General features: G+C 45.8%; 5 protein-coding genes across 6 annotated transcripts; 2 read left to right on the plus strand and 3 right to left on the minus strand.

The window, feature by feature from the left end:
- Positions 1–50,422: 50,422 nt before the first annotated feature.
- Positions 50,423–92,406, minus strand: LOC121156250 (protein POLR1D-like). Its single transcript, XM_040979855.1, has 3 exons — positions 92,345–92,406; positions 62,720–62,794; positions 50,423–51,046 (listed from the first exon to the last, which is right to left on the minus strand). The coding sequence occupies exons 1-3, from the start codon at positions 92,368–92,370 to the stop codon at positions 50,779–50,781; spliced, it is 369 nt and encodes a 122-aa protein (XP_040835789.1). The 5' UTR covers positions 92,371–92,406; the 3' UTR covers positions 50,423–50,778.
- Positions 90,884–92,482, minus strand: POLR1D (RNA polymerase I and III subunit D). The gene is made up of 2 exons (XM_040979853.1): positions 92,345–92,482; positions 90,884–91,444 (listed from the first exon to the last, which is right to left on the minus strand). Exons 1-2 carry the CDS (start codon positions 92,368–92,370, stop codon positions 91,069–91,071), a joined length of 402 nt encoding a protein of 133 aa, XP_040835787.1. The 5' UTR covers positions 92,371–92,482; the 3' UTR covers positions 90,884–91,068.
- A 1,264-nt stretch (positions 92,483–93,746) lies between these two features.
- Positions 93,747–181,154, plus strand: LNX2 (ligand of numb-protein X 2). Its single transcript, XM_040979856.1, has 10 exons — positions 93,747–93,905; positions 142,038–142,551; positions 153,681–153,928; positions 154,964–155,163; positions 160,461–160,829; positions 168,236–168,379; positions 171,758–171,935; positions 174,757–174,988; positions 177,014–177,172; positions 178,888–181,154. Exons 2-10 carry the CDS (start codon positions 142,130–142,132, stop codon positions 179,021–179,023), a joined length of 2,088 nt encoding a protein of 695 aa, XP_040835790.1. The 5' UTR covers positions 93,747–93,905; positions 142,038–142,129; the 3' UTR covers positions 179,024–181,154.
- A 60,009-nt stretch (positions 181,155–241,163) lies between these two features.
- On the plus strand, positions 241,164–250,394 carry MTIF3 (mitochondrial translational initiation factor 3). Of its 2 annotated transcripts, none has more exons than XM_040979858.1 (4): positions 241,164–241,268; positions 244,953–245,413; positions 248,872–249,029; positions 250,156–250,394. In XM_040979858.1, exons 2-4 carry the CDS (start codon positions 244,954–244,956, stop codon positions 250,363–250,365), a joined length of 828 nt encoding a protein of 275 aa, XP_040835792.1. In that variant the 5' UTR covers positions 241,164–241,268; position 244,953; the 3' UTR covers positions 250,366–250,394. The 2 variants fall into 2 exon arrangements, with proteins under 2 accessions (XP_040835792.1, XP_040835791.1); XM_040979857.1 differs by having other exon boundaries at positions 241,170–241,268; positions 244,850–245,413.
- Positions 250,353–259,719, minus strand: GTF3A (general transcription factor IIIA). Its single transcript, XM_040979889.1, has 9 exons — positions 259,432–259,719; positions 257,565–257,665; positions 255,367–255,463; positions 254,956–255,044; positions 253,975–254,048; positions 252,769–252,849; positions 252,016–252,245; positions 250,824–250,877; positions 250,353–250,602 (listed from the first exon to the last, which is right to left on the minus strand). Exons 1-9 carry the CDS (start codon positions 259,717–259,719, stop codon positions 250,444–250,446), a joined length of 1,173 nt encoding a protein of 390 aa, XP_040835823.1. The 3' UTR covers positions 250,353–250,443.
- Positions 259,720–288,358: the final 28,639 nt, after the last annotated feature.

Genomic DNA, 288,358 nt, shown 5'->3' on the forward strand with positions numbered 1-288,358 from the left:
AGCCCCGCTTCCCCTCCAGCTCCCTGCCTGTGGCCTGGGAAAGCAGTCAAGGACGGCCCAAAGCTTTGGGACCCTGCACCCGCGTGGGAGACCCGGAAGAGGCTCCTGGCTTCAGATCGGCATAGCATTGGCCGTTGTGCTCACTTGGGGAGTGAATCATCGGATGGAAGATCTTCCTCTCTGTCTCTCCTCTCTGTATATCTGCCTTTCCAATTAAAAAAATAATAATAAAAATAAATCTTTAAAAAAAAGATGGCATTTTTACTATTGTGAGTTCTGATTTTTTTTACAAAAAGATTTATTTATTTTTATGGGAAGTCAGATATAAAGAGAGGAGGAAAGACAGAGAGGAAAATCTTGTATCAGATGGTTCACTTCCCAAGTGACCGCAATGGCCAGAACTGAGCCAATCAGGAGCCAGGAACCAGGAGCCTCTTCCTGGTCTCCCACACGGGTGCAGGGTCCCAAGGCTTTGGGCCATCCTCGACTGCTTTCCCAGGCCACAAGCAGGGAGCTGGATGAGAAGTGGGGCTGCTGGGATTACAACCAGCACCCATATGGGATCCCGACGCGTTCAAGACGAGAGGACTTTAACCACTATGCTATCGTGCAAGGTGCGAGTTCTGATTTATTTTTAAGATTCATTCTTTAAAATTATTATTACTGGAAAGGCAGATATACCAAAGGGCTTTGGATCATCCTCTATTACTTTCCCAGGCCATAAGCAGGGAGCTGGATGGGAAGTAGAACAGCCAGGGCATGAACCGGTACCCATATGCAATGCCTGTGCTTGGAGGTAGAGAATTAGTCAGCTGAGCCAATGCACTAGACCAAGTCACATTCACTTCTGAAAGGATGGGTCCCAAATCCTCCACCCTGCAGTTCTCCTCTGCATTGTAACCAACCCCACTCATTGGGAGGAAAATCCCAACATGCCCTGCTAGGATGGACATAGATTGCCGGGGTCACTGGGTTGTCATCTCACCAGGCCCTGTTCGGCTGAAATGCTTGACCACATGCGCGGCACACATCCTCCGGAGGCTGCAAAGAGTAACTTGCATCTTTTCATTGTAGTTTCTTTTCTTTCCTGCATTGGCATTGAATGGTGAGAAATGCCTGGTGTCAGTGCTCAAGAGCAATGCAAAGGGCCTTGGTTCCTGGATGTCTGGGACCTGCCTTCCCCCATCCTTGAGAAGCAAGGAAGGGAAGTGTGAGGAGTTCCAGAATTCTCTTTCCTTTTACTTTATAATTCATCAAAACCTTATTTCGAATTCATTATTGGGCTCACTATATAACTTGTAAGGGGTGTTTTACAAATACTAACTCATTGGCTGGCTCCTTCTGCCACCAGCGCAGCCAGGCTCATAGGAGTCTGGGAGTGTGGGCTTGCAGGGGGCCTGAGGTATAGGAATGGTGCTGGTGGGGGTGTGAGGGGACCTGGGGGCTTATGCCTAGGCAGGTGGAGTGAGCCTGGGGATTTCCTCTTGTGCTTGATCCAGGGTAGGTTGCAAAGTGGGTAGAGGTGGGTTAGTGTTCTAGCCTGGTGTGATGGTGGACCAGGCTTGGGGAACTGTGAATGTGTTTGGATCTTGGGTGGGTGTAGGGCTAAGGTCCCAGGCCAGCATGCGAGCCACGAGCTTGGGACCCTAGTAGGCAGGCAGAGTTCTAGGCCAGCACACCGCATCACCAGAAGAGTAGGCTTGGGGAGACCAGGCTGGGAAATTCATATGCCCCTGTAGATCGCTCAGGGTAGGAGGTATGGAGGGAGGGAGGACGGCTGAGGGAGTATGTTGTAGATGAGGAATGACATCTGAGAGACTTCCATCAATAAGGCCACTTACCTGCAGGTAAGCAAGGGGGCAGAGACTGAATGGTTTGGAGGAGTGGGACGCTAGAGGACCTTCCTGGGTCAGACTGAAGCACCTGCCCACGTGGGAGACTTGAGCTGGGCTAATTAGCATGGATCATTGCTGACTACCACCCACTACTACACACTAAAGCTAGGGCTGGGGACCTACCTGGCAGTGCTAGATCACAGTGCCCACCAGTGATAGTTGGATCATGTTAGGCTGATCCATGCCAGCATGTAAGAGAACCAGTTTTGGGGCAAAATCTGTGGGGAATATGTGCAACCCTCCCACGTGGAACTACAATTTCTGCTGGTTTGCTTAAGAACTGGGGGTGGTGTCAGGCTGAGCTAGGCGTGACCATGGAATCCTCCAACACTCATGGGTACTGGGGTTTGGAACAAGCCAGTCTAGTCCAGACTGTAGCACCCATAGGAGCACCTAAGAATAGGGCGAGGGGTGGGCCAGGCCACAATGTCTATCAACTCACATAAAGATTGAGACAGAGGGTAGATTGTGCTGGGTAAGGGCCAGCATCTGCTGGCATGTGTGAGATCTGGGTCCCTGGGATGACATTAGGTGGCTGTCTCCATTCCTGGGGACTGAGGTGGTTAAAATGGTGGGTGTGGCTTCTCCTTTTCTCCCTCAACCTTTCCTCCCAAATACAAGAAGAAGAAAAAAAAATTGGAAACAAGGGACTCACCTATTTTCTACTAATTCTCAACCCTTCACACCCTAATTAGTGGTCTATGTGAGCATGCATTCTTCTCAACTACTTAAGCATCATCGAAATTAAATCTTTTGTAAAATTCCTCCCCCACCAAGAGCCTGACGTGGTAGCCTAGCAGCAACAGTCCTCGCCTTGCATCCTCTGGGATCCCATATGGGCGCCGGTTCTATCCCGGCAGCCCCGCTTCCCATCCAGCTCCCTGCTTGTGGCCTGGGAAAGCAGTGGAGGATGGCCCAAAGCCTTGGGCCCTGCACCCGTGTGGGAGACTTGGAAGATGTTCCTGGCTCCTGGCTTCAGATTGGCTCTACTCAGCTGTTGTGGCCACTTGGGATGTGAATCAGTGGACAGAAGATCCTCTGTCTCCCCTCTTCTCTGTATATCTGACTTTGTAATAAAAAAATAAATAAGTCTTTAAAAAATCTCCCCCACCCCCCAAAAAGAAAAAGAACAACAACAAAACCTCCAAAACCCAAATATTAACTCATTAACTCTGGCTACCATTTTGCCCCGTCCCTACCTCCAGCCTGGGATTCGGTGAGTGTTTCCTCCAAGGTAAGCCACTCACGGTCCCTTTTCTTGAATTTGAAATTAGAATGGAGACCTGCACTTGAGTTCTCTGTGGATGTCTGGCCATGTGACACCAACTCTCCAGCCACTGGAGGCCATCTTCTCTACTTTGCACACCAAACAGCAGGAGAAGCTGGGGGAAAGATGGCAAGAATTAAAACATGTGTAGAAAAGAACAGAGAGAGGGCTCAAGTTCAAGTTTCAGCTCCCAGCTCATTCCCAAAGCCAGGATATGTCCTTACCCCTGGATTCCTGGCGCATGTCCAGATCTTTACAACAGATGCCCTTGCTTTGCATGTGATAGTCACAAGTTGAAACAACAATAAAGCCTGAGAAGGAAGCTGGCGAGCAAAGCAGGCTTATCCTGGGGGCTGAGCGTGATGGGCCTGGGGGAGGAGATGGGGAAGGAGATGGCTTGGAGGGGCAGGTAGATGGGGAGGTCAGGAAAAGACAAAAATTTGGAGGGTGTCTGATGAACCCCCAAGTCCCAGGGTGTGGCTATCAAGCATCAGCACGATGGGGTGCTCACGCCCCTTTCCCATTACACAATCTGGATTACATGCTCATTCCTTGACATGTGGTAGGGGGTTTTTTTTGTTGTTTTTTTTTTTTTTTTTTACATTTTCCATCAAGACTTATTGGATACATACTGCATGCCAAGTATCTGCCGGCACCAAAACAAGGTGAGGAGGTCACCAGTGTTTTTCATTTCTCATTGACCTGGAAAATATTTTCACGTAAAGTCTGGAAGAGAATGTCCATCCAGCTACAACAGCACATTGTGCTGAAGGCAGCCAGTGTCTTACTGCCTTTGATATGTGCAAGGACCTTTCTCTGGAGGGTGCCATCTTGTCTCCATGACACCTACAAAAATACAGAGGTGCAGAGTTGAAGCCTCATGCATTACTCAAGCTCACAGAGCCTAAATTTGAATGTAGACAGGGGCTGTGACCCCAGAGTCGATGCTCCCAACCCCTGTGCTGGCTCAAGTTCCACCTGTATTGGAAGCAACTCTCCAAGGGCAAGGCCTGGGGTGGAGGCAGAGCCCCAACTCCTCCAAAGGTGCCGGCCTTGAAGATTGGATCAGAAGCCCATGGAAGCGCCGAGCAGACACGTCCATGGCCAATTGTCCAGGCTGTCTTTGGCTACACACACCATAGGACCATCCATCATCTGGCTGACGGTGGCGCCGGCTGTTGGCTCTCAGTTCCTATGCTTGTCTCCATTAACATCTTTTAGTTTTTAGACTTTTCCTAATTAAGAGAAAGGTTCCCACCAGCCACAGCAAAAATCCTCACCACCTCTTTCATTATCTCAGCTTTTTCTGCCCTTTAATTACTATTGAGTTCCTGGCTGATTAGATTAGTTTTTGAGGTCCTTTCTGAAATCTTGGGGAAATTATCCAAAAAAATCATGAAATCAATTCCTTTACGCTGTTTTAATCTTTTATGCCCTAGGCTCAAAGAGGGATGGGCAGACAAGTGCAGGCTCTCTGAGGAGTGTGAGCCCTACACTGCTTGCCAGCCTTCCAGGGCCTTTGTGTACCATCTGGGTCAATTTCCTTCCAAGTAAATGAAATGCAAATAAAAATTCCAGCAGTTTTTCAGCTGCCGGCTGCCCAGCTGATTAGCATGACAGAGGCTGGGAGATGAGGCCTGACCCGGTGCACTTCCCGTCATCTCATTAAGTTGTAACTCCTCGCCGCTGCTTTCATGCTGTTTATTGACGCTGAAAGGCATCTTTATCCAAAACTAGCTAAATTCACATTCAGAGTTTTTACTTGGGAGTCGTGCCTGCTGCAGCCTCCACATGAAAGTGAACCTATTGTGGCTGGCTCCTGTGCCCTGCTGATTCTGGAACAATCTGGAGGTTCCCCAAAACTGTTTATTTCCCAACTGTGCATCCTTCTACTCTCCTCCTCCGAGCCCCCAAATAAGCTGGGACACACAGGGTAGGGAGGGGGCTGAGCGTGGGAGGAATTCCTGGAGTCAAGTTCTTGCAGACCCTGGAAAGCCAGGCTCTGTGGGAAGGGTTTTGGCTGAGATCTGCAGGTGGAATGAAGCCTGCTATAGAACCCAGAGCTCCTGCGATGCTTCTCACCTCGGCACTGTCTTGTCGGCGCACACTGGCCAAGTCCCAAGCTCCCTCCACTGCTGTGTGGCACGTCACATGCAAAGGGCAGTTCCCTGCCTGTGATCCCACTAACCCCAGACAGAAGGAAACGCACAACAGTCGCCTGGTTTATCGTGGGGTCTTTCCTGTTTGATGGCTTTGATATTTATCTACTTGGGAGACTGCTTTCTTCCAAATACAGGGGTGGGGGGGCTGGCACCATGCAGATCTTCTCCCACTTCCTCAGAGAGAATGGAGAAGGCTTCCAGCAAAACAAGGGGCATTTACCGTTGGAAACTGAGAATGGGGAAGGGGAGCGAAACTCAGGAGGAGAAAGGACTCTTTACTCGTTGTGATTCTCCAGTTGCTCCCTTTCCCGCACATAAAACATAGTCATCCAAACCCAATCTCTCACTCTGTTGGGATTACAGCGGGGGACAGAGATCTGAAATCGGATTTGATGCAGAATATGGCTGGAGTGCGACTTTCTTGTTTGCAAGTAAACGCCAGCAGGCTTGATCGATTCTGGCCAGCACTTAAAGTGGGTTCCCCAGATTCATACGTGGAAAAAGGGGGAGTGTCCTTCAGATTGTGTGCCTGAGATTCTCAGCAACCCAGAAAACATTCTTTTATTTTGTTTGAAAAGGACAGAGACAGAGGGAAAGGCAGGGACAAAGATCTTCCACGCACTTGCTCACTCTTCAAATGTTTGCAATAACTAGGCCCAAGCACAAGCCAAGGGCTTCTCAATCCAGGTCTACCCGAGTCATTTTCTGCTGCCTCCCAGGGTGCACAGGAACTGGAAGCTGGATCAGAAGTGGAGGAGCCAGGACTCGAACCAAGCACTCTCATTTGGGCTGCAAGCATCCTAAGCAGTGTCTTACTCACTGTGCTAACTGCCTATCTCAGAACACTTTAAACATACTGGATCGATTAGAATGCTTTACCAATACTTATTTCTCCACAGGATGTATGCTAAGGATCATAATATTTAACATTGTTTGATAAAATAATTTTGATAATTTTCTTTGGGGGCTGGTTTAATCTCTCAGAACTTGGAGGGTTGGCTCAGATGTTTCTGGCTGTTAAAGCATTTTATCTGCTCGTAGTTGGCTAGTAGGGGGTGCTGAGTGGAGCTAAGAGGGACTGACATCCATAAGAACTGTGTGGGAGGGTCACTGCACCTGCTCAGATTGCTAAACTACAAACGACCAGCATGGTCCAGCAGGCTTTTGCTGAGGAACTCCAGCTCAGAAATAGAGGGTTGGATGGCCTTCAGTCAGCCAGGCAAGCTCCTGGCCTAATTTCCACAATGACCCATCAAAAACTCGGTCAGATCTCAAGCCTGAGGGTCCTGCCTTGCAGCCCACCGACAGGTGGCCCTGCTACCTGAAGCTAACCCTTTCCACCTACGGATCCCATACTTACACCCTTCTCAAACACCGAGGCTTTGGGACAACGACACACAACTCAGAATGTTATTATTTGTATGCAATTCCCTTTCATTTTATTTTGTTATTTTTGTTATATATATATAGTATTTACTTGAAAGGTGGGCTTATAGAGAGCAAGACACACACATATGTATACACACACATACACAGAGAAAAAGAGAGAGGAAAGAAGATCTTGGATTTGCTGGTTTATTTTCCAAATGGCCACCAAGGTCAAGTCTGGGCCAAGTAGAAGCCAGAAATGTGGAACTCCACCTGGGTTTCCCGTGTGTGGTAGAGCCCAGCTGTATTATCAAGGCTCTGATTGGAGTGGACAGCTGCCAGGGACTTGAACCAGAGCTCATATGACATGCTGGCATTGCAGATGGAAGCTTAACTCTGTGTGCCACAATATTGACCCTATTTTATTTCAGATTTATATATGACGATGACACATATTTGTGGGAAACAATGTGATGTTTTGATATATGTATATTCTGACATATATATTATCTGTAGAATTTTGTGATTTTTTTCCCTTTAGTTTGAGAAGTTGAGAGAGAACAAGAAATAGAGAGAGTGAGACAGTGAGATTTCGGGCTTCTATTAGCTAATTCATAGGAACCAGGATTGGGTCCCAGGAGTCAACCAGGCATCAAGAACTCAATTCAGGTCTCCCTGCGTGGGTAGCAGGAGTTGAGGAGTCAACCCGGAGTTGAGCTGCTACTCACCGCCTTCCAGGATTTGCATTGGCAGGAAGCTGGAGCAGGGCTGGGACTTAAGCTCAGGCGTCCAGTGTGGGGTGTAAGCATTCCAAGAAGTGTCAAATGTTAGCCAAATGCTGGCTCCCATGTGATGCTTTTTTTTTTTTTTACATTGGAAAGTCAGATATATAGAGGACAGACAGAGAGATAGATCTTCATTCCACTGATTCACTCTCCAAGTGGCTGCAATAGCCAGAGCTGAGCTGATCTGAAGCCAAGAGCCAGGAGCCTCTTCCAGGTCTCCCACACTGGTACAGGGTCCTAAGGCTTTAGGCTGTCTTCCACTGCTTTCCTAGGCCACCAACGGGGAGCTGAATGGAAAGTGGAGTTGCTGGGACACAAACCAGTGCCCATCTGGGGTCCCAGAGTGCATGGCAACAATATAAGCCCCTAGGCTACCACTGGGCCCCCATTTAATGCTTTTATTTGCTCCTGACAGACTAACAGAAAGACAGGAGCCTATGGGGCTTCAGCAAATAGGGCAGTAGCTTCTCCTTAAGAGACTTAATGTCTCTGCACCTCTACTATTCTGATGCATTTATGCTGTAAAAGAATTACACTGCACCCAACAGCTGGAAAATGAGCCTTTGAACCCAATGAATCTAGTGTCATTGCTGAGGTGGAGCTCAGATCTCTCAAAGTGTTTTAAGCAGCCCAGTCAGGTCACCTCCCAGGGCTGAGAGACCTCAACCATGCCTTTGCATTCACAAGACTCAAGGGCATGCCCCAGTGCTCTCCACTCTGGAGGAATGGGCCCTGTTTGCAGGAGAGGAGCCCTGCATACTCACCCACTGCCCCCTACCACACTCTTTGTGGGAGAAAGGCCAGTGGCTAAGGGGACGCTTCTGACACCAAGCAATTGGGCTTTTGCAAAGGCTCTCGCTGTTGTCAAAGGCAAGTGCACAGGATGAAAACCGTGCAACTAGGAAAAGTCACAGCTGCAGGACCAACTGTGTCCCAAAGCATCAAGTCATGTATGCATCCAGTTATCCACCTGATAGTTAGCTGTGGATTTTTGTGAGTGTTGTCATGATGGACTCTTTCTTCGGTGGCAAGCTAGAACTTACTGTTTCTTTTGCCAACTTTGCAGAAGAAGAATATGTTACTTGGCTTTTGAGTCACCCACAAGAATTGGAAAATCAGCTTTCAGGTAGCAAAGGAACCAGAGGAGCTCCAGGAGTCTCGTAGCAGGAACTACCAAGCAATCTTTTCAGATTTGCTAAGGAAATAATTCTGCTCCAAATTCTGTGCACTGTGTCCCTGCTTAAGATTCAGATGCTCCAGAAAGAGAATGTCAGAGGCCAAGGTCAGAGTACACGGGTGGGAGGGGCACGTTGCGGTTAACACACAGGGTCACCGGAGAGGGGGAGGGTGGTTCCAAGCGTGATTCTATTAGTAAACAATGGATGGAAGGCAGGCAAACGCAGCACGGTGCGCGTGGGAGGAAGTTTCTAATAATGAACTAGAAGGTTCTGTTTTTGAACATGACTGTTCAGCGCTTACAATGAGGACATTGGATGGAGACCTTGGTGACAGATCTGGAAACCAGGGCATGACACAAAGCTTAAGGGAGAGATTATCATACGACTCGGTGAGCTGAGTTGAGCAATATATTTTATACCAGGAAATATGGAAAACCTCTGAGTCAAGGTTAAATAATTTTAAGTTGTTCAGATTCTCATCAACAGCATCCAGTGTTGAACCATAAGAACACGCTCATCAAAATGAAGAATGGGCAAGATTATATTGTTATGTAACACTATAATTTCTATCCAATAGAACTGGAAAGTGCCCACACTCTAACTGTACGATGTCAAGGGGTGTTACACATTGGTCTACCTGAATGGGGAACCTGGGACAGTGCCTGTTCCCTGCAGCCCCAGGAAGAAGAAAAATGATCATTTTATGTTTGGTAATACAATTTCCACTTGGAAGATGCAAGAACAGAAAAATCATCAAAATTCATAAAACACATTTCATGTGGTGGTAGGCTGTAATATGTTACAGAACCAGTGTTATAGTACAATGAGTAGAGCTGTCACCTGCAACCCCAGCATGCCCTATGCGTGCCTGTCCGTGTTCTTAAGTTCTTAAATTTAAAAATGGTTTTTAATATTGGTTACATAATTGAGACGAATGTACGCCCATGTGGATCAAAGAGAACAAATTCTTTTTTTTTTTAAGATTTATTTTTATTATTTTTTCATTGGAAAGGCGGATATACAGAGAGGAGAGACAGAGAGGAAGATCTTCCATCCGATGATTCACTCCCCAAGTGAGCGCAACGGGCCGATACTATGCCGTTCCGAAGCCAGGAGCCTCTTCCGGGTCTCCCACGCGGGTGCAGGTTCCCAAAGCTTTGGGCTGTCCTCGACTGCTTTCCCAGGCCACAGGCAGGGAGCTGGAAGGGAAGCGGGGCTGCCGGGATTAGAACCGGCGCCCATATGGGATCCCGGGCGTGCAAGGTGAGGACCTTTAACCACTTGCGCCACCGCGCCGGGCCCAAGAACAAATTCTTTTTTAAAAATTTATTTATTCTTATTGTAAAGTCAGACATACACAGAGGAGGAGAGACAGAGAGGAAGATCTTCCGTCCAATGATTCACTGCCCAAGTGGTTCCAATGAACAGAGCTAGGCTGATCCCAAGCCTGGAACCAGGAGCTTCCTCTATGTCTCCCACAGGGGTGCAGGATCCCAAGGCTTTGGGCTGTCCTCAACTGCCTTCCCAGGCCACAAGCAGGGAGCTGGATAGAAAGCAGAGGTGCCGGGATTAGAAGCAGTGCCCATATGGGATCCTGGTGCATTCAAGGCGAGGACTTTCAAGGCGCTATTGCGCCGGGCCAGAGAGGACAAATTCTAAGAATGTAATGATATCCCTTTCTGCTCCCTCTCCTTCTTTTCTTTTCTTTCTCTCTCTAGCTCTCTAAACAAGCAATTCTTTTCAAATTACCAACATATGGGTTGTATATCACTCCAGTCAAAATTATACTTAGATTATCTTTTCTGAAATTCACAAAAATTAGAAATTTAGATTAAATATTAATAGAAATAGGAAAGAGAAATAAATAGTGACTGTAGTTAAAAGCACGTATTGCATACTCGTAAATTGACGAGAGTAAATGTTGAACATATGTAGCACACACAAAAAAATGTGAAGATATTAGGTCCTTTATATATGATTTCCACATCCATAGATTCAAGCAGGGACTGAAAATATTAAAAAACAAACAACAACAACAACAAAAACCCAAGAGAAGTGGCATCTGTACCTAGCATACACAGACTTCCTCCCTTGCCGTTATTCTTAAATAATTCAGTTTCGTAACCATTTCCATAACATTTATATTGCATTATGAGTCAAGGCAGTCGAGAAGCGATTTAAGGAACGCAGGAAGATGTGCATAGTGCTACTGTAAGTGAGGGTGGTGAGCACTGGAGATCTGGATGTCTGTAGAAGGTCCTAGAACAATGCTCTGTGGATGCTGTAGCAGAACCAGATGGCAAGTGATGTTGTGTGAAATTCAACCATGGTACAGTGTGTATCTCTATCAACACACCGTACCTACACATAATTTTACTTGTCAATTCAAAATTGAAAGTAATAGACATGAAAAAAGTAAGAAATCTACTTAAAAAAAGAGGCTTCTGTGAGCTTTGTGTATGGTGGTTTTTTTATATTAAAGTTTTCAGTAGAAATATGACCTAAGGGTGGTCCTTTGGTGCAGTGGTTAAGATGCGCATCTCATGTTGGAGTGCCTGAGTCCATGGCTCGGCTCTGCTTTCGATCCAGGTTCCTGCTAATTTGCAGCTGGGAGGCAGTGGTGGCCCAGGGACTTGAGTCCCTGTCACCTCCATGGGAGGCCTGATTGGAGCTCCTGGCTCCTGGCTTCTCTCTGGTCCAGTTCCGCTGTTGCGGGTCTCTGGAGAGTGAATCAACACTAGAGTTTTGTCTCTCTCTCTGTTTCTCTGCGAGTTCCTCTCTTTCTTTCTACCTGTGAAATAATCAATAAATGAATAAACAAACAGCTTTTAAAAACTAGATATGTGTTCTAGATAAGAATAAACAATGATGATTCATATAGATTCTAATATAAATATATATATTTGCATATGTATGCACATAGAGAAACTGGGCATGAGGCTAAATTATTAGGAAGTCAACCAGGCAAAGATAACTTATTAGTAATGTCAAAAAAAATTGGCTATTTGTGGGAAAATTTATTTGAACCCTCCCATCAAACATAAAGATAAATTGCAGATGGGTTAAGGACTTGCAATTTAAAAAGAAGCCGTAATAATCTAGAATAAAGCTTATCTGGTTTTGGGTGAAGGAGACGTTCTAAAGCACTCACGTTACCAGAATGTTGGTTGAGCCATTGCCTGTGGGGCAGGCCTTGCCCTAAGCAACTTAGCAGTAGTAATTCCTTCCATCCCATTTCACAGATGAGGAAAACGAGGCCTGAAGGGGTTAAGTAATGTTCCCAGTGTCCTATAGTAAGGGAAAGGCCACAGCTGACACTCAACAATTCTTAGATCACTAAGGACTGCTGGCTGTTGCTGGGAGCACAGTGGGCCCCGGGCCCCAGCTGTCACAGTCTGCCATCATCCTTGATTTGGCTCCAGCCAGTGACAGGGCCCAGCTGAGTTTTGAAGCAAACTCATTTCTAGGAAACATGGCCCTCTTCTGGTGGTTGAGGAGACATCTGCGGCTGTGTGATGCCACTGGAGACACCATCATCCCATGTTAAAGTCCCCAGGTTCAAACCCGCCTCACCTCTGATGCCAGCATCCTGGAGCAGCAGGTCAGGACTTAAGTACTTGTGGCCCTTCCACCCATGTGGAGCTCTGAAATGAGCTCCAGGCTCCTGATTTCAACCTGCGCTGGTCTTGGCTGTTGCAGGCATTTAGAAGTGAATTAGCAGATCGCGTGCTCTCTCTTTCTCTCCCTCCGTCTCTTTCTCTCTCTTCTTGTGTCTTTGTTTTCCCTGCTCCCTCCTCTTTCTCTCTCTCCCTTTCTCCCATTATACCCTTTTCATTCTTTTTGTGCCTCTCTCTGTCTCTTTCTTCCCTGCTTTCTCTCTCTCCCCCTTTCTCCTATTGTCCCTATCCCTCTCTCTGTCACTCTACCTCTTAAAAAAGGAAAAACAAACAAAAATAAATTCTGTTACAGAAAGGAAAAAAGTAAGCTTGTAGCAAACGCTCCACAGAGCTCAAAAATGATTTCTTTTACTGTTGCCTCATTTGGGATTTAGAAACAGAAGGGGTCATCTTCAAAAAGGCAAAAAGAAAAGAAAACAAACAAAAACACCAAAAAACAAAAAACAAAACTTCTCCAAAGTGACTTCCTGTTCCAGTTCTATGTGCCTGCTCCCCAACGTACCCTCAGTGCTGCTGCTGCTGCATAACAGATCCCACCCCTTCACCACTAAACCCCCAGACCCGCCCATGGGAACAGCGTCAGTAACAGGCACCTCCTAAGCAGAATGAACTTGCTGTGCCCACTGGACTTGCAGCATTTCACCCAGCCCTCATCTCGGCTCCCGCACGGGTCTTTTTGCTGCTGTCTGTGAAGACCAAGTCTTTTCCCACCTCTGGGTTTTTTGTCCTCTCTGCGTAGCCTGCCTTTTCCACCCAATCGCTGCATCCCTCAGCACTTCACTTCCTGCGGGTCTCAACTCAGCTGTCACTCCCATGCCCATCCCCTTATCTGGAACTGCTTCCTCACCCTCCTGACCCCTCCTGATCCCTCCCTTATTCCTCCATTTCAAATATTTTTAATTGAGAAACATAATGGTAATTCAAGAAAGTTCACAGAAAATGGAATAAATGGTGTTTATTTTAGCGCATAAGATTTTGGAATCTGGGCCTACACAAGGTCTTCAAAAAGATCACAAAAAGTACATATTATGAAAAAATGTGTGGGTTTCAAAATCTTGTATATCAAAATAAATTTTCCATTCCATTTTCACAGAACTTTTGGAGGCATCCTTGTGCACAGATTTTTTTTTTAAGATTTATTTTTAATTTTTATTGGAAAGTCAGATATACAGAGAGGAGAGAGAGAGAGAAACATTTTCCACCTGCTGATTCACTCCGCAAGCGGTTGCAATGACCAGAGCTGGGCTGATCCAAAGCCTGGAACCAGGAGCTTCCTCTGGGTCTCCCACGCGGGTGCAGGGTCCCAAGGCTTTGGGTTGTCCTCAACTGCTTTCCCAGGCCACAAGCAGGGAGCTGGATGGAAAGCAGAGCTGCCGGGATTAGAAGCAGTGCCCATATGGGATCCTTGCATGTGCAAGATAAGAAACTTGGCTGCTAGGCTACTGTGCTGGGCCTCCCACCTAGATTTTATATATATATATAAATTATATATAGATTATATATAAATATTTATATATTATATAATATAAATATATATTATATATGAGTATATATAATATATAATATACACTTGGGGAGTGAATCAGTGGATAGAACATGTTCCTCACCATCTATATCTCTAACTATACATTGGTTTGGTTTAAAAACAGAAAAAATGAAAAACCGAGGGCCTGGCATGAAAGCCTAGTGGCTGAAATTCTTGCCTTGCATGCACCGGGATCTCATATGAGCTCCACTTTGTATCTTGGCTGCTCCACTTCCTTTCCAGCTCCCTGCTTGTGGTCTGGAAAATCAATTGAGGATGGTCCAAAGCCTTTCACCAGTGTGGGAGACCCAGAAGAGGCTCCTGGCTCCTGGCTTTGGATCAGCTCAGCTCCCACTGTTGTGGCTACTTGGGGAGTGAACCAGCAGACAGAAGGTCCTTCTGTATCTTCTCCCTATATATCTGCCTTTCCAATGAAAATAAATAAATCTTTTTTAAAAACTGCACAAATGTCATTGTATTTAAAACAGGACAATTTGTCACCGTCAGATTCCCAGGAGGAGGGTGGGACCAGCAGCTCTGGAGCTTGCTGCAAGGTACCCTCGGGGCCATGGCATGGACCAGGCAGGACATCCGGTAGGAAGATGAGTGTAGGGATTGGACTGCCCGGTATCTTGTGCTCCTAGGTCCCCGGGGCTTACTGGCTCTTCCCAGGTGTGTGTCAGGTAGAGTCCTTCCATGTGATGGGGTGGACACCAGCTCCAGGAAGCAAGGCGTGGGAGAGAGAGTACAGCAGGCTGGCACCTCCCAGGGGCAGACCAGACTAGTCAGGACTACAATACCTGTGTGCCTCATGTGAGCTAGATCAGGTTCTCACATGTGCTGTTTGGGCGCTGTGGCCACATCTGGCTCACCTCACCTTGGCATTCCGTAATGTGTATTGGTATGTGTCACGACCAAACCTGGCCTGACCCACTCTCTGTTCTGGTGCTCGGATTCACCAGCAGGTGATGTGAACTGCTTCAGCCTGGTCTGCCCCCGACCTATGCCAAATGTATGCCAGTGGGTATCTTTCTCTGGCCTGGTCTGGGTTGCTCCCTGTCGTGGTTCTTGTGCTCTCCTGCAGGGACTGTGTCCAGACAGAGGAGTTGCCCTCTTGCGCATGCCAGATCTTGCGCATACTGGTGGGTCCATGGACCTGCCCTCCTTCTGACTTTCAATCTATTCCGGTTCTTACTGTTGAATGTTTCGGCCCAGCCAATCATGAACCTTTTGAAGTGTCCTCATGTATGTGTGTATAAATAGTACATAATGGAATGAAAAATTGTGCAATTTTTAAAAGATGTTGTTTCTAGTGAAATGTTTTTATTGGGGAGGCAAATTTACACACAGAAGGAGAGACAGAGAAATATTTTTCCGTTCACTGGTTCATTCCCAAGTGGCCACAAAGCTGGTGCTGAGCCAGTCTGAAGCCAGGAGTCAGGAGCCTCCTCTAGATCTCCCATGTGGGTGCAGGTCCTAAGGACTTGGGCCATTCTTGACTGCTTTCATGGACCTTAAACTGGGAGCTAGATTGGAAGTGGAGTAGCCAGTACCAATATGGAATGCTGGTGCTTGCTGATGGAAGATTAGCTAATTGAGCTATATACTGAATTTTTAATAATGTGGGCAAGCATAATGATACAATGTTGAAGTCAGAATCCAGGAGTTTCTTCTGGGTCTCTCGTATGGGTAGACCATGAGGGCAGGGACCCAAGGACTTGAGCATGCTCAGTTGCTTTCCCAGGCCATAAGCAAGGAGCTGATTTGAAGTGGATCAGCCGGGACGTGAACCAGCCCCCATACGGGATGCTGACACCACAGGCAGAGAATTAGGCTGCAATACAGCTACACCCCACTGTGTCCTTCTCCAAAATCATACTTTATAAATCCAAGATACAGAGTCCAATTTTCTTAGTTAGATGGATAGATACAAAACATGGTTCAATATAGTGAACTTTAATAGTGATTCCCTTAGTCATATGAAGCTATAGCTAACTTTTATTTCCTTTAAAATATTTTTCTTTTATAAAAAAGATTTATTTTAGTCGCAGTATTTTGCTATATTGAAACTAATTCCAACGGAAATATTTGTGTGGCTTTCTGATTAAATAACAGAAATAATATTTACAAATAATTTGGGGCTATCATAGTGGTACAACATACAAACTCTGCATTTGTGGCATCAGCACCTCTAATGGGCACCAGTTCATGCTCTAGTTACTCCACTTCCAAACCAGTTACCTGCTTAATGGCCTGGGAGAGCAGTGGAAGCTGGCTCAAGCCCTTGGGCCCCTGCCCTCAAATGGGAAGCTCAGTAGAAGCTCTCGGCTCCCAGCTTCGGATTGGCCTAGCTCTGGTCCTTTTGGCCATTTGGGGAGCAAACGAGCAATGTTTTCTGCCATGAGCAGACTCCTTGTGAGCAACCATTCAAGTACACTCAAGCAGCCTACCATGAGTAGTGTGAACGCTGCAAAGAATTATTAATTCACCTCCTTGCTTGTTTATTCACTTATTTATTTGAAATTCAGAGACATAAAAAGAAAGATATAGAGATTTTCTCTCTACTGGTTCACTTACCAAATGCAAAAGCCAGGTCTGGGCCAGGCTGAAGGGAACAGCTGGGACCTCCATTTGTGGCAGGGACATGAGTGCTTGAGCCATTACCTGCTACTCCCAGGTTATATACGCATGTTCAGGAAGCTGGGGTGGGGATGGAGCTGGGAATCAAGCCCACACACTGATATGGGAAATAAGTAATATAGGGAGCATCCTCACCTCTGCGCCAAAAACGCTTTAATCACTGATAAAATTCCAATTATCTGAAGATGATTTTTCAGAAATGAGGGGTAAAGATGAGACAAATCCTTCTGCTGTAATATAGCTAGATTAAATTAAAAATTCTTCATGTTTTGCTTCCCAAATGTGAATGTTTTAAGTCAGCTCCAAAAACAAACAAAAAATGGCAACAATTAGAAACAAATATTGCCAGGACTGCCATAATAAAGCCACAGAAAGGGGGAAAGGGCTTACCTGACATTTATTTTCCTGCAGTTCTGAAGGCCAGAAGTTCAAGAGCAAGAACATCGAACATCAGCGAAGGTGGTGCCTCACAAGGCTGCTCTCCTTGAGTCATTTGGCCATTTTCTTCCTCTGTCCTCACACGGTTTATGCCCTGCACATGTGTGGCCAGGTTCCCTCCCCTTATCTGGATAGCTGTCCTATTGGATCAAGGCTCACCCAACCCATTTACAGATATTCCTCCTCATCCAGGTTTAATTTCCCCAAGTGTGGTTGCCTATGTAAATTGTCATTTTATGCAGTGTGTCCATGTTATATACAGTACCCCCACCAGTAAATCATTTAGTAGCCATCTCACTTAACAGATCAACTGTCGCATTATTTTTCACAAGATTTTAAAAATCATTTTATTTTTATTTGAAAGGTAGAGTTACAGAGAGGAGAGACAGAGAGATAAAGATCTTCCACCTGCTGATTCACTCCCCACATGGTTGCAATGGCCAAAGCTGAGTTAATCTGAAGCCAGAAGCTTCTTCTGGGTCTCACATGTGGGTGCAAGAATCCAAGCCCTGAAGCCATCCCCTGCTGCTTTCCTAGGTCCTGTAGGAGTTCCTGGGCTGGAGGCTTGCTACCCCATTGCTGGTGCTCTTGGGAGATGATGTGAATATTTGGGAGTTGAGATCCAGTGAGAGGCCTTTAGGTCAGTCAGGGACAATCCCAAGAATGGGATGAAGAAAGTTCTGAAGGGCCCTACCAGATTGTTAGGAAAGACAAGCCACCCCAACCAGCTGTCTCTACTTCAACCTACACGTGGTCCTCCCTTGGCCTTCTGCAGTGATGTGTTGCTGTCAGGGAATTCTCATCAAAGCTGAGCTGATACCAGCACCAAACCCTTCAGCCTCCAAAACTGCCAGCTAAATAAACCTCTTTTCTTCACAAGTAGCTTGCCTCAGGTATTCTGTTGTAACAATGAACACCCCATCTAATATAACCTCTGAACTCCAAAAGCTGAACATGTTGAACTTGAAACTCCATTCCAAGGGAAACAATGGGCCAAGGGAAGAAAGGTAGTAACTTGCCAGAGATGTCACCTAGAAGAGTCTTAACAATACAAGTTTTGGGGCCAGTGTTGACATGCAACATATTAAGCACTGCTAACAACATGAGCATCCTGCAGCAGAGTGCTGGTTTGAGTTCCATCTGCTCTGCTTCAGATCCAGCTTCCTGCTAATGCATCTGGGAAAGTGGTAGATAATGACCCAAGTGTTTGGGCCCCAGCAACCCACATGGGAAACCCAGGTGAAGATCTTGGCCCCTGGCTTCAGTCTGGCCCAGCCCTGCCTGTTGCAGACATCTGGATAGTGAAGCAGCAGATAAAGTGCTACACACTTTTTTTAAAGATTTGTTTATTTTTATTGGAAAGGCAGATATACAGAGAGGAGGAGAAACAGAGAGGAAGATCTTTCATTCAATGATTCACCCCCCAAGTGGCCACAATGGCTGGTGCTGCGCCAATCTGAAGCCAGGAGCCAGGAACTTCCTCCAGGTCTCCCATGCTGGTGCAGAGTCCCAAAGCCTTGGGCCATCCTCGACTACTTTCCCTGGCCATAAGCAGGGAGCTGGTTGGGAGGTTGAGCTGCCGGGATTAGAACCGGCACCCATATAGGACCCTGGCACCTTCAAGGCGAGGACTTTAGCCACTAGGCCACCACGCTGGGCACCCAACCACTTCTTTGGAGAGAAAACATAATTCCAGATGACAGTTTTCCTTCTACCTTAGCGTTTGTTTCATCCTCGCAGAGAATAAAATCCAAACCCCAACTATCCTCTAAAAAGATGTTGCAACAGAAATGTTTGCTTAGCTGCAAGTCAAGTTCTGAATTTCTCTCTCTCTCTCTCTCTCTTTTTCTTTCCCCTTCTTGGGCTAGTTCAGGGACACGCAAAGTGCCTAGGGAAGATTTCAGTCTGGGAACATTAACTTCTCGTTCCATTTGACTTTTGGTCTTTAAAATACAGGTCAAACCAATGAATTTAATGAAGGCCGGTGGACACAATGGCTTGGCCTTGCATTTTGACCCACATAATGGGGAGGCAGTGCAGGTCACAAGGCTTTAGCAGCACTTTAAGTGGTTAGTACACAAATGTGACAGAACGCTTAGAAGTCCCGAGACTTTGGGAGACCTATTGACAAGCAGTTAAAAGTATTTGAAATAGCTGCATGAATGATCTTTGATAAGGGTAGCACCATTGTCTTCCATTGTTTCTTTTTCTTCATAGGAAAACTCCCCCAAAAGAACGAGAGTCAATGAATGTGAAATGTAGTGTCAGTTTTACTGGACTCCGACGCCTTTTGGCACGGCAACTTTTTGTGGGGAGTTCATGCTACTTAAAAGTATTCTTTCCCCCTGGAGATTCAACCCTGGCAAATGGCGACTTTTCAAGCCTGCTACCCACCCGTCCCTTCCAACTGCTTTCACACCATGAATAGCTCTTTAAGTTAAAAGAAGTGAAGATTAATTTCAGTATTTTTGCCTCTTCTCGACATTTGGGCATTTTGAGAGCAATGCCTGAGGGCTCAACCCTAGGCCTGGCGGACGGGGTTGTGTGTGTGTGTGTGTGTGTGTGTGTGTGTGTGTGTGTGTGTGTGAGGGGGGTGTGTATTGGGAGTGAGGGCAAGCAGAAAGTGATGGAGCTGTGTCCTTCTGTGGCTTAAAGATGGTCCATGCCGTGGGAGAGTGTGACCAGGCAGCTCCATGCCAAAGCCTGCTGAGTCACCTTTGGGTAGATTCGAATGAAATCTAAGGGTCAAGTTTGAAAAATGATTGCAAGTACTCGAACATTAGTGCGAGCCCATCCTTCCCCGTGATGGAAAGTCTTGTCTCCAAGGGCCAGGAGGTCCTGTCTTTCTAGATTGTGTGCTTATTTGTTAGCAATGCCCATTTTGCCAGGCTGTGTGTGAACCATCCACTTCCAGCAATGCAGCCATGGTTTGCGAACACTACTGTTCACGGGTAAGTCTCACAGACACCAGAGTGGCACCATGGGTCTGCGAAGACCCCATCCATGAGAGCCATACGTTGGCTTCACAGGGTCTCGGCGTCCTGAGATTGGCTAACCATGCTTTGGGACAGGGAGGTGGTTTCTCAGTAAATCTCTGTAGATATATATATTTTTTATATTTTCCCCTTTTGTCTGTTTTTCTTTGTGTATGTATGTTTGCAATTTCTCCCTTATTCCCCGGCCAGTAACTTTCTGTCTCCCATCCCTGACGTCCCTCCTTACATCAACATTTAAGCTGTCCTTTACTTCTGCGGCTGCGTCCTCTGGGGAGCTGACAGCCTCAGCCTGCATGCGCTTTCATCCCTTTGTGTTTGCACGATGACATAACCTGTGCAAAGTGGCCCGGCTCCCCAATTCTTGTATGTAAAATTTGCAACATTTTTTGAGACGGGTCAGTGCCCATTTTGGGGATCCTTTTCTTTATCTGAGTACCGTGCTAAAACTTTTTGCAGATGTGGGCTATTCAGAGGCAGGCTGCGGCTGCATGCAGAGATGGGGAAAAGAAGAAAAGGCCTTCCTATTTTGCGATTGCCATAGTAACTCAACCATTGCCAGTGTGTTCGCCGGTCCGCACGGCCACAGCCTGGGAGTTGACTTCCTGTGCGACCCAGCCCTCTACTGGAGATGGTGGCTCAGGGTGACATGGGGCTACACAGAGGACAGTGTGCTTGTTAGGCCTGAAATTAAGCATTTCACTTTAAAATAATACCCATTTGTATCCATTTTGTTCGACATAACAACAGCTGCTGTCCCCAGAATGACAGACTTGCCTTTTTAACCAAAGCTTCATATGACATTTATGAATGAGGCTGGCTCCATTCATTTGCAGTTTGAATTCACAGTAGTTATTTTTACTGGGTTCCCCCCACCCCTTCCCCAGCATATGGGTGAAATTCAACATTATTCAAGTAATTATATACACAGTTCATGAGGAGGAACAAGCCTGCTTTGTTTGGATCATCTCTTTTAAACTAGTTAGTGGTCTACGGTTTCTTTCTTTCTTTTTTTTTCTTAGAGGCAAAAATATAGACGATGAATTGATGGCAACTTTAAAGATGCCGATTGCCTCCAAAGTAGGGAAGAGTAAAGAAAGAAGAGGCACTGTTGTTATGAGATTTTGTTGGTTCAGTTTCAGATAAACAACCAGAAACATCAATCCAAGTAGCTTGGTGGGAAAGGCGCACGGAAACCCTGGGCAGAAGCCTCCTGCCAAAGTCGCTAGCAGACGGCAACTCTGTCTTCCTCATTTTCCCATCGCGGGCCAGGAATTGTGGGCATTACCAGGTGAAGAAGCTTGGCCTGGCAAAGGACACCAAATGGAATCATTTCAGAATATTCCTCAGTTTCACGACATTGCTCTGAAAAGCAAAATAACTGACACATTTTAGGGACCACACCAGCCCCCAGACGCCCTGCAAGAATGATGCACAAAATAGAGGAACAACGAACAGCTTCTCCTTCCTCCTGCTGCGCTTCTCTCTCCTCCCTCTTCCTCCCTCTTTCTTCCTGATCATTATCATCACTAGAGCTTCTAAACACTGGCAGAAGATATCACTTCCTCTTTTTAAAAGATTTATATTTATTTATAAAGATTTATTTTTATTGGAAAGGCAGATACACAGAGAGGAGGAGAGACAGAGAGGAAGATCTTCCGTCTCATGGTTCACTTCCCAAGCGACCACAACGGCTGGAGCTGAGCCAATCTGAAGCCAGGAACCAGGAGCTCTTCTTGGTCTCCCACACGGGTGCAGGGTCCCAAGGCTTTGGGCCGTCCTCGACTGCTTTCCCGGGCCACAGGCAGGGAGCTGGATAGAAAGTGGGGCTGCAGGGATTAGAACTAGCACCCATATGGGATCCTGGTGTTCAAGACAAGGACTTTAACCAGTATGCTATTGTGCTGGGCTGAAGATTTATTTATTTATTTATTTATAGTGAAAAGGCAGATTTACAGAAAGGAAGAGAAAAAGAGACTTCCATCCACTGATTCATTCCTCTGCTATGATCACCATGGCTGGAACTGATCTGAAGCCAGGAGCCAGGAGTTTATTGCAGATCACCCATGCAAGTACAGGTCCCAAGGCTTTGGGGCCATCCTCTACTGCTTTCCCAGTCCATAGACAGGGAGTTGTTTGGGAAGTGGAGCAGCCAGACATGAAATAGTGCCCATATGGGATGTCAGTGCTTGCAGGTTAAGGATTGGCCTGTTGAATCAGTGCCAGCTCCAGAAGATACCACTTCTATACTCCTGCCATCATTCACCCAAAGCTTCCATTCCAGTGTAAGTACTGAGAAGTTAATAAGCAACAAACCTACTTGTGCCTAACACTTCATTCATAAATACACTTCAGCTAAAAATAATTTGATCCCTGGAATTCCATATCACTTTAACACACTCCCCTAATCTGACAGTAAAAGGAGCTCAAAAGGATGATTTTCCTAATGTGGCCATTTCCTTCTTCCTTACTCCCTGCTCCCTCCCTTCCTCTTTCTTTCTCTTTTCCTCTTTCTTTCCTTCTTTCTTTTCTTTCTTCCTTTCTTCCTTTTGTTTTTAAAGGATCTGTTTATTTTTATTGGAAAGGTAGATTTACAGAGAGAAGGAGATATAAGAGAGAAAGGTCTTCTGTTTGCTGGTTCATTCCCCAAGTAGCCACAACGGAGAGAGCTGAGCTGATCTGATCCAAAGCCAAGAGCCAGGAGCCTCTTCTGGGTCTCCCACACTGATGAAAGGCTTTGGGCCATCTTCAACTGATTTCCCAGACCACAAGCATGGAGCTGGAAAGGAAGTGGAGCAGTCAGGATCCTGGTGCATGCAAGGCAAGAACTTCAGCCATTAGGCTACCGCGTTGAGCCCTTGGAAATTCCATTTCTCACAACATGTAGAAGCACATTGTGGAAGATTACAGCACTTATCTTGAAGCACAAAGTGTGGACCAGTTATTCTACCATCCTTCTGGAGCCCCAGTTGGTAGAAAGGGAGGTTGCTGCACTATCAGCAGGTTTTGTCTGCCCATCATCCACCCAACACACACATCCTTCATTTTTCTTTTCTTTTTTTTTTATTGAAAGATTTATTTATTTTTACTTGAAAAGCAGAGCTATAGAGAAAGGAGACACACACAGAAAAAGAAAGATCTTTCATTGCTGAGTTACTTCTCAAGTAGCACCAATGGTCAGAGCTGGGCTTGCCCAAAACCAGGAGCCAGGAACTTCCTTCAGATCTCCCAGGTGGCCTCAGGACACCAAGGACTTAGGCATCCTCTGCCGCTTTCCCAGGTGCATTAGCAGGGGACTAGATTGGAAGTGGAGCAACAAGGACTCAAACTTTCTCCTATGTGGAGTGCTGGCACTGCAGGCAGAGGCTTGACCTGCTACACCATGGTGCAGGCCCCAACACCTCTCATTTTCCTACTCATGGCCCCACCCAAGTATTCTGGTGTTCATGAATTCAGCAAAAGCAAAATTATTCCCAACTTACGAGGGTGCTGCTTTGTGACTGCTTTTGTTAGCTCAAGTTCACTAACAAAGTTCAGGTTCAGCTGTCTGAGCCCCACTTTGCAAGCCTCTGGCAGAGATGGTCCCTTTGGCACACTCTCCACGTCACATCATCCAAAGCCTTCTCTCCCAGCTCGCAAGGAGAAATCAACTGCTCTGAGTCTACCCTTCAGCTGACAGACCCATTCCAGCTGACAACAAGAATGGGATGTTATGGATTCAATGGCACTCCATGAGTGCCCTTCTCTGTGGCTCAGAATGAGTCGGGGCTGTGGGATGGAGGGCTGGATAGGAACTCAGGAACATGTGACACCCTTGCACAACACCCTTTGTCACACTGTAGATGCTGTAATTCAATCCGTGGCTTAGGTCATTGCATGTGCAACCTCCGTGTCCGGTCTAGGATGCAGCTCTCTGTGGGAGGGTTGCCAGTCCTCCTCTCTGCTGTGTCTCCCGGGTTGAACAAAACACCAAGAAGAAAATCGTCACTGGATACAGTTGTTGGATGAAGGAGTGGATGCATCAGCACTGAGCAGTTTTAAGCCCTCTGCGATACTTGCAGCTGGCATCCGGCCACTTCCTATTCCTGCTGAGGCTCTGCTCACAGCAGATGCTCACCTACAGATTTTTTTATGCTAATCAAACTGCCTGCTAAAACAGACAGGCAGAATCAAACATCTCTCCAGTTTCTGGGCATGAGCAGTGCCATCACAAAGGGCAGGGATTTCCAGCATGGGTCTGGCACGAAGGGGCAGCTTTGCCCTCAGCTTTGCATGACCTTGGGCATCAAGATCAGCATTAGAGTTCAACTGTGCAAAGACTTTCTCCACGAAGCCTAAGTTTGTAATCCTATGGTGTTCATGCCACTTAACCAGAGCAAAATCAAGACACCTGTCTCTCATTGTAGCCCCCGTGTTCCCATATTTTTTTTTCCTTACAAGAGATTAAGGCCTAAAGTATTGCCAATAACATTCCATTGATCACTACTATAGACGCCATTCATTGAGTGCTCTGCCTTCTTTATACAAAAATACTGGGCAGGTGCTTGGCATAGTCATGCGGGCAGTGGTTAAGATGTCTGCGCCCCCTCTGGAGTGTCTGGGTTGGATCTCCAGCTCTGGCGTCTGATCCCAGCCCTCTTCAGATGCAGATTCTGACAGGCAGCCGGTCCCTGTCACCCGTGTGGGAAACCTCCACTGGATTCCCAGCTCATGATTTTGTCCCAGGCCAGCTCCAGCCACGGTAGGCATTTAAGGAATAAGCCACCATATGGGAGATCTCTCGCTCTCTCTTTCTGTGTCTACCTGATTGTCTCATAAGAGTATATTTTAAAAAAAATTGTGGCAACGAGGGTCATGTAGTAGCAGCAATTTCCACAAGAAAGTTTTTGGTTTTCTCTTCCACTACTCTAACGACGCCTGGTCACTCGGAGCATGTGGTTTAACTCCATGTTGATGTACGTTTCTGTGTTTTCTCTGGCTCTGTATTTAGGGGACTGTGTAACAGGAGTGCAAGGCAGCCTGACATGTCCAGATGTGGAGACAGTGCAGGATGGACTCCCAGGGAAACTGTTGAAGGGATCCCGAGAGTAGGATGCTGGACTCTCCGACGCTGTCCACACCTATAGCACCGGGAAACACTTCTATAGCCGCGTGGTGGACTTAAGGCTGTTCATGACGGACCACCCACTGTAACACTAGAGGGGAAATCAGTAGTGAGGAAGAAGGGACTTGGAGAGAAGGATGAGCTTATGGAGCTGTATCATAAAACAATAACAAAAAATAAATTAATTAGCGAGCCTGGTGCTGTAGCCTAGCAGCTGAAGTCCTCGCCTTGTACACGCTGGGATCCCATATAGGCACCATTTCTAATCCTGGCGACCCCGCTTCCCATCCAGCTCCCTGCTTGTAGCCTGGGAAAGCAGTCGAGGACAGCTCAAAGCCTTGGGACCCTGTACCTATGTGGGAAATCTGGAAGAGGATCTGGGCTCCTGGCTTCAAATCGGTGCAGCTCTGGCTGCTTGGGGAGTGAATCATTAGATGGAAGATTTTCCTTTCTGTCTCTCCTCCTCTCTGTATATCTGCCTTCCTAAAAAGAAATTAAATCTCTAAAAAATAATTTTGAAAATTAATCATCAAAAAAAAGTTGTGGCAAAATGCACATAAAGCAAAATGAATCATCTTAACCATTTTATGAGTAGGGCTCGGTTGCTATAAGGTGCATTCATCATGCTGTGCCGCCATTGCCACTATCCATTTCCAAAACACGGCTTGTCACGTGAAATTGCAACTGTGCAAATGAGGCCACCCCTTGCTTCCTTCTCCCTCAGCCGCTGCCACCATCCCATCTCCCGTTTCTGCGGACGTCACTACTTCAGGTTCTGCAGATAAGAGGTGTCACCCGGGGCTCGCTCCCCAGGACAAGCTCGTTTCATGGAGCATAGTATCCTCAAGGTCTGTTCCTGCTGCAGTGTGTATCATAACTTCATTTCCATTTAAGGCTCAATAATATCTCATCATATGCAGAGACCAAACGTTGAGGATTTACTCACCCGTTGATGGACACTTGTGGCTATTGCAGATAAATTTCCTATGAGCGTGGCCCTGCACCTACTTGCTTTTCTTCTTCTTTTGATTTGAGACACACACACACACACACACACACACAGCTCTCCACCACTAGTGTGCTTCTCAGATGTCCACAGATGTCTAGGACTAGGCCAAGTAGAAGCTAGGAACTCCTTCCAGGTCTTTCTCAAGGATGTCAGATACACAGTGACTTAAACCATCAGTGCTGCCTCTTAGGGCCTGACATATCTGGAAGAAAAAGCCCAGGAAAAAACCCAAATGCTCCAATGCAAAACGCAGTCATTCCAACCAGCGTTGTACCCACAAGGACAAATGCCTCTCCCCAAAGGTCATGTCTGTGGCTGTCGGTAGTCCCTACCTAGCGCTCCCGCGGGTTCTCAGTTCCCTTGACCTGGGTTGCACCGGGCCTTTCCAGTTCTCACTGTCACCTGGAATAGAAGGAGCCGAAGGGGTCCGTGTAGTGCCCTGAGAACTCACTCCTGGCCAGGCTTGGTGCTGGCTCCTCTCCCGTCCTGGCCATCAAATCCTCCTGACGCCTTGTGCCCCCTCTGCACCAGCGGGGGTTTTCCGGGCAGGAGGTGTGCATATGCAAAACCAGCGAGCTCTGAAACAGCAAAACAAAACAAAATAAAACAAAAAAAAAAACCATGAAGACTAAAACTAAGGCTTTAGGTTTTTTTTCTTTGCCACCGTGTGAGGCAAGAGAACTGAGTCAGTCCCCAACTGCAACTCTTCACTCCTCCCTCCTGCCTTTTTTTTTTTTTTTTTTAGCTTCTGCAAAAGCCACAAAAGGGTTAAACACTTTGCCACGAGGTGGGATAAACTTCTCCAATCTGTGGCCTGCTTAATCATCCTGACACCCGCACTGTGTGGGACACCCCGGCAGCTTTGTTGCCTATAATGGCGCATCTTCATTATTGTTCTAAGACTCCTTAAAAAAAAGAAACACCCTAATCTTTCTCTGGTGCCAGTGAGGGCTACAATGGGGAGATGTTTTATTTCTCTCCCCTCTGTCCTTGTCGTCACCCTTTATTGTTGCCGTAGCCACGCTGGGGCGATGGTGCTGGGGCAGGGCAGCCTCTGTACTGTACCGCCCTGAGCTGCTTGTCGAAATCTGTATTATTCCACTGTTCTGAAGATTTACATTTTTAATGGCTCATTTATGTAATCCCATAAATAAAGTAGCGAAAAAAGCATCCCACACAAATGAGTGAATCTGAGTTTGAAAAAGGCCCCTGGAGCAGGTCACCCAGGGTCCCAGCTGCCTGGCCTTGATTGGGGTGGCCAGTGTAAGCCAGGGTGGCAGTAGGCTTAAGACCACCCAGTCAGCGCCCAAATGGGGCATTGCCACGGAATAGCAGGATGGTTGCTGGAGTTCAATCTGCCCTATTTATCAGAGAACACAGTTCTCCTGCAAAACCCATTTGAGTCGGAGACTCATTTACCTTCTGGGTTTGACAGCTGCACCACCTCTCTCGGCAGAGAAGTTTCTCCGATGAGTTTTTTCCCTTCTAGCAGCTGAGGTTGTGTGTTTCTCGCCCCCTCCCCACCCTTCCTTTCTTCTTCTCCTTCTTCCTACTAACCAATATATTCCAGGGGCTGCTGAAGTCTCTGTAAAGCGCCTGTGAATTCGAGCACCTGCCTCAAGAATGTATTTGACACACTGAGCAGGGATGTGGTTTGAACAATTCGCTGGGAGGCTCCCCTCCACAGCTTGGACTCTTCCTCTTCCCTGCCCCCCATCCCCTGGGGATGAAAAGCTTTAGTGAGCCTCAGCTCCTTTGGAGGAGTTTGTGCTAATTAAGCACAGATAAAAAAAAAAAAATGGCCAAAACACAACAGAGGCCGCAGGGGCCCAACACGCTCTTCCTGGTCTCTGTCCAGCTCAGACACAAAACCAGTGATTGCTGGTCTTACCCCAAACACCCCCTCCCCACCCCCTTTTTTTAAGATTTATTTTTATTTGAAAGGCAGGGTTACAGAAAGGAGAAACACACACAGAGAGAGAAAGAGAGAGAGAGAGAGAGAAGGAGAGTCTTATCCACTGGTTCACTTCCCATATGGCCACAAAGGCCAGAGCTAGACCTGTCCGAAGCCAGGAGCCTAGAGCTTTTCTGGGTCTCTCACAGGGGCCCAGCACGTAGCACCTTCTCTGCTGCCTTCCCAGGTCATCATCAGCAAGGAGCAGGATGGAAAGTGGAACGGCTGGGACTCAAATAGGCACCCGTATGGAATGTCGGCACTGCATGAAGAAGCTCAGTCTGGCATGCCATGGCACTGGCCCCTGGCCGCCACTTTTTGGCAGACTGCTTGGTTTTGGGATGCTTGTTCAACGGGCATTGTTTCACGCAGACATTTGGGATTGTTTCTGCATTAGCGTCTTATGGAAAAGTGTCGGGCAGGATGAGAACCCTCTGTATCTGCCTCTCATTTCTCTGCATCTTTCCAGGGGCCTCCATGAGGACTTATCAATTCGAAATGTACAGTTGATAGTCTGCTAGTAGCCTGGGGCCAAAGCCATAGAAAAATGGAGGAATTGCTATGTTCTCTAAATGCACAGAAATATTGTAATAGATCCAAGTGTAGCCAAATTAAGTTCATTGAAGTGGTGGTCCCAAAGCAAGAAAGCATTCAGCTATCAGAAGATGAATTGTCGGGCCTGGTGCTATGGCTCAATGGCTAAATCCTCTCCTTGCAAGTACAGGGATCCCATATGGGCACTGACTCATTTCCCAGCTGCTCCCTTTCCCATCTAGCTCCCTGCTTGGGGTCTCAGAAAGCAATGGAAGATGATCCAAGGCCTTGGTCCCTGCACTCACGTGGGAGACATGGACACTGGGGAGTGAGTCAGTGGATGGAAAATCTGTCTTCCCTTCTCTGTGAAAATCTGCCTTTCCAATAAAAATAAATAAATCTTTAAGTAATGATAATAATAATAATATGGGTTGTCTACTTTCCCCAAGATGAATGGAGGCAGAGCAGTAGGTGTGTTCATAGGGGAGTCACAGTGTATGGAAAATGACATTGCTGGGATGCCTACATAAACCCCACTCTCCAGAATGAGGATCTGATAAAATCAATGAAAAATTTCACCTGCTCACCTCCACATGCCCACCACCCTCAATGCTGCGTCCCATAGGACAGGTGACAAAGGACGGTCATATTGACAAACTGAGCAAGGAGCGAGCCTATTTGAGCCTCATCGTGGTCACCTGTGAGGCCTGGGAGTGTGGTTCTACATATGACGGTGGCACGTGAGCACACCTCTCCTTGAGGGAGGAGTGACACGATGTGAGTTAGCACCCAATGGCGAGGAACTCCATGTTACACTAAGCTGCCCGAGGTGGCAGCACTTCTGAAGTAACAGCGTGCATTTCGTCATTACAGATCCCTGCCAGAAAAAGGACCAAACCCTGAGACCTGAGCCCATCCAGGACCAATACCCCTTAACAGAGTGTGGCTCCAAACAGTGCATTCATAGGGTTTTATAAGGGTAGTTTATAAAAGCTTGTTGTGGCTGGGCAGCTTGTGCCTGACTCCTCTCTGGTCTAGTAGTCAGGATAACCAGATTCAGGCTTTGAAGCCACCTGTGAGATAACCAGACTCAGGCCTTGGTTCCTGGGAGCTGAGAACTCCCTGTGCTAAAGGTCACGTAATGAGCTCGGCCTGCAAGCCCACACAGTCTCACATAACTTCACAGCCAAGCAAGCAAGCAGACGTTACAAAAGCAGAAAGTATTGCAATTAGCAATGAGCCATGTTAACTCCATTTTGATTTCAACTCTACAGGTTTCCCGCCTTCTCACACAGTCTGAGTATACCCAGCAGTTCTTTGGCACACACAGAACGGGCTTCCTTGATTCAGCTCAGTCCTGACCCTCTCCACGGGGAGACATCAGTAGCTCCAATACAGCCTAGGGTTCCCTGAGCCACAAAAGAAGCCCCTTCACTTTGCACAGAGCACAAAACCGGGAGGACTTCGCTGTAGCCTCATGTCCCTAGCGTTGCATTTAGTTGCCAAGGCTGTCACACAGCATTTTGGGCCTAAATGACAGGGTGAGCCCCTGGCCAGACCACCAGAATCGGGGCTTTGGCACTCAGTGTATCATACAAGATCAATAGCAATAATCCCAGCTTACCTCACTTCCCCCCGTGTTTCCAAGCCAACATTGCCATGAGTGTTAGATCCCCAGAGGGCTTGATAGTCACGTACCACTGTGACTTTCAAACTTTTTCACTCCACCTCTACTAAGAAATGCATTTACGTCTACATCCAGGATACATACACAAACCAAACAGTGCCATAAAGCAATAATTATCCAAAGTTTTTCTTTTAAGACTTATTAATTCCACTTGAAAATCAGAGTTACAGAGTGGGGAGGGGAAACAGAAAGAGAGAGAGCTCAATTTTCCAATCCACTGGTTCACTCCTTAAATGGTCACATTGATCAGAGCTGAGCTGAGTTGAAGTCAGGAGCCAGGAGCTTCTCTTGGGTCTTCCACATGGGTGCAGAGACATAGGCGTATGGGACATTTTCCACTGCTTTCCCAGTTTATAAGCAGGGAGCTGAATGGGAAGGAGAGCAGTCATATGGGATGCCAGCACCTGAGATGGAAGATTAGCCGACTAGGCCACCATGCTTCCCCCATGCCCATCTTTCTTTTCTATTCAATTACACATATTCTCTTTCAACTTTTCTCAGCTTCACTTAAGTTCTAGTAAATTAATCCTTGACTTACTAGGTTAAGCCTCTTGCTGTAACAGGCCTGGCTGTCTCTGTGTGGGCACATTTTTCTCCCGTTCCCCACATCTCACATGCTCTTCACCAACCCGCTGGACTTCTCTCTCTGTCCTTTAGCTCCCGATCTCCTTTGACCTGCCCGTCGACAGTCTTTGTCCTCTGCCTCTGCTCTTTGTCAATGTCATTTCCAAGTCTCTTCTCGTCTGTTGGAGGTGATGACCCCTGGATGCTTGCCTTCCTTCAACAAGCTGTCCTGTGTCATGCTGGGTGACTCCCCAGCACACACGAAGCTGCTGCACCCAACGTGCTTCTCTCTCAGTTCCCTCGTGTCTCCATCACTTGCTCCATCACGAGAACTGCTTCTTCTACCTGTTTCCTCTCTAGCAAACCACCTGCTCCAGTTTTTTTCCATTCCAGCAGGATCTCCAATGCACTGACTGTAACACTCACAGGTAGACTCCATGGTATAGAGTTTTGTGTCCCAACCCTTCTGTTAGCGTCACCCTGTGCACAGAAGCAAGCCGTGTTTAGCTCTGGAGCTTGGCCTTCTCTGGACTTGGGGTACCCGAATGGGGACTTCAAGAAGCCAATTCTCACTTTACCATCACTCCCACAAATGGCACTGTCTGGCCTTCTCCCTTTTTGTGTTCATTGAATGAGCTTTCCACTCTCCTGGGTGACTATTGCATGCGTTCTCTTCTTCAGTCTCAGCTCTCCAGTCTGGCACGCACACCAGCCCTGATGCCGAGCTAGCTGTCTATTTCCGAGCAGGTGATGGAAGTCTCACCTTCTCACACCTAAATCTTTCAGCTCACTGCCACCTGCACTGTGCCGCCTTTCTCTGCTCCTGAAGGAGACTCCTTGGCCTGGAATCCCACTCTTTTGTCTCCAAATCCATCTCTCTCCCACTTTTTGTTTGTTTAAAAATCAAATTTGCTTAATTATTTTTTTTAAGATTTATTTATTTTTATTGGAAAGTCAGATTTACAAAGAAGAAAGACAGAAAGATCTTCTATCCACTGATCACTACCAAAGTAGCCACAGCGATCAGTGTTAAGCCAATGTGAAGCCAGCAGCCAGGAGCCTCTTCCGGGTCTCCCACATGGGTGCAGGGTCCCAAGGCTTTGGGCCATCTTCTATTGATTTCCCAGGCTTTCCCACCTTTTTTTGGAGACCTGGCACTAAAGCTCTTCTTTTTCCTCACACACTGCCAAGTTCCCTTCCTTTGCTGGGACTTCTGTCTTTAATCTGTATCTATGCTGCACTGGCTCCTGGGTTTAAAACTGCAAAGGCAGTTACTCGGCTCCCTCCTGCCTCAGCTATCACTCAGCGTTGTGGCTTTCTCTGACAGCCGAGCTCATGCTTCCTGTGCGTGGTCCTTACTCCTTTCGCTCCTGTTTGTCCTTGAAGCAGCTCCAGTGCCACTTTCATCTGACTCCCATCTCTGCTGACCTTGCCCTCATTGAGATTTCCCATAACCTCCACTGTGGCCACAGCAACAGCCTACACTCTGCCTTTTGTAGGACCAGTGTGATACTTACTAGGCACCCAGCGAACACTGGCTTAAGAAATGAATGCATGAGTGAATGCAACCCCATCTTGTTCATATTCTGACTCCAGTAAGGAGTTTGTGGTTGCATAACAAAACTAGATGAAGGCCTGATGCTTCTACCAGGCTGGTGAATTTTCCTGTAGCAATTCACTCATGAGTTTGTTTAAAGACAAAATCACAACAGATTTAGTTGAAAGCTCTTAATTGTCTTCCTTTGCAGTTTGCGACTGTGCAATACTCCTTTCCACAAATATGAGAAGTGCAAGTATCCCAATCAGCAAGGTGGTTAGCTCTACAGACAGAAAAGAGCTAAAGAAAGCAGAAACAGAAAACAAAAAAAGGGAGAACTTATTTCAAAATTGCTTCTCTTATAAGACAAGAACAGGCGAAGAGAGCAACAGAAATATTAGCTGGTTAGCAGCAGCTCACTTCAAAAAATGATTGTTTTTGAGAGGCAGACAAGTCCAGAGAGTGCTCCCATCTTCTGGCTCTATCTACAAATGCCCACAGAGTGGGGAGCTGGGACTTCAGTCTAAGTTTCCCTTGTGAATGGCAAGAGCCCATTGCTCCAACCTAAGCCTGCTGCTTTCCACAGTGCACACTGGCAGGAAGGTGGAATCAGAAACTAGACACAGATACTGAACCCAGATACTCTGAAGTAGGACGGTGTCCTTCTAAGGTGTCATAACCAGCCTCCCCCGGCCCCCAGGGGAGGGGGAATAATAAATAAAATTTATTTATTTTTATTGGAACCCAGAATTACAGAGAGAGGGAGAGGCTTTCCATCTACTTGGTCACTTCTCAAATAGCCACTCTGGCTAGAGCTGAGCTGGTCCAAAGCTAGGAGCCAGGAGCTTCTTCTGGATCTTCCATACAGGTGCAGGGGCCCAAGGCCTCAGGGCATCTTATGCTGCTTTGCCAGGCCTTTAGTAGTGAGATGGATCGAAAGTTGAACAGACAGGACACAAACCGGTGCCTGTACATGATACTGACGCCACAGGTGGAGGATTAGCATACTACACCACTGTGCTGGGCCCAAAGATGCATTGTTGAGGACAGCATTGTGGCAGAGTGGGTTAAGCCATCAGCTGTGACATCAGCATCCCATATCAGAGTTCTGCCTGCTCCGCTTCCTGTTTACACATCTGGGAAAGCAGTGGAGGATAGCCCAAGTAATTGGGTCCCTGGAATTCACATGGGAGATCCAGATGGAGCTGAGACTCCTGGCTTCCCCTGGAGACAAACTGGTGTCGGGGGCTGCTGGACAGAAGACCCCCAAGAGACGTCAGCCTGACCAGCCTTGGCCAGTGTGGTTATTTGGGGAGTGAACCAGTAGATGGAAGAACTGTCTTTTTGTATCTTCCATCTCTCTCCGTCACTCTTTCAAATAAATAAATAAATATATATATATATTTAAATCATTGTTCTCTGTGTTTGGCCTGCTTTATGAATTAATTAGCCAGTCCATAGGTTTTGATAATGTAGCAATCACTTGTGAATTCACATGATAATTCAATGAATTATCACATGTTACTTTGCAGATGGTTCCAGCTGTGGTTTATGAAAGGAGAGTAAAAAGGAAGAAACTGATATTACATCTGGACTTATTTGTACTTTCTTAAAGATTATTTTCTTTATTTGAAAGGCAGAATGACGAGGGGTGGTTCCTCCATTCACAGGTTCCTTCCACAAAGGGGCCGCAGCAGCCAGGCTAAGCTGGCAGGAGCCCTGAACTCTAGCCAGGTGTCCCAGACAGGTGGCAGGTGGAATAGCTGTGTCTCATACAGGATGCCAGCGTTGCTGGTTGAAGCTTACCTACTTCACCACAGTGCCAGCCAGTTTCTTCAGGCTTTTGAAGAAATCAGGCCAACTATTTCGTAGCATGTTCTGCACTGTGAATTTTTTTTACAACTTATTTTTTTAAAGATTTATTTATTTTTATTGGAAAGGTGATATACAGAGAGGAGAAACAGAGAGGAAGATCTTCAGTCTGATGATTCACTCCCTAAGTGGCTGCAACGGCTGGAGCTGAGCTGATCCGAAGCCAGGAGCCAGAAACTTCTTTCCAGGTCTCCCATGCAGGTGCAGGGTCCCCAGGTTTTGGGCCGTCCTCGACTGCTTTCCCAGGATACAAGCAGGGAGCTGAAAGGGAAGTGGGGCTGCTGGGATTAGAACTGGCACCCATATGGGATCCTGGAGCGTGCAAGGCGAGGAACTTTAACCACTACGCTATCGCTCTGGGCCCATGAATTTTCTTTGTAATTAGATTCTGGTATTAAGTTTGTGGTAAAATTCCCCACAAGGCTATGTTGTCAACATGTACCCCCAGGAGGCGTATTCCATTCTTCGCATCCAAGATTAGTAATGTTAAGTTTCACCCTTATTAAGGCCTCGAGGCCAGATTTCTCTGTTGTCATTAGTTAAATAGCAGTTCATGCACTTTATGCTTTTGGTTAAATAGCAGAATTAACTATTTCCCCCGTTGTAATAATAAATATCCTATGAGATAGTTTGAAACCATGCAAATGTCTTTTTTTATCATGTTATTTCTGCCCAGGAGTTTTAACATCTTTGATGTCTTTTAACTGAAAAAAGTATTTCTGCCAACTCGTGGTTTTTGCTGTTTCCTTGACATCCTGATGTTTTCCAAAGTGACATGAAAATTTTACAAATTTTAAAGTCCAAGTACATTCAGTTATATTTAGTCTTCTTGAATCTTTCTGTCTTTCAAGAGAAAAAACCAGAAAGAGTCATCTCCATCCTGCTGGCTCATGGCAGGTTAAAGCTGGGAGCTGGGAGCTCCATGCATGGCTCCAACAGGACTGGCTGCAAAGCAGTTACTTCAGCCCTTACCACTGCCTCCCAAAGTCTGCCTTAACAGGAAGCTGGACTCAGTCCTGGCATTTCAGCGTGGGACCTGGAATGACCAATCAGCCTGTTAACCACCAACCAATCCAGCAATAAAATTCTGGCCCTCACTTTCTGAACTTGCCTCATCCCCAACCCCAGTGAGCAATCTGCTTCTCACCCAATATCCCAGTTGCTTGAGGTTATTGAACTGGGTAGGGTCCCACAGGAATAATCAATGCAGAGGGTCAAAGCTGATTGGAGAGTGTCCCAAGCTTCTCTATAGTTGAAACACTAAATTCAGCCAGAGAATGAACTTGATACAGCCAAGGAATTCGTGGAGGGGATGTAATTCAGAGTATAGAGTTTCTCTCAACTAAATAACTTACTTCCTTTGTAAATTGCAAAGTCATTGATTTAAAGTTTATTAGTGAGTTATTAGATAGAGCTCATCAATAATTTAAGAGATGTTTTCATTTTTATTTTGCCCTGTTCTTTTCTTCTTCCTGTCCCATAGCCAAGCATTTACTGACATCATTGGGAAATTATAAACGAGGGATAGAGTTGACATTTTCTTACACCACAGTGTTTTAGAAGTTGTACTTGGGACACATTTTTGCTCACCTTGCAATTTCTCACTTGTTAAACAAATACCTTTTTAAAAGTTTGTACTCAGAAGTGACTGGTCTCTCCTATTTTAGCCTCCTAAGCGCATTATTTCGCTTGACCATGTAGTGAAGTTATTTGACTGATCACTGTAAAACAGGATTTAAGAGGAAAATAAATGAAAGGGTGAAAGTAATTTTGGGATCATTTCAAAGCTCCAAACACACCAGGGCTGGGGGCCACGACACAATTCTTCTTTCTTGACTTTTAAACACAGGAAGAGTGGATGGATTTCCTTTGGGGGGGAAAAAAAAAAGAGTTCCTTCTGAATCAGTAGTCTGTGGTCAAAGTAAACATCGGCTGAAGATTATGGTCCAGAAACTACTTTACAATGATTTTGAAGGCATTCACCAAACAAGGGGCTGGGATGCAAATGCCATGAAGAGCATAGAGGCGGGTGTGGAAAATATCCTGGATGCTATGCCCTCCACGGCCAGAATCCAAACTCTTTGGCAACAATGTCCCACCCCTTATTACCTCTTTGGTGGTTCCCTTGCAAAATAATTATTGTGAGTTACCTCGATGGAATGAAATAAGTAATGCAACGGGCAACTAGCCTGCAGACAAACACAGAGAGAAAGACAGTGTTTGTAGGGAGAAATGCAGCCCCCTCCTGCCACATTATTCCATTGAAGGCGCAGCGTTTACATCTCTTTTGTTAGGCGGTTTTCTGTAGAAATTTTATAAGCATTGGGCAACTCTATTACATTGCTCTCTGAGAAGTGGCTCTAAGTCACTAGAACCATGTTTTTATTCCACAGCCAAAAAGGGGGGAGAAAAAAAGAAACAAAACTTTTTTTTTTTGAAACTTTAGTCTATCATACATCAAACCTGTCAAGCTTTTTCATTAAAGTTCATGGTTTTTAAGTTCATTGTAAATAACTCAAATTGATTTTACAAAAGAGGAAAAAGAGAGTCCTGCCCCAGTGTTGGGCATTACAGACTGTAATAATATCCCTTGTCAAATGGGGTTTCTCAAGTGGCTTTCTAAAGGGGGTGAGGGAGAGGATTTGGCCAAGTGAAAATATTTTGAGATTATATTCAATGTTATCCTTTGATCCTGGGTTGACTTCTTTTACTTTATTGCAAGCCTAGAGCTTTTTTTTTTTTTCCACAGTCTTAGGGAAAAAAAATCCAGTAGCTGTATTTGTTGAGAGATGTGTGCTGAATTTCATGGTCTAAAGGTTGTTAAGAATTTCTTGGTTGGAAAACAAAATGGCTTTCACCTTCTTCTTCACCAAAGGAGAAATTACATATTTGCAAAAACTTCTGTAAGTATGCACTTTTTCTTTATTTTTAAAAAAGATTTATTTATTTTATTTGGAAAGTCAGAATTAGAGAGAGAGAAAGAGAGACAGGGAGAGACACACAGAGATCCTCCATCTGCTGGTTCACTTCCCAAATGCCCACAAGCTTTGGAGTGTCAGTCCAAAGCTGGGAGTGTCTGCCACATTGCCCACGTGGGTACAGAGACTCAAGGACTTTGGTCCATCCTCTGCTATTTACCCAGGCTATAAGCAGGGAGCAGGATGGGAGGTGGAGCAGCCAGGACATGAACCGGCACCCATCTGGGATGCCTGGTTGAAGGACAAGGATTAGCCTGTCACACCACTGTGCCAACTCCAAGCATGTATTTTCAAAGCAAATAATCCCTGCATTGTCTTTTCCCACAATAAATAAAAAGGAATTTCCCTTTCTTCAATTAGATGGGCCATGACAGCAGGGCACCAATTAGGGCCCAATCAAGGAAGGAGAACTATAGATGATGTGGAAGAAGACTCTTGTAGGAGTTAGGCCTTTCCCAGGTGTAGGAGTTGGTGGAAGCCTGAGACATACCTTGCCTCTGTGTCTTGGGCTGGAGGTCATCCAGGCTTACAGTGAAGGAAACCACTGGACATGAATTGTGAGAAGCAAGACACATCAGAACCTGCAGGCAGAAACAGCAATTCAAAGAACCAGCTGGTATCTGTGGGTACTCACAGCTTTTCACCTTAACCACATGGGTGACCTACAGAAACTGGCCTTCTCCTTGCTTAGCTGCACCTGTGCCAGCTCGGAGGTGCTGAAGGAAGAGGTAGGGGTGGCTGGAATCTGGCAGACCCCAGTGGTCATCCCACATGACAAGGGGACTGGCAAATCACCTGCAACAGTGGGAGCCACATGATCCCTCTAGTTTGCATCAGTCTTCAGGACTTAATGATGTTACTTCCTTAGGAAAATGTATCTAGCTGGGTTGATGTTGTGATGCAACAACTTAAGCTGGCTGCGATGCCGGCATCCCATGTGAGAACTGGTTGGAGTCTTGGCTGATTCTCATCCCATTTAACTTCCTGTTAATGCACCTAGAAAGAAGACGCTCCAAGTGTTGGGCCTTTGCCACTAAGGTGGGAGACATAGATACAGTCTCACCTGTTGGTTTTGTTTTGGCCCGGCCCTAGTAATTGTGGTCATTTGGAAGTGAAACAGCAGATGGAAAATCTCTCTCTGTTATTCTGTATATCAAATAACTAAACCTTTAGAAAGAAAAAAAAAGTGATCTATTTATTTGTTTTACTTGAAAGACAGTGAGACAAAGAGAGAGCATGTGACATCTTCCCAGTACTGGTTCATGTTCCAAATGCTTAAAACAAATGATGTTGGACCAGGCTGAAGCCAGGTCCTAGAACGCAATCTAGCAGGGACCTAAATACTTGTGTTACTTTCTGCTACTTTCTAGAGTTTGCACTAGCAGGAAGCTGGATCAGAAGCAGAGCTGGGACCCAAACCCATGGTCTTGGGTACGGGATGTGAGTATTCTACAGAGCAATTTAACCATTGTACCAAATGCCTACCTTTTGCTTTATTTTTGCCTATCAGGCCGTGTGCAGGTTTCCCCAGGAGCCAAGCTGAACCTGGAATCATACAAAAAGGGAGTTCAAGAAAGTTCAGTTCCAGCTGAGCTCATTAATCCTGTGCAAAGCCTCTTGTCACTTTCCTCCAGTCTTACCAATCCCTATTGGCTTCCTTCTCCTTTGTTCCTGAGAAATTCTTGATGTGTCTACATTTTTTTTTCTTCAGATTTATTTCTTTATTTCAAAAGTTGAGAGAGAAAGAGAACGTTCCATCCACTGGTTCACTCCCCAAGACCTCAATAGTCAGGGCTGGGGCTAGGAACATAAAATTGGAGCAGGAGCTTCATTTAGGTTTCCCATATGGTGTGGGGGTCCAACAGTAGGGCCATTCTCTGTTGCTTTCCCAGGTGCCTTAGCAGAGAACTGGAAGAAAGTAGAACAGCTGGGACTCAAATTGGTGGCCCTGCTGTAATAACGTCTCTTAAGCCACCTCTCAACAGCGTACGGTGAGTACAGCTGCTCATAGTTCATAGTTCCTGGGTTCATAGCTCCACTCTCAGGCCCAGCTTCCTAGGAGTGCACACCCTGATTGGCTTCAGTAACTGTTCCTGCCATTCATGTGGGAGACCTGACTTGAGTTCCTGGCTTCTCATTATCTAGAGAGGGAGCCACAGGATTAGGAGGTCTGCCTGTTTCTCAAATGAAATGAAATGAAATACATATTTTAAACTGGACAACTTCAAGTTGGTACAAGTGAGAAAATCACCTTGACATTGTCTTTCTGGTAACATTATCAAGATGGGCTCTATGTTTTAGGTACTTTTGAGCTTGGAAGGAAATATGGCCAGTCTTATGTTCTTGCTTCCCTTATGAATATTTGAAAACCTGTCATCCAAAGCCCCAATCACCTGGCACTTTCTTTCCTGGGACTTTCTTGCTGCTCGGTTAGCCATGGCCTGTTCTTCTGCACTTGGAAACTTCTTTCCTAGAGCTCAGCTGGTACTGCTTTGTGAGCATCAAGTCTTGACTCATCTCAGAAGCAGGGCTCGGAGGACAAGCACGTAGTCTTGCGCATCTTGGTTTGCTATTTCCCTTTTCTGGGCTCACCTACCTCCACACTTGGCATCGTGCCTAGCATAAATGAGCGGTTAGCACAAGGAATACTTAGTGTGCTTATCTTTCCTATTTTATGCTTTAATGTTGGAAGTTACTGCCTTCTAGGTGTATATCAGCAGGAAACAGGACCAGAGTCAGAGCCAGGATTCAAACACAGGGACTTGGCTATGCGATGTGGGGAAGATCACTTGCAGCCTGAGTGTGTGGCTTACTTCCTCCTTAGGGCAATTTATGCTGAAGGTTCCTATCTATATTTATATTGTGATTTTTTCCCCCTCTTTTCTTTTTCAGAGAATGAAACCTTGTTATTGCTTTGGAGCCCATTCATGATGCACACATTATTGCTAATGAATCATAGTAAGATTTAAAAAAAAGCAAGATCAATAATTTTTTTTTTAAGATTTATTTATTTTTATTGGAAAGGCAGATATATAGAGGAGAGGAGAGGAGAGACAGAGAGGAAGATTTTCCATCCGATGGTTCACTCCCCAAGTGGCCACAACGGTTGGGGCTGAGCCAATCCGAAGCCAGGAGCCAGGAGCTTCTTCCAGGTCTCCCACACAGGTGCAAGGTCCCAAACTTTGGGCTGTCCTCCACTGGTTTCCCAGGACACAAGCAGGGAGCTGAATGGAAAGTGGGGCCACCATGATTACAACCAGTGCCCATGTGGGATCCTGGTGCGTTCAAGATGAGAATTTCAACTGCTATGCTATTGCGCCGGGCCCAAGATCCACAATTCTATAAACAATAGCATTGCATTCAGAGTTTGATAAGAGGAACCATGGAGGCTGATGTTAACGGCATATCAGATTAAGCTTTCACCTGCTGTGCCAACATCACATATGGACATATGTTCAAGCATCAGCTGCTCCACTTCCTATCCAGCTCTATGCTAATGCATCTTGGAAAGCCTCAGAGCTTGGGACTCACATAGGAGACCTAGATGAAGCTCCTGGCTCCTGACTGTAGCCTGGCCTAGCTCTGATAGTTGTAGCCATTTGGGAAGTGAACTGTTAGATGAAGGACCTCTCTGTAATTTTGTATTTCAAATAAATATTTTTAAAATAGTTTTTAAATAATAAATTTATTTTATCTTTTTAAAATTTATTTTTATTGGAAAATCAGATATACAGAGAGTAGGAGATGCAGAGAGGAAGATGTTCAATGATTCACTCTCCAAGTGGCCACAATGGCCAAAGTTGCATTGATCTGAGGCCAGGAGCCTGGAACCTCTTCTGGGTCTCCCACATGAGTACAGGGTCCTGCCCTAGTCCTGGTTCCCATGCTGACTGGCGTGAGCTTCAGCCTATCAGAGCGGTGCCCACAATATCCCTGCTAGGCTCATTTTCAGCCCCAGATCTTACACTTTCCAGGTGGTTCTATGGTCTAGACTGACAGGATTTGCTCCTCAGTCCCAACACCTGCCAGCCAATGCTATGGCAAAGCCCAACCAGCCTGCACTTACTCTGGCCCATTCATGCTCCAGTAGATATGGTTGCATAGCCCATCCTGGCTCTCCCCTTAACCCAGATTATATGTAGGCCAATGGGTTTTGTAGTCCTATCCAGACTGGTCTGGCCCCAGTCTTATCTCTCATGCTCCCCAGTGGGAGCAGTGGCCCAGCAGGGGAGCCCTCACTGCCCCCCTATCTGGCTGACCACTCTCTCAGGTCTTACATGTGGTGGTGGATGCTGCAACTAAGCCTAGCATGCCTTGTCTCACTTCAGCATTCAACAGCAAGTATGCCAGCCTGGCTTGGCCCAGAATGCCCCCAGTCATGGCTCATGCTAGAAGGTGCCTGAGCCTAGCCCAGCCCAGCCCAGCCCCTAGTCCCAGCTCTAATGTGAACTGACTGGTATCGTGGCCCAGCTCATCCTGTCTTGTACCCTGTCCTGGTTCTCATATCTGCTAGTGGGTGTTATGATGGGTCCACCTTGGACCACTCCTGGACTGACCCACATGTATATTCAGGCAGGTATAGTGGCCTTACCCAACCAGTCCATACCCATTCTGGATATTACTGTTGGGTGTTATAGCCCAGGCCTGCCTGGTCTACCACCAGATCCAGATCTTGGATGGTTCAGCAGGTGCCAAGTCCTAGCCCAGCCAGTCCTTCACCCATCCTAGCTCTCATGAGCACCAGTGGGTACTGGAGTCTAGCCCAGTTTAGCACATCCCAGGTCCAGTCCAAACCCATATTGAGATGCTACAGCCATGCCCATCCCAGATCACCATCCTCATTCTAGCTCTTACTCTCACCAATGGGAACCACAACTCAGCCAGGGCGTCCTGTCAGTTCCCCATCCTGGCATGTTCCCAGCCATAGATCCTGCACCTGCCAATGGTTGCTCTGACTAGCTCGACATAGCCCATACCCTATCTTGGCCTTTGACATTGATGCTGCAGCCTGAGCTGGCCTGGTCTACCCCTAGTCCCAACTTTCATTGGTGGGTGCTTCAGCCTAGCTCTGCCCAGCCTGACACCATCCCATGCTTTCATGCAAACTAGTAGGTATAATAGCCTAACCTAGCCCAGCATGGTCTGTACCTGGTTCCTGTGCATGCCAGTGTGCTAAGGTTTGGCCTGGCCTTCCTACCTGTGCCCACAGAGCCAACCCACACACTCACTGATTAGTGAAGCAGCTCTGCCCACACTGACCAACACTCAGTTGATCCACATACTCACCAGTGGGAGCTACAGCCCACCAAGGGAGTTCCCAAAGTTCCCCCACCAGGCACACTCCCAGACCCAGATTCTGTGCATGCCAGCGGATGTTAGGACGTTACCTAGCACAGTCTGCCCCCTCCCAGTCTTGGCCTTTGTGTATCTGGTAGATGTTGTGTCATGGTTCACCCTACATTCAATTCTTGCTATACTTGGTAATATTTTCCTGTGGGACCAGCGCATCGACTGAGCTCAGTGAGTTCCTGCTGAGCTCAGCACATGTGTAGCTCACTGTTGTTCCCTCAGAGTTAAAACCCTTGCCACACTACAAAATGGCACCTGGTGCCTGATGTGCCACTACTAGAGATCTTGATCTGCTCTGCCATCTTGATTCTCCACAATGATAATAAGATAATGAAGATAAGTTAATAGAATATGTCACTTCCAAAGATGCCCTACAAGTGATAATTAATGATGTTCTCTTGACAGAGAAAAGGAATAGCACCCACCAAACCAAAGGCAAACGTGAACGTTCCAATAAAATAACAACAGAAAACTAAGTCAATGAAAAATCTATTGCTAAATGACAGGACCAAATTACCACCTATTTGTATTGTATTAACCCTAAAACTAAATGGTTTAAACTTATCAAACGACATTGATTAGAAGACTGGATTAAAAATACAAAACCCATCTATCTGTTGCCTACAGGAGATACATCTCACCAAAAAACACCAGTGGAAACCATTCCATGGATTTTGGTGTTTTTAGCTTCATTTCTTCAAAACATGTTTTTTTCCTCATTATATGCTTTAATGACTCAGATCATATAGTAGCATCATTTTCTTCAAGAAGATTCTTGATTTTCTTTTTCACTTCTTCACTGACACATTAGTCATTCAGTAGCATGTTTCTTTTTTAACTTCATTGCATTGTAAGTTCTATTTTTTTCTTCCTGTTTACTTTGTTTTGTGGCTTGTCACTTAAGGGGATGTATAGTAACTGTGTAGTGGAGACTGACATGTCCAGAAATGAGGATACAATGCAGTGAGCATCTCTACTTCCAGATTGAGGATGGACTCCCAGTGAAACTGTTGGATGTGTCTTGATGATAGGATTCTGGACTCTCTGCCATCATCCATGTGCGCAATGCTGGATTGACCGTCTATGAGGAACTATGCCGTTGTAATGATGTGGGAGAATTCAGTGAGGGGAGGGTGAGGTTAGGGGAGTGAGTAGGGGAAATCCAAGGGCCATGCAACTGAACTGTATCATAAAATGATAAAAGCATGATAATAATAATAAAAAACAAAATAAAAAATTTTAAAGTTGATAATAAAAAAGAATGCTGGTATTTTGAAGATTCATTTATGACATCAGCTGGGAGATAACACTTTGCAATGTTAGGATGTTTTTCTAAAGAGTGGCCAAAATATAATGCAGTTTCTTCCATATTTAGAAAAATGCTTCCAAAAGTCAAGAGCTGAAATAGAAGTGGTTCTTCTCATAACATACAATGAACAACTTCTTGCTTCTTCTCCTGGTTGTGCATACTGATTCTTTATAAAGATCTTACAGTGAGAGATGATGGCCTTCCATAGGGTACTCAAGAATATGCCGACTGAGACTACCACATGGCCAAGCAGTTAGCTTCTAAAGCTACTGAACCCCGTGTGAAGTGTGCTAGGGAGAGGTGGTCTCTGTTGGCTGAGGTGATTGTTCTTAAATAACAACTTGAAGACAAAGACAAGGTGACTGCTGCACACTGGGGCAGGCAAGAGCCTGGAAGTAGAGTATCTTCTCATGTGAAAAGTTCATGAAACTAGCTAGCATTTCAGTTTCACCCAGCACCCACCTTTGTCACCATCATTTTTTGCATGTTTTCAAGTGCTGTGTTAGCATCTAGGCAATAATCGTCTAACACCCATAGCCTAATGTATACTATTTTTCCATTAAGTCCTCAAACATCTGATGCATTAGCATCCCCTTCCACAAAGTCTGCTCTCCTGAGTCACTACCAGGGAAGGCTTTGACGGTGGGAATATCATGGGTGCAACATATTCTCACGGTTGACTAAGTAATAACTAATCCAGATCCAAAATCCTATCTGATTCCTACTCTCAATTCCACTCTCAGCTGGACTGTCTGCCAACAGATAGTGCAATAGAGTTGGGGTGCAGGAAGCTTACTGGGGACTGACATTTGTGAAAGTTAACAGGCAAAAGCAGGATTGGAATTGAAGAAGAGGAAGAGGTTGAACTGCCAGCAGGCCAGGCAGCCTCTTCCAGCGCAATAATCAGGAAGTACTCTTCTTATTCAAGCAGCACATGCAGTCAACACCTGGACCTGGCATCTCTTGCTCTGTTGCCTAGGCTAACCCTGAGGAGCTGGGGAACATTTTTTCATCTTTTTAAAAAAGATTTATTGTGTATTTGAAGGGCAGAGTTGAGAGGAAGGGAGAGAGAATGGGAAGAATATGAGAGAAAGAGGGAGAGAGAGAATCTTTCATCTGACTGGAGCTGGGATGGTCCAAAAAAAGGGAGCTACAAGTTTATTCCAGGTTTCCCTGTGAATGGCAGTGGTCCAAGCACTTGGGCCATTTTCCATTGCTTTTCCAGGCACATTAGCAGGGAGCTTTATCAGAAGTTGAGCAGACAGGGCTTGGCTGATGTCTATATGGGATCCTGGCATCTCAGGTAGTGGCATTACGCCCTGTCTTCCAATGCCAGCGCATGCCCTGAGAGCTTTCTGGCTGCAATCTCTGCAGTGGGGACAGAAACAGGTCCTCCAGGGGCCATCTGAATGGCATCTCTGTCACGTTCACCACATGGTCTGTGTGTCCTGTTCTCCTACTGATGAACTTCTGGGATTTTTAGGATTGTAGAGAAATTATGAATATTCAGGGACATTTTTGTGTAAGAGAGATTTTGATTTAATGCTTTCATTCCCCTTGGAAAAATATTTAGGAAAGGCAATGCTGGACAGTGTGGGTATATGGTTAGTTTTTTAAGAAACTGTTAATGGGGTTGTATAGTTTTCGCTTGCACCAACAGTAAGTGGTAATTCTGTGTCCTTGTTCCTAAGGCTTGGAGTGGTCAATCTCTCCAGTCAACCCTTCTCACAGGTGTGTTACTTCTCATTCCTGGATAATTAGTGATGTTGAACATTTCATCAAATAGTTATTGATCATTTGTTTTACATAGTTTGCAAAATGTCTCTCCATTGTTTGGCCTATTTTTCTTCCAGCTTTGTTAATCTGTTATAAGGCTTCTGTCTTCTATTGCCATTCTTTTGCTATGATATCTATTTTATTTTTAATTTTCTAAAATTATCGTTTATTTACCTGTCCATCTTCCCTTTCTTCTCTTCCCCAGTGTCTATAGCAAACCTTGCCAATGTCTCCACTCTGTTCATTAGGTCCCGCTCTTTCATATGCCCTTCATTCCTTGTACACTGGATTTTCCAGGAAGTTTTTGTCACCTGAAGCCCTTATGAACAGGTGTGAGGGGAAAAGAACTGGGCAGTGTGAGAAGCCACTGACTGGGTTTGATTCCTACAAGTTTCTTTTTTCTTTTATACTCTTTCTTGCTACAAAATTTATAGCTGAAGATTGATTTAAAAGGTAGAGTAACAGAAAGAGAGAGAGAGAGAACAAGGAGGAAGGAAGGCAGGGAGAGTGAGGGGGAAAAAAAGAGAGAAAAAAAGAAACAGAGGCAATCTTGTCCATTGCTTCACTCCCCAAATGCCCAATAGCCAGCCAGGCCTGGGCCAGGTTGAAGTCAGGAACTACAGAAACTTCCAAAGATGAGCTACCTGGGAAACACTTATTTCAGCACATGGTTTGGAAAGTTCTTAACAGAGAAAAATGGAATACCCTCAGATAGGGCTGAAAAGTCAATCATGGAGAAGAAAACTCTGCACCTTTCAATATGAAAGACACCAATACACTTTACAAGATTTTGAGGGCAAGAGTTAAAGTTGAAGTCTGGACCCAGTCATGTGTCCTGGGTCTTCTGCAATGTTCACCGAAGGAGTGAATGAATAAATGAATGATTTGTTCTTCACACAGCACACAGGCTGAAACAAGGAGTCTTAACTTTATCTTGGTACATGGGTATTGAACTTTGAAAAATCACCCAGCAGGCTAATGGATCCATGACTTTTCACGGCTTGTGGTTGGGACAGTGTACACAGTGCATTTCCATGTCTTGACATTTAAACCCCGAAGTCCTACGTGGATGAGGCTGCACCAGCGGGTCTTTAACCCAGTTACTATGTCTGAGAGTAGGGCTCTGGGGGAGTGCTGGCTGGGGTGGACACCTGTGATGAAATCCCGGTGCCTCTCTAAGGGGTCACCTAGTGGATGTTCTCTGCACAGGGGTCAGGGTTGAGGGCAGTCTATACATTTATCTGGAGCGGAAGTTGCTCCCTTAGCTAATGGGTTATATATAATGGGGTCTATGTTTCATATGCTTTTTTTTTTTTTTTTAATTTCAGCTACACCGGAGAAATAATTCATTGGTCAAGTACCAATGGTGCCTCCAAATGTACATTTATCAGACTCTTCATGATAACGTCCCTGGTGTTCTGAGATTTATAACACAGTAACCCACATAAAAATTACTCATAAAATGTCCCTGAGTTTTGCTTATAATGTTGTCCTTGTTCACTTAATTTACCTCTTTATTTGGGTGTTTGGTATGCACAAGACCAGGCTTCTTGGAAGAATTTTTTTCTTGAGTGGAGCACAAGATTTTCATTTGGCAAACTTGCCTTCCCAGGATATGGCTTCAGAGGAACCTTGGGTCAGGGCTGGGGCTCTGACCTGCTCATGCGTCTTTCCAGCTGGCTTCTGACATGGTTTGTCCAATCCCTTGGATAACAGAATGTTATTTATGGTGACAAGGCCTTGTCTCTGAGACTTAAGCTCTCTAACTACTGTCCTTGTGGACACCACAAAGCAACAAGAAGTAACTGAAAACATTAGCTCCCCCAAGATTAGTTTCCCATGGAAACACTCCTTTCATGGCCATTAAACCACAAAGTTGTGTGAACTTTTTCCCTGGGATCCAACCAGCCCCCAGGGAAGCACTTCCTCAATGCAACATTCTCTGATTAGGCTTTCACATCCGGTTCTGCTGAGTCCACATGAACCAGGGAAAGCTTTTGGTTATCAAGGTTCTTTTGGTTCATAAATTACAAATCCACAGAGCATGCAGGCATCTAGATGTCCCAGTCCTGTGTTTTGAGGGGGCAGGGCTAGCTCAAGTTCAGCACAAAGCAGAGGAAAGAACATGGGTTTTAATTCAGACTAGAGTCCTGGTTTCCCATAGCATTTCAGCCTCTTCCTAGCTCTACAACTTTGGACAAAGTTTTAATCTAGTGGATAATGACACCTTCTTCCTAGACCTGTGGGATGATCACAGGACACAGTGGAAGGCCCCACAGCATTTGGCTCAAAGGTGCTTGCAAATGGACCATGCACATAGTACAATGTGGCTTAGCAGAAGCCCACACATTGGATCCCAGAGCACAGGATACTCCTTAGGGCAGAATTGACACTTCATTTTTGTCAGGAATGAAGCACTACTTCGGGGAAGGCACTGTTTCGTTAACAAATTTGCTACCACTTGGGACACCTGCATTCCGAGTGCTCATAAGGAATCACTCCTTTGCTTCTGATATAATCTCAGAAGATGACTGGCACTCAGGTGGGAAATTCAGATGCAGTTCTCCCAGCAGCACTCTGACCGGAACGGGCACTTCGGAAATACACCAATGTGAAGACCTTTTTCCTCGTCTCTGACACTCTTTCAAATACACAGAAAAAGCAAACACCTAAATTCTAAAAAGTACTACTTACCTACCGGAGACATTTTGTTTTGAAGATGACAGCATGACTTCCTAGAGGGACATACATGTATGTAATTAAATATAGTATCAAGACATAAGTCTCCTTTAAGTCACTTCAGTAGTATTTGAAGAGGTTAATTTCTATCTGGTAGATCTGAAGCAAATACAGAAGGCATAAAAAAAAAATCACAGGAAAACTCAATTCCACAGCCACTTTAGCACTCAGCACACTCCATCCTACCTCCCTTCCCATTCATGCCAGGACAGCTCACAGGAAACCCACCAGCAGGGAGCTGGGAATGGCAGAGACCCTAGCTTTTCACTAACGTGTCTAAGAGACTATTTTATCCTTATTTTTAGATTTATCTATTTTTATTGGAAAGTCAGATTTATAGAGAAGGAGACAGAAAGATCTTTCATCTGCTGGTTCACTCCCCAAGTGGCTGCAATGGCCAGAACTGAACCTATCTGAAATTAGGAGCCAGGAGCTTCTTCCGGGTCTCCCACGCGGGTACAGGGTCCCAAGGCTTTGGGCTGTCCTCAACTGCTTTCCCAGGCCACAAGCAGGGAACTGCCTGGGAAGTAGAGCAACCAGGATTAGATCCCAGTGCTTTCAAGGCGAAGACTTTAGCCACCTGGACCCAGAGACTATTTTCTTACATGGAGTCAAAAAATGAAATCTGTTAAGTTGCATTTGTATTTGAATCTTTCTTGCTACTTTCAATTAGCAGCATGAAACACACTTCTTCACACTCAACTTGTCTTCCTCTGCTTATTCAGTAGTCCTTGGGCACTGCAGATGCTCTAGTTTGTGGATGAGGAACAGCCAGCCACAAGCAGAGGCAGCTTCCCAAGGTTTTGGGCCGTCCTCGATTGCTTACCCAGGCCACAAGCAGGGAGCTGGATGGGAAGCAGGGCTGCCAGGATTAGAACCGGCCCCCCATATTGGATCCTGGTGTGTAAGGACTTTAGCCACCAGGCCACTGCGCTGGGTCCTCATTCCCTTTTAGTGGACACAGAACTTGATCAGTTACAGATACAGAGTGCATAGGCAAATGACACAATTAAGCTTTATTTTTACTTAACAAGAAAATTTCTTAAAAACCCCACAACTGTGCTATTTTTCTAGTAAATATTTAAATAGAAAACACTTCAAATTGAACACAAATAATCTAGGCTAATGCTAACTACATTTGAATAAAATCAGATGAGGCAAGTAATTCCTCTCGTGTTTTCAGAGTGCCTCTGTGACCAAGTCACAGGATGGTCCCTGGAGGCTGGGGCTGGGGAAGGGGCAGAATCGGCTGACAGCGCTCCAGGGCTGGCACTCGGAGCCAACTGAGGGAGTGGCAGAACAGCTTGCGGGTGGCTACTCACATTTCTCCCCAATATCCCAAGGCTTGGTGTTTTGGATGTGCTCCTCCCCTTGTTTAGCTTGAGGGCAGGGCCATTCTTGGCTGTCTCCAGCAAGGAGAAGGCCTGCGGTGCAGGATTACCTGGGGGTAACCAAGGAAAGTGTGGGGAAGCTGGGGAAGGAGGCCAAGGGGCCAGGTGGTTCTTGCTCTCACGCACTAGGGAGTGCCAAGTGACGTTTTCCTGAGTGTGAGGGAGGAACTCAGGCTTGAAATAACTGCATATTAAAACAACATCTGAAAACCGATACTTGTGGGAAAAGTTATTGTAAGTATTCTTTTATTTAAAATGAAGCTTTCTGGGACAACTATTCCAACAGTAGTGTCAGTAAGTCTTTAGCTAAATAAGGCCCAGCTCTAAAATAACTCTGTTAATTTTAAGTATTGAGAGTTCTTTGTAAAGCACCGCATAAAAACTATATATATTAAAAAAACCCAAAAAATGAAATGTAGAAAAATTATTCTATCTAAGGAATAACTTTGAGAATACCCAAGAACTCACAGAGTTAGTTCTGTAACCTGTGGTCATTCAGAGCACTCCCATATAACCACTTAGGAAATTTACTGCATTGCTCATTCAAAGGAAAGCAAGTGAAGAGACAGTGCTTAACAGACTTCGTGTCCTTGAGATAAATTCCCAGTCCTTGAGGTTATAGGGCTTCATAAAAACGGTCACTGGCCAGGTGATTTCTAAAGTTTAAATTGGACACCCCAAAAGTAACATATAAGATTTACAAGTATTTTATTTTTTGAGAAATTCTGAAAAATGACCAAAAGTGCAGTACATGAAAAAACTGGGTTTTAACAATCTCTGAAAACTTTAAATTCTAGATTTGCTTCTTCTGAAACGACTCTCAAACAATAGAATAAAAACAGTACTTGTGTACGCTACACTGTCAATGTAATGAAATTTGCCACTACAGCCTCCCAGAAAACTCCTTCGTACTTGCTTCTCTGACAGGGTCATTTTTGCTGGCCACCCACAGCCTCTAAGAACAAGGGATCTGCAGTGGAAAGCACACTCAGGTGCTGGTCCTGCCTCCCACGGGCCCCTGCCGCGGGTGGCTTCAGGCGGCCGGCCTCACCGCCGGCTGGCCCGGGCCTCGTGCTTGTCCTTGGTGCGGCGCTTGTGCGGGGGCGAGTGCCTGCTGGAGCTGCGAGAATGCCAGCTGCGCTTATGGGCGTGGCTTCTGTGCTGCTTGGAGTTGGCTTCTTTCTCGTCCTGGTCTTTCGCAGGTTCCTTATTGCCCTCTTTTTGTTCGTGGTCTTGCTCTTTATGGGAGGGCAAGGTATTCTTAATTGTGTTTATTAGAAATCTTTTATTGGTACTAGCAAGAGGACACTTCATCCTGGAGGGGTGGGAGAGAAAAAGAAAAATCATCACTTGAAACAGCTGCCTCCAAGCTGAAGCCACCATCATGCGCACCAATCGATTCTTCTCGCAAAGAATCGGGTTTCCGAGTTTGCTTGGCTTTCCTTGTATGCCACCTAGTGTAAACTCTGAGTATACAGGGGAAAGCAAGACAATTCTGGAGACACTCGCGGGACCTTGCCCAGAGCCTGTAATCTTCTCATATTGGGACCAAATTTCCCAATATGAGAAGGGGAAATCTACCTGTTTGAATATGTAGGAACTGCCCACAGTGCAAACTGACCAACCTAATATTCTCTCCGAAACGCCTGACATGATTACAATCTGTTCCAAATTAAATTTACTGAGGCTTCACGTAAGAGCAAGTAAGTCTTTTCCCAAGAGCAGAAAAGTATACCCTACTGTCTTTTTGGCTTATTTATTCCTGTGGGATTATCTGCTCCTTGATTCTTGTTTAAACTTTCGTTTCTTTGCGAGTCAGAGGCAGAGCTCTCCATTCATGGGTTCACTCCGCAGATGCCATAACAGCTGGGCCAGACCACACTACACTGGAGGACTCCATCTAGGTGTCTCATGCGGTGGCACTGACTCGAGCACTTGATCATCACCTGCGTTCTTCCCGAGTGTGCATTAGCAGGAAGCTGGAGTCGCAGCCGAGCCAGAACCTGAAGCACTCTCACACGGGATGGGTGTGACCCAAGCAGCACCAAAGGCCTGCCTCTACAGGAGTTAAATGACTTACTCCAGAAACAGAATATTGTGCAAATGGTCTACAATATGCAGTGATCTTTCTCCTCCAAAAAGCAAAACCCTCATGTGTCTCATCGGACTCTACTGGTCTGCTGGGGAGCACCTCCCCCCACTCACCCCTGGAGTGAATTTGTGTGTGTTGTGTATTTTAGGAGCTTTCTGGTTCAAACTCTCCCAGAAAATCGCCTGTAACTACTGAATTGCCAATCTGCATGCTTATATACATATATACACACACCATACATACATATACATATTTGTGCATTATACTATTTGTTTTTTAGTTATAGTAAATCCTTTTGGATATAAATGAGGAGATGCATTCCTCTTGGTTATAAGCAGTCTGCCACATGATGGGCTATTTTAAGGGCATGCTGATTTCTCCAAATCATACTTCTCAGAGTGGTATTTCATACAGATACATCCTACATGATACTTCAGAATCCATCCAACAGTACTATCCTGCAGGATACCACCTTACCCAGCAGTGCAGCCTCACTCACACAGAAGCATCAGACTAGCTCAGGCAATCAGCAAGGCACTGACCTGGGGAGTGAAAGGCAGGGGTGGGCGCGGGGTGAGGACCAGGAGGAAAGAAAATACTTTGTGCTGCCATTAAGGAGCTCCTGGGCCTACATTTTCATTGTGCCTCCTATACGCCCAGATCAGGAAAATACACTCTAGTTCACGAGGAAAAGCAGCTCAATGAGAAAAGGACAGTGGACGAAGGGCAGCAGAAGCAGTGGCAATGGCCAGAGGTGTTGACAGCCCTGGAATTTCGAAGCCACAGTAAACGAGATGAGGGACAAAGAAAGGCAATGATAGTTGGGAGAATAAATATTCTTGCAGTTCTGGTGGTGGGGGGGTGTTCAAAACCATGGAGCTGCCTGTACCCCTACAGAGCTCTGCTGAGCTTGCAGAAGATGTTTGCCAACCTCATGCTACTGTGGTAGTCCCAAGGTAGAGCCATTCACAGCTGGAGGGACAATGCACAGCGAGCAGTGGCCAAGTTCTCTCTGTAGGGGTCCAGGAGGGGTCTACTGAAATTGGGCACTCAAGTTACTGCATCAGCTTGTGGTAAACCTGGGAACCCTCAGGAAGCGGGCAGACCATGGCTGCTGTGATATTTGCATCATCTATCACTGCTGTCCCAAATGGCATGTGTTGGGTGAGGGGCCTAGGAGGCTATAGGGCGGGGCAAGAGCCTTCCTGTTTGTACCTCATTGTGCCTAGTTGACGCTCAGTTGCATGATTTTATTTTTACTATATATTAGAAAGTTATATTAGCTCAGGGGGAAAGTCATATTTTAAGGTTCCAACAGCATGAATGGATATAAAACTTTAAATATGAGCCTAGTTATAGCTGCTTTAGGAAGTACCCATGACACACTGTCAGATTTCAGACGGATACTGTTTCCATAGTAGACTTAAAAAGGGAAACTAGGGCAGGTACTTAAAGACACTGCTTGGGTTGGAGTCTTGATCCACGCCCTGTTCCAGCTTCTTAGGAAGCAGCAGGTAACGGCCTAAGGACCTGGGCTCCTGCCATCCATGTGGGGTGCTTAGATTGAGCTTGATGTCTAGGTTACAGGTTTTTTGGGTTGGCCCAGCTCTGGTTGGTGCAGGAATTCCAGGAGTAAACCAACAGACGGAAGCTGGATGGACCCTCTGAAACAATACACTTCTCAGCCTCCTTGGCAGTTATGTTTGATGACTAAATTCTGGTCAAAGCATGAAAAATGGACAATGTGGAGTTATACTCTGTGAAGTGCACTGCTTAGGACCCAGTGTTCCTCCAAGTGTTCCACATGTCTCCACTTTTAGCTTGCTATAGAATTGGGCACCGACAATTCTGCCATGGTCGATCATGGGGTCAAGGTCCCAACTTAAGGACTGAAACACAATTTGGTGCCCTGATGATCATATTCTAGCAGCCCTTGACTAGCTACATTTATGTGAAGGATGAATGAACTCCTCTCTCTTTTAAACCCCTTTATTTAGAGTTTTCAGTCACTTGCACTCAAATATAACTGTAGTTCATACGCTGGTTGTCTGACTTTCAAATGAACTGATTAGGCAAAAAGGGAAGCAGTTCTGCTCGCATTGCAATCTGTCAGCCCAGAAGCTGTGCTGGGCTTCAGGGACCACAGGCAGGATTTCAGACTCTCTGATTAAAGAGACCAAGACAGATTTTGGATAGCAATGTAACTTCAACCGTTTCTGCCTGTGAGTAGGCAATGTTGTATAAGATAATTTATGAAAATAAGCCATTTGCTCCCTGCAGTTGTTGGAATCAACTTAGGAAAACAGGAAATTATAAAACAAACCTGCTGAGCAGTCAGGAGAAGGTAAGTGCAATGGGGTTTTTCTGAGTTTCCATTTCTGTCTCCTGCTGAAGGAGGGAGCCTGTTGTATCTAGACTTACAGATAGATGTAGGTCTGCCACTTCTGGCTTCAAAAATATTTTTGTGAATATGAACCATCAAGTACTGATTCTATGAACACTCGCTACCAGGGCTTGCTGGTAGAGCAACATCAACAGCAATGCCATATTTATGAAGCAATTAGCTAGTGCCATGACATCACCGATGTTAGCACATTGCACTTCTATAATCCTCATCCATCTAACAAAGGAACTGACATACTATTTCAAGCTGGTCAGATGTGGAGCTAGACTGGAGTCCGCCCCTGCTGTACTAGCACGGCAGGGGCAGAGGGTGCAGAACAGGGAAAAACAAACAAACAAACAAACAACCTGGGGTCCAACCAGCTAACCAGTGAACAGAGAAGTCAGGGAATAAAGTGCAGGTGGAAAGCTGGTCGGTGTGCCTGCAGCCAAGAGTTCTCTAGCAGAATAGGCACAAGGCAGTACCACCTACGCTGTCAGGTCTGCTAGAGGTGTCTAACCACTCAAGAGCCCAACAGGCAGGGCAAAGATAACCCCCCACACACTTTGACATGTATGAGCTACTCAGGCATTGGGAAATTGTGACTCATGAAAATTATGTTTAAGCTTGGGTGCCATAAGGTTATGCGATACATTTCGATTCATTTCTTTATTCTAAGGCCAAACACATTTCCAAACCAGCAAATAGCAATTTCTCTTTCACTGTATACGTTTCCTTGCCTTATGTTTGTAAGCCTAAAATAATGCCCTACAAAGTGTGAGGCAGAAGTGTGATTCTGTGAAACAAGGGTGCTATTTTTTATCTTGATGATGTGGTTGATTATAACTCATTTTGTTGTTTAATGTCATCACAGCTACCATAACCACCCATTGTGTGGCAGTTTATAATTTGGCAATCAAATGCCTTCCATGTGTGGCGACTTGAGAAGTGCTTGTATAGTGTTATAATCCCCACTACTAACAACCCTTTAATTACTCAGCATAAAACAGTCCTGAGGCTCATGGTGGATATTCAATGCCTTAAAAATAGTTGAGACAGACGTACATGTGTGTGAATGTATAAAACCAGAGAATCATGTACACAGCAACATGCTAGGGATCCTGTATGAGAGTGAGTCCCAGGCTAGCTCTCTCTGGTCCTCTGCTCTCAGAAGGTGGGCAGATGTGCCTCTAAAGCTGATACGTGGCATACACAAGGCTATCCCCCTCGAACTGCTGTTCCCTCAGCCAGGCACATCATTTACACGTATATGCCTCTGACAGCACCAGGGGCAGGGCTCCCTTCATAACTGGGTATGAGAAGAATGTGGAAAGCAGTTCCAGCAGGTTATCAGGCAATAATTCACACAAAAGAGCTGACAGGGATAAGGAGCATTAAGCTACATACACATTCTTTTCTTTTTCTTCTTTTTCTTTTTTTTTAAGATTTATCTTATCTTTATTGGAAAGTCATATATACAGAGAGGAGAGACAGAGACAAAGATATTTCATCTTCTGATTCACTCCCCAAGCAGCTGTAATGGCCGGAGCTGTGCCAAACTGAAGCTAGGAGCCTGGAGCCCCTCTGGGTCTCCCACGCAGGTGCAGGGTCCCAAGGCTTTGGGCCGTCCTCAACTGCTTTCCCAGGCCACAAAGCAGGGAGCTGGATGGGAAGTGGAGCTGCTAGGACTAGAACCAGAGCTCATACGGGATCCCAGTGCTTTCAAGGCAAGGTCCCCAGTTGCCAGGCTACCATGCTGGGCCAGTGCAACATACAAATTCTATCCCCATTAGCAAGCAGCTAGCAGACAACAGTCTTAGCAAACCTCTCTGTGTTCCATGTACCTGGAGTATGAAATGAAGGCTTTGAATCCCAAAACATGAGGGATTTCAGCAAATCTGGAAATTGGCTATGAAACAATTATGCATGAATCTAAAAAAAACCTTATTTTTATTAAAAATCACATTTAAAGATAGGAGAGACAGAGAACATCTTCCATCTGCTGGCTCACCCACCAAATGAACACAGTAGCTAGAGCTGGGCAAATCTCAAACCAGGAGTCAGGAATTTCTTTCAGGGTCTTTCACATGAGTGCAGGGGCCCAAGGACTTGAGCCATCCTCTGCTATATTCCCAGTCCATAGGCAAGGTGTTGCATCACAAGTGGAGCAGCTAGGAGACAAACCAATGGCCATATGGTATGCCAGCACTTGAAGGCGGAGGATTAATATGTTGAGCCGTGGCACCAGCCTCAAATTTCAATAAATTTTTGCACCAAAAATAAACATCTGTTTTAGTTTCATTTTCCCACAGACTTTCTGAAGCACCTTCTTTGCAATATCCTTGAATCACCTGAGGTGAGAGTCCCTACTTGTCCCCCAGCAGTTTCAAAACAGTTACGTAGCATACTCTACCGTGATCAATTGCTCACTGGTCTGTATTCACCAGTAGATTAAAAATTCTACCAAGAGCAAAGTGAACCTTCTTTACTGCTGCCCATGTCCTTTTAGTATACCTAGAGGGACACTGCTGCTGTGGTGTAATGGTTAAAGCTACCCCCTGCAGTGCCAGTATCCCTTATGGACATCAGTTAATATCCTGGCTGCTCCACTTCCAATCCAACTTCCTGCTAATGGCCTGAAAAAGCAGCGCAGGATGGCTCAAGTCCTTGGGACACTGTACCCGTACGGGAGACAGGGAAGAAGCTCTTGGTTCCTAGCTTCGCAGTGGCCTAGCTCTGGCAGAATGAAACAGCAGATGGACGATTTCTCCACCTATAAATCTGCTTTTCAAACAAACAAACAAACAAAAATTTAAAAAATACACCTACTGGCATTTAGTGAATATTTAAAGAAAAAAAAACACTTATATGGAGAAAGACAGAAGTTAATTACTTTCGAATATCCAAAAGATTATTGACATACAATTGAAAAACGAAATAGGTTATTTTTTTCCTCCTTACAAACTGATCTCAAACCAAAACAGAAAAGTATTCAAAAACATCATTCCTTAAAAACAACTACATAGAGAAAATGAAGAACTCAACTCAACTTTTGGGATTTTTGGTACCAAAAGATAAGGCTTTCCAAATACAAGGACAAAGTTCTACAGGCTCAAAACTGTATTGGGCTACAAAGAAACTGAAATGAATGTGACCAGAATCAAAATGGTTTGGTAAACAACAAAGCTGGGCAAATTCCTGTCATATGGGCTAATGTTTCAGATTCCTCAAGGCCTGTGCCAACAGCTTCTGAAGAGATTCTTTTGCTGAAATATAGAGCATTCAATGGTCTTTCTTTATGAAATAAAAAGTTCAGCAATCTCTTTGTGGCACCCTTTCATATATCTCAGTAGGTTATTTCTTATGGAATGGCCCAAGTGAAAAAATGTCACTCACACTGCTGTACTGTAAATTTTCAAGAAAATACAAAGTTTAGCTGCTTGGAAAAACAGACAATAGTCTACTCGTAAGTCTCATTGTCTACTCCTTGAAGAACTTCAAAATGCAGAGGGGACAAAGGGTCTGAGGACACCTGGCCATCTGGTGAGGTTACTTCGATACTGTCGGAGTCATCTGGCCAGGCCAAAGTACAGAGCTGCTCTAGGGTCTGCAGAATAGATCAGCGCCATTCTTCTCAATTAACAGAAATTAATAAAATGCTTTTAAAACTGTGGGCACTTTAAGAATCAAGCACCTCGGTATCTTTCTAAAACTCCCAAGCCCAGGCCACATTCTATAATCATTGATGGTAGGACACAGGCATTGGTTTTGTATTTATCTACCTACCTACCTATCCAAAGTTTTCCAGTTGATTCCAAATTTATTTATTATTTGAAGTTCTCCATTTGATTCTAAATAGCAGATAAATTGGAAGCTAGTGGCTAAAAGTTTCTATTTATACAATTTATTTGAAAATAAATGGAAATTGTGTTGTCTTAGAAGTAGGTTGTCAGGCAAGCCAGCAGTTTTTCCAGAACTCTTTTCAAGGCCTGTATATCTTAAGAGGGATATGCTGGAACAAGAGCTGGGAAGGAAAAAGTCAGGTACCCGAGTCACCAAGCACCCAGAGATTCTTGCTTCCAGAACAACACACACACACACAAAAAGGACAAGGGAGCTGGCATTGTGGTTTATCCCGGTAAGACACTGCTTGCATTCCAAAGCAGAGTGCCAGTTTGAGTCCTGGTTATTGTTTGTGATTTGGTTTCCTGTGACTGTGCCTAGGAAGAGAGCGGAAGAGAGAACGAGGGCTTAAGCACTTGGATCCTTGCCACCCATGTTGGAGGGCCAGGTGGGGTTCAGCATTCCTGGCACTGGCCTGGCCCAGATCTGGTTGTTGCAGCCATTTGGGGAGTGAACCAATGGATGGAAGACATCTCTGTCACTCTGTCTTCAAATAAATAAGCTTTCAAAAAAGGACAAGTCAAAAATGTAAAAATAGGAAAATATAGATGAGCTTTTTATTTTTCATTCAATAGGTTTCCCATATGGTTGATTTACTTTTTTTTTTAAAGATTTATTTTTATTATTTTTTTATTGGAAAGTCAGATATACAGAGAGGAGGAGAGACTGAGAGAAACATCCTCCATCCCTGGTTCACTCTCTAAATGGCTGCAATGGTTGGAATGAGCCAGAGCTGAACTGCTCTGAAGCCAGGTTTTTCATTTGGGTACAGTTTCAAGACCTCCAGCCATCCTCCGCTGCCTTCCCAGGCCACAAGCAGGGAGCTGGATGGGAAATGGAGCAGACAGAACATAATCACTGCCCATGTAGGATGTTGCACTTGCAAGGGGGAGGATCAGACAACTGAGCCATTGTGCCAGGTCCTATCAATTTTAACTTTAATGAATTACTAAATACTTGCTCAGTTCTAATACTTGCACTGCTGGTTAAAACTCATATAAACTAAATGTCTTCAGAATTTTTAGAATGTAAGGACTGCAAGACCAAAATGCATATTAACCATAGTTATAGTAGAAAAACAACCACCATGCCAAGAGAAAGCCTCATTTCATAAGCGAAGGTGATCGTAAACTTCACATCCTGCTTCCCCACAGGATCTCTTTCTTATCATAAATTTGAAGTATGTGACACTGCCTGCTATAGTTTACTCCCTTGACAATCGGGAAAGAGGCTGTTAGTGTTCCCCCTTCTATAGCTACAGTGTTCTGGCCTAGCAGGTAGATATACAGGAGACTAAATTCTGGCCAACCCAGTATACATGGAAATGGTACAGACAGCTCTGGCAAATATTCATAAAGGGAAGAAGTATGTCCCTTTTTCTTTGTCTTTTGTGCTAGCTGAAATGTATACTACTACATTAAGCCATGTAGAAACAGTTATGCCCTATGGTTGGGAAATCTGGACAAATGGAAGGGGACTGGATCCACAGGAACTTTGCTTAACTACCAACCTAACTGGGATGACACCCAAAAAACAACTCCTCCCCCTGACTCCTCCCTTCTTGTCCCACTCCACAAGTCTTCCCGGGGGGGGGGGGGTTGCAGAACACACTCGCTCCTGTACCACCATAAAGTTGCACTAAGCTAATAAGTGCTACTAAGGCTGTTGGTACAAAGGATTTCTATCTGCACAGCTGCCTAGAAACAAACGGTCCCCTGGCACGCTCCTCACGTAGCAAAGGCCATGATGGTTACTGTCTTACTCACCGTCAGAACATCTTTAGTCATGGTTTGGGTCCATTCTGATTTTTTCATATGAAGTATCATTAGATCATATTAATGAGTATTGCTAATCTTGCCTTATACCCAAAACCTTAGCACCAAATCTCTAATTAAGTTCATATAAATCTGATTTACATTGGTAGAGACACTTCTATTCTGTAAAGGGATGAATTAGCTATTATTTTTGAATTGAATGCTAGGAACCAGGCCACATGTTTTCCATACATAGTATCTCACTCAATTTTCACAAGCACCCTTCCATGAGGTACGTATTTTACTAAATCGAAGATGATTCTGTATGTTACTTCAGACTAACTCAATTACACTGTATTATTTAGTCTCATGAAATATTTTCATTTATAAACACATTAGAATGAATTTCTAAAAACTAGCATTAATACCATATCACATCTAAAAACATATTTCATGTCTTCTTATGTTAGTGTGGATGCAGATCCAAACAAGCTACACATTTTGCTTGATGTGCTTCAAATTTATTAATTCATACGATATATTTTATTTTCTTCCTGTAATTCACCTGCTGAAGAACTGCATTATGTTCTTGTTCTGTGGAATTCCTTACACTTACTATCTTTGTGGCTTTGGCCCTATAATGTCATTTGCTACATTGTTCTGTCCTTTATTTCTTGCAGTTAATTATTCTAATTGGGAACTTGATTAGATTCAGGCTGACTTTTTCTTTCACAAGGATGTTTCAAGGATCTTAGTGCATCTTTCTGTGATACAAAGATTGGTGTATTCAGTCAGCTGGCACATTTATCACAACATTTCCTATCAACCTGTCACCTTATGGATGGAGCAGCCATTGATGTTTTTTACCTAGATTCAATCTACCATTAGGGGTAGTAAAATGATGTTATTCCCAAATCAGTTTTGCTGAGGCATAATTTATGCAGAATAAAATATATCCTTTAAGTGAGTACTTTCGTGGGCTTTGACAAACTTATGAAGTCAGGTGGCTACCACAGCAGTCAAGATGCAGCACATCCTGCAGTCACCCCAGATCTTGGCAAGCCAATGACCTGCTTTCTGTGCCTACAGTCTCCGATTTGTGGATCATACAGTGTGCACTGTTTTGGGTCTGGCTCCCTTCGATTGTTATTTCAGCACCACACTTACAATGACATAACTACTATTTGTTTAACCATTCACCAACTGATAGGCATTTCGGTTGTTCCCAGTTTAGTGCTATTCTGGAAATATCTGCTATGAACATTACTGCCCAGATTTTTCTTTTGGTTGTGGATTTAAGTTTTGAATTCTAATTTGTAAAAAGGAGCATTATGAATGGTGAGTCTATATTTACAAGAAATTGTCACTTTTCAAAGAGGTTGTAGGATTTAGCATTTTTCCATCAACAACATATGGATTCTAATTGTTCCATATCCTCATTTTTATTTTTTCAGTACTATTTAAAATAGTTTTCATCATTCTAATGTGTGTATAGTAGTAAACTAATCCTGATTCACTATTTAATTATAAGGTACACGTACACACACACACATCTAAAATCATTACAGAAGGGTACTACAAGAAGTCTGTGGAAAAAAGAATTAAAAGATAAGTTGCATAAGACGCATAAAAATGTGAAGAGCACCATGCAGTAATACTGCACTTTCCATGAACTGTTTGAAAACCCACCGTATTTGTGGAATGTAAATATAATTACTAGAGTACTGGAAAAAATGGTAAAATTAGTTTTTAAGGTTAAGTATTTCTTTCATAGTTATTTTTTAAAACTAAGGTGGAGGGCCCGGCACAACAGCATAGTAGTGGCTAAAGTCCTAGCTTTGCATGCGCCGGGATCCCATATGGGTCTGGGTCTAGTCCTGGCAGCTCCACTTCCCATCCAGCTCCCTGCCTGTGGCCTGGGAAAGCAGTCGAGGATGGCCAAGGCCTTGGGACCCTGCACCTGCATGGGAGACAGGGAAGAGGCTCTAGGTTCGTGGCTTCGGATTGGCTCAGCTCCAGCCATTGTGGCTGCTTGGGGAGTGAACCATCAGACAGAAGATCTTCCTCTCTGTCTCTCCTCCTCTTTGTATATCTGCCTTTCCAATAAAAATAAAGAAATCTTTAAAAAACAAAAACAAACAAACAAAAAACTAGGCTGGAGTTAAAGAGAGAAAGTCTTTGATCTATTGGTTCACCTTCTCAAATGGTCACAATGGCTGGAGCTGGGGCATGCAGAAGCAGTATCCAGGAGCTTCTTCCGGGTCTCCCGTGTAGATGCAGGGACCTAAGCAGCTGGGCCTCCACTGCTTTCCCAGGCACATTAGCAGGGGACAGAACTGAAAGTGGAGCATCCAGGACTTGAACCAGAATCTATAAGAAATGCCAGCACTGCAGACCGTGGCTTAACCCATTATAACAAAGCATTAGCCTCTCTATTATTTACTAAATATTAGCAAGCCCTACTTTCTGTGTAACAGAAAAAGTAAACTTCAGTTGTACATGCTGAACTACGTAGTAAAACTATATAATCAAATTTCTAAAATAAAACTTTATCTAAGGACTACAAAAAAACCAGAAACTCCTAAATACAAATAAACTACTGCTCTTACACAGAGGTCTTTAGGTCTGATGGTGTCTGTGAACCAGAGCGATGCTAAACCCAACATTCTCCATACTCAGTCCCTCGTCTACCTCTCCACGCTAGCTGAGCTCCTCAGCCATGTCCTTACTGCACACTGACCTGTGTGTAGCTGGTCTCCTTTGCGGCTGACATTTTACACCCTCCAGCTGCTAAGAATTCACATATTTTCTACTCCAGCAAGGTTTATACTTAATGTTCAAGTTTAAACAACTTACCAACCCATGGGTCCCATTGTTTCTGCTCTAGTTTTTCCACGTTTTGCTTCCTTAAGAAGTTCTTCTATTGCTTTCCTGATGGGAAAAAGGAAGAGATTTGAAAGGCTTCACCACATTTAAATTCCTGAAAATCACCTCACTCTAGATACAAGGTCTTGGGAAAGGGAGTGAATTTCAAAACATCATTATGGGGCAAGTTTTTTTTTAACTGCTTCAAAGTTTTGAACACAAAATGTAATAATAAACTTTATATGACGAGAATAACCACAGAAAAGGAAATGAAACAAAAAATAAGGACAATATAGAAAAATGTACAATTTGAGACCATTAAATCATATATCCTTAATATTCACATATGACTCCTATTTCATTTTTAAGTGGAAAAACAATAGAAGACATGAATGGCCAAATGTGTTATGTACTGAACAAGACTGAACTCATGCAACTGCTTAAACTTCCATTTCTGTTGTAAATTAATAAAGGGTAGAGATTTGATCTAGTCTCGGAGAGGTGGTCCTGGCTGCAGGTCTTTAGGTCACCGGGGACTTGTCCTCAGAAGGTAGCTCTTGAGATGCTTGATTCTTTAAGCCACATTCACCCAACTTCTTTCTCTGCTTCCTAACTTGCCTTGTGGTTGGTACTGCCAGTCCCCACCAGATAAAAAACAGGAATGCCACATTCTAAATTGTGAACTTTCGAAATGCAATTCAAACATTTCCTCCCCAAGATGCTCCTTTAGGACATCTTAAAAAGCGAACAGACTATATTTAAAATGTACAATTCCACTATTTTTCAAAGAAATATCAACTAAAAATAATGTCTGTTGACTCCCCAATTATACTTTATCTTAACAAAATATTTGAGTACTCAAAGTTATATGTAGAAGGATGCTCATTAAACAACCTGTTAACAATTAGATTACAGGGCCCGGGGCGACGGCGCAGTGGTTAAGGTCCTCGACTTGCATGCCCGGGATCCCATATGGGCACCGGTTCTAATCCCGGTGGCCCTGCTTCCCATCCAGCTCCCTGCCTGTGGCCCGGGAAAGCAGTGGAGGACGGCCCAAAGCTTTGGGATCCTGCACCCGTGTGGGAGACCCGGAAGAAGCTCCTGGCTTCAGATCGGCATAGCATTGGCTGTTGTACTCACTTGGGGAGTGAATCATAGAACAGAAGATCTTCCTCTCTGTCTCTCCTCTCTTTATATCCACCTTTCCAATAAAAATAAATCTTTAAAAAAAAACAATTAGATTACAGAACTTTTAAGTGATTACTAATAGAAGATTGGTTAGCTAAATCCTTGCCTATCCACAAAAGTGTAAGATTACAAAATAGTCAAAATGAAGATGAATGCTTGGACAGAAAGACGTTCATAATATATTTAGAACTTAGAGCTTGTTACAAAACAGCACATACAGAGAAATCTTACTTTAAATTGATTTAATGTATACATTGTATGAAAAACATCTGGAGGGATTTTATCAAAATGGTTAAGATGAGTTTAGGTGCAATTTTTTTCCCCCATTTGTTTCATCAGCCTGAGGACAAGAGTTGGGGAGTCTATTCCAGGTCTCCCACATGGCTAGCAGGGACTCAACTACCACCTGCTGCCTCTGAGTGTCTCCTTCCCAGGCAGCTGGAATGGGGGAACAGAGCCAGGACTCAGACCCAGGCTAGCAGCCCAACAGGCATCTTAATCTGCAGTTTTTTTAAACAGCTGTAAAAGAAATCCAGAAAGCTTATTATCAGTAATATTCTACAACATTACTATGTGTAAGTTGCTGCACATTACTGATATTTTCTGACTATTCCACTACTTTCTTGACCTTCAACAAATATATCTGCTTGCTTTTTTTATAACACATATAGATTTATACCCTGTTACTGAGCTCTTGAAAATTGTCTTTGCAATTTGGACAGCTTCAGGCCCCTCCTGGGAGAGCCTGTTGGCTGGCTCGATGAAGCAGTAAGGCGCTTGTCCGTCTACCGCAGCGTGCACCTTCTTGGCCCTGGGCTCACTCCAGCAGACCACGTTTCACAGCCAGCCTTAGGATACCACAGACACATGGATCTGATGACTGCTAGTATCCTTCTTTCAGTTCTTTAAAACAACGCTGTGCTCTGCTGACAGCATCTGGAGACTTTGCCTCACACAGTAGATCCTGAAGATGTTTTTCCTTTCTTGTACTATAAAACATTGTGTTTTACAAATTTTTCAAGATTTATTTTTATTGGAAAGTCAGATATACAGAGAGGAGGAGAGAAGAGAGGAAGATCTTCCTCCTGTTGATTCACTCCCTAAGTGGCTGCCACAGATGAAACAAAGCCGATCCAAAGCCAGGAGCCAAGAACTTCTTCTGGGTCACCCACGTGGGTGCAGGGTCCCAAGGCGCTGGGCCATGCTCGACTGCCTTCCCAGGCCACAAGCAGCGAGCTGGATGGAAAGCAGGACCACCGGGATTAGGACTGGAGTGCATATGGGATCCCAGCGTGTGCAAGGTGAGGACTTTAGCTGCTAGGCTACCGTGCTGGGCCCTGTTTTATAGATATTTTAAGTAAAAAAAGTTAAAGGGCACAGACAGTCTAAATATTCCTTTCCCTCCCACAAAATAATATGGTAGTTTCTAAGTAAAAACAGACTAATCATACTTAAAGCCATCATGTGCTTGCCTCAAAGGGAATGATTAAAAATCACCAACAAAATTGTTTGGTTAGTTTGTCCTACGAACAAAATATGTATCCAGGAGAAAAAAACTAGGATGCATTTTTACATGAAGCAGTGCTGAAATGTCTGTCTACCTCTCTGGGCCAGAATACAAGAACCTATTCGGACCAGAAGAGAGTCCTAATGATGTGCATCTGCAGAAGCTCCCAAAGGCCCTGAAGGCACTGGATGCTGATTCTTAGTTTCGATTTCACTTGAAACTGTCTCCAGCACTGTTATTAACTTTACCTAACACAAGGAAGGAAGCCTTCTGAGTTAGAAGCACAAACAACAAGAAAAGAAGGTACTTGTAGGAGAAAGACTGCCCAAGGTGAAACAGATTTCCCAGAGATCAAGCATCCTTCCAGGAGAGGCAGAGTGGGTGGGGACAGACACAGCCAGTGCGTCCCGTTGGAGAACGTGCAGAGCTGTAGCTGAACCTAGAACCAGAACGCACTGTCCGCTTTCTGTGCTTGGGACATAGCCAGATTAATCGAACGGCTGTTAGTGGTTTATCAACAGCAAATGACGTTATAGAGATTTAAGCTCTGGAAATATCCTTTCTGAAATAATTCCATGGCTATTAGCACTTGTTCAAGATGAGAGAAGTGACTAATTTGTCTAAAGTAACACCACAAATCAGGGAACAGAAAGGGAAGAACAAAGGAAAAACACTCAACCACTTCTTTTCAAAAGATGAATTATTTGAGAGGCACAGAGTCAGGCAGAGGGTTCCCTTTTGCTGGTTCACTCCCCGGGGTGAGACCTAAGCCAGGAGCTGGGAACTCCATTCAGCTCCCCCATAATGTGGAGGGAATGCAAGCACCTGAGCCACCACTGCTGCCTTGTAGGGTTTGAGTTAGCAGGAAGCTGGTCCCAAGTCACAGTGGGGGAGAACTCAAGTCTGCTGGGCCAAATGCCTGCTACACCAACCCATGTTTTTAAGGCTATGTACCCTCTGGTCTTTACCACACTGTTTCTTCCATAAGCATCCACAGTTTCTTCCTAGAAAAACTGTTGTAACACTAAAAGGCAAATAAATAAAATGAATAAGGGGGAAAGGAGCCTAACAGAACTTCCACTGCTTTTGTATTCATTCACAGAAAACCAGTGAAAAATGCAGACATGAAGGAGGACTGCTGCTTCCTGTTTTGGTTTGAGAATGTTGAGCATTCCCTACTACCCACCTGTTAATTCTCCAGCATAAGCTTCTTTGCAGGTTTAATTAACCGAGGAAAACCATTTCTAGCAGTCATATATTCTAACCCGGAAACCATATCCCCACCTTCAAAGCAAAGGGGCAAAGGCTGGATAAGTCCCCCATGATCGTACCCTCTGGAACTCTTGCTAAAGAACTTTTGGATAAGGAAATAGTTCTCAAAGACACTAAATATTTAAGTTATCAAAGGTTATGTACAGCATGTTAATGTGCATGAAACAAGATATAAACTGCAATTAAGCTATAGGAAATGGAAATAAGGAATATAAATACACACAGAACTTAAACATTTAAAAATTGAGACAAATTTACTTCTCAGTACACTGTGACTTGGCTCCTTTAAACACTTTACAGGTTTCTTTGTAAAAAAAAAAAATGTATATTAGAATATCAAGTTCAAGGAATGAACACCAAGAAAGCTAGATCATTAAAGCAGACAGTTTTATGGGCACAGGCACAAACTACAATCAATTTCCAATGTGTATTATCTGCAGCCAATTTCCCATCTTAGTTTGGCTTCCTCAGGCCTTCCTACTCATTCCATTAACCAGCTGGCACATGCTTAAGGAATGTCAACTGATCATAATAGCAGTTTAAATAAAACCCAAGTGGGGATGCAAAGCTGGTGCAAAGCCATCTTAAATCTAAAGCCAAAGAAATTAGTTTTATTCACTTACATGAGTTAAATAACTATGCTGGAATATAGAAAAAGCACCAAGAAATCCAGTCAATGACCACGAAGTACTAGAACTGAAGGGCAAACACAACAGCCAAGAGCACAGGAGAATGAGAGATTTAAAGGAATACAGCACGAGTGAACTCTTCAGTAACTGCACAAACAAGACAGACTCAGACCGCAGACACCTACTTGCTAAACGGTAAAGGACACCCAGGACACAGGGCTGAGTGTTAGGGGCGTTCCTTGCTTTGTGCCTCCTTTAAAAGGTCACATTTGTTCACTTACTCTGAACCACTGTACGTATCACATGACGGATGGGAAAACAGGTTTAAAGGGGAGAATAAATTGTTTAAGATGACTCTCTTCTTAACGTGTTCCAACAAGCAAAGCTGGTGGCAAGAACAGGCTTACTTCTTCGAGAACGCAGCACCATTGTGGCTGCTGACTGGGAAGTCTTCAGAGAAGCTTTGCCTGTTTTCAGTGCAGAAAGCAGCCACCTGACAACCTTGCTGTCCACACAGACAACGTGGACGTGAAGGCGCTGGGCAGAATGTGAGAGAAGTGTTCATACAGCCATCTGAGCGCCTTGCCATAATGGAACAGGAAGATTTAGAGAGAGAAATGGAACAATTTACTGCTATTCTGTCAGGATTTGATGTCAGACCAAAGAACATTCTGATTCCAAAAAGGGGACAGATGATGGGATCACTGTCAGAAGTGTACCAGATGATGGGATCACTGTCAGAAGTGTACCAACAGCTGCCCACAGGCTCACACCCAGGCAGCAGTAACCAGCGGGTCATGCCTTGCACCTGCAGAAACCTCAGGCCAGTCAGGCTCTACATGCCTCCACAGTCTGACTTAAGACACAGATGAAACAATTCAGCATGTCTTTGTTCCATTTCAATAAAACTTTAAACTTTCTGGAATCACCTGTCAATTACAAAGAAGGTCAGAAAATTTAAACTGCACAAAACGTTTGTGACATTGTAAAACTCAACAGGAACACTGGAGTCACTGGGAAATGGAAACAATTATTCAGAGATCTAAGATGGGGGCACCAGAACACACATTCCAGAAATTACTTTAAATTTAGCCAGCCTCTCAAGAACCTGACTTACATGGTAAGCAAGGTGCTCCCGTGAAGGGGCTTACTACTAGAGACTGTATACCAAATAAATTCACACTAAAAACATATACTAGATTGTCTGTGAGAATGTACAGAATTCACTGCATAGTTTTTAAATTTTAAAAATGTATTTGAAAGGCAGAGTGAGCAAGGGGAAAGGATAGGAGGGGGAAGGATGAAGGGCAGGACAGGGGGCTGACGAGGGGCAGAGAAGGAAAGGGAATGTCCCATCCTCTGGTTCACTCTTCCAGTGCCTACAACAGCCAAGGATGGTCTACGCTGAAGCCAGGAGCCAAGAACTCCATGTAGGTCTACGTATGGGTGGCAGAAATTCAGAGGCTTGTACCATTGCCTGCTGCTGCCCAGCTTATTAGCAGAGAGCTGGACCAGAAAGAGTAGCTGGCATTACAACTGGCACTCCCACAGCCAGCATCATAAGTGGTGACTTAACACACAGTACCATAATGCTGCCCCTCCATACCTTATAATTTATAAAAAACTAAGGAGAAATTAAAAAGCTTTTTAACATTCAAAAATGCTTCAGACTGAAGGATGATGGAAGAATGTGAATTTTAATGAGACCTTTTGATTTTAGGCTCACATGGACCAAAGAGAAAAGAAGAAAATTGGTATTTTCAACAATGGTGAGAAATCAGAAGGATACTGCAGATTGTTTTGTGCAACGATGATAATTATCTTAGCAACCTCACAGGGTTATTATGATACAGTAAGTTTTATTTGGATCCAACTGTTTTTGAAGTTTGGAAGAAATTCTTGGCTCCTGATCGGCATAGCATTGGCCATTGCGCTTACTTGGGGAGTGAATCATCAGATGGAAGATCTTTCTCTCTGTCTCTCTTCCTCTCTGTATATCTGACTTTCCAATAAAAATAAATAAATCTTTTTTAAAAAGTGGAACTCAAATGATTCAAAACTAAGTATACAATCCAATTTAAAAATGGATAATTAACCCAAACAGACATTTTTCAAAAGCAGATGCACCAATGGCCAAGATGCTTGAAGAACGGACTGCTGCTGAAGGGCTGTATGCACTATTGTCATACTGGGAAATCACAGGCAAGACTGAAAACACAGACTAGGCTGAACTGCACTTGAACTTGCCAGGATGAGGACGACTTTGGTTCTTCAGGGTGCTTGAAAAATCTCAGCAGCATTTGTTATCTAGAAAACACTCCCCACTTAGTGAGCCACCAGTCAAGGGTAACCGTCCTTTGTTTAGCTTTGAACACTATTCCTTCATTATTCATATATGGTGACATTCTTCTAAATCCCACTTCTCAGTGGGGATGCTGAGGGTGCCAGGAAGCAGAGTAGATTAGTGCTGGAGACAGAAGGTGCTAAGACAGACAGGGTGAGATGTAGTCATGGGAACCTGTCTCTGCAAGGGCCTGTCACACGGTGCTCATGGGATCAGCACATTTTATGGTCCTGACTTTGGCAGTCCAGAGCTTAATTCAGCTCACACAGCCTGACTGCGGTACATCTGCTGTCAGGTGCACGGCAGTTGTGCTTAGGGTATGCACTCTGTCACAGTGGCTTTTATTCTGGCCACAACCTCATTGCTGAACGCCCCCAAAGTGTTACCTCCTCCTCCAAGCCTGTCCTCACAGTCCTTTGCTTCACACCTAAAGACGTAACTGCTCCTTTCTTGCAGACCCAATGGAAGGATATTTATTTTAAAGTTATAAAGTTTAAAATATTAAATAAAATGTACCCCCTTTTTCTGAACCTTTACATTAGAAAACACAAGAAAATGTAAGGTGAGTATCTGGCCTACACTCCATATTTGGGTCCTGAGTTCGAGCCCTGGCCCTGCTCCTGATCCCAGCTCCTGAGAAGCAGCAGTGGTTATCAGTCCTTGGGTTCCTGCCGCTCAGGAGGAAGACCAGGTTTGAACTCCTGGCTCCTGACTGACGCTCAGGCCTAGCACTGGCTGTGCAGGCATTTGGGAAGTGAATCAGAATATTACAAGTTCCCTGTAAAATAATAAAATGGTTACAGATTACTATCAAATGTCTTGCATGTTCCTACACAGGTACAGATATGAGCAAAGTAATTTAACAGTTCAAATGGTATTCAGTCTCTGAATGCAACTAACACCAGTAGTATGCTGAATCACAAGTACCTCCAGAACCACCTGTGACAAAATCATTGCCAAGCAAATAGACGGAAGCTTAGCACAACACATTGGCAAACAATTCTTTCTTAGGGTAGCACGTATCACATTCATGCCAGGAGGAATGATCTGACAAGTCAGTCTGTCTCTTGTCTTCTAAACTCTTCTACAGCTAAAATCCCACCCATATGCTAAAGCATTGCCACTCAGTAGTCAACTGTGCTACAATCCTCAGGCATTCCTTTCCTTTCATTCAAGGGTCTAGGTCAGAACACAAGGAGCCTATTTCCTGCGTTATGAATTCCCATGAGCACCGGCCCCTCAGTGTACAGAAGCCTCTGGTGTATACAGCATGGTATATGGGCTGCCCTTCTTTGATCACTGATATAGTAAGTACTTAATGTGCACAACTGGGATATGATGAACAACATTAATAGCAACAGTTCCTATTATTACGTACCTCATATCTAATCCTCACCAAGTCTTCTGGATAATTACCACCTATAGTTCAGAAGAAAATGAGGAAAAGGCCGGAAGCTTACCTAAGACCACAGGAGCCACTAATGTGAGTCCAGGCAGTTGCTGTGGCCCAGGGTCTGAACCCTTACACTACAGCTCTGTCATAAGCTATAGTATCTACCAAACAGCTTGGTCTAGTGTCAACGTCAAATAAAAGGAGGACAGCATATTTACTTGCATTTATCAAGATAACAACTTTTTTTTAGCAAAGAAAAATCTCTAGTCCCTTCAACTTAGATCTCAATCTTCTCAAATCTCTACAGCTCTGCACTTTATGGTGACTTCAGAGGGAGGGTTATTACTACAGGTGATGACTTCTTCAGTTACAGGTTAAAGCGGACTCTTAATAGTTTACCTTTTAGAGAAAATTCTTAATGTTTCAGTTCATAAGACATCTATGTCATTGCAGGTATGCTGACTCACTTTTAAAAAAAGATTTATTTACTTTTACTGGAAAGGCAGATATACATAGAGGAAGAGAGACAGAGAGGAAGATCTTCCGTCCACTGATTCACCCCCCGCAAAGTGACTGCAATGGCTGGAGCTGTGACTATCCAAAGCCAGGAGCCAGAAGCCAGAAGCCAGAAGCCTCTTCTGGGTCTCCCAAACAGGTGCAGGGTCCCAAAGCTTTGGGCTGTCCTTGACTGCTTTCCCAGATCATAAGCAGGATGGGAAGTGGGGCTTCTGGGGTTAGAAACCACACCCATAACATAATGGGATCCCAGCACATGCAAAAGGCGAGGACCTTAGCCACTAGGTTACGGTGCCTGGTCGGACTCACTTTTTTTTTTAAAAGATTTATTTTGATTTTTAAGGGAGGGAGGGAGTGAGACAATGAACCAATCTCCCATCCACTGGTTCACTCCCCAGATGGCTGCAATAACCGGAACTGAGCTGATCTGAAGTCAAGAGTTTTTCCCAGGTCTCCCAAGCCCTTGGGATTCAAACATTTAGGCCATCCTCTGCTGCTTTCCTAGGTCAGTAGCAGGGAGCTAGATAAGAAAGTGGAGCAGTTAGGACTCAAACTGATGTCCATATGGGATGCCAGCACTGAAGGAGGTGGAATAACCTATTATGCTACCACAGCACAGGCCCCTGTTGACTGCAAGTCTTTTAACAAACTTTATTCTTGATGAGTCAACACTGTCACGGTGGCTTTAAGCTGCCACTTGTGATGCCAGCACCCTGTTTCAGAGTGCTGTTTCAAGATCCAGCTGCTCTGCTTTTGTTCAAACTCTGTACAAGGTCAACGCTTCAGGTACGCTGGACCCTGGCATCCACGCAGGGGCTCGGGTGTTGCTCCAGGGTCCTGGGTTTGGTCTGGCCCACCTCTGGCTGTTGCAGTCATTTGGGAAGTAGACAATAGAAGATCTCCCTCTCTTCCTCTTCTCTGTCACTCTGCCTTTCAAATAAATAATCTCAAACATATGCGTCCCTGAAAATTAGTCATGCATTCCTCAGAAAAAAATGTATTCTTAATTCTGATACAGGAAATAGACTCATTTTTCCAGTCACACTGTGAAAAACCTGGGTTAACTTTGTCATGGGGGCAAATATTGTGGCACGGCACATTAGGCTGCTGCTTGGGGCAGGGGAGGGGAGGAGGTGTAGCCACATCCCCAACTGGAGTGCCAGTCAAAGCCATGGCTTCTATGCTTCTCATCTACCTTCCTGCTAATACACCTGGAGGAAAAAGCAGATGACAGTCCAAGTACTGGGGACCTCGCCACCAACTTGGAATAACCAGAAGGCATTTTTGGCTCTTGACTCTGGACTGGCTGAGCTCTGGTTTTGGGGGGCATTTGGGGTAGCAAAGATAGCAATCTCTGTCTTTTCATCTCCCCTGACTTTAAAATAAAAACTAAATAAATATTTAATAAAAATGTTAAAAAATAACTTCATGGGAGCATGGTGGCAGGATTACCTGGGAAATAGCAAACTCTAAATATACAAGTCCATGACTATACAATACCAGGAAGAGGAAATCTGACAAGTTAATTGTTCGAATTGAAGATATAAACAAGTATATGCTCCACTGGAATTCTACTTGGGAGAAATAAATTCAGAAAGAATATAAGGGTTTAAAATAATTATTAAGCTCTTGTATTTAATGAAAAGTATTTTGCTATTTCTTAAGAAAACAGATGTTTGTAAATTACAAAGCTAATGAAAATTGCAAGAGAAAAAGAGGTTTAGGAGTCTAGAAACATGAGTGTGCAAGGGAGCCAGCACTGAAGATAAAGCAAAGATGGCAGCAGCTTGGACACCATAAAGCACAGGAGTACACTGCAGAAGGTTAAGCAGCAGATGTACAACATTTAAACTCTCTCCAAACATTGGTTCAAAACCAGACCGCAAAAAAAAAAAAAAAAAAAAATCCCAGAATTTTTACAAAAGAAAAATATCTGGGGTCGGTACTGTGGCACAGTGGGTTAAGTTGTCATCTGGGATGCCAGCATCCCTATGATCGCTGCTTTGAGTTCTGGATGCCTTACTTCCAATCCAGCTCCCTGCTAGCAGTCTGGGAAAGCTGCTAAAGATGGCCCAAGTATCTGGGCCCCTGTTGCCCATGTGAGAGTCCTAGAAGTTGTTCCTGGTTCCTGACTTTGGCCTGGTACAGCCCTGCCCATTGCAGCAACCTGGGGAGTGAACCCACAGATGGAAGATTTGTCTCTTCCGCTTTCTATAACTCTTTCAAATGACCAAATGAATATTTAAAAAAGAGAGAGAAAATGACCAAACAGAGCCTCAACCTCAGAGCTTCCTAATGAGGGTGGAAGTTTGGCAAACTGTTCTTTGATAAACATACCACATACCAGGCAGCACATCTCATTTAAAGCGTGGTCTATAAATCACTCCCTTAATCCTAAAAGCTTTATTTTATCCAAATGATCTGAGTTCTCTGCTGACTGTCCTAAACAATACTTCACAGTTCTTTGCTCTCAGCCCCACACTGGCCTATTGAGCCACGGCTAGCCAGCCTGCTCAAGCTGTTTCCCTCAGTTGTCAGGGCTGCAGGGACCTGCCAGAAAACAAGCTGTCTACTCTCCAGTGTCTGATTCACCAAATGGCTATAAAATATGCTCAGAGCTAAGAGGAAAAAAATAAAGATAAAGGAAAAGTTCCAGTGCCCAGTGAAGTAGCCTAGCAGCTAATCTCATCTTGCACAAGACAGGATCCCATATACACACTGGTTCTAATCCTGTAGTCCCGCTTCCAATCCAGCTCCATGCTTGTGGCCTGGGAAAACAGTCAGGGATGGCCCAAAGCCTGGGGACCCTGCACCCATGTGGGAGACCCAGAAGAGGCCTTGGGTTCCTGGCTTCGGATTAGAGCAGCTCCGGCCGTTGCAGCCGCTTTGGGGAGTGAATCAACAAAAGGAAGATCTTCCTCTCTGACTCTCCTCCTCTCTATCTGGCTTTCCAATAAAAATAAATAAATCTTAAACAAGAAAAAAGAGAAAAGTTTCAGAATACACAGATTTCTGCATCATTTCATGCTCCTTCTCAGGCACAATGGACTGTCCTGGGAAATCTGAAGATGAGGCAGGGAGTGGCCTTCAGAAGCAAGGGGCACAAAAGAGCCAGCAGGAGACCAGGGGCTGGAGCCCACTCTAGGCCAGGGTGCTTCCCACCTTGACCTCCAAGAGCTTTTGGCCCTTCATGTTCTAAGTACCAAACACTGCTCTGAGAGTCTCAGCTGTTTCCTCTAGAAAATATGCAGGGTAGGGCTTTGGAAAAAATAATACACATACACACAGACAATATTTTCTACCATCGGTACACACACAAATCGCTGTACACAGATAAGTTTATTAAAATTGAACAGTAAATTTTGATTCTGTGAACCCTGCAGTCTTAAGGTCCAAGTTGTCTGACAGGTGTTAATTTATACAGTGATGACATTCGAGGATGAGGCAATTTGAAACTCCATCTTCAAAAAAAAAAAAAAAAGCCCAAGTGCTTTGGGAAAAAGCTCTACACTTTGTACAATGCAATAGATAACAGCACTAAGTAGTTAAGCACATACAAATCTATCTTTGAGCGAGCAGTGTTGCCCTGAGGAAAATGTTTATCAAAGTTCAAAGTTGTGAACTTAGATGTTCCCTGAACAAGCCTGCCAAAATGGCACACGTGTTTTACATTTACTTTCCAAGCCCCTCCAGGACACCTCCTCCCCCCGCCAGCAGCCCTGTAGATTTCTGAAGCAATGCAAACACTGTCTGTCTCACCTGTCTTTGGCCTCCCAGGAGGGGCCCTAGAACGGCTACACGGGTAACTAGAGAATAGCCCGAGGCACACAGAGACGCATTACTGATTAATCTTCATGTTAAAGTACACATAACACACAAGCTGCCAACCACGTGAGCTGCTAGGAAAGGGAACCATAGAGAATAATACTCTGTGGCTCTGGCGTCAGAGACCAGCTGCATGATTAACAAAAAGTAGCAAACTCTAGCACGGAATTCTGTTATTCAGCTACTTACTAATTACTTACATGTAGTGCTACATACCCCAATAACAGAATCGTGAAAGCATATTCTACAGCCAAGGCTTGTGTTCTGTTTTACCAAGCATCAAAAAACTCAAACACAACCTTCTTCTCTCCCTTTAATGATTCTCTAAGTAGCTGCACATATCAGAAGCATCTCATCCACCACTGAGGCAAAGCACCCTTAGGGATGAAGGAACAGCTGTAGTTTGATTGGAGCGATGCTAACAAAGAGTTTGGAGCTAAAAATAAAATAGGTACACAATGCAGACTGCAGGGGAAAATTCTGAGACAGATCATGCGGAGTATCCAAACAGCATAATATGTCTTCCTCCCAAAGTCTAAAGCACTCTTATGCTTAGGAAAAAAGGATGTTGATGCTGGCTGGAGCCATGGCTCAGCATGCTAATCCTCCACCTGCAAGAACTGCCATCCCATGTGGGTGCTGGTTTGTGTCCCCGCTACTCCACTTCCCATCCAGGTCCCTGCTTGAGGACAGCCCAAAACCGTAGGATCCTGCACCTGCATGGGAGATCTGGAAAAAGCTCCTGGCTTCAGATCAGCTCAGCTCCAGCTCTGTTCTGGCCATTGCGCTCACTTGGAAAATCTGTCTTTCCTTCTCTCTGTAAATCTGCCTTTCCAATAGAAGTAAGTAAATCTTTTAAAAAGAAAGAAAAGGGGGCCCGGCGGCATGGCCTAGCGGCTAAAGTCCTTGCCTTGAATGCGCCGGGATCCCATATGGGCGCCGGTTCTAATCCCAGCAGCTCCACTTCCCATCCAGCTTCCTGCTTGTGGCCTGGGAAAGCGGGATACCCGGAAGAAGTTCCTGGATCCTGGCTTTGGATCGGCATAGCATCGGCCGTTGCGCTCACTTGGGGAGTGAACCATTGGATGGAAGATCTTCCTCTCTGTCTCTCTTCCTCTCTGTATATCTGACTTTCCAATAAATAAATAAATCTTTAAAAAAAAAAGAAAGAAAGAAAGAAAGAAAAGGGGAGGGGGTGCTAAAGGAAGATTCCTCTCGTCCTGACTTGCTGCGTACCACATTACTCTCAGAAGAGGGGGCAAAGTATCAGAAAATAGGACAGGAACCTCTGTTCACTTGCTGCTAGAATGAGGTGGAGACAGCCACACATCTGTAGGTTGACATCTCTAAAGACAAATGTTTTCAGCATAACAGTTTCTAACCAAAAGTCCCCAGAACCCTGATGTTCCCCATCCATTTAAGGACAAAATGCAATCTCAGCCACACCAATCAACAAGCAGAAAGCAAGCATAAAACCGTAACACCAAGTCTGCAGCACTTAATTACAAGGTCAAACGCAGAACACAAATCCAACTCATTTACTTTGACAAAGAACATGATGACTGTACTCTGTGTTCCTCATTTTCAGGGAATGAAATAAGCCCACATCTCAAATTCTGTTTTAAACACGTTTGAAGAGAAACCCAAAACATTATTAAGTCTTTGAAGCACCAGGCTTTATGCTTAAGTACACACACACCAGAGTAAGTAAGTAAGGAAACCAGGATGTGAAATAAGTTTAGATGAGGAACTTCAATGTTCTACGAGTCTTAGAGTTCAAATTAAGATTTACTGAGCTCCCATAAAACTTACTAGGAATGGTGGTGAGAAAGCAACAATTGTGGACTATACATATATGTCCATGTGGATCCAAAGGAAAACTCTATGGGTCCGTTCATCTTATTATGGATCAAATGTTAAACAAGCAAATAGAACAGACATCAAATCAGAAAATGCTCCCTTTAATTCCTTGCTTTGTCCTTCATGTGCTTCAGGCCATATGAAGACTAGAACTTGCAGCAAATTTCCACCAAAGTGCAAGAAGCACTTTCCATAAGACAAGACAAAATAAAGCTTATATAACTGTATTTAGTTCATTCTATTATAGTTTACTCTTTGAAATATAAATTATTGCTTTGTGAATTCCCCAAGTCTGAGACCACTCAGTTGATATAAATATAGCAGATGCTCACAGAACCAGCATGTCTGACTTGGAGGTCAGATCTCAGTAATGTGAGATGTATTCTATGCGGCCAAAGTTGGTCTTCCAAATTCTGACCCGCCTTCTTGTTTGTGCAACATCTCTGGTCATTTCTCTACACTTATATTCTGGCAGTATCCATAATCTTCTGGAATCTGCCTGCCTGCTCTGGTCATGACTACCTCCGCCTAAATGAACTTACAGGTCCAACTCCTCTTGGACAGGCCCAGGCTCCTGTTCCCTACATGTAACAGATGACAGAGCTAAAGATATACTTGCAAACCACACATTTGTGTTTTTCAATTCATCAATTACAAAACAGTTTTTTAATTTCAGTTTTTCAAACTGAAGTTCACTTCTAAGGATATTCAATGAAAAATCACAGTCCATCTTTTATTTATTCATGCATTAAGTATCTTCTGGGCATCTCCTAGGGGTCAGACATTATTCCAGGGGCTGTGGATACATATCACTGAGCATTCAGACAGCGATCTCTGCCCTTTGGAACTCCTGTTAGTGCATATGTGTGTGCGCAAAACACACAGTAAGCAAACAGAAGGCAATAGTACTACAGATTAAATACTTCAGGGAAAGAGTTCAGGGCTGGGAGGAGTAGTAATTTCAAACAATGAAGAAGAGATGGAAGAAACAACACGTATCCTTCAGGAATTTAATATATATCTCTGTGGTGCAACCACTTTGCTAGTCCAGTGAAGGGATTCAATTCTGCATCCCCGGTGCCTGAAACACAGGACTTTAGCTACTTGCAAAAACACATGGGAGTGGGCATTTAACACAATAGTTAAGACACTGGCTGTGATGTTCCATTTCATTTTAGCGTCCCTGGGTTTGAGTTCAGCCTCCTCTCCCAACACAGGCTCCTATTAACATGTACAGGGGAGGCAGCAGATGTTCGCTCCAGTCCTTGGGCCCTTTATACCCACACAGGAGACCTTTGCTTTGCCTGGTCCCAGCCCTGTCTGTTGCAAGCATTTGTTAGGGAGGAAAGGGAGTAGGGAGGGTGAATCAGAGGATAGATCTCTCTGCTTTTCAAATAAAAACAAACCAATATTTTTAAATGCATGGATTCCATATTTTTATAGCTATTCTATTTGTAACAAGTGGCACAGATTCATGAGATACCTGGTTAAGGAACAGACAGCATCGGACAAGACAGCATATATGCAACTTCACCTGCTGCAGCTCAACTCACGGCACCCAAAATAATAATTCTACAACTTTTGCTTCATTGGAATTCTCTGGGGGAGTAAGATCTTGGAAAAAAATCACCATGACTCTTGCTCATAGCTGTTGTAAGTCAAAATACTATCAACTCAAGTGGGAGACAACTCAGCTATTTTAGACAAAAAGAAGAGCTAACAGGGTACCGGATAAAGGTGGTAAGGATGGCAACACCAAAGACTTTAGGGCAGTAAGACGACATCTGTTTTTATTGGAAAGGCAGATGTACACAGAGGAAGATCTTCCGTTTGATGATTCACTCCCCAAGTGACCGCAACGATTAGAGCTGAGCCAATCCAAAGCCAGGAGCCAGGAGCCTCCTCTGGGTCTCCCATGCAGGTGCAGGGTCCCAAAGCTTTGGACCATCCTCGACTGCATTCTCAGGCCACAGGCAGGAAGCTGGGTTTGAAGCAGGGCCTCTGGGATTAGAACCAGGGCCCATATGGGATCCCAGCACATTTAAGGCAAGGACTTTAGCTGCTAGGCTACTGTACAGGGCCCAGAAACCAGCTTTATTTACTGAGGCTCTATAATGCTGTCAACCCAGCTCTCCCTCCCACCAACCCAGCTCTCCCTCCCACCTAGCCACAGAACAGGCTCGGTCCCCTCCTCACTCCAACAGTCCGTATACTCTGGTGGCTCTTTGCATATGCAAGTCTCACTGCATGATTATACAAAATATGTCTTACAACACTATTAGTCTTTCTTGGTAGTTTTTCTTCTCTGTTGTGATAACCATGCCCTGATGCTGACATTCATATTCAACCAATACATTTCTTCACTGAATGTTAATGAAAGCCTGTTGCATCTGACATGGGCTTTTATTTGTTGGGGATACAAACAAGGGCAGTGCCCCTGCCCCCAGGAAGCTTTTATTTAAAGTGACTTAGACAACAGACAGATATACAATGCAATGCCACTGAACAGCAAGCGCTATGAAGGAACTCAAGTCAAGGGAATGGAAGGTGCTGGAGACTTGTGTGTGGACACACATGCCATTTCAGCGGTGGCCTCTTCAGCTGCTGCCAAGGACTCTACCCTCTGGTATTCAGATGTTGTGTAACCTCTTCCCTGAGTGTAGACTGCACTTACTGACTCATGTCCAACAGAGTGCAGCGGAGGCGATGGGATGCCACTTGTGAGATTAGGGCATAAAAAGGCTTGCTTCTAGCCGGGGTTCCAACTCTGTGTTGGATCTCTTGCTCTGGGCAAGGCAGCTGCCAAGGCACGAAACAGTTTCACAAGAGTGGAACTGAATCCTTCCCATCCATCTGGGCTTCACGACAGCCAGCCACGGGCATTTCCATAGCAGCCTTGTGGGACATCCTGCAGCAGGATCACTAGCCAAGGCCTCCCAGATTCCTGACCACAGAACTGCGGGAAAGATATGCTATTGCTGCCACTAAGTTTTATGAAAACCTGTTATGCAGTAATGGATAACTAATACAGTGGTTGTGTATGGCGTCCAAGCAAAAGACCTTAGAAGGGCGATGTAAAGATTTAAGGGAAGAAAGTTTCAGTGAAGAATAGGACAAATGCCAAGACCCTGAGCAGGGAACAGTTTAACATATATGAAACAAGTGAGGCAGCTTTGTAGCCAGTCACAGATGACGACTTTAAAGACAAACAAGTCAACTCACACAAGCTAGCCCTGGGGGCTCCCGTGGCCAACGATACAACCAACACCATGGACACCATTATTCTAACTACCACTCATTCTTCACAAAAGCCCTATAAAGCAGGTGTTATTATCGGCCCAATTTTACAGATAAGGAAATTAAAGCTCAGAAAAGTAGACTAGCTCATGTTTACAAGCCAAGGAAGTGATGGAGCCACCAGCCCTCCAAATTCAAATCGCTCCTCTTTGCTTCTTCATGACACTGCCTTCAAAGAGAGGTCTTTAGAGTCCCACCCTGCTGGTGGCAGGGGGATAGAGTTAAGCCAACGGGCAGTGTGCCTGCCTCATATGCTCCAGGCAGTTTTTTCTCTTGGAGTACCTTTATTAGCATTGGTTGAGGCATTCTGTACAAGGTTTTTTGTGGGGTTTTTTGTTTGTTTTGCTTTTTTTTTTTTTTAAGATTTGACTCAAGTCAGGAAGGAAAAACTCAGAAATGCACCCAAGAGGGAATTCTTTTCGACATATGCTAAAACAGAGAATTTCCTGAGCAATCACATTATTAGATAAAACATCAATAAAGTATATTACACAGTTGTATGCTCACTGACCTAGATTAATCCCTGGCTTTCTACCAATATTCCAGATACCTGGCACCGAGCCAGGTACCCATCTGCCTTTCCTTTTTCTTTATCTAGAAACTCCAGGAAGATTAAGGAATGTTCTATCAGAATCTCTATTTTTGGAAAGAAGAGAAACAATCCATTTATCTTTGCCTTTCATCTCTAGTCTATTAATAGGAATGCTATTTTAAAATATTTACTCAAAACCTGTAACAGACTGGTAACCTCAAATCTGTACTAAAATGCTCTTTGGCTAAAGCAAAAAAACCAAAACCAAATCACAGAGGATATTGTTTTTGTCTCAAAATTTACACCAAGAAATATAAACCAAATCAGCTTAACAGAATTCATAACATTAATGGTTCACATTATGCTATAGGGGTTAGATATAACCTAAGCACTTTGAATATATTATCCAAATTAATAATTGTAACATTCATCTGGGGGCAGTGGGTTAAGGTGACACATTTAATATTAGCATCTCATGTTGGAGTTTTGGTTTGAGTCCGGTCTTTGTAGCTTCCCACCTAGGCTAATGTGCTTGGGAAAGCGACAGAGGATGACCCAAGTAGGGCCTGTCACCTATGTGGGAAACTCAGACTAAGGCTCTTGACCCTGGCTTGACTCAGCTGCAGCTGTAGTGGCTATTTTGAGGTGTGAACCATAGAACCAATGGATAGGTGGCTTTAAAAAATTTTTTTCTTGCCCTTTTTGCCTTTCAAATAATCTTTTCAAATATATATATACACAGATTAAAAAAAGATAAACAAATAATACACACACATGCACAGATTTAGGCACCAACAAAAATCACACATATGTACACAAAATTTCTTTTAAAATGTTTCATAATCTTGCTTGTTATTACTGAATTGATTTAAAAAAAAATTCTGAGGTTGCTTTCATTTGCTCTTGGTTTCCTCTCTCTGCTCAAATGTCACCTTAGCTGTTTAATTTCTTACTGCCATCATTCTCTCACTTTCTCTTTTTGTATCATCTAAAATTGGATTATGTATGTTACTTTATTTCTTATTTTGGCTATTAGGAAATAAATCACATGTGGGCAAACTTATTCTCTGCTGTATCCCTAGTCCCTAAACTGCATACAGTAGCTGTTCAACAGCACGGAAGGGTGGGTGGACATCTGGCTTAGGGGTTAGGAAGCCCAAAGCCTATGTGGGAGGGCTTGGGTTTCACAGCTGGCTTTAGCTGCCAATTTCACTGATTCTTATTAGTAAGAACAGGCTGGTGGAGAGGAGACAGAAAATCCTGATTTGAGGAAATAGCAGAAGGCAGAAGGGAAAATAAACATGGATATCGGGCCCCCCGGAATTCTGGGGTCATTTTCATTCCTTTTCTCACCTTTAAATCAATGCAGAAACTTCTATCTTATTTCAGCCATGCTTTGTGTCCATCCTTAAGACAGCTTCCTTATATTACATCTGGACTACTCCAAGTGGCCCCTCACTGCTTTCCTGGGTTTCCTCTGCTCATCCTTTCCACATAGACAGGGGTCAGAAAATAAAAACTTTACGGCACTTCTTAGTCCTAGTACCACTAACAGCTCCTTAACACTGGGGAAGAGGAAACCATTTATGCCAACTTCCAAATTCTGTAAGTTGGGAAAAGGCAGACTATGCCTGCCTTGGTTTGCAATTGTCTCAGTAACTGGCATAGTGGGAACTCAAAACAATCATTACTTCAATCTCCTCTCATCTACTACATTATGCAGCTAATCATAATCCTCTAGCAGTACATTAGGCCACTTCACTCTAAATACAACTATTTTCTCTTTCCTGTATACAACTCTAGACTTAAGAAAAAACTACAGACCCACACAGTAACTGCATCAGGACAGATTTTTAAATCTAAAAGAGAATCAAAATGGCAGAATAGGGTAAGGACACATTTAAACAGATGGAGAAATACTAGCCAGTGTGAAGCAAAAAGGGCACATTCCAGGAAACAGGAGAGGACAGAACAATAGCACAGGGGCAGAACATCAGCAGGAGGCTGATGGACACTGGAAAGCAGTGGACACAACTGTGTGGTGTAGCAGTGAAAGATACCCCAGTGGCATTCAGCAAATGGCGATCTGAACTCCACCGGCTGCCGGAACTCCCAACAGGCTTGACCAAAAGCAATCTTCACCAAGACACATGATAATCAAGCTCTCTTCAGTTGAATACAAGGAAAAGATCCATAAATGTGCACATGAAAAAAATCAACTGACACATAAAGGGATGCCTATTAAGCTCTGGAGATCTGTCACAGGAAACTGTACAGGCTAGAAGAGAATGGAGCGGCATATTTCAGATTCTAAAAGAAAAAAATTGTCGGCCCAGTATAATGTACCCAGGAAAGCTTTCCTTTGTCTTTGAAAATGAAATAAAATTCTTCCAAAGTAAAGATAAGTTAAAAGAATATGCCTCTTCCAAACCTGCCCTACAAAGGATACTTAAAGATGTTCTCTTGACAGAGAAAAGGAATAGTGCCCACCAAACCAAAGGCAAATGTGGAGAACGTCCCAGCAAAATAACAACAGAAGACTCATTCAAAGAGCAACTCATTGCTAAAGTGACAGAACCAAATTACCACCAATTTCTATTAATCCTGAATATAAACAGCTTAAATTCAACAATCAAACATCACAGATTAGTAGGCTAGATTAATAAAATAAAACCCATCTATTTGTTGCCTACAGGAGACATATTTCTACAAAGATATGCCTACATATGCCTACAAAGATCAGCGGAAACTGTATCTTACAGATTCTGATTTTTTTTTGTTAGTTTCATCTCTTTAAAACACTTTCCTCTGATTCTTCTATAACTCATAGATCACCCAGATGCATCATTTTCTTCAAGAAGGTTCTTCATTTTCTTTTTCATTTCTTCAGCTTCACATTAGTCATTCAGTAGCATGTTATTTAACTTCATGATGTTAAATTCTTTTTTTCTTCCTGTTGTTGATTATATTTTGTGGCTTTTGACTTAAGGAGATGTATAGTAAATGAGTAATGGAGACTGTCATATCCAGATGCAAGGATAAAACGCAGTACCCATCTCTACTTCAGACAAAGATGGACTCCCAATGAAACTGTTTACTATATCTTGACAACAGTATGCTGGACTCTGCCATTGTCCATGCCCGCAATGATGGACATGTGACTGTGTATGAAGAACGATATTATAGTAATAATATAGAGGAACTCAGTGAAGGCAGAGGGAATTGGGGAGGGGATAAGGGAAATCCCAGGCCCTATGGAACTGTATCATAACATGATAATAAAAAAAATAAATAAAAGGACAAAAATATCTAAACCCAACAAAAGGAAAATCAGCATTGAAAATCCTTAACAGAAAAGGACTGGGTTGGGTCTGGCGCTATAGCCTAGAGGCTAAAGTCCTCACCTTGAACATGCCAGGATCTCATAAGGGTGTCGGTTCTAATCCCAGAGGCCCTGCCTCCCATCCAGCTCCCTGCTTGTGGCCTGGGAAAGTACAAGAGGATGGCCCAAAGCCTTGGGACCTTGCACTCTTATGGAAGATGCTGGAAGAAGCTCCTGGCTCCTGGCTTTGGATTGGCTCAGCTCTGACTCTTATGGCCGTTTGGGAGTGAATCATTGGACAGAAGATATTCCTCTTTGTCTCTCTTCCTCTCTGTATATCTGACTTTGCAATAAAAATAACTAAATAAATCTTTTCTTGTGTGATTTGTTTATTTAAGATGTATTTATTTTTTAATTATTATTTTGATAATCTTTACACAGTTGAGTAGGTCACATAGGGTCAAGGGTTAAGAGGAATGTGTGTAAGACACTGTCTCCACATTCTCTTTTTTCCCCTGTATCTGGGGGAAGGGAAGAGATAAAGGGAGAAACCCCACCCAGGGTCCCAGACCTTTAGCATGCTCAGAGTCCTGCTCAAGTGGTTTTGATAGTTCAACAGTTCTGAATTGCTGCCAATCTCGTGATTCCAAGCATGATGAATTCTCTCTAGAATCCACTGGCTGACGTAGTCCACCTTAGAGTCTCTGCTTGTCCAGATTTTCACTGCCAATACATGGTTGGGGTAGCTGACTGATTGGTTCTGTCTTGCGTCCTCTGTTGCGGTTCCAGGTGTCCTCTGCAGGTTTTGATGGACTGCCATATCCTCCACGTGCACCTGGGTATGCTGTCCACTGACCTGATTCTTGTGTGTGCACGCCAGTACAGGGTCCAGCACAATCCGTTCTCTCCAGTCACCTTATGCATATGCTCGTGGTGCAATTGCTGGGTCATTTCTATTTCCAGCCTTGTCTCACACATGAACCAATGGGTATTGCAGTCCAGCCTGGTTCTGCCCACCACACATGCTCGGCCCTCACGCAAACCAGTGGAATCCACAGCCTAGTCAGAGTGACCCACGATAACCCCCACCAGGCCAGCCCCTTGCCCTGGTTCCTGTACTTGCCAGTTTGTACGGTATATTGGTACCATCTGTCCCACATCCCATTCAGCTCTCATACTTGTCAATGGGCATTGAAGTCTAGTTCAACCCAACGATCCCAACTATCCAGCCCATACACATGCTGGTGGGGGCATTTCTGTCCAGCCACGCCTGCCCTAGTCCTGGTTTTCATACTCTCCAGTGGGAATCACAACGCAAGAGGGAGGTGCCCACTACTTCCCTACTGGGCCCACTTCCACTCCAGGATCATGTACTCTCCAAGTGGTTCTTCAGTTTAACTTGACAGAATTATCTCCCAATGCCAGCATCTGCCAGTCGATCTGCGACAAAGCCTAACCAACCAACACCCACTCTGATTTATGTTTGCACCAGCAGGTACAGTCAGCCCAGCCTGGCTTTTGCCTGATCTAGCTCACATGTGGCCCACAGCTGTTACAGCCCTGCCTGGTCTGGTCTGCTCCCATTCCAACTCACCTGTAATTCCATCTTCTGCTGGTGGGGTTAACAGCCTAGCCCAGCAGGCACCTAGTCCCAGCTGTTACTGTGTAGTGGTATGTTGCGACTGAACCCGGCTCAACTCACACTCTGTTCTGGTGCTCAGATTCGCCAGCAAGTGATGTGAACTGGTTCAGCCTGGTCTGCCCCCAATCTGTGCTAAATGTATGCTGTTGAGTATTGTTCCCTGGTCTGGTCTGGGCTATTCCGTATTATGGCTCTTGTGCTCACCTGCAGGGACTATGTTGTAACAAAGGAGTTTCCCAAGCTCCTCCATCAGAAGCTCTTCTAATGCCAGATCTCACACACTGGCTAGTCCATGAGCCAGCTCTATCCAGTCCACCTTCTGTCCTAGCAGGAACAGTGGTTTTTCCTGACTGTCCTTCAGCCCATTCCAGTTCTTACTGTTGGATGTTTCAGTCCAGCCAAGGCTGGTCCACACCAAGACACAGTTCATATATGGCTCAGTAGAGGCAGAGACCTAGCCTAGCCCATCCTACACCTATCCTGGTCCTCCAGAGCACCAGATGGTGCTGGAGTCTAGCTCAATTTGGGGCACCCAGCCCCAGTCCACACTTGAGCCAAGACACTTTAGCCATACCCAGGCCAGAATGCAGTTCCCACTCAGGCCCACGCACTTACCAGTGGGAATCCCATCCCAGCCAGGGTGTCCCCTTAGCTCCCCAACCAGGCCTGTTTCCAGCTTTAGATAGTGCATGTGCCAGTGGTTGCTCTAACCCACCTTGGCATAGCCCCTCACCTGTCTTGGCCTTTGCCTTAGACGCTGTAGCCTGGTATCCCTGGTTCATGCAAATCAGCAGGTGTGAGAGCCTTGCTCAGTATGACCTGTGCTCCAGCCTGATTTCTGTTCTTGCTAGTGAGGTAAGGTTTGCTCGACCCTGCCTGGTCGACCTCCTTCCATAACCAATCCATATATCAGCCAACAATTGGAGCTACTTTGCCCAATTTGCCTGACCCCCAGGACTGGACCAAGTGATCATCAGTAAGTTATGACCCACTAGGGGAGTTTCTCAAGTTCCCTCTCTTGACCAACTCCCAGACTCAGATCTCATTCATGCCACTGAGTGTTAGGCCAGTGCCTGGCATAGTCTGACCTTCCACCTTGTCCTTGTATGAGCTGGTGAACTTTGCGGCCTGGCTTTGGATCGGCTCAGATGATGCCATTATGGCTACTTGGGGAGTGAATCATCAGATGGAAATCTTCCTCTCTGTCTCTCCTCTCTGTATATGTGACTTTGCAACAAAAATAGATAATCTTAAAAAAAAAAAAAAGGAAAAGGACTGAATTTTGGAGTCTTTGTAAGTATTAAAAGCAGAGCTCAGTAAACTTTAACTAAAATTCAAGTGAACTACTCCTACAGGCTTAGTATGAAGGTGATACAAAGATTGTCTCAAAAGTCGTAAATTATGCTAACCTAAAAGATGATTTTTATCTAGTGATCTAGAGATTGTAATCTTAACAATAAAAAGAAACAAAAAGAAGAGTGACACAGAAGCTAATGCGCTCTCATGCGGAAATGCAAGACACACTCTGGGCCATTTAATGAAATCGTCCCTTATTCTCCGCAGGTTTTATAGGAAATTGTATGTTCTGTGTATTAATTAGAGCATTTAAGATGTTACAGTTACATGCAATTTGTAAACATTCTGTTTTTAAACACAGAAAATCCTAGGCAAGTACTCAGAATTATGTATTAAAAGCCTTTGGTATGTAATCATAGCATTTAACAATTGGCTCTCTAAAAGGCATCAATTTCACAGTTGAACAGAATTTCTGACATGGAATCATTTTTGTGAAATGCTATTAGAGAGCAAATCAGACACTAATCAAGTTACTTTCTAACAATATATAAATGTAACATACCCACTTCCCTCACCCTTTTTGGACCATGTGGGACTTCCTTGGGTCCATACAGACTTGCTGTGAGGAATCTCTGCACCTGTGTAGGACCCTTGGCTATCCCGCCTTCACTCTTCCATAGATCCCTGCCTCCTGCAGTTTTGTATGAGTCTGTGTTTACAGCTACCCCAGATTTAAGACATGTTATTTTTAAAAGTTTTTTTTTTAAAGATTTACTTATTTTTATTGCAAAGTCAGATATACAGAGAGGACAGAGAGAAAGATCTGTCTGATAATTTACTTCCCAAGTGACCGCAACGGCCAGTGCTGTGCCGATCCAAAGCCAGGAGCCAGGAACTTCCTCCAGGTTTCCCATGTGGGTGCAGGGTCCCAAGGCATTGGGCTGTCCTTGACTGCTTTCCCAGGCCACAAGCAGGGAGCTGGATGGGAAGTGGAACTGCTGAGATTAGAATCAGTACCCACATGGGATATTGCCTTATTCAAGGTGAGGACTTTAGCTGCTAGGCCACCATGCTGATTTAATAATCCCATTTAGATGTGACAAAAATGTGGGTTACTTGCGGTTATACCTCCCATGCGTACTTGTGTTACTGTAGTCACTATCATCATTCTCATGTTCACTAACTGGATTTTGTTTCCATCCATCTCTTCCTGATAACATTTGGCTCAAAGGAACTAAACTCCAGACAAAGAATCCTGTTCACTATCTCTATGGGTCTACCCTGTAGAAAAACCCAGGGAGCCACAAAGTTTTTGGTCCTTTTTCAGTTAGCATTTTGGGTACCCTTACGTATATAAACGCTAATACCCACATTTGGAAATGGACTCTCCATCATTCTAGGAAAATATCTATATGCTTGCTTTTTTATCTTTCCTCATCCTTACCACTCGATCGTCCTTTGAATGTTTTCACTGACATTCCTCTAAACAGTGTTATTTAGCCTCCTTAGGCACTGAACCAGTGCCTCCATGCTCATTCCCATGGATTTCTTTGTGTTAGACTCATCTAACATCAACTCTGCTCTAGCAACCCCGTGGTTTCCACTTTCCTTTCTGCAGATGTTCCTACCACTCGACAAGGAGCCCCTCTTCCACCCAGACTTCAGTGCTCAAGCTCCTGTCCAGTACTTGGTCCTGGGCGCAGTTCTGTCACTGTTGTTGTGGTTGTTTTCTTTTTCACAGATCTACATCATCTTTATGGTGAAAACTCATGTTTATCTCTGGGGGCCTGCATTTCAAATAAATACTATCTTCCATGTTCAAAGCTGAAATTTCAATACCTACCACCTTTCCCACCTCCTACCCCGGTTCCTCCTCTGAGCTTTCTCATTTCAGAGATTAGGCCCCAAACTCCAGTAAGTTCTTTTTTCTTTTTTTCCATCCTCTACTTCTTAAAGTCAACCAACTAAGTTTCAAATTCCACTCTTCCCCTCATCATTAACTTCCCATCCTTCCAGAGTACTTCAACTCTTTTAGTTGTTTTTGCAAGTGATTTGATTGCCCCATAATTCATTTCCCCATGCTGTTATCAAGATGTTATTCCATCACGCCTAAGATTCCAACCTCCTCATAGCCCCAGATCTTCCTCCTGTCATCCAGAGAACAGGCCCTTATCTTTGACTACCTGCACACTATCTGCACACACACAAGTCATTCAGTACCTTTGGTTACCCAAGTCACCAGTTTGCTGCTACATGGCCCTTGTACATGCTATTCCCCCAAAATATTTTCCATTATCCACTCCTTCTTTTCCACAATCTTGGAAAAGAGCTGCCCTGACTTCTGTGCCTTAAACAAGAGTCCTCTCTCAGGTTTCCTATCTTCACCCTACTTTTTTCCTACAATTACAATGTTTTTTTAAAAAAGTAGGTGGTTTTCTCATGACAATTTACTGTGTCTCACACACCACCATACCTATCCCCGGGGCACACACCAGTTCTATAAACACAGAACTTCTTTAAAGCAGCTGACGTGGCATAGGACAGGCAGGTTCTAGAGCAGGCTAGTAGCAGGGCAACTGTTACTGACAAACCATACTACCTACGGGGACTCACATTTGCCAAGTGTCCAGTAGCTACTGAGTATCATACCAGGTCCCAGGATCACATGAAAAACAAGCTGACATACTAGATGGACAAACCCAAGCACTAACACAGTACAATAAACTGGGCAAAATGAAAGTACCACACACACAAGAAGTACTGAATTTAGGCTGGGGGATGTGACAAGTACGGACTTACACTGAGAATATGGTGGGAGTAAGACTGCTTTGAGACTAAGAAATAACACCAATAAACACCCCGAAGAACAGCCCACTACCAGGCAGAACACTCAGGTTCAAGGGTTGTTCTGATGATACTGGCATGGGACAAGATGTTGAAGAAGCATAACAGTATAGGTCTCAGATGTGATGTCACTAGCACTTCAAGTTTTCCAAACAAGACATTTGCTCCACATAGCATTTTCCTTCTCTGCATCCTTAGTCTCCAACAGTGTTTCTTCTACATGAGCCTAGGCTAATCCAGGTTTCTCCTCTTATAATAAAAATACTGGCCTACTTAAGTCACCACTAAACATCTCATGAGTGCCCTGCAATTTAAGCAGTAATTAATTATTCCATAAATGCTAAAAAGATGGAGTTGGAAATCTCTTAAAATCCTCATGTAAATAAAATTTTCAAAATCATTTAAAATTAATCCCAATCCCTATCCAATCCATTAAAAGGATGCTATGCTTTTTTAGCAAAAATGCTAGGAAGAAGGCAAGTCCTCACCCCAACTTCCTTTCTGAGACCAGTCAGTCTAAGGGGTCGCCCAGTCCACCTTTTCCTCACCACCACACTCACGAATCTACTGCCCACCAGCAAAGGGTTTGGTCTGAGCCCCGATTCTCTGCTTCCTCACTTTCCACGCTAACTCAATCACAAGAGAAGATGAGGAGGATGTGGTTGTAAGCAACACAGACCACTCAAAATAGTTTCAAGGAGGGAATTTATTATAAAATTACAGGATTTCCAACAGCTGTGATGAATGAGTTTATAGCTAGCACACTTTTTGGAAGGGCAGGACATGCTACAATCACAAACTGCTAATTCTGGGTTCTGTACAGCAGTCAAGGGAGTCATCCCAGATAGTCCTCCTTGTAGCTTGCGGAAGGGACTAGAACGTGGATTCGGTTTTGCTTGCCTTTTGCTCCTTATAGTGCTGGATGCTGGCTTCAAACTTGTCAAGCACATGCTGGCAGACATTCATGAGCTCATTCAGCCCCCTCTGAAACGTCTCCACAGCCGGGAGGGCACCTCGAGTCTGAATGCGCAAATTAATTTTGTTCTCTGAAGGATGGGTCGTGGTGTAACCACAAAATTCCACTTCCGGGTTCTTCATGATCATGTACCGCAGAGAATTTCCCAGGGTATGGTCCTCCTCATGCAAAACAAAGGTCACACAGCATCTATCTGTCCCAGCCGCCTGGACCATTTCCAGGGCTGTCTTCCTCTCGCCTTCGGCCACTGAGGTCTTCAATCCAGGCATTTTTCTACACACACACATTTTTTTTTTTTGTATAAAAATGAGATCATACTGAACATTGTGTAACTTCTTTTCATTTACAACATCACAACTGCAACCCATTTACTCTCATCCACTCCAATTACCTACACAACCACCCACCTTTCCGTTTTCGATCTCCACGACTTCTAGCAATAAATAATATTATTAGCTCCAGTTCCTGCCTAGCTCATTTGCTCTTCACGCTGGCCACATGGAGCGTCTTCTCAGAAAAAAAAAAAATCAGAAAATTAAAGTGTTTGCCAAAACATTTTAGGGAGAGTCACAAGAAAAGGCTAGGAAAGGGTGGGCCCTGCTGAAAGAGGAAAAGGGAATTGAAGGCGGAGAAAATAAAAACAGACTTGCCCTAGTGTAAGAATAGATCAAGGCGACAGATTTATCCACGTGCAGCCCCACTTAGGCTTCCACTTGCAAGAGGTTAAGCAAGCTAGGAAACGGAAGAGACTTGAGAAGAGGCTCGGCAGGAGGTAGGGAAAAATAAAAATAAAACCTGGGCGCCTACAGGGAAGGGCTCCGAAGCTTTGGGCAGTCCGCGTGCAGGAGCCAGGAGCGCTCAGGCCCCAGCACTCGGGGAAGGCGACCGGACCCCGTGCCCTCATCCCGGGGCCGGGCGCTCCGGACACTTCACCCTGCTCTTCCCTCCTGGACAGCGTACCTCTCCGAACACAGCCACGGCTCCTCCCTCCTCTTCCCTGTCCCTCCTCCAGCCCACCGGGGTCGGGCCCTCCCAGTCGGCCGCCGACCGGGCCGCGGAGGTTAGGCCCCAGCCCCGGGCCGCGTGCCGGCCCGCACCCGCTTCCCCTCGGCCGGCCGCGGCCTACGCAGCCCGCCCCCGCGTCGCCGCCCGCTGCTCCTCCTCAACCGTTACCTCTCCAGCTCTTGGTCCTCCTCCATGGCGGGGGCGGGCTCCGGGATCCTCAGGTGTTGCCGGCGGATCGGAGGCTCTGACCCATAACGCGAACCGTGCGACCAGAAGCAGGAAGGAAGGAAGGAAGGAGGGACGGAAGGAGGGAGGAGGAGCCGCAGCGGCGCCGCAGGGCCCCGACGCTGGGCGGAGCCTTCCGCTGGGCGGGGCGCGAGTCCCGCCCCTGGCCCCGCCCCCGGCGCGAGGGGGCGGGGCCGCCTGCCCGGAGCCGCTCACCTGGCACCGCCCCAAGCCTGAAGAGGGTTCCGGGGGTCCCGCGTCCGTCCCCCCCGGGGGACAGCCAAGCCGGGGTGCGCCCCAGCTCCGCCCTTGGCCCCTTCCTTCAGGTGGTGGCGAGGGGGGACAGGGCCTTCTCTTCCCCTCATTCCCCAGTTTCCTTGCCTGTTAGGGACCCGAGTCCGGCCTCTCCGGGGAGGGGGACCTCATTGCTTCTGCTCTCCGGAACCCCCACCTCTCCTGGGACCACAGGCTGGGACTCTACACCGTCTGCTGGAAGGGGACTGCTGTGTGCAAGATACGAGGAGTTCTTCCTAAGAGAATACAGTGCTTTGGGGGGGTGGGCTGTCTGTCCTTAATAGGGTGCTTGCAGCGTCGCATCTCAGCCAGGATTCTAGAACACGCGTCTGTTTCATTTAGGGGCAAGAAGTTGGGGTGCAAAGTCTCGCCCACCGCATCCTCTCTCTCCCGGCAGCCTTTCGACCTGCGAAGCATGCCTGCTGCCCCGCGACGGACCTTTTCTTTCCTCCTGCTCCCTGGGCTCCTTAAACCCGCTCCCTTGCCCTCCCACGAACCTCCCCCTCGCTCACCTTTTGTTCCCAGGTGTCCCCGCCCTCGCGCTGGCAGCCTGCCTTCCCTTCCTCCCACCCCTCTCCGCTGGCTCAGCACCCCGCTCCTCTCTCTCCCTGCACCCCACCCCGGCCCCGGCCAGCCCCTCGTCCCCGGCCCTCTACCCCCAGCTGTCCTCGGGCTCGGCACACCTGCAGGTCTGCTCTCCTGCGCCACCTGTTCCCCCTCGGGCCCCGGCCTCCCCACTTGTGCGTTCCCTGCTCAGCTGTCGGGCTCTCCCCGCCGCTGCCCGGCGCTCGGGCGGACACTTGCCGGGCGTCTCGGCCATCAGGCGAGCGGCGGGGACAGCCCCGAGCGGGTGGGGAAGGGCGGCGGAGGCGCACGCTAACCGCCCCTCGGGCCCGCCCCTCGCGCTCCGCCATTGGCCAGCTCCGCCTCGGGCCCGCTCCGTCCCGCCCTCCGCCGCCGCCCATTGGCCCCGCTGCGTGTCGGGTTGGGCCTCCTCAGCCCGGCGCTCGCCCCCGGGAAGGCAAGCAGGAGCGGTTGAGAAGTGAAGTCTTGGCCAGAGTTTGCTTCTTGCCAGGAAATCCGCGGCGGCGGCGGCGGCGGTTCCCGGTGGTGGAGCGGCGCCCGGCCGACTCCCCGCTCCCGTACAGCGGGCCGCGGGAGCTGCGGCGCCACGAGCCCCGTGCACGCCGCGGGCAGCCGCGCTTCCCCAGTGAGTAACTTTGCCTGGCCCTGGCCGCCGCGTCCCCCTCTGCACCGGCTTCCCGGCAGCCGCCTCAGGTGCGGGCGGCGGCGGGGTGTGGGGCAGCGCCGCGCCCCGGGAGGCGGCCGGAGCGGCGCCGCCGTCCTCCCGGGCTCCCCGGGCTCCGCCGGGCTCCCCCGGGCAGCGGGGCCAGCGCGGAGTGCGGGCAGGAAGGGACGGGCGCCCCGTGCCCGCTGCCCCGGCTGAGCGCGTGGAAGGCGGGCGCCCCGGCTGTGGGCATTGGGTGGTGCCGGCCAACGCGGTGCGGATCTTTGCGCCGTTTGTTTCTTTCGGGGAGAGGAGAGGTGGGGATGCGTGCTTTTTCATTTCGCCCTGTGTGTGCAGTGGAGGGCGGGGTGGGGGAGCGGGATGAGTGTGGCTCCCCAGCTGCTTTCCGGTTGAGTGATGCCCCCTTGGAAAGGGATGGAGAGAGATCGGCCCCAGCCTGTTGCCCGTGAATCGTCACCTTTGCCTTTAGGCTGGAGAGCGGCTTGACATCTTCCTGGGGAGTCCTTTCCAAACACCGATCTTGGCTGGGAAGCATTGCACACACAGCAACGTTTAAACATTCGGGAAATACAGCCGTCGCTTTGCAAATCTGTGCCATGTTTTCGACAACTACTATGGGTATCTCGTATTTCAGGTTATAGGTCTGGATTTCGGGTTCTGCCTAGAGTTAAAGTACATTCATGCCTGGGCATCACGGTATAGATGTTTCTTTTTTCAGTCGCAAGAGTCAGTAGCAAAGCTGAAAGAAGGGCGGTGTTAGTGCCGGAGTAAGAAGTTGTGAGGTTCAGTTTACTGGAACTGGCCTCACTTTAAGAATTTCAATTCTTGTGGCAGTAGTACTTGCAAGCTGGCCTTCTTCCCAGGAAGGGTTTTGCTCTCTCTTGCACACACCATGACACAGCGCTGATGTAGATGAGTGTCAGTAGAACAGATTCATGTGCTTTGGTGGGTTTAGGTCCTATCCCCCCCACTCCTCTTTCCAAAAAGAACTTTAGCAGGTAAAGGGGGAGGGGGCAGGGATGGCTCTCATATCCTGTTGGGTCTGTCAAGAGCTTTGCTGAGCCAGGAATAACAAAATTCTGCCTTTTGAGCTTATTTGATTCTCACATGTGAGTTACCACATAGGGGTAAAATGTGGGCCGAGTGAGAGCTGCGGTAGGATAGGCCACTTTTCAGTGGGCCCACTAGAGTGTCCACGTTCTAAGTTCTCTTCATTGAGCCCCTGATGAAGTGCCTGCTGCTGCCAGGAGCTGCTAGGGGTTGCTTGCTTCCGACGTTGCTGGTGGCCTCATTTGGAAGCTGTTCTGGCCCACTACCTCTCCCAGCCATTTGAAGCGCGTGCTGTGGGAACGGAGAAGATAGAGCATGTCGGTCTGGAGTTTGTTAGGGGAGGCCCTCCAGGAGCACTGTACGCGTTGGTGTCGGATTTTAACATATACTGTAGGCCAAGGGACCGACAACCGTGCCACTTGCAAGTAACTGCACGCGTGTTCAGGAGGCTGCGTTCTGATAACTCCCAGCGGCTAGGCTGGCAGAAGGACCCAGTGTCTGGGGTTGAAGTAGGGCTGTGGAGTGGTGTGCTACTATGCAGAACACTTGGCATTGCGCCTTGCTTCCAGCAGGCACTCAAGTGCTTACTGAGTTAACTGCAACAGAAATAAAGAGGATTTTGTCTGGGAAATTAAGAAATGAGGACTTCTTTCAGTTATACAGTGCTGTCGATTTTAAGCAAGGGACTATGACGACGACTTTTGCATTCCAGAAAGCTGTCTTGAGGTGGGTGGGGTCCAGATGGGAGGGAGGGAGACAGTGTCAGAGGTGTTATAACCTAGGGGTTGAGTACTCGGGCAGTGTAGCCTCATTGTTCCTGAGATTCATTAGGCTATGGAGCTAAAATGGGAGAAAAAAAAATTGTGTATTGAACTAGTGCTTGGTGTGCAGTAAGGATTTAGTATATCCCAGTTGTTTGTGTGAAGGCAGTGGTGGGGGGCGATGTGTTTAGGAGGTGTGATGAGGAGACTGCTAGGTCAGGGACTGGGTAACATGAGAGAAGGGTGATGCCTCAGCCTTCTGACTTGAGGCGGCAGCTGTACAGGTTAAGATGGCACTGGAGTCGGAACAGGGGTCGCCCTCTCATTCTGTCACGGTCCTCTGAGTTTTGATTTCCTAAGATATCAGAGGTGATCATAGTACCTGTTTGTGAAGTGTTTGCTGATCACGCAAAATTACGCATGTAATGCCCTGGGTAGTCGAGCGTTTAATAAATATTAGTTGTTCTTTTAGAGCTGGCGACATCAGTGAGGGAGAGGTGTGGTGGAACCGGGAGCAGGGAGCAGTTCACATAGTTGATGGAGGAAAGAAGGTTGAGGCTTTCAGCTTCTGCCCAAGCCATGAGGTGCTGAGCTGGATGGGTGGAAAGCAGCCTTTGGATTCCGTGTGTCCAGCAAGAGCTGGGAAAGAATGAAAGAGGAAAAAAGAGTTCACCAAAGCCTCTGTGGGTGCAGTGAGCTTTATGGAAGATCGGGGGAGGAGGAAGGAAGGGGGATTTACTCTGTAGCGATGCCAGGACTGTGAACGTTTAAGATCCAGCATCTTAATGCATTTTAGCTACCAGCAAAGGAGCACTCAAGCTCTTATACCCTGGTTGGCACTCTTCCCTTCTCTACCTCCTCATCTCATTTCTGATTGCCCTCCAAAAAATCTGGATGCTTTTAAATATATTAAGTGGAAACATTTAACCTTTCTTCTTAATGTGCCACAATATTCTGTCCAAGCTGTTGGGGTGGGCAGTGGCATAGCAAGCTAATCCTCCATCTACAGCATCAACATCCCATATGGCTACCAGTTTCTGCTCTGACTGCTTTGCCTCGGATCTAGCTTTCTGTTTATGGCCTGGGGAAGCAGCAAAGGATGGCCTAAGTCCATGGGTCCCTGCACCCACTTGGGAGATCCAGAAGAACCTCCTGGCTCCCACTTTCTGACTGGCCCAGCAGATGGAAGATTTTCCATCTGTCCTCTCACTCTGTAATTATGGCTTTCAAATAAAATAAATAAATCTTTAAAAAAAGAAAAGAAAGAACCTATTAGGTTTCTCCAAGAATTAGCGACCCGGTCTCATAGATTCCACGCTATTTAGGAAGCTGTATTGGTTCCAAAAAAAAAAGAAAAAAGTCCGTATCTAGCCTGGAGGATTGTGGCTGTAGAGGACAGGCCTAGCTTGACCCCATGACAAGGCCTGGAGGGTTGTACCAGTCAAACTCCCTGGAGCATTCTTGTCTTGTTTCTTTCCCTCAGAAAGTCCTAAGCAATAGAAAGATCTGTGGCTAGGCAAGTTCCTTTGCTTGATTATTGGATTCTGGGGAAAAATGGGCAACTTTTATGTTAGTCTAATGAGCTGTTATTAGAGGACTTAAAAACAGACAAAAATAGCCTTGTATTTATTTGAAAGTTAGAGTTCCCGTGGTTGAGAGTGAGCGAGCGTGTGAGAGAGAGATGGAGGTATTTCATCTGCTGCTTCACTCCCCAGCCGGCCCCAGTGGCTAGGGCTGAGCCTGGCTAAAGCCTGGAGCTTTCTCAGGGTCTCCCACGTGGATGGCAAGGATCCGAGAACTTGGCTACTTTCCCTAAATTACCAATAGGAAGCTGGGGTGACGTGGAGCAGCCAGGACGCAAATTGGCACCTATGTGGGATCCTGGCACTGCAGGCAGCAACAGGTTTTACTTGCTATAACACAACAGCGGCCCCTATTCAGAAGTTCTAAAGCCTCCATTTTTCCCATCTGTTATAATGCTTTTGAAATATATCGAATTAATGTTATTATTTGAAAGAGAGAGAAATCCCACCTGCTGGTTCATTCCTGAAATGCTCGCATCAGCTGGGGCTGTTCCAGGCTGGAGTGCCATCAGAGTCTCCCACGTAGCTGGTGGGGTCCAGATGCTTGGGCCATGTCCTGCTGCCTTCCCAGGTACAGTAGCAAGGAGCTGGTTTGGCAGTGGGGCAGCTAAGACTAGAACCAGGATTCCTGTGGGATGCTTAACCCGTTGCACCCCAATGCTGACCCCTGAGAATTTTGGTTTTAAAAAGCAAATACTTACGGTGTATATCACTGTAATAAATAGTCCTCTAGTTCTTTAGGATGCTTTAAAAGAAGCAGGTGCTGTAGGTTCTGTTCTTTAGCAAATATGCTTCCTAGAGCAGGGATTCTGTTTCACTCACTACAAAATTGCCAAGGAGGTAGAACAGTGGGGATATATATATATACACATATATATATTCATATATATTCATATATATATGAATGAATTGGATCCATTTGATCTATATTGACTCACAGACGTCTCCAATCTCAGGTAGGAGGGAAAAGAGAATTGATTCAGCCAGGAAAGTTGGAGTGCTTCATGTATTTATTGGCGGACACAGGCGCTGTAACAGAATTGATGGCTATTATGATTCAACTGTTTTAGTGCCAAATGCTGTAATTACTTGCATAATTCCCTCCTTTTTATTGCTTGTGGAGTGTGGTAAGGAGGAAGAGCCTTATATAGGGAAATGGCTTTGTTCCTAGGTAAACTGACAACAGCTGCGTCGTAAGTTTGACTTCTCTAGGGTATTAGCGAAAGGCCAGGCCAGAGGCTTGTTCAAGGAAAACTGGAAAGAGGAGTGGTGGTGCTGTGCACAGTGGTTCACCGTGCATCTTCCCAGCCAGGAGGTTTGGAGCCACTCTGACTGTAACTCAGTAAGTGTGTAGAGGGAAAAGGGTTTTTTTTCTTTTAAGATTTTATTTTTAATATTGGAAAGGTAGAGAGAAGGAGAGACAGGGAGAGAGGTCTTCCATCCACTAATTCACACTCCAGTTGTCCACAATGGCCAGAGCTGAGCTGATCTGAAGTCAGGAACTTCTTCTGGGTCTCCCATGTGCACGATCCCAAGGCTTTAGGCCATCCTCTACTGCCCATCCTGGCAACAAGCAAATTGGAGCAGCCATATGGGACCCTGGCGTATTCAAGGTGAGGATTTGGCCGCTAGGCTATTGCACAGATCCCGTGAAAAGTTGTTTTTTCCTCTGTCAGGTTGAGTAGGAGAAGCAAATGTAGCAAATTGTTACTAGGCAATAATCTTTTCATTCTTTTATTTTAAGATGTATTTATTTTTATTGGAAATTCAGATTCACAGAGAGAAAAAGAGACAAAGATCTTCCATCCATTGATTCACTCCCCAAGTGGTTGCAACAACTGAAGCTAAACTGATCTGAAGCTAGGAGCTTCTTCTGGGTCTTCCATGCGGGTGCAGGGTCCCAAGGCTTTGAGCCATCCTCGACTGTTTTCCCAGGCCACAGGCAGGGAGCTGGATGGGAAGTGGAGCAGCCGGGACGGGAACTGGCGCCCATATGGGATCCCAGCACATGCAAAGTGATGACTTCAGCCTCTAGGGTACTGGGCCCTTGTAGTTCTTTTAAATAACCAAACACCCTAGTGTGTTTAATAGAAGCCAATGTAAAAAAAAAAAAAACAAAAAAAACGTTTTGAGGCCCTCCCTCTTATGTAAAATAGGATGTGTGTATATGTATACCAATGACCCAGAAGACACTAATTTTCTACACAAAAGTGAGGCAAGTATTGGAATTACTTAACCACCCTTCCTTTCAGATTGGGATTTTTGGCTGCTGATCTGAAATTTAAATCCTTATCAGAACTCTCCTTGAGCCAAGCCACATAAATAACTGTTGGACAGATGAATTGGGGCCTTTCACTTAAATTTTGTTTCAGTATTGTGACTGTTGCTACTTTTTCCTCCTGCATGATACTGATGTTTGAAATTTGACTTTCAATTGAAGTATATTTAACAAATCCCTAGCATGTATCTTGTTATCAACACTGGGCTGTGTGGAATGCAAAAGATTGTGTCCTTGGAGAGTGTAGACGTCTTCAGAGACACAGCTAACCCACTCAGAGCAGAGTGACTAATACCTCTGGCTCCTCGGCTCCGGTGACCTTGCCTGCTACCCTGTCGTTAACATTCATTTGATACCTTGTCATTTCCCCAGCTTTTCCACATTCGGATCCTTAAACCTGTGCATCCTGTACTCCGACTGCAGACTCCTGGAGAGGCAGCAGTGTCACTCCCACACTGCACTGTAGTGTTCTTCCTCCAAGCACAGTCTGCAAAGGAGCGCCCCATCCTTCCCCTGCAGCTCCTTCCTCCTTCCCTGTTGCAGTGCTGTCTTGTTGACCTTGTAGTGCTCCCTGTATGGTTTGGAACCTTTGGCTGAGCACCAGGCTGTGCTTTTCCTGGCTCTGTTGCCTCTTTCTGAACTTGGCTGGGCTTGTACCTGTCGGGTAAAGCCCCCGCTAGCATCCTTGGATTGCTTTGGCAATATGATGTGGTCGACTTTGCATCTAGGAATTGTGTCTCAAACAGTTGTGCTCTTTTTCCCCCAGTCAACTCTGTACATCTTTTGAAAGTTATTTATTTGCAAGGCAGAGAGATGGTGATCTTCCATCTTCAGGTTCACCACCCCCGGATGCCTGCCGTGGTCAGAGCTGGGGTCATGCTGAAGCCAGGAACTCAATTTGGCTCTCATGCCTTGGTGGCAGGGACCCAAGCACTTGCGCTGTCACCTGTTGTCTCCTCGGGAGAGCATTAACGGGGAGCTGGAATGGAGAGTGGTGCTGGGACTCAAACCCATGCACTCTGACATGGATTGGTAGCATAACTGCCATACCAGTTGCCCACCCCAGTCGTGTAAATGCCTATCTGGCACCAAGCAAGCACTCAGACACTGAGCTAAGAATGACATCCCTGTGGAATTTATAATTTAGAGGATTAGACATTCTTGAAGTAGTAAAGACCTTAAACAGGCACAACCGTAGTAAGTTCTTGCAAGCAACGGTGCAGGGCTGTGCTAGCTGACATGTTAGTCATGGCCCCGTGGGGAGAGGGGCCTGTCTGCTGTAAATGTAGAATACACACGAAATTGTGAAGCGTTGGTATCCAAGGCGCCTGAATATCTTATTAATGGTTTGTATATTGGTTACATCTTGAAATAATGTTTGGGGTGTATTTGACTAAATATTGAAAATCATTCACTTTTTTTTTTAAATGTGGGTTCTAGAATGTTTAAAATTGGCCATGTAACCCATGTGCTGTTTCTGTGGGCCAGTGCAGGGGTGAAGGGCTGTCTGGATGAGAGGACAGACCTCACCTGCTCTCTGTGGGTTATCAGGGGAGCCTTCCCAGAGGAGTTGTGCTGGGCCAGATCGCCTGAGTGGGTTGTGTGGCCCCGGGCAAACCTTCCTTAGGGCAGCATGGGGGGTGAGGGGCAGTCCCCTGGGGCCCTGGCCTGGGGTGCCCTGGCAGAGGCTGAGCAGGTGGGCCCTGTGACCCCGAGTGAGGGTTGTGCTGTTTCTCATGCACAGAGACCTCCTGAAGCATCCATCTGTTGGATTGGCTTCTGCACAGGAGCCTGGAGCGCCCTCTGTTAGTGTTTCCAGAGCAGCTGCCTTTTGCTCGCTCACTTTTTTACACTGGCCTATGAATATGCCGGCATCTTTGACCTTATTTAAAAACACACCTTCATTGACCACACCTTCTCATCTAGTTATTGTTCTTATAGTAACTTTAAACAAAATCGTAACATTTTACTGAAAGTGGTATGTTCGAAATGTATTAACAGGGACGAACCTTGTGGCTTACCGAGCTAAACTGCCTCTTGCAACGCTGCATCCCATGAGTGCAGGTTTGAGTACTGCCTGCTCCACTTCTGATCTAGCTCCCTGCTAAAGTGACTAGGAGAGCAGTGGAGGATGGTCCAAATGCTCTGGCCCTTGCGCCCATGCGGGAAACCCAGTGAAACTTTGTGGCTCTTGGCTTCAGCTTGTTGCAGCTAACCATTCTACTTTCTGTTTCTGTGAGTTTGCTTTCCATACCTCATAGAAAGGGAATATCTATCTTCTATGTGACTGATCCATCTGTGCAGTTTCCTTCCCTTTTCAGGCAGCTGTACTCCATTGTAATATAACATATAGTGCTATGCATCCTTCTGCCAGTGGATTCTGTGGCTGCTTCCACCTCTTGGCTGTTGTGGATGATTTGCCACAGGACTTAGTCTGGGTCTCCATGTTGGTGCTACTGAGGGCATCACCTGTTGCCTTGCAGGAACTGGGCATGGTGCCAGTGATTGAACTCAGGTGTTTCCCTTAACCACTGTGCCAAGTACCTATGTCTTTAATACTGCCTGAGTTTAAAAAAAAATTTTTTTTAAGATTTATTTATTTTTTTTTATTGCAAAGTCAGATATATACAGAAAGGAGGAGAGACAGAGAGGAAGATCTTCCTTCTGTTGATTCACTCCTCGAGTGACCACAAGGGCCGGTGCTGCGCCAATCTGAAGCTAGGAGCCCAGATCCTCCCCTGGGTCTCCCACATGGGTGCAGGGCCCCAAGGCTTTGGGCTGTCCTCAACTGCTCTCCCAGGTCACAAGCAGGGAGCTGGATAGGAAGTGGGGCTGCCGGGATTAGAACTGGCACCCATATGGGATGCTGGCACTTTCAAGACAAGGGCTTTAGCCACTAGGCCATGGCGCCAGGCCCTTGAGTCAAAATTTTTATATAGTTAAGCTAAAAACCCAAACATTTGAAACCTGTTTCTAAGACCTTAGGATAACAAGAGATAAAAGTCTCAATTAAATAGCGTTAGTGGAAGCAGAGGATCTGTTATCAGAAATCAGGTTGGGATGTAGAGCTCAAATAATGCTTCATTGAGTATGTTAGTAGGAATTTCTCTGTCCTTTTTGTTTCTTGTAGCCATGAGATATTAGTATGGAAACAGTCATCTTAAAAAGAAAAAAGGCAATTAGCAGCAGCGAAGTTATAAACTTAGGGAAAGCTGCTCTGCAGAGCGTGTGGGGCCGCATCTTGTGCCTTTCCGTGAGGTGCCTTTGCCCAGAGTTGCAGTTCAGGCGTTGAAGACCAGCTGTGCGTGCCACTTCATAGATCTCGAGGAGATCCGTAGCAATTAGTTCCCATATGAAATATTTATTAATGCCATTAATTTCACTAATTTTAGGCTTTTGTGCTTTCATTATAGATGAGATACATTAATTGACATTTCCATAGACTAATTTCAGGTTCTGTTAAAAATAGACATAATTGGGGGCGCTGACCTGTTCTTCTTTTTCAAGGTATATGGAGTACATGTGTCAGTGTATTCGAATGACTTTTCTGCCTTTGAAGAAATTAAAGAGCATTGAGAAAGTTTCAGGATTTATTCTGTGCAACTGGATTTTTTAAAAATGATACAGTAATTATAGAAAGGATTTTTAAATAAGATTTATTTATTTGAAATTCAGAATTCCACACAGAGAGGGAGAGACATGTGAGAGATGTCTCCCCATCCTCTGGTTTACTTCCTGCACATTCCAGTGGCTGGGGCTAAGCCAGGCCAAACTGAGGAGCTTCTTCCTGGTCTGCCACATGGGCGGCCCAGGCCCAGGCACTTGCACGATCCTCTGCTGCTTTCCCGGGCGCATTAGCTGGATGCTGGTTTGGAAGCAAGGCAGCCAGGACATGAACCAGCATCCATACGGGATACCCATGTCAAAGGGCATGGCTTTACCCACTGTGCCATGACACCTGCCCCCTACAGAAAGGACTTCGTTTTTCCTAATGAATCTATTTTGCAGAGTACAGAACTGTGATGAGGTGGTGTGCGTAGGGTTTGCGTGTACCACTCACCCTGCCCTCAGGGTTCTTGCCTTGAGCGGTTCTAGTGCGGCTGTGCTGTGAGATCTCAAGAAGTGGGATCAGACTGGGTGTGCTTAGGTCAGCCTAAGGAGGGAACGCTGGTCTCCTGGATAAGTGATTGGGAAAACGGCCTGAGCTTGATTCCGAGATAGCCTCTCTGGGTTTCTGTTTCAAGTTATGATCTCTTGTTACCCATGCTCTTGCCTTCCATTGTGAGCCAAGTCAGTGTTGGTGCCACAGGGATGAAGCTTCAGATCTGTGCCTGAAAGAAATTTTTCTTCTTAATGTCCACTGTCTCTGGCATTTTGGTGCAGTAATAACAGAAATAGACGAATACCTGCGGCAGAATCTTGAGTGCTCTCCAGCATCAAAGTCAGTTTTCAAGTCATGTATCTTGTGACCTTAGAACATGCTTACCTGTATAAAGGTGCTTGGTGTGACTGCAGTATCTTTCTCCTGTAGTTTTGGTTCATCTGAGGCAGTACATCAGTTAATGCTGGAGGAATGCAGCAGCCGTTAAGTTGTTCTTCAGCAGTTTATTCAAAACACGTCGGTGAAGAGTACCCACAAGGGCACACAGAGTTCACAGCTGTGCAAGGTGGTAAGACAGCTAAGCTTGCCGTTGTGTCTCTTTTCCCCTACCGGATATCTACTGAATGCCCGTTACATGCCAGCTCTGGTGAGAACATAGCAATGAGCAAGATAAGTGGGACGCTATCCTGATAGAATTTGCATGCTGAAGACACAGATCGGTCAATAAACCATAACGCTGTACGGAAATTAAAGGAAAGGATAATGACATGCTAGGAAAAAAACCAGCTGATGTGTTTTGCTCTTCAGGGTCTGCACTGGCGATGGAAAGCTGCAGCCAGTTCTGTTCACCTGTGTCCTCTTGGCTGTCAGTCTGTCATCTTTATCAGGAAAGCTTTTTAAGGGACACTAGCAAGAAGAAAGTGTGTGTCCTCTTCCCAGGCCCCCTCTTCCAGAGGGCTCCTGCCCAGGGTCTCCATGGCACATGTAAGAAAGGGTGAAGACGGGGGGGGGGGGAAGACGCCTAGAAAATAATTTCTCAACTAATTTTGCTTTTTATTTTCATTAAACAGAGAGCTTGTTGAAATTGTGTCAGTTTCTCAATAGTTCTGAATGAAGAAAAACATAACCCTGCCAGTTATCAGGGGAGGAGGCGCAGGGAAATAATCAAGTCATGTGGAATTTGCACTTTTAAAGGTTTCTCACATCTTAAAAAACTGTCACCCGTGGTCACCTCATCAAGAAGCTTTGACTTGTAACTTAGCTTACTCATCAGCCTTTACGATGGTGGTGTAAGACTCGGGTGCCCTGTTTTCTTTTGTACATGAGGTCGGAGTGTGACCCTGACTCATCTGTTGACGCTGTGATGCATTTTTAGAAACCAAGAATGTAAAATAAACAAAACAAGAAAGAAACCAAGAATGTGACAGTAGATTTCCCTTAAGCAGTAGTAGTGAAAGAAAATACAAGGAAGCCCAGATATGTCTAGGTCTGTATACTGTGTGATTACAGCTGCTTGTGGATCTGATCTGAGAGATGTGCTGCAAAACTGGGCATTTGAATACATCGGTATAAACTGTGCCTTACCGAAAAAGCTCTTGTTTATGACAATAATGACCTTTCTTCTATTTCTATGAATGTGAAAAAAGTTTGCAGATAAAATACTTCATATTTGGATTTAACTTTCTTATTTTGAACACATGAAAAAAGCATTATCTTGAACATGTGGCTACATTTTTAGCATTCCAATGGTTGTTTATGTATTTGACAGTTTGCTTTCTTTTTAAAAAATTCTATGTAAAAACCATGTTTGACTGCTTTTGCCTTCCTACTTGTACTGATTTGCTCTTGTGCTTGTCCCCCTGTTCCTGCCATAGTATACTTCACTCACAAGAAGTCAGTTTACCCAAATACAGCAAAGCAAGCCTCCTGCACACCCCTTTACCCAAGATACCCTGGTTGGATACTATTAGGAGTTTTGGGTAGGCCTTGTAGGCATGTTTTGTGCATCAAGTTCATGTATGTGTCAATATGTGTTGGTATTTTAAAACATACTGTTCTGGGCTCAGAGCAGTAGCCTAGCAGCTGAAGTCATCGCCTTGCATGCACCAAGAACCCATATGGGTGCTGATTCATGTCCCAGCAGTCCCGCTTCCCATCCAGCTACTTGCTTGTAGCCTGGGAAAACAGTAGAGGATGGCCCAAAGCCTGGGAACCCTGCACCTGCGTGGGAGGCCCAGAAGAGACTCCTGGCTTCAGATTGGTGCAGCACTTGCCATTGTGGTCACTTGGGGAGTGAATCATTGCACCGAAGGTCTTCCTCTCTGGCTTTTTTCCTCTCTGTGTATCTGACTTTCCAATAAAAATAAACAGATCTTTTTATTTTTTTTTTAAAGATTTATTTTTATTATTTATTTTTATTGGAAAGGCGGATATACAGAGAGGAGAGACAGAGAGGAAGATCTTCCGTCTGATGATTCACTCCCCAAGTGAGCGCAACGGCCGATACTATGCCGATCCGAAGCCAGGAGCCTCTTCCAGGTCTCCCACGCGGGTGCAGGGTCCCAAAGCTTTGGGCCATCCTCGACTGCTTTCCCGGACCACAGGCAGGGAGCTGGAGGGGAAGCGGGGCTGCCGGGATTAGAACCGGCATCCATATGGGATCCCGGGCGTGCAAGGCGAGGACTTAACCTCTTGCGCCACTGCGCCGGGCCCTAAGCAGATCTTTTTAAAAAAATCTTATTCTATACTGTGATTTAATTTGGCTCAAAATTCATTTTATTTTGCTAATCTTCTTTGAAACTATTTGGTTATTTAATTTCCAGATGTCACCTGAATGATCATTAGGTGTCTCTTTTGGAGGAGATTGTTGGTCTACTTTTTGTTATTTTAACCAAAGTGTTTGAGAAGAATTTCTTGGAAAAGGAAAGGTTTATTTCAGCTTGGAGGTTAGAGTTGAGGAACAGTGGCCCCGCAGCCTGGTGTCTGGTGGGTATAGGGGACAGATCACATGGCGAACCAGGAAGCAGAGGGAGAGATCAGCTAGGCAGAGCCAGCCCTCAGGTAGAAAACCGCCCTCTGTGGGCACACCCTTGGTGGCCTGAAGACCTTCCAGCAGCCCCACCCCCTAGCTGCCACATTAGATCTTCTCCACCCTTAATCCATCAGCCATTAAGACACCAGAGTTGAAAAGTCAGCCTGAATTTTAGGGCAAGCTATAGGTGTGAACATTAGCATATGAGGCTTTTCTTTGCTAGATAAGAATATTGTCTGAGGTGTCGGTAGGCAGAGCGTGAAACATCCCCCTAACTGAGCAGGTCTCCTGAAACTCAGGAAGGAAGCAGGAAGCTCTGAATGGGAATAGGAATGTATTGCTTGCTTAACATGTCTGCTTGCTAATTAGAATTGTGCCTCATTAGTTCTGGAGTAGTACCAATATTAGTGTTTATAATGGGCACTCTTAGACTTTTTTTTAGCTTTCTTAGCTCCACACTTTTTGTAGTTGTTGTGGCTCCAAACCATTACCACAAACATGAAATGAGAGACGGAAGTGGAGAAAACAGTTCCCTTTGCCCAGCACATAAGCCTTAGGATTCCCCAGCAGCCTGTTCATTCTCCGGTCAGTGTGCTGCTGACTGCCCCAGTGAGCTGCTTGCACCTGCTGTCCTCGCTCCTTCCACAGAAGCTTTGTATGCTGGAAGTACGTGTGACTTCTAGAAATGTTTATGTAAAAGCTCTATATAAGATGCTTTCTATTTTAGCGTTGCCCTGTCCTTTATGTACCTCTCAGTTATTCTTGTGCCATTTAGTCTTATTTATTTGAAACAGTAACAAAGAAAGGAAGAGATGGATATTTTTCATCCTCTGGTTTGATTTCCCAGATGGCTACAACAGCTGGAGCTGGGCTAGGCGGAAGCCAGGAGCCAAGAGCTTCATCCAGGTCTCCCATGTTGTGGTAGAGGCCAAGACACAGGGCCAAGTGCCACTACTTCTTCCAGGTTATTAGGAAGCGGCTTTGGAAATGGAACAGTCCAGGCTTACCAGTGCTTATGGAATACCAGCACCAAAGATGGTAGCTTGACCCACTTCACTACAACATTGACTCCTATGTAATCTTCCAAGTCGATTCATTTCAGAATTAAGATGTTCATTGATAACATCCAACACAGTGGCCAAGAGACTGACAGTGTCAAATACTGGCACAAGAACAAGCAGAACCCATCCATTCTCAATGGAAACTTAAAATGGTACAGCCACTTTGGGAAAGGTCTGGCAGTTATTTATAAACGCCTAGGCCTATCCTGTGACTCAACCTTTCCACTCTTAGGCATTTGCCTGATGAAAACATGTGTTTATAATCGCCAGAGCCCGGAAACATCCCAATTGTCTGCCAGTAAGGAACAGGATAAAATGGGATGCTAGTGAGCAATGGAAAGAAACTGACTGCTAGTGTGTGTCACAGCATGGATGGATTCTGGAGTCCATCCATATTCATTTAGATGATATTCTAGAAAAGGCAGAGTCTGCGAGAGAGAAAAATACCACACCAGGGTTTACCTTTAGGGGTGATAATGTAGGGATGGGCTGCAGGGGCATGAGGGAAACTTCTGGGCTGAAAATTGTGTATCTTAGCATTGATTTATGTCATGTAGGTGTGTGCAATCAAAAGCTCATTGCATGTCTGCTTAGATTTATGCAGAATTTTGTATTTAAATTTCACTACCAAAGAAAAATGTAAGGAAATATGGAAGTTCAGTTGATGGTGTGCTTTGCCGTGCACTGACCTCAGCAGTTTATTTTAAAGTGCAGGAAGATGGGTTGATAAGTGACACACCTTAATGGTAGACTTGTAAGATACAGGTCTATACTGTAAAAATGTTGACACCTTATAAACTTTTTTTTTTCTTGATATTTATCCTAATGTCACATATGAACTGTGGCTGCTGCCCGAGAATTCTTGAGTTTATCTGTCCTGTTAATCGTTCTAAATTATAGCCTTAGTTGAGAAGTCACACTGGGGAGAGGCATTCTAGCTTATCAGCATGGTTGTGTTCCCTGGGGACTGCAGATAAAATGTACCCAATCTTGTGGGGCTTCCCTGGGATCACGTGCTCCATTGAGGCCTTTTTTGATGTTTTCTCTAATGATGATGAAGAGGAAGAAAACAATAAAAATTTCCCAATTTCACCTAACACTGAACATGAACTTTGGAATTAGAGCAGGGTTTGAATCCCATATCAGTCACTTAAGAAATTCATAGGAAATGTGTATCCTTATAATATTGTGGATTTCAAAAAGTTTTGGCACCAAAATAAGCATATCTTTTGGTTTCATTTTTGTGCAGATGTTTGAGGCATGCCTAGTTGTTTTAAACCTCTGACATCTCATTTTCCTCCTCTGTAAAATGTGATAATAACTGCTTCATGGTATTTCTTGGGAAGATAAAAATGTAATAATGGTTGCAAATGAGTAAATACAGTGTGTAGTTAGTTGTGTAGTAGTTGAAGGAATATGATTACAATGAATAGTTACGTAGTTGGAAATGAACTTTAAGACCCTTGCAGATTGTTGGAATAGGAAGTAAACCAGTAAGGCAATGCAAACAAATGTGAGCCAAATATGTTCCTGGCTCCGCATGGACGCTAGGAATCCAAAATGAGAGCTGGCAGATTCTTTTCTGAAGATGGGTCCAAGAAGCTGCTGCAGAAATAACGCTTCACGCTTGAAAAAATGCGCTTGGAACAAGGAGAAGTGAAAGTCAAAGACATTTGTTGCTTTGATGTTTAGCTACCACTCCCTTTCTTCCAGGCACAACCTCTGATTTCCTTTTGGGGGATCCCTCTTTGTCTTGCTTATTCTGTTTGCTTCAGGGTAAGTTGACTCAGTGTCTTATTTCAGAAGTAACACAGATGCCATTAAAATGTCAGGCGTCTCTAGCCAGGGTAAAGGCTCAGGAGGGTTACGTGACCCAAACTAAGCTATCAGAAATGTGAAAATGGAGTTCTGGAACCTTATACAATGTACGCTATACAAGGCCCGTGACTACATGCCCCAAACTGCTGGCTCCATGGAGGCTAAGAAGGAACCCAATACAGAGGAGGCAGAGGTGAGAGAATCCTCAGACAGCCACACCTGTCTTGCTGCTCGCTGAGGTCAGTTTCAATGAGGGTTCTAGCCTGTGCCATCAGAAGCTTCACATACATCTTTGCTCCCTCTGTGAGTTACCTTCTGATGCTGGTGTTAGGGCTTTCCTTACTCACCAGTTCTGTGGCTGTGCTTTATTTATTTATTTATTTATTTTTAAGATTTATTTCATTTGAAAGGCAGTTACAGAGTGGAAGACCCAGCAGGGAGAGAGAATAAGACTCTCTTCCATCCTTCTCCCACTTCTCTCCTGTGTGGGTAACAGGGACCCAAATTCTTGGGCCATCTTCAGTTGCTTTTCCAGGTGTATTACCAGGGAGCTAGATAGAAAGTGGAGCAGTCAGGTCAGGAAGTGATGCCTACAGGGAATGCTGACATTATGGGCAGTGGCTTAACTTACTGCAGCTCAATGCCAGCCTCTGTGGTTATGCTTTATCTGTTTCAGTATCATATATTCTTTGCTTGCCCACTGATTACTGGCTAGATTTTAATTTATTCAAGGGAAGGGTCCAAACTGTTTCCATGATTTCCTCCTCCTTTACATGCTATGGCAAAATGTGGTATCTGATCCTTTTCTGCCTGAAACAGTTGCTGTAGGTTTTATGTGGTTATGGTTCATCTGAAATGTGACTAGTCCTGATTGAGATATGGTGTAAGATACACACTGAATTTCAAAGACCTTGTACAAGAAAGGAATGTAAGAGGGGCCAGTGTTATGGTATAGCCTGTGATGCCCACACCTCATGTGGGTGCTGGTTCAAGGCCAGCCTGCTCTTCTGATCCATCTGGGGAAAGCAGTGAAAGATTGCCCAAGTGCTTGGGCCCCTGCACTGTGTGGGAGACCTGGAAGAAGCTCCTGGTTCCTGGCTTCATCTGGCCAAGCCCTAGTCATTGCAACCATTTGGGGAGTAAGTCAACAGATGCAAGATCCCTGTCTTTCTGTAACTTTGCCTTTCAAACAAATCTTTGAAAACAAAGAATGCAAGATTTATCAATAACTTTTGCCATGTTGATTACATAGTAAATGGTAGTAGTGTTCCCTACATTGGGTTGTATAAAATATATTCAACGTTAATATCATCTGCTTCATTTTTTTAACATTACTGCTGAAAAATGTAAGTTCCGGGTAAGCTCTGTAAGGGTAGGGTGTGTCTGTGGTAGCTCTGTCCCCTAGCACAGTGCCTGGCATGCACTGTGTCATCAACAAATATTTGTTGAATGAGTCATGAGTTTTCTGCTGTTTAATTTGTATACCTGTTAGTTACATGTCATTCTAGTTAAGTAATAGGGGGAAACAGATAAAATGTGTTTTTTAAACATTCATTATGTTTAATTTCTAGATTGACTTTATAGAGACTGTTTCTATGGAAACAGAAACCAGAAGATTGTCAAGGTTGTTTCAGGAGTGTTTTGGTGACATTTGCTGTCATTGTTAACCAAAACCCACACATTTAAATGTTTACATAGGTGCTTCATGGGTTTGGGATTCTACATGTGTAACTAATTGGACAGAAGGTTGTTACACTCATGTTGGGGGCAGGCGTTTGGCACAGTTTGCCACTTTGGGTCCCTGCATTCCATTTGGAGTGCCTGATTCTCTGCCTCTGATTCTGTTTACTGCACATGCGCGTCTTAGGCAGCTGTGGATGATGGTCCAAATGCGTTGGTCCCTGGGTCCTAATGGAAGCTTAGGTTGACTCCTGGACTTGTGGCTTTGGCCTAGTCCAGTCCCAGCTGTTGAATGCGTGCATTTGGGGAGTGAATCATGAAATGAAAGATCCCTTGTCTCTCTTCCTTCAAATTAAGTAAAAACAAATTGCAATAACATTTTTTGGTACTCTTTAGAAGTTCTTTCTTCCATTAAAATGACTTGTTAGAAAGCCCAGGTTTTACTGAAAGATGCCTGTTGTTTTATTCCTACTGCATTCCTTTGCTGTTGTTTTAGCTTGTATTGTCTGTTTGTGCGTTATGAATAATTTATAGACTGCTAAGTGACCTGTCCATTGTTACAAGGTAATTATATTGTCTGCAATGGAAGTGAACTTGCCTTGCTAGAATCATTAAGGTTGCTAATAGGTTGGCCTAGGTGCAGTTAACCCAGAGCCATTGGCAAAGAAAGCAAAAAAAAGGTGAGATTCCTGTTCTCCATGTATTATTCACTTGGATGGTAATAGGTGGTAGTCTTTGATATCAGTGTTGTTTCAGTGAAGAAACAAAGACCAACTAGGAAAGCTTTAAGCCTAGCTAAAACATTTCTTTATAGATGAAAATTACATTCAGAGCTTTGTGAAAATTTTGTTCCCCGGGGCCAGTGTCACGGTGTGGCCAGAAGAACCACCACCTGAGAAGCCAGTGTGCCCTGTGTGCACTGGTTTGTGTCTGGCTGCGTTGATTCCCATTCATCTCCCTGCTAGTGGCCTAGGAAAAGCACTAGAGGACGGGCCAAGTGTCTGAGCTGCTGCCACCCTCATGGGAGAGCTGGATGAAATCCCTCGCTTTGGTCTGGCCCAGCCACAGTCATTGAAGCTGCGGAGAGAACCTATAGATGGAAGATCCCTCTCTCGCTAGCTCCCCAACTTTCAAATAAATAAGTGTTTAAAATAAAATTTAAACAAATTTTGTGCCCCATGGTAAATGGAAGTGAATATTTTCCAAGAAGCTCTCAGAGATCAAATCGCAAAATTTGGGATGCTATTTCGTTTTACAGCTTATTCAAATTAACTATGATATCTGAACACAGAAGCACTAAACTGTTGGGATTTTTGAAGATGTGTAAAGGATGTTAGGCTTGAGGGCTCCATTTTCATTTTAGCACAATAAAAGTCAAAAAGGAAATTCAAAAATTGGAGGAAGTTCCTGTGAGAGACATGTGGCCTGTTGAGTGTTTTGGCTGTTATGTTAATAGCAATGTGTTTTCTTTGGGAAGTCAGCTTCTCGGATGCTAACAGCAGAAGGTAGCTTGTTTCTAAATTACAGTGCATTTATATGCCTTTATAAAGGTATTTCAGAAACTTCATGGAAAACAGAATTGAAAGGTAAGCACTGAGGCAGGCATTTAGCACAACAGGTGCTGCTTAAGATGCCCACACATCATATCTGAGTGCCTGGTTCAAGTTCCTGCTACTATCTTTCTGCATCTTAGGAGACCTTGAATGATGACTTGTGTGTTTGGGTCGCTGTTACCTAAGTGTGAAACTCAGATTGATTTCTGGGCTTCTGACTTTGGCCTGCATTTGAGGAGAGATCCAGAAAGATCTGTATCTGTCTCTAAGAAAAAAAACTGAATAGAAGTTTTTACAAGATAATTTGTTTTGAAATCCATGCAGTTTTTTTTTTTCATTCTCTGCATGGATTTCAATAATTTTTTGAACCAAAATAAATGTTCTCATTCCATTTTTTTCCAACTTTTTGGAGTACCCTTATCTATGTACCCAAAATTACAGTTCCGAAATCAGCCTACGTGGTTTAAATCACATTCCCATCAGTTACTGGCCTTCAGGTTTTAGGCGTCTTAACTTCCTTTTAATTTCTCCATCTGAAAAATGGGAAGGAGGTGAGAATATTCCCCAACTTGTGCTTATCATGATGATTAAATCTGTTAGCTGCCCCTGTCAGTTGATACAGTTCTTCACACGTAATATGCAAACAGCAAGTGTTTGCTAATTTTATATCTCCAAATCAGCTTTTTTATATGTGAAATTTCCCTCATGTGTCAGTTCCTGGTTTTTAGACGTTATGGCATCGGTCCTCTCCCCTTTTGTTTAGCCCTAAAAAAACTAGTATTCTGTGCTTCCCTCGCGTTCTCTTTTGTGAGATTCCTTTCAGCATTTTTTAAAAAAGATACACAGGTTTCTTTAGGTAGTTGGGTGTTTATATTTCAGATAGATGCAGGCCGTAGGAGTTGACCACAGAAGATGTTTATTCTTTTTGTTCCATTAAGCAGGAATGAAGAGGCTGGGGTTGTAGCACAGAGGGTTGAACCACTGTATCTAACAGCTGCATTCCATACTGCTGTGCCAGTGTGAGTCCCAGCTCTTTGCTTCCGATACAGCTTCTTGCTGGTGCATCTGAGGCGCAGCAGTTGATGGCCCAAGTACTTGAGTTCCCGTCATGTGGCAGGCCCCAGCGGAGTTCCCAGCTTCTGGCTTCGGCTTGAGCCAACCCTGACTGTTGACTATTGAGTGAACCAGTGAATTGATGATCTTTCTCTTTCTGTCTCTCCATCTGTCACTGTGCCTTTTGAATAAATAAATAAATCATTGTTTTTAAAGTAGGGAGACTCTCCCTGTTTTAGAACTCCCCCAAATTGTTCAAAAGAAGTGCTGTAGAAGCCCACAACTGAGTCTGCTTGCGTGAAGTCGTAGAGGAAAGTAGTTTATTTGCAGTTTGCCAAGCAGGGGATCTGACAGCTCTTCCTCTATTCCTAGGCACCCAGGGGATTAAAAAGACGAAATCATAGGTCAGAGCTGAAGTGAAATGGTGCATGCTGAGCTCTTGTGTGCATCTCTAGTTGGTCTTGGTGCTTGGGACCCTCTGTTGGTCAATTAGTAACCCGAGGCCAAAGAATGCTTCCGAAGTTGTTGGGGTAGCAGAACGGGCTCTGATCCCCTGACATCTAAACATATATTGGTTATGTCTTTGATCAGGGCTTGAAGTTCCTGGAAAAACATCTCAAGTTAGTCTAGCATCAGGATGTTAGCTTTGGAGGTGATCATTCCGAGTCCCGCATGGCCAACCTGACCCTTGCACCACTCCCTAAATTTAGCAAGTTCATGTTCAGTAAGGAGTTGACTTGCACTCCTTATAGTGGAGACAGGGGAACTTTAGGCTGAGCGAGAGTTGGTGGGGCTTGAGGAAGTCTGTGTGAGAGCTGGTGGGAAGAGCGCTGCAGTAGTGATATGTGAAGGTTTTGAGCTCAGAAGGCATCTCACAGGCTGCCAGGGCCAGTGTGTGTCCCATTTTATGCAAAGCAGAAGGCGAGGGCCCGAGGCTATGATTCTTCCTGATGATCACCATTTGGCATCAATCTTGAAAGATATTTTTAATTTCTCATAAAAAGTAGCCAACAGTGAAATATTAAGTGGACTATTGTGGCTTTTTGGAGATACCAGGAAATCCTTACGTTTATGGTTGGAAAACAGTTCCTGCAATTATAGGAGATATAAGTATATTTTGATGAGAAATAGAAGGAAGGGTCACTTAGAGTTCTTTTTCTATGTTGCTGTGCTGATTTGGGTGTGCTGCCTCCTCTTGCTCTCCTCCTTGCTTTGTAATTTTTAAAAAAATTGTTCACATCCCAAAATGTTGCTTACGCTCCTTCTTCCTCCTACAGTTCCTAGAAATAGTCTTAGTTCAAGCTGTCTTTGCCATTCACCTTGATCATTGCTGTTACTTGCTGTTCTGCCTTCTGTCATTGCTGCCCTCCCTCCTTCTCCATACCCATACTTCTGCCAGAGTGACCTTCCCTTACACCAAATGTACCCACATCTTTTCCTCCTTCAGAGCTGCTCTGGCGCTAGCCAGGCCTGCTAGCCCTTGTACCGTGGTCCATCCCTGAGGCCCTCTCTGAACATTGACCACCTCACGTGTGCCAAGTGCTGGCTACTCTGAAAACACTTTATTTTTAAACTTCGGTCCCTGCCCCTTTGGACTGCCAGTTAAGATCACCCATGTAGTTTCAGAACCGTTCTCTAAATGCATTTCATGCAGTTCAGAGCATGTCTCCAAGAAACTTCCCCAAATTATACAAGTAGAAATGACTCACCTCCCACTTACAAACCCGGGACACCCTTGTTTCCTTTTGTGCCAGTTTGACCAAGACAGCCTGGTATTGCATGTTTGCTTCCCCTACGTGTTGTAACAGTTCTTTCCATTTGCAATCTTAAAGTACTGACCTGATAGGGTGTCTTGTTTTAAACAAAATTAGGAAATCATGGTTCCCGTGAAGTTGGCTATGTGTGACAGAAAGGAATATATGATTTCTGATAACCGCAGACCTCAAAGACCCCATCCCCGTCCACCTACACTGACAGCAATCTCGTATTATGGACACATGCGTCTTAATCTTTATTCCAAGCTCTTGCCCCTACAGGATACAAATTCAAAGCACAGGCATAAAAACAGTGTACAAGTGACAGCAGGATTTATTTAAAAGAGAGTGAATGTACATTCCCATGTAGGCCACTCTATGTGGAGAGATCCCCAATGTGAGTGGGCCAGAGAAGGTCTCACAAAGCATGTTGGAAGCCCCCCGAAGTGAGAAGTTCTCTCATGTCTCTTACATTAGGGGATGGTACCCCATGAAAATATGAATGAGGTGGAGTTTGACAGAAGTCTTTCTGGGAACTTCACGACACCTCCATGTGGAGTTTAGTTAATTTCCACCAGGCCATCCTGTGTCCCCTACTTCCTAGTCCTGGATGAGACACAGGTGCGTCATGGGAAGGCGGATATACTGGATGGACAATTAGGGTGTAGGGTTACAGAACAAAGGATGCACAGAATTTGCAAGAAAATATTCCAGCTCAGCTATCCCTAGCCAATCTTATGCCTAGTTGTTTCACGTAAAAGGAGAGTTTAACAGAAACGTTGTTTCTTTTGCAGGTTTGATATTTGCTGATTATTTGTTGCTCTTACCCTGGCATTTTTGAAATCTGAGGAATGTTAACAATGATAAGTGTCATTTTGTATGCTAATGAGTTGACCAACAGTCCTTATGTAACTGCAGGGTAAGGGGTTGGTCATCAGAAGGACAAAGCCTGATAACAGGACTGTGTCTTTTAGCCCTACCCTGCCAAGTCCTGGGCGAGGAGAGGGACAAAGGTTAGACTGACCATCAGTGGCCAGTGGTTTAACCAGTCATGCCTGTATACTGAAACCAGAGGTCCTGGCTGGCTGTTTCATGCAGGTGCCTGTTGGGTGGCAGGCCTGTGGAGTCCTGGACGTCCCAAGTTCTTTTGCTCATAGCTTGCCCTGTGTGTCTTCTGTCTGGCTTGTAATGAGACTTGGTAATGAACCAGCTGATATAAGTCAAGTGTTGGGCTGAGGAAAGGGCTGGGGATGCCCACTGGATCAGTCAGAGTGCAAGTCCAACAGCCCAAGGCATCTGAGGTGAAGGCAGTCTTGTGGGACAGGTCCCTTGGCCTGTGGGATCGATAACACCAGCTGCAGGTCGATTAGATTGGAGGACAGCCCGATGGCTTGCTTGGTGTATGGAGCCGCCCCCGCTCCCCCAGCTGCCCAGTTTGGCTTTAGAAGTCTTGTCTGTTGATCCTTGGTCATGAGGTTTGTTCTTTCCTGCATCGACTGTTGTGAATGAAGAGAACCTGTGTTCTCTATCCACAGAAGAGGAGCGCCTGCAGGAAGCCAAGCCTCTGGAGCATCTCTGGCTAAGGAGGTCTTTATGTGGACATGTTTAACTTCACCAAGAGGCAACTGTTGATTATGCACATTAAAAAAAAAAAGTTTTTGTATTCATTTGAAAGGCTGAGTTAACACAGGGAAAGGGAGAGATTTGCTGTGCCTGCCTTACTCCCCAGGTGGTTGCAATCAGTGGCTGAGATTGGGCCAGGCCAACAGTCAGGAACAGTCAGGAACAGCTTCTTCTTGGCCTCCCACAGGGGTTGAGGGACCCAGTCACTTGGGCCATTGTCTGCTGCTTTCCTGGACACGACTTTGTCTTTTGGGTGATGATTGCGCTCTCCTGGTTATGTATTATGTAGTGGTTGGAGAAGTGCAAATACAAACATGATATGTGTTATGTTACATATAGATATATGTAGAAAAATGAAGTATAAAGGATATAAAATACTTTTGAATTAGTACAGTGATATTAAAGATATGTATACTATTTTTAGCATAGTGAAATGTTATTGACTACTCAAATATAAACAGGAAACATTAGCTATATATAATGTGTGCCTAAGAATCAAAGAAGGAGGGGCTGGTGCCATAACTTAACCAACTAACCCTTCTCCTGCAGTGCCAGCATCCCTTATGGGTGCCGGTCCCAGCTGCTCCACTTGAGATCCAGCTCTCTGCCTGTGGCCTGGAAGACAGCAAAGAATGGTTCAAGTTCTTAGGCCCCTGCACTGCACATGGGAGCCTTGGAAGAAGCTCCTGGCTCCTGGTTTCAGATTGGCTAGCTCCGGCCATCGTGGCCATTTGGGGAGAAAGCCAGTGGATGGAAGATCTCTTTCCTGTTTCTCTTCTCCTTTCTCTCTCGCTCTCCTTCTTCCTCTCTCTATAAATCTGCCTTTCAAAATAAAAATAAGTCTATTTTTTAAAAGAATAAAAATGGGCAGATGTGCCATCTAATTCACAGTTGCCTGAGACTATTGACATCAAATTTCAAAGAAAAAATTTAAAAAGCATATAAGCAGTGTTATTGAACATATGATCTTTTAATACAGAAGAAATTAATAAAATAAGTAAATTACTGATTTAAAAAAATTTGCCTCAAATCATTGTCTAGATAATTGCCTTTTTTGAGGAGGTGCAGGTTGCACATTCCATTTTATGCCATTCCCTTCCCTTACTATCGTTTTGGTTTTCAAATGAAATCACTTCAAGAAAATGCTTCAATTGAGTAATATGCCTGTAACTAATAAATTAATACATCAACTTGTTGAAAAGGACCTTTTAAGGACTTAACAGGAGACAAAGTCAAATGTTCAAGGAGTGACTGACACAGGAGGGAGGTGGCTGGCAAGGAGAGAGCTGAGATCACCAGCCCCTCCCTTGACCCCTGCCAACTCCACCCAAACCACTCACCTTTGTGCCGCAGCCCAGGTAACCTAATGTAACTACTTTTGCAAAGCCGCCACCCAGAACCTATATGGAATAAAAGCATCCAGCATGGCTGTTGACTGCATGTAAGCAAAGACCTATAGTTCATTGTTAATAAATGTTGATAGAATAAATTAGCATGGCTGATACTCAACCTCCCATCATGTACCTGATACCATAACACTTCTTGTTTTAAAGATTTTATTCTTAAGGAAAGGCAGATTTACAGAGCGAAGCAGGCAGAGAGAAAGATCTTCCATCCACTGGTTCACTTCCCAAGTGGCTACAACAGCTGGACCTGAACTGATCCAAAGCCAGGAGCCAGGGACTTCTTCTGGGTCTCCCACAAAGTGCAGGGTCCCAAGTTTTTGGGCCGTCCTTAACCTCTTTCCCAGGCCACAAGCAGGGAGCTGAATGGGAAGTGGAGCAGCCAGGTCACAAACTGGAGCCCATATGGGATCCTGGCAGGTGTAAGGCAAGGATTTAGGCACTAGGCTATCACTGTAGACCCTAACACTTCTAGGAATTCCAAAAAAGGCAAATGGTGGTACTCAAACCCTGCTGCCAGTAGCACTCTGTGAATATTGAATTCTTTACTGTCTTCAGTTCATTTAAAAGGAATAACCCCCAAACCCTGTTGGTTGCATCTTACCCAACAGTGCCCATTCTCCGCTTCCAGTTTGTTTTTTCACTTTATTAACACTAAATCTTATTCCTCTGCCAATCTTTATTGATGTCATCTTGGATTCTTGTTTGCATTAGAGACAAACCCAGGCTCCTGGCGTCCGGCTGTTGAGGTCATGTGGGGAGTGGACCAAAGAATGGAAAATCAGTGTCTTTCTCCGTGTGTGTGTGTGTGTGTGTGTGTGTGTGTGTGTGTGTCTTTCCATGAAGTCTTCATTTCAAATAAACTGGTCCACAAGATGTCCAACAACAAATCCTTAAACACACACGTTGTCAAGAACAACACCTGAAGGGAGGCAACTTTCCCAGGAGACTTTCTAAAATGTAACTTTATATTTGAAAGGCAAGTTTAAAGAGAGAAGGAGAAGCAGAGATCATCTGTCCGCTAGTTCACTGCCCAGATGACCACAACTGCTGGAGCTGAGCCAATCTGAAGCCAGGAGCCAGGAGCGTCTTCGAGTTCCCAGCATTGAGTGCAGGGGCCTGAGCGCTTGAGCTCTGCTGCCTTCCCAAGCCATAAACAGAGAGCTGATGAGAAGTAGAGCAGCTGATGCCCCTATGGGATGCTGGTATAACTTGCTTGGTCATCATCACCAGCCCAGAGATAACATTTTAAGTTTGTGTTATGGTGAAAAGGCTCAAGACTTCACCAAACAAAAGTTTAAGAAGTAAAAAGTCAGAAGACAATGGCCTAGTGAGAATATAGTCAAAAGCTTTAGTGGACTACTAAATGGAAATGACCGTTTCACCCAGATGCAGTACCTTTTACAGGAGTCACAGATCATTAAAACTGTAGTAGTAGAACATTCCTAACCATCGTTTTGATAAGGATATAAAGCCTGTATTTGTAGCCGTACTGACACATACAGGCTTTTTTTTTTTTCTTTCATATTTCTATTTCCGTGTATAAGGGAGAACATGTGGTTATTTGTCTTTCTTTTTAAAGCAGATTTATTTATTTGAGAGGCAGACTTAGAAAGAGAGAGACAGATCTTCCATCCACCTTTTGATTCCCCAAATGGCCTTGGTGGCTGGAGCTGGGCCAATCTAAAATCAAAAACCAGAAGCTTTTCCCGAGTTTCCCAGTGGGTGCAGGGGCCCAAGCACTTGGGCCATCCACCACTGCTTTCACAAGCTCGATAGCAGGGAGCTGTACTGGACATCAAGCAGCTGGTTCTGGAGCCGGTTGCCCCCAGGGGATGCCAGCACCACAGGCAGAGACCTAGCCGTGTGTGCCACAGCCGTAGCCCCCCCCACGCTGCTTTACACAGTGGCCACACTAAGTTACATTCCTGACAGCAATGTAGAAAGAAGGGCTTCCTTCCTTCACGCCCTTGTCAGCGTTTGTTACTGTTTGTGTTTTGATTTGAGCCGTTCTGGTGTGGGGGAGGTGATATCTTGTTTTCCATTTCTGTTTCTCTAAAGGCTACTGATGTTGAGATTTTTTTTCCCCCATACATTTGTCGGCCATTTAATTTTTCCTTTTGAGCATTGTCTGTTGAGGTCCTTTGCCTCTTTGTTCAGCTGAGTTGGTTGGTGATCCATCTTGAGCTTCTTAAATTGCTGATATCTTAGGGCTATTAGTCCTTTGTTAGATAAATGGTTTTCAAATGTTTTTTCCTGTTCTGTTGGAGATCTCTTAACTGATTTTCTTTGTTTTCTTTCTTTGTTTTCTTTGTCGTGCAAAAGCTTCTGAGTTTAATGTCACATTTGTTTAGTTTTGCTTTTGTGGCCTGTGCTTTGTGGGTCTGGTCTGAGAAATCACCCACTATGCCAGTGTCTTAGAAGGCTTTTATGCCCTCTTCCAGCAGCTTTGTAAAAGTCTCAGGCCTTAAGTTTAGGTCTCTGACCTAACTTGCATTACTTTTTGTGTATAGTAAGAGGTATGGATCTAATTGTGTGTGTGTGTGTGTGTGTAGTTGTTGAAGAGATTATCCTTAGTCCACTTCATGGCCCGAGCACTTCGTCAAAAATCAGTTTGGTGCATGTACATGGATTAATTTCTGTGCTGTCTGTCCTAGTCCATTGGCCTATGTATCTGTTTTTATCCAGTGCCATGCTATTTCAATTACTATAGCCTTGTAGTAAATTTGGAAGTCGGATATTGTGATGCCTCCCGCTTGATCTTTCTTACTGAGGATCACTTTGTACATGGTCTTAAGCGAGTCTGTATGATTACAGGATTGTTTTTCGTAATTCTGTAAAAACTCACTGCTACTTTGATAGAGATTGCATTGAATTTGTAGATTGCTTTAGATAATATAGATATTCTAATGATATTGAGTGTTCATTCCATGAGCTAGATAGATGTTTATGTATATTTAGATCTAGAAAATGGTGGTTCCCTTCCTGCTTCCTAAACTCGGTTACCAACTGGTGAGGAGCATGTCTTTGGTGTTACACATCAAGAAAAGCAGTAGCCATTCTAATTTTTGTAGAAAAGTGTTTTTTCAGTTTAATTGCATAAGTAGCTTGTATTGACCACCTACTTCATAGTTTATGACAATTGATAGTTCTTGCTAAAATGTTAGCTTGTAGATTAAGTTAGGTCAGATATTTAATTTGTGGAGATAGTTTTCCTCTAGGACAAGTTCTCACATTGACCTGCTAAAGAAAAAGAGAACTTGAAGCCAAAGAATCCTGACCAGGTTTCTTAGTAAATGGGGAAAAAGAGGCAGCCATACAAAATATTATATGGAATGTGAAACTGTGGGACTAAAGTAAGAGCTAAGTAGTACTAAAGTGTGCAGAGTGATAGATGAATCAAGAGAACAGTGTGTTAAGCAGTAGATAGATAGTACTAGAATGATAATAATAAGAAGTAGTATTAGGGAGTAGTGTTAAGAAATAGTTCGATAATAAATGAATGTTTAACAATAAAGAAAATAAAGCTAAGTTTGGCTTCTGTAATGAGAGCTTTGCTTGTTACAAGGGGAACGAAGGTAAAGCCATGACAGGCCTCGGGCAGGCCTCAGTCAGGCTAGACCCAAGTTCAGTCCCTAGAATTGAGGCACTCACTTCCCCGAAGTGGGCCGCCACACACCCTAGACAGAGCCGACCAGTCAGAGGAGACGTGAAAGGTCCCTAGTCATCAGGGGGTCATGGTGATAGAGGCTGACCACTGGGGTGGACAGAGATAAGAGAGACCAGCCACCAGAGTGGTCATGGGCGATAGAAACTGATCAATTACAATCTTGGCAATGACTGTTCGAAGAATCAATGGCCCATTCCTAGAATTGCAGCCAAGACCCTCTATGATCTATTAAATGTATGGCTGGGGTCCTCGTCAAGACTCTACTATGCTGGATGAGACTTGGACCCTAGCGCTAGCAATAAGGTTCCTTTGCTTTTGCATTATCTCATGTGGAACTCTTCTGTTCGAGGCAATGGGATAAATTCCGCCCCCAACAGGAGTAGATAATATCAACTAGTTGTTAGGTTTTGTTTCTTAAGATGCTTCAGACTTTTATTCATTTATTTAGATTTATTTGAAAGAGAGAGCAAGAGAGAATGTTTCATCTGTTGGTTTACTTCCCAGATTACTGCAGCAGCCTGGGCTGAGCCAGGCCAGAGGCCAGGAGTGAGGTTTCAGGGACCGACACACTTGAACTATCCTGTGTTCCTTCTAAGAGTGTGGATTAGCAAGATGCTGGATCAAAGGCAAGGGCGGGATGTGGGTTGAGGGGCCCAAAGCTCGGTATTCTGATGTGTGGTGCAGAATCCTAAGCAAATGCTTAGTTAAGTTGTGCACAACACCCAAAAATACTGTAATCCTTAATTTTAAGAATTTTTAAAAAGTAAGACTACTGGGTTTTTGTGGGGATATTTAGGGCTGGGATACAAGCCCCATTAGGAACTGTGAAATCTTTTGCCTTTGTTTTTGTCCCAAGGTTTCTTTAAGAACAAAACCATTGAAATCTCTGTGATATCACTTTCTAAATGCTTCTCTTAAAAAGCTCTCTCTAGATAGAGGCTCCTTAACAGGGCAGCAAGACCCCGTGTTTAAGGACAGGAGTTGGCAGTCTTTGAGAACCCCAGCAGTGCTGTGCAGCTCCTGGTTAAGAATAGTTCTGCGGGAAAGTGCTTCAGAAGTAATCTCACTCCACACTATGATTTATACTTTCATCCTCCCCCAGTCATTTTTTTCTATACAGTGTAACTGAAACTGGGTAACCTAAACTTCATGGATGAAAACCAACCTGCACCTTGGTGCAGTTTAAGATGAAAGTTGAGGAGATGAATGTTGATGATATACCAGCAAATGCCATGCCAGGGTATCCTGTGTCTGTAACACAGAGTCTGGCACTTAGATTTTTCGTGATAAGTTGTTGTTTTGGGCCTATGAACAACCCACTTTTACATTTGAGTGGAGTGATTTATTTCACTGGAACCTACCATTATTGAATAAACAGACCTAAAAGTGTTTTTAAAAGCACAGCTAGGGCGCAGCTATGGTCACTGAACTGTGCTATGGCTCCTGGGGTCCAGCAAGAGGCCCCAATCAATCTTAGCATTTCCCATCCCACCCCCACCCACCTACCCTCAGCCCCGAAATCTTCCACAAACTCTGAAAAACACTGCTGCCCACCCTAAGCAGTTGTGCCATCACCTGTACAGGAGCTCCATGCCTTCTTCCTCTCCTGGGCCTCCTTTTTGGCATGCGATCCGTGTAGGTTTGGATTTCTGAATGCCCAGCCGGCAGCAAATTAGCAGGCTCCTGGGATGCTGTATGTGAGGCTGGGGAGTATGAAGGGGATGGGTAACAGATGACAGATAAACAGGTAATTTATGCAGAAAACGTCATGGAGAGTCATAATAATAACACATTATTATGATAAAAATATGTGTGTTTAGTATTTTCTAACTTGAAAGAATCGAGAAATGTATCGTGGGGAAAAAAAGCCTTGAGAAAGTGTTGGGAGGAAAAATTGTGGGAATGCAGTGGAAAGTGTAGGAGCAGAGTACGAAGGACAAGTAGAAAGAAAGGGAGAGAAAGTAAGGTGAGAGCCAGAGAGATGATTCAGGTAAGGAGACAAAATAGCAGTGTTTGGAGATCTGAATGATCTGACGTGCCGTCTGGCCACGGCACAGTGTTTGGGAACTTGGGTGTGGTATCGGACGTACCAGCAGGAAGAGGTTCATCTGTGAAGATCCCTGTTCTCTGATGTGGGGATCCTGCCCAGTTCCATGGCTGTAGCTGCTGATGACACACCGAGTTCCCTCATTGGTGAAGAGGGGAAACTTGATAAGGCTGAGGAGTCAGGATGGAACGCACTTACCTGAAAAGCTGCTGGAGAGACCGAGTGATGGACAAGAACTTGAGCGACAAAACACTAAGGAGAAATCAAACCACCTATTCTGTAGTTGGTGATGTTAATACAGCGACATGTGACAGCTCACCTGTCTCAGTATTACATGATGTACATATGTGATCTTGGAGGCCCCACTTTTTAAAGTTGACTTTTTGACTCTAGAACTTTGTATTAATGAAGTCATTCCAGAAAGTGTCAGGTAGACACTGACTTTGTATTTAGGTCTTTGTATGTTTCAGACATGAATATTATAATTTCATAAATTTGCTTGAAAAAAAAAAACCTACCTGACCTTTTGCCTATAAATATGTTAGGTGGATTGAAAACGATGGAATTAAGAGACCTCTTTTGTGATGCAGGAATGAAACTAAAGGCTGTTAGGATATAATCACAAAGCGATAGAAACCTGAATTAGGACAGAAGTAATGAGCATAAAATTTCCAGAGCCAGCAGGTCAGTAGGATTTGATAAGGTGTGACTAAAGCTAAAGACTCCTTTGTTCCTTCGTTCTGTCCTTCCTTGTCCCTGTCTGCCGTTGGTCACCTGCTGTGACGTCATAGCCTGTAAAGATGAATGAGGAAGACTTGGTTCCCAGGCAGGATCTACACAAGCCAAGCGATGTGTAGGCCATTGTGCTCCTCCAGTTATTCTAAGTAATGAGGAGATGCTTTCAACTGTGTGTGTGGGAGACTGGAGCTCTTCAGGAGCTCCTGGAACTCATCCCACAAGGCTGCCAACAGATGCTGGAACAACCATTTTTAAACACAGGTGTGAGTCCCGTAAACGTCAACCACTGTGGAGACGTCAAGTTAACTCTGTCCTCGTACTGCATACCGAATCAGAACAGAGCGACAACCAGGATTTTAAAAGCTATACAGATGAAGAAAATAGAGGCAAATCTTTAATTCATTTTAAAGGAGATTAACATTAGTGAAAAACGCACTCAAAGAAAAAAAAAGGAATGGATTAATTCACACAAATTTGACAGCTTCCTTATTCTAGTCACCAAACTAAAATGTGAAGAGGAAGCTTGGAAAAATAATTATGGTAATGTAGATAAGGTTTAACCTAAATACAGAATCCATCACAATTGATGAGAGAAATGCTAGAATAAGAAAAGCATATGGATCGCTACTCAGCCTTTTGGCTAAGATCAAGTGTAGAAAAGCATATGGAGGGCCCAGTGCGATAGCATAGTCATTAAAGTTCTTGACTTGCACAGGCCAGGGTCCCATATGGGCACAGGTTCTAGTCCCGGCGGCCCTGCTTCCCATCTAGCTCCCTGTTTGTGGCCTGGGAAGGCAGTCGAGGATGGCCCAAAGCCTTGGGACCCTGCACCCGTGTGGGAGACCCAGAAGAGCTCCTGGCTTCAGATTGGCTCAGCTCCGGCCATTGCGGTCACTTGGGGAGTGAACCGTTGGGCGGAGAACCTTCCTCTCTGTCTTTCTTCCTCTCTGTATATCTGCCTTTCCAATAAAAATAAATAAATCTTTAAAAAGAGGAAAAGCATATGGAGCCAAGGATATTAAACATGCACTTTAAAAGTTAAGGGAATAATACACATGAGTGATTTTGCTAGAATTAAAAAGATGGAAATTAAAAGAAAAGTATAATGCTTAAATTCATTCTGCAAGGATGCCAGGGGATGACTGGAACAATATTAAAATGAATAAATTTGATCTGGATAAAATAATTTATGTTCAACTTGCATATTTATAAGGATTCTTCCCAGAGCTTGTGGAGGAACAGTGCTTGGCTTAGTGGTTAAGCCAACTTTGGGGTGCCTGTTTCCATCATAGTGGAATACCTGAGTTTCAGTTCTGGCTATACTCCCCTTGCTGCTAATGGCACAGTCTGGGAGGCAATAGGTGATGGCCCAAGTGGTCCCTGCCACCCAGGTGGAGGATCTGGATTAAACTCCTGGCTCCTGTCTTCAGCTTGGCCAGCTCCAGTGGTTGAGGGCATCTGGGGAGTGAGCCAGTGGGTGACAACTTCCTCTCTCTCTGTGCCCCCCTCCTTCCTTTGTGTCCCTTCCCTCCCCCGCCCTCCGCCTCTCAACTAAATAAAAATAAATGACTAGGAAAAAATTCGTATCTTTACTAGTTACTGCTAGGAATTTCCTGGGGGATTGATTCCAGGACTCCTTTGCAGCTACTCCAGTCCATGAATGTTCACAATTTTGTTCCCCATTTTGGAGGGTAGTTTTATGATATAAACCGTAGACCACCTTTTCACTTTGGCCAACCAATTCAACTCTTTTGAAGTTTATCTAAAGCTAATTGCACAGCCGTCACGAAAGGGTGGATGGTAGACTAAAACCCAGAACAGAGTGGTGTAACCTGTGCCTGCTGAGGTTTCAGGGAGAGGAATCAATGACATGGCAGAGGACAGGTAGCCTTTGGGACAGAGAAGGGGCCATTTGGCAGGTAGACAGGCACCACCACAATAGAAGCAGTCCCGTGGCCTATGGAGCACTGGAGCCTGGGAGTGTAGAGGCAGTGAAATGAATGGAGGAAGGGAGTAGAGAAGAGTGCTTCGTTTTCTCTTGAACAGTTTTTGAGACTGAGCTTTTGTGGTTGACAGTGAGACAGATGAAAGAAAGATGAATGATGAAGCCTTGCCCGAGGAATTAGGTATTGAACCTATGTAAGAGAGAGAGAGGTTAGCCTTGCGACCAAGGGCTCTAATGAGAGAGGAAGTGAATTTAAGAGTGTAGATGCAAGTAAAAAACCTGTATGTAAAAGGTGTTAATGGAGGTGCAGTTCTGTCACCTCTGGGCGTCTCCATCTTTGCCAGAATGTAGGATTTCCCCGTTGCTGACTGACATTGCCATTATTGACCATTTTTCCCTTACGGTTCTCACTTGAGCTCATTCTAGGAGGTTTCTGATTTTATCATGCCATCAAAACTCTGTATCAAGGTCACTGCTGAATTCCCAGGTGATAAGTCAGTCCCAGTGCAAGCTTACTTGTCTGCAGGATTTGACACATGTGATTGTTTTCTTCTTGAAACAGTCTCTACCTGTTTTTGCAAAACTATACTCTTCTCATTTTTTTTTCCAATTGCAATGGCCACTTTCCTGAACCTGGTTCCTATCATCTCCCAGACCTTGCTGTGTTGAAATGAACCAAAGCTGAAACCCCCTTCTGTCTTATGCCTGACTCATCATTCACTGTGCTTTGGTGATCTTTTCCAACGTGTTGACTTTCCATACAATTTATACATTAATGATTCTGAATATTCATGGTCATCCTCTTGTCTGGACTCTCTTCAACTGGGCGTGTAGGTATAAATGCCCACTAGCTGAATCTTTACTGAAGAGTAGGCATTTCAACTTTCACAAGTTCAACCTTGAACATGCCCGTTGAACCTGCTCTCTTACAGGCTTCTGCACCTCAGGTACAGTAATAATCACCTTCTACATACTCTGACCAGGAATATTGGAAACATCCTTTACCTGTCATCAGCACTTTGTGCTCACTAGGAAGCCTTATTGGTCCTGCCTCCAAAATGAGTCTAGAATTGACTCATTTCTCACTATATCAATTGTGTTCATTGTAGTTAAGATTAACATCATCTCTTGGAATAATTCAGTAGATTTCTAATTATTCTGTCCCTGACTCTTTCAGGCCGTTCTCCACATAGCTGCCAGGGTATTCTGTTAAAATTCTTACTCAATGTAAAAACCAGAATTTTTAAAGTCCTGCAAGATTTGTTAAAAATTAATTAATTTTTTTTATTGGAAATTCAGATTTTACAGAGAGAAGAAAAAACAGAGATAGTTCGTCTTCTGATTCACTTCCCAAGTGGTCGCAACAGCCAGAGCTGAGCTGATCCAAAGCCAGAAGCCAGGAGCTTCTTTCGGGTCTCCCATGTGGATTCAGGGTCCCAAAACATTGGCCCAGTTCTTTACTGCTTTCCCAAGCCACAAGAAGAGAACTGGTTGAGAAGTGGAGCATTTGGGACATGAACCAGCACTCAAATGGGATTCTGGTTGCTTTAAGATGAGGATTTAGCCATTGAGATATCTCCTGGGACCCAGCATCCCCAGTGATTTATTTCTTGATCACCCTGTTTAAAAATAGCGATCCCTTTCCCAGTACTGTGTCCTCCCTGTTTTGTTCTGTTTTATTCTGTAACACATTACAGCCTCTGAAATAAAAATGTCTATTTATTTTTACATGTATTGTCTTTCCTTCCTTCCCAAAATATAACTTGACAGGTACGGGAATTTTGGTGTGTGCACATTGGAGATTCTTGGTAAATTTTACATAAGTGGGAGGGTGATTGGAAAGTCCAGTCTCAAGTTAGAGAGAATAATTAGTTTTGCCCGTGTGTGTGTGTGTGTGTGTGTGTGTGTGTTGAAATTCTCCTGCGGAGATGTCAAGGTGGGTAGTGATGTGCAAAACCTGGGATTTTGTTTTAATCCATTTTAAAACATGGGAAAATAGTTAAACTTTGGAGTGCTTTGTTAATCATCTTATTCAAATCAGCATACCACCTAACCTCTTTATGTTTCTGGCTTAACACTGCAGATACTTTATTTCCAGGCATGTAATGCTAGATTTTTGTATTATGAAAGGATGTCTCATTTGTGACACATTTGAATCTGGGTCTTGAATTACAATACAGGCAGAATTTCCCTCAATTTTTCCAAGTATTAGAACTGTAGCTCACATTTAATAAACTCATTTAATAAATTAGAAGGGCCTCTGGTAGCTCATAGGAATCATCTTGGATGAGTACCAAGGCTAATAAAATTTTGGTCTGTGTAGATCATCCATGGGAAAGCCCAGACATCTGGTATCCTTGGAGATGGACCACTGAGAATTGGCCCAAAGTCATTTTGTATCTGAAAATCTTTATGTAACATACATGCGCGCACAGCACACACATGCACATCAATGGAAATAAATTATTCAGTAGTGATGTCCGTCTTTAGTTTTTGAAAGCTGTGGCATTTTATTTTATTTTTTATTTTTATGATACAATTCCATAGGCTCTGGGATTTCCCTTACCTCATCCCTAAACTCCCTCCCTTCACAGATTTCCCCCATATTTTTACAATAGTATAGTCCTTTATAAGCAATCATAAGTCTATCATTTTGCTGTGTGTATCCTGACATCGAGGGTATAGGCAATGGCAGACAATCTAGCATCCTGTTGTCAGGATATATTTAACAGTTTCATTGGGTGTCCATCTTTGCTTTACAACAGCATGAAGGTAAGTAACATGCTGCCTAATGAGCAATGTGGCAGTGAAGAAATGAAAAAGAAAACAAAAAACCTTCCTGGAGAAAATAATAGGACTATATGACCTATGAGTCACTAAAAATTTTAATAGAAGGAACTATTTTAAAGAAGTGAAAATAAAAATATAAAAAACCATGAATTGTAACAAAAACCATAATGAAAGGGCTATTGATTCTGTATTTTGCATGAAGATTACCTTATATCAGAAAGAATATATGACATTTGTCCTTTTAGGATTGACTTATTTCACTGAGCATAATGGTCTCTAGTTGGCACCATTTGGTTGCAAAAGGTAAAATTGCATTCTTTTTTCCATAGAGTAGATGTAGCTGTTTCTTTATCTGCTCCTCTTTGGATGGGCATCTGGGCTGTTTCTATATTTTTGTTACTGTAAATTGTGCTGCTGTGAATATAGAATTATAGTTCCTTTTTCGTATGCAGATCTGATTTTCTCTGGATATGTTCCCAGGGGTGGGAAAGCTGGGTCATACGGCAGGTTTATTTACAGTTCTCTTAGCACTGTCCATACTTACTTCCATAGTGGTTGTACTAGCTTATAGTCCCATCAACAATAAAGAAGGGTACCTTTCTCCCCACATCACACCAGCAGGTGTTGTTAGTAGAGTTCTGACTGTAGGCCAGTCTCACTGGAGTTAGGTGGAACCTCAATGTGGTTTTCATTTGTTTCTCCCTGAGCATTTTTTCATGTCTGTTAGCCATTTGAATCTTTCTTTTGAAAAATGTCTCTTCTTTCACCCGTTTCTTCAAAGGATTGTTTGTTTTGCTTTCACTGAGTTTCTGAAGCTTTTTATAAATGATGGATATTAGTTCCCTATCACTTGTGTAGTGTGCAATGATTTTTTCCTATTCTGTTGGTTGCTTCTTCACTTTGTTGATCATTTCCTTTGCTGTACAGAAGCTTCGCAGCTGATGTGGTTCCATTAGTTGTTTTTGACCACCTGTTTCTTTTTTAGGAAGTCTTTCCCTATTGCTATATCTTGTGGAGAGTGCTTCGTATGTTTTCTTCTGATAATTCGATTATTTCTGGATGTAGATTTAGGTAGATCCTTGATCCATTTAGAGCTGATTTTTGTGTAAAGTGACAGGATGTCTTGTTTCTTACCTATGCAAGCTGCTGTCCAATTATCCCAACAGCGTTTGTTTTCCCCTGGATTGTTTTCAGTTTTCTTGTCAAAGATTAGTAGGCTGTTCATGTGTAAGCTCCATTCTGGTATTTCTGTTTGTCCCAATATCAAATTATTTTGATGACCACTGCTCTGAGTATGCCTTGAGGTCTAAAATTGTGATTCCTATAGCTTGATTTTTATTCTTCAGGATAGCTTTGGCTATTCATGATCTCTGTGTTTCCAGATGATCTTTTGTATCTTTTCTATTTCTGAGAACAATGTTGGGAGTTTGATTGGGATTGCATTGAACCAGTATATTACTTTAGGTAATATGGACATTTTGATTATGTTGATCCGGCCGATCTAGGAACATGGTAGGTTTCTACATCTTTAAATGTCTTCTGTTTCTTTTTTTAATGTTTTATAGTTTTCATCACAGAGATCTTCCACATACTTGGTTAGATTAATTCCTAAGGATTTAAGATTCCTCTCCACTCTTTTCAAGGGGACTGTACTTTCCATTTCTTTCTCAGCCACGGAGTTATCTATGTATAGTAGTGCCATTGATTTCTGCTCATTGATTTTGTATCTTGCTACCCTGGCAAAGTCTTTTGTGAGTTCCAGTAGTCTGTTGACTGAGTCTTTTAGTTTTCCATTCAGGGTTAATGTGAATAGGTGATAATTTGGTTCTGTCATTTTATCAATGGTTTGTTCATTGATTTAGTCTTCTGTTATTCTTTTACTGGGAAGTTCTTCGCATTTGCCTTTGGTTTGGTAGGCACTATTTCCATTTCTCTGTCAAGAGAACATCTTTAAGTATCCTTTGAAGGGCAGGTTTGGAAGAGGCATGTTCTTTCAACTTTTCTTTACTGTGGAAAAATTTTATTTCATTTTCAAAGACGAAAGAAAGCTTTGCTGGATATGTTATCCTAGGCCGACAGTTTTTTCTTTTAGAATCTGGAATATGTCGCTCCATTCTCTTCTGGCCTGTAGAGTTTCCTGTGAGAGATCTCCAGAGTTTAATTGGCATCCCTTTATGTGTCAGTTGATTTTTTTCATGTGCACATTTATGGATCTTTTCCTTATGTTCGACTGAAGAGAGCTTGATTATCATGTGTCTTGGTGAAGATTGCTTTTGGTCAAACCTGTTGGGGGTTCTATGCCCCTCCTGGATGCTTTTTCCCAATTCTTTCTCTAGATTAGGAATTTTTTCCCTTATTATTTCATTAAATACATTTTTAAACCCAGCTTCTCTTTCTGCACCTTCTGGGACTCCCATAACTCTTATATCTGGCCTCTTAATAGTGTCTTTCAATTCTTGAATACTTTTTTAAGCCTGATCCAGCTCTGCTTCCAGCTTTTTGTTTGCTTCCCCTTGGTAACAGGAAGTATCTTCCAATTTTGAGATTCTTTCTTCTGCCTTCTTCATTCTATTTTGGAGATGCTCCACTGTACTTTTAATTTGCTCCACTGTATTCTTCGTTTCTGATATATCAGCTTTCATTTGATTCACTTCCAGTGTGACATATTCCTTAAATTCCTTAAATGCCTGCTTTATGTGCTTCTCGTTGTTAATAAGAAGTTTTATAACAAGTGTCTTGAATTCTGTATCCCCCATTTTCTCAGTGTCTTTCTCAGTTAACTGTGAGGTTGCAAAGGCTTTTGTTCCTTTATAGGGGAGTCTTAAGTAATATTGATTGTGCCTCTGTGTCTTCTTTTACTCTTGGTCATTGTACTTCTAGTTATCAGATTCTTTTCCTTGGGGCAGGTTTCTAAGCTGTGTCACCAAACATCTATAGTTCAATTTTACTTATTACAATTGGAACACAGCCTTTTCTTTGCAGTCACTTGTAGCGAGTTCCACATCTGGGTTCTTACGTTAGACTTCTGTCATGGTCTGTGTAGCCCAGCTCCTGGCTCACCAGTCTCCACCTCCTGTGATACCTTGCTGAAGCTGCACCATTGTCTGTACAACCTTTCTCCTACTTCTGGTTGGAGCAGGTTCCAGGATTTGTGAGACACCAGGTGTCCTATATAACTAGGTTGTTTGTGCTGCTGATCTTGCCGAAATCTGTTGGCTATTAGGTCTAAGGCCACATGGACCTATTTTGACCTGTACGATGCCATAGTCGATATTATTTTCCTGTTGCATCAGTGCATAGACTGAGCTCAGTGACTTCTTGCTGAGCTCAGCACATGTGCAGCTCACTGTTGTACCCTCAGTCTTAAAACCCTTGCCACACTGTACAAAATGGTGTCTGATGTGCCACTACTAGAGTTCTTGATCTGTTGGCCATCAGGTGTGAGGACTACCCAGACCTATCTTGGGTGGAACCTGTAATATGCCATGTTGTTGTAGTCCACTGAACCCAAAATGAGTTCACTCCCAGCTCTGTGCATATATAGTGCTGTCCAAAGCCCTGCCTCCTTAAACAAAATGGTGCCCAATTCAGCTCCAGAAGGCAGACTGGGCTGTGAAATCCACCCTATTCCTGCACTGCCCATCTGGGATCTGCTCCTCTGTCTCTGTTCTTGGTCAAGTCACACAGACCAGCAGGATGAACAGTTCTTTGTCTGGGTTCACCTCCCAAGCTCTCAGCAGACATTCCTTCCCACCTGGTTGCTGGCGTAGTTCCAGCTTCTGGTACAGTTCAGATTGCCATTTGCTGACTGCCACTGGGGTATCAGTCACTGCAACACCACACTGTTGTGTCTGCTGCTTTCCTGTGTCTGTCAGTCTCTGGGTACCTTCTGCTGTTTTTCTGTCCTCTCCTATTTCCTGTAATGTGCCCTCTCTGGTTCACATTGGCTAATAATTGTCTGTTTAAATGTTTCCTTACTCTATTCTGCCATCTTGATTCTCAAAATTATATAACTTGGCGCTAGCCTTGGCAGTGCAGGTTAAGCCAGGGCTCAAACCAGGCACTAAGTTATGGAACATGGGCTTTCCAAGCAATGTGGTTTTTTTTACTTCTGAGCCAAAAGTAAATTCCCACCTCTCAATTTAGTTTTTACCTTTAGCCTTTTGTACTAAATAGACGTTTGTATCACCACAGTTTACTGGTTGGAAATTAGAAGATGAAAAATAGAAGATTTGTGAATTTTCTGTTAGCCCCCATTTGATTACCTTTTTATAGACTGATTAAGAGACCAGAGTATTGGGACTATGAGTTAAATATGACATATCAGTACGTATTTTATTATACAGAAAAACATATAGACAGTAAAGCACTTCAGAGCTAGTTGTAAATCCTGTGGGAACAGGGATCAGACCACTACTGTATAAGCAAAGCTGATAGCTTATAGACAGAAAGCCAAGGCCCCAGAATATCATGATAGACATTGAGTAAACATACAATACATGAAAGAGTGCATTGTGTAGTGACCTAGTTACCCAGCTGGCATGAAGTTCAGGACCTAACTTTCATAGCTTCTGGCAGTTTTTACTTTCCTAATTTTCTCATTTAGTAAATAGAAATAGAGCTAATACAAATAGCATAAGGATGCTTAAGCTTAATATGATTTTTCAAATATCGCTTCAAGGAGAAAAGAAAACAAGTAACTAAGTGCACTGAATTAGCATTCTTGCTTCTATGCAGAAGGAAGTGTTTAGTAATGTGAGGATAGAGTTGCTGTAAAGCTTCCCTATATAGATTTTTATTGGCAAACATCCAGATAGTCTGCCTGTGGTAAGGAAAGGAACTTTATTCAATAGAGACAGACTCCTGCAGCAGGAGTCATCCCAGCCTTTAGTGATTTTTTTGTTTTCTCTTCAAATCAATGCTCATGATATTGACTGGTACTTGTTTTCAAAGAAGGATGTTAAAGCTTTTGTCCACCCTATTCTCATTCATTGGGTCCACAAAATCAAAATTATTTTCGGAATGCCTTTCTCTCATGTGGACATGTGAGCTCATGACACATAGGAAATCAGAACAGATGTGAGACTCCAGATTTACAAAAATATGAAATAACGTGTCTGTCGTGTTTTTTATTTTGAAAAATGTTAATTTTTCTAAAAATATTAACCTAACAGGCTTACTGCTTTATTAACAAATGAGTATCTTTGCATTTTAATCAGCAATTCAGAAATGGACAAATTCAAGTAAGAGCTGTTTAGAATCTTTGATTACAACTCTTTAAGATAATTGTAGATTCACACCCAGATATAAGAAATACTGCAGTGTTAGCTCAAATGCCCTTTTACTCATTTTCCTCTAGTGATAGCATCTTGAGTAGAATAGTACAATGTCAAAACCAGGATATCAACATGAACACAGTCAAAATATAGAACATTTTCATCATTGTGAAGATGCTCATTATTGCCCTTTTTGTACCCCAATTTTACTCCTTCCTTCCTTTGCTTCTTCCTCCCTCCTGCGAGCCTGCCTTCCTTCCTTCCTTCCCCTAAGACTTATTTATTTGAAAGGCAGAGTTAGAAGTAGAGACAGAGATCTCTTCCATCCACTGTTTCACTCTCCAGATGACCACAACGTCTGGAACTGGACCAGAAATCAGAAGTTTCCTCTAGGTCTCCCTTGTGAGTGCACTTGAGTCGTTTTACTCTGCCTCACCAGGCACAATAGCAGGGAGCTGGATGAGAGGTGGGAGGTTTGAACCCCAACACCCATCTGGGATGTCAGCATCACTATTTGGCCCAATACCCCAACTGTTATTATGTTTCAGTAACTCTTATGTTGAGTGAATTCCATAGCATGGATGCACACAGTTTGTTCAACCTCTTGCCTGTTGAAGAACATTTGGGTTGTCTCCAAGTTTGAGCTTCTTTGGAGTTCCGGTACATTTTTACTTCTCTGGGATGAATGTCCAGAATGCAGTTGCTGGACCATGCTGTACTTACATGTTAGTTTAAAATAAATCGCCACACCTGTTGAGAGTAGGTAAAAGCATCCTGAGGGCACAGTGTTTGATAGCCACTGCCTTATCCAAGAGTTACTGTCAAAACTGGTACGTGATATGTAATAGGAACATATCAAGTAAAGAAACTTATTCTCTCATCTTTTGAAGGCTAAAGGGAGTAATACCGTATTCTTTAATAAGCTGCAAGGCAGAATCCAGTGTGTCAATTGCTTTGTCGTGCCCAAAATGAAAGCACAAAGCATGAAGGTTTCTTCTGTATATGTGTGTATGTAGTTAGTAAGACTCATTTTAGGCTCACAAATGATTCTGGGAACCTTTTTTTTCCATAGGACCTGTCAAGAAGTGGGAGTATGAAAAATAAATGAGATGCTATCTTTACCCTCAAAGCAGAAAGGATTCAGATAAGCAAGTTTGCAATCTAGTAATTGCTGAAATGAAGGGGTGTGACTGGAGTAGCAGGGCTGGAGGGCAGGGCAGGGCCCCGTGAGCAGAAAGAATCAGCTGAAGGCAGCACAGATGGGAGCAGAGCTGAAGGGAAAGGAGTTTGCCAGGAATCTTCCTGGCATTGGCGAGTCGGAGCAGCCCCAGAGGTTTCCTGGAGAGCCCTCCTTAGTTGGTGACCCTAGGCTTGTCCCCTTCCCTCGGAGCTGGGTTAAGACCAGTCAAAAGCAACATGAAGGCAAATGGTCTGAATACTGTGTAGTGTGGGGATATGCAGATTATCATTTAAACCCCCTAGTTCTTCTCCGGTCTTTGTGCCATATCAGGATGTTCATATCCCAAAAGGCAGGAAGAGTCAAGTAAAAACATGCCTTAGGACTTCTTTTCCATTGCCCAGCTACTTTTCAAGATGCTATCACATATATGTTATAATAACCCCAGTTGCTTTAGTAGCGTCCTTCCATTTATAATTTTTAGATATTGCTGAATACATAATATTGTTTGTAAGCCTATGCATTATGCTATTTTTTCCTTTATGTTTTGGAAAATGTTTTAGACTGTTTATTCTGTTTCTCTTTTAATATCCCAAACTGTGTTTAGAGCTATTATAGATAACGTCTGAAATCAAAATAAACCTAGGCATATTCTCTGTCAACAAGGATGTAGTTATGATCACCTGAACACTGAGAGGAAGCCTATTGTCTTGCAGGTGGTTCAGCATTTGTTAAGCGTCCCCAATGTGGGAGTCCCTGCTGTTGGAGTTTTTAGTCCATTTTATGCTAGTTTAGCAACATATCCATGGCTGGGTAGTTAAAAATGTTTATGAAATATATTTAGCTTGTAGCTTTGGAGGCTGAATATACAAGATTGGCAACCCATATGTTTGGGCTCTGGGAGGGCCACCTGGCTGCATTACAGCATCACAGCACAGAGAAGCAGAAGGGGAAGGGGAGCCTCTGTGGGAGAATGGGAAACCGGAGGGATTTGGGGGCCAAGCTGACTCTTCTCTAACAGGCTGCTCCAACCGGGACTGGCTGGGATAATGTGAGAAGTATCTGAGTCTATCCTGTGAGTGCTCCCCTGCAGCCTAGTGACAGTCAGTCGGCCCCTCTGAAGTTGGACCACATCGGTACTGTCACCCTGAAGAGCAGATGTTCAGCAGGTGAACCTCTGAGGGTTACACAGTGCCCTCTGCCAATACACGGCAAACTCCTGTTTTAGAGAGGGGCCCTCAAGTGAGAAGAAGTGTAAGGTGGAGAAATGGACTTGCATGCCAAGTAGAGAGAAAGTGTGATTCACTTGGCCCGGGTGTGGATTGGTGGGATTGGAGTTTGGAGAAACAGGCTGCCTACGGAGCTCACACCATAAAACTGTCACAAAATGCCTTTCCTCTTTCCCATAATCATTTACTTTACTGATGGGTTATTTTGAAGCAAGAAAGAATCGAGTTTATCTTCCTTCTCTCTTTGTAATTGAAAATTGTATGCCTTTGGGCAAATTATATCATCTACTTGACTTTTTATTTCTTCATCTCTAATAATAGCTAACAGTTACATTGCACCTATAATTTATCAGAGACTGTTTTAAACCACAGGTGTGTGTGCCCACTGAAAAAACAGTTAAAAGATAAGTTTGTTTTCAAGGTTGGCATAGTGTAGCATGTAAAACTACTGCTTGCAGTGTTGGCATCCCACATGGGCGCTAGCTTAAGTCCTGGCTGCTGCACTTGTGATGCAGCTCCCTGCTAATGGCCTGGGAAAGCAGCTGAAGCTGACCTAATGGTTGAGCCCCTGCCACCCAGATACAAGACCTGGATGAAGCCCCTGGCTGCAGCCAACTGGGGGAGTGAACCAGCAAATGGGAGGTCTCTGTCTGGAATTGACTTTCAGATAATTTTTTAAAAGTTTATTTGTATGCAAAAACATTTTGAAATTCACGCAGCATTTTTCCATAATATGTGTTTTTATGAGTTTTTAATATTTTATTTTTCATTTTATTTAAAAGAGAAAGATAATCTGCCCACAGCTTACCCTTCCAAGTGCTCCCAACAAACAGGCCAAGGCCAGGAGTCTGGAACTCCACCTAGGTCTCCTGCGTGGACGGCAAAGGACCAAGTGCCCGAGCTACCTGCTGCCTCTCAGGGTGTGCGTCAATAGAAACCAGACCGTCTAATATGAAATGCAGTCATCCACTGCCCACCCCCACAACCTTCTGGAAGAGTTCGTAGGTTCATGGATTTCAAAATATTTTGCACCAAAATAAGCTTACATTTAATTGTATTTGCCATGACCTTTTTGAAACCCCCATGTGCATGCATGCATACTTGTGTGAATTTCCTTCGTATTAACCATTGGAGATAGATACTGTTAGTACCCCTGGTTTGCATCTGCGAAGGCAGCAGGAATTTCTTAAAGCAGCAAGACTAGTAAGTGACTAAGGCAGGCTGCTGGGTCTATGCTCTCAACTGCTTGTGTCGTATAGCATTGCAGTCCCATATTCAGTATTTTTAGCATATCTCAGTGACGTGCCTGTGAGGATTTTGGTTTCATGCTTGCATAGGGGCGTTTTAGGGGCTGAGACAAGGCAGTTGCTATTTTGCATTTTAAATGGGAACATGCCCATTGTCCTTATGAAAAGATTTTGTGACAAAATTAAAATAATCAGATCTAAATTTATTGTGAGATTTACAAAGTAGCTTAGATATAATTGTCTTAAGATAAATGCTTTCTTAGTCATTATGTGGGAGGTCAAAATTGCTGTGTATTTTCCTGAGGACAAGAAGAATTAGAATAAATGCTATCATAAACAAAGAAGAGCAAAGGGAATGTGAATTTCTTGCTGAGTTGGAAATAATAATGTGAAGAAATCCTTGCAAAAATACCAGCAGATGAGACTCAACCCCATGTGTCTTGCACTGATGTCTAAACACTGTGGCATAACAAGCGTGAAGAACGGGCAGCGTGAGTTATTAGATATAAGAAGCATTACAAGTTTTCATTAGTTGTGATAGGGATTTAGAACACAGGGTGTTATTTTATTGGTCGTTTTGTAAAAATTTATTTTGTTTTGTTTAAAAGTCAGAATTACAGAGAGAGAGAGAGATGGTCTTCCAGCCAGTGAACACAATGGCCAGAGCTGAGCTGATCTGAAACAGGGGGACAAGAGCTTCTGCCAGGTGTCCCATGTGGGTGCAGGGACCTCAAGGCCCAGGGCCATCCTCTTCTGCTTTCCCAGGTTTCAAGCAGTGAGTGCGATCAGGAGTGGAGCATCCAGGACTAGAACCGGCACCACTATAGGATTGCCAGTATTTATAAGACACGGCAGCCCTGTTATTGGTAGCTTTTTTTTTTTTAAAGATTTATTTTATTCTCATTGGAAAGTCAGATATACAGAGAGGAAGGGAAATGGAGAGGAAGATCTTCCATCCATTGATTCACTCCCCAAGCAACTGCACTGGCTGGAACTGAGCCAATCTGAAGTCAGGAGCCAGGAGCCTCTTCTGGATCTCCCATATGGGTGCAAGGTCCCAAGGCTTTAGGCCGTCCTCACTGCTTTCCCAGGCCATAAGTGAAGAGAGCTGGTTGAGATGTGGACTGCCAGGATTAGAACCTGTGCCCATGTGGGATCCCGATGTGTTCTAGGTGAGAACTTTAACCGCTAGGCTACCAGGCTGGACCCTTTTAAAAACACAAGATTTATCTGAGGTATCTCATCCACCTGAGTCCTTTCCTGTCTCCTCCTGATCCATTACCATTGTTACTAAATCTATTAAGCTCGTAACCTTTTTCTTAATAATAACAATAATAATACTCCAAATAAATAAAGAATGCTTAGTGTATGATCGCAGGGGATTTTATTTATTGAAATACAAGCACTAGCACCATTAGCTTGGTGTCCTGCCTTTTCTCTTCTTGTCACAAGGATGCAGAATTTTAGGATTCCCTGTCCTGATGGTGTTTCCTTTGACCTGAGTGTTTTACCTTTTCCAGGTTCCTCCGAGATCTGTGGAAGGCGGTTCTCGCTGCTTAGCTGTTGCTTCTGTCTGGCCCATATGATCCCTGCTTCACTTTTGTCTCTTTTTAATGCTTCCTGTCACAACTCAGCAGTTCCGTGTTTACCTCTTTTGAAGGTACTTCTGGCTACACAGTCAGACACAATCACATGCCGGCTCTCTGTCCTTCCTGTGCTCCCATAGCGTCCTATGTGTGAGGATTCGTCTTAGCCTACTTCTTATATGGAATTTTAATACTGGGTTTCCTGACCTCCCTCCCCCTACCGTACCTCAATGTTTGGCGCATACCTGGGGCTCTGTAAGAGCTGCAGCCGCTGGAGATGGGTTTCTGACCCACCAGACCCAGCAGGAGGGTGTTGGCATAGTCCCTGCCAGGCTTGCTCAGAGCTGGATTAGACAGGTGCAGGCCTCTTGGCGTGGAGAGGGCAGCTGTCCCGAGTCTGCCAGCCCAGGTGCAAGGGTGGAATAGTATGAGATAGAATCTTACAGCATGTCTCATCTGTGTAACTGAAGTACAGCAGGTTTTTCTCTTTGGGATAAATTACTATTGCACTTCTTAGAAAGTTTCCACAGATGTCATATGTGTTTCTCTGTCATACAGAAAATATTCAAATCATACATAGTTTGGGACCCCACCCCTTTTATTTTTTTGCATAGTACAAAGCAAAGTGTTTTTTTAATAGCAAATTCTGAATTATCTATGAGATTCTATTTCAAAGACACCATCTTTGATGTAGAACCATAAACGCATAAACTCACTTAGAAGCATAGAGTGGCTGGAATGGCAAAAACAAATGGATTACATAATACGCCGCAAGTTGCATTTTCAGCACCTTATTAATTGACTTTGAAGATTTTCTTTTTTAAAATATTGAGCCGTGAGGGCCTGGTGTTGTGACATAGTAAGTTAAGCTGCTGCTTACGTTGGTGGCATCCCATACGGATGCCAGTTCAAGTCCTGGCTGCTCCACCTCTGTTCCAGCTCCCTGTTAATAACCTGGGAAAGCCACAGAGAACAGTCCAAGGACTTGGCCACTGCACCTGGGTGGGAGACTAAAGTAGCTCCTGTGTCAGCCCGACGCACCCCACATTTCACAACCATTTCGAGAGTGAATGAAAGGATAGAATATCTCTCTGTCTTTCTCTCTTTTGACTCTGATTTTCAAAAATGCAATCATTTTTTAAAAATAGTAAGTATTGAACTGTGGCATATTTGGAGATTTCAGCCAGTTACAACAGATTGTTTCTTGTATCATGCAATAAATGTCATCTTTACTTTTGGCTACAAGTTCTTTTCTTGCGGTCTTGGCGCTGCGTAGCATTCTTAGCCAACTTGTAAATTTGTCTACCTCCCTTGTGTAAAATGGCATCGTGTTCGCCTGGAGCCCTCGCGCAGTGTGAATGTAGCTGACTTAGAGCCTAGAACAATGTGAACACCCATGCAGCAGTTACATCTGCATACACTCAGTGCTATTTTTTTGTTTTTCTGATATTTTTTAGCCTGCAATTAGTTGAACCCACGGGTGCAGAACCCTCAGCTACATGGGGTCAGCAGTATTTAAATTTTTTGGTGGCAATTTCTTGCCTGATCTAAACTTTTTTTAACTGAAATATTAACTAGTAGTATTATGTTGATACTTTCAGCCTATCCTGGTTAACATTTGTGTGTTTGTTTCTGCAGTACAGCGAATCTTGGCTGCTTGGATCCATGAGTTCCGTTAAAGGACGCCAAACCTGAAGCCCGAGTCTGCCCTCTGAGGAGAAAGCAGACACATGAGTCACTGCAGAATGGGGACAACCAGTGACGAGATGGTGTCTGTGGAGCAGACCTCCTCTTCCTCCCTCAACCCACTGTGTTTTGAATGTGGCCAACAGCACTGGACAAAAGAAAACCACTTGTACAATTACCAGAACGAAGTGGATGATGACCTCGTCTGCCACATTTGCCTGCAGCCCCTGCTGCAGCCGCTGGATACGCCCTGTGGACACACATTCTGCTACAAGTGCCTCCGAAACTTTTTACAGGAGAAAGATTTCTGTCCGTTGGACCGAAAAAGACTGCACTTTAAGTTGTGTAAGAAGTCTAGTATTCTGGTTCATAAACTGCTAGACAAACTGTTGGTTTCATGTCCATTTTCTTCAGTGTGCCAAGATGTAATGCAACGCTGTGATCTGGAGGCACATCTTAAGAACAGGTAAGCCTAAAGTATGACAGAAAGAGAAGTCACTCGGCGTTATGGAGAGGTTTCTGAAACACATTGACGTTTCATTAAAAAATAGGAAGGTACCGCTGAGTAAATTTAACAGTCAAATACAGAAGACTGTCAGTAAACTGCAAGAAACAGTATTGAATATTGTTTATTAAAAATATGAATACAAAAATTACAGTTAAAGTACCTCATTGTAGCTATTAATATTTTACTGCTATAAAAAAAAACTTAATCAGAATAATAAAATATATGATCTAGGCCCATTACAATGGCTCAATCGGCTAATCCTCCCCCTCGCAAGTGCCAGGATCCCATATGGACATTGGTTTGTGTCCCACCTGCCCCACTTCCCATCCAACTTCCTGCTTGTAGCCTGGGAAAGCACTGTGGCCCAAGGCCTTGGGACCCTGCACCAATCTGGGAGACTCAGAAGAAGCTCCTGGCTCCTGGCTTTGGATCAGCTCAGCTCTGTCCTTTGTAAGTATTTGGGGAGTGAACTAGCATTTGTAAGATCGTTGTCTCTGCTTCTCTCTGTAAACCTGCCTTGCCAATAAAAATAAATAAATCGTTGATAACAAAATTTTTAATGAAAAATATGATCTATTCTGTTTACAACCTTATGTGATAATTTGCCTTATACTATCAATATCAATATGAGAATCTTATTGTTGCTCATGTTATCCTAAGGAAATAATCCAAAAAAAGAGAGAAAATTATGTATAAAGATGTTTACTATGATGTTATGCATAGTTTGATATATTAGATTTAATCTGATCGCTTCAAAGTAGGGAAGGTTAAAAATGCGTCTGAGATAATATTTAACCAATAAAAATGATGTGTTTTTTAAAAATAATACTGAAATGTGCACAATTTTCTTCACCAAGATCTTATAAAAATTCTCTTTGTAATCTAGGCTACCTGAGAACTAAGGGTTGGAAAAATTTCACACATTTAGCGAGAAGTTTTATTCTAGCAAAAACATTTTAAAAGGCTAAGCAACCTAATGAAATGGTTGATGAGGTTTGTGGTAAGTCTTAGTTTTGAACCTACGCCCGTATGGGATCCTGGAAGTTGTGAGGCAAGGATTTAGGCACTAGGCTATCCCGCCAGGCCCCCTGTGTGTCTTCTTACGTATCATGAGAGCTATACCACAAAACCAGATCTTACTCTCCATTACTGAGTAATTTCATTGACTTTTTCTAAATATTGGAGAATCTTCACTAGAAGGAATTAAGACATGAGAAAGTATGGGGGGGATGTTATTAAAATGTTAGAATTACTTGGATTTGTATAGCAATTACTTCAGTCCTGAAGCATGTTGTTTGAAAGTAGGAGCTAAGAAAGAGTAGAATAGACTTTTAAAAATACATGTAACATATGTATCCTACATTTTGTGTACCTTCTGTCATCGACCGGCAAAGAATCTGAACACAGTGGTGCATACCTCCTGCAAACTGACACCAGACTTTTGAATACTGTAGTCTAGATGAAACCTGCCAAGCTGAATATTTTAAACTTCTTATCTCTCTCAGTGTAACAATTCTCCTTAGGCTGTAGGCGTGTTCTGTGACTGTTGGGAATATTAGTTATAGAATGTTAGACAAACTGAATGAAGTTACACTTCAGTTACTATTTTGAGAGCAAATGGGATAAACATTTCATAAATTTCTAAGAGTATTTATTTAGCATGTGTATAAGACTTTCATGTGCAATTGAAATATTAGTAATATTTTCTGTCAAACCACGTATGATGTTGATGATGTACAAACAGTAAGCTATCCTCTCATTTATAGGTTGATGAGGGCTAAGCAATCATGCCATTAAAGGTTCTGTTTTCCAGCTGATTGATGTTTGACGTGTTTATTTCTTTGGACGGACTAAGATTTTTACTTCTTTAAAGTTTTACTTGCTTCCATGAGCAAGAGAAGGACTTTCCAACCTCTAGTTCCTTCCCCAAATGCCTGCAACAATCAGGGTTAAGTCAGGCCAAAGCCAGGAGCAGGAACTCCAACTGAATCTCCACCGGAGTGGCAGTAACTCCAGGACATGAGCCATAATCTGCCATTCCCCAGGCTCATTAGAAGGAAGCTGGATTGGAAGTAGAGGTGTGGTACTCAGCTCCAGGCACTCATATGTGATGCAGCTATCCCAAGCAGTGGCTTAACCCACCAAGCCCCAGCACATCACCCAACTCGAGTCATTAACTCAATCATTCCTAGGATGTCTTAGGACTATAATATGAAAGATACAACGAAAAAGTAAACGATTAGAAAAACTGATGTTGGGCCCAGGGCGGTAGCCTAATGGCCAAAGTCCTTGCCTTGCACGTGCTGGGATCCCACATGGGTGCAAGTTCATGTCCTGGCTGCTCCACTTCTCTTCCAGCTCCCTGCTTTTGGCCTGGGAAAGCAGTAGAGGATGGCCCAAAGCCTTGGGACCCTGCATCCATGTTGGACACCTGGAAACTGTTCTAGGTTCCTGGCTCCTGGCTTCAGATCAGCTCAGCTCTGGCCGTTGTGGCCACTTGAGGAATGAACCAGTGGAGGGAAGATCTTCCTCACTGTCTCTCCTCTCTGTAAATCTGACTTTCCAATAAAAATAAATAAATAAATAAAAACCTGGTGATTTGCCTGATATAAACAACTAAAAATGATTATTATTGAGTATACAAATTTAAAAGACTGAATTAGAGCATTTAATGTGATTTTTGTTTTACATCCAGTTTGAACAGATTCATGCTGAACAGTGAGAGTTCTCTAGTGTCTTCGTCGAAAATGCTGACATTCATGGAGAAATGTTTGTTATCCAGTATTCAACCCTAAATAAGTTAATTGTTAATTTTTTCAGCAAATACTTATTACCAGTTGCTATGAGCCAGGTAGCGTTGTGGCTGACAGTCTGCAGCTGGTAGAAGAATCTGCTGCCCGGTGGTGAGAGGGCTGATCTGCATTCCACTTCAGATGCAGTGCCATACAACCGTCCCCTGGCACGGCAGCTGGGTCAGAGTTCAGACAGGACCCAGCAGACGTCGGTCTCTGCCCTCTGGTCTCTGGTCACAGATGCTAAGAGCTGAAAACCAGGGACTCTGGCATTTGAGAATAAGGGATCCTATTTCCAAGAAGGCTCTGGCTTCACACAGTTGGCACCTTGTTGAGAATGTCTAGAGGCGTGGGCGTGCCCGCTCCAGCGTGGCAACTCGTAACATCACCAGGATATCCACTGAGCAGTGTCGCCCACACCTCCCTGGCTGCTGCAGTCCTTCGGGAAGTGACCCAGCAGATTGAAGATCACTGTCACTTTGCCTTTCAAATAAATAAAAGTAACAAACAAAAAAATAAGTGTATCCTTTTCTGTGCTGAGACCTCTTTTGTCCATCTTCTGGATTGTAACCTGAGGAGTCCGAGAAGTCTGAATGAAGGCTGTACTTTTACATGTACGTGTTAACCTGGAGGAAAGTGTATGGGACAGCCTTACTGATATTCCTTTCTTTTTTATGTTTATGTATAAAACATTTTTATGTCTTGACAAAGTATATGTGTTTATGTCTGTGTGTTCATACATGATGCATATGATAAGGGTTTAGTATCCAAATTGCAAATCAATTTTTAAAATATGAATAATCCAACATGTGGACACTTCAAAAAGTTTGTGTAAAAATGGAGTTGAAAGATTAATTTTCAACTTGTGCAATGGCTCAGTGGCTAAATCCTCGTAGTGCAAGCACCAGGATCCCATGTGGACACCAGTTTGTGTCCCAGCTGCTCTATTTGCTATCTAGCTTCCTGCTTGTGGCCTGGGAAAGCACGAGGTTGGGCCAAAGCCCCGAGACCCTGCACCTGTGCGGGAAACTCGGAAGAAGCTCCTGGCTTTGGATCAGCTCAGCTCCTGCTCCCATTTAGGAAGTAAACTAGCAGATGGAAAATCTTTGTCTCCTCTCAGTAATCTGATTTGCCCTTCCAATAAAAGTAAATAAAATGTTTTAAAAAGATTTTTTTGTAACTCATGCATAGTTATCATAGTACACATGTTCTATGACCTTTTTGAAAGACTCCTATTATACGTGGCTTTCAAATCTTTTTGCACCGAAATAAATTGATCTTTCAATTTCATTTTCTTCTATGTTCTTTGTAAAGTATACTCATAAGTAAATAATTTGAATAGATATTTATCCACAGAGAATACTTAAATGGTCATTAAGCACATGGCAGATGCTCAACTTGAATAGTCCATTTTTATATTCTATTTCTCTCTTTGGTAAGTTGTAAGAATTTTTTTTTAGATTTATTTATTTTTGAAATGCAAAGTTACACAGAGATTGGTAAGGGAAGATCTTGCATCTACTGGTTCACTCCTGAAGTCGCTGTAACGGCCAGGGTTGACCGTTACAGGGGCAGTCCAAAGCTACAAGGAGCCAGGCAGGAGTTCATCCAGGTCTCCCATATGGTTGGCTATGTCCCAAACACTTGAGCCATTTGCTGTATTTCCCAGGCTATTAGCAGAGAGGTATATCAAGAGTGGAGCAGCAGGACAAGCCAGTGCCCATAGGGATGCCAGCGTCTCAGGTGGCTTAACTAGCTATGCTACATTTAAGGACCATATCAGATAAATGATTTGTAAATATTTTCTTCCATTCTTTTAGTTGTATTTTAACTTTCCTATACCCTCTCAAGAGCAAACAACTATAATTTTTATGTGGTTGAATCTTTTTTCTTTGTGTGTGTGCTTTGGCGTCGTTTTTAAGAAACCGTTATGTGAGCTGACATCACGAAGGTTGACACCTGTGTTTTTTTTTTCTAGGGCTTTTCAACTTAAGTTCTTACATCTCAGTGGTTGATCCATTCTCAATGAATTGTGATGAGAAAACATGTATTTTTAAAAGACTTTTAAAAATGTTTGTTTATTTTTGAGAGTCAGAATTACAGAGAGGAGAAGAGACAAAGACAGCTCTTTAATGTACTAGTTCATTGCCCAGATGTCTAGGAGCTTTATCCGTGCCTCCTGGATGGGTGGCAGGGGCCCAGGTACTTGGGCCATCTTCTGTCGCTGCATCAGCTGCAGTAGTCTGGAGCTGGATCAGGAGTGGAGCAGAAAGAACTCAAACTGGTTCCCATATGGATGCTGGCTCTGTAGGTGGCAGCTTCGCTTGCTGTGCCACAGCACTGGCTGCCATAATGTTTTCATCCTGCAGCTAAAGATTTGACACAGGTTCCCTATGAAGGAAGGGAATTTATTTTGGCTCACAGTCTTAGAGGTTCAAAGTCCAGGATTGAGCGGGTCAGCAGGGAGGGCCTGTTGGTTTGGCTGTCTGGTGAGGCCAAGGGCAGCGGTGGTGGAACACAGGTGGAGATTTGATCTATTAGTGAGCTGGAGCACAGAGTGATTAGGCTCAACTCTCAGGGTTTGTAAACAGCCCTGCTGTAAGAACTGCTTCCAAGGGCGTGTGCCTGTGACCTACAGACCTCTCAGCAGGCCTACCTCCTAAATCCTGTAATTGGATTAAACTTCTACCCTTAATATCAAGTTGGTGACCTTGAAGCTAAGCATCTGCATGGGTTCAGGCACCCTGGCCTTTTCAAATCATCATGATGTATTATTCAGTTGTTTATATTTTATTGAGGCTTTTTGTTAATGACCTGACACATGGACAGTCCTGGGAAGTATTTTCTATATGTTTAAGAAGAGTATGTCTTTGATTGTTCATGGTTTGACTGTAACACAAATACGTGTTCGGTCTGTTAGGTTTGTAGTGCTGATAAAATATTATTTTCTTCTTCTTTGTCTTATTCTGTCCGTTACTGTCAGTTGTCTGTTTTTCCCTTTGTCTTTTTTTTTTTTTTACTTATGTATTTTGTGTTTTTATTGTTTGGTGCCTTTGTTTTGTTTTCTTCTTGATAGAACTATTATCTGAAAAATTCCATTTTGTCTGAAATTCGTATTTCACCCAGCTTTCTTGGTTGCTATTTGCATAGTATGTTTTTCTCTTACTTTTGGCCAATTTATGTCTTATAAATAATATGTAAGAAGAAAGTGAGAGCCTAAGGCTCTTAGGTCTTCTTGTACATGCAATACAGCCCTGGGCACATCCAAACCTCTGTGAGCATGACTCCAGCGTTCCTTTCTAAACTCTTTGGTTAGCCTTTTGTATTCCTCAGGCAGTCCTAATGCTAAATAATTGGCCCCTGGGTTCTTTGTTGTTTGGTTGGTTGGTTTCTTCAGCACATGTCCTCTGTGAGAAAGGTGTTTGTACTGTGTGAGCTCTGTATCGGGTCAGGGAAGGGGAGCCTTGCAAGTGTAATCTTCCAGGGAACCAGGGGACAGGTCAGTAATGGCAGTTCTCTGGGAATGGGCTCTGGAAGGGCTCCAGTATGCTGTGCCCATTGTGATTTGTTTGGGCTGTTGCTTTCCCAGTTTGTCAGGGAGCCGAGATCCAGGGAATAGCACCAGAGCAAGCTGAGGTGCCACAGCGCCCTCCGTTCTCTGTGAGGTAACGTTCACCAGACCACCGCACTGTTTAGCTCATGTCCAGAGTTCGTTTCTTCCAGGATTTGCATTCCTCATGTTGAAGAGACCTTTGCTTCACCATTTTCTTGTTGCTTCAATTGATTTTTGTATATTTTATTCCATACATGATTTTTTTAAATTATTTTTATTTTAACATGTTCAGATTCTTTCTGATGCATGTAGTGCCTGGCATTGTGTGGCACTTGGCATGCCTTGTTTTATTCTGTTTGAGTGTTATTACCACAACTACTAGTATGAACACTGTTGATGATAATGTAAATGTGCTTTGCTATACTGTATGGTTCCTAATGTGAATTAGGTTATATGCAGTTGTTAAAATGATGTTGCTTACTATAGCAAAAGTCAGGTTTGTGTAATTTTTTGCCATAAGCAGAGCCAGAATAATGGCAGCAAAAGAAGTTATATTTAGCAGGAAAGGGGGCAAAAATCTCTCCATTTGGGTCTTGAAGCCCTTTAGTTTTTTTTTTTTAAAAAGATTTATTTATGTTTTATTGCAAAGTCAGATATACAGAGAGGAGGAGAGACAGAGAGGAAGATCTTCCATCAGATGGTTCACTCCCCAAGTAGCCTCAACGGCCAGTACTGCGCCGATCCAAAGCCTGGAGCCAGGAGCTTTTCCAGGTCTCCAGGTCTCCAGGTCTCCCACACGGGTGCAGGGTCCCAAGGCTTTAGGCCGTCCTCGACTGCTTTCCCAGACCACAAGCAGGGAGCTAGATGGGAAGCGGGGCCGCCAGGATTAGAACTGGCGACCATAAGGGATCCCTGCACATTCAAGGCAAGGGCTTTAGCTGCTAGGCCATGGCGCCAGGCCTGAAGCCCTTTAGTTTTAAGAAACTTCCAAGACACATCTGTATCTAGAGACCTCTCCCTAGGGAGAGGCAGCTGCCAACCTGTGGCAGGTTGCACGTTTCATACCGAGACCACAGCATGTGTATGCCCTGGTCTAATTAAATATTTCATGGATTTGTTCTCCTTCTTGGAAGAGAAAGACAGTGAGGTTCTGGTTCACTCTCCAGATGCTCATAACAGCTAGGGAGAGGCCAGAGCCAGCAAGGGGCAACACCATCACAATCTTCTCCGAGGGTGGCAGAAAACCCACTTGAGCCATTTCTACTGCCTTCTAGAACCTGTACTAACAGCTGGAGCGGGAAACTAGAGCCACAAATCAAACCCAGACAGTCCAGTGGGGGCCGTAGTTTTATGTGTCCATTTCTATTCTACTGCTTTCATTCATTCTTAATATCCTCTATGCTGCAATGAATTATTTGCTTAAATAAGCCAAGTGAATGTCCCCCAGTGCTAGCTGTAGTTTGTGACATTGTTAACTACTCAGTTTCCAATGATGATATCAGTTTTTGTTTGTTTTTGTCTTTCACTTTTGGTTTTTTAATAATCAACAAGGCTCTTGTTCCTAGGTGTAAGTTTGTAGGAAAAAAAATCAGTTGTTTTTTAGGGCTGGGACGAGAAAAGCAGTTCTGTGTGAGTAAATTTAGTATGAAATAGTGGAAAGAGCTTTTGAAGTGTGGTCTGAGTTTGTTTGAATTTTGACTGTAAAACTAAACAGCTTTGTGGTGTTGGTTGGTTAGTTGAGTCCCAAGTTTCTTGCTTTTAGAAGGAATAAATAGAGTAGTACAAATAAATAAAGTAGTATGAAATGATGTGTAGAAAGGCTGTATTACATGGTGTCTGGCACACGGTAGACACGCTCCAGATATTGGGCCATTTCCTTTCATTTTCAGCGTCAAGGGTTGACAAGTTGAGAAATGATGGCTCCGGCTGCCTGTGATCATGAACTGTTCTCTGTGCAAGGCAGCTGTGCTCTGCACTGCTGGTTGCCTAACAGGGTTTGGCTTGGTTTTAAGATTTATTTATCTATTTAAAAGGTAGAGTTAGAGAATGGGGAGAGGCACAGAGAATGATATTCCATCTAGTGACCTACTCCCTAAATGGCCGCACTGGCCAAGGTTGGGCCAGACTGAAACCGAGAGCTTAGAACCGCATCTGGGTCTTCCACATGGGAGGAGGGACTGGAACACTTGAGCTGTCTCCTGCTGCTTTCCCAGGTGCATTGACAGGAAGCGCCACCAGCGGCTGAGCAGCCAGGCACGAACCTGGCATCCCATGTGGGCCCTGGTTCATCCCACATGGGATGCCAGCATCTCAGAGGCAGTGCTGTCAGCCGCGATTAAAAAAAAAAAAAAAATAGCTTCATAGAGATGTATTTTACGTAGCATAAAATTCACCTCTTTATAGTCTACAACTCTGTCCTTTAGTGTATTCACAGACTTTACAACCATCCTCATCTGCTTTTTAAAATTTTTTCAACTTGGCAAAAAGAAATCCCATACCTGTTAGCAACTGGGTCCCATTCCTGAACGAGTAGGTCTTAAATGGCTTATCCTAACGCTCTTTTTCCCTACAATTTTTAGCATGTAGGTTTTGTGGAATGCAAATGTTAACAGAAAAGCTTGCGTTGGAATCTGGGCTTCCCCCAACATGATCTTTCTGAGTGCATTGTGGCATTTGAGCTGGCATATCAAACCCAACACATGAGTCCTTGTCTGATTTGACCCTTTTGTGACAGTCGTATTGTTGGCCATGAGTTCTTGATTGACAGTCCTACCTGCTTTGGCCAGGTTTGCGTCTTTCAGAGCCTGCTCAGTGTGGTTGTTCCACCGGTCTATCTTGTTTAAATATGGGTGTTCCAAAGGATCTATCTATAACTTTGCTCTGATGCTGGATGAGGTCATTTCTCCCATGGTTTTAATTGATGGTGTTTTAATATTTTCCCTGTTTCTGTAAGCCATTTCCTATTTCCCTTAGTAGTCTACTATCCCATTGGAAATTTAAGTATACCTGTTTCTTAAATGCCTCTCTAACCACTTTTTGGGTTTTTAAGTTTATGTTTGCATGTTTGATAACTCTAACATAAGTTTTATGATAGCTGATGGGAAGTTGGAGTTGTTAGCTAGGTGGATTCCTCGGTGTCCATGTTCCTGCATTTCTGTGCCTGGTCCATTATTTCCATTAAAGACTAGCTAGAGGATACATGTTTTGGAAATTAAACCATTATCTTTTCTGTCACTATGTTTTTATGGTCTAGTTCCTGACTCAGCTTTGTGTTTCTATAAATTGACCTTTAAATTATGATTTAGTCTACTTGACAAAAGTGATTTTTTAATTAAATTTTTAAAGAATATTCCATGGGGACTACACAACAACTCAGGAAAGAGTCAGTCCTATCCTAGCAGGCAGCAGAGGAGATGCCAGAGAAAGGTGGATGAAGAAGGGTCCTAGAGATCTTTTTAAGAACCTGAAATCCACAATTTAAGTGGTTTCTGCACTGTGCAAGGGAAAATATACTACTTCAGCAGCTAAAGCAGAGCATTCAATGTAAATTGACTGAATTCTATTTTGTTAGAAATTCAGGATCTTGCTGTTGGCATGTTAAGCTGCTGCTTTGAGCACCCACGCCTACCTGAGTGCCAGTGTAAGTCCCAGCTGCTACATTCCCTTGGAGACAAAAACTGGTGATCCTGGTGTTTGAACCCCTGCCACCCACACGAGAGACCCAGGTGGAGCTCCTGGCTTCAGGCTGGCCCCATTGTAATTGTTGCAGGTGTTTGGGCAATACATGAGCACATAGAAGGTTCTCTCGCTTTCTACCGTTCAAGTAGTTGAAAAAATAAATATTTCCAAATGCATGCATTGACACTGAATGAAGGTCTGTGACTCTAGGCATAAGGCTCCACGTGTGGTCACTGTACTGCCCTACCTTACCTAGGAGACCGTGCTATCTGTAAAGGTGTGGCAGGTGCTAAGGCTCTCTCACTAATGCCTCCATTAGTCACCTTGTCCAGTCAGGGTATCAGATGGAAAGGAATTGGCACCTGTCCTCATTTCTAATTAATTTGTTGTTTTAAGCCTTTGGATGTTTTCATTGGTTATAGGTTTAAACAATCATCTGTCTGCTGTCTCTGTTTGCTTATATAAATAAGAATAGGTGAGTTACCCATTGTTATTTCTTGGCTCTTATGTAAGTTTCCCAAGTACTTGGGAATATATTTTTTAGGTTGCACAGTGTGTCTGTGTAAAGGTTAGGAAGAGCTATATTTGTGTTTCCTTCTACATCTGTCATAAATTATCTTGGGCATTTGCTGTGCCCCCTCCTACAAGTTTTCCTCAAGCTTCTAAAGGGATTGGGCGAGATGGCCAAGGCACTCCAGGTCTTAAGTCAAAACACAACCCTGGTGATGAAACAAGACTGTTTGCTGATTGGCATGCTTCTAGTTGAGCTACTTCATCTGTGAGGAGTCCTGCGACCAGAATTTCAGAATCATTCTTGCGGTACAGAGACGATTATTGGGGCACTGTCTGAGAACTGTGTATACCAAAGTACAATTTTGTCAGCTGTGTGGACTGGTAAGATTGATTTTGAGAGGAGATTTAAGATCCAGATTTTTCACAGCTCATGGGTTCTTCTTTTAGCATACAAACCGTTACCATTCTCTTGTGCCTTAAGCGCTAGAAATGTTCCTCTCCACCGTTTCTTTTGAAATCACCCAGCAACCACCTGATCTTCTCTTCTCTAGGTGTCCAGGAGCTTCTCATCGGAGAGTTTCCCTAGAAAGAAGGAAAACTAATAAAACTCAGGCCGAGAACGAGAATGAAAATGGACCCACAATCATCGATGCTCCAGGAACTTTATTGCCAGAAATGGACTGTCCCGGACCGGGCCCCTTGGCCCCCGAACGAAACTCAACATCGGCGGCCCTTCCCGTGTGGACGGAGGAGCCTGGCCTGGACAACCCTGCCTTTGAGGAGAGCGCAGGGCCCGACAGTACGTGTGTCACCACCATCCTGTGTGTCTCATCTGTGCATTGCCTGCCATCTTGCTGTTCTCCCAACCTGCATAATTTTCCTCTTTAAAAAATGACTTCATTAAGATACAGTTTCTGTTCTACATCATTCACTGCCTTTCACTGTACAGTTGTGCCTACCTGAGTGTATTTTAGAAATAAAACATGGACCTTACTCTCAGAGGAAGGGGAGCCTTCCCCACCCCTTTTCTGCTACAGTCCATGAACTCTATTCATTCACATGTTTGCTCAGAAATGTATTTGCTTGACATAAGAATTCAGCAGTAACAGAAGCAGTTGTTAAAATCAAGCGCTCACCCTGTCAGCACAGTAGTAAGCACTTTACTATTAACTACCTAAATGCTTGTAGTTAAGTGGTAAGAGTGTGGTCAAACTCATAGAGCGGCTCGGTGGCTGAGCACATAACAGTGCTTCAGACCTTACACACCCATGGTGTCAGCCATGAGGAAGTAGAAACCTGCAGCCATAACTCTTGGGCATGCCTTGTAGTTGACCCTGCGGTACTTTCGAAAGTAAGTTTTGTTTTCTCTTACAAACTCCAAATTCTGCTTCAAACTCATTTTTTTCTTATCGTGACTGTGCATCTTTTTCATCTCCTGTCACTCAAGTTCAAGACCACCTCTTTTGAGGAGTTCCATGTGCCTCTTCTTTCCCTGGCCAGGGTCTCAAGCCTTACTATTTACTTCCCACTGCCTGCACTGCTGACAGCTGTTTCACAGCCCCAGCTTCCCTCCTCAGCTAGGACAAGATGACTGATTGTTAATGTACGTTCATCAGCCCGTGTGTCTGCCCCAGTGATCTCACACGTACTGGCTATTGGTCGTTTATTTAATGACCAACCTAGCAAAAGAAATTTTTGGATATTCTTAAACATGTAGTTTGTCATTCCATTTCTTATCGGTGATGTTATATGGTCATTAAGCATCTGCATGTTAGTTTACCTGAAGATTTTCAGAATATGAAACGTTGTTTTCCTCTTTGTTTTAACTTGGCAGCCATACAACAGCCACTTAGTTTACCAGAGGGAGAAATTACCACTATTGAAATTCACCGATCCAATCCATACATTCAATTAGGAATTAGCATTGTGGGTGGCAATGAGACGCCGCTGATTAACATTGTCATCCAGGAAGTCTATCGGGACGGGATCATCGCCAGAGATGGGAGACTCCTGGCTGGAGACCAGATTCTTCAGGTATCCGTTTGAGTGATTCTGTAAACTTGTGCTTTTTCATTCTTGTTCTTAGCTTAAAAGTCAGAAAATTCTGGTGTTGTGGAACCTGAATTATATAAAGGTTGGTTTTGATGTTTCTATGTGTAAACAGATTTGAATCTATCTCCTGTTTACCAATCTATGTGGTTTTTTTTTCCTCTATATTCTCATCAACCCCACCTGTGACTTGGACCACGGCTCACTCCCTTGCCTGGCCTGAGCTGCTGGAAGGATGTTTGTTCTAGGACCACCTTCACCCACAGGAGACTCTTTGACTCTCTGCTTTGATTCCAAGCCCCGTTTGCCTGTCCATCTCCTCCCTTCATGGCTGATTTATCCTTCTCCATTCAGATTGCTGGGATCTGAAGAAGTAAAACTGTGCTGTACTGATTGAATTTATACCATAAAATTTGAGTCTTTCACGGACTCCGTCATATATCCTCATTCTGTGTTCTGTGATCCCTGATACCACTCTTACTGTTTGCCCTTTCAGAAGATGATCTTTTAAGAATAAAATAAATATTTGAAAAAGAAGTAAAAGAATTAGGGTGGGACAAGCTGCTTTACTGGAGGATGTCTTGAGACCGAGGGGCTAGGGATGACAGAATGTTGTGTGGGACTAGCGTTTATAGAATACTGGCCTGAAATTTCACTGATACAAGTATGATGGTAGTTGAAGTTGAAAAGTGGGTAATTTCTACAAGGAGAGAGAAGAGGTAGAAGATACAGACAAGATAGAATGTCCTTTAGGAACCCAAGCACGAGGTTTTTTTTCCCTACTTGAATTGCTTGTTCGGTATTTCCCCCAGGATCTGCTAACATTAACACCTTATTTCCACATTGCCTGCCACCTTTCTAGGAGGAGCCTTCACTGCTCTGTAATTCAGCAGAATGTTCCAGCCATATCCCTGCCAGGTCGGTCTGTCTGTAGCCATGCTTTTCTTGCAATGATTCATCGCAAGTGTCAAGCCCAGACTGATCTAAGAGTTGAGATCCCCTGTGGTTTTTGTTTTTTTTTTTTTTTTTACACAAGCTGACTTCTAATCTTAGATCTAGCTTTTATTTGTGCTACTCCAGGTTGTTCATTTCTTGAGTATTGTAGGTGCTGAATTTGTTGCTGGAGATACATTCAAGAGCCAAATGCCATCTGTCCTCACAGAGCAGTCTACCAGGGTACCAGATGTAGTGATTTTTAACTTATTTCCACGTTCCAGCTTGAGCTCAATCTTTGCACCTCCAGCCAGTCTTGGCCATACCACTTCTTCCGTACTTGAGCTAATGACAGCAATTGTGCCTTTGTTGTCATCACTTGACATGCTGTCAATGTTGGCCATTTGTTTAAATGCTCTACCTGTGTAGGCCTGTGCTTCTGTGGTGGTTGCAGCCCCCAGTACTGGGGGTTTTGATACAGATTTCTCTCACAGTATGCTGAGTAAGTGCCCAGGAATTAGCTGAATCGATGGAACAGTGGATTTAGATGTACTGCCCTGTTTGGAATAGTCATCTCCTTTATTAAAACAAAGCTTGGAGCCTTTGGGATGTTTTAGGTCTTGAAAGGAAATCTCCAGAGCAGCTGGGATTGACCTTCCTAATAACTGATTCTTGGCTGTGGTTTCCATTCGCACTTACATATAGCTTCTCACCGTGTAGAATTCCTTACCGTAACACTCTTGTCCAAAACTCTTCCTTCTGAAATGTGGCTGAAACCAACCAAACGTTAGACAGTGTTTTGATTTTTGCTGAATACCAGGAGTAATGGGAATACAGGGAGCATCGCTAATTCAGGTTATATGACATGAGCTCTCTGATCCCATCAAAGCTGCCTTACTTTGGGTCATTACTTCACAGCTCCTGGCCTGTTCTGGGCCGAGTACGTCTTACAGTTGGTTTCCCAGACATCTTGACACTTTGTGGTGCTCAAAACCCAAAGGACTAAACACAGTCTTTTTACAGCCTGTCTAGTGTCTTTTCTTTCCTATGTCTGGCCTTTGTTAACTGTAATGTGTTTGTTTGTTTGTTTGTTTGTTTTGTGAGTTGTCTTTTCTGCCAGGAATGTGCTTTGACACTGTATATTGCCATTTTTATATATCTCTATCTGGTGGGTTTTTGTTTCCCCTAAATGTCTTTAAGCATAACTGAGATAAAAAAAAAAATCCTGGTTGGTTTGTTTGTTTTAACTACTATTTTGAAGCATTCTTTGGTAACATAATTGGATTTTTTATGCCTCAAATAAAATTTTGATTATTCAGAATTAAGAAGCTTCTGGTTCCTGGCTTCAGGTCAGCTGAGCTCTGATTGTGAACCAACTGATGGAACATATCTTTATTTAAAAATAAATAAATCTTTTAAAAATTTTTATTTATTTATTTGAAAGGCAGAGCTGCAAAGAAAAGTGAAGAGGCAGAGCTCTTCCATCTGCTGGTTCACTCCCCAAAATGGCCACAATGTCCAGAGCTAGTGCAGGCCAAAGCAAGGAGCCCAAAGCTTCATCCTGTTCTCTCACATGGGTGACAGGGACCAAAGCGTTAGGACTGTCTTCTGCCTTCCCAGGAACATTGCAAGGAGCTAGATTGGAAATGGAGCAGCCAGAGTTTGAACTGGCACCTACATGGGATACTGGCTTGCAAGTAACGACTTAACCTGATATGCCACAACACCACACTGACCTAGGTTTTTCTTTTTGATGGCCTTCTAGTTGGTCTTTAACTTGTATGTTGGAGTCTCTAAATAAAACCACTTCCTTTGTCCAAATATGGAAATGGACTTATTTGCATTTAAATGTAAATTCTTATAAAGAGTCCTGTCTGGGTTTTTTTTTTTTTCTATCTTAGTCCTTCAGTACCTTGAATAAACTGGATAATACAGTGAGCCAATTAAAAAACTCCCAAGACACACTAAGCTGATTAATTTGCAGACCAGAGAGCTGGCTGGCTTACGCTTTTATTTAAGCAAACCATGTATAGTAGCAGTATGTGGCACTGATTTTCTCACAGTAAAAACAAAACAACAAGAATAAAAAAAGGTACATAATTGAGTGCCTTTATCTAGAATGCCTCGAACCTTCCAAAAGTGCTTTTTCAGACTTTGAAGTTGGGTTGTTTGTTTGTTTTCAGATTTTGCAATAGACTTTATTGGCATCCATAACCTGCCAAAAGCCAGGACATTTTTGAGCATAATGTCTGTGCTCAGTTTTGGATTTTAAGAAATTTCATATTTTAAGATGAGGAATGTTCCCTGATATATGTGTGTATGTTTGTGTATACAGGCGTGCCTGTGCACACACGCTCTGTTCCATAGCCTGTTTGGAAAGGAGAATCCTAGGCCCTCAGGGCCTGGCTCTGCCACTCTTCAGAGAGATTCGTAGTCAGCCTTTGGAACAGTTCTGAAGAAAAAAAATAATAACTGCTGTTAGAAATCACATCAGTATCACTTATTAAAAGTGACGTAACTGGGGCTGTCGTGATGCAGTGAGTTAAGCTTCTGCCTGGAATGCTAGCATTCTCTAGGGTGTCCGTTCAAGTCCTGACTGCTCTACTGTTTACCCAGCTTGCTGCTCATGATCTTGGGAAAGCAGTGGTAAATATGCCATCCCTGCCACCCAAGTAGGAGACCCAGATGGAGTTCCAGGCTCCAGGTTCCTTGCTTTATCATGGCCTAGCACCAGCCATCTGGGGAGTGAAATAATGGGTAGAAAATTCTATGTGTTCGTCCCCCTCCCACCTTCTTCTTCCCTTCCCCCGCTTCTCTCCTTCCTTCCCTTCCTCCCTTTTTCCTTTCTTCTCTGTAACTGTGCCTTTCAAATAAATTATCATCTTTCTAAAAGTAATACATCTCTTAGAATATTATTAAGAATAGGTCTTTTCAATTTGATCAGGATCATCAGTAATTGAGGCATTTTTAATTTAGGAGAAAAAATAGTCATGTATTGATTATGTAGGCTAAATCAAACACATACTTAACCCAGAATTGTGATGGAGTTTATTGGTGTTATGCTTGCAAGGCCTAAATCATGTTCTTTTTGACCACTAACCTTTCTGAATTTTCCTAGCAGTCACCCGATCATCCCTTCCCATTTGTAGGTTATTTTCTAGAATACTTCACAAAGATATTACGGGGCTGCATGCTTGTTACAGATGGAAAATGTAACCTGTTGCTGTCTAGCCAGACATGTTGTAAATGTGTCTGACCCTAAGATGGGAAGATACAAGGCTAGAGATAGGTAGTGCTTAGCCAGATAGCCAGAGATGATGATTTTGACTAATGAATCCGTATCACCGCCATGATGTAGTGGGTGACTGCCAAATGTATGGAGGCTACGGACCTGGGAGCGTGTGTGTGAGAGAGAGAGAGACAGGAAGTGAGAGAGCTATGAATTTGATGACAATTTTGAAAGGTCAGGAGGCTGAACTCTCAGGAAAGAGAATACTTGCTGAACATGCATTTTAATGAAAAATACTTCAGGATTTTAGGTGATCACAAATGTCTAAGCTAGTTTCTTCCCATAATGGATGTTTGGAGAATCCCCATTTCCTCCTAGACCGATCGCAGTAAGGAACTGGGACAAAGGCAGAGAATCACCATGCCTCGAGGAACTAGATGAGTAATTGAAGCTGAGTATATTATTTCTCAGTGAAATTACATATCAATGGTCGGTCCTATTTCCAGGTTACAAAATGTAACAAAAAGTGCTGGATTATGCTTAATGTATAAATGTGTATTACATGTGTACGTTCAAGAATTGTGATGAAATTTTAATCATTTTTTTTAAATGGCTAAGTTGAGCTAAGGTTGTGTACCAAAATCATGCCGCTTTGTTTAAAATTCAGTTTACTTTCTGTTGCCTAAGTGTGTTCCACTTGGAAAGCCAGATTTGTAATCCAATGGAACTTGAATTTCTGTGACACTGGACCTGGTATTTCATTAACCCTGGGCCGTGTGGTGACCTTCATTGTCATCTAACTCCTAGGCAGCAGATCGGGGTACAGTTTCACAGACGAAGAAACAGTTAAGTTCTGGAATTTGCCTAAGGTTATCAGTTGGTAAACAGAATCAAGGACTCTGATTCAAGACTACCATTAGAGGTGTGATCCTGACTACCTCTTAGTTGAGACTAGTCATCGTGGTTAAATGTATTTAAAGTGTCTTTAGAATGGGTTTCTTTGTCAGAGCGCTGCTCCAGCATTTCCACAATGTTGCTTCCTTTGGCAACGAAACGTAAGCATTTCTACAAATGAGGAAAATGAAAGATTGTCACGCTCTGGTCGTCCTTCTTTTTTTAGGTCAACAACTATAACATCAGCAACGTGTCCCATAACTACGCCAGAGCCGTCCTCTCGCAGCCCTGCAGCACGCTGCAGCTCACCGTGCTGCGGGAGAGGCGCTTCGGCAGCCGGGCACACAGCCATTCCGATGGCACTTCTCCCCGGGAGGAGATCTTCCAGGTGGTTCTTCACAAACGGGACTCCGGGGAACAGCTCGGCATTAAACTGGTCCGAAGGACAGATGAGCCCGGCGTTTTTATCCTTGACCTGTTGGAAGGGGGCCTGGCCGCCCAGGACGGCAGGCTCAGCAGCAATGACCGAGTGTTGGCCATCAACGGGCATGACCTGAAGCATGGCACCCCGGAGCTCGCTGCCCAGATTATTCAGGTAGAGTCCAGCTGTTTAACCTTGAATGGCCACAGGAGCAGTATTTGTGTTTTCATTGTCAAATGCCGTCGGAACTCAGGAGGCACACAGTATTTCATTAGAAAGTCAGGCCTGACTACCTAGATTCTTCAGAACCCACATTACAGGTTCACTGTGGAGAACAGCCGCATCCCTGTGAACCTCCCGGACTGGCTGTGGGTGCTCCGGCTTTACCTTCATCTCGCACTTGATCTCTGTGCTCTGTCTAGGAAGCCAGACTTCACAGATAGTGGTGTCCACTTGAACAAGAAGGAAAGCAAGGTACAGAAGGGTTGTGCTGACCGTGGCTGTGACCTGGCTGGTCTTTTTTAAAACTCTTTTTCAAGGCCTATATAATCGTGGAAAAATAGTTAATATTAAAAATAACTCTTGTCTCTCTAGTGAATTGTGTTTTTAGTTTTTAGTTAAGGAATTCAAAGTGTTTAATTAACCACATAAAATGTGTCCTCCTGGCATCCCGGTGAGGTGGGCAAGGATAGTTATTAACTAGAGAAAAACATCGTTTTGAGGAGGAGCAGGAAAACACACGATTGGAAAGGCACCCTGAGGAGACCTACAGGCTCTGCAGCATGCCAGGGTGTGGGGTGAGACGGGCACCTTCTGTGGTGATAAGGATGCAGCCCAGAGGTGAAGAGGGCACAACCAAGCAAGCCCCAGTAGACTTGAGCATCAGGAATTAGAGCAGGCTGTTCATCACTAAAGGTGTGTTGACAGCACAGAATTAAGTAATAATGAATATTCAGACTGTGGTAAAGCCCAGGTCTCAAACTACCCAGCACCACTGCTCCCCCCACCCCACTTTTTTTTTTCTTTTTGCATTGCAAGGATATTCAAAAGATCCAGAAACTTGCTGCATAGATTTGAGGTTTAAGGAAACTTCCTTCAGATCAGAGGCCACACTGGGACCCATCCTTGTAGATTCTCAGATTCTTCCCTCGCTTGTAAGAATGTTGATGGGATGGGGAGGGAGGGAGGAAGGATTTGTTTGAGGAAATACAAGGGTTAAATGCATTTTGATGTAAGAAGCTAGATGAAGGGCTGGCACTGTGGTGTGTCAGGCTAGTCCTCTGCCTGCAGCCCCGGTGCCAGTTCATATCCCAGCTACGCTGCTTCTGATCCAGCTCCATGCTAATAGCCTGTTAAAATAGAGAATGGCTTAAATATTTAGGCCCCTACACCCACGTGGGAGACCCTGAGGAATCTCCCCTGGCTCCTGCCTTCAGATCAGCTCAGCTCTGGCCACTGTGGTCATTTGGGGGGATGAACAGTGGCTGCAAGGTCTCTCTGTTTCTCCTGCTAATTCTGCCTTTCTAATAAAAGTGCAATCTTTCAAGAAAAATGTTTGAAGTCACATCAGTAAAAGAAAGGTATCAGTTGACTGTAAACACTCGAGGGATCTACAAGAGCATGAGGAAAAATACCTATTATGAAAAAACGATTTATGGACTTAAGGAGTTTTTATAGCAGAAAAAAAAAAAGGTTACCTTGAAATTCCATTGTTTCACAAACTTCTATCTCTTTCTGTATGTTTCTCAAACAGTATCTAAATGCTCTAGTTTGTAACTATACATAGTCCTCACTAGATTTCTACCCAAAAGGTAGAAAATACTGACACACGCAAAATATCAGTATACACAAAATACATACAGTTAAGAAATATATTTTAAACTGTCCATGATAATATTTTGTATTTTGATTTATTACAAGTAGTTGCATCATATTTTTTCCTGTGATTTTCTTCAAATTCTGGAAAACTAAAGTTGTTTAAATTTTTTTCAAAAAGTTTAGTCATGTTTTTATACTATAAAAAGAATCACATAATCCATGTCTAAAAAGGAGAGAATTGAAGAAATATACAGAAAGAAAAGTATATTCATACTGAATATACCAACATAGCTACATTAATGTTTTCAATTATCATGTTTTGTGAGTATATCCACAGCTGTATAATCACATATTGAATCTTTGCTATGCTTAAAATCAAAAGGCTTAAATGCAAAATCAGTTTAAAGTTAGAATTTAAATGTCTGCTTCCATCAGATTCACAGTGTTGAAAGATCAAGCTTTTGCTTCTGCTCATATGAAGATTTTTCCCAAAAGTTAATGGATAAATGGAATTAAAAGGCAGGTTTATTTGGGGGGAAGAAAAATTTTGAAATCTATGCAAGTGAAGATATCTTCAACAGGATCATGGAAAATGCATATTATGAAAATCTTTGCACGTCCCAGCTGTAGGCAGCTGCCTAAGGTGCCTTGTTCTTAGGCGAGTGTTACACAGCTGGGAGAAAAGCAGCCAGTAACTGGCGGGCATTCTGGGCCTGATTAGTGCCAAATTTGTGTTCACTATACCAGTACCAGCTTAATAGCTTGTTCTTTTTTTGTGTTTAAAGATATGTGGGGAAGGCAGGGAATGCCAGGCTAGGACATGCCACCTTGGCCCCCAATCAGAGGAGGGTCTGGGGACGTATTGGAGTAGGGGCAACTGAGGGCATGTTTGACAGGGAAGGAATGGCTTCAGGAACTTCTATGGACGGGATCACTGTAATCCCAGGTAGGGAAGGGAGATGGAGTAATTGGACAGGTCTCCCTGCCCATGTGGGAGACCTGGGCTGGGCAAAAGAGCATCACCCACCATCCACTGGGATGTGCAAAAGCTGGGGCTGTTGGACACAGGCCACAATACCTGCCCATGTTGAAGCAGGCTATGGGACATGTCAGGCTGGGATGCAGCACCCACCAGAACACAAAGAACCAAATCTGGGGGCAGATTTTGTAGGGGACTTGTGGGCTCACCTCTGGGACCGTAGCACCTGCTGGTTTGAGGAAAGGTGGGGATGGTGAACAACTGAGCCAGGCTGGACTGCTGAACTCACCTAACACTCAAGGGAACCAGGGGTGGGCCAGGCTGCAACACCCACCAGCACATGGGATTGGGACTGAGGGCAGATCATGCCAAACAGGCGCATATGAGATCTGGAGCTAGGAGTGGGTCTGGCATGAGAACTGGGGGAATTCCCCAACTAGGCTGCAGCTCTTATGGGGGAAAACAAGAGCCTTGGCTGGGTTCCAGCAAGGGCAGGCAAAGCTTGCAGCATCCCCTGGCACACACAAGAGCCAGGGCTAATATACAACACCCACCAGCAAGAGCTGAGTCTGCAGACAGGCCATCCCAGGCTGAGTTGAAGCTACCTCCAGCACACACAAGATCCAGGGCTGGGAACAAGCCTGCTAGGGGAAGTTTGGAAACTTCCAAGCTAGGCTACAGCTCCCATTGGTGATTGTGAGAGCCAGGGCTGTGGGCAGACCAGGCTGGGCAAAGCTGCAGCACCCATGTGCATTTGTGTGGAATGGGTCTGGGTGCAGGCCAGACTGGGCTATGCTTCAGCACCTGCCAGCACCTTCAAGAACCATACTGGGTGTGGGACAAGCTGGGCTAGGCTGTAGCACCCACCAGGTCACATGAAAGCCAAATCTAGAGTGGGTCAGGCTGGACTAAGCTGTGGGCACCCAGCAGTGAGAGCCAGAATGGGTACAGGCCATTCAGTCTAAGCTGCAGTAGCCATTGGTGAGTATCAGGACTAGAGGCTGGCCATGTTAGGCTGGGCTGCTGTACCTGCTGGCATTTGCGAGACCCAGGCCTGATAGTGGGCCTGATAGGGGAACTTGGGGAACTCCCCTGCTTGACCACAACTCTCACTGGTGAGTTAAAAACAGGCCAGGCCCGGCTGGGCTGTCAACACCCATGGACATATGTGTGAGCTAGATCTAGGGCTAAATCAGATTGGGCCAGTCCACAGCACCCACTGCAAGAGTGAGAGACAGGATTTGGTGCAGGCCAGACCAGGCTGGACCACAGCACCCAGCTGTTCACCTGAGGGATGGGAGTGAGCAAAGCTGCGTTAGGCTGATGTACCCACTGGTGAATGCTGAGACTGGGAAAAAGCCGTTTCAGACTTGCTCATAGCACCTCTGACATGTGCAAGACCCAGGGCTTGGAGCCTTGGGAGTTCCCTTGCTGGGCCACTGCTTCTTCTGGTGAGCGTAAGAGTTGAGACTAGGGATGAGCCAGTCTGAGCAGGACCGTAACACCCATCAGCTGGCATTTGGGCTGGGCCTGGGAGCAGTTCAGGCTCGGCTAGGCTGCTGTACCAGTTGGCATGTGTCAGAACTGGATGCAAGTCATGTCAGACTGGACTGTAGTACTGCTTGGCAGGCACGAAATCTGGGGCCAGGAGCATGCCTAGTGGGGAAACTATAGGCACTCCCCTGCTAGTCAGCAACTGCCACTGGTGAGTGTGAGAGCCAGGACTAGGGGCTACCTAGAGAAACAACACCTGTCAACATACGTGTAGGCCAGGACTGAGGGCAGGTCAAGCCAAGTTAAACCGCAGCACCCATGGTGTGCACGAGAGCCAAGTGGAATGCAGGGTTGACTAGGCTAGAGGAGGAAGGCTGGATTGCGTTATTGGAAGTCACCCTGATTAAGCCGTGACATCTGTTGGTGTGCATGAAGACCAGAACCTGGCCAGGCAGAATTGAGGAGCCCAGAACTGACCAGGCAGCTGCATCCACTATTAATTGAGCAGTTCAGGTAACCAGCTGGATCTGACCCTGCATTGGCTGGCACACACAAGAATCAAATCTGAGGTCAACCCAAGCAAGGTTTCTTGGGGATTCCCAACTAAATTTTTGGACTCAAAACCTGGCCACAGGGAAAAATCACAATCTATGTGGTCCAACCTTGGAGTGCATGTATCAGGAGTGTGTAGTGGAGAGCATGCCCAGATGCACACAGGGGACATGACAGGCCAGCATGGGTTGTCAAGTTTCTTGTCAGGGGATAGAAAGCAGAACACGTTGGATAACTGACTGGAATATTTCATGGTTATAAGGTGATAGACAATAAAGAAGGTTATTCTGTATATTGAAATAAAATCCTAAATGGTACTTGTCCCCACTTAATCTGAAGCATCTGACATGTAAATGTGAGGACGTCTAATGTCCTGCCTGGGTCTGCCGCTTAGGTGAGGAACCTAGACTCTGCCAAGGCAGTCCCTGGGGTTTGAGCTGGGGGATTAGCACTACTCCAGGCCTTTTGGAGGACTGTTCGAAAAAATTGCACTTAGTAAAATGCTTCAGCAACATGTAGCTTTGAGGGCATTGAAAGTAGTGTTGTGTTTTTAACTGTAATTATAAAGGAGAACATTTTCTTTTTTTTAATTTATTTTTTATTGATTACATTGCATTATGTGACACAGTTTTATAGGCTCTGGAATTCCCCCCTTCCTTCCCTAAAACCCGCTCCCTCCCCATGGTGGATTCTTGTTGCATTACTACAGTTCAGATTCAGTTGAGATTCTTTCATTGCAAGCATCTACAAAGCATAGAGTCCAGCATCTCATCGTCCAGATAAGTTCAACAGTTTCTTGGGGAGACCGTCTCTGGTCTGAAGGTAGAGCCGACAGAGTATCATCCCAATCAATTAAAAGCCCCGGCATTACATCAGTAACAATTTATAACGTAATGGAATTAGTTGACATGGTATTGTGTAACCAGCATGTTAAAAGAGAGAGAGAGAATAAAAAAGAGTGCAAGTTCTGAACCACATCCTGTGACTTCTACATTGACATTACAATTACTAGTTTATATACAACTGGGTTCTATACACCTTAAAATGGCTATAGATTACTATTCAGCTGTCTCATGTCTATTTAATTTTAGTATTTAGCAGTTCATAGCGTTGAAGCATGATTTTGCAGAACCTGGCTGTTTTTCAGGTAGTCTAACTCTATAACTCTAACAAGACATGTGTCAACAGTTTAGGTGAACAGTTTTAGGAGGGGTGTGCAGAGAAATCTTCAATACCCTAGTGAGGAGTAACTAATCTTTGTGTCCCACCCAGTGAGTTATAAGTGCATCCCTCACTGCCCGTTTCCTGTTTCTAAGCTTTCCTTGTTGTTCTCTATCTATTCTAGGGGTATTTTTTGTTTGTTTGTTTATTTGTTAGTTTGTTTTGGGGGGCTTCTGGAGCGATCCTGATGGTCATTATGAGAGAGGGTGGGGACCCAAAATCGGCACCAGGCAAGAAGCAGAGAAAGCTCCTCTCCCTAGTCCCGATGGAAGTTTACTGTTTTGTTTCTGCGGACCGCTCAGTACTCCTGGCTGTCGTTCCGATGACCTTGGATCCTGCAAGGCAGGATGTGGGCTTCTTCCATCCCATGTGGGAGATCCAAATGGAGGTGGGTCACCTCAGAGTTCTCGGCCTCCGAAGGCACTCCAATTCCCTGTGCTCTTCTTGGCAGTTGGGATGTAGCCCTCGGAGCTCGTACTGCTAGTCCTTGGTGAGGATCTAGGAATCTTCAGGGTTGGGATACAAGCCTCCTCCTGTCTGCCTGCTCCACTCAAGGGGCCCCCCACTCTGTGCATATGACCTCCTGTTAAGAGGTTGTTGGGATTGCTGCTGATTCCCCCCATATGCCTTTGTAGTTTTGCTATTGTCTAATGCTGATTTGATTCTTGTTTATGAGTTACCAGTTATGATCCTGAAAGGTTATACTTCCCGTCTTCCTCACACCTTCTTGGGTGATGTAAGATTTCTCTGCTCTCCCTCCCCTAAAGGAGAACATTTTCAACGATCTTTATCAACTGTGGTATTTTGTCATAGGAATAACACAATTGAGAATTGTGACTGAAAGGACCAATAAATGAGATCTGTACTTTAAAAATGTAATAGATAAGAATGTATTTGTTTTCTGGAAATGTGCGTAACAGCCTTTTAAATCTAAAATGACACTCATGGCCCTTCTGTAATGATTTAACATGTAAGAATGCATGTTTGGGTCAGTGTTATCCACAAACTATAAAGGCGTCTTGTTGCACATAATTGTCTATGCCAGTGTTTGTACCTTAGACCTGTAGCAGGCAGACACGCCACTGCGGCTTCCATACCAGACAACATGGATTTCATTTCGGAAGTCACACCAGCATTTAGCCAAGTTTTGAAGGCTATTCCTTTCATTTTCTTTGCTTTGTTCTCTAATCTCACAAAGAAATACCAAGGCTCACCTTAAAGGGGCAGAGAAGTATTCAGAGATCATGGGGAGAGGAGAACCTGGGTAGTTTGCGGGAGGTGGGGGTCTGCGCTGGTCATTTTGAAAGTGGGGTTGCAGAGGACAGCCCCAGGTTTCAGCCTCAAGGATCGTAATGAAATGGTCACCCTTCCTCCCTTTGTACCGGGTGCCTGGCAGCCATAGGCCAGGCACCTTGGTTGAAAAGTGCATTGAAAATTACACTACCTAGAATCTTTAAAATGAAAAACCTCATTTCTGATGGGTGCTAATGTGTGTATGTGTGTGTGTTTTCTCCAGGCCAGTGGAGAGAGGGTCAATTTAACAATTGCTAGACAAGGGAAAGCCCAGCCTGGAAACCCTGTCCGAGAAGCAGCAAGCCACAGCGGCAGCAGCCAGCACCACTCCCAGTCGCTCTACCCCAGCAGACCAACCTCGCATAAGGTGAGAACGTTTTTGGTTGTTGTTTTGTTTTATTCCAGCCTCTGCGGATTGTTGCTACAAACTTCCAAAATTAAATAAAGGCTTTTTGTTGTATTGGTCAGAATTCAGTAAAGCTGTTTTTTTTGTTTGGAAAAAGACTTCAATCTAGGCTTTTAGACTGCTGGAAGAATTGAACTGAAAGCTATGTGGCCTGCCATCTCCGACAGCTGGCTGACAGCCTCCGTTTCATAGCCGTTAGAGGCAGTTTCTTGGTGGAAAGAGAGTCTCTCCAGGGGATGACAAGAAGTGTCTGATCATCCAGAAAAGTCTTCTGTTTAGTCCTACTCCAAAGTGAGGTTTAGCTTGGGTTTCTCATTGAAATGTGAACATCAGTTACACACATGATTGAAAACGCCTAATGAAGGCATAATCAACAAGTCTAAACTTAGCAGTTGGGCAAGTTGCCTACAGTAGCACAATTAAATATGTTAATACTAAAGATGAATCATAAATTTTGTAGGCATACCTTTTGTGTTGTAACATCGATTTTTTTTTTTTGTGCGGTAACATAGATCACTTAAAGTTTCCCTAGATTCAGCTGCTTTGTCACTGCCTCCTCAGAATCATACCTTGGTCAGTTTTATAATACGGTCCCAGGTCATTCATCTCTGAGGATTTGGCATGTCGTCTCACTTTCATTCCAGAAATCAAGAGAGAATGAATCTTTTGCATTCCTCATCCTGTAACCTCCCTTGATTTCTGTGAGTTCAACTCGGGGTAGGCCGGGAATTTTTCAGCAGTGATGTGATGCTCGCCTCGTTTTGTGAAAGTGTATCCTACCCTAAAGGCGAGCTTCCGAAGTCACTCTACTTAAGTAAGCCTGAATTGCCTGAACTTGAATCTGTTTAAAAAACTGTAGCAAGTTTCTTACGTGCTACTGCTGCCTTTTCACATTCAGTACAACAGCAGAGGGGACAATCGCCTCTGGAACCTGTGACCGGTCCTGGAAAAGCATGACTGAAAGACACAGCGTCTTGACCAAGCAAGTTCATCTGGTCCTGAGCTAAGCACAGACTTGTCCCTGCTCTTAGGCTCAGTTCCTACATTAAAGAAATGATAGCCACAGACATTGTTCTCATTTCTGAGCGGAACCCAAGACGTATGAGAGAAACCTGTAATTTTGTCTTCATCACGATGACTGTGAAAAAGGAAACAGAAGCTGTTGTTTTCAAATAGGTGTTACTTCATTTAACTATTTCTTGATTTACAAGAATGACAATATATGGTGGGATTTCGTCACTGAATCTTTCATATCCTTAAATTTAAGTACAATCTGTGTCAGTTTAAGACGTTTAAAAACTATTAATCATACCGATAATTCATGCATTGGCTCTGCTTATTTGTTTTGGACACATGTATTTTTCTGTTAACTTCTCTAATTCTTACTCTCCTTGATTTTAAGTGACAGTGTTTTAAATGACAGTGCTGAATTTATTCTCATTCTGGATCCTTTGCATACATGGGATGGAATGTGCTAATTTCGTTATTTACTCCTAATACATTGCATGTGCTATGTCAAATCCTGATTTAGAAAAACAAAGGTCTCTTAGGGCAGATTACCTCATATAACTCTGCAACAGCCTGTCCAGATCATAATCACTGCCAAAAATTGAGTTGCTCTGATGACGCTCAGTAACTGCTTGGATAAACTTTAAGATAGTGTTGAACCCTTAGGAGACGTGTGCTGAGTAGAATCTTGACGTTGGGCATGACTCCTGGAGGACAACCGCATACATTTCAGCCATGTAAGATAATAAAACATCTGCCATTGGTTGGTTAAGTAAATACCTGAAGGCTGCAGCTTGAGTAAATATACTCAAGGCTGAGTTTACCTGCATTGTCTTCATGGTAGAGTTAGGTTTGCCCAGTTTTAAAGGATACTAAGATAAATTCCATGCTTTTGGATAAGAGCTTGCCTGAACATGTTTGTAAGTTTTCTACTCATAACATTTTCTTAGGAATGCTATGTAACTATTACAAATATTTGCTTTGATGAAACTTCAAGAATATGTATATTCCAGAAAACCAAGACAGGCAGATAAGCCTGGAATTCTAGATCATAATTCAGAGATGTGGTAAATAACATTAGCAAAGTAGACATCAGCCCTTTAAAACAGTATTTAAAGGAAGTATTCTGATTTTATGGCTATAATTTGTATTTTCCATTTTTAATATTGTTACCTGCAACATTCTGTGAATAATAATAGTTTAAGATATAAACTTGCAGTGTTGCACTTAATGGGATGTGTGGGTGCGTGTGTACAATGTATGCACCTAGGAGATCACACTATGTACACATACAAAATCCTAACATGTAGTTTGCCTGCTTCAACTCCTGTGTTGCACATGACAAGCCCTAGTGTCAGATAATGGCAATTTAATGTTAATCTTGTATATGATCATCCTGTTACTGAATTCGAATCAAAATTATTTTTTTAAAACTCTCTTTTTCTTGATTCTAGGAACATGTCAGTCTAATTGGTGACAAATGTCCATAAACATGTATTGTCCCCGAAAGTGTTTGTCTGGTGGAAATCGATTCCCTTGTCATTAACTTTTTCTAAAAGTCCATATACTTCCTGTGTTTTTAGCTTTTCATGAAGGCTTGAAAGGTAGATTTGTACTTGGCTTCACAACTAAGCCCTTGTAATCCTGGTCAGCAAGAATTAAGGGTAGTGTTGTTTTCCAGCAATGAACAAAATCAACGCTTTACTCTGTAGACTTATTTGAAAGAATTAAGGAGAAACACAGAAGTAAAATTACTGCTTTGTCTTTAGACTCTTAGACGCATCGTTTACTTTATAGAATTGGTCATGTCTTGGCAGTCAGGACGGTTGTGTGGAGGACGTGTTCGTTTTGTGCTGACTCAGTCCTGTGTTTTTGCAGTGCCACAGGGCACCTAGAACTGTGTTTTGCTTTCAGTTCTAACTGAGGAATTCAAAGAATAATGGCTGTATAAGTGCCCCAGGAAGGGATGACTTTGGCTCGGTGACTAGGTTGCCTGTATCCCATCTTGTAGCACAAGACTCAAGACCTGATTCCGCCCCTGGCTTTAGCTTCCTGCTGATGTACACCCAGAAGTGGTGGCTTGAACACTTGGGAACCTGCCATGTGTGGGGGACTGGAACATGTTCCCAGCTTCAGCTCTTGGCCCAGCCTCAGTGCTTGCAGGCGTTTAGGGAGTGATCCAGTAGGTGCGACCTGGCTCATTCATATTTCTCTGTTCTTCTCAAGTAAGTTGGAAAAAAATGTTTAAAGCAGATAAATGCCATGTGAGTTTAAGGTGTCTTCACCTTTCCATTATTCATTATTCAGTAATTTTTTCCTTTCATGTTTCAGGATCTTACTCAATGTGTCACATGCCAAGAAAAACACATTACTGTTAAAAAGGAACCACACGAGTCCCTTGGAATGACAGTGGCTGGGGGCAGAGGGAGTAAGAGTGGCGAACTGCCCATCTTTGTAACCAGCGTACCACCGCATGGCTGCCTCGCACGAGATGGCAGAATCAAGAGAGGTAAGACAGATGTCAAGCCGTTTCACCACATCTTAAGTAAACTCAGACTTTTTAAAGAGGTTCTAATTTTTTTATTAGAATGAGTTTTATTCTATTAACCCCATTATGTGGAAGCATACAGTTTTTCTGTAAGGTTAGAAAAAGGCTCATGGTGGGCCCGGAGCGGTGCCCTAGCAGCTTAAGTCCTCACCTTGAACGCGCCAGAATCCCACATGGGCACTGGTTCTAATCCCGGCAGCTCCACTTCCCATCCAGCTTCCTGCTTGTGGCGTGGGAAAGCAGTTGAGGACAGCCCAAAGCCTTGGGACCCTGCACCCGCATGGGAGAAAAGGAAAAAACTCCTGGCTCCTGGCTTCGGATTGGTGCAGCACCGACCATTGTGGCCACTTGGGGAGTGAATCATCGGATGAAAGATCTGTCTCTCCTCCTCTCTGTAATCTGACTTTGCAATAAAAATAAATCTTTTAAAAAAATAAAAAAAGAAAAAGGCTCATGGCAAGAGAACATTGCCAAACCTTGGGGTGGTTGGTACAGAATGTTCTAACAGTTACTCAGACACCTGGGTTATTTTACCGTGGGGAAGGTCCTCTGAGGCTGACGCCATAGCACAGTAGGCTAAGCCTCCAGCTCCAGTAGCACCATTCTAAATGGCTACTGGTTTGACTCCCAGCTGCTCTACTTCCAATCAGCTCCCTGCTTATGGCCTGGGAATGCATTGGAGGATACCTCCACGTGGGACACCTGGAAGAAGCTCCTGGTTCCTGGCTTCAGATCAGCTCCACCTGTTGTGTCCATTTGGGGAGTGAACAAACTGATAAAAGACTTCTCTCTGTCTCTCCTTCTCTCTCTGTAAATTTGCCTTTCAGATAAAAATAAGTCATTAAAAGAAATACTGTAAGAGACTTAATGCTTCTGATCCATCATGTTCACATATGAAGACAAAGCTAAGTCTCAAAAGTTACTCTTCTAGAATGAAACCATAGGGCCCAGTGCATTGGCTCAGTTAGCTAGATCCTCACCTTGCAAGCACCAGGAATCCATATGGGCACTGGTTCATGTCCCAGCTGCTCTGCTTCCCATCCAGTTCCCTGCTTATGCCTGGGAAAGCAGTGGAAAATAGCCCAAAGCCTTGAGATCCTGCACCTGCCTGGGAGACCCTGGCTTCAGATTGGCTCAACTCCAGCCATTGCAGCCATTTGGGGAGTCAAGCAGCAGATGGAAGATCTTTGCCTCTCCTTCTTTCCATAAATCTGATTTGCCTTTCCAATAAAAACAAATAAATAAATCTTTAAGTAAAAGAAAGAAAAGAATGAAGCCATATCACCCAACAATGTTACTCCTAGGAAGATGCAAACATAGGTCTGTGTGAAAAGCTACCGAGGGCAGCATTGTGACGTAGCAGGTAAGGCCATCCCTGTGACGCTAGCATCACGTATGAGTACTGATCTGAGTCCTGGCTGCTCCATTTCTGATGCCTATTGGTGGCCTTGGAAAAGCAGCAGAAGATGACCCAAGTGCTTAGGTGTCTGTCTCCCACCTAGGCAACTCTGGAAAAAAAAAAAAAAAAACCCTGGCTTCAGCCTAGCCCAGTGCTAGCAGCTGTGGCCATCTGGGGAATGAACCAACAAATGGAAGATTCTCTCTCTTTTCCCATCCCCCCTTCCTTCCTCCTTCTCGCGCTCTCTGCCTCTCCCTTTCTCTGTAACTCTAATTTTCAAATAAGTAAATAAATCTTAAGAAGCAAAACAAAACTTGTACACCAGTATTCATAGCAAGCAGCATTATTCACAATAGCCAGAAAATGGAAACAGCCCAGCTTCCTGTCAGCAGATGAGTGGGCTGACAAAACACAGTGATTCACTGTGGGACTGCCCCTACAGGTTAGCAGACTGTAGGAAGGCCTCGCCTGGAGCCTGGCCAGTGCCGCCGCCATGCTGCTGGGCTGCTCGCCCTCCAGAACTCTAGTCACGTAAACTTGGTGTTCTTTGAAAGTGAGCTGTTCTCAGGTGTTTCACTGCAGCACCAGACAGCGGACTAATAGGCTCGTGTATGTACTTACCCAGTACAGAATTTGGATTCGTTTCATTTCCTTGTTTTATCATGGTTTTTCAAGCTTTTTTGAAATGAGAGTGTTTTGCTTTCTCAGCCTGAACACAAATAGGTGGTAAGTTGGAAAGAGGGGGATTCTCTGTGAACTACAATAGCTGCAAAATGTCTGCTTCCAGAAAACTAGTATTTCTTCCTTCTTGGCCTTCCATATAATCCTTGCTGCCCTTGTTTTATTATATTGCTTGGCACTTATTGCTTCCTCAGGCAAGGGCAGATATCTAAATCGCGGGTTTCATTTCTCTGTGTGAGCCCTAAACATCTTCTCTGCACATACTTGTATTCTGGCATGTTTGCCCCGAGTATACCACTAGAGAAATATACAATAGAATATATTAAAAATGCACGTCTTGAAGCAAAAGACCAATTCATTGTTGGATTGGAAAGAACTTCAGAAGTCTCCACAGCTAGCTCAAATGAGAGAAATGAGCAATATATACACCTAAGCTCGGGCGAGGGCTTGCAGTCCCCATTCCACTCTTTTCTTACGCGTTATGACATCATTATAAACTTGTGAATTGATCCAGAATGTTTTCCATGAATTGGATTTATCCTCAGCATGATGCAATTTACAAAGAATTCTTGTTAGACTACTCCTTTGTTTGTCTCAGTTACTGGAACTGACCTTTCTGGGTGAGCATCTCAGCCACAGGCTCACAGGGAGGCCACCGTGTGGCAGCTCAGCTCACGTCCTTGCTTTTTCGTCTAAAAATAGGTGACATACTGCTGAACATCAACGGCATCGACCTGACCAACCTGACTCACAGTGAGGCTGTGGCGATGCTCAAGGCCAGTGCTGCCTCCCCTGCTGTGGTCCTGAAGGCACTGGAGGTCCAGGTGGTGGAGGATGCGGCCCAGACCCTGGAAGAGCAGCCCAGCACCGTCAATGAGAATGAGTACGATGCCAGCTGGTCCCCGTCCTGGGTCATGTGGCTTGGCCTCCCAAGGTACTCCCAGCCTTTTTGTTGTATCACGGAATAATCTCAGTCATGCTTCCAAGACTTAACCTGTTAGAAGCAGAAAGGCTCAGGTTTGCTAAAAGTAGTCATATCACGTGACAAGAGGAAGGAGTCCTTCAGGTGTTGGATTTAATGAAAATGAAGCTTCAAAGACATTAGTGTATAGAAATGAGTGAAGTTAAGTCTTTCCCTTCCTGGGAAGGACACGGTGGGCACAGTGATGAGGTTGAATGCTCCTGTTTTGCCTGCTCAGAAAAGCTGCTGTTTATTGGCACTCATTTTAAAATATACTTAGACTCCATGGACATTTCTCACCGGAAAAACAAGGCTGGCATGGACCTTTCTGAAAACTCTTCCAAATTCCCCTTAAAATGTTTTTGCTGGGCATATGAAGCCAAACCACTGGTGTTTGAGAGCAGCTGCTCCACCATGATGAGGTGTTCCCCGCTGTACCCACACTGTGCAGCTCCTTAACCCTGGGGTCTCAGGATCAGGTGGGGCCTCCAGCCGCCTCCCAGGGCACCCGCCCTTCCCTCGCTAGAGGGATGTTGCAGGAATTCGTATTGAGACAGGAAGCATAAATGTTACACTTACTAGTTCATTCCAGATCAGGTCAGATTCTTCCTGTAAATAGAAATCACAAATCTGGCTTGTGAACTTTGAACTCTTAGCCAACTAGTACTGGTTGCCTTAAAGTTTAAAAATTAATTAATTAAAGAAGGCATCGTTTTCTGAACCATCTTGTTTGCTTGGAATGAATTTAAAATAAGCACTAGCATTTGTGTAGCCCATTATGGCTTCCCAAGTCCTTTCCCCATGAAGAGTCACAGAGAAAAAGCAAGGATCTGATTGGATTTCACTTGGATTTGCTGATTTGCTCTCTCAGTTACAAGGAGCGAGTGTTCGGCCTTTGTGGCGGAGGATACCTGCGTTGCAGATCCTCGTGCTTTCTGGCCCTATCTCCTGATTCCAGCTTCCTGCTAACGTAGACCACAGGAGGCAGCAGTGATGGCCCAAGTCTTTGGGTTCCTACGCTCACACAGGGCAGCCGGGCTGAGTGTTCACCTCCCTAGAGCTCTTTCCTGCCAGGCACCTGGGAAATAAGACCAGGCTAGAACCTGTGGTGGATTATATTTCACTTTGCAGACTCAGCTTTGTTAAGTGCCCTTTTAATGCACTCAAAACAGGAAACCTTGCCTTCAATGCCCACCAATTTCACCTATATTGAAAGTTGGGTTTTTTTGTTTGTTTGTTTTGTTTTTGTCTATGTCATCTAGGTGATGGTTTTGGTTTTTGATTTTCTACTTGCTGCCTGTTCCCAAATTGGTACAGTTGTGAGAGCATGATTAGATTCTGCTTCTCGGTCGGCATCCTCTGACACAGTAGCTTGGGCAACATCTCCGTGTCCACGATGTGAAGAGGAAAGGAAGACAAAATGTATTTTGTTACTATTTTGGGGGTTCCCTGTTTTGACTGTTAGATCTCCCCTTAAAGCAAAAGCATTGCAGGTGAGACAGGAAAGAGCAATAATTAACTCTTCATCTGCACTTAACGTGGGCCCTAGAGTGTGCCCTCCACAAGGGTGAACTCCACCCCGCGTCCTGGAGGCCACAGCTCTGATCATTGGCTCCTTTCATGAGAGTGCCAAGGCCAGCAGTCCCAGATTCCTTTCCTACCACTGTATATTAGAATGTAGTGGACAAACACACGCACATAACCTTTGTCCAGACTTCTGAGGCGTCATTTGCAACCAGGTTGACGTCAGCTCCACCGCAGGTGTGCCGGCCGGTATTTTCACCTGGGAAGCCTGAGGAGAGTTGGAGAAACGCAGGCCTACCTAGGACTACGTGTGTGTCACAAAGGGGACTGTCAGAACGGTGCCTCCAGAGAGGGAGATAATACAGGCCAGCCCTTGTGCCTTCCTCCCAAGGTGATGACAAAGGTGATGCAGCTGTAAGAACCTCCATGTTCATTTCTCTGCGTGTGTGTGTGTGTGTGTGTGTGTGTGTGCAGTGCCCTTCACAGCTGCCACGACATCGTCTTACGGAGAAGCTACTTGGGAAGCTGGGGCTTCAGTATCGTCGGAGGCTATGAAGAGAACCACACCAACCAGCCTTTCTTCATTAAAACCATTGTCTTGGGGACACCTGCCTACTATGATGGAAGACTGAAGTAAGTATTGCGCAGGTTAATGACAGAGTGGGGTTGCATGTGCTGGACATAAGGCCCAAACGCAGCCCTGGTATCAGTTTTTATAGATAAAGTGTTACTGTGGCACAGACGTACTCCTGTGTTTGTGGCTCATCAGTGCTAGCGTCTGCCTACTGGCTGTAGAGTTTGAATCCTGGTGACAGAGTCCATGCAGTGGGCAGAGCCAGAAACATTGACCACCTGACCCTTACCTTAACAACAGAAGCCTGCCAGCCCCTGCTCTAAACTGAAGCTTTTGCCTCTTCCAGCTTGTCGATGGTAGCCTAGTTTCTCTCATCTGCTGGTGGGGACCCAAGGCTGAGTCCTCTGGCAGGGCGCACGCTGCCATGGCAGCCAGCTTGACTCAGGTGTGGTCCTATCATCAGATGACTCTGCTTTATGTCCCTGCAGCATGCTGCTCTTTGCCTGGCAGGGTGTTTCTGCCAGCCCCGTGTGGGAGGGCACCTGTGCCATGTATTGTTTCATCCTCGGCAAGCTACGACCAGGCCTTGCCTTGCTCAGAGTAAGATCTCAGTAAATCCTGGATGGCCTAGTGCACAGCAGCTTCCAGAATGCCAGCATTTAGTGCTGTGTGTGCGTTATTTAATCTTCCTAGCAACAGTCCCGTGAGGTTAGTGTCATTACTATTCCTGCTTTATAAATGAGGGAACTGAGGCTTGCCCAGGATCAAGTAGCTCAGAGTGGCTGGCTGGCATGCAGACTAGGATGTCTGGCTCCAGCGTGTGGCCTCCAGTCTCCACTAACTGCCGTCCCTAGGGCACAAAGTGCCAGCCACGGTCGCTTTCCTATTTCAAAGCTGTGGCAGTGAGAGAAGAAAGAGACAGTGCCATGAAAATACCACCACCCAAGGAAGAAGCTGGCTGAAGGTTCTCTCTGCCTCCTCCTTGAGGGAAGCAGCAGCTGCTAAGAGGGAGATACTGACACAGTGGACGGAGCCTGCACAAGTTCAGTGTTAACTGTCCTCCCAAAGAGACCTTGTGACCCTGACCCGTGAATGTGGAGCAGTGAGCTCCAGGTCGCTCTCCACGGATAAAGGTGAAGTGTGTGCTGTCTGCGGAGAGGAGAGGGAGCCTGAGCTAATCTTCCTGTTAGCTACGCCACTCTGCCAGGCCTCGATTAGTTTGTCACTTACATCCCACCTGCTTCCAGAAAAAAATTAAAGTGGATAACATTGAAATAGCACATTGGTTTATGCTACAAAGCAGAGAGCAGAAACCCGAAGGCTAAACGCTTAGATCATTCCACTTACAAGACTAGAATGATCCCCGGATTCATCATCCATTTGTGGTCATTCTGCTCATAGAGCTGAGAGTTTTAATAGAAAGAGGAAGTACAAGCCTTTATTTAGCGTTCACATGTGTGAACTCTAAGACCAAACGGTAGGAACAAAACAGTAGCCAATTTCCTTCAAGTGCATTATTAGTGGTATTCTTGTTATTTAAAAAGAGGGAAAATATTCTGCATATCCTTAAAATTCACCTGCCAGTTATGGGAGTGGATGGCCCAGGGGCTCCAGTCAGCTGGCAGAGGGAAGGTAGCCCAGGCATCAGAGTCATCCCATATGTTCCTCAGAGTAGATAATACAGCCTAATCGGGGGCAGTTAATTCCAATCTCAATTGGGATAATGTTTTTAATACCATGAAAATGGTAACATTCTCTTTCTGTCTTTGTCCAGATGCGGAGACATGATTGTGGCCGTGAATGGCCTGTCCACCGTGGGCATGAGTCACTCTGCACTGGTGCCCATGCTGAAGGAGCAAAGGAACAAAGTCACCCTCACAGTCATTTGCTGGCCTGGCAGCCTTGTGTAAATTTTTGAAATTGATTATCAGTCATGCATCTTCCTTTTTTGAGGTCTTTGAAAGAAAATCGTTTGATTTCGTTGTTTTTCTGATTTGGAGCTATTGGGGGAACAGCTGGTATACACGGGGCCAAAACTCACCATGATGGTCCACCTGTTAGTGTTGAAATTGTTTCTCTTAGCTTGGAAGCATTGTCTCCAACTAACCCCTGGTGAGTTTATATTTTTGAAATTCAGACGTTCCGCTGTCAAAGTGTTACAGTAGTGAATGAAGCCCACTGTAACTGTGACCCGGCCAGCTGACGAAAGGACTTCTGGGGGCTCTGTTTTCAGTACTGAATCGTACAAGTTACGGATCCCAGGACAATTATCAGCAAAGCCAGTAATAGCAGCCAGCAGCTGTCGCTGGTCCCAGCCAATGCCACGATCACATACATTTGAAATCTGCTGATAAGTTTCCACCATTTTTCATGTGCCAACATTTCAAAACTTGATCCTGTTTATAAGTTTTCTAATATGTGTTATTTCTACTTTAATCTCTCAGTACTCATAGATAATGAAGACATAAATCTGATACCATTAAAGAGACTTTTTTAAAAAAAATAGTGAGCTATTATTAGAGTAGTATGGAATAAAATATAATGTTATCCAATGACAAAGGAATTTAGAGGGTAATTATAGTTTAGTGCTAGAGATGTTGAAAAGCTGTGTTTACTTGAATAGTCCAAAAGCATTAAGGATTTACTTCCAAAGGAATGTTTTGCTATGTAGGACAAGTTTGAAGCAGTTTTTGCAAAAAGTCATTTCTAGAGTTTGTACTATACTTACCAACGGTCTTGGCTGGACATGTTTTTGTGATTTATGCAGTTAAACTAGATGATGAATCCAAAACCTTACTGCTGTTAAATATACAAACATATATCGCAGCTAAGTAGAAAGGAGAGATTTTAATTTAATTCAGATAAGAATATTCGTTCTTGTACCTTAGAGACCCTTACATTTCCTGTTGTTCCTTAGGAACCTAATCGTTTTAAGTAAGATACGAAGAAGTTCTGCTTTTTTTTTTTTTAATCTGCAATTACAGGTTTTAGATGTTAATATCTTTGAATCAGCTATTGGTCACTAGGTTATTTCATATTTTTTGAAATGTTTTTGAAGTGCTTTTGAAATTCTGACTAGCCCATTTTGTCTGTCCTTCATTTGTTACGGTTGTCCTTCGGAAAACACGTGAAGAAGTCAATAAGAGAAGAATGTTTTTACCTTACTAATAATCATGCATACTTGAAAAGTGACATTTAGACGCCGAGTTCAGAACCTGAGCTAATGTGCAGGTGACCTCCGTGCTGAATGGTGTTGATCGTCGGCGAATGTGTCTCGGAGTGCTACTGCGTGTCATGAAGCGCGTACACTTTATCTGCAAACTTAGCAAGTAGAATTGCCGGGGTTAACGGATAATTCCAGTTGGTTTTATAATTTTTTAAAAATCCTATCTCTTTGGAATAAATAGTGACAATCATTGCTGCCCGCTTTGGTCCCTGAGATGCGCTGTCAGGAGGGCTTGTGACCAAGGTCTGGTGGCACGCCCCACACGGTGGGTTCCTGTCACTCATTATTGGCAATTTAATAGTGAAGTGCTCTGAACTTATAATTTGCCTGGAACAAGTTTTCTTCCTGCTCTCCAAACAGAATTTTGTAACGAATTTTGCTATCTTCTTAAACACCAGTTTTTAACAACGGATAATAGAGAGGGGTTGTCTGTCCATCAGCAAATATCATAACTGCTGGATATAGATGTGTAAGTATCTGCTAAATACTTACATTGAGTCAGAGGGTGTAGTGTATTGAAAGAAGAAATGTCTTCCATTTTTGGTAGTTCGTGGAAATTCGAGATGAGCCAAAGTGTCTAAGATTTTATGGCGGAAGACAGCAGCTTTTGGTCACAGTGATATTTGGTGCTGGCAGCTTGTTCATAATTTGTTGTTACTACGGAAGTATTTTGGATTGTCCTCAGTTACATCCTTATAGTTAAACAGCTTGATTTGCTCTGTGCCTTCTGTCTAAATTATTGAGGATTTTTCAGATGTGTTTGAATACTGATGTGATCATCATCGAGGATGGAAATAAAAGTCATCCTTTCTGTACTAGTGGCCTGATCTGTCTTCTCAGGAAACGGTAGCGTGAACTCCACTGGTGATCCTCAGGGTCACAGGCCCACCCAGAGCAGCTGCACCGACACACGTGACTGACCAACAAGGTACCTGTAGACCGGCACTGGCCAATGTGCACATGGCTTCTGGGCACCTGAGAAGCAGCCAGAGCTCACGGTTGGATCCATTGGGTTCCACAAGAGCCACCGTTGACATTTTCGTGTTTTTCTGATGTCGTTCTAAAGTGCTTCTTCGTAATGCCCAACCGCGTCTTTTGTAATTCAGAGCGTCTTGTTTATCCAGATCTGCTGACGAGGCCGACCACGGAGATGACCCCAGCACAACACACAGCTGCCCTGCCCGGACTAGCAGGTCGTGAACGGATATGGTTCTTCTCAGGTCTCTTTGCTCTGCTGGCTGAAGGGAGGGTTTGAGCTCCTCGGGTTTCTTATTAGAAAACTCTGCCATGTTGCAGTGTAAATCCATTCCATCTAGCAACTCTACCAATTATTTCTATAACAACAAAAGCTTCGGAAGGCAAGTTGTGCATGGAAATTCAGTCCCTAATAGCTCTAAAGTGCGTTAAGTAAGGGGTTAAAACTTTAATCACAAACAGCACTTGGACACTCGTTACATCCCATGATTGGCAGCAGGCATGCCCTCTGCCAGGGAAGGCAGCTCTGCCCATGTTGGGGTGATGGGAGAGGCACTGGAAGGTTTATCTGCCTGAGTTCTTGCTCGAACACTCACCTGCAGATACCACAGGGAAGATGGGCCGTTTGGCCAGTGAGCAGTTGTAGCAGTGCTCGTTCACCATGTCCCTTCAAAAGCTTTCCGTTTGCAGCTGAGTTCAGCCAACCACAGCCCCATTCCCAGAGTCCCAAGAGGCTTACCAACTCAGTCAAGTTAGAAACGGCTGTTGCTTAGACTCTGGTAGAACACAAGCAGCCATTTTCCAACATCCAGGCTAGAAGGGTGGGCCAACTTGTTAAAGACTTTACTAGCCTTTGCATGGATTTTATTGAAAGTTTAAATAGTTCTGTGACCTCTGAAACCAGTCTGAGGCTGTGCTGGGTCATAGACTCATGGCTGAGCCAGTCCCACCAGCAGGCTGCGCAGGGAACAGCACACAGTAGTGGTTTGGTAAATTTGCCCTTTCCTGTTCCACTTCCTTCCCTGGAGCTCAGGCCCTCAGGGTTTGGTCTCATCCCTGCCAGGCCTGACACTTGCAGGCCTGGACCAGCATCCTCAGGGCCCAGCCTGGGCACCTGTGGAGAACTGGGAGGCAGCGGATGCTCCTGACAGCAAAACTCGCTGAAAACAAAATTAATGTAAGTTTAAGGAAAGTACATTTCCAAGAGTTGGTTGTCCTTGTGTCATCAAATTTCCCACACCCAATAGAGTCACTTCTCCCCCATAGATGCAAGGTATAGAGTAATGACATTGGAAATGCCTTAACACTCATTGAGTGTAGGCATCACTGTGATATGGGCATCTCTTAAATGCTTCACATGACAGGGACCTCACTACCTCATTCCATACTTTTTCTTCTGTTGGGCATGTGTGTTATAAGTGATTGCGTATTTGGTTGTTTGGTGATGATTTATCCTTGTCCCTCTTCCTAGTTTGAGAATAGAGACAAGCAAAGAGAGAAATAATCTCATGTGTAGCCATTAGAGATGCATAATACACAAGCTATCTCTGGATTCATCTTCTAAAAAAATATTTTTATTTGGAAGCTGGATTTATGGAAAGAGATTTGCTAGTTCACTCCCCACGCAGCCACAGTGGCTGGAGCCAGACCAGTCCAAAGTCAAGAGCCTGGAACTTCTCCAGGTCTCCCACATGGACACAGGAGCCCCACCCCTGGGGCACATTAGCAGGGAGCTGTATCAGAAGCGGAGAAGCTGGGACTAGAATCATCATTGTCCATTTGGGATATCGGCCTTGTGGGCAGAAGCTTAACCCACTACTGCACAACAGTGCCAGGCCCTCCTCCTTTTTTTTCAAAAAGCATTGCTCGGCATGCACTGTGTATGTGCCATCAGTTCTAAGCTTGACTTCTAAAGAGGGGACATAGTCCATGATGAGGAAAGGAAGGAGTGTCATTTCACATGATGATCAGTACAGTGGAGGAAGAAGCTAGGTAGTGGGGGGCGGGGGGAGGGAGGAGGGCCGGGAAGGGACACCAAGGAAGCACAACACAGGCCCTACAAGAGAAGCAGGGATTGCCCACAGGGCTGTGAGGGGGAGGAAATTGGAAAAAAATTTTTCAAAGAATTATGGTATTTTTATTGGAAAGATTTGGAAGAGAGAAAGATCTTCCATCTGCTGCTTCACTGCCCAAGTGATTGCAATGGCCAGAGCTGAGCCAATCCAAAGCTAGGAGCTTCTTCCAGGTCTCCCACGTGGATGCAGAATCCCAAGGATTTGGACCATCCTCAGCTGCTTTCCCAGGCCACAGCAGGGAGCTGGATGGGAAGTGTGGCAGCCGGGACTCAAACCAGTGCTCAAATGGGATTCTGATGCCTGCAAGGGGAGAATTAGCTGATTGAACATCACGCTGGTCCCAGAATTTTGTTGTTTGTTTTGTTTTGGGGGGATTTGTTTTGTTTTTGCTTTCAAAAAGCCACACACACAACTCGGGACATGTTAGGTTGTGACTGTGCCATGACTAAGAAGAGTTCTTGACCAATGTGGCTGTGAGACACTCCGGGCCAGCACTGTCTGTGTCATGGCTCCAGGGTCTCCTAGCTGACTGCCACACCTCATTGTTGTTTTGGAGAAGACACTGACGTATGTTGGTGATCCAAACCTGGAGGTAACTGTGACTCACTGGGGAAGCCAGACAGCCCCGGCCTCGCCCCTGTGCCTGACAAACCCGCAGCACCTGGAGCAATTCAGCTCTGATCCTCCTGCTCTGTAGGGTGAGAAGAACCAGACATTCTCAAGTGGCTGCCACCCTGTGCTGACAGGTCTATAGACAAATGCTGGCTAAGACTACCCCTTCCTGAAAATGACCAAGAACCACTGCAAGAGCCTGGCATGTTGAGTGGCTAAATCCTGCTCTTGCAAACACCGGGGTCCCATATGGGCACCCGTTCTTATCCAAGCAGCTCCACTTCCCTTCCCATCACTGCTTGTGGCCTGGGAAAGCAGTCAAGGACGGTCCAAAGCCTTGGGACCCTGCACTCACCCACTGGCTTCAGACTGGCTCAGCTCTGGCATTTGTGGCCACTTGGGGAATCAGCGGACACAAGATCTTTGTATCTCCTCCTCTCTGTAAATTTGCCTTTCCAATAAAAATAAATCTTTGAAAAATAAATAAAAACTCAGCAAGTGAGAACTACTTTTACTAGCAGCTGACAACAACTATATCTCTGTGTCAGCTCTCCTTGTATCTCCCTCTTCCTGTTCCCACACGCCCTGGGAAGCAGCAGGCATGGCTCAAGGGAATGGGTTCCTGCTGCTCATGTTGGAGACCTTGAGTTTGTGGTTACCCCCTTCAGCTTGGTACAGTCTTGTGGGCATCTGGGAAGTGGACTAGCAGGTGGAGAGCCCTCAGCCTTTGCTGGGCCTTTTGGAGGCACCTCTGCACTCAAACTTGGGGTCACATTTGGGGTTTGGGGTTTCTCTGGCCGTCAGGCTCAGACACCAGCATGAACTGGCCAAGGACTGGGCTTCTGCTCCTGCTGTACCGCTCTCCCAAGAATGCCTTGCTGTGCTGACTCTCTGATCTGACCACAGCCCATCAAGGCCAGCCTGAGAACCAGCTGCCCTCACAGTCCTGCCCGCACCCACGTTGCCATGGTTTGCTTCCCAGCACACTGACCACACCTGCACTGGGCGCACTTCTCGGCATCTTCAGGCCTCAAGGTGTAAGGACTCAAGTACCCGTTCAGCTAACTGCCTACCCTGCGGCGTCCACGCGGTGCCACAGGCTGCAGAGACTCTGAGGACATGAGAACTGTTCCCTGCATTTACATCCTCCATGATTTAAGGGAAAAGACAGCACAATGGGATGCGGCTTGGGTGGTCCACCGGCAAAGGGGATGGGAGCGGATGCAAGGGCAGCTGCGAATTTCGTGGGTTGCACGTGCAGGCAAGGTGGCAGAACACACAAGTGACTGTGGACTAGGCTGTGACTTCTGGGACCTGCTCTCAAACGTTGCAGCAAATGAGGGAAAAAAAGAGGGTATAGACAGGAGCAAGGGAGGATGTGAAATTTCCATAATAGAAATGCATTGGTGCAAACCAGCCAACCAAAACCCTGGGAGGGAGTGAAAGGACTGTGCCTCAGACCCCTGGATGAAAACTAGCTAAATGAATGTGTGCAGAAACCATTAGGACATCTCCCCGTGCCCTGTTAGGCATCATTTCTGGGCATATTTGTTCATAATGGAGTGCACACAGCAACTAACTGACATGATGACACCAGGTGTTTGTCTCACTATACTTCGGGCACCGCAGGTGGAGCCGTCTCATGTTCTGGAATCTTTCCCAGCTTGGTTGGCTCTTGTAATGATCTCATGGCATATATTTGGAGCAGATTATCCTTATTTGATAAATAAAGAACACTGAAGTTTCAGTGAAGTGACTCATACTCACATAACTGGAAAAGTACAGATTCTGGTAGTCAGAGCCCAAGCAGCCCCTCCTGACCCCCAGCCACCCATGAGCCTGTACCCACCCCTTGCGCTACATCCATAGCCTGATCCCCCTGCCCAGCCTGCAAAGGGGAGAAAGCATTGCTGTCACCCAGGGGGACTTGGCCACACTCAGTATTCATCCATCAAGCATGGAAAAGAGGAGGTCAGCCCTGTGTTTTGGGAGGGTTGCACCGCAAGTGATGAGGTCGGAGGAAGCACCCTGGCTTGCCCCTGGAGCTGCCAAGAGTGAAAGTGAAGCTGTAAGTGACTGGCACACCTCCCAACTTTGAGAAGGATTGACAGTGTCCATCCACTTTGTTTCAACCAAAGCTCTAAAAAGAAAAAAAAAAAAAGATTGATGTATTTTTATTTTATGTGGAAAGACAGTTACACAGAGTGAGAGAGATCTTCTATCTGCTGGATTATTCTACCAAATGGCTTCAGTAGCCAGGGTAGGGTCAAGCTGAAGCCAGGACCCTGCAGCTTCTTCCAGGTCTCCCATGTGGGTGCAGAAACCCAAGGACTTGGGACATCCTCTGCTGATTTCCCAGGCAATTAGGAAGCTGTACTGTAAGGAAAACAGCCAGGATTCGAACCAGCGTCCATATGGGATGCTGTGGTACTGGCAGTGGCTTAATTCATTATGCCAAAATGCTGGCCTCTCAACCAGTCCTTTTTGTCTGAACTCCTTACTTACGAGTTTTCTGTTTTATTGCCTAAATAGGAGTACTTGGGGGTGGGGAGGGTTCATCTTGATTCCCACTCGGCAGCTCTGAAATGGTGCATCTTGGCAACAGTTCTCTCTGTGAGATGATAACCTGATCTTGAGACTCAGTAAGGGATTTAGAAAACTCCAGGCCTGCAGAGAGGATTGTGCTTGGCTTCCGTGGGAAGGTGAGGCTACAGTGGTTAGCATTTCTTGCCTGCGGACAATGTGCCCAGCCTTTGCCCATTGATTCCCGCACAAACTCTCCCAGGGTAGGCATGCAGTTGCACACACAGAGAACATAGGCATGTAGGGCTTGAACTGCAGGAGCTGGAAACCAGTAGAGAAGCCTAAGGTCCAGATTGGGAACTCGCCCTCTGCCCACTCCCGTGGCTCAAGGAGAACCAGCCCAGCCCAGCACTGTGTGAGGGCTCGTGTCCCTCAACCCAGTGTGTGAGAGCTGATCGGGAGCAGCCATGCGCACTGCAACCCTGCCTCTCGCCACGTCTGCCCATCGGCCCTCGGTCTCCCTGTGCTGGGAGGGAAGTTCCAGCATGCCCCACATGTGTCACACATCTACTGCTCCTTTATGCCACGGGTGAAATTTTCACACTCTAATTGATGGGCTTACCTATCTTCTAGAAGCAGCATATGTCATTTGCCAAGAGCGCCTGTTTGCAACATGTGCCTCCAGCAAGGATCCTGCCCTGACCCCAGGGCTCTTGAGCATCTCTGCTGAGCCCTAGCTGGCCTTTGCCAGGCCTTGGGGCTGGGCATGTGGTCTGTGTGTCCACCACCCCATGTGCAAAGCCTGGCACAAAAGGTTACAGCAAACAAAGCATAGGCCGGGTGTGTGGCATGTGTGGTGAGCTCAGAGCACAGCCCGGGGCATCCCTTCTACTTGGCTGCCTACCCCACCTCACCGGGCTGTCTGTTGTCTGCCCTTTGCCTTCTCCTCGTCCTCCCCTGGCATCACTGTGTCTATGATTCTGCTTCCACCAACCTGAAACATACCCTGCTGGGAGCCAACCCTCTGCCGCTGTCTGTTCTTCCCTGGATTCTGTGCTGCTGTGAGTTGGCTGGGTTTTCTTGTTTCAGGTAGAGTTTCAAGTGCTCCCTTATCTCAGAAAACAAGAGCTTTTACTTCTCTGTGTGTGTGTGTCTTTCTCTCAACAGGAGCCTTCTTTCCTCTCAACATTACTTGTTTTAAAGGCAGAGAGAGAAAAATGGAAATTCCATCTATTGGCTCATTCACTCTCCAGATGCCCACAATGATGGCAGCTGGGCCAAGTCCAAAATCACAAGCCAGGAAAACTCAATCCAAGCTCCTAAAGTGACCCTGTCACTTTGAGCCATCACCACTGCCTCCAGGCTGTGCACGGGCGGGAAGCTGCAGGAGGACATAAACTCGGGTATTCTGTGATGGCTGGTTAAAACTCACAGGATGAGGCTGGCATCCTGTATCACCACAGCACCTGTTCACATCCCACGTCCTCCACTAGAGCCCAGCATTCCTGCTATCACATCTGGGAAGGCAACAGGTGATGGCTTACAAACCTACATCTCTTGGCTCCTGCCACCCGTGTGGGGGACCTAGATGACACTCCTAGCTCCTGGCCTGGGGTGCTGTAGGTGGCTATTTGGGAAGTGAACTAGCAGATGGAGGAGTGTGTGTGTGTGTGTGTGTGTGTGTGTGTGTGTGTGCCCTCTGTCAGGCTTCCTTTCAAATACATAAGCTTTTTTGAAAAAGTAGTAGAAGGAACCCCACGAGGGTCAAATGCCCACATTCCCCTCTCTCCTCTTCCCTCCCATAAACGCCCCCCCCCTCTCTTCTCACCCCTACCCATCACAGGCTCTTCTGCTGGCCCCAGCCACACTTCACGGCCACTGCCAACTCCACAGTCTCCCCTGCGTGTCAGTGATGATTCCCATGGTCTAGTTCCCCTGTCTGTCACAGTTCCGGGCCTGCCCCAGTGTGTAAGCCGTATGTGTGCTGGGACACGAGGCACTCCAAGATCCTAGAGGGTGGGCCGTGGGTGAGTCCCCAGTGCACACTCTCAGTATTGCGCCTGCTGCAAGCAGCTCATGCCCAGGATACAGTGTCCAGCCCTCTCTGTCCATCCTGCAGGGTCCCGTGGACATCCCCTACCCACTCCCACCTGCAGGGCCTTCTGAGTCCTTCGATCTCCAGAGGGTCCTCCCGCCACTCCCAGACAGGCAGGTGCCCAGCAAGAGCACAAAGGAGCAGAGATGAGGGGCAGCAGGGCTAGTCACATCAGGTTCTTGGGCTTGAATGTGAGGCTAGACGACTAGACCCAGCTCAAGCCATAACAGCTGGGCTCTGCACACTCGCAGAGCACAAAACCCTCAGCTCCAGGTGAAGTGGGGCCCTACAAGACCCGCTGTCTCTCTGATGTCATCTTTGGATGTGATCTCTTCACTGTGATACCACCATCCATCAGCCTCTCCAGAGTCAGACTGGCACCCTGACCTTGAACTCCTCACATGGTGGACTAGAGAAATCTCTTTTCTTCATAAAGTCAGCCTGACCCAGGAATTTTGTTATAATCACCTACTCAGATATTGTAACTTTTTGATGTTCAGAATTAGTAAGGGTGCCAGCATCTTTCTGGATTTTCTAATTTCTAAGAATAATTTTTGGGAAAGTTTTACAAGTGGAATTTTAATTGTTTCTAACAATTTAAAGGTGCTTCTGAGGAGAAGGTCCTACCACCGTGGGAATGGAGAGAGTGGAGGAACTCCCAGGAACAGAAGGAATGCCTCACTATCTCCCCCTCTGACTGATGCTGCTATGGTGGCGGCAAAGGGACCTTTAAAATCACATGTCAGGCCATGTCCCTTTGCTGGCGTGACCTCCAGTTCCTTGTGGCCAACTGAGTTAAGTCCAGATTCCATAGCTTGATTACCATTTCCAGAAAGTGGAATTTTAATTGTTTCCAGCAATTTAAAGGTGACTCACAGCCAGGGAGTCCCACTCTGCCTTTAAAGCTGCCCCTCGACCTCCAGCTCTGTCTGGGACTGTCCCCTCTGCCTCCTGCAGTCCCAGTTAGTCCAGGTCTGTTGAAGCGGACATGAACCCTCATCACCACTCAGGCCCTTGTGGTATGGTGGTGGTGAGGATGTCAAGCACAGCCAGTGATCTGGGACCACCCATACCCTCCTATCTTGTTTGGGCAGAGGGGATAGGAGGTCCCTTACGGAACTGTGACCCATGGGGGACAGCCCCATGGGTCATACACTTGAAACACATGAGTAGTCTGGAATCAGGCAGACAATGGAATGATGGGTTGGCTTCTCCTGTGGACTAGCCCCACCAGCATCCGGAGACAAGAAGTGCAGTGGGTCAGCAATGACCTGGGTGTCGCCCTCCAGGAGTGGTCCGATTAGCTGTAGCTCCTGGCGCCCCCTAGTGGCCAAGCAGAGCAGCCACCTTTACTTGCTGCTCCCCAGGATTTGCAGGATTTGGCTCCAAGGGAGGTGACAAAGAAGCTAATGAGGAATGGTTTGGGCATATCCCTGTCTCCCATGATGTGAAGAGTCACATGGTCGGAATAAAACAGAAGGAAAAGCAAGGTGTGCAAACACTGTTGACCTCCTCGACGGCTATTTCTCCATCAGAGCATGACGAAGATGGCAATTTTTCCTTGCTCCCTGCGTATGAGTTTAGCGGCCATGGTATAGGGCTCTTTGAATGTCAATGTCATTGAGATTTTGATAATTATGCACCTTCAAAAGATGCTCAATGTAATTCTGATCATACTCCTCTAAAAAAGCTTCAGATTAAAAGCTTTTGCTAGCTCTTTAGACCACGGGCCTGCAATTATAGAAAATGAACTACATTTTACCTTTCTATTGAAATTAATAACAACAGTTCCCCAGTTGACTCTGCGAATAGCTAATGGAACAAACAAGATCCTTCAGCACAAAACAGGTTGGAAAGCTGTTTGAGGGAGATTCTGGGTTTCAAATGGGAAAATAACGCCTCCCGTGCAAACCTTTCTCAGATGCACTCTGTACAGGTCTTCCTCCTGCATCAAGCAGAACTATTTAATGCAAAAAGACAAACCCTGTGTGATTCCACTTGTGTGAAATAGGCAGAGAGTAGAATAGGAGTTGCCAGGGTCAAGGGCTACGAGGGAGTTAACGGGGAGTTTCGGTTTGGGCAGATGGAGAAGTTCTGGAGCTTGGAGGGAGGTGATCCCCCAACAATGAGAATGTGCTTAATGATACTGAGCTGTGCGCTGAAAAAAGTGTAAAGCTGGTAGTTTTATGTTAGATGTACTTAACTGCGATGAAACAGTGAAATTTAGAGATATATTTATTGAGGTTCAAGGATGCTTAGAATATCATGAGAGAAAAGCAGTATGTTCAAATGTTTGAAAATATTTTAAAAGCTTTTATTTAGTAGGGAGAAAGAGAAAGACACAGACAGGTTAACAGACCGTAACCTATCTGTTGCTCTCCTCCCCAAATACCCACAGCGCCTCAGTCTGGACTAACTTGAAAGTAACAGCCAGAAGCTGGCATTGTGGGTGGTTGGTTTTCCTGTTGTGGCTATACCACAATGCTAGCCCCAGTGTTGTATATTTTTTAGTGTATTTATTTCATTTATTTTATGGATGAGAGAGAGAGAGATATCTTCCATCCATTGGCACACTCCTCCCAAATGGCTGCAGTGGCCAAGGTTGGACCAGTCCAAAGCTGGAAGCCAGAAGTTTCTTCCAAGTGTCCCATGTGGCCTCAAGGGCACAAGGACTTGGACCATCTTCCGCAGTTTTCCCAGGCCATAAGCCAAGAGTTGGATGAGAAGTGGAGTAATCGAGACTTGAACTGGTGTTCATGTGGGATGCAGGAACCACAGGTGAGATATTAGCCTGCTGTGCCACAGTAGTGGCCCCAAGGAGAGAGTTTTATTGTCTTACAGTTCTGGAAGGTGGGGAGTCCAGTATCACATCCCTTAACAAGTTTGGCGATTCTTTCAAGATGGCCCCTGAAGGACAGGGATACAATCCTCTGACGAGTGAAGGCAGAAGAACCACGAGACAAAGGGTGCTGATCTGGCCTTTAGTAACTGCACCAATTCCACCCGTAAGGTCAGAGTCCTCACAGCCTGCTCTCTTGATATCCCTTTAATGTTGATGCAATAGCAGTTAAATCTCAATGTGAGTTTAGAAAGGAACAAACATCCAACCACAGCAAGGTGTCACAGAATGTCGGGGGTGGGGTGGAGGGTCGGCAACTGGACCTTCTGGAAAACCTTAGCAAAGAACACTGCCAGCCTGATTCCTGCAGCATCCCGGTGTCTGCCCTGGCTTCTCACGGCTGCAGTGCCTCCCTCCCCAAGCCTGGGGCGCTGTTGGCCACCTCGGCTCTGCCAGCACAGTTGAACTTTGTTTCACAACTGCCTGCCAAATCTGCTCCCCACCTTAGCCGGTGTGTCTTCCAGGCACCAGAGAGCAGCGTCCACTACACACCCGGGATTTCCTCAATCATGCTTTGCTTAAAGAACAAAGAAATAGCTTCCTGGTCATCACAGTGCCATTCGATGGGTGTAAGTCTTATTCATACATTGAACTTGCCAGCGATGTGCTGGTAAGTTGTCTCTGATGGGAGCTGAGTGGGGACGAACCCTCTGGGTAGTATTTGCTGGTTCCTATAATATAATGACTCATCCATGGTCAGGGTCCAGCTGCAAACCCAGTGTTGCTGAGGGCACACAGATGGTTCTTGGGAGCTGGCAGGAGCCCGGCCCCTACCTGAGGCTTTTGTGGAACATCAATCCAGCCAGGTTTCCTCAGGGAGTGAGAAGTTCAAGGCACCTGCTGAAGGAAGTGTCTGAGATATTTTTCCAAAATGAAGGTACCCATAAATCTGTCAATATGAGGCGGAACCGTGGAAATCTCTCTTGGGAGGAAAGAACTGGAGGGTGGAGGGTGTCATCCTAAAGGACACCTTGACCCCTTGCTGCCTTTGCATTTCCTTCCAGGGCACAGCTGTGCCTGGAGGTATAGAGGGATGTTGGGAGTCCAGCTCCGAGGGAAGTGTTGCCATAACCTGAAGGAGCTCAGAGAAAAACCGTGGAAACTGGAGTTAAAAAACTTGGACCCAATGCAAAATTGCTCCCACTGGCTGCAGCCTTGGGCAAAGCATCTTGCCTCCCTGACCCCCCAGAGCCTTCATGGCGCAGTGGGCTCACAATAACAGCTCTCCTGGCCTCATAAAATAAGAAAAGGCATATAAATTAAAGGCAGATGGTGCAAATTGCAGAGAAAGATAATTCTGTCCATTGGTTTACTTCCTAAGTAGCCACAACAACCAGAACTGAGCTGATCCAGAGCCAGGAGCCAGGAGCCGCTTCTGGGTCTCCAATGCTGGCGCTCTCTGCCATGGGGACTCTGTGTCCAATGCATGCTGCTTTCCCTGAACCCAGCGCAGTGAGAAGTCCCGAAGACCGGAGTGGTCTCCGAGATCACACATGCCTTGGCGGTGTCTGCGTGCAGGAATGAACAGGTGCCCACATACAGGAACCACCTCGTTCACTTTACTTTGCAAGTTACAGCTTTTAGTTTTTTTATTGTTAATATTGTTTACATAGTTGAGATGAGGAAGCATGTCCGTGTGGGCCTCCCATTTTAGGGTAAGGAAGGTCAAAGTATGGAGGAAGGTGGATGGGACAAATGTTTCAGTTCTTTTCTTCATCTTTTTTTCCCCTACTATGTCTAAAGGGGGATGAGGAGAGGGCTGCTCATTATTGTCAGACTACATTAACACCCAGGGATGGGGACGGTCATCTGATAACACCTTAGAGACCAACAATGTGGGGAAGAATGTCCTGAGGGTGTCACTTGAGTGGCTTTGATAGTTCTGAGATATTGTTGACTTCATGGCACCAGGGTTGAGAAAATTTTTCCAAGCTCTATGGGCTGACCAAGCCCACCTCAGTGTGTATCCATAGAGCCAGACACTTGCTGCAAAGCTTGGCCAGGAGAGTTGTTTAATCTGCTCTGCTTTCCATCTTCTTGACAAGGCAATTGCTATCCTCTGCTGACCAAGATGAGCTGGCTGTCATGTCCCCAGTGTGCATCAGGACATGCTGTCCACTACACAGGCACCAGCAACCGAGGAGGCCCAGTCCTGATACATACACTACAAGGTTGGACCACATATATTATGATTTTTCCCTGTGGCTGTGGTTTGAGTCCAGCCATCTAGCTGGGGAGTTCCCCAAGAAACCTTGCCAGAGGTAACCCCAGGCTTGACTCTTGTGTTCCCCAGCTAGTGCAGGGTATATGTGAGTACCCTCTACCAACCTCCACACATACCAGTAGATATAGCTGCCTGGTCAGTTCTGCCCCAAGGCCCATCTCATGCAAACCTATGGAACCTACAGCCCAACTGAGCCCAGCCTGCCACAGAAGTGGTCCTCACGCACACCAGCCGAGTCAGGGAGATCACCAATAACCCCCACTAGGCCCACTCCCAACCACAGTTTTTGCATGTGCCAGCATGTGTTGCAGCCTATCACAGCCAATCCTACTACCCATCTGGCTCTCATGCACACCCAGGGGTGTTATGGCTTAGTTCAGTCCGACCCGCTCCCAGACTTGATCCACCTGTATACGGCAGGTCCTACTGCCTTGTCTAGTCTGACCCACTCCCAGCCCTGGCTCTCATGCTCACCAGTGGGAAGCAGTCTACATTTTCAAAGACTTTTGTAGAGTGGACACTGGATGGGGAAGGTATTCTGGGATGTTTTCAGAATTGTATTTCTTGGCCAAGCTGGTGGGACATGCCTATGTCCCCTGGATAGTGTGCCACTATGATCTGCACACTTTCATGGATGTGTGTAATGCTTTCTATGCGTTCACTTTTATTTTTTAGGATTTACTTATTTTTACTGGAAAGGTAGAGTTACAGAGAGAAGGAAAGACAGAAGTACCTTCCATTCACTGCTTCACTCCCCAAACGACTGCAATGGCCAAAGCTGAGCCGACCCAAAGCCAGGAGCCAGGACCTGCTTCCTGGTTGCCACACAGGTGCAGGGTCCCAAGGCTTTGGGCCACCCTCTATTGCTCTCCCAGGCCACAAGCAGGGAGCTGGATGGGAAATAGAGCAGCTGGGACACGAACCAGCGTGCATATGGGATTCCAGCAGAGGATTAGCCCATTGAGCCATTGCGCCAGCCCAACATGTTCACTTTTTAGAGTGGAAATGTGAAAACCGTACTAATTTTGAGGTGCCATTTGAGATCTAATATATGGATATATTTGCTTAATGTTCAAATAAGGGCAAGTACTCTAGTTCCTCCAACACATCATTTCTTTAAGGTGAAAACACTCAATGTTCTTTCTCCTATTTTTTTAAAAGATCTGTTTATTTTTATTGGGAAGGCGGATATACGGAGAGGAGGAGAGAGAGACAGAGAGGAAGATCTTCTGTTGGATCATTCACTCCCCAAGTGGCTGCAACGGCTGGAGCTGAGCCAATCTGAAGCTAGGAACCAGGAGCTTCTTCGTTTTCTCCCATGCAGGAGCTGGTCCACGTCTCGGCTCTGCTTCTGAGCTAGCTTGCTACTGAGCACCCCCGGCAGGCAGCAGGTGATGGCTCAAGACGGGAGTACACTCTGACAGAGTAACCAGCTTCTGATCCCACCCCCCCAGGCTGTTAGAGTCGTTTGGGGAGTAAGCCAGTAGGTGGAAGGGCCCCTTCTCCTGGTGCTGCTCCACCTTTCAACTTCAACAAAGAAATTCTAACAGGTCTTTTCAAGAAAAATGCCAAGTTGAGTTTAAAATTTGGTTCAAAGAAGTGAAGAATAGACAATTAATTCCTGAAAAAGCAAAGCTTTAATACCAAGAATGAAAAAGAATTATACTCTTGGGACTCTAGAGAGGAAATGCAGCTGAATTCTTAGCTGCAGTTTTGCAGAAAAATCTATTATAATGGATCACAAGGTGAAGACAAAAACCTAAATATAAAAGAGTATTATAATGAGATAGGCGTTAAGAAAAACTTTTTTTTAAGATTTGTCATTTTTATTGGAAAGCCAGATTCCACAGAAAGAAAGAGACAAATCTTATGTGCAATGACTCACTCCCCAAGTGGCCACAATGGTTGAAGCCGAACCAATCTGAAGCTGGGAGCCAGGAGCCTCTTCTGGGTCTCGCGTGTGTGTACAGGATCCCAAGGCTTTAGGCCGTCCTCTATTGCTCTCCCAGGCCACAAGCAGGGAGCTGGATGGGAAGTGGAGCCACCAGGATTAGAACCAGTGTCCAAATGGGATCCTGGCATGTTCAAGGCGAGGACTTTAGCCAGTAGGCTATCGCACCAGGCTCCTTTCTCCTGTTTTTGGAAGGCAGCTATGCTCACCACTAGACCACCAAAACTGTTTCTCCTATTTTTAAAACTTGGTGTATAATACATTATGTCAACTACTCCCCTTTGCCATAGTAATCCAACCCTTCTCTCTTCTGTCTGTGGCTTCGGGCCCACTCAGCAGACCTTCCCACTCCCTCCCTCTCTCCTGGTCTCCAGCTCCAGCAGCCCACCACTCTGCTCTCAGCCTCTGCGAGTTCACAGATGATAAATTCCATGCAGAGTCAGGTTAAGCTCATGTGATCTTTGCCTGTCTGTGCCTGGCTTGTGACCGTCAACATCATGACCTCCGCTCCCATCCATGCTGTTGCAAATGGCATGGTTCCATCCTTTTTATGGCAGAGTAGCACTCCTCTGTGTCCTTGAATAAATGTGCATGTGCACATGGGATCCTGGCGTGTTCAAGGCATGGACTTCAGCCGCTTAGGCTATCATGCTGGGCCCCAGATCTGCCTTTCAAAAGTACTGAAACTTAAAAAAAAAATCATGTAATGCTTTATATACATGAAATAATACACACAATGATATGGGACATAATTATAAAAGAGTTCCCGTATTCCTGCTACTATTTGCATTTTGATTAAAGCTGCACTGAGAGCTTTAGCAGCGTGGAAGGACATAACTTCCAATTCAGAGTGGGAAAACAGCTCACGCGTAGTGACCATCAGCTCTGTGCCAGAGGTTATTTTGTGTGCAATAACTGATTTAATCCCAACGACAACTGCATGAGACATGTTCTACTGCTAGCTTAATCTCATGGATGACGAAGCTGTACATCCAAGAGCGTCCACGCATGAACTGCCTTGAAGCATGCCACACAGGTTATTATTATGCTGGGCGTCAGTCCACAGCTGCCTCTGGCAGGCCCAGCCTGGGCTTCCTGCAGTGCCTCCTCTCCCGCTGCACCAGCTGAGTCAGGAGTTACACTTTAGGGGCCAGCACCGTGGCTCAACAGGCTAATCCTCCACCTTCAAGGTCTGGCATCCCATACTGGTTAACGTCTTGGCTGCTCCACTTCTAATCCAGCTCCCTGCTAATGTGCTTAGAAAAGCAGAAAACAGCCCAAGTGCCCGAGTCTCTGCACTCATGCGAGAGACCTGGAGAGCTCCTGGTTCCTGGCCTTGGTTCGGCTCAGCTCCGCCGGTTGCAGCCACTGTGGGAGTGAAGCAGCAGATGAAAGATCTCCCTCTCTCTCCCCCTGCTTCCCTTTCAAATAGTTTTTTTTTTTTTTTAATCAAGGTGTGTATTTTGCCTTTTATAATGTCCACTCTGTCACTAGTTTGGAAAAGGGACTAGAGGGTGAGATTGGAGATCGGAGACGCAGAGGAGACCCATCTTAGTGGGGATGCAGTCAGACCATGAACCTGGGAAGGCAGGCAACAGTGGCTGATGATGTGGCACGTATTAATGAGTGAAGGGAATAGATAAGAATAAGAGGGAGAGCTTGAGGTCCTGGAGTGGTAACCTAGCAGCTGAAATCCTTGCCTTGTACACACTGGGCTCCCATATGGGCACTGGTTTTAATCTTGACAGCTTCGCTTCCCATCCAGCTCCCTGCTTGTGGCCTGGGAAAGCTGTAGAGAATGGCCCAGAGCCTTGTGACCCTGCACCCACGTGGGAAACCCGGAGGAGGCTCCTGGCTCCTGGCTTCAGATTGCCACAGCTCTGGCTGTTGTGGCCACTTGAGGAGGGGTTGAATCAATGGATGGAATATCTTTCTGTCTCTCCTCCTCTCTGTATATCTGACTTTCCAGTAAAAAATAAATAAATCTTGAAAAAAAGAGGGAGGGAGAGCTGGAAAGGGAGCTTACTTCTGCTATCAGCATGGGTGGTGGTGCAGGAGCTGGGGGAAGGGGTTGGCGGTGAGTGGCTTCCTGTTGCTTTTGAGGCACTTGTGGAAGAGTGGTCCTGGGTGAGGGGGAAGTGTGACAGACAGCAAGGGACCCTCAGACCTGGAGCTAGTGGAGTGGACCCCACTGTGTCCTCCGTGTCCAGCACATTACAGAGAGGATACATGGCAGGTGTCGCATAAACGTGGCGAGGGAGAGAGGAGTGAGAAGAAAGGGAGGCGGAGCAACACCCCCGAGAAGAGACAACATGAACTGAGGTCGCTCATTGTTTTGGACCCCCCAATGCATAGCACTTGAAGAGGGAAGGGTTGTCCAGAGTGGCACAGGAGACTGAGTCCACCGACAGACTCCTGGGAAATGACCCGGAACAGGAGGGGGAATTAGGCAAAGCCGGACAAGTGGAGAACCAAGGGGGCAGAGGGCTTCCAGGTCCTGGGCTCCCGCACAGACTCTGCCGCTGCGTTGGCGGCAGCTGCATGGGAGCTGCTGGTGGGAGGTCATGGGCAACCACAGACAGAGGGTGTCCCAGCCAACCAGGGCAGTCCCTTGCGAATGCTCACAGAGGAGCAGCGCTCCTGGCAGAGAGCAAAGCTGAGATGGTAGGCGAGGGATCACCAGAATGGCTGAGAGATTGTTTCTGGGCAACTTATTTTTAGGGTTGGCTCATCAGAGTACATCTTCAAACTGACATGAAGATGGTGGGGGAAAGAGACGATGGCAGGGGGAGACAGCAATGGGAAAAGACAGCAGAAGTGCTTGGCAGAACTAGGATCCACTCTGGGGAGAAGCTGAGCATAGAAAAAGTGCAAATGTCTGTAGATGGAGCCAGAGAAATGGGGTCGCTGCACAGAACCGCCCTAAGCACGAGCCCTCAGGGGATTCTCTGAGCCAGGTTGTTGATAAGATACATATGGTGGCCCCTTTACCCATGCAATCCCCATGCATCTCAAGACCCCCAGGGCATACCTGAGACCCCTGGATGGAATCCCAGTCTACTATGCCTTTTCCTATGCATACACACCCATGATAAGGGTTAGTCTACAAGCTGAATACAGTAAGAGCTGAAAAACAGTAACAGGGATCAGCATGGTGGTACAGCACAGGTTCAAGTCCCAGCTGCTTCACTTTCAATCCAGCGCTCTGCTAAAGGCCTGGGAAGGCAGCAGAGGGCGGCCCCAAGTACTAAAGACCTTGTACCCAAGTGGGAGACCCAGAGGAAGCCCTGGATCCCAGATTTGGATCAGTTCAATTGTAGACATTTGGGGAGTAAACTAGTGAACAGAAAAGCTTTTTCTCTGTCTCTCCTTCTCTCTGTTACATCTGTCTTTCAAATATAAATAAATCTCCCCCCCCCCGCCAAAAAAAAGAACAACAAACAGAATAATTGCAATGTATTATAATAACAGTTATTTAAAACATGTGAACTATCTGCCTCTGGGGTTTTCCAATTGAGATTTTTACACCATGGTTGACTGTAGTCAAGTGCCAGCACAGGGAGTAAAACCACTGATGGGGAGGCGGCTGTGTGTGGACAGCCCTGAGGCCACCTGCCTCAGCCTGTGAGCTGCAAAGCCAGCTTGCCCCCTCAAGGCAGGCATCGGGACTGGCAGCACCCAGTGCACCTGCCAGGGAGCATGTGTCCCTGGGCAAGTCTGCACCTGATCGGGGACATGCACATGGGACACCTGCCCTCTGAGGAGTGGGCTGGCTGGCTGTGACCCAAGCCACCAGCATGTACCTTGTTGTGCCAGGCTGTGGTCACCGAGTGGGACAAAGCCTGCCGCCTGAGGGTCCCCAGAGTCATAGGCTCCGTCTCTGCCCACGAGGACTCACAGGTCCTAATTCAACTGTAGGAGGTGTCTGCTAGCATGCGCCGAGATTTCAGAAAGTTTGTGTGACATGGAATTAAAAGAAACTTATTTTGGTCCAAAAAAAAAAAATTCGTACATCAGAAGGCTCTTCCGAAAGCTCAGGAGAAATGTTGTACAATATAAAAAAAATGATGCATGAATTTCAAAATTTTTTGCACCAAAATAAACATCTTCAAATTTTATTTTTCCATGCACACATGTTTTGAAATGCCTTATTAATACATGTAGAGTTCACAGTACACTCGGGATTATAGCCTTTCCAATTCCAGCACCATGGGGCTTGTCTAGAGTCAACAGGTTCTTTAAAAGATTTATTCTATTTATTTGAAAGGTAAACACACACACACACACACACACACTCAATCTTCCATCCACTAGCTCACTCCCCAAATGACTGCTGCAGGCAAAACTGGACCTGGTGCAAGCCAGGAGCCCAGAGCTTCTTCTAAGCCTCCTACATGACTGGCAGGGGCCCAGGCCCTCAGACCATCCTCAGACGCCTTCCCAGGCACGTTAGCAGGACTGAAAGTAGAGCAACCGGATTCAAACGGGCACTCCGACACGGGGTGCTGGTGCTGCAGGTGGCAGCGTAACTTGGGGTGCCACACGCAGGTCCCCACATGTCATTATCTTTAACCTTGGCAAACTCAAGGGCTCCAGTGGCTGAACGAGGCTGTTCAGCTCACAAGAGGCCAGTCTAGGGGCAGGTGATGCTGCTTTTCACTGCACAGGTAGTCACACCTTTAATTCTCAGAACGGATCCTAATGAATAAGGATGGGCACTTGGCGGCCTGTCCCAGCGGTGCTGTTCGTCCCTGCCAGAGGCCACCAGAGGACCGAGCGATATCCTGGAGCTTCCTGACAACAGCCCTCTGTTTCAGCCTGTCTCCCCAGTACATGCAAGGCTCCTGCAGCACGGCCCTTGTGTCTTCATTTTTGTAATCCCCAGAGCTTAACGCAGCCTAGTACATTATAGCTGCTCAATAAAAACTGTGGATTGGAGAAATGCATTCTGGGCTATTTTTAAATGACCCAGAGATTTTTATTCTCTTTTCCTAATATGTCTGCACAAAATTCCACTTATTCTTTTAACCTTGTCTGCCAAGCATGGGCATACTTTCATTTGCAATTTGTCTCTTGCTTTTCATCCAATTCCTTTCATAGCAACTCATTTGCTTATCAATCAGATGTGATTAAGTGGCCCCTGTGTGTTGGGCTCTGGATTAGAAGTCAGGGATGTGCTGCTGGAGACCAGTTAACACAGCTGCAGGATTGTGCACTGCACACATCAGGGCATGCCACTTCCAGGAACTCAGCCTTTCCCTGGAGTGTCTTAGGGTGCTGCAGGCCTGGTGCCCAAGGAACTAGGAGGACCCAACACCCACGGGATTTCCAGAAGCATTGGATTCTATCAAATCAGGTGCCCACAGAGGAAAGGGCAGGGGCAGGGCTCCAATCCGTCCAGGGTCATGAGTCCCAAACCACCCAGCCTTGGCCCTGGAGTCCCGTTGGGCCCCTGGGCTAGATTCTTTCGCTCGCTTCCAGTGTTGGGCACGCTTTCACTGGGTGGATCTCTGTATCACAACAGAGGCTTCTAATGGAAAGCCCTGCCGCCCTGTACTTAGAGGTATGCTGGTGGGCTCCACTGTAATTATTCAATTGTCTAATTCCATTTATCTCCCATGATCCATTATATGCCGTGGGCAGGCTGCATCTTGCTTAGGAGACATGTCAGCCAGTCTAATGCACTCTGGCTGAAGCCAGCTCCCCAGACCACAGGATTCCACTGGTTCCTACTTCCCTGCAATGATTATTTGATAAATGAACACGGCAGGCGGACACATTTTCTGCTTTAGGATAAATATTTCATGGATTGTCCCTGCGATACATTACATTATGAGTGCATTATCCAGGGCCCGAAGAGCCTGGGCACACACTCAGAAACACATTTGGGTGAGGCTGTTGGGCAGGTTGTTTTTAAAATCTGTTGGCATGTGTGGAAAGGAGAAATGGTTTTACTTGTGAGAAGGAAAAGCTCTTTAAATGTTCGCTGGTTTAGTGTGCAAGTCACCATCCAGGGACCCTGGTTTGAGATGAGTGCTGGGGTCTCCTTAGAAACCTTCCTGAGCTCCCCCCAGGCAGACTGGGGGGTGCGGGGGGAGTATACACAACCCAGCCCTTCCGAACAATGCCTCCGAAGAAAGTCCATCTTTCTCTTGTGTTGTGGTAAGTTCACTCTTTCAGGGCTGGCACCTGCGATGCGGACATCTCGCATGCTAGCATCCCAGCTGCTCCACTTCCCACCCAGCGCCTCACACATGAACCTGGGAAAGCAGCAGAGGATGGCCCAAGTGCTTGGGCCCCTGCTCCCAAAAGAAGCTCCTGGCTTCAGCCTGGCTCAGCCCCAGCCATCATGGCCATTTGGGGAGTACATCAGCAGATAGACAAACATGCTTGCATTTCAGCTATGCCCCACGTGGGCATTATAACCAGGGAGGGGACATGAGTGTGACACTTGTTCTAAGAACTCTTCTCTGTCTGCACTGGGCTTTGCCCACTGTAAAAAAGGCATGATTTTGGGCTGCAGTGCCCAGTGCCCTTTCCAGGATAAGCATTGCACACTTTAATTTTTGTGCTTGTAAGCCAAAATGGGTACATTATTCAAACGATAGACACCTCCATGCAACTTCTCCTTTTTAGTAGCCTTTCCATCACAACATGAAGGGAAATAGGGGAGACAGGTTTAGAAAACTGTTATTTATTTGTTTTTATTTGAAAGGCAGAATGACAAAGAGAGTCTTTCATTCACTGATTCACTCTCCAAGTAGCCACAATAGCGCAGCTGGGCCACTCCAAAGCCAGGAGCCAGGAACTCCACTGGGGTCTCCCACGTGAGTGGCAAGGGGCCCGAGACTTCAGGCCATCCTTCAGTGCTTTCCCAGGCACATTAGCAGGGAGCTGGATGGGAATCAGAGCAGCCAGAGCTCATGTCGGATGTGAGCATGGCAAGCAGTGGCTTAACTCACTGTGCCACAGCGTCAGCCCCTAGGAAATCTCGACAGACTGAGGGAAGTGGTTTCGTGGTCTTTCCCCATTCATTATGGAATAAAGGCAAGGGCTTGGAACTACCAGTACGAACAGCCCACACCAAGGCCTTCGCTAATGAAGCACAGTGCATCACCCCGGGATCTCGTGGCAACACATCTCATCTCAGAAATGAAATCTGTCATCAGATTTGTTTAGGGAAGCATTAGAAGCAAAGTGGTAGAGAATGCCACGCACGCTCGAGACTGGAGTAAGATGGAAGGGGCGGAAGGAATGCTAGGAACGCCTTTCCAGTGTCTTAGCTTCTCCCTGGAGTGTGTTTTCCCTTTGCCACAAACGAAAACAGTTAAATTTCTTTACAATTACATTTGACTTAATTATCCCCACGCTCTGATCGTGCCGAGGCCCCCCATTTTGCTACTTCAGCCGCCAGAGCGGCCAGGCTCATCATTTCATAAAAGAGTTGTTTAGCTACAAGATGTTCGCTATGTACAGAATGTTAATAGCCGGCTGCATATGAATAGGCTCAGTGGCTCCACCTGAAATATAGAAAAATGGCCCAGACATTAAAGAAGATAAAAGGGAAAAGGGCAGTAATGAATTTAGAGGAAAATGGACATTAATGGTACAGGCATTACTCATGTTCCACATCACAAATTATTGGAAATCTGTCAAGCACACCAAATTATCTACTCATCGGCCGCGGCGGGCCCTCTGCAGCCAGCCCCAACCAGCCAAAGCAAGACAATTTGAGCTAATTTTACTATTTATAACAATAGAACAGGCCATTAAGATAAATTAATGTCATTATCAAGTTTCTATGAAAATGACAAATACCGCTATTTCGAGCAGCTTAGGGGCTGTTGACTATAATGAAATCCACCGCGCAGGTACTAAAGAGAAACACTCCAAGTAATTATTTTCTAGTAGCCTGTTTGTTTCCTGCCCATTCATTTGCTTTCACCACAATTAGTTCTGTACACAATATGGTGGTAACGAAACAGTCAACACCACGCAGCATTAGGACTAATTGGGCCATTAGGACACAGTTGCCAGCCTTTTCCTCCCCAAAGAGGCTGGTGAGTAAACACAGCAGAGTAAACCACCATGCAGGCCGGGACCGTCTTCGGGTCAAGGAGGTCCAGGCCGGACAATACAGCACACAGGTGAAAAACCTGCAGAACCCCACACCTCCACCCCTCCCCGGCCAGTGCCCCACAAGCTGCAGGGTCATGTACTGGGCACGGTGCTGGAGTGGGACCTTGGTCCCACGCTGGGAGACCCTGCAGCAGCAATGACAGCCCCTCTGGATTTGGGGGTCTGGGCTAGTGGCACCCAGAGCTTGGAGAGTCCCCAACTGCTGCTTGGGCCAGTGTTTTACAGCATGGTAGACCCTGTCTCTTCTCCCATAGGACTTGGGAGTTAATGAACCTCACCTTAGAACCACCTGATTCAAAGATGGTCCGCGGCTTACGTCAGCTTCCTCTGACGCAGGTGCTCACAGAAAGAATGACCCCTGCTAATTCAGGGAGCAGAGGATTAAGGAGAAAGGGTCTTCAGAGAACCAGCCTTTCTGGTGCCTCTCATTGCACCAAGCACGATGCCTGTGTGTGGGCACACTCCCAGTTGGTAAGGCCTGGGCAATCATTCAGCCTTCTGGAGAGCTCTGTTTCCTGGGCCCCATGGGCCTCTGGCATGCGGAAGGGATCCCACTCCAAAGCTGCCCATTGGCTAGTCCTGCCCATCCTGGCCCACTTCCACCTAAGGCAAAGGGTGCTGCTGCTTGGTGCTGCCCCAGGAAGCTGTGAATGCCCAGTACTGGTGAAACCCTGACCCCACGGCCAGTTCTCCAAAAACCTGGGTGCACAGACGGAGTTCAAACAAGACTCCCGCTGGGGACCCCAGCCTGTCTTGTCGTAGAAGTCCCCTGACTACGTGCTGACCTGGGCGGGACCACCTGACTTGTGAAGTTACTAACAAGGATCTTTAAAGGTGTGGTCGCTGGGGGCTGGTGATGCGGTATTACAGGATAAGCTTCTGTCTGGGACGCCAGGATTCTGGATGAGCACTAGTTCAAGTCTTGCCAGTTCTGTTTGGAACTCAGCCCAGGAGCCTGGGGAAGCAGCACAAGGTGGACTACCTGGGCCCCTGCCACCCACCCGATAAACCAGAATAGAGTTCCTGGCTCTTGGCTCCCAGTCCTGGCCATTGTGACCATTTGGGAAGTGAGCTGGTAGATGAAAGATTTCTCTCTTTCCTCTCTCCTCTTGCCTTTCGAAAAAAAAAAAAAATCAAAAAAATCCTTAAGAAACAAGAAGACATAGTTTCTGATCCAAATGCCTGGTTTGTTAATTGAGCATCACAACGCACCTTAACCCCCAAAATGATCTATATAATTGGGTCAGTCATTCCCCAGCCTTCCCAGGGGCTGGGTCACCCTAGGTGCATGGCCTGTTGTCCTGGCTGGGGCATGGACTTGTGCTGGGCACTGTGAGTCTGGGCAGCTGGAGGAGGCATGGAGGCACCTGACCAGGGTCCCCTTGGTGAGGCCTACCCTCAGCGGCTGCATGTGAACCATCCCCACTGCCTTTGGGTGATAGAACTGAGAATCATACATGTCAAGAAGCGTGCCCATGACCACGTGGCTAGTGCATGCGGAAGCAGGGCTTGAACTTGGGCAGTTGTGGTGCTCTGCTTAGAGGTGTGTCCTGTGCAAACCTCTGCTACCAGCCAGTTCCAGCTTGCAGAATCCTGGTTGCATCACCCCCTTACTTTGACCTTGAACTGATTTTGTAAATCCATGAAGCCTCAGCTTCCCCATCCAGGAAATGGGTTGAGTGTAGCCTCTCCCAGCCCCCTCTCCCAGTCTGCTCATGGTGACTATTAAGGTAAATTAGCTCACACTCCATTCCCAGCCTGGAGGCTCTGTGACTCGTCTGTTTGATTTCAAAAGCTTCCAGTGCCGCCTGAGTCGATTACCAGCTGCAACAACCTCATTCTGCAAAAATCACACTGGCTTTTACAGGTATTTACGGGAAGGAAATAGGCTAATGCACTGTTTTGCTATGTATGTCAGTAGCCCAGTCTGTCTCTAATGGGCTCAAATTGCAGTTTTAAAACCTAAACCATGAACTTAAACTCTCCCACAGACAAGCCCAGGAGAAACATCCTCACTTCTTATATTTTCAGGGGAAATGAAGGCCAAGAGAAGCCTTTGGTGCTCTTTCTTCTGAACAGATAGAGGTTGAAAAGCAGGCGTGTTGGAATGACCATGACTTTGCTGATCTTGCTGACCATGCTCTGCCCGAAGGTGGGTGAGAGCGAGCAGGTGCGCAAACCTAACTTGGGAGCTCACAAAAGCTGCGGCCGCAGACACAGCCGTCTTCCTGTGACATCCCCGGCTCTCCCCGTGCTGGCGTCCTGATTTTTCCCCGCTGCAGGAAGTACAGAGAGAACCTCAGGGACAACCTTGGGGTTAGGGGCCCCAGATCTCTTGATGCCAGACCACAGCCCTGCATTACTTCCGGTCTGAGAGCAGCCTCACTTCCGAAAATCTCACTACAGGTTCTCCAGGACCTCTGTGCTACCTCTGTCCCCATTGGTGTTGCTGTTAACCAAACATCTTGTGTTGAACAACCAAAACTTGTGGCCAGGAACTCTTGGTGCGCTCACGGCTGTTACTGCCTAGGTTGTAGGTGCTGGGCACAGTCATCAGTTTGCTGTAGGCCTGGAACAGCATACCCAGTCTGCCACTAAGGAAGCTGGCCCAGACATACCCAGTACCTCGCTGAAGGCCATACACATAGTGTCAGGACAAGGCCATCACCAGGGCAGCCTGACTCCAGAAGTAGCACTCTCAATATTTCTGCTAGCCACAACCTCCAACCTGCTTCTGGTCCTGGAGTTGACCCACCAATTAGTGCCCAAGAGCCACACAAACAAGGCACCTGTACACTGGCTGCACGAAACAGAGGGGACACGTGCCGTCCTCAGGAGCTGGGAAGCTGCTCGTCCTACTTGCTTTCAGCCCCTGGACCATGAGCTCCAAGAGGGTGGGAACTGCATTTATTTTCCACATTATTTTATTTCCAGCACAAGTGCCCCACACAGAGAAAGTGGTCACTTAAATGTTTGCAGGATAAACGCAGGAGTGAGGGAGCAGGCACGCACCCTGGCTGGGCACACTCACAGGGTGTTGGGGCACAGACAGGGTTTGCCTATTTCTCCTGGTATTTTGAATGCTGCTGTAAGAGGGGGCTCGTGAAAAGTTTTCCTTCTCAATATGAGACTTCACAGAAGAGAAGCACCGCTTGCAATGTCAGCCATCTGTGGTCCTAGCTTTCTGTTTACAATGAACAGGGGGCACACTCGTTTGCAGCAGACTGCCCAGGAGGGCTGACACTCTTCTCTGCGTAACACGACTAAGCATTGACTTTCCTACTCACTTCTGTCTTCTGATAATCTGACTCCAAGTTACTAATTTCCTGATCTGGGATCAAGCACATATTTCTGCTTTTATCTTGCTTCTAGCATGATGTGGGTCCCTGTGCCCTGCCTTCTCAGATTCCAGGAATTGGGAGGGTGTCCCCAGCAGACAAATTAACATGGCACCTGACAGAGCCACTGGGTATCCTGATGGGGTGATGTGACTCCTTTGTGTTGCAAAGGCTGCTTCTCATTTCTAAATGCAACAGCCTGTTTATTTCAAAGTATTCAAGATCCAGTCAAGCTTGGAGCAGGGACACCAGATTCTCAATGCCCGGTTTTGGGGCAAAAAAAATTCAGCAGGCAAATTTGCACTCCCACTTGGGTTTTTTAGTCCAGTGCCCTCTTCTGCTTGCTGGGAGCCAGTCAGGGCTTCATTTGTCCACATTCAAGTGGCTTGAGTCAATTCCCCAACTTGGCCTTGCTTTTCTCAAGACACTTGATAATCCTAAATTCCATCCTAGTTCTTCCCCCGCCCCGCCCCAAGACTTTAAGAGACTATAGTTGCATGGATTTCTGTGCTGGGCTCAAAGTCTATTTATCAGAAAGCAACATCTGATTTACTTAATTTTATAATCATTAGAGGGGTGTTGGGTGCAGGAGGGGGAATTCTACCTCCTGTATATCAACAAAGTGGAGGAATGGATGTTGTGGTGCAGCACATTAAGCCACTGCTTGTGTTGCCATCATCTTCATATCAAAGTGCTGGTTCAAGTCCCAGTTGCTTCACTTCTGACCCAGCTCCCTGTTAATGCACCTTGGAAAGCAGGAGAAGATGGCCGAAGTATTGGGGTTCCTGACACTCTTTGGGAGCCAAGGGTGAAATTGCTGGCTCCAGGCTTGGTCCTGACCCAGCCCCAACAATTTAACCATTTGAGGAACAATCCAGTGATTGAAAGATCTCTCTCTCTCTCTTACCTTTCAAGTAAATAAAATATATCTAAAAAGGAAGAAAGCTCATGGAAAATGGAATTATAAGATATGTACAGTTTGGTGCAAAACATTTTTTGTTTTGTAACTAAGTTTGATTTTTTAAAAAAATGGCAGCCATCTTTTCATATGTGATTATAATCTACTTCATTGACTCCCACAATTGACCGTTTCTTCATCTATCCTTGTGAGGTGCATAAACATGCATGAACAAATGATTGGTATAAAATCTTGGGGTTTTCACTACTATATAGGAAGACTGGGTATACAACCTACAGGATGGGAGACAACATTATCAAAGGTACCACCTTACTCCTCATTTTTCCTCTTGCAAAAAGAGTTTGAAATCCAGGTGCATGGAGGGTCTTCAACATGTTTGTGAAGTATGCTTATCATGAAACATCAGTCATGGACCTCAAAAATCTCTTTGTACCAAACTAAGTTTATCTGCAACTCCACTTTTTCCTGCAGTCCTACTGAAGTCTCTTTGGCATGGGTTCTGTCACTGCACTCAATTTCTGTGCTGGCTTATTTGACATTCTGCAACATCTGCTGAGCTCAGCTTCCCAAACTTCATGGGCTGAGGCAGAAGAAATTGCATGGCGTGTGCACACCAGCATCCCTAGCAGGGGAGGGCTTACCTGCCCTTGAGAGATCCTGTGTAAAGAAAGGCTAGCTGGCTCTGTGTTGGGGTTGGGGACCACCTCAGAGCCCCTCCGGCACATCTCAGACTGAGGCAATTTCTAGGAGTTGCCACTAGTGCAGAAGATGCCCCAGCAGGTCAGAGTTGGAACCAAGTGCCAACAGTGAGTTGTCCTTTGCGTACTTTCAATAAGCAATGGCAATGAGGCTGGGCAAATTCTCATCTTGATTCTGAAAAGTCCCACCAAGGCACTTCTATATTGACCTGGATTTTTTCCGATTATCTTGGATGAGTTCAAAGAAATTCGTTACATTAAGATAGGTTTTTCTTGATAAGATAATGACTGTAATGAACTTTGAGTTAGTGTCATTTTTAAGCATTGCTCTAAGAGCAGTTCAATTTCACTCTGATTCTGATCTCCCAATAGGTGTGTACAAGCAAATGCTTCATTAGCTCCAAGAGGAGGCTTAAATGTTTTTTTAAAAATTTTTATACATTTTATTTTTAAAGAATGATTACATAGTTGATCACAGTGTACTCGTTGCTTCCAAATTAGCTATTTCCTCCTGTTGTTCCCGGGGGTAGGGGAGAAACAAAGGGGGAACCAATCACGGCTTTCCACATGTCCCAGTACCCAGGGATGAGGAAGCGCCACCTCACATCAGCCCAGGGTCTCAATGTGGACATATTCTGAGGGTTTCGTCCAAGTGGTTTGGACAGTTCTGAAATGCTGCCACTTTCACCGATCCGAGGATGATGTCACCCTCCCAGGGTCCATTGGCTCCATTCACTCAGATTTTTGCGGTCATGGTTTGTTTGGAGTAGTTTCAAATGGGAGCTCAGATCCACACCTGGTCTATGAAGTGGGAAGAGCAATCAACTCCAAAAGAAAAGAACTGTTCTCTATGAGGTACCTGTCCTTCCTGGGAGTTTTAATGTCTGTAACCAAAAACCAGCAAAACATATATTTTTTAAAGATTTATTTATTTTTATTGGAAAGTCAGATATACAGAGAGGAGAGACAGATAGGAAGATCTTCTGTTGGATGATTCACTCCCCAAGTGACCACAACGGCTGGTGCTATGCCGATCCAGATCCAGGAGCCAGGAACCTCCTCCAAGTCTCCCAAGCGGGTGCAGGGTCCCAAAGCATTGGACCATCTTTAACTGCTTTCTCACGCCACAAGCAGGGAGCTGGATGGGAAGTGGAGCTGCTGGGGTTAGAACCAGCGTCCATATGGGATCCTGGCTTGTTCAAGGTGAGGACTTTAGCTGCTAGGCCACGCCGCCGGGCCCCTGGCGAAACATATCTTAAAGCAAGGATTGGTGCTGTGCCATAGCAAATTAAGCCTCTGTGGCTCCTGGCATACCATATGGACACCCATTTGAGTCCCAGCTACTCCACTTCAGATCCAGCTCCTTGCTAATGTGCCTGGGAGAGCAGGGGAGGATGGTTCATGTAATTGGCCCAGTGCACCCACATGGGAGATGTGGCTCCTGGCTTCAGGCCATTGTGGCCATTATGGAGTAAATCAGGGAATGGAAAGTTGGTCTCTTTCTCTCTATTTCTCTGCCTTTCAAATATAGGTACATCTTAAAAGCAAGTGTGGTTTTGAAGCATGCTGATTTCTGAGGGGCAACTCTCTTTAAAGCCATGCAGCCCATCTGGCTCGAGCCACCTCCTGGCCCAAGCTGGCTGCTCAGAGGGGCCCAGGATAAAAGCACGTTGGGATTTAAAACCGAGAGAAAATCCATAGACGTCCTCCCTCCTTCCACCGGCTACCAGTCTTGCAGGAAGGGCTTTTTCTCCTTTCCAGGACAATAGGCACCAGACGGAGCTGCCAGGACTCCGTGGAGGCGGGAAAGGGACTCGGATTTCTCTCGCACAGAGGGACGAATCATAAAAGCAAACAGCATTATTTCTCTTCTCATCAGGATCATGAAGCATTTTACCAATTAACCACTTTCCTGCGACACTTACCGCATTGAGTGGCTCTGGGTAGAGCCGCCAGGGTGGACCCCGCCATCTGCATTTAGAAAATTGCCTATACATTTATTAAAGTGAAATTCACCCATTAATTAATGCTGTTCTCCCTGAAGACTCTCATTAGCACATTGAGCTAATTACTGAAACTGTGGGCCCAGGAGGTAGGGCTTCCCCCCCCCCCCCCCATTAATGGTAACATTTGCTTCAGCCTTGCCTTTATAGGGTTGAACAAGCAACCACTGGTTCCTAGGAACCCTTGGATACAAGGTCAGGCCTCTGGATGCATCTGTGAGGCCTCTGTTCCTCCTCCTTGGGAGGACGGGGCAGCTAATGCTTCTACGTGGGAACTCTCCCTTGTGAGAGAAGCCTCAGCGTCCAGCAACACTGGAGTCTGCTGACTGCCCAGCTGCTGGACGCGAGCAAGCTGGGAAGTCAACCTGGATGGAATAAGGCACAAGGAGCTGGACGGGACTGGGCATTGGGCCTGGCAGTTCCAACGGCCGCATGCCATCTCGGAATGCCTAGGCTCAAAGCCGCGGCTGTACTCCCAACTCCAGCTCCCTGCTCATGTGCCCTCTGGGGGGCAGCGCTGATGGCATCAGCAGTTGGGCTCCTGGCATCCACAGGGAAGACCTGGATTGAGTTCTGGGCTCCTGGCTCTGGCAGCTGCCAGGCCCAGCTGTTGCAGGCACTTCAGGGATCAATCCACAGATGGGAGCTGTTTCTCTGGCTGTTAAAGAGGTTAGATCCACAGAAGAAAACCAGAACATCATAGGAAACAGAATTAAAAGGTAGCTTTATTTTGGTGCAAGGAATTTGGAAATCCACCTCCAGTTTCTCATAGAGCTTTCTAAAGAGCCCGGGTATGCAGGGAGTCATTCCCTGGGGGAGGGCTCAGATTGCAGAGCCAGCCCCGTGCACCTGTTCACCTTCCTGGCTCCTGCGCCTTTCAGGGGGCTCTTTGTATCATCCTTACAGTAAAGGCTGTTACCATTTGTTCTCGGTTGCAATTCTGAATAGCTTAAAATATATATTAGATTAAGTGAAAAAAAAAAGCAGAAGAGAAAACTGGCTCACTCCCATCACTGCAGTTATATAAAATTACATGTACATCTAGCCGAGAACAGAAGGGGAAGGCAGAAAAATGTAAGTGGGCTCATTTGTCCAAGGAGCTCTGGAATGAACTTCCTCTTTTAATATGTGTGCCAATAATAGTTGTAAATGGATGTCTCCTTTGTGAATTCTTTATTCTGTTTTTTTTTTTTTGCATCAAAAATGAACTTTCTGTTTGCATTCCATTTTCCTCAAACTTTGGGTAGTTTCGTCCTATTGCTAGGGCCAATCGTTGCAGGTGGCAGTGGAGCTGAAGCAGGAGAGAAACTTGTTAAAGGATGCACGAGAGTTCCACAATCTGGAAATTTAAGTTCTGCAATTACACGCGCAGGAACAGTGCCTCAACACCACAGGGATGCAGCCATGTCCGGGGACGCCAGCCCGGGGCAGAGGATGAGGCCTCCACAGCCCCGAGGCTGCAAGGCCAAAAGACCTGGCTTCTCTTGAGGTGTCCCCACTGGAGTTGTGGATGTGCTTGTGTGGCCTCTCTTGTGTGAGTGTGTGTGTGTGTATGTGTGTGAGAGAGAGTATGTGAGTGTGTGAGTAGGTGTGAGTGTATGAGTGTGTGTATGTAAGAGTGTGTGTGGGTGTGTATGTGTGTGTGAGAGGGGGAGTGTGAGAGAGTATATGTGTGTAAGGGAGTGTGAGTGTGTGAAGGCATTTGTGAGAGGAAGTGTGCGTGTGGGTGAGTGTGTGTGTGTATGAATGAATGTATGAGTGTGTGTGAGTAGGTGTGAGTGTATGAGTGTGTGTGTTTGTGAGAGAGGAAGTGTGTGTGGGGTGAGTGTGTGGGTATGTGAGTGTGTATGTGTGTGAGTGCATTAGTGTGACTGTGTGAAGGTATGTGTGCGTGAGAGGGAGTGTGTGTGTGTGAGGGAGTGTGTGTGTGAGGGAGTGTGTGTGTGTGTCTGTTGACACCCCTCGGCTCTCCTGTGGGAACTGAGTGGGGCCCCTCCGCTGACCTCGGGGGCTTCCCGAAGGGGGCTCTCTTTAAGTGCGGCCACCCTGGAAATCAGACACAATTTAGTTTCCAACACCTGGCTCAGTACCAGGCCCAAACCTCCACGGGGATGCAGCCCACTGGCCGACAACGGATCACGTGCCTGGAGCTCCAGGGGACTCCAGGGAGACTTGGTAGGGACAACGAACCCAGCGTGGGGGGGGGGTGGTCAAAGCGTTAGGCAGCCACAGGTGAGAGACGCCCACGGCAGCTGAAGGGCAGCCCCACACAGTACTGGTGTCCTCAACTTCTGCAAGATGTTTTCACCTGGATTCGAATTAGGAAGGAAGTAGACTGATTTCACCAGAGACCCCGGGTTCTTCCCATGGGGCAGTAGTTCCGCTGGCTGGCTATCAGACCTGAATTCAAGTCTACAGGCAGAAAAGTGAAGAAGATCCTGAAACAAAATTATCCTAAAGTAGAGAGCTTCACGGTTAGGTCCTGAGTTCTGAACACAGACCAAACAGCAGCGGAGCTGCTTGCAGAGCAGCCTGTGGCTAGAAGGAGGTCAGGACCCTGGAGGTCTTACTGGGAGAACCCCAGGGGTCCAGGACCAGCGCCCCAGACTACTCTTCAACAGTGACACCATGCGGCAGGCACGAGGAACTGCAGGGCTGGCGAGCGGTTTGTGGGTTAGCTCTCTTGTTCCTGTGAATCAAGAGTTGGTGCACAACTTGGCTGGAAGGCAAGAGAGGTCTGCAGGGCGAAAGCTGGACTCTCAGCGCTTGATAATCCAACAAAGAATTTGAAAGAGGCGTGGCCGTGTTTTCAAATGTGCTTCTAGAACAGGGCATAATTTATAAACTTACCAGTAGCCTGCCTTGGGACAATGAAGCTTAAAAATCTCTCTAGTCTAATGCTAATTTTAAAAAACAGAACATAAAACTGTGTAGGCTTTTAAAAGTTACCTTTACTTCTCAAAAATCGAATGCTTTGGAAAACTGGAAACAAGTGTAAACTGGAGGTGAATCCGAGCTGATCTCTCAGTGGTAGGTAGGGACGAGGTGGTTTAACGTCCACTTCTCAGGTTCCATGGGGCGATGATGGCTGCTTTCCACCTGTACCCTCACACACATCTGGGCCCCCTCAATGCCCCAGGTGGCCTGTAGTTGTGATGGGCTGCAGCCGGGGGCTGACACCCCTCCTTTTCTCTTTTAGCTCTTATCCTGGCTTGTGAAATAGGATCTTCTGCCCACATCCCACCCACATACACGCCTCAGGGCAATATGAGAGCACGTCCCAAGGTTGGTGGAAAATGGAACCAAAAGAGAACATTTAGTACCGTAAGTAAGTAAGTAAATCTATGCAAGGGCTTTCCAATGAGTTCATGGAAAATGCATAGTGAAAAAAAAATCATGCATGGATCTCAACATGTTCCACTGTCTTCTCTCAATTGCACCTTCCCACAAAGCTTTGCGATGGAACTGTAGCTGTTTCCTCCCTATTCTCCCCACCCCTGGCCGCCAGGCAGAAGTGGTAAAATGGACAGGTCGACTCTGCGTGCAGACCCCAGCAGCAGGTGGCAGCTGGCCAAGGCACAAAGGCAACACCAGGCTCCAGCACTCTGTCTGGCTCCTTGGGTGTCTGCCCCTCCTCGCCCCTGTCTCCCTGCCTGAACCCCCTTCTGAGTGGGAAGATGCAATTCTGCAACTCTTCCACCTGCTCCTGAGGGCGGGCATTACCGCTGCCCCCTGGAAAAGCGGCAGGAAGGCTCCCATCTTGCCCCAGGGTGGTCTGTATTCCAGCCAGCATTGCTTTCCTGCAGTGGCTTCTCTGTCCACGAGCCTGAAGCTACTCTGGGCTGGTATGGGCTCTGGTGTGCCAGCCCCCCCAGTGACGGGTAGCAGGAAACACATGTGGAGGGGGTCCCTGAGATGATCATAATCTTTCTTGCAATCTGGTGGGTTGTGGAATTATCAGAGGTTGGGGGGAAGAATATACCTGGAATGACTCGGGCACATCTTGCTGCAAGCCAGGGGTTTGAGCAACACAGGGGCTGGCACTGGCAGCACCCAGACTCTTGCACCAAAGGACAAAGAGCAGTGATCATAGCCTGTGGCATGCGAGCGTGTACACACACACACACACACACACACACACACACACACACACTGTTCCCCCTCCCCCCCAGACCCTTCCCCACTCCTTTCTCTGCTCCATTCTATGTCCCAGCTTCAGGGGCAGCTCCTGCTGTCCTGGGAGGTGCTGGTGGGAGGTAAGAGGGCGGAAAGGAGAAGTCAGGGCCTTTCTTTGCATGCTCCATGGGAAAGGCCCACAGGCCCTCCCACTTGGGCGGGGTGCCAGCAGGACCCCTGTCTCTGCCTCCACCGCCTGCTCATTCCTCAGGGCATCAGAATCGCCCTCTGCTCAACTCTCCCTCCACCTGTGAAACCCATTTTCCTTGTTTATTTCCCGGGGATTTTAGCCGGGGAAGACCTTCTCATTTTCCTGGTCAGACCTTGATTGATTGTGTTATGATTAGAGTGAGTTTTCCAGAATTCATGTACAGAAAATTCAACCCCTAGTGCAGAGTGTAGGGAGGTGGGGCCTGTTGGGAGGGTCCCTCCTCACTGGCCCGCCTGAGGACGCCCTTGTGCCAGGCTTCTGGGGCTCTGAGGAGGGCACTGAGTCTGTTTCCAGCCCCTGGGCTTCTGGCCTTCCCACCCAGTAAGGACAGAACAGGGAGGCCCTCCCCAGACCCAGCACCTTGATCTTGCACTTCCCAGCTCCTTGAGGAATAAGCCTCTGCTGTTGTCCATGACCGCAGCCGGAACAGGTGAATGACATCAGTCTGGGTTGGGGTTGGGAGGTAAGAAGGGCAATGACATTCCTGGGAAGCACCTGCTCTCTGGGCTGGATGCTGGGCTGGTCCCGAATTAGCCCAGCAAGCCTGCAAGGCGCGTGGAGCTGGGCTCTGAGGCAGTCAAGGACACGCTCCTCAGCAAAGCCAGGACATGTGCTCAAGGCCTTCCCAGCTCAGGTCCCCCTGGCTCTGACCCATTTCTCTAAGGTCCTGCCCTAAGCCAGTGATTCTTTCACCACACACATATTCCTTGAATGCCTGCCGTCTGGTGGGCATTTCGTTTAGGGTGCATGCTCCACACTGGGCGTCAAGTGTGGCCGTTGGGGGTGGGCAGTCAGGTGTCAGCACGCTGTGAGGAGACACAATCCACACTCCTGGCTCGGATGCGCCCAATCCCACTGACTGGAACAGGTTGTGGACGCAGCATCACTTGGCTTACATGATTCTCCCTAAGTTTCTTCTCCCATCACATGCATGGATTCTGAATTACTCAGCAGTCAGCCCCATGCTTCTGCATTGCACACAGAGTTCATGCCTGCAGCAGGAGGTACCGCCCTCCTCGCCAGTCGCCTCCGGTTGATCCTGTGTGCCGCATCTACTCCCTGATGCCTGAGCCTTGCAGGCTGTGCTCCGAGTGTACCTGCAGACTTCTGCCCTCCCCTGCTGGCCTGGATCCTCCTCTGACTACAAGTTGATTGTGTTTGTTCTCTCTGGCCTGTACTTACCAGAATTGACGGATACATTCATGGACCACAGAATGACACTTTGGTCAATGATAACTATGTATATGACAGTGGTCCCCTAAGATAATCATCTAGCCTAGAAGTATAGTAGGATGTGCCATCTAGGCGTATGCAAGTACATTTTAGAATGTTTCTGCACGACTGAAGCTGCCTAACAAGGCATTTCTCAGAACACAGTACCACCACTAAGAAATACAGGCCTGTATGTTCTAAGCCGTCCAAATGTGAGTACACAAAGAACCACAAACCCTAAGTCGCAACTCTCAGCCAAGGCAACACATGGAAATGGAGGCTGACCCTGATGCAGTGAGCTAACTGTCAAAACCTGGGGAGAGGCAGGGGAATCGAGAAAGGTCTGGGTTCATATTGGTCCTCTGCTCCCTTTAATCTCCCACCATGCAGTCATTCCAGATGTGGTGACGCGCAGTACACTGGCTGTCCCAGCAGCAGACTCACACAAACACAGGTGGGCGCTACAGCGAAAGGTGGGCAGATCCAAACATTTCCAGTAAGTATTTCGGGCCTGGCACAATGGTTTAATTGACTAATTCTTGCCCTGCAAGTGCCAGGAACCCATATGGGTTCCAGTTCGTGTCCCAGCTGCTCTACTTCCCTTCCAACTCCCTGCTTGTGGCCGAGGAAGGCAACAGAGGATGCTCCACAGCCTCAGGACCCTGTAACTCTGTGGGAGACCCAGAAGAAACTACTGGCTCCAGGCTTCAGGTTGGCTCAATTCTGGCCATTGCAGCCATTTGGGGAGTGAACCAGCGGAAGGAAAATCTTTCTCTATGTGTCTCTCCTTCTCTCTGTATACCCCTTTTCAATAAAAATAAACAAACCTTTTAAAAATGAAATAAGGGGAGGCAGACAGAAAGCCCCCATGTTTTGGTTTACTCCTGAAATGGCCACAGTTGAGAGAGAGGGTGCAGGAGCCACGTACACACATAGCAGGTCTATCAAATGGGCGGCAGAAACCCAGGAGTTCAAGCGGTCGCTGCTCCCTCTCCAGGTCTGTGTTAGCAAGAAGGCAGAGCCAGGAGCTGGAGCCGGGTTAAATGCAGAGGGGGCATCTTCATCAGATTTTGCTCTAGGCCAAACACCCACCCAAGTCTGTTTTAATCACTGGTTTCGGTGGAGTTGTACAGGAAGGATTTCATTGTAACATTTTAAAAGGCAGATAAAATTCCCATGTGTTGACGAATCACATTTCAGTAACCTCTAATTAATTTCTGTTCCATTCGCTTGTTTGCGGTGTTCTTTTAAAATAATGTTACCATGAGCATTTTGTGTGCCAAAGTTTTTTTTCTTGCTGCGTAATTTTTTAGGGTACTATGAGTGGGGTACAATTTCTGTTTAAAAGCAGGGAAACATCTTGATTTGGGTGTGAGATTTCCAGGTTTCTGACATGGCTTGCCGTCCTTTAGCAGACACTGCAGAGGTGGAAGCGGGGAGGGAAGCAGACAGTGCAGGCCTGGGAGGAGGGGAAGTGGCCCAGGACAAATCCTATAAGAGCCATCCATCTTCTCCCCTCCTGCCTGTCTGCTCCCTGGCTATGGGTGAAGAATGAGGGGAAAATAGCATCAGATCGGTGCACGAGTCAGAATCTAAAACCAAAAGCCATTTAAATTGTTTCCGGAACCTTGTTTTAGCTACCCCGGAAGAACATTCCAGACTCCCCGAGGCAGAGGGAGTAGGGCTTTTGTTCTGCACTCCTTCTGGCTCCCACATCTGGGTGCTGGGTCGGTAATTACCACCTTCTGTTGTAAACACCACTTTCAGCCCAGCTGGAGTGTCACCAACCACCAACCACGAGGAGGCAGTTCTGAACCCAATATCCCAGTGTATAAATAGCCCCGAGTGAAAGAGCAGCAAAGGCTGGGCCGGGACCTCCACAGAGCTGTCTCAAGTCAGCCTGCATCGGCTGGGGACCAAATTCCCTGGCTGAGCTCCGTCCTCCCAAGCACCGAGCCGCGCCCCCACATGCCGCCCCTAGGACACTGGGTTTTCGTCATTTTTGCCTTACCACAATGAAACACTTCTGTCAAGAGAGGTTTCTGTGGCGCACAGTTGGGGAGATTGAAGCTCACACAGCCTCCCTCAAGCAGGGTTGTGTACTGCAGAAGGATTCCCCAGAAGCCAGGAGGCAGAGAGCAAGGCCCTTTTTGTAGCCAGCCCACCTGGGAGAACACACTCAAGACCTCCCAGTTGACCCCCACCTCCCAGTTATGCCTGGGAACCAAGCCTTTGCCCAATGGGCCTCTGGGAGACACCCGGACTATTACCAGCACATAGCACACTGCAGGTAGCATCTCACAGTGAAGCAATCACAGTCGCAATGCTGTCTCATCCCTGGTTTACAGGATGCTTCAGCTTTTCATTAACATTACCGCCTTCCCTTTGCAAACTCTTTGTCAGACGGTGACATTCTGTAATCTGACCCCAACAAGGGGCACAGTCAGGGTGAAAGACCTCCGCTTCACTCACAGACAGTGGACACAAGGCTAGACCAGCGAGCACCCAGACCTGGGAGAGCTGTGGCAGAGTGTTTGCCCCAGGAGTGCCCAAGGCAAGCCCTCATGTTGGGTTCCCCAGGGAGAGCAACCAAGGCTATGGTTACTAGGCAGTGTATGCAGGGGTCATCACCGCCAACTGTCAACACCAGTGTTGTGGTGCTGCAAATCAGCCTACAGTGCTGACGTTCCACATGGGCATTGGTTTGAGTCACGGCTGCTCTACTTCTCATCCAGCTTCCTCCTAAAGTGTCTGGCAACGCAATGTAAGATGGCTCAAGTGCCTGGGCCCTTGACACCCACGTGGGAAACCCATCCTGCCTTTAGCCTGGCTCAGCGCCAGTCTCTGTGGCCACTTGGAAAGTACACCAGTGGATCCCTCTCTCTGTGTCTTTTCTTCTTACTCTAATTCCCTTTCAAACAGTAGAGCTGATTTCTTCCAATTTCTATTGAAAAACAGAACAAAACAAAACACTGAACATTCTAGGTGTGATCTCTGGAGAGACTGTCATTGCCCTGATATCCTTTCGGGGCCCCAGGTCGACAGAGTGGGATCATTAATGTCAGCTATGATGATTATTATTACATTGATCTTTTAAAAAGATTTATTTATTTCTATGGGAGTCAGATTTACAGAGAGAAGGAAAGAAAGATCTTCTGTCCACTGGTTCATTCACTCCCCCATGTGACCACAATGGCTGAAGCTGAGCTGATCTGAAGCCAGGAGCTTCTTCCAGGTGCAGGGTGCAGGGTCCCAAGGCTTTGGGCTGTCCTCGACTGCTTTCCCAGGGCACAAGCAGGGAGCTGGATGGGAAGTGGAGCAGTGGTCTCTAACCAGTGCCATATGGGATCCTAGCACATGCAAGGCAAGGGTATCGCTATTAGGCTGTTGCACTGGATCCTGTTACATTGACTATTAGCAGTAGTCTGTGAGCATCCTTAGCCCTCATCCTCATTAGAACAAGGAGTAGGCTGACCGTGATTGAGTCTGTATGCTAAAGCCTGAGAAATGTTCCTCACTTCCTTCCTCTCATTCTCCCTTCCTCCATTTCTTCCTCCTTCCCTTCCCTCCCCCCACTCTCCCTCCTTCCTGTCTCCCTCCCTCCCTTCCTCTCCCTCTTTACCTCCCTTCCTTTCTTTCTTCCTTCTCTCCTTCCCTTCACTACAGATTGACAAATTAGAAGGGGAGAGACACAGAAATGAGAAAGAGACCTTCAACCTGCTGCTTCACTTCCCAAATGGCCACAACAGTTGGGGCTGAGTCAGCTGAAGCCAGGGACCTGGAACTCCACCCAGATCTCTCATATGGGTGGCAGGGGCCAAACACTTGGGCCATCTCTGCTTTCCCAGGCTCATTATCAAGGAGCTAGACACAAAGTGGAAGACAGGGGCTTGAATCATTACTCTGACAGGGACTCCAGGGTCTCGAGCAGCAACTTAACCCACTGCACTACAACGCAGGTCCCATGACTTTGCATTTCTAACTGTTCACCAGGATGATGATGCTGGTCCACAGGCCACACTCGAAGCATGATAATTTACACATTGTATCTCTTCTTTAGTTTACACACAGAAAGTCAAAATAAGTACTTATATCTGTATATCTCTGTATAGTTTCCAAAATGTTGTATTTTTTTTAATCCTTGCAATTCTGCAACATTATGCCATTTTACAGATAAGGAAGTGAGAATCAAAACCACTTGTGCCAGGATCCTTGGAGCTGGGAAACAAAGCCAGATCCTCTGACTCCCATGAGGAAGCTCCTTCCTCTCATGGAATACGGGCAAACTGGAGAGTGCTGGAAGCCCTGGCAGCCGTGTTCCTGCCCAGTTGGCGACTTTTAGGATGCTCTCCCCTGTGCTACTTTTGAGAAGTCAAGGAAGTTCTAGGATCCCGACTCACTCTAAGAGAGGACTGGGGGCACGTACTGTGGCATAGCAGGTAAGGTCACCACCTGTGGCACCAATGTCCCATGTGGCTGCTGGTTCAAATCCTGGCTGCTCTGCTTTCAATCCAGCTCCCTGTTAAAATGCTTAGGAAGCAGCAGAAGATGACAAAGCACTTGGGGCCCTACTGCCCTACGTGAGAACCTGAAAGAAGTTCCTGGCTTCAGACTGGCTCAGTTCTAAGCTGCTGTGACCATTCAGGAGAGTGAACAGCAAATGGAAGATTTTCTCTCTCTCTCTCTTTCTATTTGCCTTTTGAGTGAATCAAATCTTCAAAAAAAAAAAAAAAAGTTAAGGTATAAACGAGGCTAAGCAATAACCTCCAACACAATCACATCATACAATATCATCACTTTGGCCAACATCCATAAGCACAGGGAAGAGTAGAGGCTTGGGTACAGATTTCCTGGGCTCTTCTCCCAGCCCTGCCATCTTGGACAACCTTGAACAAGTGACTTAACCTATTTCAACACAGTTTCCTTCTTCTGAGGGCATAAGAACAATAATAGCACCCCATTATAGGGTGAAATGAGAGTCAACCTGTGCATAGTGTTTAGAATAGTGTATAGGGCCCGGCGCGATGGCGCAGTGGTTAAGGTCCTCGCCTTGCAAGCCCGGGATCCCATATGGGCGCCGGTTCTAATCCTGGCGGCCCCGCTTCCCTTAGAGCTCCCTGCCTGTGGCCCGGGAAAGCAGTCGAGGACGGCCCAAAGCTTTGGGACCCTGCACCCGCGTGGGAAACCCGGAAGAGGCTCCTGGATCTGGATCGGCATAGTATCGGCCGTTGCGCTCACTTGGGGAGTGAATCCTCGGACGGAAGATCTTCCTCTCTGTCTCTCCTCTCTGTATATCTGCCTTTCCAATAAGAATAAAATAAATCTTTAAGAAAAAAATAAGAATAGTGTGTAGCACATCGAGGAATGTGTGTGTGTGTGTGTGTGTGTGTGTGTGTGTGTGTGTGCGTGTGTGTGTGTGTACAGTTACTTCTCAGCATCCATGGGCAATTGGTTCCAGAACCCTCTCAGATACCAGCATTGTATCCATCATATTTTCATATCACCTATGCACATGACTCTGTACACCTTACTTACAGATTACTTATAATCCCTAATACAGCATAATTGCTATATAAATACTTGTTACTCTGTACTTTTTTGGGGGAATAATGACAAGGAAAAAATCTGTGCATGTTCAGTACAGACAGGATTTTTGTCTTAAACTTTGATCCAGGTTTAGTTAATTCTACATCTCGGGATGTAGAATTCGCTGAGAGAGAGCTGACTGTGTGCAATATCTACACTAGGTGCTGCCTCATTCCAGTAATGTGCACCCTGAAGCTAGTTCACCCTCAGCCTGCAGCCAAGGGGCATCTAGAAGTAGCCTTCATTTGCACCAGGACACAGGGCACTGAGGTCCAGGTTTCCAATCCAGGGTTCTTTCTCCGAAAAAACAAAGGACTTCCATCACAGAGACCAGAGAAGGAGGTGGCCCTGGCACAGCACTTCTTCCAAGTCCAGGTCTTGGAGGCAGAACAAGTCCAGGGACCCTGGGGACAACAGGCTATGGGGGAAGGAGGAGAGCAGCCAGAATGGGGGAGTGAGGGGACAGAAAATGGCTAGGCGGTGTTTGCTGGCAGGATATTACAATAAGCTGGTCACTCTTGTCCCTCCCTGAGAGTGTACACATCACTTGGCTGACCCATGCGGTCTGTGGATGGCCAAGTTACAATAACATGGCCAAGAAGGCGCTGCAGCTGAGCATGAGAAAGTGGGGCATGCAGCACACGCACCCAGGGTCACTGCCAGGAGCATCCGCCAACAGAGCTAGGCTAACCCAGGGTGTTGAAGTTGCTGCCTTGCACTTGCCGAACCCCTCGGGTCCTGTGTCCTGGCACCTTTTCCTGTCCCTCAGTGCCAACAAGCCCTTTCCGCTGGTATTTCCTCTTCAGAATAGAATTCCTGCTGCTGTGTATGCTGCCTCCCATCCGCCCCAGGAATTTGTGGGTCATTTTCCACAGCATTAGTGTTAAAAAAAATTCCTATTTAGTACAGCATCACCTGGGCACAGCAGAACTGTCCAACACTAGATCTATGCCCGGAACCCTCAAACTATCAAGAGTATCACTAAAGAATCTGGTGAAAGAATAGAAAGTCTTGTGGCTCCCACATGCTTGAACTTTTGTTTTTCTTAGATTTATTTATTTTCATTTGAAAAGCAGATTTATAGCAAGAAGGAGAGCCAGAGAAAGATCTTCATCCCCTGATTCACTAACAAATGTTTGTTATGAACAAAGCTGCATCAATCCAGAGCCAGATGTTTCTTTCTGGTCTCCCACATGGGTGCAGGGTTCCAGAGACCTGGGCCATCTTCCACTGCTTTCCCAGTCCATAAGCTGGATGGGAAGTAGAGCAGCTGGGACCTGAACTGGCACCTGTATAGGATGCTGGGATTTTTTTTTTTTTCAGGCAGAGGATTAGCCGATTGAGTCAAGGTTCTGGCTTCTACATGAATAAACTTCTATAGATCCACTTAGATGTCGATATTTTGCTTGGTAGCCGTTTGAATATTAAGTATCAGCTCTGGTCCAGTCCCTCTTGTGGGAATATTTATATCATTCTTGATAAAAAGTAAAACAAGAAGTCTGAATTCTTCCAAGATTATAGGCTTTCCTGGTCATACAGGTTAGTTGAGAAAAGTAAGTTGATTTCCATATAAGTTAAATTTGTCAAATTTCTCACTGGAACTGATTCATATACAGCTTAGCACAAAACTTAACTGAGTTTTCATTTTTTCAGTTTAATATTAATAATTAATATCTGTTAGAATATTATTAAACCAGAATAGTTTAAGAGGATGATTCTCCTAAATGTGAGCATCCTGCTATAACCAGGGTCGGGCATTTAGCCTAGCAATGAAGACACTGCATCCCGCCTTGGTGGACCTGGGATTCATTCCCAGCTCCAGCCCTTGGTTGTAGCTTCCTGCTAATGCAGATCCTGGGACTCAACAGATAGACACGGATTGAGTTCCCAGCTCACAGCTGCTGTCCTGGTCCAACCTTGGCCACTGCATGCATTTGCGGAATGAACCAAAAGTCGGAGCTTACTCTTGCTCTCTCTCTCTCAAACAAATAAATCTTTTTTTTTTTTTTAACTTGTAACAATTAAATGGCTAAGTCCACAGTGTTTATCTGGCCATCCTCATTCCTGGAATGCCAGTTTCCTGAGGAGAACACTAACAACTGAACCTTGGTGTAAGTCATCTGGCTCTGGGTCTATTCCTCATGCTTTGCTGGCAGCCAAGAGGCTGCTAAGAGGCTTGCCACTCCTCACTACAGACTATCGGGAATTCTCCACTGTCCCATGCCTTCCTGTTGGAATGCCCTCCTCTCAGCCCTAGTTTTGTTCTTTCATCCACAGTCTGGCTTTGGCCTTGGAAAGCACATCTCACCCTTGGGACAGCCTTCTCCCACACACTTGTGGTGAAGTTCCCGTGTGAGCCCTCCATCACATTCCAGGAGGCAGACAATGGTCTTGTCTGAGCAGGTTTTAAGCAAGACACGGTTCCTGTGATGCCAATGATGGCCAGCATTCACTCTCCTACTCAAGAAACCAATGTGCTAGAGGCCAATTTTCCACAGAATATCTTTAAATCTGCTCTGATTTGTAAAAGCATAAAACCCAGAACATGAAATCAGCGACAACTTTTCTGACTTCAGCCATCAGCAACACAAATGCCTTACATCCACCAGGATGCCACAACATGATGGGTGAGTATGAAAGAGGGGGTGGGACAATGAATGGTTTTGGCCATAGCCTCTCAATGGAGCATTCTAACGTGAGGCCCACATGCTTTATTCATTAGCCTGCATTATTCACTCGCATGCTTTCCTAGTGGTAATTTAAACCTGCAGCTATAATTTCACACAGATTCATTTTATGGTGTCTGTTTTTGACTGTAAGCCTGTATTCAAGTCAGTCGTAAAATCTGCCTATGATGGACAGAAAACGAAACAAGTGGTTAGACTGGACTTCCTACTGCCTTGTGAACCACATCTGATCTTACAGACTTGGGCGTCACAAGGTCAGCCCGCTATTATGTGTCTGTGATCTTTTAATAACCTTTTGACAGGAATGATGATGATTATATTTGATGTCGGCTGCAGACTGTGGAGTCTACAAAGTAGTTGTTAACCCAAAGAAACCCAAGCCCTTGCTGTTATCCTTGTTGTTGCATAGCCGTTCTCTAGGCCTTCTTCACAAACTCTTCTCTGTGCTTCTAATTCTGCCACTGCCTACTGTGATGCACCTGGGCATGATATTCAGCGTAGGGATTTGTTTCAACAACAGACACTCAATGCAAGAGAGCTTCCCACAGGAGCTTGTGGAGTTTCCTGCTACCCCACCATAATGAAGGGTTCGTGGTTTCTCATTGCTCACCCTCAACTCGACCCCAGAAAGGAAGCCAAGTAGAAGAGTAAAAAGCCTGCATCGCACGCACACACAAGGCTCTGCACAGAGTCTGTTCTTGCTTATTCCGTTGACAAAAGCTTAGTCGCATGTCTTACAGTCCACAACTGCTCATCAGATACCCAATATACACGATAGGCAAGCTAGTAGGTTGGCTGTTATAAATCACACATGGGAAAAGGTGTGAGTTGAGTATGGGCTGAGTTTTGTCATCATGCACATTTCCACGAATTTCTAGTGGATCCTTCATATATATGGAGTTCAAGATCTTTTCACGTCGACATAAATTTATCTATTTTGATTTCCGCTGAACTCATGAAATGCCTTCGTAGTGGCCTTGCCTTCGGGGGAGCAGACAAGGTCAAGGGAGGGGATATGCCAAGTAAGCAGGTAACCATGGTAGGAGTCAGAGAAAAAGCAAGGCTGTAGAACAGACATCTGCAACAATAACAAGGTGCAAAGAGAGAAATTCATTCAGGCAGCTAAGTGGGGAAGACAGAGTGGGACGAAGCCTGGACAGAGGGTAGGCGTAGGCAGGCCCATGGGCCACATAAGGGAATGGCAAGTGCAGCTGGCACTGGGATATTCAGTGGCATTGGGACAGGTCCTGAAGGTGTTCAGTGGCAGTCAACATGATGCTGGAGTAAAGTAGTCACCTAGCAATTGTTGACAGACAGGAAGCAAACAGCAGTAGACCCCACGGGAACTGGAGCTTCTCACGGGCCCCACCAACTCTTACCTTTCTGCATAGATTTTTATTTCTCCCACTTCTCTTTGTAACACACTGTTACTTGAGTATCTCCAGAGTGTGTGTGACATTGTCTTGGACTGTGGAACAACTCTGTGAGACTTCCCAGGGGCTGGTATTTCTGGCACCCACTTGCTACACCAGCATCCCTTCCATGTTGCAGGCTCAGTTCGAGTACCAGCTGTTCTGCTTCTGATCTAGCTCCCTGATAATAGGCCTAGGAAGGCAATGGAGGACGGCCCAAGTGCTTGAGTCCCTGCCACCCATGTGAATGTAGGAGACCAAGCTAGAGCTTCTAGCTCCTGGCTTCTTATGGTTGCAGCCAATTGGAAAATAAACCAGTAGACTGAAGATCTCTCTCTCTCTCTCTCTCTCTCTCTCTCTCGGTCTCTCTCTCTCTCTCCCCCTCCCTCCCCTTCTCTGATGCTCTGCCCTTCAAATAAATAAATCTTAAAACAAAAGTTCCCAGTTCAACTGCAACATAAAAGCACATTTCACACATGCAACTCAGAAGTCCTGGGCTGGCCTGGAGCATCACAGGGTCAGGATCAGCACTTTCTATCTCACAGCTTCATGTGCACAGGTTTCTGTTCTATGGAGCCCTCATGATGTCCTTGAGACTGAACCAGCGTGTCTAGTTCCAGCCAGCAGAAAGGAGGAAGGAGAGAAGAGCACTATTTCCTTTAAAGAGAACTTTGAGTAAGCTACGCATCCTATAGCTGCTCATTCAGGGTGACTGTATATATGCCATCCGAACTGAAACTCTTTTGAGAGGGAAGAGACACTATTAATAATTACACCATGATAGCAGGCATAAACTAGTACTGTCACAGAGTCTATGGTTATCCTGTCTAATCTATTCCACAGAACCTGATCCTGTGGTCACATCCTTCTGTCAGGAAGGCTGACCATACTGTCTTTACTTTGGGCAGCCATGTGCCTGCTAAAACTCTGGAGAAGCCTGGATATCCAATTAGTGCTCTACCCCAAGGACCTCATGGCACCCAACTAATTCTCAGTGCAGATTCCAAACCATCACAGTCTGTGGATAGATTCCCTGGGGCTCAGGGTCTGACCAGTTCTGAACAAGAAGAGAGGTAAGGATGGGACCTCTACACCTGGCTTCTTCAAAACCATGTCCTAGGAAAAGCAGGGAAAAAGTAGGGACTCCTAGGAGGGGCCAACCCAGGGCCATGTGACTGGCTATTCACTGCAATGGCTTTGGACCTTGTTCCAGGGCATGAAAAAAGCTATGGTAAGAATCTCAGTCCAATTGAGAGGCAGGCATAAAAAGCCACCAAAAGGTTTATGTCATTGCTATACTGCAGGTTAAGACATGCAGGCTTGTGACATAAGTATCCCATATCAGCATGCTGGGTGAAGTTCTTGGAGGCTGCACTTCCGATTCAGCTGTTTGCTAATGCACTTAGGAATGCAGTGGGAGGTGGCCCAAGTGCTTGGACCCTTGTTACCCATGTGGGAGATCTGAATCGAGCTCCAGGTTTCTAGCTATGATTTGGCTCAGGTTCGACCATTGCAGCCATTTGAGACATGAATTAGCAGATGGAAGGTGTCTAATCTCTCTCTCCTGCTTTCTGACCCTGCCCTTTCATTAGGGAAGAAGAAAGAAGAAGAAATAATAATCTGGAATGTCACCCAGTCTCTTCTGGGCTGTAGTCTCCTCTGACAGGACAGCTGTGAGTCTGATCACCATTCCTCTTATATGTCAATTGATGTTTTTCACATGCACATTTAAGGATCTTTTCCTTGTGTTCAACTGAAGAGAGCTTGTTTATCACATGTTGTGGTGAAGATTGCTTTTGGCCAAACTTGTTGGGAATTCTGTACCCCTCCTATAATCAATTTCCCAATTCTTTCTCCAGATTAGGGAATTTTTCCTTTATTACCTCATTAAATACATTTTTAAATCCAGCTTCGCTTTCTGCACCTTCTGGAACTCCCATAACTCTTATATTTGGCCTTTTAATAGTTTCCCTTAATTCTTGAATACTTTTCTTAGTTTGACTCAGTTCATTTTCCAGATTTTTGATTGTTTCCCCATTGTGGCAAGAAATATCTTTCAATTCTGAGATTCTTTCTTCTGCCTCATTCATTCTATTATTGAGACTTTCCACTGAATATTCTAGATTATAAAGCTTTCCCTTGTCTTTGAAAATGAAATAAAATTCTTCCACAGTAAAGAAAAGCTCAAAGAATATACCTCTTCCAGCTCTCCAGACCTACCCTACAAATGATACTTTAAAAAGTAATAGAATAAAAAAATAAAGTAACAGAATCTACTAAAACCAAAGGAATATGTGAAGAACATTCCAATAAAATAACAGAAGACTAAATCAAACAATGAACAATCCATTGCTAAAATGACAGGACCAATTTATCACCTATTCATATTACTCCTGAATGTAAATCACTTAAACTCATCAATCAAATATAGATTAGCAGACTGGATCAAAAACAAAACCCATCTATCTGCTGGCTATAGGAGACACATCTCATTAACTAATGTCAGCAGAAACTATATCTCATGGATTTTGATGCTTTTGTTTTTATTTTCATTTATTCAAAACAATTTTTTTCTCATTAAATTCTTCACTGACTCACAGGTTATGTAGTAGCATCATTTTCTTTAAGGTTCTTGATTTTCTTTTTCATTTCTTCAATGATAATTAGTCATTTGATAACATGTTATTTAACTTCATGGTGTTGTAAATTTCTGTTTTTCTTCCTGATGTTGATTTTGTTTTGTGGCTTTTCATTTAAGAGGCTGTATTGTAACTGTGTAATGGAGATTATCATATCCAGATGTGAGGATACAATGCAGTATGCATCTCTACTTCCAGATCAAAGATGGACTCCCAGTGAAACTTTTAACTATATAGTTTTTTTTCCTGTTAACTATATCTTGACAATAGAATGCTGGACTCTCTGCCATTGTCCATGCTCACAATGATGGACATATGACTGTCTATGAAGAACAATACTCTTGTAATAATAGAGGGAAAATCAGGGGGTAGGAGGGATTTGGGAGAGAGGGTAAGGGAAATCCCAATGCCTATGGAGCTGTATTATAAAATAATAATAATAACATGGAAAAGAAACGAAAAAGAAAAGAGAATCACAAAAATCTATTTACTTTTTTGGGGGAAACAAATGACATGAATGAAGCTTTCCCAAGACAAGGTTCTCTCGACAGTGGAGTGAGGGCTCAGCTGGAGCATGGTGAGATGGAGAGTCAGAAGACTGCCATAGACAAGGCCTCTGTGAGGCTGCTGAGTCTAGACTTAACTCTCAAAAGAACCTCAGAAGAGAACCATTCAAGGTCCGCAGGCAATTACAGCAACAAGAGGGAGCAGCTGACAGTACAGTGGCAAGAGAGGAGGAGGAAATGTATGACTGCTTGGGCAACGTAGTATATAGTCCTTCATATGAGCCTGTGCAGTTATAACAGTCCTCCCATTCTTAAAGAATCATTGCACCATTTGTCACAAAGTGAGACAGGCTGTTAATTTGTGACATTCAATACTTTTATTCAAAATGATCAGAATAAAAAAGTGTTGTGCATTGAGGTTCCATCTAACTCCAGGGAGGTTGCCCTATATTCAGAAATTTACTAACAATACTGCTGGCATGGATGTGGGGAGAAAGATGCACTCCTTCACTATTGGGGAGTGTGTAGGTTAGTTCAACCACTATGGAAACCAGTGTGGGAAGTGCTTAGAGAACTCCAAATAAACCTGCCATATGACCCAGCCATCCTGTTCTTAGGAATATATTCAAAAGAAATGAAAACTGCATATGAGAAAGGGATGTATAATCCTATATTTATAGCGCCACAATCTACAACAGCAAAGACATGGAAATAACCCAGATGCCTATCCAAAGAAGAGTGTTTAAAGAAACCGTGGTATGTCTACTCCATGGAATACCACTCAACCATTAAAAAGAATGAAATTATACTATTTGCAACTAGATGGTCCCAACTAGAGACCATTTTGCTCAGTGAAATCAATCAATCCCAAAAGGACAAATACAGTATGTACTCTCTGATATAAGGCAGCCTTCATGCAAATTGTAAGTTCAATATTCCTTTCCATACTGCTTTTGCTGCAACCCATTGGTTTTGATATTTTGTTTTTATTTTCTCTTCTTCCAAATAGTTTTCTTTTATCAAATTCTCCTCTGATCTGTAGATCACAGTAGCATCATTTTACCCAAGAAGCTTTTGTGTTGCCTTTTTCATTTCTTCGTCGATACATTAGTTATTCAGTAGCATGTTTAACTCCATGGTGCTGTAAATTTTTTGTTTTAACTTCATTCCTGTTGTTGACTTTGTTTCATGGCTTCTCATTTAAGGGAATGTATAGTGATGGCGTAATAGAGACTATCATATCCAGATGTGAAGATACAATGCAGTATGCACCCCTACTTTCAAATCAAAGATGAACTTTCAATGAAACTGTTGGACATATCTAGACAACGGGATCTGGACTGTCTGGCATTGCCTGTACCAGCAATGTCAGGACACACTTAAATAACAGACTGATGGTCTTATGACTGCTTATGAAGGACTATATTATTGTAATAATATGGGGAAAATCAGTTAGGCAGTAGAAATTTGGGGAGGGGACAGGGAAATCCTCGACCTTATGGAGCTGTACTATAAAATTCAAAATATAAAATAAGTAAATAAATAAATAGTGTTGTGTTCATTCAAAAGGCAAGTTTGATTATCTGGAAGATGCCTTACACAACTGTCTCATTTCCCAAATAACAATTTAAAAAGTTCCATTGAACTTCAGATATGCTTTCAAGTGCATATTATAATTCAGACTTGGGGGTATGAAGACTTTGAACTTGCAGGTCACAGGTTGCAAGCATGGCTCTGGAAACTCCAAACTCAGCCTTTGAAAACCTCAACTACACAAATGTACGAGCGCCCTCTAGAAAAGCTAAGCCTCTTCTTTATCAGCACACCACACAATACCCTCAGTCTGAGCAGCAGGTAGCCACACACTTTGAACTAAAAAGGCCACTTTTTACATGACTGTCTTTGAAAATCAATTTCCTGGGGGCTAGATGCAGTGACTTACAGATAAAGCCATTGCCTGCAGTGCCGGCATCCCATATGGGTGCCTGCTGGAGTCTCTGCTGCTCTGCTTCTGATCCGATGCCCTGCTAATGCACCTGGGAAGGCCCCATTGGAGGCACAAGCGCTTGGGGCCTGGAAGTCTTGTAGGAGAGCTGGGGGAAACGTTGAGCTCCTGGCTTCCGTTGTGACCATTTGGAGTGTGCACCAGCGGATGGAAGATCTCTGTCCTTCCTTCTTTGCAACTTTGCCTTTCAAATAAACAAACAAACATTCTGAAAAAAGAAAATCAATTTCCAGCTCAGTCCTTAACAGCTCAGTCCTTAAACAGAAAAAGTGGACTCACTGAGACAGAGCCTAAGGGACATATACATCTATTGCTATCTTTTTTTTTCCTTACATAAAAATGCAATCAATTTCTAGTTCTGCCCAATATTATGCTCTAAACTTAAGGAAGTACAGACATGGGAACTACGATTTGGCCTTTTTTGAAAAACAGCTGATAAAGCTATACTAGCACAGCTGAAAGAAAAGCACACACAAAGAATCTTCTAGAAGCTGGATCCTCCACATCTGACTGCTGAAGTGTTCCTCCATTTCCAATGGAGACTTGTTTTTTTCCACATCCCTCACAGATTATGCTTGACTTAGCCAAGCAGGGAGCCTATTTTAAAGCTCCCAATTTGAAAATCATGGGAGCTTTATAAAGTCTTCCACCTGCACCTCTTTTTAGGAACATGGCTCTTTATTCTCTAAAGGATGAATACCTCTAGCCTATAAAAACTTTGTTAGGCTGTCACTATCAATAGGGTTAAAAAAAAGTAATAATAATGGTTGACAAAGAAGAAACAAATTGCATCTTGGAATAAGTTTTCTTCAAGCCCTTGTTAAAAGCTACAACCTCTGATGTTAACTAAGTTTAACCCGTTCCGACCTGCGTGGTGACCTTCACCTCTTCTTTCTTCTGCTTCCTGTGGCTGCTGGGGAGAACTGGCCTTGTCATTGGAAAAGCGCTCTCTGTCACACACAAAGGCCGGGCCTTCCTGCCTCCCCGCCAGGAGGCCCAGAGGCGACCGAGGGGTCAGCACCTGGGCTGAGAAGCAGGTGACAGTGGCCTGCCTGCATCCTGCTTCAGCAAGCTGTAAGAGTTGTCTTCCCTTCGACTCTCGCACTGCAGTTCCAGGCATTCAAGCCGCCAGAGTTCAGGTTTCCTTTGTGAATGCAGACTTGACACAAATTCATCTATTGCTGTTCAACTGACTGTAAAATTAGTAGATTTACTGTTGCAAAAAAAAAAAAAAAAAAAAAAGGGAAAGAAAAGAAAAAGAAGAAAAACTGAAAGCTTTAGCTTCCATTTTGGTAAGGTCACAGATGTGTCCTAGGTTGTCAACAAAGCCGCCTTTACAATCTTGGCAGCTGAGCATTCCAGGGGAGGGGTGGGGGCGGCAAGGAGCCAACCACGGCAGTGTACAGTACAGGGCCTTGCCTCTGCAGACACCAGGACAAACTCCACAGCTGAGGACCTCCCCCACATCTGATTCCCTTTACCCCAAAGACGGGAAACAGCAAGACTACACATTGGTTTCATCACTCTCATTGTTTTTGCTTTTAGTTCTGCCTTTCCTAAACAACCTCCTAACTAGAAAACCTCATGTGGGTCTTTCAGAATATCACTGACTTGTATTTTAATTGTAAAATGGAAGCTAGCAACTCGGTTCCAATCTGTTTTGATTAATTTACACAGTAGTAGTCACTGTACATTTTCTAAGGCTTCATGGACCAGCTCTTGGTTGTTCTGCAGGATAACTTATGATAATGGGAAATACTTACATTAAGTGTTTCCAAACACACACACACAGTCAGGGCAGGTGTATAATGGTAGCAGTAAGACACCATGTGGAAGCCCGTCATGATATCCTAGAGGCTAAAGTCCTCACCTTGCATGCACCAAAATCCCATATGGGCGCTGGTTCATGTCCCAGCTGCCTCACTTTCCATCCAGCTCTCTGCTTGTGGCCTGGGAAAGCAGTGGAGGACGGCCCAAGGTCTTCAGACCTTGCATCTAGATGGGAGATCCAGAACAGGCTCCTGGCTTCAGATCGGCTGAGCTCTGGCCACTGCAGCCACTGAGGGAGTGAATTAGCAGACATAAGATCTTTCTGTCTTTACTCTCTGTAAACCTGACTTTCCAATAAAAATAAATCTTAAAAAAAAAAAAAAGACACCATGTGGAATGCCTATATACTGTACTAGAGTACCAGGTCCGTCTCTCACCCCTACTCCCTGTGACTATACATCCTAGGATGCAGCAGCTAATAACAGCACAAACACCTGAGTCCCTGCTACCCACATGGGAGACCCGGACTGAGATGCCCTTTCCTAGCTTCAGCCTGGTCCAGCCCTGGCTACTATAGGTGTGTGCAGAATGACCCAGAAGATGGAAGACTTCTCTCGCTCACTCTCTCTCTCTCTCTCTGTATGTTTACCTTTCAAATAAATTGGGAAAAAAGACAGAAAGAAAGAAAGACCAAAGTTAACTGACTCACCATAAAATTTACTATAAAGTTGAAACATATGGCTCTGTTGTTTTCCCTAAGGAGAATTTTCAATCTACTTATGCTTCATTTAGTGGCATGGGAGGCTCTTCACAAAAATAAATGGAATGTCGATAGACGAGGGTACTCAAGGTTCATGGAAAGGCAATTAAAAGACAGGTTTATTTTGGTAGACAAAATTTGAGAATCCATGCATACATACACAACGTCTTTAAAAAAATTCAAAGAGGGCATATTATGAAAAACTAAACATGGGTTTCAAATTTTTTGCACCAAAACAACCTCTTAATTTGCTACAAAATTCTCAAAGGACTCTTGTCTGTATCAGCCACGAAGCTTTTTTTTTTTAAAAAAAAAAAAAAAAAGCCTTTTTTAAAAAAAAAAATGTTGTGAGTGTAGTGATGTAACGAGTTAGGCTTCCACCTGCAACGCTGGCATCCCATACGAGCTCCTGTTCAAGATCCAGGTGCTCCACTTCCAATCCAGCTCCCGGCTAACACCCCGGCCAAAGCAGCAGCAGGCAGCCCAAGTGCTTGGGCTCTTGACACTCATGAAGCTCATGGCTCTCAGCTTAAGCCTGCCCATCGCCACTATTTAGTGAGTAGACCAGTACATGAAAGATCTCTCTCTCTCTCTCTCCCCCTCTTTCTGGCTCTACCTTTCACATAAATAAATCTTTTCTAAATTTATTTATTATGACATATCACTCGCTTTGGGTAAATTTATTCAAGTCATTCACAACCACCACATTTGAAATGATTAGTCGGTCCCATCATTTTCTGGAGAGAAATGACTAAGCTGGGGGGCGAGGTGATGGGACATCATACCCATAAGAAACAACTTTATTCTGAAGCTCCCCACAGTTTGAGAGCACGTGAAAGGTTCTAGGACAGCTGTGATTGTCAGATATTCTCTGGCTCCACTGGGGATGCATCCACGCTAGCAGCAGGCTGGATTTAGGTCCATCCTAATGAACAGATTCCTTATGTCTGTAAAACACTGAAATGAGAGGCTAAGTCTCCAGACCTGAATGCTGTTTTGACAGTGTATGGACAGGTGTCCATTAGGAACGGCTTAATCTCAATCCTTCCTAGGGGCTAACAGTAGTGTCCACGCTGGGCTTCCTGCTTTTAACAGGTGCACAGTGCTGGGCTCAGAGAAAGCTCTGGAGCTCCTGGATGAGTCACTTAGTGGCCAACCAACACCCCTCATGCAGCATATGTTCCACATCCCTTTAGACAAACCTGGACATACACGGAGGATGGTGTGGGTCCTCCCAGCTGCTGAGCTGTTGCTGCAATAGTACGGTGCTGTCACTCAGGATAAGTGCTCTCAGCTGGCTTAGGTGCCTACCTCGGATCCTGCACACAACAGACTTCAGTTCCCCTACTGTCACACAACTGCCCTCACATAGGCTTATACATGTTGAGAGGCGCACACACAGATATAGAATACACTAGCCCTAGCCCATGAGCATGATTTTACTGTTGAATATTTGGAGCCACAGAGCTCTTGAAGCATCTATATTATTTTGAGATAAATTCAAGATTGTGACTGGAGTAAGATGAACTTTTGAAATGAGCTGTTAAGATCAGTGCAGCATCATAAGCTATACCTTACGTTAGTGACGTCTCTGAAAGCTCACTCACCCTGGAGCAGGCATTCAACCCAGAGCTTAAGACAGCTATATCCTGGGCAGACACAACAGCTCAACTGCTTAACCCTCCCCCTTCAAGCACTGGGATCCCATATAGGTACCGATTCATGTCCCAGCTGCTCCACTTCCCATCCAGCTGCATGCTTATGGCCTGGCTTGTGAAAGCAGTGGAGAATGACCCAAAGCCTTGGGACCCTGTACCTGCCTGGGAGACTAGGAAGAAGTTCCTGGCTCCTATCTTCAGATCAGCCTAGCTCTGGCTGTTGCAGCTACTTGGGGAATGAACCAGCAGATGAAAGATCTTTCTGTCTCTCCTGCTCTCTGTAAATATGCCTCCCCAATAGCAATAAACAAATCTTTAAAAAAAAAAAATCCCTACATCCACACCGCAGTGCTTGGGTTTAATTCCCAGTTCTAATTTCTGACTCATCTCTTAACAATGCAGACCCTGGGAGGCAATGGAGTTGGTTCAAGTGACTGGAATGCCCCCAGCTACTGCAAGCATGTGGGGAGTGACCCGGCAGATGGGAGCTCATCTTTCTCTCACCACTTCTCCCAACTCACTTGGAGAACAATTCTTCCGTTAAACAGACAAGTGGACACACAATACTTCAATGATTCAAGGCTAAATGTTGACCCCAGTTTCAAAACTTCCCTCTGGGAAGTGGAAAAAGCAAACGCACCCCGAAAGCTAACAGACAAGGACAGGGACAGAATGCTTCCATTAACTTTACATAGGAGTAGAACAGCAGCATATCTGTTAGGTGAGAAAGCTCATTCAAGCTGACACAGAAATAACAACGGGGGAGGAAGGGTGTTCTTTGAAGAACCAGTAGCATGAAAAACCTAGACACATCTAAAAACCTTTTGCACCAAAAACACTTTTAAAATAAACTTTGTTTCTTCTCCTTTATTTGTAATGTGGGAAGTTAAAGATCTTCCATTTACTAGCTCACTCCCCAAGTGCTCACAATGACTGGGGCTGGGCCATGTGGAAGCCAGAAATCGGTCCAGGTCTCCCATGTTGATGCTGGGGAAGCGCAGGGATGCAGCTACTTGGCACATCGCTCCTGCCTCCACTGGAGAACTGAAGGCTGGCCTAGGACCTAGGCACTCCAATATGGGATTACAGGCAGCTCAGTTTTGTCTTAAATGATGCAACAAATCACTAACCCCAAAACGCACTTACATCCTTTATTCAAGAGGTAGAGAGAGGAAACATGTTCCCATCCTTCTGGGTTTGGAGTCAGAGCTGGACTAGAAGTGAACCCCAGGCATTCTCTTATGGAACACAGGAGCTTTAACCCTAGGCCTAAAGCCCACCCTCCATGAACTATCTGAAGTTCATTCTTATGCAGTAGGAAACCTCTAAGTCTCAGAGATACTTGGATTTAGGTCTCACTACTTTTGTTAAAGTACGTTTAGAAATGGTAACAACTGACAAAACTCCAGAGGTCAGAGTCCTCTTCTAACGAACAGATCTGTGTGCAGATTTATGGCATAGTAACTACCTCCCCAAACGAGAAAGTGTGCCATAGCAAGAGGAGACCATACATGTGCACGATCTATGGCTGGGAACAGTCCCGGTTGGGGAGCTAAGGGGACACCCTAGCTGGGCTGAGATTCCCACTGAGGAGCACAGGGACTGGAATGGGGGCTGTGTTCTGATCTGGATATGGCTATAGTCTCCCTTGGCACAAGTGTGGACTGGGACTGGACACACCAAGCCGGGCTAGACTCCAACACCATCTGGTGCTCGGGAGGACCAGGGTAGATGTGGGATGGACTAGGCTAGGTCTCAGCCCCTACCGAGCCATGTGTGAGCTGTATGTGGGTATGGATGAGCCTTGGCTGGGCTGAAACATAAAACAGTAAGAACCAGAATGGGTTGAAGGCCAGTCAGGAAAGGCCACTGTTCCTGCTAGGACAGGAGGTGGACTGAGTAGGGCTGGCTCATGGACCCACTGGTATGTGCGAAATCTAGCATTGGGAGAGGTTCTGATGGAAAAGCCTGGGCAACTCCTCTGGCAGGACACAGACCCAGCAGGTAAGGGCAAGAAGCATTATAGGAAACAGCCCAGAACAGGCCATGGACAGTTACCCACTGGCATACATTTGGCACGGGTGGGGGCAGACCAGGCTGAACCAGTTCACGTCACCCACTAGCGAATCCGAGCACCAGGATAGAGTGTGGATCAAGCCAGGTTCAGTCGCGACAAAAACCAGTGCACATTATGGAATGAAAAGGTGAGGCGACCTGTACCAGAAGTGGCCGCAGTGCCAAACAGCACACGTGAGAATCAGGGAGGGAGGAGGCAAAGCCAGCAGCGGGAATGTGGGCTCCCCTACTGAACTACCACTTCCACTGGAGATTGTGGGTTGGGATGGGAGCAGACCAGGCCAGGCAGGGCTACAACACCTGTGGGCCTCATGTGAACTAGATCAGGGAAAAACCAGCTTGGACTGACTGTTCCAACTGGTATAAGCAAAAATCAGAGTGGGTGAGGGTTGGTTGGGCTTTGACGCAGCATCAGCTGACAGGGGCTGGCACTGGAGCCTAAATCTGTCAAGTTTAATTCCAGAACCAAGTGGAGAGAGCAAAATCTGGGAGTGGGAGTGGCCTAGAAGGGAAATAGTGGGCTCCTCCTTCTTGGGTTACCACTCCCACTGGAGAGCACGAAAACCAGGACAGGGACAGAGGTGGCTAGACATAAAGGCACCCAACAGCATGTACGTGGGCTGGATAGTGGAGCTGGTTAGGTTGACCTAGGCTTCAGTGTCCATTGACATATATGAGAGCTGAATGGGATGTGGAACAAACTGGAATAGTCTGTTGCACATACTGGCAATCATGGGAACCAGGGCAGGGGGCAGGCCTGGTGGGGTTATTGTGGGTCACTCCAACTAGGCTGCAGCTCTTACTGGTTTATGTGAGAGCTGAGTGTGCGCTGGGCAGAATCAGGCTGGACTGCAACACCCATTGGTTCCAGTGGAAGACAGGCTAGAAACAGAACTGACCCAGCAATTGCAACCACCAGCTGATTGGGGTGATGGACTGTACCAGGCCCTGTACTTGCAAGTACACACAAGAATCTGGTCTGGGATCACCTCAGACAAAGTTTCTTTTGGGATCTCCCAATCAAACTGCCGGACTCAAAACCCATGGTCTGCCACAGAATGCAAGTGCCAGAGCTGAACCTCCTCAGAGGCTCACATGGAGCAGTGGACAGCATAACCAGGTGCACATGGAGGATATAGCAGCCTATCAGAACCTGCAGAGGATACCTGGCATCACAACAGAGGACAGAACATCAACTACCCCAGCCATATGTTGGCAGTGAAAAACTAGGCAAATGAGACTCTAAGGTGGACTATGTCAATCAATGGATTCTGCAGCAACTTCATTGTGTTTGGAATGATGAGATTGACAGCAATTCATAACTTTTGAACTATCAAAACCAGTTGAGCAAGACCCTCAGGGACCCACATCAGGGACCTGGGATGGGTGGGAGATTGGGTGGAGCTTCTCCCTTTATTTCCTCTTTTACCCCAGATATAGAAAAAAAAATATGGAAATGATAGTCTTACCCACTTTCCTGTGCCCTTGAACTTTTTTTGCCCTAATTAACTATGTAAAGATTGTCAAAGATAAAAAAAAAAAAAAGAGGTGGCCACAGGCCGGTGCCACAGCTCAAGTGGCTAATCCTCACTTCACATGTGCTGGGTTCCCATATGGGCACTGTTCCTAATCCTGCTACTCCACTGCCAATCCAGCTCCCTGCTTGTGGCCTAGGAAAGTAGTTGAGGACAGTCCAAGGTGTTGGGACCCTGCACCCGCATGGGAGACCCGGAAGAAGCTACTGGCTCCTGAACTGGCTCAGTTCCAACTGTTGCAGCTATTTGGGAAGTTAACTAGTGGAAGGAAGATTTTTCTCTGTGTCCTGTTCTCTCTGTGAATCTGCCTTTCCAATAAAAATAAACAAATCAAGGCTACAAATCAAGAAAGGTAGCCAGGGAGCCTGCTTTACCCTTCACTTACACGTCTTCAAGATCTTCCACCAGCAGACAAAGTTCAAGGTTCCCAATGATGTTTTAAAAAAGAGATTATTATCATTAGTTTTTAATGATTAATCTGAAAGGCCGAATGACAGGGAGACCCAGAGCATGCTTCCGTCCGCTGGTTCACTTTTCACATGGTTGGGTCAGTTGGGATGGGCCAGGTTGAAGCCCGGCACCTGGAATGCCATCCAGGTCCCCCACCTGGGCGCAGAGCCCAAGCACTTGAGCCATCTTTTGCTGCTTCCCCAGGCACAGGAGCAGGGAGCTGGATCAGAAGCAGAACAGCCAGGATTTACACTGGCATTTCAGGTAATAGGGGAAGCTGGCAGTGGCTTAACCGGCTGCTCCACGCTAGCCTCCTCTACAACTCCCTAAAAGCTTCTGTGTCTAATTTTGGCTGGAGGTTAACACAGAAATAAACAGAAAGGGGCATGTGGGAGCCCAGCCTCTCTCTGATGGCCCATCTTCTCCCAGGCACACTGGTGCTCCTGGGGAGGCACCTGACAGTGGCATTAAGCCCATGCCACCTGCCCTGCCTGTGCCTTCCGGGACCCTTTGATGCTGGCAGGCAACTTCTGCTGCCAAGGAACCCTTGCTGTGAATTTACCAAGTTTCAAATCCTTCATTTGGGTATTAAGTGCTCCAACTATTTTTACATATTCTGTTTCATTTAATATTTCATTTTTAATTTTTAAAAGATTAACTTATTTATATGAAAGGCAGAATTAAGATCTTGCATCTGTGAGTTCACTCCCCCACATGGTCACAACAGCTAGGACTGAGGCTGAAGCCAGGAGTTTCATTCGAGTCTCCCACGTGGTTGCAGGGACCCAAGCACTTGGATCATCTGCTGCTGCTTTCCCAGGCATGTTAACAGGGAGCTGGATCAGAGTGGGGCAGCTGGGACTCCCACTGGTGCCCACATAGCAGGAAGTGGCTAGCCCCTTGTAATTCCACCGACTGTCAGCCCATGACTTTACCCACTTTAAAATTTTTTAGTGTGTGACTTTCCTTGGAAAAGGATAATTTCACCCTTCAGTTCATTTGTAAATGGGTAAAGCAACTTCAGTATTCCTTGTTTGAAATGATTGGGGCCAGAGGTATTTCAGATTCGTGATTTTTTTTCAGAGTTTACTATATCTCAACATACATAAGGTAGGGGATAGAACACAAATCTAAACACGAAATCCATGTACGTTTCTCACACAGCCTGTTGGTGTAGTGTTTTGACTGTAGCCTGTTCAAGATCAGGGTGGAAATCTTCCACGTGTGGCATCATGTCGGGGTTCATGTCAGAACTTTGAGCGTTTGAAGTATCAGTTACAGATGCTGAGCTTGTAGCAGATACTAGCTCATCAAATTATCCTGAAGATGATACAACTCTATAACAGTTTTACCCCTCGATGCTTGGGCCAGTGGGTAGCCCGGTCCGCCTGGAATCCCGCACAAGAGGCGGCTCCTGACTCTGCAAGTTCCGGCCTCACCTGTCCGTCCGGCCAGCCTTCCCTAACTCACAATGCTGAGAGAGGACTTCTGAAACACGAATATCAAGCTAACTTAGAAACTGCATTAATGCATGGTAACTGGGGAAAGGGACGCTTTGATTGCTGGAAAACAGACTTGCACTGCAAGGCGCTCCCCTACCACCCCCCTTTTTCTGTCGGCCGCATTTAACCCGCTGGCTAAAAGGCGCAGCTCCTCTACGTCACCTTTCCTTTGAAGAAGTGGTCCGAAGCCCCGCCCCGTACGGAAAGCGCAGGGGTCGGGCGGAAGAGCCCGTTCGCTGGCTCCTTCTGCCAGACGTTAGAAATCGCCGACCCCGGTAGGAGCGATGCTGAAGGTGAGGCTCCCGGGGCGGCGAGGGGGACCTGCGGCGGGGTGGGGGCATGGCTGTGTCCCAGGGAGGGCAGCGACGTGCGGGGGCCACCGGGCCCCGCAGATCCTTTCAGCTTCGGCCGCCCTCGGGCTCAGGGCGCGGCCCGCGCTCCTACAGGCCTTCAGACCTGCACGTCCCTTCTGGAAGGTTCTGTGGTGCCCTCCTTCCGCCCCGACCGCCCGACCCGGCGACGCGCTCGCACGCACGCACGTACGTAGCACGTCCTGACGTCCCCCCTCCGGCCGCGGCGTGCGATGGATTGGGGGCGTGACCGTCGCTGCGGCACGTGACCTGGCCTGCCCCATCCCCAGTCCCTGCTGGAGTGGGCTGTGCACAGCCTGGTGCTGGTCAGGTGCTGCCCTTGTGCCCCCCTCTGCTTCCTGACTGTGAGGTTCCCCCCTGCCCCTCATCTGCCAAGAAGTACATTCCGTGGCATCAGACTTAAGAAATGTGTTTTCTTGTTGAGAAGCTACGGTTCCGACGATGTGTTCTGAAAGGCCTTTGGAGCAGGGGATAACCTGCAAAAGCAGCTGCTGTTTCTTGTGCCAGGCGCAGTGCTGTGGTGACTGAATCCCATTTCCTAGGACTTACGTTTCTAGGTCATAAGAGCCTTGTAAAGTTACCATTGTGCCGGGTGCTGTAAGGCAGAAACTGGCTTGTGGAAGTTTACACAAGAGGTTGAACTCTGCATGTGGGGTAGGATGAAGGGAGGTAAGGAAAGAATACCCTGGGAGGTACTGACCTGGAAGGGCATTTCCAGAAACCCCTCTGGCAGCGCAGGAAGGGGAGGGCGATGGGAGTGGTGAAAGTAAGGGGGGCTGAATGGGATTTGGGAGCCCAGCTGATGAGCGGTGGTGTTGCATGGGCTGTAGAAGTGCAGGCGGTGAAGTCCCGCAGGGCTGTGGATGGACCACAATGCTGGACCCTGAGAGAGAGCATTCTAGAAGAGCATGCTCACACACTGGAATCAGCCCAAGTCTCTGTGATGAGGTTTTAGCCCTGTGCATAAACACTTCAAAATGTTTCTCTGACCCCCCAGCCCTGCCCCAGATGGTTATTAAGTAATGTTAGTTTTGTAGCTGATAAATGTGCTGAAGGTATTGGCTTTTTAAAAAATTATTTTTATTTGCAGGGCAGATTAACAGGAAAGACAGGCTGGATTGGTGCAGATGGCACAGTTAGCAAGCAGAAGCAAAGACTTTGTGAAATGTGCTTGGAAATTGTTGGAATTTTTTTTTTAATTACAAAGTCAAATATATAGAGAGGAGGAGAGACAGAGAGGAAGATCTTCCGTCCAATCCTTCACTCCCCAAGTGACCGCAACAGCCAGTACTGTGCTGATCCGAAGCCGGGAACCAGGAATCTCTTCTGGGTCTCCCACATGGGTGCAGGGTCCCAAAGCTTTGGGCCGTCCTCATCTGCTTTCCCAGGCCACAAACAGGGAGCTGGATGGGAGGTGGAGCTGCCGGGATTAGAACCGGGGTCCACATGGGATCCCGGGGCGTTCAAGGCGAGGACTTTAGCCGCTAGGCCACGCTGCCGGGCCCAAAATTGTTGGAATTCTTAAGCATTAATAGGAATTGGCAAAAATCAATTTCACAGATATTTACTCTGCTAGAATTTTTATAAAATTTTGTTTTTAAATTGTCCATGTAATCATTTGAGAGGCAGAGAGAGAAATAAACAGAGCCTGTGTCTGCTTGTTCGGTTCCCAGATGCCTGTGGCAGCCAAAGCTGGCTGGGCCAGACCTGAGCCAAGGGCCAGCCATGCGGTCCACATCCTCCGTGTAGGGGGGAGGGACCCAGCACTGTAAGCTGTCACTGCCTCCCAGGGTGTGCCCAGGAGCTGGGCCTGCCATCCAGGCCCTGGGAGAGGAAGCATAGGTTTTTGTCCCTGCGCCCAGTCTGCCTGAGTTTGATCTACCCTTCTTGGGGAGAATGGGTCTCGACGTGCGCTCGTCAGTAGCAGCTGTAGTGAACATACAAGAAGGGTGATCGTCATCTCTTTGATCTGCAGTTGCAAAAAGCATTCGAGCATCTTGGCTTCCCCCAGAGTGCTACTCCTTGCCTGTTCTCTCCTTCCAGTTGTATCTACTTGAAGTACATGTGTAAACTGTCTTCCCAGAAGTTTCCTTACAAATATACTAGTATAGTGTGTAAAAGATGAAAAAAAAAAAAACGTATCAAGGAATGTAACTGTCCTTTGGAGCAGGAATCACAAGTTACTTTGCATTGGTATAAGAATGTTCATGGCAGTTTCACTCAAAAAAAGCCAAAATTAGGAAACTAGATTTAAAAACTGCAGCCAAGTTTACACACGGGGAAAGAGAAAGGACTACACTGATTCTATGAGTGAGTCACAGAAATCACGCTGTGATGTCTACAACCAAGAGCCCGTTCTTTCCGATTCTGTGTGGAACACATGTGATGGGAAAGACCAGCGCGTGCTTCCTAGTAAGAATGGAAGTAGCATTTGGAAAAGGCTTGGAGGAACTTTCTGGAGGCGTGGTGCTGTTCAATGTGTTGGCGGGAATTTTAGTTACAACTCTATATGTTTTTCACAACGAGTCAGGCCAGTGGTAGTGCTGAGTTGTTTATCTCACTGTAGGTAATTTTGCCTCAAAACAGTCATAAGCAATATTGAACTCTTGTTAGGGACACGTATTCTCAAGTGTTGGGAGATGGGGGATGCCGGTGTCTAGCTTGCTGAGAAATGCGTCAAAACCCAAGTAAAGGGGGATGGTCAGAGGAGGGGAAACGTGCACAGAGCAGGGAGGACTGGACACGTGCTCCCGGAGCTAGCACTTCTCCAGCCCATGCAACACCTCTTCCATCTCTGACAAGTCACACCTGTTGCAGTCCCTGCCTCAGCAGACTCTAGATGAGATGAATGGGTCACCCCTTCAGCTGGCACCTCGGAGTTGGCCACCTGTGTGCCTTGGAGGAGGAGACCTTATTTATGACAGAGAAGCAACTAAAAGATTCAGAGCTCCATTTACAAGTGCTTCAAATTCAGTCTTATAAGCGTGAACTACAGTATCACCAGGTGGGCCTGATGTCCAGCCTCTGGTGGCACCTGGCCTCTAGTGAGAGGGACCTCTGTACTTGGTGATGTTGGCAGTTGGCTGTGTGTCAGGGAGTCTGCTTCCTTCCTGACAGTCTTAGTTCTCCCAGTAGGTTCTCTGCTTCTGTAGAATCCCTTTTCTCACAGTAGGGTTCTTCAATTTCATATATCGTCAGAAATGTCAGCAGCAGCAGGTAAGTGTGCTGGAAGTTGGTGCGGTGTTAGGAATCACTGAGGGTTTTGGGAACTGTACGCCCCTGGGGAGGGCAGTTGCTTTTGGAGTTGGTGGATCCTCCGGGAACATAGTTACATGAAGCAGGATATGTGGAAAATGGACAAACTGAAGCACCATGCACATCCGGTTTTTTCCAACACCACTCGTGCTGGGGATGGTACTCCTGTGCATGTGGCTGGCCGGGGTCACCTAGCATCCACCTCCTGGCATGAACCCCGCTCAGCAGCACTTCCGTCACATTCACAGGTGACACGCCCTCCGCAGCCTCCCACATGCCCTGCCATGTGCCACCGGAACCAGCCTAGGAGAATGAATGAGTGTTAATGAGCTTCTCTCGCCACGTCCTTAGGATGGCTGCGCTTCTAAAACGGTTGATGCTACAAACTGCGAAGACAGAAAATCATTGCATTAGAAGATGCTTCGGTCAACCCCTGGTGACAGAGGCGGGGCCAACAACGTCGTGTCTGGTTGCTTCTGCCTCGAGACTGTCCTACCTCATTCACGCAAGAGCTTGTGGTACTGCTGAAGATACCCAGGAAGAGAGAAAAAAGACAAAAAGGAATGAAACTGACTTTAGTAACGTTGGAAGGAAAATAAAGGAGCGAATTATCCAAGTCCTTGATGAGGAGGGCAACGACCTGGGAAACATGCACCGGGCGGACGTCATTCGGCTCATGGATGAGCGAGAGCTGCGGCTGGTGAAGAGGGACGCGCAGGCAGAGCCCCCCAGGTACCAGCTTATGACGGGTCTCCAGATCCACCAGGAGCGCCTGCGGCTCCGCGAGATGGAAAAGGCTCTGCCCAAAGCTGGTAGGTTCTGGCTGTTCGCACCCAAATCCTTAACCACTGCGCATCAGCAATTCAGATGCTGTTTGTCCAGGTACCTGTGACAGGGAAGAAACGAGAAACCAGACAAGGACAAGATGCGTAGTGTCATTGCCGGTCCCACCATCTTTTCCTCTTTCCTCGTTTAGGGATTTCCATTGTTTTTTTTCCTTTGTCTCTTCCTTTAAACCTGTGAAAAGTGAGGGAGATGTAAGGGCAAGAAATCAGAACCACGGGCTCCTTCCCGTCGCCTCCTTGTGCCAAGGCTGAGCAGATCCGATGGGTGTGAGGACTCAGGGTTGAAAGCCCCTGTGCCACCACATGGGATGGAAGAAGCCCAAACCCTCCTTGCAGGATCCAAGGTCATCGGAACAGTAAACTTCCGTCAGGACTAGGGAGAGGAGCTTTCTCGGGTCCTCACTTAGTTCCAACTTTGGATCCCCACCCTATCTTGCAATGACCATCAGGGTCGCTCCAGAGCCCCCCACCCCAAAACACACACACATACACACACACACATGCATGCACACACAAATTGGAATAGACAGAGAACAACAAGGAGAGCTTGGAACCAGACAAGAAACAGTCAGCGAGGACTCACATATACCTTACTAGGTAGGACACAAAGATTAATTACCCCTCACTAAGGTATTGAAGATTTCTCTGTACACCCCTCCTAAAACTGTTCCGCACTTCAACTGTTGTTATAAGCCAGTTTAGACTATCCAAAAATCTGCCAAGTTCGGCAAAATTAAGCTTCAACACTATAAACTACTGAATACTAAAATGAAAATAGACACGAGACAGCTGAATAGTACGCTATAGGCATTTTAAGGTGTATAGCAACTGGTTCTGTGTATAAATTAAAATTGAAATGTCAATGAAGTAGTCACAGGATATGGTTAATAACTTGCATTTTTTAACATATTTGTTACTCAATACCATGTCAATTCCATAATGTTGCAAATTGATGTTGATGTTATGTTGTGGCTTTTAATTGATCGGGATGATATTCTGCTAGCTCTGCTTTCAGACCAGAGATGGTCTCCCCAAGAAACCATTGAATTTATGTGGACAATAAGATGCTGGACTCTATGCTTGCAATGAAAGAATCTTGACTGAATTTGAACTGTAATACTGCAACAAGGTGGAGGAATCCACCATGCCGGGGAGGGTAAGGGGAGGGGTTGGGGGAATCCTAGAGCCTATGAGATAGTTTCACATGATGCAATGTAATCAATAAAAAATAATATAACAACAACAACAACAAAAATGAAAGCCCCTGTCCCATCTGGGCCACTCACTCCAGCTCTCATTTGGTCAGTTATCTGGAAGCATTTACTAAGTTCTGAAACAATTCTGAGAGCATGTCTCATGCTCCAGTGTTTTGCTATGCGCAGTCTGGGTAGTAACGCTCATTGACGTATGTGGCCCATTGCCTGATGAGACACTTGTCGTTTAAGGGTCTAGAAGTCAGGAATTGGAAGTGAAGTGAAGCTGTTTGTTTGGAATCACAAAGTACTGCTCCTTAGGTTCCCCTATGAAAGCATTGCCTGGAAGGTGTGTGCCTTGAGTTTTCTGATACTGTATCTAAAGGATGTTGACCACAAAACAAGACTAAACAGGAGCATAAAATGAGTTGAAAACAGGGCTGGCATCATGGCTTAGCACGCTAATCCTCCACCTTGTTGCTGGAGTCCCATATAGTGCCAGTTTGTGTCCCAACTGCTCCACTTCTGATGCAGCCCCTTGTGTGTGGTCTGGGTAGGCAGTGGAGGATGGTCAAGTCCTTCGGACCCTGCACACTCATGGAAGAAGCTCAACTGTGGCTGCTGCGGTCATTTGGGGAAGGAACCAGCAGATGGAAAACGTTTGCTGTCTCTGCTCTCTGTAAGATCTGCCTTTCAAATAAAAACAAATGAATCTTTAAAAAAAAAAAAAAGTCTAACAGACTGGAGATAGTGAAAGTCTAAGTTGTTAAAGCCATCACTTTGTTCTGAAAGAGAACGAGAACCATGTCATCAAGAGTTCTAAAGAAGCAATAACTTTGTCTTTTAAAAATGTAAAAGTATGAAATAAAATACTCATCATCCAAAATAAACAAGCATTAACATTATCAAAAGAAGTTTGAAGAGTTATTTGAAAAGCAGAACAACAGAAAGAGGGAAAGAAAAAGGAGGAAAATCTTACTTCCACCGGTTCATTCCTCAGATGGCCTCAGTGGGCAGGGCTGGTTAGGGCTAAAGCCAGGAGCCCAGAGCTCCATCCTAGTCTCCCATACAGGTGCAGGAACCCAACTATTCAGGCCGCCTTCCACTGCTTACCCAGCCAGGAGCATTAGCAGGAAGCTGGACTGGAAGCAGGGCGACCAGGACTTGAACCAGAGCTCTAATACACGATGCTTGCGTTGTGACAGCTTAACTACTTCACCACAGATCCAGTCTGTTCAGATTTTTTTTTTAAGACTTATTTATTTTTATTGGAAAGGCGATTGGTTATACAGAGAAGAGGAGAGACAGAGAGGAAGATCTTCCATCAGATGGTTCATTCCCCAAGCAGCCACAACAGCTGGAGCTGAGCCAATTCAAAGCCAGGAGCCAGGAGCTTCTTCCAGGTCTCCTACGCAGGTGCAGGGTCCCAAGGCCTTAGGCTGTCCTTGACTGCTTTCCCAGGCTACAGGCAAGGAGCTGGATGGGGAGTGGGGCCACCAGGATTTCCATTTCTCCCACCTGAAGGGTATCCCTACTCATGCTGAATTTAGGGTGTGGATCCATATTCGCAAACGGCATACATAACAGTGACAGGCTTATTATTTTTAAGATCTGTCAATGCTGTAATTACCTTATGGCATTTCACCAAGAGACTCTCTGATTTGCTAATCCACCTCCAGGGACAGTGGGCACAGAGACACAGTCTGTCACGATTACAGACATTCTGTGCATGCGCCAGGTTCTGTAACCTATCAGCTCGTCGCCATCTTCAGCAGCACATGGAATTCCTGCTCTCCATCCTTAACCATGCTTTATACTGTCAGATTCTTACTTTTTGTCATACTAACAGGTCAGATACTAACATACTAACATGGCGTATTGTTTTGGAATGTTTTCTTTCCACTATTTGATGTTTTTGAGTTGCCTATTTATGTTCCTTTATTTTTTCTGAAATGATTTTTCTTTATGTATGTATGCTACAAAAATCTCGCCATATTTTCAGTACTCTTATTTGGCAGGTTTTAAAAAAAGTTACCTTTATGGTTTATTTCCCCAGTTTGAAAAAGCTTTGTTGGTCTGTGAAACTGAAGGCTGAGGCCTGGGAGAGCCCTGGCAGCAAACTTAAGATCTTGGGAAGTAGATAGTGGGTTGGGGGCGGAGTGTGGGGAAGAAGAGTTCAGGTTTCACAGCAAACTAGAAAAGGGTCCCAGCACCAAATCTGTTTCAAACTAGGACCAATCCTGACAAAAGAGCTGACTTTTTCTTCAAATATCGGACAACATGATTTGGACACAAAAAGTAAACAGATTCAGCAGTGGATCGAGAAAAAGTACCACGTTCAAATTACTGTAAAGAAAGGGAGAAATGCAGACAAGCCGGAAAACAAAATGGTAAGTGAGAGCAGGTATGCCATCGGCTTGTTCCCTGGGAAAACTTCAAGGCAGAACCAGTGACTGGCGCTCTGTCATCTAGTAAGAAAAATAGCTTTCCATTGCTTCTCAAAATGCAAGCACACTGCCTGTGCATTTTACTTTATGGTGTGTTTGCCAAAATGGAAACATCATGCATTCTAAGCTGTATACTAGTGTGTTTTACAAATTGAAGAGTGTCTAGCCTTTCCATGAAACACCGGCGACTGTGGGCTCATCTTGTCCCTTCTAAGTGCTCGTGAGCGTTACAGTCAGACTCTTCCAGAGGGTGCTTGGGTTTGCAATCCTAGGATGTCTAAGCTTGTAATTGGATAACGTCTCACTCACTCAAGGCAGCATTAGACCAGTGGTTATTAACACTGGGCTACAACAGAATCGTCTCAGCCTAGGCCTGCAGCCCAACCAATTCAGAATTTTTGGAGCCCAGGTCTCATAATCGCTCGCAGTGATTCTGTCAGCGTTAGGGGAGTCGGGGGTGCAGTAGGCTGATAGTTTGGGTGGAGGTGGGGATAAGGAGGTACTTTACTAAGGCTCAAACTTGGGAACTTTTTGCTTGTTCTGTAAGAGCATTCTGGGATGAAACGTAGCTCCTCTGTGCTGTGACAGTGGAGACATACGGCCAGAGCCTTTGATGTATTGGTAGAGTTCTATGACAGTACTGCACCGATTCCATGCAGGAGCGGATTAACTAGTTACTGAAGTGCGAGCAATTGAAGAATGCTATTTTTTTAAATTACTGATGTTAGAAAACATTGAAGACACAGATTTTGATTTTTAATTTTACTTGCAAGGCAGAGATGGCATGGGAAGGAAAGCAGGCTCCATCCACTGGTTCACTCCCCAAGTGCCTGCGGGGGTAAGCCTGAGCTGGGATTGCAGTCCTAGGCTCACCGGAGGGGGACAGGAATCCGGCTCCTAGAGCCGCCACCACTGCCCCCTAGAGTCTGCATCAGGAAGCTGGAATCAGGCTGAGCTTGGCTTCAGACCAAGTCACCACTATAGAATGCACACACCTATATTGCTAGGCTTAACACCCAACTTCCTGGACACTGACTTTAAATTAACCTTTGATTGCTTTCCTTTTTAGGAGGAGATATTTAATCAGATACTCCAGACAATGCCTGGAATCGCCACCTTCAAATCCAAGCCACAAACCATCAAGGGAGGAAAAGCTGTCATGTGTGTTCTTCGTCATTTGAGCAAAAAGGAAGAGAATGCACACAGAGAATCCCAAGGGTCCCAGAAAAGAGACAACAAAGAAGGAAGTAACAGGGACTCAGGCGATCCGCATCTGTGATTTTAATAAAGGAAAATATGCTTGTGAGACAAAACGAGCTGACATGGTATGCAGTCCTTTAAAGAAAGCAGGTGACCTTCAGGTGGGGGCCGGCGCCACGCGGGAGGAGAGCACGTGGTCTTCGGCAAGGTGCCGCAGCTCTCCGTCTCCCGTCAGCTGCTGCTCCTGCTTCCTCCTAGGGGGGATGTAGCCACTGAGCCGGGAGGCCAAGCTCCGTTTCTCACGAGGTCGTTTCACCTAGGGCAATGAGACGGAGAGCATGAGTTCAAAAGCAAATGTTCCTGGACGAATTTGATCATCGCAGTAGGTGTGGTCTAACAGACACAGCACACACACTCCTGTATGGGAAAATCTTCAGACTACGCAGACTCACACCGTGGGGTAAGCCCCAGATAGACAGTATCTGGCTCAGGGTAACCGGCTTTACAACTCAGCTCATCTGAGTACTCTGAACTTACTTTGAGCTTCCTCTTGTCAGGATCGTGCACAACAGCGTGCCGAGTGAGACTTTGCTACAATGGAGGAAAAGGGAAAGAGGTTGTATTTAAAAGTATCACCTTGGAGCTGACGTTGTGGCATAGCAAGTGAAACCTCTGCCTGCAACAACTGAGCTCCAGTTCAAGTCCCAGCTGCTCCACTTCTGAGCCAGCTCCCCGCTAATGTCTCTGGGAAAGAGGCAGCAGATGTCACAAGTCCCTGGGCGCCTGCACTCATGTGAAAGACCCAGAAGAAGCTCTGTGCTCCTGGCTTTGGCCTGGTCCAACTCCAGCTGTTGTGCAGCCAGCTGTTCGGCAGTGAGTGAAACAGCAGAAGGTTGATTCTATCTCTCCAATTTCTGTAACTCTGTCTTTCAAATAATAATAAATCTAAAAAAAAAATGCCTGCATCCCACATTGAAACAAAATCAATCACTCATACTAGGTATGTATTAATATGAAAACTCTGTTGAGTTTGCAGTCCTAAGCTATTAGCCCACCTTGTATTACATGCTGTTGAGGAATGTAACCCCACACAGACGCCTTCCTCCACTGAAGGGAAGGAAACCCTGGATCCAGTCACTCCCACCATCCTCCCCCTGACCCCGGCCTGTGGCCTCTTTCCTCAGCAAGGAGGAAGGAGGAGCGTATTGGGAGGGGCAGGGACCTCTTAGCAGAGCCCGAGTGGTGTTGGTGAACACCCAGCAGGGACCTGACCAACATCCTGCTGACCATCGGCAGGGAGCTCTGTGCACCGGCTACTGACGGCCTGGATTGAGCTGAGTAGACACCAGTTCCCTCTTTGTAACAGTTCCCAGGAAGAATGTAGAGTGACAGTGTCAACATCGTCGGCAGGGTGGTGTGCCCTCAGTTCCTTGCTGCCCTTCCCCAATTCAGGACCACAATACTCCACATGCTGCACACCTCTCGTCCACATCACAGATGCCAGACCCCACACCCAGGCTTTCTGCCCAGAGTGGCCCTGGGAGCTGCTGATCCAGGGCTGCCCTTGAGGTCCTCTGGCCTCAGCTAACCTACAGCCTGTGCAGGCTTTGGTGAACAGGAACCCTGGAGAAGCAAGGGTGGAAAGTGTGGGGGCCTGCCTCGTAGGCCTTCCTGTGTGCCAGCCCCTGAGCCAGCACCGTTATCCGGGCTGAGCAGGGCAGCCATTTACCTTCATGGCGAATGTTTTGCCACAGCCCTCGTGCTCACACACGAACGGACGCATTTCCTCGTGGAAGGAGAGGATGTGGCTCTGCAGGTTAAACACAGTGGTGTAGGTCCTGCCACAGCCTTCGCGCGGACAGCGACACACGGCCCTTTCCGGGGCATGAATTTTCATGTGCTGCTTAAGGTAATCTCTGCGCTTGAATGTCTTCTGGCAGACCTCACAGGTGATTTCCTCTGGTGGAGGAGACAGACATAGTTAGCCAGTTTCCCCGGCGATGACCCTGGAGGATGATCAGTACTGAAAAGCTAAGTAACACTCAATGCCTTACACCGTCTACCCATAATCACACAACAGGGAAGCCCTAAGCCTGCCCGTCACTGCGGCCACATCCTGCTCGAATCTTCGGGGTTCTGGTGGTACTCCCATGCTCCTCCTTGGCTTTCATGTGCCAGGGTGTGGGGTTCTTGGTAGCACGGGGCCTTTGGTAAGTGGACAAAATCATACAGACCAGTTTCCTTCCTTGTCCTCTCCTATGGAGGGCATGGAGTCCCAAACAGTCTCACAGGACACACCTGCCTCCCAGAGCCTTTGAAGCTGCCACATGCACACGACAGTGGCAGCTCTGAGACACCTGACGGGCAGCTGACAGAGCCAGCAGCACTTCACACACAGCCCCTTCCACCCTAAAGCACGCATACAAGAGCACCAACTGCCACAGGGACAGATGCACATCCCCAGCCAGGTGGTCTGCCTTGCCTTTATGGGCTTCTCTCATGTGCTTCAGGAGCTCTGTCCATGTTTTGGCCACAAAGGAACATCCCTTTTGGCATGTGTAACCTGTTTTAAAACAAACAAAAAGGGCGGTTGGTGCATTGCCCATGATGAGTACTCTGCAGAAACACCATCGTTAGAAAGCAAACTCCAAATTCCTAGGTTACTCCCCCCCCACCTCTTCTAAGATGCTGGTCTGCGCCTCTCAGGAGGTGGGATGAAAATAGGGCCTGTTTCCTGTGACAGGAAGCCAAGCAGTGTTGCAGCAAGATGCTCCGCACTGGGCTGCAGCCCAGCTGCCTACCACGCAGGAAGCATTTCCGCTAGTGCCTGTGTGGGCACCCTGCTGCTTCAGTGCCACCTGGAGGCACACACACCCTCCCAGGGCCAGTGCATGCCCCTGCACCCTCACTGGACCTGGCCTCAGGTCCTTTGTCCCAGGCAGGCATCCAGCCTCCTACCCCGGTACTTAAGGCGCCCACCCTTCACCTCTTCTCGTCTCATTATCTTCTATGATTCATATTGAAAATAAAAGTGTACAGCTAGGGAAGAAAGAACTAGAAAAACCCAGGGGGAAAACACTGAAAAAAACATGCTCTGGAATTTTTTTATTCCTAGAGAAAACCGCACAAAAATGGATGCAGGACAAAGCAGTCAGTATAACAGCCAGGTTGAGGCTGACCCAGCAGAAACTAAAAAGAATGGGGCTGCTGCCCATTCTCACCCATCTGGTTGTTAGAAAACCAAATTCATAAATTCAAAGGGGCTGGGAAGTAAGGATACAGACTGCAAAAAACTTCTCAGAAAACAGGCCAAAGCAATCAAGTGTTTCATTTTTAAGTTACATTTGTTTACTCCAGAAATTCAGAATATTATCCAAGACTTCTGAATGGCCAAAAAGGGAAACAACAGTACATCTGGTAAATAGAAGAGGTTCAAAACATGAAAAATAAGAAGGGGGAAAAAAATCTGCCAGGCTGTGGCTGGGGCAGTGACAGTGGCTCAGTGTAAAGGCCAGCACGGCAGGGGCACACGAGCGGAGACATGGTCACTGCCTCTTTGATAAGCAGGACGGTGTCCCCTCGCCCACTGAGCCGTATCCGCGCTAAGTGTGACCACAGAGCAGACCAGAAGCGTTCAGCCCATCCTGCAGTGAGTGCACCACTGAGGTGAGCAGGGGCCTCTACGTACCCTCGTGGACCTTGGCGTGCCGTTTCAGCCTGCTGGGTGAGGCGAAGCACTTCCCACATCCTTCCTGGGGGCACCTGCGTTAGCAGCACAGGAAGTATCAGTCCGTTTTCATGGAGGATTCTGCTTTAAGGTCAATTCTGCTTGTTCTGTTTGCCTCACTACAGTCCTCCTCCCCCTAACCAAACCAGCCACAGAAAAGTAAGAATTACAGTGCAGAGCTGATCACAGGAGGGATTCAAGTTACACGATCCAGCCTTAGGGCAAAGCAAACTGAGAGAAAAAGTCACATTACTTTTTTTGTTGCTGTGGCTGCTTATGTGACAAATTGAACTCAGGTTCTGCTTTTGCTAACTGCAAATACTGTGGCGCTCACAGCTACAAAGGAAGTTGTCTGAGGTAGCTCAGATAACCTGAGCCATCCAGGATCGTTCGTATCCGGTTGTCTGATGGTGCTGCAAGGGGCTTGTGTGATGAGAAGACACAGCAGCCGACGTGGCGGCCTAGCGTGAGTGGACAAAGCACACGCCACCTCTGTACTCAGGACAGCAGTGCCCCACGAGGCAGGCGCTGTCCCTGCGCAGCTCCCAGGCCAAGGAGGGCACAGCTGGAGCCTCACAGGTCTGTTCCCATGTGTTCCAACTCTCACCCATGCCTCAGAAACTGCAGTTTTGCTCTCCAGAAAAATGTCCCCATAGGGAAACTTGACACAACAGAGCCAGTTCTGACAGATAGTGGACTCATGTCCACCTTTGCACGGAACCCCAGCTGCAACAAATGACCTTGAAGCACTGGAGATAGTTTTGGAAAACCAAAGCAAAAGCACGCTTTTCAACTCTCCCCCTGCAGACACGGACATACACAGCTCTCTCTCACAGAGAAGAAACTCAGGATGGGAAGCCGCTCTGGAGCCCTTGTTCCCAAGCCTGCTTTTTGGTCTCATGCCTGGCGCTGAGGGCGTCTTGCACTGCGCACGGCACTGACCTGAAGGGCGGCTCGTTGGTGTGCTGGCTCTGATGCGTCTTCAGCTGCTGGTGTTTCCTGAAGCTCTTCTGACAGCCCTCAAAAGTGCACTGTGGACGGAGCGTCTGTTAGCCTTGACGAAGGACCCTCTCAAAGAAAACCATTTTGGAAATTAAGGCATTCCCACTTGCACCTAGTCACTTGCACTTAGTCACTTTATGTCAAGAAGTTTTTACATGGGAGAAAGCAGAAATGGCTCAGCTGGGGGACACTTTGACACATGCCATGTCTGCCTGTATGACTGGGGTACTGGGGTCAGTCTACATGCAGACCCACCGGACAGGCCAAACTGATCGATGAACACTTGAGAGGCATAAGCAGGAAGTGTGAAAACATTCAGAAGGTTTCAGCATGTGCATTCGTCATACTTACTACATACTGCTTTTGCTGGTTTTCATGCTTGCGTTCAAGATGTTTCTTCAAGTTAGACTTGGTGTTGAATTTCTGATCACAGCCACTCTCTGTACAACTGTGAAAAATCGTATCAACAATGAACAGAGGTCTCCACATACATGATTCTCCCACCTTACAAACGCTCACGGTGCTAAAGAGCATCAGACAGCCTTTGGCGAATGCCCCTTGCTTCTCCAGCTGGAAGAGACTCCGCTACCATGAGACGCCTCCTCTTGCTGGCCCTTAGTACAGCATGAGACCACAGATAGCCTGCACCCACTGGGCAGAGAGCGAACCCACTTATCCCCAGCCTCAGTCTGGATTCTGATAACCTTCACCTCACTCTAAACTACCTTTCTAGAAAGACCTCAATCTGCCACAGCCTAGCATCATAGGTAAAACAGCTTCTCAGAGCAGAGGTACAAACCCCAGGCCCTCTGGCACACTGCCCGCCGTTCCCTGGCATCTCAGCCATAAATCACCTCAGCCTTTGGTCAGCTTTTGTGTATGTGTGTGTGTAACGGGAGGAAGGAGCAATAGCACAAGTGCCCCTTTTGGGTTGAGTCTTTATAAGCTGAGGGATGAAGCAGGTATTCCTGAGGAACCGTGGGGTTCCCGGGACCAGACAGAAAGACAGAGTATAAGTCCCTGTGCCAGTGGGGTGTATGGCATGGAAGCACACAGGAAGGTGCGGCAGCAGAGACCCCCAGGAGACCCTCAACTCAGGGACACAACCCTGAGTGGCGGCTGGGCAGGTGGCCAACAGAAAGGCCCACACCCAGCCTCCTCCTGAGGCTGGGAACAGACACATGGCTACGACCAGCCCACGCTGCACAACCTCTACGTGGAGTCTAAAGATGCAGGCCAGCTGGCTGCCCTCGTCTCCTTGCTGCCAGCTGCAATGCTGATGGAACAGCTGGTGCTCCAACTGGCATCCTGGGATGGTGAGGTGGAAGCCCCAAGATGAGGACAGCAAAGGAGCCAGCCAGGCGCAGCCCAGCTCCCTGTGACCACCCTCTACCCCACAGTTCTGTAATGGCTGTGCAAGAGAAAACGCGTCCATCTTCCTTAAGCCCCTCGTCCACTGGCTTTCCTGGCTTCCTGGACTACCGCTCACTGGCCAGCACCGCTCGGCTCTCCCCAGGGTTTTTTAAATCCAGAGGCACAAAAAGGGACTTGGTTCTAGCTTTCGCTCCCGTCCCTTCTTCTCCCCTTACCACTCCCCCATCAGACGACATTTTTAGTGGCTGGGTTTTTTTTTTTGTTTGTTTGTTTGTTTTTAATACAAAGAGGAACAAATACAAACTGAATTCCTTCCTGCCATTTTGCTTTTACTTTGTCACCTACAGACCTCCTTAGAGGTCCCCCAGCCCCTCAATCGCTCATTGACTGCTCTGGCCATTTCAAGGGTTCCCAGACCCTCTTTCTAGCTGTCTGGCGTCCCACTGTGCTGATCCACTCTACCATGTCCCCGCTGTGATGAGCAAGACATGAGTCCATGGTTTTACCACCTTTGCCAGTGCTGCACATACACTGCAATGCAAGCGTCGTGCACCTGTAAAAACAAGCGAAGCTTCTAGGACCGGGCAAGGCCACAGCCCAGCCCTACTTGCAAATCTCTCCAGCTACTTCAGATTGCTCTAGTCGAACAGTATTTGGCAATGAAGCTTCAGTTAGCGTAGCTGATTGTGACAACACACTGTGCTTGAACGGGGACCGAGACCAAGACATCCGCCACCCGAGCTACTCTTGGCCATTCTCACCAGCTGACAACATGGGGACTGGGCTGACTCCTGTGCCAAGCGGCTTTCCACCAGGGAAAACAGTAGAGTGTGTGCCCTGGCGAGACCTGGGGGACCTCACATTCATTATTATCATAAAAGAGAATTTCCTTCTAGTCACTAGGAAACCAGTCACTACTTAAAGCATTACCTCATGGAACAAAATGCGATAGCTAATCCTGACGTCTGAGCTGCCCACTGTGGAGCCGCATGCCCAGTGCAGAGCCGCATGCTCCGCAAAGAAACACTGAATTCAACTGTACATTTTTTTTTTTTCAGCCTTGCTTTCTCATTTACAACCTCAAGAGAAACTTCACACTGTTCATGTCCACTCTTCTTGCCAGGCCTGTGTGCCACAGTCAGCCACTCCCAAGGCTGACACAGCCCCCTACTTACACAAACGGCTTTTCTCCAGTATGAACCAGGGCATGACGACTCAGGTGGTAGTCTCTGATGAAGGCCTTGCCACATCCCTCATGGTCACAGACAAAGGGTCTCTAGCAAGAAGAAAACAAACAAAAAAACACACATGTCAGTCTTACCCTGGATTATCAAGAATGGCAGCACTGTCTGAAAGCCTAAAGTGCCTGCCGGAGCAGGAGACTCCCTCTGCAGGGACGGCTCCCATCCAGCAGGTGCACAGAGCCCCTGTGAACCACCACACCCGGACAAGCTACAGTTTTCCTGTGGAAACGCCCTAAAGTCCCCCAAAGTCACAGCAGGTGATTTTGGCTGTATGGACAGACTTCATAGCAAAAACACAGCATTGCTAACCAGGCACCAGCCTTCTGCATCAATACCTTCTTATGCCTTTGCGACACAGTACAATCTCAGGGAAGCCAGGGCAGACAAAAGGCAGAGTGCTGGCTCACCCTGGACAGGCCCACCGTCTATGCTACCAAAAGGCCAGGCATGGCCCCAGCAAAAGGTGTCCCACTTAGCAAAGCCCTGGGGGCCACAGCCAACAGCTCTCTGCCCTGTGTAACCACCACTTGGGGTCCAGGAGTTGGGAGGGGAGGAGATTCGGTTCTGAACAGAACAGCTCTCCCAGGTCACCAGCTTTTATGTCTCTGAGCATAGACAGTATGCCAGTCATGTCTGGTGCAGATGGTCCCCAGCCAGACACCAAGCACACAGACTGACAGAGAGTGAGCTGCTATTGAGGCGGGGCGGTGGGGAGACCTTGCACAGCTCCAATCAGGGTACAGGTTGAGGAAACACCTGTCAAATGTGGGCGCACCAACAGCACCTCCAAGTTCCCAGACCTGCATGCAGGAAGCTGACAGAGCATAGCCAGAATACAGCACACAGGTCTAAGAGGGGAGGGAAGCTCTGACCAGGTGTGCTGGTCTCACAGAGCCCAGGAATCGGGCAATACAATGGGTGAGAGAAACAGGGGCACGCAGCAGAGCCTGCAGGGTGTCCTGAGCAAAGTCAGCTGTTGGCAGGAGAGAGTTGGGCAGGGTGGGTAAAGCAGAAGGCACAAAAGACAGGCAAGAAACGGAACCTGTGAGACCAGAGCTAGAGGGTCCCAGGAGCAAGCGGTCAGCCTTCAAATACGCAGAGGATACCAATGGAGCCCACACACACCGGAAGGGGGATGGCCCACTTCCTGGAACAGGTGCAAGCAGCCAAGGCAGGCCATGGCTTTAGAAAGGAAGGCCTTTCAGGTGAGGCCAAACACCAGGAAGCTAGTTAAACTGCCCGTGTCTGGGGCCTTGTTCTCCCTGTAACATCACCTACCACCCTCCAAATGTTTGCCCTGTCCTCAGAATAACATCCAAACCACCCTGAGCTGGAAGTGACTTCAGCTGCGGCCTCCCCCTCCAGGTCCCCGGACCTGCTAAGACCTAATCTTGCCTGGGTTGTTGGCGGCTATCAATGGCACTAAGTCAATGCAAGATCTCATACACGTGTACAACCCTTGGTCCCAGAGAGTGACCCTCCGGAGCCGCGACAGCAGGCCAGCTCTGAGCTAGGTGTGTGACAGGATACAGGTTTACCGCCCGGTTACAGGTACGGGGCGGTGCCTGAGTGTCCAGATCACAGAAACAGGCAGCAGTTGTTCTCCACGCCCCCAGCCCGCGGGGGCGGCTCCAGAACCAAGGCCCTAGGACATTCTTAGGCACTTCCCCAGCTCCTTCCAAAACTTCAGGCCAGGATGCCAACGTGACCACGTGTCACAACAGCGGAGCTTCCTGCAACCCTGTGCCCGGGGCTGGACGGCGGTGGCCGCCGCCCCCTCCGCCTGCAGCCCGGTTACCTCCCCCGTGTGCTTGCACAGGTGCGCATCTAGCTTCCAGGCCTTGTTGTAACTGGCACTGCAGTCGGGGAAGGAGCAGATGAACCTCCTGCTAGGGGATGCAGCGGGGAGCGGCGCTACAGTCTCGCCGACCGCCACGAACGCGTCGGCGATGGTCAGGGACGACACGGCCTCCGCGACCGAGACCGGCGGCTCCAGGGCGCCGCGGGGCGTGCAGGACCACGCGCCACAGACCCGCGCGCGCGACCCCCGACGCTTCCGGGAGCGCGGCCCTAGGCGAGCGCGCATGCTCAGACTCCCCCTTCCCCGCCGCGGCAGCGGCTGAACCGCGCATGCGCCTGGTGGCCACTCCGGAGCGCGCGTCTCTGGCTTCCCTATCAGGCTCTGAGGGGCAGCTTGCTACAAAGTGCATTCAGGTGTGGTGACCATCGTGGTCCATCCGTCCTGTGGATAGTCCTGACGTGCGTCACGTAAACCAGCCGGTTCTTGGCACGTGATCCCAGTCCCAGGCGCCGCAGTGTGCGTCCTCTTCCATTTTCTTGCTTGCCAGGCTTGACCACTTCAGAATCACTGGTGGAGGTGTTTGTTTTCACATTCCCAACGGCCGTGTCCCACCTGCACCAAGAAAGCCACAGTTTCCCGAGGAGTGGGAAAAACACCCAGGTGAGGCCGGGAGCCTCATTGAGACAGGAAAATTCCCCAGGTAATTTTGGAAGCAGGGATGAAAGGGGTGGGTGGACGGGCGGCATGGTTGAAAGGCATCCTTGCCCTGAGAGCAACGCTCTTCTGATTGGCTGGCCAGGTAGGTTTTTACGTCGTGATGACAGCCCCATCTGCATTTGAGGTACAGGTGCTTATGTTATCTGAATTTAGTCCAAGTTCTGTCTCTCCCCACCCTAACAGCCCCCCCCCCCCCCACACACAGATGAAGCATCTAAAACAAAGACCCAAATACAGGGCACAAGTGAGGGCAGGATTCACTTACGGGGGGCGGGGGGTGAATGCGCCTTCCCAGGTGAGTGCAGACCTGTGAGGACACACACAGGCTGCTCACAGCAGAACAGCCCCCTTTGGGGGTCGGGGCGGGGTTCCTGCGACTTGCATGGCACCGCTACCTGAACTTTAACTTCCATGTGACCATAATAGTGTCTCCACCTTTGCTAGCCCTGAACGAGACCCAAGTACATCAAAGTGAGTGTCCTGGAGTGACACCTCAGGGGTGGGGTTACACACACAGCAACAGGATCTTCACCTCTCCCAACCTAGTTTTCCTGTGTCTCCCGTTACAATTGCTCAGCAGTGCAGTAGGGAAGACAAGCCAGGACTGCCAGTCCCAGGCTGGGCTCCTTGTCCCGGAAGCGGGAATGATGAGAACACGTTCCCCATAGTGGGGGTTCCTCTGGGAATGGGACTGAGGAAGAGGGCCTGTGACGGGGTCCGTCTGGTGGTTTTTGCCTTTGCTGCTGCAGCTGCTCTCTGAGGCAGCAGTCGACACTCAGTTGTCCTTGGACTCCGAGGCTCTGGTTTCCCCTGCTGGGACCACTGCTTCCTGAGCATGGCTGGAGTGCAAGGGGAATCTGGGACCCTTCTCTCTCTCCGCGCTGTTCAACCACATCAGCACTTGACTGTCCCCCTTGTCACCTGACTCTGGATTCTAATTCTAAGCTTACTGTCAGATCTTGGGAAAGGGTCTTCAAACCATTTCTGAGTCAAGCAGAAGCTGTAAAGATTTGTGGATTTATTTTGAAAGAGTTACAAAGACAGGGAGAGGCACATCTTCCATCCACTGGGAGGCTCGCCGGGTGGTCTGATCTCACTCCAGGTCTTCACAGTCAGAGTAACTGAAAAGATTACTCTGTGTTCTTCCTCTTCACTGATTCTGTTGTTGTCATCATCATTGAAATGGAAGCTTACACAAAAATAGAGCAAACCGCGCAAAGAACTCCTTTGGATCTGTCACCCAGATCCAGTTTCATCTCATTTCCTCTATTCTCAGTCTGAGATGCACAACCCCTCAAACTCGGCCTGTGCAAAGCTGCACCTCCCAGTGTTCCAGGATCTTAGCACTGGAGTGCTGTGTTCTCCCCCAGCCCCTCTCCATCCACCCAGTTACCTAAACCAGGGTTTCCTCCCTCGCTCGCCCCTGCATCTGTTTCATTTTTTGTGTGTTTGTTGGTGCTTCATTACTACAATGCAATGCCTGAGACTAGTTACATAAGAAAGAGAAGCTTTTATATCTTGCACTGTTGGAAGCTGAGCTGACATGAGGGAAAGCAGACTCTGGCGAAGGTCCCAGAACAGGCAGTAGTCGTGAAGCCTGTGCAGAGGAAGGAACCCCAGGGAAGCAGAGTGACTGTGCCCGAACTTGGGCTTCTAAAGACCGTTTCATAATCCTGTGGCAGTCAGCATTGCAGCTGAGAAAGCAGTGGGCGGTGGCCTAAGTGCTTGGACCCCCACCACCCAGGATGGAGCTCCTGGTTTTGGTATGACCCAGTTCTGGCTGTTGTAGCTGTTGTAGTTCACTCCCTAGAGTGAACCAGCAGATGGAAGAGCTTTCTTTTTTACCCAGCCTTTCAAATAAATAAAATAATGAAGTAAATCTTTAAAAACAGTGAAAACAACCAACTACCTTCTGCGGGTATACTTGTAATGGCCCAAGGAGCTCGTGCTAGGCATGCTCCTACCAGCTCTCCATGGCACCTACCTGGGGACCAGACCTTAAACACATGGGCCTTGGAGGATCTCAGCATCCAAACAATATGAAAACAGTGGCATCCATCCCACCATTGTCACCAGTTCATATCATTATCATCAAAATACTGGAGGGGCCTATCTTCATGTTTCGGCTCTGGGAGTTACTTAGTTCTGAAAGTTCCCAGCCTGTAATTGGATGGGCTCTGGTGATGGTGTTCCTGCTGGCGGAGTCCTGAGGCGCCATGGGATGTCTCATGCCTGAGGCAGAGAGCACATGTGTCAGTCTGTGTGTCTGTTCTATTTCTTTATGGAGGATTCAGACCTGGGAGCTCCATGCCAATGACCTAATCGACCCTTACCACTTTCCAAAGGCCCCACCTTTATGCACTGTAACTCGATTACATTTCCATTCTCTTATTACCAAGGAATGACTTTGAGATTTAAATTCCTGAATGAGTTCAGGGATCAAATCTTATTCAAACTGTAGCAGTCCGTTACTGTTTATTTCTTATCCCCCATCTATCTTCAGGTGCAGCCAAGGAAGGCTCTGATCCTCCAGTGCCTGTGGTCAGCAGGGAATACATCAGAGGAGTGTCCAGCAACCATGTAGAGACTGCACAGAGGCTAGGTTTTTCCCAGTTCTATGAGACCATGGAACCTTCTCAGTACTGGCACGACCATTACGCAGTGCTGAGTATAGTACTCAGAAACCCATGCTAACTTTCTTCCCAACTACCACTTAGGGAAAACTACAGAAGGAAGTTAGTTTTATTAAACGGAAATCCAAAATCCCTTCCAAGGCTAACCTTCTATGACTGATAGGAAACAGGCAGATGGTCAGACCTTTTCATGAATTGGTGCTTGGCAAAATCAATGTGATGCTTCCAGCCCTCTGAAGACAGAGGGAGATGCTATTATGGATGGAAATGCAAATTTACCTCCGTGGAAGATAATTTGACAGTTTCTTATAAACTAAACAGACCAAGGACTGAAGTGAATTAAGCCTACGCCTGCGGCACCAGCATCCCATCTGGGTGTTTGTTGGAGTCCCAGCTGCTCCACTGCCAATCCAGCTCCCTGCTAATGTTCTTGGGAAGGCTGCAAAAGAGCACCAGAACCCAAGTTCTTGGGCCCTTGCATTCATGTGGGAGACCTGGAAGAAACTCCAGGATTGTGGCTTCAGACTGGCCCAGCTCTGGCCATCTGGGGAGTGAACCAGCAGATGGACGATCTCTCTGTCTCTCCTTCTCTCTGTAAAAATAAAAATAAACAAATAAAACTAAATATACTACTACTATGTGATGTAATAATCACAGTATTTGACATTTACAAAAACAAGTAGTGTCAGTCAGTACTCCATAAACATAGCGCTATTATATGAAAAGTTACAATAAGATCATAAAGGCTTTATCTATTTACAAGCCTACACATGAATGTTTATAGTGAGTCTGTTCATAAGTGAAAATGACAAAGATGTTCTTCAGTAGGTAAGTGGATAAACTGTGATATATAAGAGAAGAAAAGGAAAGAGGAAGAGAATGATACTTTGTTTTGAGCCAGAGCTTGACAGGCTAAATATGGTGAGAACGGAAGAAAAGATGGGCAGGAGAACTGGGAGGGAAAGGGCTGAGTTAGAAGATGGACCTGCAGCCCTTACTGCCATCAGAGTAAAGTACCTGGCTGGAGGGAGTGAGCACAGAGCCAGAAAGAAGGGGCTAAGTCATGGATATTTGAGGCTTTAGGCGAAAAATGACAGTTCAGCAGTAGTGTTGGTGGGAAGGTGGGCAGAACTGACTTTGAACCCTGGTTCTACCAGTTACTTCTTGACTTCGAGCCACTTCTCCCAATCTCTCTGAAATAAGTTTTTTTTTTTTCTTGAACAACGGAGATTATCGTATATTCCACACAATTGTGAGAATCATATGGGTGAGTTTCTCTCTGGTTTACACAAGGCCCAGAACACAGTAAACAGAACACGATGACCTGTTTGTGATTAGGTCACAGATTGGGGCCTCCATCTTACTAGCCGACTTGCCCCTTTGCCTGTCCTGACTTGCACACTTTGATGAAACAGCTGCTTTAGAGAGGACGATGTGGAAAAGATCGGAGGGTGACCTCGAAAAAGAGCTCCCCAAGGATAGCAGGCCTCAGACAGCAGCCCTCCGGGAAGTGAAGCAGCTGACGGCTACCTGGGTTGAGATACAGACCATGCCCCCCGCCCCGTCAGCCCTTCAGACAAAACCCTAACCTGGATTGACTCCTCTGCGGCTGGGAAAGATCCTAAAGCAGAGAAATCAGCTAAGCTACGTAGATTCCTGGCTCACCAAGGCTGAGATCAAGTGTGTTGGTTTTGAGCCCACGCACTTGGGGGGTGTTTGTTGTGTAAGAGTAATAGAATGTCAGTCTTTGACTCTGCAAAATAATTCTAGGTCGGCTGGTTCTTAACTCACCAGAGGGAGAAAGCGCTTGCAAAAAGGGAGTTCATGGCATGAGGGAGGAACCAATGACACAGAATCCAGCATTTTACATGTCTCTTCTTGTTGATGTATTTATTTATCTGAAAGGTAGAGTAACAGAGAGAGAGAGAGAATCTTATTCTCTGGTTTACTTCCCTAATGGCTGCATTGCCCACGTCTCAGGAGGCATGTGATTGAAATCGGTCCAAGCACTTATGCCTCCCCCCTGCTGCTTTCCCAGCCACATTAACAAGATGCTGGGTCAGAGGCGCAGCAGCTGGGACTCCCATATGAGATGCTGGCCTTGCAAGCCACAGCTTAATCATTGCGCCACAAGAGCAGCTTCTACAAGTTTTTCCCTCATTAAGAATCAGACACATAATGCGATGAAAATGAGTGTCGTAGTGCTAACTGCACAGAATCATCTGGAATACAGGTTCTGCTGCAAATCTCTGGTATGTGATCTCTTTTTATCTCACATTTTCTCTCTTCTTCTATTGCTAAATTCCCAGACTGATCCAGCACAGCCAAGATTATGAACAAGGTCAGGCAAGGAACCAAGAAATCTTAGCTGAAGCATAAAGAGGCTGAGCCACAGCTTCTCTCTTAAGGGGCCGTATGGTGTGACAGAAAGAACTTTGGATTGTGCCTGCAGTGCCACTAACCAGTTGAGTGTGACTTGGCCAACACGATTGTCTCGTCCCCAGAGTCCCCCTTGTGGCTAAGAATGTCTCATGATCATGACGTCTTGACAACCTCTCTCTGTCAGTCAGTTAAGGATGATGTCACCAAACCAGAGGCCTAGCCAGGAGGAATTGTTCAGAGGGCAGTGAAGATGCTGTTCAGATGCCTGCATCCCATATTGGAGTGCCTGGGTTACACCCTGGCTCTGCTTCCAACTAACAGATGGGTAGCAGATGATGGCCCAAGTAACTGGTCCCTGTCACTCAGATGGGAGACCTAAATGAAGTTCCCAGCCCCTAGCTTCAGTCTGACCTAGCCCCAGCCTTTACAAGGGTTAAATCAGTGGATGGGGATCGGTACCATGTTATAGTAGGCTAAGCCTCTACCTGAAGTGCCAACATCCTGGATGAGCACTGGTTCATTTCCAGACTGCTGCACTTTTGTTCCAGCTCCCTGCTTATGGCTTAGGAAATCAGTGGAAGATGGCTCAAGTCCTTGGGCCCCTGCACCCATATAGACGGCCCAGAAGAAACTTCTGCATCCTGGCTTCAGATTGGCCCAGCTCCAGCTGTTGATGCCATTTGGGAGTAAACTAGACAACAGATTTTTTTTTTCTCTGTCTCTGCTTCTCTTGGTAACTCTGCTTTTCAATTAAAAATAAAATACATCTTAAAAAACAATGGTGGATGAGAGTTCCCTCTCTCTCTTTGCCTTTCAATTTTTCCATGTTAACTCTCATGACCACCGTTGCTATGATCTGTGTGAATACCTTTGTCAGTCCCCAAGCGTGATTCATCTGGAAGCTGTTACTGATCCTGTTGTCTTGCAGGCCCAGACAAAGAGTGCATGACAGGATAGGCACTATTCTTAGCATTGGCTAAGGTGAGCTGACAAAGTGAACTGAAAGACAACAATAAAAAGAAAAATAACAAAAAACTGCTTCCTCCACTTTGCTTCCAGATAAAGCAATGGAGAGTCTCAGCCCAGGGCTACGTCCTCACTAAGCCCCCAGTCTCTGGAATTCTTAGGGAGTGACCGATAGGTCCATGAGGCTAGGACTGGTGTCTCAGTCCTTGCTCCCCTCTCTGATATCTGTTCTTTGATCCACCCCCCACTGCCGCCCACCCCACCCAACGGGTGCCTGGGAGGCTTGCTTATCTGGAATCATCTGAGGGACAGATCCGTCAGATGTTCAGATCCGGTACTATTTTGCCTTCTTGTTTATCAGCTCATCCTGGCCGCACTAATTAGCCTTCTTCTCCCTCGGTGGGACCATCGCATTTTCCTGTAGCTGTAATTGCCCTGCTAGGGTCCCTCACAGGCCTGTGCTTAATCACTGCCATCCACTTCAAACCCATTTTAGCCTGCAGTGGCCAGATTCCATCTCCTGAACGAGGCTTAATTGCTCTCTGATTACTGCAGGGTCATGTACGTGAATGTGCACCATTTCCATCCACAGCACAGGCAAGATTTTTATGTTTGCTCATTTTCTCTGACAGCTTTTCCCCCCCCCTCTAAGCCACCAGAGATGCCCCTCAAAGAGGTGATCGGGCATTTTTAAAAGAGCCCTTGTTCTGTTTCTTGATGGCTTCTTGGCTTATTCTGGGGTAGAATTCATGCATCCCTCGTCTGCCCTTGAGCCATGGATGCAGCGCCTTTGTAGATGGGCTTGCCCCACTCCAATCCCTTCTCCACACTTCTGCTAAGGGATCCTTCCCTCCTGCCTATATTGCAAATGAGTGGCATCTTGTAGTCTTTGGGAAAAAGCCCCGAGGCCTCTCTTGCACACTCACGAGGCCTCACATAACTCCCTGGCCTCATTTCTCCCTAAATCACTTCATCCCCATGCCTACTGAGCTGAGCCTTCTTAGAAAGAGAGATCTTCCATCTGTTACTCTACTCCCCGGGTGACTAGCATGACCATGGCTGGATCAGGCCAAAGTCAGTAGTTTCTTCCAGGTCTTCCACTTGGGTGCATGAGCCCAAGTACTAGAACTATCTTCCTCTTCTTTTCCCAGGCCATTAGCATGAAGCTGGATTGGAAATGAAGCAGTCGGGGCTTGAACCAGTGTCCTTATGGAATGCCGGCCTCACAGGCAGTGGCTTTACCTGATACAACACAATGCCTGCTCAAGCTAAACTTTCTTATTTGCTCATACCATCCCTCTTCATTCCCTTAGGATCATCCTATGTGCAGTCAGCCTTCTGTCCTCATGGATTCTACAGCCACCAATTCAATCAACCCCAGATAGAAACTAGTTGGGAAAACACTGAATATATACTGAGCATGTAGAGAGTCCCCCCCCCTTTATTCCCTGAACAGTAGAGTATAACAACTGTTTACACAATATTTACACTGTATTGACTATTATAAACCATCTAGAGATGAGGTAGGGCAGCACAAGGTTGTGTGGAAATGTTATGAAAGTTCTATACCATTATGTAAGGGACCTGAGCATCTAAAGATTCAGGTATCATCAGGGACTCCTGGAACCAATCCCTGGGGGTCCAAGGGACCACTGTATTATCTCTTGGTTTGTCACACTCAATCCCTCCTGCTTCCTTCAGTCCCCATATCTTGCAGATGATCATCCATCTGGGGGTAGTGCCTGAGTCAGTTCCTCCCAAGAGCTTGTTAGACCTGCTGCAGTTGGCCAGTGGCACCTGCTCCATGTCCCAGGTGCTCTCCATTTCCCTCCCTGTAGTTCACTCACTCACTGGGTTGCTGCTGTTTGCTTCACTGTTCCTAACGTCCTGCCAGCTCTACAGAACAGTCTCCAAGCTCCAAGCACCTCACTCACCTAACGCAGGGCTGGACCGTGGTGGATGCCAGGGACCTTCCCAGCACTGCTTTGAGGAACACGAAGCAATACTGGAGGTTTTCAATAATTTCTTTCATCAGTTGGTCAAAACAAAGTTTTGTGTGAAATATTCATTTTTTAATTTCAACAAAAGACTGAGTGTTATTTCCAGCATGTCAATGATGCATTTTTTTAATGTAGTGTAATTCTGAATTCTCTATATCCCATGAAGCAACTTGATATAACGCTTCCCTTTTCTTTTCCATCGTATTAGACCAATTCTGACAGGTCTCTGTGGTTTCAGTTCTGAGTACTTTATGTATTAAAAATATCTATTTATTTTTATTGGAAAGGCAGATTTTCAGAGAGAAGTAAAGGCAGAGGGAACAATCTGTCCACTGTGATGGCTACCATGGTGGCCGGAGAAGGGTGGAGTTTGCCTCCAACCAAACCCGTAACGGATGGCAGAATTCTGGCAGGTCCCTCAGGCAGTGAGACCAGTGTTGCACCAATGAGGGGCACAGACCCATATCCCCCCACCAATAAGGGCTGAGGTGACCCCCATTTCAGCTTTCATGTCGAGGAGAGTTTAAAAGGGTCCCTTCCCCAACTCTTCCACGCTCTCTTCCTCTGCAGCTTGCTCCTTCATGTCTGTCCTTTCTGCTGCACAGGGAAGGGAAGCCTGTGATCACAGTTCCCCGAAATAAAGGCCATCTAAATTCTCTTCATATATTTGACTGAGTTATTCTTTCCCTGGTGGTTGGCAAATCTAACACACTGGTGCACTCCCCAAATGCCAAAATGGCCAGAGTTGAGCAGATCTGAAGCCAAGAGCCAGGAGCTCTTCTGGGTCTCCCACATGGGACGGTTCCAGTGCTCTGGGCCATCCTTCACTGCTTTCCCAGGCCACAAGCAGGGAACTGTAAGGAAGCAGAGCGGGGGGAGTACGAGCCGGGACCCATTTGAGATCCCAGTGCTTGCAAGGCAAGGATTTAGCCAGTTAGCTATCACGTCAGGTCCCAATATTTTTTTAAAGTTATTTTTAGCAGCAAATAATCTATTGTATTTGCAAAATCCAAGCATTGTTTGATGATCATAATTGCAATAAAGCTGACTTGGCTTAAATATCATTTCTACTTGAGACGTTATGAGCTGTGGCCACGCATCATTGGGATGCATTCTCTGAGTGTGGGCCACTCCTGATGTTCAGACCCACCTGGAAGGGTTACAGAGTCTCAGGAGAGAATGCCCTGCCACAGTGGAGAGGCACACCAGGAGGCTTGTCCCTGGGGAAGGTGAAGTCCAGCACCCTCCTTACGCCCACGTGTCTCAGCCTTGGGGAGCGCATGTGCCAACTGGGGAAACCCTGCTGGGGCGCCAAGTAGGGATTAGTGAACATATTTCTCAGACTTGCAGGTATGTTCTGCTCATGCCCCAGGTCCTGCCATATTTCTGGCGCCTGTTCCCAGCGTGTGCCCTGGGGCTGCAAAAGCCAGTCAACTTCTGGGCAGATGTGGAAAGCCAGAAGCACTGGAGGGAGTGGCCAAACCCATCAACCTTGCCTGGAGCTGGTGTGGGTGATATGCACTCCACTGCCTAACCAGCTTGCCCCGGAAGCATCTCCTTTACAAAGTCAGTGGCACTCAAGCCCCCAGCATGCCAGGGTCCTTCTGGGAAAGCTGTAGCCAATCATTCCATAAGGCTTGACCTGTGCACTCTGCCTTCCTGGACCTCCCTCCAAACCACTGGTTCTGAGTAGCAACCCTTGAGCACTCATTTTAGCTTCTTTGCATCTATTTAAATGAAATTAATGTAGTGATGACTAAGTTTGAGGAATCTTTTCTTCTATTGATTTTCATTAATATTCAAGAATATCAAGCTACCTGCTTGCTCTCTCTCTTTTTAGCCTTTTGAAAGACAAGAGTGGCGGGCTAAGACAGAAAAAACAAACAAACAAAAAACTACTTCTGCTGATTCACTCCCCAAATGTTTGCAACAGCCAGGGCTTGGCCTAGACAGAGTCAAGAGTCTGGAACTCCATGGCTCACCTGGGTGGTGGGGTCCCTCATGTGGGTCCCTCACATGGGTGGCAGGGGTCCCTCATGTGGGTCCCTTATGTGAGTCCCTCACATGGTTGGCAGGGACCCAAGGTTAGTTCCAACCCCAGGGAGTAGTGGACACAGACAAGGACAGGAACAGAGGCTCTGCTGTTGCCCAGTGACTAGGACAACATGCCAATGTGACATCGATCTTCGGTATTTGTGTTGATATGATTAGATTAATGCTATGATCCATTGATCCACCTGATAAGCTTTGACTTCCTTTAATATCGCCTTTTGTGTCTTGTGCACTTACCACTCATCCGATTTATCTGAATCTCTATTCCATCAGTTTCACCTGCTTCGGGAGTTCCCCCCACAGCGCCTCTTCCTTGTTCCGGTCTTGACCGAGTGCTCCCGCACCTCCTCGAGCCTTCATCCTGGGCCACCACCCAATCATCCATGGGGTCCATTTGCCCTACTCATGCCCCTAGCCCCATCCTTCTTCTTGGCTTATTCTTTTAGTTTTGGAGGAATGCTCTGTAGCTTTCTGAGACAAAGCACATATGGGAAGCAACACTGGAGAGACACTGAACATTAAAGCTGGCTGTTTTACCCTCAGGGTTGCTGTGGCTCAGTTTAGATTTCTGTTTGAAATCTTTTTTCCTCAGTGTTCCAAAAACATTGCTTCATTAATCTCTAGTTTTCAGCATTCTGATAAGTCTGACATTGTGATTCTTTTTTTTTAAGATTTATTTATTATTTTATTAGAAAGGTGGATATACAGAGAGGAGGAGAGACAGAGAGGAAGATCTTCCCTCCACTGATTCACTCCCCAAGTGAGCGCAACAGCTGGTGCTGTGCCAATCCAAAGCCAGGAGCCAGAAACTTTTTTCCGGGTTTCCCACACGGGTGCAGGGTCCCAAGGCTTTGGGCCGTCCTCGACTGCTTTCCCAAGCCACAAGCAGGAAGTTGGATGGGAAGTGCAGCTACTGGGACATGAGCCAGTATCCATATGGGTGAGGACTTTAGCCACTAGGCTACTGCACCGGGCCCACCCTTTCTTTCTTTCTTTCTTTCTTTCTTTCTTTCTTTCTTTCTTTCTTTCTTTCTTTCTTTCTTTCTTTCTTTCTTTCTTTCTTTCTTTCTTTCTTAACTCTGATTTAAAAAGCAGAGTTATAAAGAGAGGGAGAAACAGAGAGAGAGAAAGAGAGTGTTGGCATCCTCTGGTTCACTACCCGAATGGCCGCAAGGGCCAGCGCTGAGCTGATTTGAAACCACGAGCTTTCTCAGAGTCTCCCACATGAGTGCAGGGGCCCAAGGACTTGGACCATTCTCTGCAGCTTTCCAAGGCCACAAGCAGGGAGCTGAATTGGAAATGGAATAGCCGAGACATGAAGTGGTGCCTATATGAGATGATTGCACCACAGGCAGAGGCTGAGCCCACTATGCTAGAGTACCAGCCACCTGGGAGATTTTCTAACGTTCTTCTCTCAACGCTAGATTCGGAGCTCCTGGGACTGAATGCAGACCCTGCTTGCTGGCTCTGTGGACTTGGCTGAGTTGTTCAGTTCTTCTGCACCTTGGTTGGCTCATCTGGAAAAGGAGAATCATACTTTTTAAAGATTAATTTTATTTATTTGAAAGGCAGAACAGTGAAGGGAGATGGAAAGGAGACCTTCCACCTGCTGGTTCACTTTCTAAATGCAGCGAGAGGCAGGACTGAGCCAAGCTGAAGCCAGGATCAAGGAACTCCATCTGTTTCTCTCACATCGGTGGCATGAACCCAAGCATTCAGGCCATCATCCACTGCTTTGCCCGGCACATTAGCAGGAACTTGGATCAGCAGAAGCGGAGCTGGGACTTGAACCAGTGATCCGATAGGGACACAGACATCCCAGCAGCACCCCAACAGCACATGGAGCCAAGCAGAGAGTTCATGCAAAGGCTTGCGTGGCTTCTTGCTGAAGATGGTGGCTTGAACAACAATGTTCAGTTCTGTTTCCTCTTAAACACAATAACACGACAGTAAGAACCTTTAAAAAAAGGTCTACTATTCCAGAGAGACAAAAGAATAACAGATAGGATTGTAGCAGCAAAACGTTGGATCCTAATAGGGTGGATAACAACCAAAATCGTGGAGAAAGGGGCTGGCATGGAGACAAGGCAGGCTCATCTTCCGCTTGTGCCACTGGCATCCCATACTGGCATCCCATACAGGCATCCGTTTGTGTCCTGGCTACTCCACTTCTGATCTGGCTCTTTGCTTACGGCCGAGGAAATCAACAGAAGCCGGCCCAACTCCTCTGGCCCCTGCACCTGTTTGGGAGACTCAGAAACTCCTAGCTCCTGGCTTCGGATCGGCTCAGCTTGTTATTGTGGCCATCTGGGGAGTGAACTAGCAAATGCAAGATCTCTCTCTCTGTCTCTCTCTGTCTCGCCTCCTCTGTAAGATTTGCCTTTCAATTAAACATAAATAAACCTTTAAAAATCAAGGGGAGAATTAAATAAGTTGATTCATAATTGTCAAGCAATCAGAACAGTCAAATGTAGTAAAACTATGTTGCAGGATTTTAGGTCAGCAGGGAAATAAATGCGTTGGGAAGCCAGCGTTTCCTATGTAGTTAAAATGACACTTGACACACTTTTGTTGTTTTTAGTTTTCAGTTTTCATGACACAGTCTCTTAGGCTCAGGAATTTTCCTTTTCCCTCTCCCCCATGCCCTTCCCTCCAATGTTTTCCCCTATATTACAACAATACGTATACGTAATACAATACGTATAGTCCTTCAACAACAGTTACAAATCCACCTTAAGTGTATTATGACATTGTGGGTATAGACAAGGTAGCAAGTCCAGCATCTTATTGTCAAGACATACTTAAGCGTTTCCTTGGGAGTCCCTCCTTTATTCGGGAGTCGAGATGCACACTGCAGCGTATCTTCGCTTTCTGGTATGCTTTGACTCCATTATACTTTCTTTAGATAAATAGATGTAATACATGTTTACCTATATTTCTATTGATCTTGTATTTTACATGAGGCTGCCTTGTATCAGAGAGAACACAGGGTATTGGTCCTTTGGGGTTTGGCTTATTTCACTGAGCATAACGGTCTCTAGTTGAGATCACGTTCATGATATATCGGAATGCCTGGGTTCGAGTCCCAGCTCCACTCCCATTTCAGCTTCCTGCCGGTGTCCACCCTGGAAGGCCACCGACGATAGTTCAAGCGCTTGGTCCCTGCCCTCTGTGTAGGGGATCTGGGTGGAGTTCCAGGCTCCTGTCTAACCTGGCCCAGTCCTGGCTGTTGTAGATATTTAAAGAATGAATGGAAGATCTTTGTGATTCTTCTTTTCAAATAAAAATATATATTTTTTAAGAAAATCTGGAGAAACAATGGGACATTGCCGAGACTTCCTGAACAGGACTGGTAGCCGTTGGTTCTGTGTAGCGATTGTAGGCGAAGGGATATTAATGAGACTAAGGAACTCTTCATCAAACGCCAAGTTTTGAATTATGCTGGTTTGGAAAAGGGATTATCTTATTAACAATAGCCATATAATAAATGTATTACTGATTAATAAATAATGAAAATGTACCAATACTGATTTTTCTAACTGCATAGAATTGGGCAGGAGAACCGCAGGTGCTGCACCCCCATGTGGACGAGGCTGCCTCCTGCAGTGCACACAGCTTCAGCCTGTGGGCTTCTGCTGCAGCCCCCCAGCACACCCCAAATGTGGAAGCTTGGTTAAGGGCGTGGCTGCAAGCCCAGGAAGGCAGTGCTGAACCACGCAAGCCAAGGGCCTGCTCGCGTTGCAGGATCCAGAGGCTGCTTTTATCATTTTTTTAAATTAAGATTTATTTATTCTTGTATAATTTAAAAGGTATATTTACAGAGAATAAGGAGAGATATATATATATAGAGATCTTCCATACACCGCTTCACTTCCCAGATGGTCCCAGTGGCCGTAAGCTGAGCTGATCAAAAGCCAGGAGCAGATGTCCCGCATGGGTGTAGGGTCCTTAATCCTTGAGGTGTCCTCCACTGTTTTTCCAGGCCATAAGAGGGAGCAGGATGGGAAGTGGAGCAGTGAGATACAAACTGACACACATTTGGGATGCTGATACCACAGGTAGAGGATTAACGTGCCCGCCTACCACGCTAACCCCCAGAGGCTGTTTTAACCTGAGAAGGGGAAAGCCCAAAGCACTGGTGGACAGCAGGCAGCTTCTCGGCAAGTAAGGGAGCCTAGCGTCACTGGTTTGAAATGCCTGTCCCCTTGTCCTTGGTACCAGGCCCTGGACTCCGAGACTTTGACCTGGGGGAGAAGAAACTTTGTGGCGCCACCTTGTGGTGGAAGACTCAAGGTCCTGGTGTAAGGACCGGATTTTCTGACCTCAGCAGGTGTCAGCCCATCCGCATGGCACTGTGGCCCTCGTCCCTCCCATATGGTCAGGCAGCATTTTAAAGTGGTCAGTAAATGTTTGCAGCAGTCTACACTTGTGCCACTAACACATTTACCACAGGTAATTAACTTAACTACCTGATAAAAATGTGATTGGCGTGTTGTAACGCGAGTGAGTGTCTGAAAGACTTTGACTGACAGTTACTTATGTGGGCTTCATGGTTATCTTTATGGGCACATAATCAAATCCAAATCTGATCATTACTTCGTGATGTGATTAAAGTAAACAGCCAAATTGGGTAATCACAACCCAGGAAGATTTATTATCGGCCTCCGTGATGTGGCTGGGAGTTTTAGAACGCATTGTTAGAACGCGCGATGAGAAATTAGTCTGATTGCCCTCCGATGCTGCCAAAGGCAGCTCAGCCACTCCCTCTGGCGAAGGGAAGGGCCTGAGTCATCGGTGAGGGCTCGGGGGCTGCGGAATAGCACTCTGGCTTCTTCCAGAAATTGTGCTGCTCCTTCTGGAAGCAGCTGCGGTTTCGCGTGAGCTCTTGGTGACGTTGTTCAGGAGACCTTGGACAGAGTGCCCTTTGGGCCTGGGGGAAGGCCCTTTCAGAGTGTGGCTTGTGGAAGAGCTGCTGTCCCAGTGTGGCTTGCCTGGCACTCCCAGCACTGGTATCATTGTGGACCCTGGACTGTCCTAAATAGCCCCGGAAGCAGTAAAAAGCTTCATCAGGTCACTTTGGCTTAGACTGGGGACGGGCATGTGCCTTGCCTAGCTTCAAGCTTCCAGCCTCGTGTGAGCGCTCCCCCACAGATGTTCACTCCCACCTTGATTTTCTCTTCTGCTGCACTCTGACACCTGCTCAGCAGCCTGCCTAGCGCTGCCAGAGCGGAGTAAGGCTGTGCTACTGAAGGCTGAGGCTCAAGACCCCCGCCGACAGACCCACAGGAATACCAACAAGGGGCTGATGATGTGCCCAGGCACTGAGTAAACAACCCAAACCCAGGCCCGGGGAAAAGGTGTGTTATGCATAGCTTTGACCATGCCTTTGGAGCTGGTGAACACAGAATTCAGGGCAATGTGTAAAACAACTTGTTTTCCCTATATCCAGAGGGCAGCTTAAACAGTGCTTACTGCTCCTTTGCACCCAGCCAGCTTCCCCCACCCATGCCAATCTCATCCTGGCCCAGCACACATAGAGGTGCCCGCCCAGCCTTGGTCGTGTGCTCACCAGGATGTCCAAGCTAACTTCCTCCAGGGCGTTGCTGGCATGGCCACACATCAGCTCCCAGCTCTGTGGTCTCATGGTTTCACATGAGTGCTCCCAGAGACAGTGAGTGTCACAGGCAATGGACAGGAGGTACCGGGACCCTGCTGTCCCATCAGTAAGTCCTTCTGGAGAAAGGACCTGCCCTGCTGTCCCATGCCAGGTACACTGTGGGTCCTGGAAGACGGCACACTGTTCTCAGGGGGACAGCCGACAACGACAGAACGTATCGCACCCCAGCAGGGGAGTGAGAGCACACGTTCCAGGGTGTCAGTCAGACATCCAGCCCTCGGCTCTGCTATGCACGCTGCAGATGGGACGGGTGCTGAGCGCGTATGGGCTCTGGTGTCCGAACGGCTCCTGTCACTTAGGAATCCAGTGCTTCTCACAAATTCAGCAACCACCTTTGCACTGGGTGAACTTGCGGAAGGTGGGCCCTGGGCTTGTCCCAGAGCGGCTTCTGGTGCCTGATCTGCCCTGTGACACTCTGCCCAGCACGGGGCCTGAAGGCAAAAGGAAGTTAAGTGGGGTCGTTTGCACGGCCGATTTCAAATTACCCTTAGCAAACACAGCTCGCTTTATAGAGCAAACAGGATCACCCAGTTCACTGTGGAGCAAGAGAGGAAGAACTTTACCCATCATTAATGTTTTACTACCTTTCTCAGAAAGTGTGTAACCCTTCCCTCCCAAATCAACGCAACTGGGCAGCATCTGGATCAGTTCCTGGTGCCAGGGCCGTTCCTGTGCCCACACTGTCTGCACTCGGATCAGCATGTAAACAGAGATAAGCCCTCTGAAGCACACAGAGAAGCAGGCCCAGGACGTCCAGAGCAGGACTTGCAGACCGCTGGGCTCTCATCTGGATGATAGATGACTACGTCTTGTCCAAACACTGGTCTGCCTGTGACATGGCTGAGCCTCTGTAGTGACCAGGGTGGCTTGATCATCCACTTGCAGAGTACATAGTGGGCCTGCCTGAAGCTGACCATGGAAATCTTAAGAGTGACTCAGCCGCAGCAGTGGCTGACTGACGCCTGAACCAGGAGCTGTTGCTTCCACACATGCCAGAGGTTGTGCCTCCAGCTGCCAGGGAAGAGCTTGTTAAGCTCAAGGATTGTGTTGACTGCTAGGTAGAAGTTAAACTTGGCAATACCAGAAATGGCCTCAGTGAATGAGCCAGGAAGACGGCATGAAGCATCAGTGATGCGATAGAATTCACTAACATTCCACCTGCCCCGACACCCAGCCAGCCTCCTCCGTGGCAAGGATGCACATGCTCAGGTCCTTCCCGCACATCTCACTAAAATACCAGCAGCTTCATACTCTCTCTCTCTCTCCTTTCCCGCCCTCCTTCTCTTTCTCTCTCTCTCTCTCTCACTCTCTCTGCCTTCTTTCTCTGCTTCTTTCCCTCCTTCTCTCTTTATGTTTTTTAAAAATTATTTTTTCAAATAACGTTTAAACTGATGAACACAGGTGGAGAGAGGGGAGATAGAGATCTTGTATCAATCTCCAAACAGTGGCAAGAACTGGCTTGACAGCCAGATCAGAGCTGGGTCGGGCTAAAGCCAGGAGCCAGGAACTCCATGCAGATTTCCAATGTAGGTGGCAGGGTCCCAAACACCTGGGCCGTCTTCCATGGCTCTCCCAGGTGCCAGCAGGGAGCTGCATCAGAAGCAGAGCCGCTGGAGCTAGAACTGATGATCCAATGCAGATGCAGGCATCACAAGCAGTGACTTAATCTGTTGTGCCACAATCATGGTTCTGATCTTTTGTAGATAGTGATGCCCAATGATTCACAATCAAGGAGCAAGTCACTGGGAGCCAAGACAATGTACTAATGATACACTATGCAGGGGTGGGGAACGCCCAGCTCGTGGTCATAAAGACCCATGAAATCATTTGGTCTGGCCTTGCCAAGGCAACTGCAGGCAGGGCTCAAAAAATTCAACAAATCTGTAACAGGCTAATTTTTAAGTGAATAATTTTGTATGACCCATGAATGATGTAATAAAATGCCCAAATGGCCCAGCTTAATCCAGAACGAGTTATTACTGTGGGTTTGACTTCCGGTCCTTCTGCAAGTCTGGCTGCCTGTGTGGCCAGCATAGCTGGGATTCCTGCTGGAGACACTGTTATCAGAGCTGGCTTGAGTTGGTCACACTTGATGATGGCTGCTTGTCTGACTTTTAATGAGAACTCACCATGGGTTTCCCATCTTCACTGTCAAATTCCCTGATGGTGGATTTGAGGTGGGGGGAGCTGCTGGTGTGTTTGGGTCTCTCTAGGCTCTTCTGGCACCCATGCTTTGACACAAAAAGCCTCTGGGCTTGAACTGTGACCCTAAGTCCCGATCGCTGAATACAAAATATACAGAATTCTGCCAGTTGTTTGCAAGGGACTCTTTTGCTCAACCATGTGGCAACTGACTGAGGTAGGTAGGCCATGAGGTTTGGGGATTGTCAAAGTGAGAAACTGTCCAACACTTTGGCCAGTCATTGTCCTTTATAGAAATAGGAAGTGCATTGCATCAGTGGAAGGCTAGGAGAGATTTAACCACCGGCTCCCAGGGATGAAAACGGTTATGTGTTTGTTTATTAGTAGTTTGTGCTTATTCAGCGCTCTGATCATAAATCATAAATCATAAATCCGTTATAGCCGGTGATTCTCACACAATGTTTTCAATTGGTTTCTCTTCCCTCCTTTCTTCTTTTCTTTTTCTTAAAGATTTATTTTTAAAATGTTTATTGGAAAAGCAGATATACAGAGAGGAGGAGAGACAGAGAGAAACGTCTTCTGTCCATTGATTCATTCCCCAAGCGGCCGCAATGGCCAGAGCTGAGGCAATCTGAAGCCAGGAGCCAGGAGCCTCTTCCAGGTCTCCTACATGAGTCCAAGGTCTTAAGGCTTTGGGCTATCCTCGACTGTTTTTCCAGGCCACAAGCAGGGAGCTGGATGGGAAGTGGGGCTGCTGGGATTAGAACTGGCACCCATATGGGATCCCAGTGCTTGCAAGGCAAGGACTTTAGCTGCTAGGCTACTGTGCCGGGCCCAGCTTTTCTTTTCTTTCTTTTAGATTTATTTATTTGAAAGGCAGTTACCGAGAAGGAGAGATCATCCCTCTGCTGTTTCACTCTCCAGATGGCTGCCAACACCAGAGCTAGGCCAGTCTGAAGCTAGCAGCTCCCCCACGTTGGGTGCAGGAGCCCAAGGATTTGGGTCATTCACCACTGTTTTCACATTAGCAGAAAGCTGGATGAGAAGTGGAGCATTGAGGACTTGGAGTAGCACCCACATGGGAGGCCAGTGCTGCAGGCAGCAACGTTGCCCACTTTGCCACAGCACTGGCCTCCCTGTTGATAGCTTTTGAATTTTTGTATTCATTGCCAAACTCTAGTCACAACTGAGGAGTAAATATGATTCCAACATAATTGCAAGTTGATTTTTCCTTAAGACAAAAGTGTAGCGACGAAGACTGCCAGACTTCAGTTGTTTATTGATAAAATGGGGGGCTTATTAAGTAGGTCATGTTTTCAAAAACTTAGAGTTTAATTTCTAAGTTAGTCCCAGTTTCATGGCTTTTCACATGCCATGTTTGTTTCTAAGATGTAATTATTTGATTTTGTAATTATTTGAATTTTATTTGAATTATTTGAATTTGTAATTATTTGAAAAGCAGCATTACAGAGAGGAAGAGACAGAGGCAGAAAGAGAGAGATTCATCCATTCCCTGGTTCACTCTCCAAATGGCCTCAGTGTCGGGCTGGGCCAAGCCAAGCCAGAGCCGGGAGCTTCCTGCTCTCTCACGGGGCCCAAGCATTTGCATTGGTGCAAAGCCTCAGTCCTCTTCCTCTGCAGGCATGTTAGCAGGGAGCTGGACCGGAAGTGGAGCAGCCAGGACAGGAACTGGCACCCATATGAAATGCTGACCCTGCAGGCCTTGGCTTAGCCAGCTGTGCTACAAAGCTGGCCCCTCACTTTTATGTTTCACTTGCATTATTAGCATTTTCTGTTTGCCTTTTTTAGGTCTGGACAATCCATAAAACAATCTCCATCTCCCACGCTCTGATGTACGGGGACTGCTCATTTCTCTGAGGGAAACACTTGGATTTCCATCGTGCCCAGCTCTCACGTACTGCCATGACGTCCCTGAAGACACACTGAGCCACACTGTTCTGTAGGATTCGTAGCTCCAGCTACAACAGCTAGGTCTCCTCAAAGACCCACGAGGTCTTTAAGACGCACTAAGAAACGAGTTAGGCTCTGACAAATGGTCAGTATGGGGCTGCCATTTTACACCACATAGTTGTCAACACCAATCAGGTTTAATAACGGACTCAGGATATTTCTCCAGAGTCTTACTACCAGTGGGTCCCCGCCAGCTCCCAGCCCACCACCATGGAGTGTAGCTAGCAGGAAAGGAGTTGCTACCTGTGGTTCCCAGCTGGACTTCCCTCAGCCTCTCCTTTGTCCAGCGTCTAGGCCTGAGCTCGGTCCCCTTAGGGTCAGTGCCCATCCCGTGCCCCAGTTGCTGGGGCTGAGCTGTTGCAGGCCCTGCAGCGAGATGGGCCTGGGCAGGTCTGCACTTCCGGCAGCACGGGGAGCCCAACCCTGCCATAAAGAGGAAGTGCCCAGGGCAGTTGGGGAGCTTGCTGAGAGAGCCCCATAGGTGACTCAACGCCCTGCTACAGCCGTAAAGATCTGCCCCAGTGGTGTCCTGAGGAACAAGGTGTTGGCTCTGACAACGTTTCATTTTCTCTGCCCTAAAATCTGAACCCAAATGCTAATTATAGGCAGATCATAAAACTCAAATTCCAGTATCAAAGGACGTTTCCAAGGACACGCGCCATATGATTTAAACCTTGTGGAGGGTTCAGCCAATGTGTAGGAAATGTTCTTTTTTTCCTTCTGTGAGTAATTGCACTCATCTTTGTATACTGGAAAGTGTGAATTGTTTACGGTCTCTTTTTTCATGTTACCTCATTCCTTGTGGTCTTCTTACAGTCTTTGGACAAGGGTCAGTTATATAAAGATACAAGACAAAAACATTCCTGCCACCTGCTCCGTTTCCATTCGCTCTCCCCCAACCCAAGCTGCGGGTCCTGGAAGTCAGTGGAACTCTCTCTGCTCCTCTTCCTCTCGGAGGGCCGCAGACCTGCTCCCAACTCTGTTCCTGGCACCGAACATTCCAGAAGCAAATTCCTAAACCACCAGAAATATCCTCTTTCTGAAAGACTCATCTGTGAGCTCCTTGGGAGAAAAAGGTTTTGTTTTTTTTGTTTTTAAAAATTTATTTTACTTGAAAGGCTGTTACAGAGAATTCTTCCATTCTATTTGCTTGTTTATTCCCCATCTAACCACAAAGGCCAAAACTGGGCCTGGCCAAAACTGGGCCTGGCCAAAGCAAGGATCCAGGAATGCCATCCAGGTCTGCCACGTGGATACCAGGGACCCAAGCGCTTGGCCCTTTCTCATCTGCCTTCCCATGCATATCAGCAAGGAGCTGGATCAGAAGTGGAACAATCGGTTTGAGAACCAGGGCATATAAGGGATGCTGGCAGCTGCTTAACTCACTGTGCCACCACACTGGTCCCTGATAGTGTGTGTGTGTGTGTGTGTGTGTGTATGTGTGTATGCTTTGTTTTTGATTTTGTTCTTTTAAGAATTGCTAGTTTGGAACACATCATAGAGTTTTTGTAAATTGTAGCAACTTACATTTTTTATTTAAAAATTATTTATTTTTATTGGAAAGTCAGGTAGCAGAGAAGAGGAGAGACAGAGAGGAAGATCTTCCCTCCGTTGATTCACTTCAGAGCTGGGTCTACCCGAACCAGGAGCCTCTTACAGGTCTCCCACGCAGGTGCAGGGTCCCAAGGCTTTGGGCCGTCCTTGGTTGCTTTCCTAGGCCACGAGCAGGGAGCTGGATGGGAAGCAGGACCACCAGGATTAGAACTGGTGCCCTTAGGAGATCCTGATGCTTGCAAGGCAAGGACTTTAGCCCCTAGTTTACTGTGCCAGACCCAACTTATTTTTTTTAAATTGACTCATAAAATTGCACATTTTATGGGGTACCATGTGGTATTTCGATAAATATTTACATTGTGTATAATGCTCATATTGCAATTAGTGTATTTTACCTTTGTTCCAGATTTTCTAAAAAGATTTTTTAAAAAGATTTAGTTATTTTTATTTGAAAGGCAGATTTTTACAGAGAGAAGGATAAAGAGAGAAAGATCTTGGATCACTCCCCAAATAGCTGTAATAGCTGGAGCTGAGCCAATCGAAAGCCAGGGAGCCAGGAGTTTCTTCTGGGTGTCTCACATGGGTGCAGGGTCCCATCCTCTGCTGCATTCCCAGGCCACAAGCAGGGAAGCTGGTTGGGAAATGGAGTAGGCTGGATACAAACCAGCACCCATAAGGGATGCCAGCACTTGCTGGGAGAGGCCTAACCTCCGTTGAGCTGCTGCATGACGCCCTCCAGCTTTATGGAAACATACAGCACACTGTCATCTCTATGCACTCATTGTCTGTGTAATAGGATGCTAGAGTTATTCTTCTAGCTATAATTTAGTATCTGCTGAACATGCTGCGATCATAAATAATATATTATGTTCTTCAAAATACACACCAGGCAGGATCGTTCAATAAGCACCTAGGTGCAACAACAACAAACTGCCAATCCTTCTGAACTCAAGAAGCCTGAAAAACCGTAGGCAGACTCCTGCATTCCTACCCTTAAATCGGGGAACACAGAAGCCTCGAGACAATCTGGTTTCCAACAAGGACCTGCAAATGCATTTGCTGACTGAGCGCCAACACCTACAGCTTGAACAACTCGAATCCTACCAGCATTTATGTACACTCAAATTCTTCTGTGTCCAGATAATATTTGATGCAAAAGCCCTTTTGACAGGAAGTATATATTATTTTTTAGAGATAGCATGGCTTGCTGAGCTTATTGGGTGAGTTTTCAATGCCCTAGTTTCCATTTTTAAGATTATTTATTTTCTATTTGAGGGGGCAGACCTGAAAGAATACTTGATTTAAGTGGTTTAAGCAATTACTTTATTTCAGTAAGAAAATATATTAGCAGGAAATTCAGCTGTATTCAACAGGAATGTGTTGTATGCCTACGTTGTGCAAACAATTATGTTATTTCAGGAATGAATAAAACAGATCTTCCGCTCAAAAACAAATAATTAGATAAATATTATTTATTTCTTGTTTGAGGGGCAGATTTACAGAGAGAGAAGAGATAAAGAGCTTCCATCTGCTGGTTCACTCCCCAAATGGCCGCAATAGCCAGAGCTGAGTGATCCAAAGCCAGGAGCCAGGAGCTTTTTCCAGGTCTCCTACATGGATGCAGGGGCCATAGACAGGGAGCTGAATCGGAAGTCAAGCAATCAGGATTCAAACAGCACCCATATGGGATTCTGACACTGCAGGTAGATGAGCCTGTTGAGCCATCGCACTGGCCCCAGTGTCCCTTGTTTCTGGCGAGCCTTCCTCTCCTTTTGACTTTGGTGATGGTCAGGTGTACGGGGCAAGGGGTTGAAGGCCGTGTCTCCCAGTGGCTCAGAGCACCACCTTCTTTGGGTCTGCTCCCACCATACCTTCACCTCCCCGTGTGTTTGACCGGTGTCCTGCCAGAGCAATCTTCTTTGCTGTGCTCTGAGCCCAGTGAGACAAAGCAGACGAGGCTGCTTAACCTACAATATGCTGCAGCCTCAGTCCTTGTCCAGCTTGCTCCCAGCCCCACTTCAGGGAGGAGTGGGTTCACCAGTTCTGTAAAATAGAAGGACTTGGGCTTCCAGCTGAGCTCAAAATGTGCAATGAGCTCAGGAGAGATGCATTGCCTAAAGGAGCATTGCCTTTCAAATAAAAACAAATAAATCTTCTTAATATTAATTCAATTAAAGATTTTGTTTTAGTTGGCTGACAATTTCAACAGTGAAAACAGTAATAATGATGCAATTGGGTACATATTTTTAGGGGACTTTCTACTATGGGGCGCTGTGCCAGGCAGTAACAAATGATGCAAAGTTGTGAAGCTCACAGTATCCTTGGAGACACTGGTATGTGGGCATCTAACTTGCAAGTTAAGAAGAGAGAAGAGGAAACTGGGCCATGGGAGATGAAACTAGCGCACTGGCTGACAGGGACCCGGTGGGCACCTCTCTCCCTCATTCCAGGGGCAGCAACAACCTACTGGGGGGCTTACAATCAGCAATGGTGGAAGTGTGTTCCCCATCCCAGTAGCAGACACTGCTGGTTGTTAACCACTTACCAGCACATCACTTAGGAGGCCCCAGAAGCCAGCCTTGGTCCTGGAGGCATCAAGCTTACAAAGAAGGGAGAAGACAACTGAACCAGTCCTTGTAAGGCTGCTTTGTCTCCCATGACAGATTTGCCTCTCATCTCCGGGCCCTGATGTGGCGGTGAGGGCCCTGTGGGGTGCTCCATGCCTTTTGCACTTGTACCTCCAGCTGTCCTGCACAGTGCAGACGCAGTGTGGGGGGACCATGTGAGTGAGTTAAAGCGTGAGCCAACCACTCTAATACAAACTCTGTGCCGCAGCCCAAAGCCGATCGGAAGCACAAGGAACAGGACAGCACTGCCTGCCTTGGGCATGCACCTGCTCAACTGAGCCTGAATGATTCAAACACTAAGGGCAGATTTGCCTTCTACGCAATGTTTGGGACACCTTGGCTTGCATGAGAAGAAAAGAAGCAAACGGGACAGGGAAATCCACACCCTCCGTTCATTTTATTTTCTTCTCGTTGCAGTTGCATGAATTGCCTTTAACACAGTTATTGAGCCATTGCGGGCTCGTGGAGTGACAGTTGTCCACGTAGGACGCTATCCCTTTCTGCAGGTCTCTTGAATGTCACCGCCTTGGAGATCCTTGCAAGGATGCCACAATTGTCTCTCGGTGAAGTGGGGAAGGATCGGTGGGCTTACTCTACATCCTAGGATGGGGGATCTCCAGCCAGTTGGGGTGTCGGGATGTGATTACTAAAACATTCTCAGTAACTACCTGTATTTGCCTTTGGCACCTTTTTAAAAGTCCAAAGAGGCATTTGCAAGGAGCCATAAAAAGTCATTACATAAGCAGAACAATTGAGGCCCCTCAGCATCTGGGGAAGGCAGCACATCTGTCTTCTGTCTGTTTCTTCCCTAAATGTCTCCCTGAATCAACTTTTATGGGGGGTGGGGGGGTGGGGGGGCGGCAGGAGGGTGTCGTAAATATCCCATTCTATTTGAATCCCAGCGCTAACAATGCCCCCTGTGACTGTAAACACAAGATGCGGCCCTCAAGGAAGCAGAGATCTTTGTGGCAGTGGTCGTGGTGTGGGCCACAGGCCAGCTAATCACATTACCATGCGAGCCAAGAGGTGGCCAGCAGACAGTGAAATAAAGAGGAGGGGAAAAGCAAGACTAATCTTGTTAAAAGGAAAGCTCCCGACCCACGCTGCTTTTACACAGCTGCTTCAAACGGCCCGGTTTTCCCAGGACTGCGTCACCTGGGTGTCCCCGGGGCTCCGGGCCGGTGTGGGAGCATTGTTCCGTCCAGCCAAGCGCTGGAGCCTCCTCAGTGCACACAGACTTTGTCTTCGGAGATTCCTATTCAAGAGGGAAAAAGAAAGAAAGAAAGAAAGAAAGAAAGAAAGGCCACAGACACCCCCACCTCCAAAGCCTGCTGCAGACATTGTTTGCTTTCACCATTCTGTTTTCGGATGACTATTTCCTGAATTTTCCAAAAGCACCAATTCTTCCAAAGGCTTGAACGGCAGCAACAACAAAAATCCATCTTAGCGACTTCTGTGACCAAAAGGAAAAAAAAATGTCCGATATATTTGGGGATATCCACTAGGTCAGCAGTTCTCAGTGTGTGGTCCGAGGGTCTTGGGGGTTCCGGATGCTTTCAGGGGCTTCCCAAAGTCCTCCCTTTTTCAGCTGTAACTCTGTATGATGCTCGGTTTTCCTCCTTGCTCCCATCACAGCTGCAGACCCCAGCAGGCTGAAGCTGACGGAGGAGCCCAGCTGTTACACAGAGATTTGCAAACTGGAAAGCCAAGGCATTAAGGAGACTTGCAAAAGCGAGAAGTAGTATTTCTCTTTTCACTGAATGTTTTGTTGCTTTGGAAAATAATCATTTTGGGGAAAAAAAGTTTTTTGGAATGTCTAAAAGACATTTTGCTGTCATCTTTAAGACAGTAAATCAATTGGTACCTTTAAAATTTCCTCTGCTTTGTTTCTGTTGTATTAAATATGGATGGATGGAGTTTACCATCAAACCAAACCAGTTACCTGCCACCCAAACTGTTTGGGCTCTTCAGTAACTTTAGGCACATAAAGAGGTCCAAGACCAACTATTTCAGAACTTGCGCTTAGAATGAAAACATGCAATGGTCACCATACAGCATTGCTCAAGACTTTAAGTTTGAAGATTTGTAAAACTGGTTTATACCTTGGGGTGACAACAGGAATCTTCCTTAAACTGCTCCTCAAATCAAAGTCTCTAATTAACCTTTGATTGAAGACACATGATACTATTCAAAGACTGAAGTGTAAAAAACCAGTGAGGCCAGAAACATGATCAATAGGCATAAACCATTTATCTAACGGCTCTAGTGGTTACAACTATGTCCCATCAGTTCCACCCGCCTCCCCACCTTCACCCCTAGTACCCACACATCTAACTTCTACAACTAGAATCCACTCATTCAGGAATGCTATGTGACCTTTGGGGATCGGTGTCTTTGGCTCTGTGTGACTGTCCCAAGACTCATCCAAGTTGTTCTGAGTGTTGTTGAGAAGTAATCCATGGCGTAGATGTGCACTGCTTTCACTCATTCACAAGCTAGAGGATGTTTATGCTGATTGCCAAAAAAAGAGCTGCAATAAACATTCCTGTTAAGTGTGTGTGTGTACATAAATCTTCACTGCAGTCCAAAAATGCAATCTCTGGGTCACATGATAGTTGCATATTTTGTTTCTCAAGAAACTGCCAAGGGGTCAGTCTGGTGGAGTACCAAGCTAAGTCTCCTCCTGCCAGCGCCAGCCTCCCATACGGGCCCTGGTTTCTGTCCTGGCTGCTCTACCTCCAATCTCACTCCCTGCTGATGGCCTGGGAAAGCAGCAGGAGATGACCTCAGGGTTTGGGCCCCTGCATCCACATGGGAAACCAAAAAGCTCCTGGCTTCCAGGTTTGGCTCAGCTCAACTGTTGTGGCCATTTGGGGAGTGAATCAGCAGATGGAAGACCTCTCTGTTTGTCTCTCCTTTCTGTCTCTGTAAAACCTGTCTTTCAAATAAAAATAAACAAATCTTTTTTAAAAAGAAAAACTGCCAACATGTTTGCTTCTATCATTTTACCATCTTCACTGACAACGTAAGCACGGCCCCGCCCCTCTGCATCTTGGCCAGCTTTTGCAGCTGTCGTTGTGTTTTGCTCTAACCATTCCAAAAACGTGAAAACTCTACTAATGTTGTACTTAAGGATATGATCCATTTGAAATTAAACTTTATATAAAATGTGAGGACCAGAGTGAGGTGTTTTGTGTGTGTGTGTGTGTGTGTGTGTGTGAGAGAGAGAGAGAGAGAGAGAGAGAGAGAGAGAGAGAGGCATCCAGCTACTCTAGCACTATTTTTCTTGAAAGGGGATACTTAACTCCTCTGAATTATACATTTTTGAAAAAAAAAGAAACAGTGGCTTGTGCTTGCATGAGCTGATTTCTGGGCTTTCTGCTTTTTCCCACTGACTTATGGGTCTATTCTTCCATCAACAGAGTAGATCTCCTTATCCACGGGCAGACATGTTCCAAGACACTCTTCCTCGTTGAACTGAGGCACTGCAGATAGCACCAAACCCTGTCATCCTCTGCCTAAGGTTCTTTCTTTCTTTCCTTCCTTCCCTCCTTCCTTCTTTCCTTATTTCTTTCCCTCCCTCTCTCTCCTTCCCTTCCTTCCTTCCTTCTTCCTCCTTTCCTGTAATATATACCTATAAGACTTCATTTATAAACAGTAAGATTAATAATAACTAACAATAAAATGGAGCAATGACAACAATACAGCATAGTAAAAGTTACTTTAAATGTATGAGCTGTTTACTTCCGGAAGTTTTCATTTAGTAGTTTTGGTCTGAGGTTGACTGTGGAGAACTGAAACCACAGAAAGCAAAATTGCAGTTGAGGAACGCGGCTGATCCAGACATGGGATTACCATAACCACAGGGTAAACCTTGAAGTCAGGTGAACTGTAATTCACCACATTTTAAATATTTAGTTAAGCTAACTCCTTAGCCTTGATTTAAAACAATATATTCATGAAAACATCTATACTTCGTTGATACTTTGTCTATTACCACAACTCACATTTTTAAATTAAGTTTTCACCTTCATTATTATTTCTCTTGTAAAATCTTTATTTGCTTATTTAAAAGGCAGAATGAGAGAGAGAGAGAGAGAGTCTTCCATAAATTGCTTTATTCCCCAAATGTCTACAAGAACCAGGGCTGGACCAGACCAACCCTAGGAGCCAAGGAACTACATCTCCCACTTGGGTTGCAGA

Source organism: Ochotona curzoniae, unplaced genomic scaffold (assembly GCF_017591425.1).
Source record: "Ochotona curzoniae isolate NIBS_2020 unplaced genomic scaffold, NIBS_Ocur_1.0 contig_3332, whole genome shotgun sequence".
Taxonomy (NCBI): Eukaryota; Metazoa; Chordata; class Mammalia; order Lagomorpha; family Ochotonidae; genus Ochotona; species Ochotona curzoniae.

Bases quoted from the DNA above. Each gene is read 5' to 3' on its own strand.
- LOC121156250 (XM_040979855.1), bottom strand. From the start codon at position 92,370: ATGGAGGAGGACCAAGAGCTGGAGAG. The intron at 62,795-92,344 runs GTAACGGTTGAG...TTTTCCCATCAG, and splicing joins GAGGACCAAGAGCTGGAGAG to GAAAGCAATAGAAGAACTTC. The intron at 51,047-62,719 runs GTAAGTTGTTTA...CCACCCCTCCAG, and splicing joins ACAATGGGACCCATGGGTTG to GATGAAGTGTCCTCTTGCTA.
- POLR1D (XM_040979853.1), bottom strand. From the start codon at position 92,370: ATGGAGGAGGACCAAGAGCTGGAGAG. The intron at 91,445-92,344 runs GTAACGGTTGAG...GTGTGTGTGTAG, and splicing joins GAGGACCAAGAGCTGGAGAG to AAAAATGCCTGGATTGAAGA.
- LNX2 (XM_040979856.1), top strand. From the start codon at position 142,130: ATGAGTCACTGCAGAATGGGGACAACCAGTGACGAGATGGTGTCTGTG. The intron at 160,830-168,235 runs GTAGAGTCCAGC...TGTTTTCTCCAG, and splicing joins TCGCTGCCCAGATTATTCAG to GCCAGTGGAGAGAGGGTCAA. The intron at 168,380-171,757 runs GTGAGAACGTTT...TTCATGTTTCAG, and splicing joins GCAGACCAACCTCGCATAAG to GATCTTACTCAATGTGTCAC.
- MTIF3 (XM_040979857.1), top strand. From the start codon at position 244,927: ATGAGCTTCTCTCGCCACGTCCTTAGGATGGCTGCGCTTCTAAAACGG. The intron at 245,414-248,871 runs GTAGGTTCTGGC...GTTTCAAACTAG, and splicing joins AAAGGCTCTGCCCAAAGCTG to GACCAATCCTGACAAAAGAG. The intron at 249,030-250,155 runs GTAAGTGAGAGC...TTTCCTTTTTAG, and splicing joins ACAAGCCGGAAAACAAAATG to GAGGAGATATTTAATCAGAT.
- GTF3A (XM_040979889.1), bottom strand. From the start codon at position 259,719: ATGCGCGCTCGCCTAGGGCCGCGCTCCCGGAAGCGTCGGGGGTCGCGC. The intron at 254,049-254,955 runs GTCAGTGCCGTG...CTGCTAACGCAG, and splicing joins ACCAACGAGCCGCCCTTCAG to GTGCCCCCAGGAAGGATGTG. The intron at 252,246-252,768 runs GCAAGGCAGACC...CTCCTCCACCAG, and splicing joins CATGAGAGAAGCCCATAAAG to AGGAAATCACCTGTGAGGTC.